The 257,439-nt window shown below is 40.8% G+C and overlaps 2 protein-coding genes and 1 non-coding gene across 3 annotated transcripts; 2 read left to right on the plus strand and 1 right to left on the minus strand.

Moving 5' to 3' along the window:
• The first annotated feature begins 30,363 nt into the window (after positions 1-30,363).
• On the plus strand, positions 30,364-30,482 carry LOC124597360. Its single transcript, XR_006978528.1, has one exon. It is a non-coding gene; the product is annotated as a 5S ribosomal RNA (ribosomal RNA).
• A 21,550-nt stretch (positions 30,483-52,032) lies between these two features.
• On the plus strand, positions 52,033-54,453 carry LOC124595157 (transmembrane protein 205). The gene is made up of 4 exons (XM_047133762.1): positions 52,033-52,485; positions 52,629-52,816; positions 52,966-53,129; positions 53,406-54,453. Exons 1-4 carry the CDS (start codon positions 52,217-52,219, stop codon positions 53,691-53,693), a joined length of 909 nt encoding a protein of 302 aa, XP_046989718.1. The 5' UTR covers positions 52,033-52,216; the 3' UTR covers positions 53,694-54,453.
• A 14,349-nt stretch (positions 54,454-68,802) lies between these two features.
• Positions 68,803-228,256, minus strand: LOC124595975 (cullin-associated NEDD8-dissociated protein 1). The gene is made up of 22 exons (XM_047134918.1): positions 228,080-228,256; positions 224,699-224,868; positions 224,400-224,613; positions 221,773-221,921; positions 207,247-207,390; positions 207,000-207,162; positions 188,998-189,265; positions 159,730-159,869; positions 158,717-158,877; positions 157,161-157,366; positions 156,601-156,755; positions 148,716-148,844; positions 143,233-143,364; positions 142,994-143,162; positions 132,032-132,183; positions 128,573-128,733; positions 104,583-104,781; positions 104,127-104,384; positions 85,971-86,159; positions 83,448-83,691; positions 82,561-82,707; positions 68,803-69,819 (listed from the first exon to the last, which is right to left on the minus strand). The coding sequence occupies exons 1-22, from the start codon at positions 228,119-228,121 to the stop codon at positions 69,689-69,691; spliced, it is 3,723 nt and encodes a 1,240-aa protein (XP_046990874.1). The 5' UTR covers positions 228,122-228,256; the 3' UTR covers positions 68,803-69,688.
• Between the last annotated feature and the right edge of the window lie 29,183 nt (positions 228,257-257,439).

The raw sequence follows: 257,439 nt of genomic DNA on the forward strand, positions 1-257,439 counted from the left end.
TTGCTCCTTCATTGTCAATCTTTAAATTGTTTCTGTATGGTTTTGTAATGTCGTTTCCCAGCAAATTTACAGTACTCGTCGCTTATGCGAGTGCATTATATATATATATATATATAGTATTCTCATCCCTCTCTTGTTTCATTTCCATTCACTCTTAAAGACTTGTGACGATAGATCGCTAGACTGCGTCTTTTTTTGCAAATAGCCGCTGGACCTGTGACCATCCTTCATACCATCAACAAATAGCGAAGGGTAAACAGTGCTGACGCCACGATCCTGCCGAAATGGAGAGAGTTGTGCTGAATGGAAAATGCCACGCCGCATTTCCAGCTCAGTCATTCAGTAAACTGTTGCACTCGTACTGCATTCTGTCACGAGGAAATTGGTGGAGCTGAATACCAGACACAGACCGGGATTCTTGTCTGCCTGTGGGTTTTCGCTCAGGCACGGTGCCACCATTAGATTTTTCTTGGAGTTATACATATGTGACAATCAATAAACGCAAATTCCTGTCATTGGCAACCGTTGCGAATACGTGGCATGCGAGCTACGTACGTAGAAGGTAAACTTCTCAATATCGCAAGGAATGCGCTGTTTTCCTCCATTAAGCAAGGAAGACATGACTCAGAGCAAATAGGTTCTAATTATTCTCTTATCGCTGGTACGCTAATCACCAAACAAACGCGCTAAACAAACGGATACTTAATGAAGATTTCCAGCTGCGGGAGAGAGAACGTTTGCTGCGAGAAAGGGTGCAGTTTTACTACCACAACTTTATCGTATTTCGTTACACGCTAGAAATCGATTCACAATTAGTATTTCACAAATTAACAGTTATGTGCATCGGTATTTCGAAGCAGTTGTGTGCAATTTGTTTGGTATGTTGCTTATAGAGCTGTCGTTGCAATTGTGTGCAATTTGTTTCGTATGTTGCTTATAGAGCTGTCGTTGCTTGTAGGGTGACGTGGTGCTTGCAGAGAAAACTGTGAGAATATAGACAACCACAGGTATGGGGTCCGACACCAGGCTGATGGTAAGGTTTTCTTCTGGTAGTTTCGTGTCTTTCATCTCTACAAAACTCTGTTGTTAGGCCTTAATCAAAATCGTAAAAAGTCATCGAACGAAATATTTCGCGTAAAATTTCTATTTTCTTTAACAGAACTGTTTCTTTAAACAAATTACTCAGCCTGTTTCTGAGCTGCATTCAGTGACAGCAGCAGTGGCTGCTAGTTTGAAACTTATCGTCATTGACAAGAAGACACTCTTCTCCGTTCCCTGTTGGTTAGGACCTTTTTAAGAGCACTGTTCTAACAACCGTTTTACATGTCTGCAAATGGTACACTATTCATTATAGACAGTCTGGATTAATACACCATCAGACAACTTCGTCCACAGTGTGGTCAATGACACGTTCAAACGTGATGGGTTCTTTCTGCCATCACGTCTCCATGTCGACTTCCTCGTAACTCTTGTGATTCCATTCATGCAATTGGTAGTTCACGTAACTTCACTGTCACGACTTACAACTGCGGACCGTCAGACAGTTCTCTGATACCACTTCTACACCACCTACAAAGCCCGAAAGTGAGTAGTGCGTAAATTGGAACTTACATTTAGGGGAACTCGGGGCAGAACGGGATAGCGGGGCACAATGGGAAATTGCTCTTTTCTAGAGTACACAGTGCTGCAACCTGTTCTATGAGCATGTAACTATTTCTCCGAATGGAAGGGAAGTTAGGGCACCCATTTTTATTTAGTTTGAAGTGCGAGATCTAAGTGAATTGTTGTCCGTCACGTTACCGCTTGCGTTGTTCTAACGTTTGGTGAATTTCAACGCCAGGTAAGCTGTTAATTGTTTATATTGTATATCCTAAAATGACCTATTCCCTTAAAGTGCTTGGCATTTGTTATACTTTAGTTATTTAATGCGTTTAAATACGTCAGTCATTACACTCCATAAAAGTTGTTAACCTCAAAAGTGCTCTTGGGGCGGAACGGGACGGGGCAGAATGGGATAGTGTCCCGTTCTGCCCCGTCATATTTTGATGCAAGTGGAAAGCAAACTGTATTCTTTCTTCTTTCCCCCTTGCTGTTCCAGATGGTGCTAATGTACATGAAAAAGACTGATAGAGAGCAATGGGACGTAAAAGCGATGGAAATGGCAGTTTCAGCCGTTTCATCTTCCCAAATGGGATTTTTAAAAGCACCTAAGCAGTTCAACGTACCGAAATCAACATTGGAAAGATATGTGCCTAAAGCTACGAATAATCCTGACTACATAACTGACAAATCGGATGGGAAATTTGAAAAGGCGTTCACTGCAGAACAAGAACATGAGCTGGTAACATATCTCAAGTATGTGGAAAGCAGACTTTTTGGCCTAACAATGAAAGATCTCAGATCACTAGCCTATCAAGTAGCCGAAATAAATGGCTTACCACACAGATTTGACAAACAAACTTGTCTAGCTGGACAAGACTGGGTTAAAGGATTTATTACGAGGCATCCTACACTGTATATTCGCAAGCCAGAAAATACTTCTGGTGCTCGAGCAATGGGATTCAACAAAGTAGCAGTTTCACAATTTAACTCTCCCAACCAACTATGTTCGCCGAACAACTCAGCTTTCCAGATATCACTCGAGGCTGTCATTCCAGTCCCAGTAATCTGTCAAAATACTCGGAGGACTACAAGACGAAAAGGAAAAACCGCCGTATTAACAGATTCTCCTTAGAAGAAGGAACTGCAGAATTCTGTCGCACGTAAAGTAGGCCTACAGAAAGGAGAAGGGTGCACAAATATGAACAATGTCAGAACAGAGACGTCAGGTGCAATGCAGCTTAAGGCAAAAATATCAAACAGTACACCCAAAAAAACCAAAACAGAGGACACCAAAGACCTTAAGAAAAATAAAAGGGATAAGATGGTGGAGAAGAGAGAATCAGAGAGAGAGAGAGGATGCTGAGTGTCTCTACTGTGGGGACTTCTACTCCATTTCTAATGAGGGCTGGGTCGCATGCCAGAGGTGTTTCAAGCGGGCACACAATTCATGTACTGGCATAGACAGTGAAGGTGAAGAGGAAATACTAATTTGTGGATATTGTCGAAAGGACTAGTAGTTGGTGATTCGGTGGTTATTAAGCACTGTACATTTTTCAGAATGACATTAAAATATTTTCTTATTTTGAAGAACGACTTTTTTTAATTGTTTAAATTACACATTCCTTAGTCTGAATTCTCTTTTATACAACATTTTGTTATAGTTTAATACGATATTCGTAATTCAGATTCAACGTTTATGCAATAATTTAACAAAAAATAACCTTATCCCATTCTGCCCCGTGGGTGGGGCGGAACGGGAAATATGCAAGACTTTCTTTGAAAAATTGTAAAAAATGCAAAATGTATTGGTTTAAGTGATTTTAAAATAAGGTACATTAGGTTACACTACAAGGTGTTGTCCTTGTGTTCCCTTATTTTATACACATTGTTAAACATTAAGTATCCCGTTCCGCCCCGAGTTCCCCTACCGAGAAAGAATAAACATCAAACTCAAAACAGAATTATCTACCAAGGGATAAAATCGTACAATAAATTACCAAAGTAGATTTAATAAACTGCTAAAACAACCTAATTTAACAACGCAGTTAAAAAGTACCTTTAATTCTGAATATTGAAGGATTACTTAAATAACAAACAGTACCTCTGCCCCTACGCAAGCAGTTATTCGGCCTCCTGAGGGATAGAGCGCCAGTCTGTCCAACTGGGACGTTAGATCGTCAAAATCCCCGAGCCGGCGGGAGGGAACTGCCCTTAATGCTCCAAACGTTCTCGATTGAGGAGAGATCCGCCGACCTTGCTGGCAGAGGTATGGTTTGGCAAGCACGAAGGCAAGCAGTAGAAACTCTCGACGTGTGCAGGCGGGACTTACTTCGCTGAAATATAAGCGGACTTGCCATGAAGGGCAACGAAATGGGGCGTAGAATATCGGCGACGTACCGTTGTACTGTACGGGTGCCGTGGATGACAACTATGAGAAGAAATGGCACCCCAGACCATCAATCCTGGTCATCGAGCAATATGGCGGGCGACATTTACCTCCCCGCCATATTTACCTCCCCGCCGTCCAGGGCCTCTCCAGACATGTCCTCGACCTGGAATCTCATTGACTGGAGTAGAATTGAAACTTCCTACCAGACTAAAACTGTGTGCCGGACCGAGACTCGAACTCGGGACCTTTCCCTTACGCGCGCAAGTGCTCTACCAACTGAGCTACCCAAGCACGACTCACACCCCGTCCCCACAGCTTTACTTCTGCCAGTACCTCGTCTCCTACCTTCCAAACATTACAGAAGCTCTCCTGCGACCCTTGCAGAACTAGCGCTCCTGAAAGAAAGGATATTGCGGAGACATGGCTTAGCCATAGCCTCGGGGATGTTTCCAGAATGAAATTTTCACTCTGCTGCAGAGAACGCGCTGATATGAAACTTCCTGGCAGATTAAAACTGTGTGCCGGACCGAGACTCGAACTCGGGACCTTTGCCTTTCGTGGGCAAGTGCTCTACCAACTTTTTCATTTTGTACGATATAGTTTATTGCGTTTGGTCTGGGCGGACGTCACAAGATATTCGTTCAAGTTGGTCGTTGATGCCTTGACTCAGTTTTTTTATTACAGAGAGCACGCTGAGCTACCTTGACGGCTACTGCAGTAGAGTTGAAACTTCCTGGTTCAAATGAGCTACCCAAGCACGACTCACGCCCCGTCCTCACAGCTTTACTTTTGCCAGTACCTCGTCTCCTACCCTCCAAACTTTACAGTTTCGCGGGAGAGCTTCTGTAAAGATTGGAAGGTAGGAGGCGAGGTAATGGCAGAAGTAAAGCTGTGAGGACGGGGCGTGAGTCGTGCTTGGGTAGTTCAGTTGGTAGTGCTCTTGCCCGCGAAAGGCAATGGTCCCGAGTTCGAGTCTCGGTCTGGCACACAGTTTTAATCTGCCAGGAAGTTTCATATCAGCGCACACTCCGCTGCAGAGTGAAAATTTCATTCTGGAGTAGAATTGTCTTCAGTGATGATTCCCGTTTCGGACTGAGCCCCAGCGAGCACGTGTCTGGAGACGCTCTGGATAGCGGAGTGAATACCAACCTGAGACCCCGCCCGCCATACCGCCCGACAACCAGCAGTGATAATCTGGGATGCCATTTCTTTTCATAGAAGGACCTTTGGTTGTCATCCGCCGCTCCCTTATAGCATAGAGGTAGGTCGCCGATACACTACGCCCCGTTTTGTTGTCCTTCATGTCAAGCCATCCAGGGCTTATATTTCAGCAAGATACTGCCTGCCCTCATACGGCGACTGCTGCGCTGCACAAAATAGTGCTGATATCAGCTGATAGTGTGTGTATCTTTGCGAAACAACGTGTATACAGGGTGGTCCATTGATCGTGACCGGGCCAAATATCTCACGAAATAAGCGTCAAACGAAAAACTACAAAGTACGAAACTTGTCCAGCTTGAAGGGAGAAACCAGATGGCGCTATGGTTGGCCCGCTAGATGGCGCTGCCATGGGTCAAGCGGATATCAACTGCGTTTTTTAAAATGGGAAACCCCATTTTTTATTACATATTCGTGTAATACGTAAAGAAATATGAATGTTTTAGTTGGACCAATTTTTTCACTTTGTGGTAGATGGCGCTGTAATCGTCACAAACATATGGCTCACAATTTTGACGAATAGTTGGTAACAGGAAGGTTTTTTAAATTAAAATACGTAGGTGCGTTTGAACATTTTATTTCGGTTGTTCCAATGTGATACATGTGCCTTTGTGAACTTATCATTTCTGAGAACGCATGCTGTTACAGCGTGATTACCTGTAAATGCCACATTAATACAATAAATGCTCAAAATAATGTTCGTCAACCTCAATTTATTTGGCTATGCGTGTAACGACATTCTTCTCAACAGTGAGTATTTCGCCTTCCGTAATGTTCGCACATGCATTGACAATGCGCTGACGCATGTTGTCAGGCGTTGTCCGTGGATCACGATAGCAAATATCCTTCAACTTTCCCCACAGAAAGAAATCTGGGAACGTCAGATCCGGTGAACGTGCGGGCCATGGTATGGTGCTTCGACGACCAATCCATCTGTCATGAAATATGCTATTCAATACCGCTTCAACCGCACGCTAGCTATATGCGGGACATCCATCATGTTGGAAGTACATCGCCATTCTGTCATGCAGTGAAACATCTTGTAGTAACATCGGTACAACATTACGTAGGAAATCAGCACACATTGCACCATTTAGATTGCCATCAATAAAATGGGGTCCAATTATCCTTCCTCCCACAATGCCGCACCATACATTAACCCGCCAAGGTCGCTGGTGTTCCACTTGTCGCAGCCATCGTGGATTTTCCGTTTCCCAATAGTGTATATTATGCCGGTTTACGTTTCCGCTGTTGGTGATTGACGCTTCGTCGCTAAATAGAACGCGTGCAAAAAATCTGTCATCGTCCCGTAATTTCTCTTGTGTCCAGTGGCAGAACTCTACATGACGTTCAAAGTCGTCGCCATGCAATTCCTGGTGCATAGAAGTATGGTACTGGTGCAATCGATGTTGATGTAGCATTCTCAACACCGACGTTTTTGAGATTCCCGATTCTCGCGCAATTTGTCTGCTAGTGATGTGCGGATTAGCCGCGACAGCAGCTAAAACACCTACTTGGGCATCATCATTTGTTGCAGATCGTGGTTGACGTTTCACATGTGGCTGAACACTTCCTGTTTCCTTAAATAACGTAACTATCCGGCGAACGGTCCGAACACTTGGATGATGTCGTCTAGGATACCGAGCAGCATACATAGCACACGCCCGTTGAGCATTTTGATCACAATAGCCATACATCAACACGATATCGACATTTTCCGCGATTGGTAAACGGTCCATTTTAACACGGGTAATGTATGACGAACCAAATGCCGTCCGCACTAGCAGAATGTTACGTGATACCACGTACTTCTACGTTTGTGACTATTACAGCGCCTTCTATTACAAAGCGAAAAAAGTGGTCCAACTAAAACATTCATATTTCTTTACGTACTACACGAATATGTAATAAAAATGGGGGTTCTTATTTTAAAAAAAACGCATTTCATATCCGTTTGACCTATGGCAGTTCCATCTAGCGGGCCAACCATAGCGCCATCTGGTTTCCCCCTTCATGTTAGACGAGTTTCGATCTTTGTAGTTTTTCGTTTGATGCTATTTCGTGAGATATTTGGCCCGGTCACTATCAATGGACCACCCTGTATAGTGTGCAGTAACTCAGGTTGAAAAAAGAATGAGCTGTGTAGCATTAGCCTTTTATAGATATTATGTAATACAGTATTGTACACTAAGGATGATCCTGATAATGTAGCACTGTTTTAAACAGAGTAGCCTTGTATTCTGAAGGGCGGAGGCTCCAGTCTTCATCCAGCCATCCTGATTTAGGTTCTCCGCGTTTTCCCTATGGTCACGGCCAACTACCTATCCCGTCCTTGTCATTCTTTAGATCTGTAAGTCTGTAAATGTCTGTGTATGTGAATTACTTTATTGTTCTTAAGTTGTAATACCGAAACATGTCAATATTCCTTGCAAAACATATCTACTGGTAAATAAAACTACTAGTATTACCACTTTTAAGGACGTGCCTAACATTGTAGCTGTTTAACTTAGGTACTTTCGGTAATGCAGTGCGCTTGTCCATTCCCTCGCACTGTGACAGAGTGGTTAATGAACGCCACAGGAAGACGAGTACTTCCGCACCCAACGAGGTCGAATGGCTTAAATCCTAGTAGATGTATCTGGGATTCTGTCAACAGGCGTTTGCGACCTTGAGCCCCGTACCAACCGATCTCCATGAATTGATATTGACGTTGAACTGTTATAGGTCGTCAACGATTGCCAATACTTCCGGCACCTTGTGAGGTCTTCTCAACGAGAAAATGCTGCCGTGTTCAGGATGAAAGAGGATGCTGCATGTTGCACAGACGGGTCTCTCTAGTCTCTGAATTTCAGAGATTTCCGTTCTCTCTTTATGTTAACTGTTTTTCATCCACATTTCACTTCAGTACAGGGCTACACTCCAGACAACTATCTCCAGAAAAGTCTTCCGAACACTTAAATTTACACTAAATGTTAACAAATTCCTCTTTCTCATAAATTCTTGTCTTGTAAATAAAAAACACCTGCTCTTGCCGCACTGTCTTTTACTCCCCCAGACGCCTTTCGCCTTTCTTCACATTAAGGCATCAGTGGTATCTATAATGATCCAGTTATGATACACTTTTTTTGATACGTATTATTCGTAGATTACAAAGCAGTTCTCTTCTCGTTTTTTTGTGAATAAGTGATTACTTACAGTTCACGTTTTTAGTTGGCATCTGCGTTTCTTCTTCTCATCTGGTCACATTCTGCAGGCCACACTATTGCTCTATTTACAAAATATAAACCTGTTTTTATGTTTCGAGCATTTCTCTTCCCACGTTTCATTTTTTTGCCCTTATTTGTGTGATGCGTTATCAGTCTTCTGTCACTAATACAGACATTTGATCGAAAACTGTGACTTCAAGACATAACTACTTTGAGGTCACTGTGTACCTCATCCTATTTAGCTTTTTACGTATATGTTGCCAACCTAACGAATTATATGCTGAAAACTAACGTCTATTCATTTCTGTTACGTTTACATCTGTGTGTGTGTGTGTGTGTGTGTGTGTGTGTGTGTGTGTGTGTGAGCGAGCTAGAATAGATGCTTGTTCTCTTTCTTTTTATATATATATGTAGACTGTTGAAAATGAATGATAATAGCTAGCAGTGATTTTGTATCCGTGGTCTAGGGGTACCGTCTTTTGATTCATAATCAAAATGTCTTCGGTCCCGGGTTCGATCCCCGCCACTGCCTAAATTTTGATAAATAATCAGCATTGGCGGCCGAAGATTTCCGGCATAAGAAGTCAACCTCATTCTGCCAACGGCCTCGTCAAAGAGGGCGGAGGAGCGGATAGAGGTTCAGGGCACTCACTTGTCCTAGGGGTGGGAAATTGCCTCTAAAGGCGGAAGTATCAGCAATGATCAACTACATGAGGATGCAGAAGGCAATGGAAACCACTGCATTAAAGACACGTAACGTGTATCCACAGGACATGTGGCCTGTAATTGAAGAAGTGTCATGATGATCTCTCCATTGGCAAAAGATTCCGGAATAGTCCCCCATTCGGATCTCCGGGAGGGGACTGCCAAAGGGGAGGTTACCATGAGGAAAAGATTGAATAACAACGAAAGGATAACGTTCTACGAGTCGGAGCGTGGAATGTCAGAAGCTTGAACGTGGTAGGGAAACTAGAAAATCTGAAAAGGGAAATGCAAAAGCTCAATCTAGATATAGTAGGGGTCAGTGAAGTGAAGTGGAAGGAAGTCAAGGATTTCTGGTCAGATGAGTATCGGGTAATATCAACAGCAGCAGAAAATGGTATAACAGGTGTAGGATTCGTTATGAATAGGAAGGTAGGGCAGAGGGTGTGTTACTGTGAACAGTTCAGTGACCGGGTTGTTCTAATCAGAATCGACAGCAGACCAACACCGACAACGATAGTTCAGGTATACATGCCGACGTCGCAAGCTGAAGATGAACAGATAGTGAAAGTGTATGAGGATATTGAAAGGGTAATGCAGTATGTAAAGGGGGACGAAAATCTAATAGTCATGGACGACTGGAATGCAGTTGTAGGGGAAGGATTAGATGAAAAAGTTACAGGAGAATATGGGCTTGGGACAAGGAATGAAAGAGGAGAAAGACTAGTTGAGTTCTGTAACAAGTTGCAGCTAGTAATAGCGAATACCCTGTTCAAGAATCAGAAGAGGAGGAGGTATACTTGGAAAAGGCCGGGAGGTACGGGAAGGTTTCAATTAGATTACATCATGGTCAGACAGAGATTCCGAAATCAGATACTGGACTGTAAGGCGTACCCAGGAGCAGATATAGACTCAGATCACAATATAGTAGTGATGAAGAGTAGGCTGAAGTTCAAGACATTAGTCAGGAAGAATCAATACGCAAAGAAGTGGGATACGGAAGTACTAAGGAATGACGAGATACGTTTGAAGTTCTCTAACGCTATAGATACAGCAATAAGGAGTAGCGCAGTAGGCAGTACAGTTGAAGAGGAATGGACATCTCTAAAAAGGGCCATCACAGAAGTTGGGAAGGAAAACATAGGTACAAAGAAGGTAGCTGCGAAGAAACCATGGGTAACAGAAGAAATACTTCAGTTGATTGATGAAAGGAGGAAGTACAAACATGTTCCGGGAAAATCAGTAATACAGAAATACAAGTCGCTGAGGAATGAAATAAATAGGAAGTGCAGGGAAGCTAAGACGAAATGGCTGCAGGAAAAATGTGAAGACACCGAAAAAGATATGATTGTCGGAAGGACAGACTCAGCATACAGGAAAGTCAAAACAACCTTTGGTGACATTAAAAGCAACGGTGGTAACATTAAGGGTGCAACGGGAATTCCACTGTTAAATGCAGAGGAGAGAGCAGATAGGTGGAAAGAATACATTGAAATCCTCTATGAGGGCGAAGATTTGTCTGATGTGATAGAAGAAGAAACAGGAGTCGATTTAGAAGAGATAGGGGATCCAGTATTAGAATCGGAATTTAAAAGAGCTTTGGAGGACTTACGGTCAAATAAGGCAGAAGGGATAGATAACATTCCATCAGAATTTCTAAAATCATTGGGAGAAGTGGCAACAAAACGACTATTCACGTTGGTGTGTAGGATATATGAGTCTGGCGACATACCATCTGACTTTCGGAAAAGCATCATCCACACAATTCCGAAGACGGCAAGAGCTGACAAGTGCGAGAATTATCGCACAATCAGCTTAACAGCTCATGCATCGAAGCTGCTTACAAGAATAATATACAGAAGAATGGAAAAGAAAATTGAGAATGCGCTAGGTGACGATCAGTTTGGCTTTAGGAAAAGTAAAGGGACGAGAGAGGCAATTCTGACGTTACGGCTAATAATGGAAGCAAGGCTAAAGAAAAATCAAGACACTTTCATAGGATTTGTCGACCTGGAAAAAGCGGTCGACAATATAAAATGGTGCAAGCTGTTCGAGATTCTGAAAGAAGTAGGGGTAAGCTATAGGGAGAGACGGGTCTTATACAATATGTACAACAACCAAGAGGGAATAATAAGAGTGGACGATCAAGAACGAAGTGCTCGTATTAAGAAGGGTCTAAGACAAGGCTGTAGCCTTTCGCCCCTACTCTTTAATCTGTACATCGAGGAAGCAATGATGGAAATAAAAGAAAGGTTCAGGAGTGAAATTAAAATACAAGGTGAAAGGATATCAATGATACGATTCGCTGATGACATTGCTATCCTGAGTGAAAGTGAAGAAGAATTAAATGATCTACTGAACGGAATGAACAGTCTAATGAGTACACAGTATCGTTAGAGAGTAAATCGGAGAAAGACGAAGGTAATGAGAAGTAGTAGAAATGAGAACATCGAGAATCTTAACATCAGGATTGATGGTCACGAAGTCAATGAAGTAAAGGAATTCTGCTACCTAGGCAGTAAAATAACCAATGACGGACGGAGCAAGGAGGACATCAAAAGCAGACTCGCTATGGCAAAAAAGGCATTTCTGGCCAAGAGAAGTCTACTAATATCAAATACCGGCCTTAATTTGAGGAAGAAATTTCTGAGGATGTACGTCTGGATTACAGCATTGTATGGTAGTGAAACATGGACTGTGGGGAAACCGGAACGGAAGAGAATCGAAGCATTTGAGATGTGGTGCTATAGACGAATGTTGAAAATTAGGTGGACTGATAAGGTAAGGAATGAGGAGGTTCTACGCAGAATCGGAGAGGAAAGGAATATGTGGAAAACACTGATAAGGAGAAGGGACAGGATGATAGGACATCTGCTAAGACATGAGGGAATGACTTCCATGGTACTAGAGGGAGCTGTAGAGGGCAAAAACTGTAGAGGAAGACAGAGATTGGAATACGTCAAGCAAATAATTGAGGACGTAGGTTGCAAGTGCTACTCTGAGATGAAGAGGTTAGCACAGGAAAGAAATTCGTGGCGGGTCGCATCAAACCAGTCAGCAGACTCATGACAAAAAAAAAAAAAACTATAAGAGAATGACTGAAAGTTTTTGTGTTCAGTTGATTTGAGTTTTGGTTTAAGTGTTTTGTGGAGAGGTTCATGGACAAGTGGGTGGAAAGGGGGTTGGGTGGTATTATTATTATTTATTATTATTATAGTCCTCCGGTGTAGTGTTACTCTATTTTTTTATCTATTAGTGCAAACAATGGGTTGTTTTGCACATGTACTTTATCATTAAACAGGGTTTTCTTTCCTGCTTTGGTTTTCTATGTGTGGTAATTTTCTTGCAGGGTTAGGAGGTGTTTTTATAGTTGATTCTAATTATTTTCATGTCTTCTTCTCTAGTGGTTGGTTAATGATTGTGTTCTGTTAGGTGTTCTGCAAACGTCGAGTGGTTTGTCCCATACTTCCAGGCTCTCATGTGTTCTTTGTATCTGACATAAAATGTTTTGCCTGTTTGCCCTATGTATCTGAAATCACAAATGTTACACTGTAATTAATATATACCTGCTTTCAGGTATATCTCTGTTTTTTGTCATTTTTGGGTGTATTTTTGGATAGAATTGCCTGTATTGTATGCTATGTTTATTCCCTGTCTTTTGAAAATGTTGGTGATTTTATGTGTGAGTTTGTGTTTGTATGTCATTGTGTGATTGTGTTTGGTTCTGTTGTGATGTTATCAGTGGTTTTGCCCATTTTGCTTTTATTTTACTTTTAATTTTGTAGTTTAGCTTTGTGACTATGATACTATTATACCCATTATTTTGAGCTGTCTGCATTATTATGTCCAGTTTTTTTGGTAGTTTTCTTTCTTAAGTGGACCGTGTTGAGTCTACGGAGCGGTTTTCGATCATATGTCTGTGTTAGTGACAGAAGATTGACAGTGCATCACAACAACAAGGGCAAACAAAATGAAAAGTGGGAATAAAAATGTTCGAAACATAAAAACATGCTCATATTTCGTAAGTAGAATGGTAGTGCGACCCCCATTATGTGACTAAATAAGAGGAAACGCAGATGCCAACTAAAAACGTGAACTGTGAGTAATTACATAGCTACATAAAAAAGAGAAGTGAACTGTTTCATAACCTACGAATAATATGTATCAAAAAAGGGTATGTATCATTATAGTTCCCACTGGTGACGCCTTAAAGAGAAAAAAAGGCGGAACGCGTCTGAGAGAGTAGAAGACTGTGCAGCAAGAGAAGACATTTTTTATTTACAAAACCAATATTTCTGTGCTTCCTGCGGAGGACGGCCACGCAAACAAACTCGTCTCGTAAATGCTTTTCGTGTCGTGTCAGTCTGAATTTTAAATCGTCTTTACTTTGGCCATCATCAGTTATTTTGCTACCCAAATAGCAAAACTCACGTACTTTTAGTGTGTAAGGTATTATACCGCGACGGCAAGCACAGTGGCAGTGTACATAAACATTTCATGACATTCACGCCGCGCGGAATTAGCCGAGCTGTCTAGGCGCTACAGTCGTGGACTGTGCGACTGGTCCCGGCGGAGGTTCGAGTCCTCCCTCGGGCATGGGTGTGTGTGTGTTTGTCCTTAGGATAATTTAGGTTACGTAGTATGTAAGCTTAGGGACTGATGACCTTAGCAGTTAAGTTCCATAGGATTTCACACACATTTGAACATTTTTGACATTCGCGATTCTGTGTGGTATTCTTTGACTCTTGATTTGATATTAGAGGACATAACGCACTCATACGTACGAGTATTAATGTAATATATGTGGAAATAAATGATTAATTCTCAACAGATAACCATATGTCTTGGTGACCGCCGGCGTATCATTACGTCAGTACAAACGCGCCGGCTCCGACGCACTGAATTGGACCGATGACCTCGCAGTTTGGTCCCTTCCCCCCTCCTTTAAACCAACCAACCAACCGCACTGCACTGCAACGCACTACGCACAGACTAGTTCCTTTCGCACCAGCCGTGTCGCGCTTATTTTCACGTTTGAAATGGCAAGAGTCACCAGAGCCGGGTGCAACCAGCGGGATCAACAGAATCCCTATATAACCCCACCGGTCTGGCAACATAATGCAACGCTATGGTTTGCGCGACTGGAAAGCCAATTCGTGTTAGTTCAGATATCGTCTGATGAAACCAAATACGGCTATCTCGTCGCAGCACTAAGTGAAGATCCAGCTGCAGAAATGCAAGACATCGTCATCGGATCGCCGAACTCGGAGAATATGGGTCTATCAAAAACGCTTTGGTGACACTCCTATCCAATCAGAGTCGAAGCGATAGGCAAAAAACTTTTCCTGATATTATTTCTTCAGCATACCTGATGTAATTCGACCTCATTCCGTTATGCTTGTTTTACTTTTGTTGCCAATCGTCTTGTGATCTCTTTTCAGGACACTGTCCATTCCATTCAACTGCTCTCCAAAGTCGTTTGCTACGTTTGACAGAATTACAATGTCATCGGCAAACCTCGAAGTTATTATTTTTTCGTCCTGAAATCTAATTTCCTTTCCAAATTTCTCTTATGTTTCCTTTACTGACTGCTCAATGTACAGATTGAATAACATCGGGGACAGGTTACAGCCGTCACTCCCTTCTCAACCGGTGCTTCTCCTTCATGCCTTCGATTCTTATAACTGTAGTCTGGTTTCGGTACAAGCTGTAAATAACCTTTCACTCCCTGTATTTAATCCCTGCTCCTTTCAGAATTCCAAAGAGTGTGTTCAAATCAGCATTGTCAACAGGTATCTCTACAACTACAAATGCTATAAACACAGATGTGGCATCTTCAGTCTATCTTCTAAGATGCATTGGAGATTCAGTATTGCCCCGGATGTTCCTACACCTCTTAGCAACCCGAATCTGGTCTTCTCCGAGGTCGGCTTCTACCAGTTTTTCCATTTTTCTGTAAATAATTCGTTCCAGTATTTGGCAACCATAACTTACACCGAGGTGACAAAAGTCATGGGGTACCTCCTAATATCGTGTCTCACCTCCTTTTGCCCAGCGTAGTGGAGCAGCTCGACGTGGCTTGGACTCAACAAGTCGTTGGAAGTCCGCTGTAGAAATATTGAGCCTTGAAATCACTCCATAATTGCGACAGTGCTGCCTGTGCAGGATTTTGTGCAGGAACTGACCTCTCGATTACGTCCCATATATGTTCAATGAGAGTCTTACCGGGCTATCTGGGTGGCTAAAACATTCGCTTGAATTGGGTAGAATGTTCTTCAGCCCAATTGCGAGTAACTGTGGCACAGAGACATAGCGCTTTGTCACCCATAAAAATTCCATCTTTGTTTGGTAACATGAAGTCCACGAATACAAATGGTCTCCAAGTAGCCGAACATAATCGTTCCCAGTCAATGATCGGTTCGGCTGGACCAGAGGACTCAGACTATGCCACGTAAACACAGCCCACACCATTGTGGAACCACGACCAGCTTGTTCAGAACCTTGTTGATAACTTGGGTCCACGGTTTCGTGGGACGTGTGCCACACTCGAACCCCACCATTAGTTCTTACCAAGTGAAATCGGGACTCGTATGACCAGGCTACGGTTTTCCAGTCCTCTAGGGTCCACCCGATATAGTCACGAGCCCCGGAGAGGTGCTGCAGGCAATGTTGTGCTATTAGCAAAGGCATTCGCATCAGTCGTCTGCTGCTATAGCCCAATAACGCCAAATTTCGCCTTACTGTGCTACCGGATACGTTCGTCGCATGTCTCACATTGACTTCTGCGTTTATTTCGAGCTGTGTTGCTTTTGTGTTAGCATTGACAACTCTACCCAAACGCCACTGTTCTTGGTTGTTAATGGAAGCCATCGGCCACTGTGTTGTCCGTGGTGAGAGGTAATGCCGGAAACTTAGTATCCTCGGCACACTGTTGACACTGTGGATTTCGCAGTATTGAATTCCCTAACGAATTCCGAAATGGAATGTCCCATGCGTCTAGCTCCAATTACCATCCCACGTTCAAAATATGTTGATGTCCGTCGTGCGCACGTAATCAAGGCGGACACCTTTTCACATGGATCACCTGAGTACAGTTCACAGGTCCGCTAATGCACTGACCTTTTACACCTTGTGTACACGTTACTACCGCCATCTGGATATCTGCATATCGGTATCCCATGGCTTACGTCACCCCAGTGTTAAGCTGATACTTCGATAGTATTCACACCTGTAAGCACCTGACTTCTTCTTGAAGTCCGAGGGGATTTCGCCTGTCACACGTGTCTTGCATATCACGTGAATTTACACTGACTGACCCAAGGATCTCAATGTTTAAAGAAGTATGATTATATGGGGGTATCAACCAAAATCTGAGTGGACTGAGGATTTCTTGCTATGGAGGACGCAGGATTTAGAGACATCGACAGATGTGGAAACTACTTCTGGTTAGCCTCAGGGAAGTGCGCTGAGGTGTTTTTGTTATATATATATTCCTGACAGACAATATTAACAGTAACCTCAGACTTTTTGCAGATGATGCGATCAGCCATAGCAAAGTACTCTTTATAAAAAGCTACACAAATGTACATTCAGATCTTGATGAGATTTCAAATTCATGCAAAGAATAGCACCTTAAATGTCCAGATATTGCGCAGTTCACAAAACGCAAAAACTTGAACTCTTATTACTACAAAATCAATGAGTCACAATTGGAATAAGTCAACTCATTAAGATACGTGGACATGACACTTTGTAGGGATATGAAATGGCATGATAACATTGGCTCACAAAGAGACCACACAGCAATTGGATTTTTGTAATAAATAAAAGCCGCAACACCAAGACTGACTTGTGCGGGGTAAACGAAAGTTGGTAGACGTGTTTCTACATCTGAAAGATGATGTCTATTGAAATTTCCCGCCAGTCGTATAAGAGTGGTGCTAGTAGCGCCACTATAATTTGGAAATCAGTTTGCTTTAAATACACGCTGTAACGTGAGCCTTAATTACCCTTGACACTGGACGTGGTGAGTTGATTTTAGTCAAGAATGCCTTTAAGGCGACAAAGACGGCGTTAACACCTCACTGAGTTTGAACGAGGTCATGTAATAGGTCTACGAGAAGCAAGATGATCCTTCTGCGATACTACTAAAAGACTTGGCAGGAATGTAGCCACTGTAAATGATTGCTGGCAGAGAATGTACTGTCGCAAAAAGACCGGTTCTGGACGCCCACGTGGTGCTACCAAAAGGGAAGACCACCGCTGGTTCTGGCTCACCCTACTGCACCTGCAGCGGCAATTTGAGCAGCAGTTGGCATCACAGTGACGGACAGAACTGTTACAAATCGGTTACTTCGAGGACAGTTCCGACCCAGACGTCCTACCGCGCATTCCGCTAACCAGAGACCAGCGTCGTTTGCGACTTCACTGGTGTCAAGCGAGAGCTCACTGGAGGGCAGGGTTGATATCTGTTACGTTTCCTGATGACACCTGGTTCTGCCTCGGTGCCAATGATGGCCATGTCTTGGTTAGAAGAAGGCCAGTAAAGGACCTGCACCCAACCTGTCGGCGTGCTACAAACATTGCACCTACACCTGGAGTTATCGTCTGGGCTGCGATTTCGCATGAAAGCAGGAACACACTCGAGGTTATCCCACGCACCCTGAATGCATATTTCTACGTCTATCTGGTGATTCGACCTGTTGTGCTGCCATTCATGAACAGCTTTCCAGAGGGTGTTTTCCAACAGGATAACGTTCGCCTACATACCGCTGATGTAACCCAGCATGCTCTACAGAATGTCGACGTGTTGCGTTGGCCTGCTCGATCACCAGATCTGTCTTCATTCGAACACATATGGGAACATCATCGGACGACAACTCCATTGACATCCACAACCGTCACTGTATTGACCGACCAAGTGCAACAGGCATGGTACACTATACTACAAAGCGTCAAGCAGTACTTGTACAACACAGTACATGGATGTTTGCATGCTTGCATTCAGCATTCTGGCGGTTACATCGGTCATTAAACTACCACTATTTCACATTTGCAATGGCTTATCTCGCGATGAAATTAACCTGTAATTTTGCAATGATAATCGCTTAAATATCTTACATAAAGAAATGTATTCCCGAAATTTCATTACTCTACATTAATTACTTTTTTTTGTTGTTGCGATTTTGTTTCCGTCAGTGTAATTTGTGGTACGTGAAGTTTAGAATTCAACAAACAATCAGCTATAGCTTATCGATGCAGCTTTCAAAAATTCTCTAGAAAATCGACTTTGAAGTTTTCTGAATGTCTTTAATTCTTTAAACATGGAACGATTTTCCGATGGGCTACGTGGCTCTGTGGTACGATGGTTGCCTACCATGTGGGTGGCTAGAGTTCGAATCCGGCTGATGCACTGTCTACGGACGTTCCCATGAAGCCTAATATATATAAAGATCAAAAAATTAATTTTTTTTTTTTTTTTTTTTTTTTTTAACCTTTTATAAAAGATCGGTCATTAAAAATTTACGTTTGCAATGAAAACTGGATTTTTTTGCCAAATATAATTAGAAATAATAATACCTGTGACCGAGCGAGGTGGCGCAGTGGTTAGCACACTGGACTCGCATTCGGGAGGACGACGGTTCAATCCCGCGTCCGGCCATCCTGATTTAGGTTTTCCGTGATTTCCCTAAATCGCTCCAGGCAAATGCTGGGATGGTTCCTCTGAAAGGGCACGGCCGACTTCCTTCCCTGTCCTTCCTTAATCCGATGAGACCGATGACCTCGCTGTTTGGTCTCTTCCCCCAAAAAACCAACCAACCAATAATACCTGTATTTTTCATTAAAATTACAATTAGACATGTGTTAATGAGCATATATTTTATGAATATGGTATTTAAATGACGTAGGTATTCGAACTGAACGAAATAAAAACGCAGAAATGCAATCACTGAAATGAGAGTCGAACCAGTCATCCAGTGATTACCAATCTCGAACACTGCCAATTTTTTTCATCGTCATGTATTTCACGCTTTGCGGAAATGCTCGCAAAACATGCTCCTTTGTTTAAAAATGTTCATCAACAGGGGATCGAACCCACTTACCTTGTATGGCAGGTGAGCTTCGTACCACAGAGCCATGTTACCCGTATTATTTTCTTTCATTTTTTAAGTACCGCACGGACAGAGGCATATGAGCCGTTATTCTTCAAGCGCCCTATGCGCGTTTGGAAAGGGAAGGAATCCTTACATGTGGTGTCATTCTAAGCACTCTCTGCCATGCACTTACAGAGGTTTCCAAATTGTATATGTAGATACAGATACAAAACAGATTTTAAGAGTTTTCAGAGTTAACATCGCCCACGTCAGTTTCTGTAAACCTTCCTAAGATAAGACAACGAGTTTAAAATTCAAAGAAAATGAAAGAAAAGAAGGAAAAGGAATAAACGATGATTGAAATTACGCCATATCGACGTTTGCTCGCTAATTTGTTTGGTAAGGGTTGGGGAAGGAAGAGATTATGACCTGTTTAAGTAACCATCTCCATCTCCACATTCACTTGCAGCGTTTTAAGGAAATCACTAAAAATGTGGATAATTATGATCAGTCTTTATACCTTGAAAGTGTAGTTTTAATATTCCTCAATTTCCACCAAATAACTCAAAAGTAATATCGGGCTTGTTCCTTTAAGAAGGCTGCGAGCGGTTTATTGCTGCATCATTGTCCAATACGAATTAGTGCTCCGTCTCAAATTAACTTAGACAATGGTGAGTGTTAAAACTCTCACATCCTTTTCTTCTTTTGCGTACAAATCGTTCGTCTTACCCGCTGCAACTTATCGACCGATCTTTCCAGTCTGGCATTTTGAAGCAGATTGCAATTAGAATAGCGAATACACACAAAAAATTCTTTTGTAAATAGAACCACTTTTCCTACTGCCACTTAATTTATTTATCCCAGACGCGTTTCGCCTTTTTCTTGGCGAAACGCGTCTGGGATAAATGAATTAAGTGGCAGCAGGAAAAGGCGGTTTTATTTACAAAACAAGTATTTATATGCTTGCTGCGCAGGATGGCCACGCAAACAAACACGACGAACAAAAAATTTCACTTGTTGATTGTCAACACGTAGGTCTACAGTATAAAGTTTATTCCAGACGAATGCGTGGTTAAGTTGGTTGCGATTTATTTGTCATTTTCTATTGTTGTGGTATTCAATCTGAAGAGAGGTTTGGCGCAGCTCTCAACGCTAGTCTATCCCGTGCAAGTCTCTTCTCTGAATAACTACTGCAACTGTATTCAAATTCAGCCCCCCCCCCCCCCCCCCCCCCCCCCCACAGAAGCTCTCCTGCGAACCCTGCAGAACTAGCACTCCTGAAAGAAGTTTGGAAGGTAGGAGACGAGATATTGGCAGAAGTAAAGCTGTGAGTACCGGGCGTGAGTCGTGCTTCGGTAGCTCAGTTGGTAGAGCACTTGCCCGCGAAAGGCAAAGGCCCCGAGTTCGAGTCTCGGTCGGGCACACAGTTTTAATCTTCCAGGAAGTTTCACATAGTGTATATCCGCAACGGAATTGCGCTAGGCTGCATATACGCTGCAGCAACGCCTTCAAACGGAAGCGGTTTGATCTCTCCTTACATTTCCCTCAGCATTAATGTTTAGCCCATGGAATTATTCTTGGCCTTAGGCTGCGTCCGTTATAACGGATGAAGCGCCTAAACGAGCCATACCAATATGTCCAGAGCAAATAAATCTATCGAAAAAAAACATTTGTATTTGAACGATCTTACTTAATATAAAAATTAAACTGTAACAATCCAAGTCGCAGCCTACTTGCAGTTTATTGGAGGTAACCGGTTCCGGTTATAATAACCATCATCAGGCCAAGATCCTAAATCACACGAGGAGCCGATGCTCAGAGCCGCTGTGTATTAATTGTAGGCATCCGTCTCGAAGAGACACAGAGAGAGGGGGTAGGGGGAGAGAGCGAGAAAGAGAGAGGTAGAGTTCTCACTTAAACACAAAGGAGCCCTTCGACTGGCGGAAACCTCGACCGACAATTTGCCATTCATGCATGGCCTTGTTGCAGCGTCACTCAGGAGCCGCTTCTTAAAATACTACAACTGCGAGCGTTCTAAACCCGTATAACCCGATCTGCGTATGCCAGTCGTCAGACTTCATTCGTGCCAAGGTCTCCCATGAAAAGGAGAGTCTCACACTGCTTTTAGGAACAGGAGAAGAAAGGACTGTAACTGCCGCCTATAGTTCACAATCCCCGTGTCGGTCTTGCGCGCGCGTACTTAGCATTTTGCGACGTAGTCGCCACAGAAAGTCACTACGTCTGACCTGTATTTGAATTTTAAATGGTACTGTTCATGGACACAGTCTGCAGACATTTGCATACACGCTCCACGTTGAACCTTACCACCCTATATCTAAGCTAACCCTCTACAGTCCTTTACCTTCCAGTCGAGCGGCGATTTCTACATCTGGATCGACATTCGTTATCTGTCGGTCACTTGGAAGTCTGTGGCAGAGGACGTACTTGAAACGAGCCTGCTGATTTTGTTGAGTCCTCTGGCACATGGACAACTACACTGGCGAGAGGACCCGCCAGTATGCAGTGCTCGTACACTACTGGCCATTGAAACTGCTACACCAAGAAAAAATGCAGATGACAAACGGGTATTCATTGGACAAATACATTATACTAGAACTAACATGTGATTACATTTTCATACAATTTGGGCGCATAGATCCTGAGAAATCAGTACCCAAAACAACCACCTCTGGCCGTAATAACGGCCTTGATACGCCTGGGCATTGAGTCACACAGAGCTTGGATGGCGTGTACAGATACAGCTGCCCATGCAGCTTCAACACGATACCACAGTTCATCAAGAGTGGTGACTGGCTTATTGTGAGAGCCAGTTGCTCGGCCACCATTGACCAGACGTTTTCAATTCGTGAGAGATCTGGAGAACGTGCTGGCCAGGGCAGCAGTCGAACATTTTCTGTATCCAGAAAGGCCCGTACAGGACTTGCAACATGCGGTCGTGCATTATCCTGCTGAAACGTAGGGTTTCGCAGGGATCGAATGAAGGGTAGGGCCACGGGTCGTAACACATCTGAAATGCAACGTCCACTGTTCAAAGTGCCGTCAATGCGAACAAGAGGTGACCAAGACGTGTAACCAATGGCACCCCATACCATCACGCCGGAAATCGCCAGTATGGCGATGACGAATACACGCTTACAATGTGCGTTCACAGCGATGTCGCCAAACACGGATGCGACCATCATGATGCTGTAAACAGAACCTGGATTCATTCCAAAAAATGACGTTTTGCCATTCATGCACCCAGGTTCGTCGTTGAGTACACCATCGCAGGCGCTCCTCTCTGTGATGCAGTGCCAAGGGTAACCGCAGCCATGGTCTCCGTGCTGATAGTCCATGCTGCTGCAAACGTCGTCGAACTGTTCGTGCAGATGGTTGTTGTCTTGCAAACGTCCCCATCTGCTGACTCAGGGATCGAGACGTGGCTGCACGATCCGTTACAGCCATGCGGAAAAGATGCCTGTCATCTCGACTGCTAGTGATACGAGGACGTTGGGATCCAGCATGGCGTTTCGTATTACCCTTCTGAACCCACCGAATCCGTATTTTGCTAACAGTCATTGGATCTCGACCAACGCGAGCAGCAATGTCGCGATACGATAAACCCTATATCAAAGTCGGAAACGTGATGGTAAGCATTTCTCCTCCTTACACGAGCCACCAGGCAACGCCAGTCAACTGCTGTTTGTGTATGACAAATCGGTTGGAAACTTTCCTCATGTCAGCACGTTGTAGGTGTCGCCACCAGCACCAACCTTGTGTGAATGCTCTGAAAAGCTAATCATTTGCATATCGCAGCATCTTCTTCCTGTCGGTTAAATTTCGCGTCTGTAGCAAGTCATCTTCGTGTCGTATCAATTTTAATGGCCAGTAGTGTAGTTTTATATAAAGATTTCAAGAATGTAAAAGAAAACTGTTAGACGACGACCAGTAACTCTTTTAAGAATGGTAAAGACATCAGAGGAGCAGTTCTGACACGCTTGAGGATTTGTCGACTTAGAAAAGGCAAGGCGTTCGACAATCTAAAATAGTGCAAGATGTTAGAAATTCTCAGGAAAGGAGATGTAAGCAGTAGGGGAAGACGAGTAGTATACAATGTGAAGAAGAACCAAGACGGTACAATAAGAATGGAAGAAGAATGAAGTTCTCGGATTAAAAAGGATCAAACACAGAGGTGCAGTCTTTCGCCCCTGCCGTTCAGTCTACACACCAAAGAAGCAATGACGAAAGTAAAAAAAGATTGAAGAGTCGGATTAAAATTCAGGGTGAAAGGATATCAATAAGATTCGCTGGTGGCATTGCTATATTCAGTCAAAGTAAGAAAGAATCAGGGACCTGTTGAATGGAATGAACAGTCTCATGAGCACATGCTATGGACTGAGAGCAAACCGAAGAAAGACGAAAGTAATGAAGAGAAACAGAAATGCGATTAGTGATTAATTGATCATCAGAATTGGAGATCAAGAAGTAGACAATGGAATTCTGCTTCCCTGGAATCGAAAACAGACATGACGGACAAACAAGGAGGATATAAAACGCAGACTAGCACAGCCAATGACGGCATCCTTGTCCAAAAGAAGTCTACTATGTAGAAAAAATTTCTGTGTATGTATGTTTGGAGCACAGCATCGTACGGAAGTTAATAAGGAACCGTGGGGAAACCAGAGAAGAAGAGAATCAAAGCGTTTGAGATCTTCTGTATAAGGATGCTGAAAATAAGATGGACATAAGATAGGAAATAAGGAGGTCCTGCGCACAGTCGGCGAGGAGAAGAATACGCGGAAAGCATCGGCACGAAGAAAGCCCAGGATGAAGGGACATGTATTAGGACATGTGGGAATAACTCCCCTGGTAGTATAAGGAGCTGCAGAAGGTATTACTTGTAGGGGATAACAGAGATTGGAATACACACTACAAATAATCGAGGACGTAAGTTCCAAGTGCTACTCTGAGATGTAGAAGTTGACACGGGAGAAGAAATCGTGGCGGACCACATCTAACTAGGCCTGTTAACAAAATATTGATATATCGGTATTTCTTCCAAGAGGTATCGGTTCATATCGGTATCACTTCTTTGCTCGACACATCGGTATAACAATAACATCGAGTGTCGATATTTATATTTTATATTTCTTCACAACTTTCGGTAAATATTTGAAGTTGTTCTGTTGAAATTGTAGCAGAATATAGTTTTACTTTCACACTGTGAAGGAATCTTACTTCTTTTTGAGTTTTATAACGTCCAACCTTTGTCTTTGACTGTGTGAATCAAGTATGTATAGCACAAAAGAAAAAGCCAAAATGCACTGGGGGGAGGGGGAGGGCGGTGTGAGTGGAATAACAAGATTTACGTTGTGAAGAAATAGCACTGTGCCATTTTTCACATCGGCATTCTTCAAAAACAGTTGCTGAAAACTATGAACGAAGAAAGATCTAAATGACAAGAGTGGTCTTTACGGTGGGCGGACACGTTTGAGGGGAAACGCTTACGTAATCGTAAACAACAGAAAAAGCAACGTTTAGCTTCAACACGCAATTTCGACACTACACTTGCTAGGTCGCTGGCGTTGAGAGATATAGAAAAAACAGCGAAATCGACATGAAGTGTTCGAACACCTTTTATTGTGTCACTTACATCCAATTGCCGTTGTTAGCAAAGTGGTTAACGCCAAGCATGAAAGTACATCGTTTTCGTTTCAGTTCTTACTCTAAGAGGAATAGGCAAGCTGCTTGCTTGTTGATGTACAGAATGTCTAATAATAAATCAATACTTTAAAAAATTAAGCTCTAAAACCGAGAATATATTTACAAAGTCCAGCCGACACTTTTATAGGCAGGTACGTCGATATATCATCCGTCGAATATCGATCTATCGGTACCTTTTCTTGGTTTATCGAGAGCCTGTCACGATATTTTTTAAATAAAGATGTATCGGATTCATGATATTTTAAAAATATCAAACTAGTCTGAGGAATGGTAATCCAATTAACAGTGGGCAACAGTGAAAATTTAACGAGGATGAAAATAAGTCATTTAACTAAATCAAACACGCTGAAAAAGAAAACGACAATGAAAAACTCGATTAGCTCTCGTTTCCAATTTAAAGGGGGTGCACTTAATTATAATTACACTACTGGTCATTAAAATAGCTGCACCACGAAGATGACGTGCTACAGACGCGAAATTTAACCGACAGGAAGAAGATGCTGTGATATGCAAATGATTAGCTTTTCAGAGCATTCACACAAGGTTGGCGCCGGTGACGACACCTACAACGTGCTGACATGAGGAAAGTTTCCAACCGATATCTCATACACAAACAGCAGTTGACTGGCGTTGCCTGGTGAAACGTTGTTGTGATGCCTCGTGTAAGGAGGAGAAATGCGTACCATCACGTTTCCGACTTTGCTAAAGGTCGGATTGTAGCCTATCGCGATTGCGGTTTATCGTATCGCGACATTGCTGCTCGCGTTGGTCGAGATCCAATGACTGTTAGCAGAATATGGAATCGGTGGGTTCAGGAGGGTATTACGGAATGCCGTGCTGGATCCCAACGTCCTCGTATCACTAGCAGTCGAGATGAGAGGCATCTTTTCCGCATGGCTGTAACGGGTCGTGCAGCCACGTCTCGATCCCTGAGTCAACAGATGGGGACGTTTGCAAGACAACACCCATCTAAACGAACAGTTCGACGACGTTTGCAGCAGCATGGACTATCAGCTCGGAGACCATGGCTGCGGTTACCCTTGACGCTGCATCACAGAGAGGAGCGCCTGCGATGGTGTACTCAACGACGAACCTGGGTACACGAATGGCAAAAAGTCATTTTTTCGGATGACTTCAGGTTTTGTTTACAGCATCATGATGGTCGCATCCGTGTTTGGCGACATAGCGGTGAACGGACATTGTAAGCGTGTATTCGTCATCGCCATACTGGTGTATCACCCGGCGTGAGGGTACGGGGTGCCATTGGTTACACGTCTCGGTCACCTCTTGTTCGCACTGACGGCACTTTGATCAGTGGACGTTACATTTCAGATGTGTTACGACCAGTGGCTCTACCCTTCATTCGATCCCTGCGAAACTCTACATTTCAGCAGGATAATGCACGACTGTATGTTGCAGGTCCTGTACGGGCCTTTCTGGATACTGGAAATGTGCCCTGGCCAGCACATTGTCCAGATCTCTCACGAATTGAAAATGTCTGGTCAATGGTGGCCGAGCAACTGGCTCGTCACAATACGCCAGTCACTACTCTGGATGAACTGTGGTATCGTGTTGAAGCTGCATGGGCAGCTGTATGTGTACACGCCATCCAAGCTCTGTTTGACTCAATGGCCAGGCGTATCAAGGCCGTTATTACGGCCAGAGGTGGTTGATTTGGGTACTGATTTCTCAGGATCTATGCACCCAAATTGCGTGACAATGTAATCACATGTCAGTTCTAGTATAATATATTTATCCAATGGATATCCGTTTATCATATGCATTTCTTCTTGGAGTAGCAATTTTAATGGCCAGTAGTGTAGGTTGCATATCTTGTGTCCCGAGGCTTCGTTTGAGGCTGAACTGTGAAAGATCTTCCATGGCCTTTGCCACACCCATGATCTGGTGAGAACCATCAGACCATGTGAATGTTGTTACTTTTGTGTGGCAACTACATTGAAACATGATATTTCCAAAAATAAAAAGTCGTTGTTTACATATCATAACATATAGTCGGCCAAGCGACCAGTGCCTCACGCCGACGGACTGGCTATTACTGTCCCACCTGATTGTGATAGGGTGAGGGCGCTAGTGAAACTAGTACTGCACCACTATCTTCGAAACCCGGTTCTTCTGATGTTTCGTATAACAGTGACTGTACAGAGATTCACAAAATAAAACTGTGTGAACTTAACGCCTAGTGAGACATCTGGAACTGCCGAAAAGTAAAGCTGAATTGGTGGCGTCGAGACTAAAACAGTGGAATTCTCTTGGTAACATGTTAAATGTGATGACTGCGTTCCGTAACCGCCATACACCATTCATTCCATTTTTCTAAACTGAATTCAACTTAGTGTTTTGTAGTGATGTACAATGACTAATGGGAACCATGTGAATTGACTATAAAAACGATCAGTGGAGGTTGTTGATCGACTCCTTCAAAGAACGTCTCAAGCGTGTGCGCTACTGCATAATTGCAACATGTTACCATCGAATCTGATTGGGCATCCACCTTACATGAAAGAAACATTTGATAACATGTAAATATGAACTATGGCAAAGATAAATGGCAGATTTATGGGGATCTGAAAGTCATAGGCATATTACTTGGGCTACAACGCGGCTACACCAAATTCTGTTGCTTCCTGTGCCCCCTGGGTTAGCAGCGGCAAAGCACTTAGTTATAAAAAGGAAGAGTGGCCTAAGCGTAAATCGCTTGAACCAGGATCTGACAGTGTTATCCACGAAGCACTTACCGAATCGAGGAACGTAAGTCTCTCTGCTCTTCATATAAAATTTGGCCTAACGAACAACTTCGTTAGGGTCATGGACAAAGCTGGGGAAGCATTTCTCTATTTGCGTAAGAAATTTCCCCGTTCTATTGAGGCGAAAATAAACCAGGTAAGCCGGCCAGAGTGGCCGTGCGGTTCTAGGCGCTACAGTGTGGAGCCGAGCGACCGCTACGGTCGCAGGTTCGAATCCTGCCTCGGGCATGGATGTGTGTGATGTCCTTAGGTTAGTTAGGTTTAAGTAGTTCTAAGTTCTAGGCGACTTATGACCTCAGAAGTTAAGTCGCATAGTGCTCAGAGCCATTTTTTAAACCAGGTAAGCTTCCTGGACTCGGGTAGGCGCGCCGGCCCCGGATCGAATCCGCCCGCCGGCTTAACGACGAGGGCCGGTGTGCCGGCCAGCCTGGGTGTGGTTTTTAGGCGGTTTCCCATATCCCTATAGTTGAATACCCGGCTGGTTCCCACGTCCCGCCTCAGTTACACGATTCACAGACATTTGAAACACATCCGCACTTTTCCATGATTTACACTAGACGCAGACAGATGGGGTACAGGTCCTGGAGGGTACGGGGTGGCGGCAGGAAGGGCATCCGGCCACCCCTTCACATTAACATGCCAAATCCGAATTAACCACGCCAACCCCGCGCGCGCAATGCGGGACTAAGGTGCAAGCGATAGATAGATAGATCGAGGCGAAAATAAAAGACGGGGTTGGCGTGGATCCCCATATACACAAACTTTACAAAGATGAGCATTCCAACACCATCCTAACATGTGATGAAAAGTTACCTTGGGATGCCTGTGTTGTAGAGTCAGCAAAATTTCTAGAGAATAAGAGGGCAGAAAACTTAAGGATCTTGTGGTAAATCTTCTGCACTGCTTCAGTAGGGTGGGATGCAACATGTCCTGACAGTTACATTTCCTAGATTCACACTTGAACTTCTTTCCTGACAATTATAGTGCTGTAAATGACGGCAGGGAGAACGCTTCCACCATCAAATTTCGGATATGGAAATGAGATACCAGAGAAAGTCGAGTGCATCAGTGTTAGCCTATTACTGCTGGACACTGATCAGCAAAGAACTACAAACGCCAGGCAAAGCGGTTGCACCTTCAATGCCCTTCCTCCGAGGGAAAACACCAAGGTGAATACATGCATAACCTTATATAGGCAATAACGTAAAGCTGTCACAACTTCAAAACGAGAGCTAACATTTTCGTTATGAGCACACCCGAAAACAGCCTCAGTTGCGCAGTTTACCTAGGTTTCAGTCGGGAAAACCCAACCTTCTTCAGAATAAAAGTAACTACCGTTTGTCCATAATGGACATCGCAAGCCGAAACTACAAATCCATGAATTATCGTCAGACTGTAAAAACGTATCTGAAACTGCGTCGGCCCCACTTCGCAACCGCGATGCGGCAGCCACGAGTGCTGTACTGGAACTCAGTACATTATGGACAAACGGTAGTTACTTTATTCTGAACAAGGTTGGGTTATCCCGACTGAAACCTAAATAAATCTAGGTAAACTGTGCAACTGAGTCTGTTGGATTTTAAAATTAAAATTAATATTTACACAGTTGCTGATAGGGCCGCGAAATGTTGAAAATATTTAACCTAAAGATTAGCTGTTTTCATGCCACTTACAGAAAAAAAGTAAAATTTTGTTGGCTAGTGTAACAACTGTACCGACGTACGTAGCCTTGTTTTAGAGGGAAGCAGCTGTTCAGCAGGTCCCTGTGGGAAAGACGAGTCACGGTGGGCGCTGCGCCAGTAGTTCTCCGCGCGGGAGGCTTTACTGCGCTCGTTAGCGAGCTGGTAATGCCTGGCCAATAGCGCGGCTGCAGCTGAATTTGCGAACGCGCAACTGTTACCTCGCGCCAAGGATCACGTCGGCGGTGACAGTCGCGTGTTGCAGCTGCGAGTATTTCTGGACCGGGAGCGTGACAGCACATGTCTAACAGCAGATGCGGACTCCCTCCTCCCAGACGAAAACTAGGCCATCAAGTAAAGAGGTACAAAAATATCTGGAGAGATTCCAGTGGTCAAAGGGTAGTTTGTCTACACCTACGTGGATACTCTGCAAAACACATTTTAAGTGCGTGGCGCCGGCCGAAGTGGCCGTGCGGTTAAAGGCGCTGCAGTCTGGAACCGCAAGACCGCTACGGTCGCAGGTTCGAATCCTGCCTCGGGCATGGATGTTTGTGATGTCCTTAGGTTAGTTAGGTTTAATTAGTTCTAAGTTCTAGGGGACTAATGACCTCAGCAGTTGAGTCCCATAGTGCTCAGAGCCATTTGAACCATTTAAGTGCGTGGCAGAGGATTCATCGACACACCTTCACAATTCTCTAGTATTCCAATCTCGTATAGCGCGCGGAAAACACGAACACACGTCTTTCCGATTTCCTTTATTTTATTATGATGATCGTTTCGCCCTATGTAGGTCGGCGTCAACAAAACATTTTCGCGTTCGGGGGGAGAAAGTTGGTAATTGAAATATCGTGAGAAGATCCCGTCACAAAGAAAAACGCCTTTGTTTTAATTACGTCCACCTCAAATCCTGTTATCATTTCAGTGACCAGTAACACTCTTTCCCCTATCTCGCGATAACACAAAACGTGCTGCCTTTCTTTGAACGCCAACAGCCATACCATGTTGAATACACCGGTTCTCGTTGGATCACCGAAGTTAAGCAACATCGGGCCTCGATAGTACTTGGATGGGTGACCGCCTGGGAACAACGGGTGCTGTTGGCTCCCGTTCATTAGCCGGACAGTGTGGCCGAGCGGTTCTAGGCGCTTCAGTCTGGAACCGCGCGACCACTACGGTCGCAAGTTCGAATCCTGCCTCGGGCATGGATGTGTGTGATGTCCTTAGGTTAGTTAGGTTTAAGTAGTTCTAAGTTCTACTGGACTGATGACCTCAGATGTTAAGTCCCATAGTGCTCAGAGCCATTTGAACCATTTTTCTTCTTTGAACTTTTTCGATGTGCTCCGTCAATCCTACCTGGTAACGATCCCACACCGCACAGCAGTATTCCAAAAGACGACGGACAAGCGTAGTGTAGGCAGTCTCTTTAGCAGATCTGTTACATTTTCTTTCTCCAATAAAACACAGTCTTTGGTTAGCCTTCCCCACAACATTTTCTATGTGATCTTTTCAATTTAAGTTGTTCGTAATTGTAATTCCTACGTATTTAGTTGAATTTACGGCCTTTAGATTTGACTGATTTATCATGTAACCGAAGTTTAACAGATTCCTTTTAGCACTCATGTGGATGACCTCACACTTTTTGTTATTTAGGGTCAATTACCAATTTTCGCACCATGCAGATATCTTTTCTAAATCGTTTTGGAATTTGTTTTGATCTTCAGATGCCTTTAGTCGATAAACGACAGCGCCATCTGCAAACAACCTAAGAGGGCTGCTCAGATTGTCTCCCAAGTAGGTAAGGAACAGCAAAGGGCCTATAACACTACCTTGGAGAACGCCAGAAATCGCTTCTGCTTCACTCGACGACTTTCCGTCAAATACTATGAAGTGTGACCTCTCTGACAGGAAATCAGGAATACAGTCATATAACTGAGCCAATATTCCATAAGCACGCAATTTCACTACAAGCCGCTTGTGTGGTACAGTGTCATAAGCCTTCCGGAAACCAAGAAATACGGAATCAGTTTGGAACTCCTTATCAATAGCAATCAGCACTTCGTGCGAGTCAGGAGCTAGTTGTCTTTCACGAGAATGACGTTTTCTAAATACGTGTTGACTGTGTGTCAATAGACCGTTTTCTCCGTGGTAATTCATAACGTTCAGACACAATATATGTTCCAAAATCCTGCTGCATATCGACGTTAATGCTATGGGCCTGTAATTTAGTGAATTAATCCTACTACTTTTCTTGAATTGTGCTGTGACCTGAGCAACTTTCCAGTCTTTGGATAGGGATCTATCGTGGAGCGAACTGTTGTACGTGGAGCTGTTGCATCATCATACTCTGAAAGGAACATAATTGGTGTACAGTCTGCGTCAGAAGACGCTTTTATTAAGCGATTTAAGCTATTTCATTACTCCGAGGATGTCTACTTCTACGTTACTCAAGTCGGCAGCTATTCTTGATTCGAATTGTGGAATATTTACTTCGTCTTCTTTTGTGATGGCATTTCGGAAGGCTTGTTTAGTAACTCTGCTTTGGCAGCACCGTCTTCGGCAGTATCTCCATTGCTATCGCGCAGAGAAGGCATTGAATGTGTCTTGCCGCTAGCATACTTCACATACGACCAGAATCTCTTTGGATTTTCTGCCAGGTTTCGAGGCAAAGTTTCATTTTGGAATCTGTTATAAGTATCTCGCATTGAAGTTCGCGATAATTTCGAGCTTCTGGAAAAGATCGTCAATCTTGGAGATTTTGATTCCGTTTATATTTGGCATGTTTTTTTCGTTGCTTCTGCAACAAAGTTCTGACCCGTTTTGTGCACGTTATTTAAAATGTATTTGAGTTCTGCCTTAAGGTCACGGAAACGCTCCTATCGTGTTATGGGTGTGTCTACGAATGACGGGTAGCTCTTGACTTTGCATTTTGTTGATGATCAACCTATTTTAGCGGGGGGAAAAATGAAATGCTCATATGGCATTGCTGGCCGGGAGAGTCCATCCGGGGAAGTTCGGCCATCCAGTGCTAGTCTTGTTGCAGTCGACGCCACAATGGGCAACTCGCATGCTGGTAATGAGGATGAAATGATGGTAAGGACAACAAAACACCTAGTACACGAGCGGAGAAAATCTCCAACCCAGCCAGGTATCGAACCCGGGCCCGTTGCATGGTAGGCAAGCACGTTATCAGTCACCTAAGCAGGCAGACATTTTAGCGGAGATGAGGACGAGGTGAACTACATGGTCAAAAAGCTGCAAAGAGTATACCAGAAATGGGGGTTTAACGATCAGCTAAGAGAAAACTATTTGACAACTGGAGGAGTGAATCAAGACCTGACGTTAGATTTTGTGGTAATAATGTCTCTGGACTCATAAATATTTGGGAGTCATTAGTAACAAAAATGGACACAGTAAAAGAGGAACTAAGAACCGCACTGTCCATGGTCGATAAGCAACCAAACAATTGAATGAAGTTTTATGGAGCCCACGTATTACGCCCATGCTCATAAATTAAGGATGATGCTGATACCTGGTGAAACAACGCTCTGGTGGCCGGTTTGCGGGTTTAAACCACCTCGAAGTATGACCATGCGGTGCATTTGCCTGCAGTCGTCGCACGGTGGCGCTGGCAGCACTCTACATACGCAGAGGTGAGTTGGTACATATCAGAGTACGGTGCAGCGAGTAAGTTTGCAGACGTTTTCAGACATGCTAATGATGACTGTTTGTTGAAAATGGCTCAAAGAACACATATTGATGACGTTATGAGGGGTAGAATACTAGGGCGACTGGAGGGTGGTCAAACACAGCAGGTCGTAGTACGGGTCCTCCGTGTGCTACAAAGTGTGATCTCAAGATAATGACAACGATTTCAGCAGACAGAAAAAGTGTCCAGGCGTTACACTACGGGACGTCCACAGTGTACAACACCACAAGGAGACCGATATCTCACCATGAGTGCCCACAGACGGCCACGAAGTACTGCAGGTAGCCTTACTCGGGACCTTACAGCAGCCACTGGAACAGTTGTCTCCAGACACTCAGTCTACAGAACTGAACAGACATGGTTTATTCGCCCGGAGACCTGCAAGGTGCATTCCACTGACCCCTGGTCACAGGAGAGCCCGTAAAGCCTGGTGTCAAGAACACAGTACATGGTCATTGGAACAGTGGTCCCAGGTTATTTTCACGGACGAGTCAAGGTGTATACTGAACAGTTATTCTCGCCGGGTTTTCATCTCACGTGAACCAGGAACCAGATACCAACCCCTCAATGTCCTTGAAAGCGACCTGTATGGAGGTCGTGGTTTGATGGTGTGGGGTGGGATTATGATTGGTGCACGTACATCCCTGCACGACTTTGACAGAGAAACTGTAACAGGTCAGGTGTATCGGGACGTCATTTTGCACCAGTATGTCCGCCTTTTCAGGGGTGCAGTGGGTCCCACCTTCCTCATGATGGAGGAGTACCTTGAAACAGAATATATCATGCGAATGGAGTGGCCTGCTTGTTCGCCAGACCAAAACCCCATCGAGCACGTCTGGGATGCTCTCGGTCGACGTATCGCTGCACGTCTTCAAACCCCTACAACACTTCAGGAGCTCCGACAGGCACTGGTGCAATAGTGGGAGGCTATACCCCAGCAGATCCAGAGTATGCCAACCCGTTGTGCGGCCTATGTACGTGTGCACTGTGATCATATACCATATTGATGTAGGGGTACACGTGCAGGAATCACTGGAGTTTTGTAGCACATGTGTTTCGGGACGGTTTTCTCAACGTATCACCAATACCGTGGACTTACAGATCTGTGTCGTGTGTGTTTCCTATGTGCCAATGCTATTAGCGCCAGTTTTGTGTAGCGCCACGTTGTGTGGCACCACATTCTGAAATTATCCTTAATTTATGAGCATAAGTGAAGATCAGAAACGAAGATTAGTACAAGGAGCCTTCAAAATGTTTCACACACGTGTATCCAGATACACGTGTATCCACACACGTGTATCATGATACACACACGTGTATCATGATGACCTCTCCATTGGCAAAAGATTCCAGAATAGTCCCCCATTCGGATCTCCGGGAGGGGACTGCAAAGGGGGAGGTGACCATGAGGAAAAGATGGAAAAATCAACGAAAGGATAACGTTCTACGGGTCGGGGCGTGGAATGTCAGAAACTTGAATTTGATATGGAAGCTAGAAAAGCTGAAAGGGAAATGCAAAAACTCAATCTAGGGGTCAGTGAAGTGAAATGGAAGGAAGACAAGGATTTCTGGACAGATGAGTATAGGGTAATATCAACAGCAGCAGAAAATAGTATAACGGGAGTAGGATTCGTTATGAATAGGAAGGTAGGGCACGGAGTGTTTACTGCGAACAGTAGTGTGATAGGGTTGTTCTTACCAGAATCGACAGGAAACCAGCACCGACAACAATAGTTCAGGTATACATGCCGACGTCGCAAGCTGAAGATGAAGAGATAGAGAAAGTGTATGAAGATATTGAAAGGGTAATACAGTATGTAAAGGGATATGAAAATCTAATAGTCATGGGGGACTGGAATGTAATTGTAGGGGAAAGAGTAGAAAAAAAGTCTACAGGAGAATATGGGCTTGGGACAAGGAATAGGAAAGGAGAAAGACTAATTGAGTTCTGTAACAAATTTCAGCTAGTAATAGCGAATACTCTGTTCAAGAATCACAAGAGGAGGAGGTATACTTGGAAAAGGCCGGGTGATACTGGAAGATTTAAATTAGATTACATTATGGTCAGACAGAGATTCCTAAATCATATACCAGATTGTAAGGCGCACCCAGGAACAGATGTAGACTCAGATCGCAATGTAGTAGTGATGAAGAGTAGGCTGAAGTTTAAGAGATTAGTCAGGAAGATTCCATACGCAAAGAAGTGGGATACGGAAGTACTAAGGAATGACGAGATACACTTGAAGTTCTGTAAGGCAGTAGATACAGCAATAAAGAATAGTACAGTAAGCAGTGCAGTTGAAAAAGAATGGACATCTCTAAAAAGGGCAATCACAGAAGCTGGAAAGAAAAACGTAGGTACAAAGAAGGTAACCGCCAAGAAACCACAGGTAACAGAAGAAATAGTTCAGCTGATCGACGAAAGAAGGAAGTACAAAAATGTTCAGGGATATTCAGGAATACAGAAATACAAGTCACTGGGGAATTAAATAAATAGGAAGTGCAGGGAAGCTAAGACGAAATGGCTGCATGAAAAATGCGAAGAAATCGAAAAAGAAATGATAGTCGGAAGGACTGACTCAGCATACAGGAAAGTCAAATTACCCTTCGGTGAAATTAAAAGCAAGAGTGATAACACTATGAGTGCAACCGGAAATCCATTGTTGAATGCAGAGGAGAGAGCGGACAGGTGGAAAGAGTACATTGAAGGCCTCTATGAGGGGGTAGATTTGTCTGATGTAATAGAAGAAGAAACAGGAGTGGATTTAGTAGAGATAGGGGATCCAGTATTAGAACCAGAATTTAAGAGAGCGTTCGAGGACGTAAGATTAAATAAAGCAGAATGGATCGATAACATTCCATCAGAATTTCTAAAATCGTTAGGAGGAAATGGCAACAAAACGACTATTCACGTTGGTGTTTGGAACGTATGAGTCTGGCGATATACCGCCTGACTTTCGGCATATCATCCACACAGTTCCGAAGACTGTAAGAGCTGAAAAGTGCGAGAATTATCCCACAATCAGCTTAACAGCTCATACATCCAAGCTGCTTACAAGAATAGTATTCAGAAGAATGGAAAAGAAAATTGACGATGTGTTGTTTGGCTTTAGGAAAGGTAAAGGCATCGGAGTGGCAATTATGACGTTGCGGTTGGTAATGGAAGCAAGATTAAAGAAAAATCAGACACATTCATAGGATTTGTCGACCTAGAAAAAGCGTTCGACAATGTCTAATGGTGCAAGATCTTCGAACTTCTGAGAAAAATAGGTATAAGCTATAGGGAGAGACGGGTAATATATGATATGTACAAGAACCAAGAGGGAATAATAAGAGTGGACGACCAAGAACTAAATACGCGGATTAAAAGGAATGTAAGACAGGGATACAGCCTTTCGCCCCTACTGTTCAGTCTGTACGTCGAAGAAGCAATGATGGAAATAAAAGAAAGGTTCAGGAGTGGAAATAAAATTCAAGGTGAAAGGGTGTCAATCATAAGATTCGCTGATGAAATTGTTGTCGTCACTGAAAGTGAAGAAGATTTACATGGTCTGCTGAATGAAATAGACAGTCTAATGAGTACAGAATATGGACTGAGTGTAAATCGAAGAAAGACAAAAGTAATGAGATGCAGCAAAAATGAGAATAGCGAGAAACTTAACGCCAGAATTGATGGTCACGAAGTAGATGAAGTTGAGGAAATCTGCTACCTAGGCAGCAAAATAACCAATGACGGACGGAGCAAGGGGGACATCAAAAGCAGACTAGCACTGGCAAAAAGGGCATTCCTGGCCAAGAGAAGTCTACTAGTATCAAACATAGTCCCTAACTTGAGGAAGAAATTTCAGAGAATATACGTTTGAAACTTCCTGGCAGATTAAAACTGTGTGCCCCACCGACACTCGAACTCGGGACCTTTGCCTTTCGCGGGCAAGTGCTCTACCATCTGAGCTACCGAAGCACGACTCACGCCCGGTCTCACAGCTTTACTTCTGACAGTATCTCGTCTCCTACCTTCCAAACTTTACAGAAGCTCTCCTGCGAAGGTAGGAGACGAGATACTGGCAGAAGTAAAGCTGTGAGACCGGGCGTGAGTCGTGCTTCGGTAGCTCAGATGATAGAGCACTTGCCCGCGAAAGGCAAAGGTCCAGAGTTCGAGTCTTGGTCGGGCACACAGTTTTAATCTGCCAGGAAGTTTCATATCAGCGCACACTCCGCTGCAGGGTGAAAATCTCATTCTGGAAATACACGTTTGAACCACAGCATTGTATGGTAGAGAAACATGGACTGTGGGAAAACCGGAACAGAAGAGAATGGAAGCATTTAAGATGTGGTGTTACAGACGAATGTTGAATATTGGGTGGGGCTGACAAGGTAAGGAATGAGGAGGTTCTGTGCAGAATCTGAGAGGAAAGGAATAAGTGGAGAACACTTGCGCGGTAAAGGGACAGGACGGCAGGACATCTGTTAAAACATCAGGAATGATTTCTATGGTACTAGAGGGAGCTGTAGAGGGCAAAAATTGTAGAGGAAGAGAGAGATCGCAATACATCCAACAGATGACTGAGGACGTAGGTTGCGAATGCTACTCTGAGATGAAGAGGTTAGCACAAGAGAGGAATTCGTGGTGGGCTGCATCAAACCAGTCAGAAGACTGATGACTCAGAAAAGAAAAGAGCTGATGGTAGGATTCGAGTGTGGTGCAGACTCCACGTAGCCATTTACTCAAGTGGTCAACAAGGTTCTGAGCAAGTGGTGGTGTGGGCTGTGTTTAGGTGATATGGACTGGGTCCTCTGTTCCAAATGAACCGTTCATTCACTGGTAATGGTTATGTTCAGCTATTTGGAGATCGTTTGCAGCCATTCATGGACTTCGTGTTCCCAAACAATGTTGGAATTTTTGTGGATGTCAATGCGCCATGCCATCCGGCCTCAATTTGTTCGCGATTTGAAGAGTATTCTGAACAATTCGAGCGAATAATTATGCTATCCAGATTGCCCAACATGAATCCCATCGAAAATTTATGAGGCATAATCGAGACGTTAGTTCGTGCACAAAATCCTTCACCGGCAACACTTCCGCAATTATGGACGGCTGAAGGGGGAGCGTGGCTCAATACTTTTGCAGGGGAATTCCAAAGAAGTGCTGACTCCATGCCACGTCGAGTTGCTGCACTACGGCTGACAAAAGAAGGTCCGACACGATATTATGAGGCATCCCATGACATTTGTCACCTTGGTGTAGGAATAGCTATGGACTATTAGCTGTATTTGTTTCTCACTTCAAAAGAAACATGTGAAAGAACTGCAACTGTGAGAAGAAGAGACGTTCCTCGAAGAAAAAAAGTGTTGCGCGGGGAAAGCCCTCAAGTGGTGGACTTAAAAAGCGCTGCGACGGCGTGGGGGATGTCCCGTTCGCAGTTGTGCTATTGACCTTCCGGCTTTTCGGGCCTTCTTCACGGTTTCCTGAACGTGACGTCAGCAGCCCGCGCAAACGACCGAGTTGGACCGGTGAGTGCCCGGTGGCCAAAGAGCGGGCTCGCCGGTGTTGCACATTCTGTGAAACCGAAAGGCCAACCGAGGCTTCCGTCTCGCGAGAGCAGTGCTGACGTAGCGAGGTCCACCGGTCGCTCGCTGCTCATTCCACCCACGCGCTTACGTCTTTTTGAAGTGCTTAGCCGCGTCACGGGCGATTTATGGCGCTCCATTGATCTCTAGGAAGCAAGAGGCTGACCTTAACGGCGGTGAAGTCTACAGCCAGCGTTGCCTTGGCGTTGCCGCTAGCACACCGACAAAATATAACGACATTTATTTATTTATTTGTCAACGGCCGTGCCACGTTAGATACGCCGGTAACCGTCAGATCACCGAAATTAAGCATCGTCGGGCCCGGTGGACACTTGGATGGATGACCATACGGACCGCCCTGCAGTGGTGACCTACAGGGGCGCACTCAGCCTCAAGATGCCAATTGAGGAGTTACTTGACCTAGTGGTAGCGGCTCCAGGTCACGAAAACTGACTGAGGCCGAGAGAGCGGTGTACAGACCCCACGCCCCCCCATGTCCGTATCCAATGGCGCCAGTCGGCTGGGGATGAGAAGGAGGTCGGTCGGAACTGTTGGATCTTCCGAGATCTGGCATTTATTTCATCATTTTATTGCTCCATTTAGACCTACTCTCTATATAACAAGTCATGTATTTAACAGTTTGTAATGTTGTTACATGGTTTGATTGATTACAAAGATGCATATCACCATAGTAATAACAACACTAATAATAATTATTATTTGTAAAAAATTTACAGAAGGGCGGAAGAACTGGTAGCAGCCGACCTCGGGGAAGATCAGTATGGATTCCAGATAAATGTAGGAACACGTGAGGTAATACTAACCCTTATCTTGGGAGATAGGTTAAGGATGGGCAAACCTGCGTTTATAGCATTTGTAGACGTAGAGACAGCTTTCGACAATGTCGAGTGGAATACTATCCTTGAAACTCTGAAGGTAGCAGGGGTAAAATACAGGGAGTGAAAGGTTATTTACAACTTGTACGAAAACCATACGGCTGTTTTAAAAGTCGAGGAGTATGGAAGGGAAGCAATAGTTGAGATGGGAGTGAGACAGGGTCGTATCCTGTCCCCGATGCTCTTCGGTCTACACACTGAACAAGCAATAAAGGAAACCGAAGAAAAATTTGGAGTAGGAACTAATTTCAGAGGAAAGAAATGAAAACTTTGAGGTTTACCAGTGACATTTCAGTTTTGTCAGAGACAACAAAGAATTTGGAAGAGCAGTTGAACGTAATGGACAGTGTCTTGAGAGGAGGATATTGGATTGGATTGGATTGTTTGGGGGAAGAGACCAAACAGCGAGGTCATCGGTCTCCTCGTATTAGGGGAGGATGGGGAAGGAAGTCGGCCGTGCCCTTTCAAAGGAACCAGCCCAGCATTTGCCTGGAGCGATTTAGGGAAATCGCGGAAAACCTAAATCATGATGGCCGGACGCGGGATTGAACCGTCGTCCTCCCGAATGCGAGTCCAGTGTGCTACCACTAAGCCACCTCGATCGGTAGAAACAGAATGAATACCATCCTCTTATAAAAATATGAATGCATTTATACACTCTCCAGTCACATTAATGTGACCACTAGTCAAAAACCTGAATAACTTTTTGCAGGGTAGGCCGCTGCGAGACGTGCAGGAAAAAAAGAGTCAGTGAAGTTCTGGAAGGTACCAAGAGGGATGTGGAACCATGCCTACTCAAGTGCACTAGCAAGCTGCACTACGTTTTTCGGTTGAGGATCCATGGCGTGAACAGCCAGCCCAAGATGGTCCCTCATATTCTCGATTGGGTTTAAATACGAGGAGTTTGGTGGTTAGGGGAGTACGGTAAACTCATTCTGGTGCGCTTCTAACCACGCGCGTACACTGCAAGCTATCTGACAAGATGGATTGTCCTGCTGGTAGATGCCATCGAGCCGAGCGAAAATAAACTGCATGTAAGAGTGGACATACTCCCCAAGGATAGATGCATACCTGCGTTGACCCATTACGCCTTCCAGAAGGACTAGATCACCCAGGGAATGCCATGAAAACATTCCCCAGACCGTCTTGCAGGGAGTTTGCTTTCAGACGTTTCACGCCTTGCACATCAACGACCGTCTGTCCGATGGAACATAAAACGTGATTCATCTGAAAAGATCACCTGCCTCCAGTTGCGGTTCTGGCATGCAAATTCCAGCCTTCGTCGTCGATGAACAGTAGTCAACATTGGTGCAGGAACCAGGCGCCTGCTGCGGAGGCCCATACGCAGCGATATTCGCTGAACAGTCGTTGAGGAGACACTGTCGGTAGCTCCTTGATTCATCGCGGTGGTCAGTTGCTGAACAGTGGCATACCTATGCGCACGTTGACATCTCCGCTGCCGGTGTTCACCCTTGTCATCTATGATCCATAATGCACCACATTTGCCTCGGCGCCGGTTTTGGATGGCGCCATTTTGCCATGCATGGTGGACTTTAACCAGGTGGCATACGAACAGATTCACCCTTAGCCTGGAAGCTAATTATCATGCCCTTTTGGACTTCAGATAAGTCGTTCCGTTTCCACATCACGACAACGACTGCACTGTTTTCCGCGTCCCCCGGACACTTTTTATGTACCCTCCACTGCTAGTGGACAATTTGAGAATTTTTTTCCTTTACTTGTATTGTCCAAAAGAACAAACACCACATATGTAATGACGGCGGGATTTGCCAGTGCAGGTGCACAGCACGCTCGAACTCTTACGGGAGGTACTCAAGGTACCCTCCGCCACACACCGTCAGGTGGCTTGCGGAGTATGGATGTAGGTAGACGTAGATGTAGAGGACGGCGGTTCAATCCCGCGTCCGGCCATCCTGATTTTAGGTTTTCCGTGATTTTCCTAAATCGCTCCAGGCAAATGCCGGGATGGTTCCTTTGAACGGGCACGGCTGACTTCCTTCCCCATACTTTTCTAATCCGATGAGACCGATGACCTCCCTGTTTGGTCTCTTCCCCCAAAGAACCCAACCAACCCTCTTACGGGAATCGGTGACTCCGGACGTAATGATGAGAATGGGCAGGGGCACTACGTCAGTAGTGTGCAGGTACGTTGATAATTTGGATCTGACGGAAGGCGTGCTGAGGTAGTCTGTGCAGCTGCGATGACAATAGTGTCTGGATGGCTCAGTGGTCTGCCGACTCAGCGTGTTCGGTCAGAGGGCTGCTCGCCCTCTGTAATAAAAATGAGTAAAGGAATCAACGATCAACTTGAACGAATGTCTTGTGACGTCTGCCCAGGCCAAACGCAACGAAAAAAAAAGTGGTCACAGCATCTGTCTAATAAGCAGGAGACCCGGATTCGAATCCCAGTCCAGCACAGATTTTCAACTTTCCCCATTGTCATAAATCAATACCCCACAGCAGTGTCTCGATTGATACTGGCTGCAGGATCAAAATGGTGTCTGTTCTTTCGGACATGTCCGAAAGAACAGACACCACACACACACATATATATATATATATATATATATATATATATATATATATATATATATATAATTCTCTTCCCTGATACTCGATCATTTGTGTTCCCTCCGTTATAAACGATGGTAGGCATATCGAACATGTCATAACCTAAAACCGAATGTCTGTAGCGACGTTTACATGTTGAATAAAGTGTGTGCACGCCGTAGTTTGTCACTAATTTACGTTTTTTTCTCATATAGTTCAATAACTGTGACCTGTACGTGTGAACATAGTTCACCTATAGGCTCTGATGAGCGACTTTGCGGGTATAAAAAAATGTCACATATATGACCGTATCTTTTGAGTGCATTGACTTAGGAGCTTAAATTACTTACATCGCCAACGGACCGTAGGCCTCAGTACCTGACACAAAATTTCAACTTGATACCTTTACCAGGTTCTGAGGAAAAGGAGTCTTAACAGACGGGCAGGCAGACAGACAAACGGACAACAAATGGCGAAATAATATTTTTATGTGATATAATTACAAATTAACAATTTTCGGATGTTTCCCTCACTTGTACTGTAACCCTGTAAAACTTTTCTTCTTGTCAAATTCCGCTATTGTAGACCAAAAAGAAGTACAATATAGGTTTTGATGAGTGAGTCTGCTAGTATCGAAATACAATATGTGATATAATTGGCCATATCTTTACTCTGCAGAGACTTAGAACCTAAATTTTTCACACCGCCAAAGGAGTTTAGACCTTAGTATTTGACACAAATTTCAACTTGATACCTCTGCCACTTCCTGGAAGAAAACAGGTCTTAACAGTAGGACAGGCAGAGGGTCTACCTGCTGCTTTTGACGAAGTATGTGGAGTGGCGTAGGTAAGAAGAATTTAGGCGCCTCAATTTGCACCTAAGAGTGCGCTGAACACTGAATTGCAGCTCCAGCTTTCTTCAGCACTACTCCACACTTTGCATAGATATCAGTTGATGCTTTCCGTTTGCTTCTCATTGCAAATGAGGAGAAAATGTAAAAGCGGAATACTAATTACCGACGAGAAACATAACCTGAAGAAAATCTGGTATCTACACTCTGGTTATTAGCAACTGAAGACGTGTACAGGGTGGTTAATATCAAACCATCGTTACTTCAGAGGGACCCCATGATAAACCAGTGATCGTAGGACAATGAAACTTTGTGGAAAGGTTTGTAAGGGCATGCGGAAGAGCGATAACGAATAAACCACTGAAAGAAGCACCTTTTAATTTCCACATAAGAGGTTAACATTTGGTAACTGAGTACCATGCTTATGTTCAAGGTTACAAACATTATTCAGTGTGATGACCATCTGCCACCTTGATAACCTGAAACCGCACTCGAGATTGCTCTACTGTTGCCCGAAACATCGGTGGACCATGGAATGTGCAGCTGTCGTGACACAGCTCGTGCACTGCATTCTCAGCCAACAATTTGTGGCCCAGTTTCCACATCGCCAGTTAATTCGAACTTCCGAATCCTGTTCTTCAATCCCGGCGCGGAAAGAGGATCTCTAAAAAAAAAGGGTCAAATGGCTCTGAGCACTATGGGACTTAGCATCTGAGGTCATCAGTCGCCTAGAACTTAGAACTACTTAAACCTAACTAACCTAAGGACATCACACACATCCACGCACGAGGCAGGATTCGAACTTGCGACCGTAGCGGTCGCGCGGTTCGAGACTGAAGCGCCCAGAACCGCTCGGCCACAACGGCCGGCAGAGGATCTCTCCGTATTCATTTAATGCGTCGATACTCGCAAAGAGCAGCATCACTACTGCTGCTGTTTCGACAAAAATGTTTTACGAATAAAGTCGACGTAAAGCGCTGTTCACCTTGTCCAGACCCATGTTGACTGTCTGCTACCGTACTGCACACTCATGCTTAAGTTTCAACCCTACGTCTCCGCACCATTACTGGCGCCTAATGGCATGTCATGGCACTAGCAGTATTAACAACGAAAATCCTGCAGCGCACAGTGTGAACATAATTCCTGTTAAGTTGGGTACCCATGCGGTAAACAGTTTTCAGTCTACACTGGCCCAAGCACCAAACGTTTACTTGTAATCATCCGGTATGTTAGAAATCGTTTCGCATTTCAGTACCTGCTACACTCCTGGAAATTGAAATAAGAGCACCGTGAATTCATTGTCCCAGGAAGGGGAAACTTTATTGACACATTTCTGGGGTCAGATACATCACATGATCACACTGACAGAACCACAGGCACATAGACACAGGCAACAGAGCATGCACAATGTCGGCACTAGTACAGTGTATATCCACCTTTCGCAGCAATGCAGGCTGCTATTCTCCCATGGAGACGATCGTAGAGATGCTGGATGTAGTCCTGTGGAACGGCTTGCCATGCCAGTTCCACCTGGCGCCTCAGTTGGACCAGCGTTCGTGCTGGACGTGCAGACCGCGTGAGACGACGCTTCATCCAGTCCCAAACATGCTCAATGGGGGACAGATCCGGAGATCTTGCTGGCCAGGGTAGTTGACTTACACCTTCTAGAACACGTTGGGTGGCACGGGATACATGCGGACGTGCATTGTCCTGTTGGAACAGCAAGTTCCCTTGCCGGTCTAGGAATGGTAGAACGATGGGTTCGATGACGGTTTGGATGTACCGTGCACTATTCAGTGTCCCCTCGACGATCACCAGTGGTGTACGGCCAGTGTAGGAGATCGCTCCACACACCATGATGCCGGGTGTTGGCCCTGTGTGCCTCGGTCGTATGCAGTCCTGATTGTGGCGCTCACCTGCACGGCGCCAAACACGCATACGACCATCATTGGCACCAAGGCAGAAGCGACTCTCATCGCTGAAGACGACACGTCTCCATTCGTCCCTCCATTCACGCCTGTCGCGAAACCACTGGAGGCGGGCTGCACGATGTTGGGGCGTGAGCGGAAGACGGCCTAACGGTGTGCGGGACCGTAGCCCAGCTTCATGGAGACGGTTGCGAATGGTCCTCGCCGATACCCCAGGAGCAACAGTGTCCCTAATTTGCTGGGAAGTGGCGGTGCGGTCCCCTACGGCACTGCGTAGGATCCTACGGTCTTGGCGTGCATCCGTGCGTCGCTGCGGTCCGGTCCCTGGTCGACGGGCACGTGCACCTTCCGCCGACCACTGGCGACAACATCGATGTACTGTGGAGACCTCACGCCCCACGTGTTGAGCAATTCGGCGGTACGTCCACCCGGCCTCCCGCATGCCCACTATACGCCCTCGCTCAAAGTCCGTCAACTGCACATACGGTTCACGTCCACGCTGTCGGGGCATGCTACCAGTGTTAAAGACTGCGATGGATCTCCGTATGCCACGGCAAACTGGCTGACACTGACGGCGGCGGTGCACAAATGCTGCGCAGCTAGCGCCATTCGACGGCCAACACCGCGGTTCCTGGTGTGTCCGCTGTGCCGTGCGTGTGATCATTGCTTGTACAGCCCTCTCGCAGTGTCCGGAGCAAGTATGGTGGGTCTGACACACCGGTGTCAATGTGTTCTTTTTTCCATTTCCAGGAGTGTATATGTCAGGTAGTTCCTGACGTATTTTGGGAAAGTATAGCTCATCCATAAAAAAGACGGCAAACGAGTGTTTAGGATCCCCACTAAGTCAGATTAAAGGAAGACATCGAAGCAATTCGCAGGCGTGCTGCTAGATTCGTTACCGGTAGGATCGATCAGCGTGCAAGCATTTCGGAGATGCTTCTTGAGTTCAAATGGGAATCACCGGAGGGAAGACGATGCTCTTTCCGCAAGACACTATTTCGTATAGTTTGCGAACCGGCACGTGAGACCGACTGCAGAACGATTCTGCCGTCGCCACCGTACATTTCCCGTGAGGACGATGAAGATACGATGTGAGAAATAAGGGCTCGTACGTTGGTTTTTAGACACTGCACTGGCTATGACAATAACATTTTGGCACAGACAGCGAGGTGCAGACCAGTGTAGAGAACTGGCAGAAAGAGGGTACTGGAAAGTTGGTACATCGCTACGACAAATATGTAAGTCGGAGCGGTGAGTATGCAGAGAAGTAGCTGTAAGATGTAGCTGACTGTTACAAATAAAACATTGTTTTCCATTGTGGTTTCCATTTCGCGACCAATCGGCCGTTTCTTTCCAAACAACCTTCATACCCTAAAGTTTATTTACAACAACTTACATGACAATATTTACTGTGACATCTGGTAACACAAAAGCCACAAAATCAGCTCCTTTCCTTTATATTTATCCAAAATATCTTGTGCATGAAAAGAGCGCAGGTAACCCCTGTTGACAAAAAGGATAAGACAGATACATAGTGGTGATAGTGGTGGTGGTGGTGGTGGTGGTGGTGGTGGTGGTAAGTTCCAGTGGGACCAAACTGCTGAGGTCATCGGTCCTTAGGCTTACACACTACTTAATCTAAGTTACTTACGCTAAGGACAACACACATACCCGTGCCCGAGGGAGGACTCGAACCTCCGACAGCGGGAGCCGCACAAACCGTGGCAAGGCTGTAAGTGGGCTGCTTCTGTGTTGGCAGCGCTGTGTAGCGCTTTGCACTGGATCTCTGGCTGCGCTTCCTTTGTAAGAGACTCTGTGGCTGATTGGACTCGTTGTTGGAAATTAATCGCCATTAGTGTTGGGCAGTTGGAAGTTAGTCGCCAGCGGTGATGGAAGTACTGTTGGGCAGTTGTAGGGGAACGGCCAGCAGTGATGGATGTTAGATGTGAGAAGTTAGCGTTGATGGAGGGTAGAGGTCTGAAGTGTTAGCGTAGGCTAACGATCTGTACATGTTCGACTTGGAGGTTGAATATTATTCATGACTATATACCTTTGTACTAGATGTCAATGACGATTTATGTTTGCGTCTGAACTGGATGTCACATTATTGAGGTAAAAAAATACATTATTTGGCTTACAACAAAATCTTTCCTTTGCTAACCACATCACTATTAGTAGTTCGTGGCTTTAGTAGTTAGAATCTTTCATTTAGCTGGCAGTATTGACGCTCGCTGTATTGCAGTAGTTCGGGCAATGAAGATTTTTGTGAGGTAAGTGTTTAATGAAATGTATAGGTTATTGTTAGGATTTCTCTTTAGTCAGGGCCATTCTTTTGAATTAATTATTTGAAGACAGGTTATCGTTTTAGAGCAGTCAGATTGCGTTGCGCTAGAATTTTGTGGGCCAGTGTTGACATGATAAGAATAATCAAATAGAAAGTAGGTTCACTTGAATTCAATTCCACTCAGCAGTTTAAGTAAAATATTTAACAAAGAAGGTTCAAGGCACCTCAGACCGCGCGGCTACCGCGCACAGAATAATAGGCTAATAGTGCTGACATACACCTGTCGTAGGATCCTAGACTTTATTCTAAGCTTAAATATTATGACGTGCCAGGCTAATTCAGGAAAAACCTCTCGTGCGGAAGTTTGCTTTTTTCATACGCGACAGTTTGCCAACAATAGATGCATATGAACAGGTAGATTGCGTCTTCCTAGATTTCCGAAAGGCGTTCGTCTCTGCGCCACAGCGTCGCTTAGTAACCACCAGACGATCATAAACCACCATAAGATCATACAGCGTTTTTTCCCAAATACGTGATTGGTTCGGGGAATATTTGACTAATAGAATCCAATGCGCTATACTGGACGGCGAATGTTCAACAGAAACGAAAGCAATATCGGATACGTCAGCTAATATTTTCAAGATATCAGATGGTTATCACTAAAGTACAGGTACTCACGGAGGTCCAGTGTGGGCTGTAATTAAGCATACGGTAGCGAAACTTTGTAGGTATGCTAATGCGTTAACTTCGAATGGATTTACGCTGGAAAACATTGATTGATTGCAACCAGGTGCAAATCTGGCGCTGTTCACTCTTTGTATGACGCTGTGACATCCACGCTGTCATTTGACAAGCCACAATATGAGAGACCGTGCGTTGTTAGTGAAACTGTTTTATGTGAACGGCAGCAATTACAGTGCTGCATTGAGAGAGTATCGTCTACTGAAAGGTTTGAGGTGAGGCCCGATGTCATTAAATGGTGTAAAGACGACTATGATGAAATTCGAAAACATGGGTAAGCCTGGCGTGGCACCTGGAAGAGGAAGGCGTCCCATCCCAGTGGACGTTATTGACAAGGTTGTTGTTGTTGTTGTTGTTAACTGACCACGCAACATGTGCCGCGGGTAGTGCTAGTGATCGTGCAGTGCCACGGGAATTTTCCATCACGTAGTCAACAGCAAGGAAAGTTTTCCGATCTGTTTTTAAAATAGAAAGACGGTGCAGCAACTGAAACCGCATGATTTACAGCATTATTAATAGTGGCTGGTTTGTATTTTTACTTTTTCGTAACACTTAACTTGCTTTTTTCACGCAGACACGGTATCACCATGCTAATTACCGATGAAATAGCATCACGCAGCTGAGCTTGCGGATCTCAATCGTGGAAATGGAACAGTGTGCTGCTCATGATTCGAAACCAATCTGGACAGCCTTTCTAAGGCATTGACCGAAGTAGGAATATCTCCGCCCACGAGTATTACGAAATGCTCCAGCTATGCCTGGAGAACCACCTCCCCCCAAGAACGGTATTGTTACAGGCGAATCATTTCCAACACTAAACCATTTGTATGAAGGCGAGAAGACCACTGAAGGAGGAATTTCCGGCTTCCTGGCATCTCTTCAATTTCATTCGAGTGTGACAGCCACACGGTTCCTGTAGGTTCACGTTACCATTGTACCTGTTATGTAAGAAGAGTGAATGTCTCAGATACTTTAAAATACACGTGTAAACTATGACCACTAGGAAAATCAGACTCAATTGTGTCTAGCAGATGCCAAGTAAATAAATAATTGTGAGGGCTGTCCAAAATGGAAGCTTCCCTGACACCGTAAACACTAAGGAAACATACAATGGGGTGACAAAAGTCATGGAATAGTGACATGCACATATACAGATGGCGGTAGTGTCGCGTACGTAAGGTATAAAACGGCAGTGCATTGGCGGAGCGGTCGTTTGTACTCACGTCAATCAACTTGAAAGGTTTCCGACACGATTATGGCTGCACGACGGGAATTAACAGACTTTCAACGCGAAATGATAGTTGGAGCTAGATGCATGGGGCATTCCATTGCGGAAATCATTAGGGAATTCCATATCCCAAGATCCACAGTGTCAAGAGTGTGCCGAGAATACCAAATTTCAGGCATTACTTCTCACCACGGACAACGCAGTGGCCGACGGCATCCGCTTAACAACCGAGAGCAGCAGTGTTTCCGTAGAGGTGTCAGTGCTAACAGACAAGCAACACTGCATGAAATAACTGCAGAAATCAATGTGGGACGTACGACGAACGTATCCGTTAGGACAGTGCGGCGAAATTTGGCCTCAATGGGGTATGGAAGCACACGACCGCACGACATCGCCTGTAGCGCCTCTCCTGTGTTTGTGATCACATCGGTTGGACCCTTGACTACTGGAAAACCGAGGCCTGGTCAGACGAGTCCCGATTTCAGTCGGTAAAGGTTCGATTGTAGACTGGGTCCTATGGTCCGCCTGATCCAATAATTAACTGGAAATGTTTGTGTTCGGCTACTTGGAGACCATTTGCAGCCATTTAGGGATTTCGTGTTATGGATGACAATGCGCCATATCACCGGGCCACAATTATCTGCATTTTTACTTGCCAGAAACTTAAATAAGTATGCTCGGACAGAAGATTGAATCCCGCTCCTCCCTAGTGCGAGTCCAGTGTCTTACTTATCGGCCACCTTACTGGATTCGATATTAAACCAGCACCTTGCTAACACAAAAATGCGAAGCCACCTCCGGTACTGGATTTTGCAACTTTTCTGCGGTATGTACCTTTGTGGGGAAAGTAATTCGTATGAGACCCAGAGTCATTCACGACTGTCGAATGGGCCTCGTAAACGATCAGGCAGGTAGAGAAGCTATCAGCTGTCATGCTTATCTGAACACGATAGTTTTGCGGACGTTTGTTATCGGTCACTGCGTGACAAAGATTTTACTCCGATCCGGCACGTGCTTGTTGCCGTTGCTGGGTACATGCTTCCGTAGGGCAACGGAGGAACCTCTTTCGTAGGGAAGGTCCCGGATGACTTACGACAAGTTCTTATCTGCGTCCCTCTTGGATAACTGAATCCTTAGCCAGAAGGGGAAAAATTACACCACATGGTTGCTCTATTAGCGACCAAAAATGGGCTACAACCATAAATTCGTGCAAAAATTACAAAGCTACATCAAGATAGAACGTTTATTAAACATTTTGAAAAAAGTCAGTCAGGCGATAGATACTTGAAGATAATTCAGGCAGCTGGAAGACCCTAAAATGCCTCTTGCGGTAAGTGTTAAGTCACTGATCTGTCTTTAGTGCCTTTCACTTCGTAAGAAAGTTTACATGATTTGACTTTGCATTTACATTTTCTGCCTTTTATATTATATTTACGTTGCAGGGATGGACTGACGATTCATTTCCTTGAACGAAGAGCGTAACCAACTAAACTCAGTTTTCTCATCTCGTTTTCAAACTTCTCTGATATTATATTAGTTCATTAACACAGGTAAGCCGGCTGGAGTGGCCGGGCGGTTCTAGGCGCTACAGTCTGGAACCGCGTGACCGCTACGGTCGCAGGTTCGAATCCTGCGTAGGGCATGGATGTGTGTGATGCCCTTAGGTTAGTTAGGTTTAAGTAGTTCTAAGTTCTAGAGGACTGATGACCTCAGAAGTTAAGTCCCATAGTGCTCAGAGCCATTTGAACCATTTTTTGAACACAGGTAAATGTCCTCCCCTGAATTCATCTTGCTGCCGCGGTGTTGCAGTAACGGCGACATCCGTAAATAATAAAAGCCAATAAAGCCATAGATACCTGGGACGCTGTGAGGAAGAACTGCAAATTCAAGAACCTGTAAAGAGGTGAGTGCGTAAACTGGAATGCCAAACGTGGGATTGTTTTATGAATTCCCTTGCACAAATTACGTACCCTACATATTCAATTTGGTCTGAAATAAATAACCCCCATAAAAAAATCTAGTGCCCTATATGCTAGAGTCTAAACAACCATGGCCACAAATAGTTGCTGTGCAAATAGAAACACGAACTCATTAAGCGACCATTTACAAATTTTGTCAGAATACACATGCTGACGTCACTTCAATATAAATGTAGCATTGACACACAAACACAGCTGGTAATCTTTTACCTGAGGTACTTTTTCAAAATACGTATCCTGACGTCACTTGTATGGTAATACGCCTTCGAAGAACACCTATATTAATTTCTTCGTGTTATTTCCAATGAAACCACAAACAAAAAGAGGAGAACTACTAAGAGATTTCTCAAGTAGCAACGTCTCGGAGCTCTGAAACATTAATATGCGTAAACTGGCATTTACTTAACCGTCAGAAAGCCGGCAACCGGTAGCATCCAGAAATGTAAGAGATTTCGTTCTAATCGATTGCCAGAAAAGGGCTCATTTTTTGGGTGCAGATCTTCTGTTTCGGTCACACAGATTAATAACCGAACTGTGAATCATACTGTATTTAAAAGCAGTTTTAACGCGAAATGTTTCTGTTATGACTAAAGGAAGTGAAAATCTGGGTTCAGCGAATCTCACAAAAACGACAGATCGTTGTCTTCGTTTGGTTAAAAATTCGAATCATAGTATACCGGCACTGTAGCTGGATAGTAACATTCTACACGGTTTGCCCCTTATACTGCTGCAGCCCGCCATAAACCTCCTATCTCCACACGTACAGTATCTCTGCCTGTGCTGCACGGTAGGCAACATCGTGGGCGCCCGCGACTGCCGGGCGTTCAAGGAGAGGGGAGGTTTGACGTAATGGGTGGGGATAGGCAGTAGCTGCCACGGCTCACTTATATATACAGCACCGAGCGCAGCGACGAGTATTCTCTGTTGAGAGTTCGTTGTGTCGAGTTTGACTGTTACGTCTCGGTGACAAGTGAAAGTTCGTTAGGGATAAAGTGCACGAGTGCCATTAGTTACGCGTTTTAGTCGTCAAGTGTCGATTGTTTACGCGACATCGTCAAGTGCTACATAGAAAACTCCACCAAGGAAATGTGTCGCTCGCAGATAGCTGACATTGTTGATGTGAGTGAAAACGAGGGTACTGGTATGTCCAAAAAATTGTTACTGAAGAACCAGAAGCGCAAGGCGATTAAAATGATGCGGACAGAAGAGGAGAAGCATTCTACAGAACCACCACCGGTTCTACCTCACGAAATGTTGAACACCGACCTGTTGGCAGTGGCAACATCATACTACAGGAGTTTCATCGACAGTGCTACAGACATAGCTGAGAAGTGGAAAGGCACGAAAGCATACCGGTAAGTGACCTGGAGTAAAAATCCTTTCTTGCATACGCATGATTAGTTGAGTTTCGTTTTTATATATTGTTTTTACATTAATACATCCATTAATTCATTGAAGTACCAGTTTCCAGTCTGATTTGTTTGTTACTTTTTTTCAGAGTGATGTTCCAAACAACACAGCCAGCCCATGTTATTACCATTGTTGCTGTCAGTGTTGTCGCAAGTTTAGTTTGTAATAAAAACAACACTGCGAATAGTTTCAAGCCATCACCGTGGATTAACTTGCTCTATTTGGGAGCATTTATGACACATTTTGGAGCTCAGATGTGGATGACTTTTGTCTCAGGTAAATAACTTAATGTTTAGCATATTAACATGCGCTAACTTCGTCGACATATTTCCAGAACTCAACAATGTGTCATTTCATACTATATATTTCATATGGAATAGCACTTTTCAATAAATGCTAATTGAGATTTTTCTGTACTGTTGCAGGTTTAACACTATACTTTGAAATTCCAAGACACACGTTTGGAGTAGTACAGAAAGTGCTGTTTCCAAAATATTTCTCTCTGAACAGTTTTCTTAGCATGATAACATTATTTCTTTTCGTGAGGCTACATCCCAGAAGTGAATGGGACAGCAGTATAGGATTTCAGGTATGTTTGCACACCAATAGAATTTATGGATAAACTTCTGGAAGAGGCAGTGGTCTCATTTGTCATACAGGAAAGATGATTTAAAAAAAGCATGTCTGTAGTTTTATTGCTTTTCACCTGTGGATCATGATCCCTGCCCCTCATCACAATTTAATTTTTGTTATTGATGAGAGCATTGCTGACAATTTTATTCAAAACATGACTTTTATAGTGCATATATTACAAATTTCCCATTTGTAGCGTTTATTTGAAAGCTGTATTTTTTTTTCTTTTTAGGTTTTCATCATGTCATTATGTTTCCTGCTGGAACTTGTGATTCGTTTGTACCTTACACCACCTCTTTTGCGCCTGATGACAGCCAAGACAGCTATTGAGAAGGCAGCTGGTGTGGGACTAGAAGTTGGAAAACACAATCCTGGACCCCTTGCGCACTGTCCACATTATGTCAAAATGCATCAAGCATTTCGTAAGATCCACATGGCTGTTGCAATTGGTAACATTCTCACCATGGCCTGCACAACAGTGCATTTGCATTATCTTGCCAGCAAGATCTGCTTTCTGTAAAATTTGTATCATATCCACCCTCTAGAATGTGAGAGAGATGAAGATCTGATTCAAACACTATTTTCCACCGACTGAAAAAAGAATAGAAATTGTCTTCCATGCATGTTTGTTTGTTGGTGACTGAATGATAAATTATGTGAGGACTGCTCTATGTTTTTGTTTATATGCCATGTATATATTTAGTTCAAACTTTCAAATTAGGTGTAGTCATTCATTGTGAAGTATTATCCATGTGGACAAGCATTTTACATAAAATGCGATAATTCATGACATGTTGACACATCTGAGTCAAAGTTGGCAGCCTAGTAACTGACTTTATGGCTGGAGCTTTTAAGAATCTCCATTTGTGCATGTGTTTTTGTGTGTAAATTAAAGATGCAAATGTAATTTGCTTGTAAGAGAAAATAGTCTTGACCAAATGGAAAGTCATCATCTCTTGGTCACTGGAATGTTTAATTTATCATAGAGGCAATATAGCCTGGTAGAGTTCCTGTTTCAGATCAAGATATGATTTATTTTTCAGTGAAGTCATAACAATCATTGATTAATAAGACAGTAAGCATTGTCCTTGAGGTTTCTTAACTGAAATCTGAAGAGAGAAGCATGTCTTGAATACATGATTAATCTAGTCATGTGCCATGTCAGTCTGTTGTGCATTTCATTGTAATTTATTTGTATATGTTCCTTGTTCTGTTAACTTATTTATTATTTTGTCATTTAAAGAGAAAGCTGCAGACAAGAAAATTTTTATATAATTTTTGTAATAAAATGATGCATTATCAAGTTAAAACTGTTTTTATTTTCCCCTATCACCACTTTACATTTTGGTATGATAGTTCAAATTTCTCTGAGAATGGTGCCTACCCACACAAAAACCAACAATTTTTTGTCATGTGGGGCAAATTCATGAACGGAAAAGCTAGTCATTAGTGAAATGACAGGCAAGAAAAAAATAGTTTATGGGACTCAATTTCACAGTGTTATATGCAGCATTTTATCTACCATTTTCAAAAATGTTTCCTAAGAAAGAAGACGTTTTCAGTGATGGGTTTGAAACCACTCAGTTGTTACCATAACAGTAAATAATAACTGTTGCAAACACACTGCCTACTTATGGTTACCACAGCACCGTTGAAAATGGATGATGCATTATTAAAACTTCTACTGTTGTTAGTTGTATATGAGTATGGCAACTGTAATGCTTTAAAACAGTTGGTTTCATTAGACCTAATTTCAAAATGCTGGCTTATAACATCATCTTCCCCCTCCAGAAACCATATGCAGTGTAAGTTAACAATTTGTTCCTTAAAATAAAGCTTGAAATGTAAAAATGGAATGACAAGTCACATTATTCTGAATGAAATTGCCTCTAATTTACATTAACGCACAATGATGGAACATCCGTCAGCAATAGTAACATATTAAGTGCTGTCATTCATGAACGTGACAACTAATTCAGCAGCAGTAGTTTCTAGTGTATTCTTTACAAGTCCCTGTCTCTTCATCTGAAAAATACCTGGTAAAGTTACTGTGGGGCTAAGTATCTTAATATGATTCACATCATTAATATGACATTGTTTATACAGACTAGGGGAAGACTGCCTTCAATGGAAATTAGCCTTTGGTGGTGGTTTTTTGTCTAGCAAAGTGATAGTCATCAAGCTATGGGGATCATAAATGAATTTGCTGGTGTCAATTAAGGCACATATTTAGCAAAAGTTATGAAGCCACATTGATATTTTTTGTATAATAAAGAACAGCCATATTAAATTCCTGCATTTCAATACACATAGGTGTGGTTATCTCTTGGTTAGTATCACTCTTTTGCACTAATATCGTGAAATCCTAAAAATACAGAAATTTGTTTTAATAACTGGAACATTGCTGTAGGTATAAGTTATTTGTAAAACTATCTTTCTGACATCGCTGTAATGAAATGGCACTATCGCTTTCCCATTGTATTATGCCATCTAAGGAAGTGCTCTAAGCTGCAAGTACAGATTGTCATGTGCTGTGCTCATCTAATAATAAAATTGTTGGTGCCAGTAAATTTGCAAGGATTCTCTAGAACTACAATTGGAAAATAAAGATGCATGCCTTAAGAACTATTCAATGCTGTCCTTAGAAAAGTGTGTCTGATGTGAATCTTAAGAAAATAAAGCATTCTTCCTAAATCAAATTTACACGCCACACGAAATGAAAAGCAGCATTGACTCCTTGCATAATGTACCCATACACTGGGACAATCTAATTTACGGACTTCTATTCACCGAACAGTAAAGTAGCACGGTTGAAGGCCTGCGACACCATACAATTTATCAGGATAAAATCTGTCATTCGAGACTGCTCACTAAGCAGACGGATGGAGTCAAAAGATCTGTACTAATTCCAAAGATTGCATCTGTCAGTTAGCATTGCTGGATAATGGTGCAGATGTCATGATTTCTATCCCTGCTAGCCTAAGATTTTTATGCTGTATGGAATTCTGAAACTAAATTGGAGCTACTGTTGGGAGACCTAATAAGAAGCCATTTTGGGGAAAAAAGCTGCAAAACATATAGAAGCGGCCAAAATGGCATAAAAACTACATTGATTATAATACTTTCAGTGCTTATTTGTAGCCAATAAAGGGAAATAATAAACTTGTGAATATTTCACAAACGTCTCACGAAGTAAACAGTTTTGTAATGAACTTAATGATCACTCTTCATGTTAAAGAGAAACTGCTAATGGAGATATTGCTTTCATTAAGAGCAGTCTGCTTAGTGTAATTACATGTTACTCTTGCTACAAAGGGTAAATAAACATAGTTTAATTCAAGGAAAGAACATGTTACTTTATTCAGCTGAACACAGTACACATGGTTTTTCTGGAATTTTGTTCTGTGCCATTCCTTCTAAGTCAACAGTTTTAGTCATATTTACTTAACATGCTGACTGCCGTGTGGAAACAGCTGAGCCTTATACCCTACATCTTGTACCTGGACTGGCCTGACAGTGAAGCATTCATCACTAAGTGTGCAACAGTCGTGTTGAACATCAAGTTAAAGCAGATGTTCCACATGTCATGGCAGGTAATCAGAAAATGCAGTCATTTAGATAGAACAACTCCAATATTAAAAATAAGTTGTGATTTGCAAATATGTTCAACAGAGTACAGAACGATTCACTTTCTCTTGAGATATTCTCACAATTTTGGCTCAAGATTTTTGCACAAGAGAAATTCTGACCCCCTATCTAGCTCCCCATAATTAATGCTCTCACCGAACACAAAAATTTGGGGGGAAACTCCGTCCATCAAAAACAATGAGGAAGAAAAAACTAAACTTATTAACAGGGGAGGAGAATACTAGAGACTGTCTGGGTTTGAGTCCTGGTTTGACACCCAAGTTTTAATCTGTCTAAGGTTCGAACATAGTATATTCTGCTACAGAGTGAAAGTTTCATACTAATAAAGAGAGAAGTTATCACTAATGAGACCATCATGAGAAAGACTACTAAGCTTAAGATGAATCTCAGCAACCAAATATAAGCAACAACAGTATGAAAGAACTGGACAAAATCAAACATAATGTGATCAAAAGAGTCTTTCACCTACCACACAGCTTTGTTACATATTTACATGTGGAGAACATCAATGTACACATAGCTACACTTCTTTACTGGTCATCATGAATTAAGTGGACCTGTAGGAATGTCGAAGGAACAAGTGATTAATAACATCTACAGTAGCATCTTAGGTGATCATGCTCATTTAATAGCATAAACAGAGTTCCACCAGTATGGGATTCCATTTTCAAAAAGAAGAGCGGTCCCATTCGTACCATCGGAAGTGTGCACTATTCCTCCCCATATGTATTCCATTAGTTATTATGCACAGGCAGCTGCAGTTGAACCAAAATGTCTGCATTCCACCCATTTATAGATAATTACAAGAAAAATATGAAAACTAATCAAGCTGCCACAGACTTGCTTGGTTCAAGTCAACAAAGATACCAATTTCAACACTCTTCTAAAATACTATTAAGAGAGAAATATGGTAACAAAAGTTCTGGCAGAAAGTAAGTAATACACAAAAATATTGCTACAACATACAAAACAATAAACACACAGAAACAAGTGCACGGTAAGAGTGGAAATAAATGAGTCTTGACAACTAGCCAGTCCACAACAAAAAGCACCGAAAAAACTGCATGTGATATCAGATCACTAGTATGCTAGTTCGTATTTCTAGCATTAACTTAAATAAAACCAGGTGAGGTGGCACGTGGTTAGCACACTTGACTCTCATTCAGGAGCACAATGGTTCTAACTCGCATCCGACCATCCTGAGTTAGATACTCCATGATTTCCCTAAATTGCTTCGGGTAAATGCCACAATGGTTCCTCCCCTAATCCGATGGGACAGATGACCTCACTGATTGGCCCCTCCCCCCAAATCAACGAATCATCTTAAATAAATTAAGGAGCAAAACATTGCACTGGTTTCATCCAGTGATACGTATAACAACTTCACCACACCCTCTCTGGATCTAAAAGGATTGCCAAAATGAAGAGAACTTACAAAATAAAAAATAAAACTAGCTATTTATTGAATACATACAAAACAAACTAAGACTAAATGGTTTCTTTTCAAAATCAAGGGGTCCTTCAACTGGGAATGGGAGGATATGGAGAAAATGGAGTCACTATGGCAAGTAATCAGTGACACCATGTCCAGAAAAAAACAGTATTAGGGAGACAACAACAAGTAAGGCATTGAATGACCTTGTTATGCCTCTTACCAGAATTCATAAAAAAAGGACTCAATCAATAAGCAGACTGCCTTGTAACACCTTTACAAAAAAGACTACAATTCAACCAAGTGAAGGATGTACCTGAAGGGACAAAAGAACATTTTGATATTACCTGAGATGCATACTGCACACTGCATCTTTATTTCCTTATTCATTGTATCTCTTAAATGGAAGTCAAAATAACAACACTGTGAAAGATCATAATTTAAATTTTCTGTAAGGTAACTTCCCCCATCACTCTGCAATACAACATAAAAATGTTGCTCTTATTAATATGCACACACTTCACTCAGCCAAATAAAGTTTTTTTTAGTTAGGAAGATGAATCAATACTTAAGAACAATATTGAGTGATTGGTTACAAATGTCTTTAATTCTATTCAAGCACTTCATTTTCATCAGTTATCAATCTAAATCCTCTCAGATTTAGAAGTGGCGTCATCTTAGTTCAGTGGTTTGTCAATGCCATGATGTGAAACATTTTTCTCATCCCAGACAATGTGTCAGTAGATATACTACTACTACTACTACTACTACTACTACTACTACTTCCTCAAAATACTGTTTCCACACCCTACAGACATGAAAACCCTTTAAATTTTGCAAACAGCAGACCATTATGAGCAAATTAGCACTGGAACAAATTTACATGCAAGACACACTCTTGTCAATATACAAAAAAATATCTGTTCATATTGGATTTAAGTAACCACTGCACTATTACATAGTTAAATGAATATCAACAATGTTACTTACTGTAAAGAAGATACATCAAGTTGCAGACAGGCATGATTAAAAGACGGACAGGTGCCCCCCCCCCCCCCCCCCCACACACACACACACAAAAAAAGGCAAGCACATCTCACACACGCACAAGTGTCAACTGCAGCTCATGTGTGGGGAGGGGGCAGTGCGTACGTGTGTCTCTCTTTACTGACAATGGCTGTGTCTGGAAGCTATATGTGACTGTCTTTTAATCGTGCTGTTTACAACTTGACATGTCTTCTTTACAGGAAGTAGCAATGTATCTTCTACTACATTATTGCTATTCTTACCTGGAGTATAAACAGTTTAGTGAAAATGTGTGTAAAGGAACTTATCCTGGTGCAAATGATGATTGCTTCTGTAGAAATGGTATCTCATACACTATTCAAAGATAAATCTGGATAAAGGTATGTAAAAAATTCAAAACTCTTCTCCACAAATACAGATTAAAAGAACAGTTTTATTTCTGAAACTTCCTGGCAGATTAAAATTCTGTGCCAGACCGAGACCCGAACTCCGGAACTTTGCCTTTCATGGGCAAGTGCTCTACCATCTGAGCTACCCAAGCACGACTCACTACCCGTCCCCAAAGCTTCAATTCCGCCAGTACCTCGTCTCCTGCCTTCCAAACTTCACAGAAGCTCTTCTGCCAGGAAGTTTCATATCAGCGGACACTCTGCTGCAGAGCGAAAATCTCATTCTGGAAACATCCCCCAAGCTGTGACTAAGCCATGTCCCCACAATATCCTTTCTTCCAGGAGTTCTAGTTCTGCAAGGTCCACAGAAGAGCTTCTGTGAAGGTTGGAAGATAGGAGACGAGGTACTGGCAGAATTGAAGCTGTGGGGACAGGTCGTGAGTCGTGCTTGGGTCAGATGGTAGAGCACTTGCCTGCAAAAGGCAAAGGTCCCAAGTTCGAGTCTCAGTCAGGCACAGAGTTTTAATCTGCCAGGAAGTTTCATATCAGAGTACACTTCGCTGCAGAGTGAAAATCTCATTCTGGAAGTTTTATTTCTCTCTCCCACCAGCACCTATTCCTCTGAGCTATACCATTCCTCCAGCACGTCCTCACAATTTCCCTTGCCAAAACATCCACTTGCCTTCTTCCTTGGCTGGCTCTTTGCCACTTAAGTACCGTAGCCATTTCCTTTCCCATCACTATCCACCCTGCACCTGACTTGCCCAGACATTTTATCCCACATTCCCCAGTCCCTTACCCATTCGTATTCCAACCCTTCACAGTCTTGTAAGTAATTTGTTATTCAAGCCTCATTTTGCCACTGCCACTGCAAGCCAACTTTCATCCCCCTCTTCTGCCATCTATCAACTCCCTGTGCCTTCCTTGTCTTGTATATATTATTTAAACTTTAACATTTTAGTTCAATGGTTTAAACTTATGTTAGCCCCATATACTATAAGCCGCACCAATAATGCTGTTCAAAATAGAAAAATGTTGAATTTAACTTAATACCAGAAACAATGCAAATGAACCTGGAGACAGTGTTACAGAATTGGAAAACTAAGCAGATGAGAATGAGACAGAAAACTGATACTGCGAGAAGAATTTCACAGAGCACTAAAATACTTGTTAAAACAAGGCCCCATGCGTACGCGAAATTCCCTCAAAATTATTGACATCATTGGTATGCAAGATACATGAGACAGAAGAAATGACCTCAGAATTTAATAATTCCTATTTCAAAGAAGGCAGGTGCTGACTGATGTAAGTATTACTGAGCCATCAGTTCAGTGAGTCATAATAGCAGAAGAATGACATAAATTATTTACATAAGAATAGAAAACTGGAGAAGCTGACCTAGGGGAACTTTGGTTTGGGTTCTGGATAAATGTAGGAAATATGATGTGGCACTGAGCCTACAACTTATCTTAGAGGATATGACTGAAAAAAGGCAAACCTACGTTTATAGCATTTATAGATTTCAAAAAACTTTTGACAGTGTTGGCTAGAACACATTCATCAAAATACTTAAGGGTGAAGAGAGAAAATACAGTGAACTTTTGCAGAAGACAGACTACAGTTATAAGATTTGAAGGACCCGAATCACTTGAGAAGGGAGTGAGACAGGGTTGTAGTCTATCCGAACATTATTTAATACATTTACAGGTCAAGCATGAAAGTATACATGGAGAAATTTGGACAGGAAATGAAAGTTCATGGAGAAGTAATAAAAACTTTGAGGTTTGCTGATGATGACATAATTTTCTCAGAGAAGCAAAGGACATAGAAGAGCAGTTTAATAGAATAGGTAGCATCTCAGAAAAGAGGTTACAAGATGAGAGTCAATAAAACAAAGGTAATGGAGGTTGTCAAATCAGGTCGTAAGTAGATTAAATAATGTTAAACTAAAAGAAATAGAGTAGTCTCACTATTTGGGCACAAAAATAGTGAACGATGACAGAGGCAGAAAAACTAATAAATCTTTGGAGTTTAGCCTTGTACAGAAGTGAAATGTGGGCAATAAACAGTTCACAAGAGAAGAGAATGAAAGAAGGGATCATTTGATGCGGCATATCCTGAAGCATCAAGGAATCGTCCATTAGGGAAAAATTTCCATTGCTTTATCATCAGCACGTCATTCAACGAAGTAACATCATTTTCAGCAACATGAGGAAAAAAATATCAAACGGCTGACAAAAAATTACACTTTTTCTACTGTAGCTGAGGAACAGACCTATATTTGGAAAGAAGTGCTCAGCTAAATTGTTTTGTTTCAGGAATGATATTTAAAAGCTATGGCACTCATCTTTTTGCGACATCATTTACATGTATAACTCGTGCTACAGAAGCATCTCGTGGCAGAGTTAACTGAACATATAGCCAGCTACAAGTTGTCATGGGATAAGAAAGTTAAATTTTGAGGTTTCAGTGCTCAATTTGCTAAACATGTAAAATAAGTGACTGTTCTGAGACAATGAGTTTATAACTTACTCAGTTATGTGCAAACATATTCCCAAGTGAGAAGTGCTGACTTGATTACCTAAGACCAATTGAGTAGAAGATGTGACTCAAATTGATGGAACCTATTTATTCTTAGAGAAATCTACACAAAAACAATTTTAGAAATAGCGTCTTAGGATCAGCAGTGACTTGATTAACAAAACTTTGTCTCAAAAGTCTAAATAATTTTATACTTGTACTTGGTAACCAGTTTTGTTTATACTTCCATCCAGGGGCAGTGGCAAGGGGGGCAGGGGAGGAGCTATGTGGGCCTAACCCCCCCTCCCCTCCCCCCAATGGAGTATCATATTACACTGGATAAAATAACTTCAGAAATCAGTGAATATATTACTTCAACAGATTCAATCTTTTTTTAATAAATAAGTAGCAATATAGGTTACAATGTATTTCAAACACTTAACAAAAGAATAAGAGTGGAAAATAGCTTACTATCTAAACCAATATATATCAATGAACTTAAAATAGGTGTCCTACTCATTAACACACATTTTTTACCCTGAACTCCAAAGCAGTTACCAAAAACTACTTTAAGCGACACAAAATTTTACCAATTTGTCAGTAGAGGACCCAAACTCTCCTTTTGTTAAGCGATATTCCATTCCCCCAAACCCTCCCCACCCCATTAGCCCCTTGACCGACTTCTAGAATCACCCTTGCTGCCATCCTCAGACTAGTTTAATAGACAGGGTGAGGCAACTGCATTGGCAATACCAGCAAAGCCGAAGCTTATAGGAAGTACCAGTGAAGCCGTCAACACAGTCATTGCACTGTGGTTAGCGATTAAACTGGCCTGAGGATGTTTTGATATCGGCATACATAGAAAAAAAGTGTTTCCTGCAGTCATACCTGTATTTCTATGTGGCAAACAACATAATAATAGATATCCCATCATACACGTCACAGTTCCTATTGAATGACAATGTTTACTAAGCAATGAAAAACTAAAATGAAACAATAACATAAAAATTAGATATTAAACAATCCTCAGAACATTTCTTTGATTGAATTCCTTATAGCCTATTTTATCGTTTGAATTATTTCTAATTCATATGTCCCCACATCAAATGTGTTCCTTTTTTCCACCTTTCCAGCACCCTCAATCACTCAACATTTAAAAATGTCATCGCTTGTTTCTTTGCCAAATTTTTTTGTAGTCAGTTCTGGACTGTGTGGATAACGATGCTTAGAATTATCTTCTGCCTTCTTTGCCACAGTGTTTTTAGACCAACAAAATGAAAGCAAATACCTGTGAATGACCTTTATGTTTTTTCTTTATCAATATGAAGTTGAAGAAAAGGAAAATAATGAGAATGGAAACAAAATAAATGGCAAGTCACAGGGGAAAAAAAAAACTGCTCTCACACTTAAAGCTTTTGGCCATGGGCCTTCATCAAACAAACACACGCGCGCGCACACACGCACACACAGTCTTCGGCAACTGAAACCAAACTGCCCTCTTAATATTGTTAGATTCCATCCTGGATTTTCCATTGTTTGATTTTAACAAAATAAATGGGGTTGAATTCAAATACATAGAACAATCTTTGCTTAATTTTCAGTCATTTCTCAAACAATGGAAAAACAAGACTTCTTTTTTCTTAGCAGTCTTCTGTCTGCGTCCGGCCATCCTGATTTAGGTTTTCCGTGATTTCCCTAAATCGCTCCAGGCAAATGCCGGGATGGTTCCTCTGAAAGGGCACGGCCGACTTCCTTCCCTGTCCTTCCCTAATCCGATGAGACCGATGACCTCGCTGTTTGGTCTCTTTCCCAAAAACCAACCAACCAGTCTTCTGTCTGCCACTCAGTGCCTCCTTTTAGTCATTTATCCTGGATTTATTTAACAGGAGGTTGTCGATTCACCTCAGTTGACTACAGCTGCGCACAAGGGAAGGCAGTGTTAAGCAATTAGTAACAGAGAATCTTAACTATGTGATACTGAGCAACAACTTTCACCAACAGAGAAAATGTTCCATATAGCATAATGTGCTTCCAATGGAACTAAAATCTAAATCATCATTATTCCACCCTGGACTTTCACTGGGACAGAGAGGCAAATCAGGCAGCTGATATTGTATTAACAGTAGCTAGTTTACTCACCATCACTCATAATAACAGAAACTACTGATATGTGAGCACATCCAACAGTAACAACTAGTTATGAAATACACTCACTAAATGACTCACTCTTTAAAAATAATTTCAATGGAATATTTGTGGAATTTTAATGTTACTTTGCAAGAACAATCTTCATACCCAGTAACAATTAACATTTGCACAACTGTAACAATAACTTTTTCTAGGGATACTACACAGCAGGATTTCAGAACTACAACTGTGGTTTTGTACTTTGAGCATTTCCAACTGAATAGGGCAATACCATACAATAACAGTTGTCAATCATGATGGCATTTTCCTCAGTTATAAAGTTAAGTTTGTGCTGATACCCAACTCTTATCCATTAGGTCATATGCTTCTGCAGCTGTCCTCTAACCTGTATGATCAGAAATTGGAAGCTGGGAGAATGTTGACAGACTGATCTACCAGTAAGTCAAGAAGTTAAGTTCGTGCAAAACCACCGAATGCCAACACCACAAAGGAAGAATGACGTGCCAACGTAGAACCGAAAAACAACTGTGAAATAGTTTTAAAACAAGTGGACAACACCAATGCACTGTTGCAGAATTTGATCCAGCAAGAAGACTCAAAATGCACGTTTTGACTGCTCTTGGGTTATTTGGGATACCCAAATTACACATAGTTGTTTACCGTATATGGCCATTAGTTACAGTAGAAATTCACTGGCCTACCTCTTGGCAAAAACTAACTCTGACTCTATGGTAGAGTCACAGAGAGTCCTTTGGCAAGGACTCTGCCCACATTGTTGCACTTCTGAAAGGTAAGTGTAGCTAGTCTGCAAACCCTAAGGTAAGGTTGGTGAAGTTATCAACAGCCTATAGGAATATGTGGCCCCTGATGCCTGTGAGCCCATGAATCACTCACTGTCTTGTGACCACTTACTTCAGGTGGAAAGGACAGTGTTCTGAACTGATTTTCAGTGTAGCTATGGGATTCCTGTTATCACCAGTTGCAGCAAGCATATTTATGGATGCATTTAAAAAATCAGCAATACAGCCCATATCATGATGTTCCAAATGCTTGCTTTGGCAAGCAGATGACATTTGTGAAATTTAAAACTTTCCCAGGAAATTAAATGTTTGAAGAGATTTCAGCAGACAGTACTCGATGGCTCACCTGAAGATGACTGGCAGGCATCCAGCTCAAATATCATGGAGTGAAGTTTATGACAACCGGCTACAATCCTGAAATCTCTTCAAACAAGATGTGACATTTGTTTCAAGTGGCCACACAGTGAATAGGAACTGCACAACTTCCACTACCATGTTAACCAAAAGCATTCTAATATCTCATACACAGAGGAAGCAGAAATTGAAAAGAGAAATGTACTACCTTTTCTTAATGTGGAAATGATAGTCCATTCACCGACAGAGTCTACAGGAACCAAGAGAACACACTGAATCACTGATGCAGCACACTTGGGGGCAAACTGCAGCAAATTCAACAGACTTTCATTGGACTGACTGTAACAACAAGTATAATACGTGGCATTATGACATCACAGAATAAATCTGGAAAGGATCAGGATGTAGATCAAAGGCACAGTACAGTGCTACTGTTTGTGGGTGATGCCAGTAAATGTGTGGGATAGATGCTCTACCAAGTGAGCATAATGCCAACCTACTGAAGTGGAAACAAAATTGGAAATGTACCAGGCTCTGTGAAGGACACTATCAATAGGCTGAAAAAGTCTGGATTATTAAGTTTCCTGAAGTGTAGAATAGTTTACACCAATAAGACTGAGTAGCCTATTAATCCCTGTCTAACAGAAAATTAAAGGCAAACATGGGTTGGACAACATAGTAAGCTAGCAGTGGACAATCATCATGAGTGTGGCAGTAAGTGAAGCAGATAATAATTAGTGTTTTCTTTGCCACCACTGGTTATTGTGGAAGCCAAATAATACATCACTGTAAAGGCTTGCCACTTTTCAGCAATACTAGGCATCAGCAATTAAAAATTACTTCCACTAATGGTTATCAGCTGCCACCTTCCCTCTCCTGCCATCCAATCAACTACATATTTCAATTCATATTCTTGATAGACTGAATATGATTAAGATGAAATCACACTTTATAAAATATGAAGCCCAAAAATTAATTCCCCAACATAAGCATGTTAAAATTATGTCACTGATTCACACTCACTTTACCTATTTGCCCTGTACCTCACAGATGGGTGTTTATTTCTTGGTGTCCATTTTTGTGCTTCAAAATACCTTTGTTTCCTGTGTGTATATACTGGTTCAAAAAGAGATTGAAGTTCATGCACAATGTGGAAGCATGAGTGTTAAATACTTGTTTCACCTTGTCAGTTCAGTTCACATAGTGGTGTTTGCTGGTAGGGAACTGTATTCTGTTTTTTTTATGGACAAAGTAAGCAACAAGCGAGTTGTGATTAGTTAACTCATTATATTTATATAAGTAACGGCAATAATTCGGCAGATGTAATGGTTTCCACACGCATTTGTCAGCCAGGCTCACAGGAGGAGAAAAAGTGGGGCACTTCTTTGCGAATCCTATGTTGAAACTAAACTGAAAGCTGAGGATGACATCACACCGAATACGCAGAATCATTCATGAGAAAGAGTGGGAAAACATATTTGCTTAACAGGCACCAAAGTTTTCTTTGGCACACAATGCGTTGTTATACAACTGTTTTCATTAATAATATATTTGTTTTATTTAAAAGCAATTTTCATCTAAATGCTGTCAAGTATTTTTAACTGCTGAGTGTTGAAAAAGACCCAGAAGCCATAAGACTTTTCTCTTTAACAATTTCTTCTGTATTATATAGAAATTCTTGAACAGAAGTAAGTGGTCAGTCAGAAACCTATATTTTAATTGTCTATACAATCTTTTGTTCCCGTGATATATTCCACACCATAAAGTTTATTGTGATATGATCTACAAAAAATAACTAACTATAGAAACACGAATTGCTTCTTACTGGGTCATACTGCTAATTACTAGTTAACAAGGCTGGAAGGAGGAAGTTTTCAGCTACTATTATTGTTTATAGGGCTAGTGTGATGTCTCTCAGACGAGTGCTGGACACATATATCATCTGTAAGCATTTTTAAACTAATGATACTCTTTACCACAGAACAAACTATGCACTGATTTGTTGACAAGGGGTGACAGTGTATGTGCTGATTTCCAAAATGCATCCTCCATCAGAGTATCATCATCATCATCATCATCATCATCATCATCATCATCATCATCGAGCAGATATACGAATGAAAGCCCAACTAAGGCGGCATAATTTGTTTATGGTGCCTGGAAATGGTACATGCACTCTGCATTTTTTCACAAGTGGTGTGTACATATACTGTAGATATATTGCTTGGAAGTTATTTGAGAATGGCACACTACAGGTTGGATCTATATCTATCCAACCCTTGCTGCAGAACTGGAGGCTATGAAAGAACAAAGGCTAGATGACACAAAGATGTAAACCACATCTTGTTTTTGTATGCTGAGTTTGACAAAGAAAGATTGGAATTTAGACTTTGATGAGTATAGGTTACCTCCTCCCTCAGACAGCATTTTCTCTTTTTCTTTCTATAGACAGTTGCCTGTATAAAGTGACTGTCAATTTTCTTAAGACTTCATGGGAACTTTGTAGGAATCATTTTCATTTATCAGTTATCACTAATTATCAATTTTAAGAAGTAGTGTGAATTCTTAACATAAATATGTCTAGTTTACTTACTATTGTATTTGTTAAACATTTATTGAAGGAAAAAACTGATGGCTTGAGCTTTCATTTCTGTTAATATGCACTTACGCATTTTCTCTGTACTCTATGTGAACATGTGTTCTCGATGGCTAAATAGAGTACAATCTCTGGAGGTCAAATAAACAAACATGCTGGACAACAATGGAACAAAACTGGACAAAGGTTTTTTGAATGAAACCACAGCAATTGCGTGAAATGATCCAGAAAACCACACAAGATTCAAACCAGACAGATCGAAATCCGATTTAACTATCTCCTTTCCCCACTTCTTTCAAACATATGCCCTGTGTCATCATAATCGTGCCACTTTGCTCAGACTGGTGGCAATGAAACAGTTCATATGAACACAACAAAAACATTTGAGCTCATTACTTTTAGCAGTAAATAGCTTCAGAGAGCAATGTGATTTTTTCTAACCTCTAACCAGCAGTTGAAGTAAAGGACATTGAAGCATCACACAACAAAGTAACACATGAAGCTATTTTCCATTGTTTATGGTGCCAGGAACTATTACAGGTGCTCTGCATTTTTTCACAAGTGATTTATGGTATGATATAGTGTTTTCTGTAGCTACATTGCTCGGAAGTTATTTGAGAATGACACTCATGTCCAGGCTTTCAGAACACGCTCATATCATGGTTCCATATAAAGCAAGTGTTGTGGTATTACAAAACTTAAAAAAATTCAGCAACTAAGAAACAAGAAAAGATTTACTGTTTTATTAAAGAGTATTCCTCCTATTCATTTTATTTTACAATTTTGTTCATTGTACCTCGAAGTTCAGAACTGGATCAGTTACAGAAGATACATCAGAATGGATAAGGAAGATGAATTTGCGAGTAACAGATTATAATTACAAATGGCTCACTGAAAACTGGAAAAGATACACTAATAAAATACGAATCATATGGAGACAAGTAAGCGTCAAGATGTGTTGCATTTGTAATGCGTAAGAAAATAGCTCCCTTACACATTACATTACATTAAAAAATAACAGGTGGAGATTTTACCAAGCAAAGTGCTATAAAATCTGTTTTATATTAACAAACAAGGAGTTTCTGTTATGAGGTATACCCGTGTACATATGAGGCTCTGCTATTAAATTATTAATAATGCATACAAATCACACTGCACTGTCATACTTCCAGACAAGTTCTCAACACAAATCAAAGTTTACTTATATTTTATTAAACATGAGTAGTACATAAGACAAATCATCACATTCAAGTTTCAGTAAGAACAACACACCAGTCATTTGAACAACAAAGTTTATGTTGTTGTCTCATTATGACTTTCAATTTGGAAAATTTAACTGCTGCAACATATGCTCCAGTATGAATGATCACAGGAAAACAAAATTTAACAGCTATGTTCTTGTGATACAGTTTGTTTTTTAAATATGCCTACAATGTTAGTTGCAACAGCACATCACAATCCTCCTTGTACTGATCACAAGTCTCTGGCAAACTTAGGGAGTTCCAACATTCTCCAAGTTCACTGTATCCCACATCTGCATAAGCCTGGCTCCTACTACAGGCGTTTAGTAGGTATTGGGAGACCAAGGCCAAAGTTAAATGCTCAGCTGAGATCCATTAGATTTGATTCTTGAGCAGGACCTGATGAATCCTTTTGAATTGATTCAAATATTGACAACAGTTCAGGATTTCCTTTAATTTGTGTAACAAAATCTGTTAGGTGTGGATTTTTATCTGTAATCACAAAATAAAAAATATGTACTTTGTGGATCAAGTTACACAAATATATGCATTTACTTATTAACTGTCACTAATTAAGACTAGGATAATGGAAAGTTTTTTCATGGAATATAAAAAGTAGAGAGAGTAAACAACTCGCCAAATAGTTGAGTTGCTGAGTCATCAATAGACACAAACAAGACTGGGAATATTACTACTATTCATTCTGGGTCTCTCATGTGCCTCTCAACCACTCACTCGATGCTTATACTATTCACTGAGTAGTTGCCTTTACTCTTTCCATAATTTTTAATTAAACAGTATATTACTTCTTTATTCGCATGTTTAGCAACCCAGTACAAAAAATCACACAATTCAATTTATTTCACAAATGATCAGAATGGGTACTCCAAGACAATTAAGAATAAAATACAATTGATTTATGCCACTAACTCAGCCATAATAAGGAACCTACTTTATTTTCAGTCTTACTACCTCACTGATTACTGGCAGGAGCACTTCAAGCATAAATGTATTAGCAAAAACATGTTATTCCAGAAAAGCTCTTTTTCAATTTTGATGTTGTATGGTATCAAATATTAACAATTACCGAGCAAAATTACTGTGTTATATTTGATGGGACCACAACGTGTGCTCCCAAAATGAATGAAAAGAATGACCACTGCACCTATCAGCAATTTTAGTGCATTCTTGATACTAGACAGGTGACAGTCAATCAAGTTTTACACAAGGAGAGATTGCTGCTTGCCATATAGCGGAGATATGCACAACAAAAAGACTTAAAGAAGTAAGCTTTTGGCCAATAGGCCTTCTTCCAAATTAAACATATATACACACACACATTCATGCAAACACTGCTCACACCCCCCATAACTATTATCTCTGGCTGGGGAGATCAGAGTCTGGCCTTGGCAACCACAGACAGTGGTTGTGTTTGAGAGTTGTGTTTGTGTATGAGTATGTTTAATTCTGAAGAAGCTTACTTGTTTAACAGCTTCTCTGTCATGCCTATCTGCGACTCAGCATCTCAACTACATGGTGAGTAGCAATCTATTCTTTTCATAATACCTTCATTATTCCATACTTTACCAAGCAAAGTGCTATAAAATCTGTTTTATATTAACAATATTTTCCACATAAGAATTTTTACGTCAAGAAGATTTGTTATTGAAGTTCAGTATTAGACATTCTGGCAAGAGAAGATAGGCAGACTTCCATCCACTCAAGTCCAAATCAACTTTGAACACCTGCACCCACCTTAAGCTCAGATAACATGCAAGATGTTATTTTCTTCTCATTCCCAAAGTGAAATAAATCATTTGATTTTGAGTCTCTGAAAAAACAGTACTTACAAGGAACTTCAAAGGTGGCCTACACCAGCACCTTTTAACAAAGGGACAACACCTACTTGCCGTCATTGATTTTATCCTACTCTATGGTATATGCAGGGCTTTGCCAGAAAAGAAAGTGACATATGTGGGAGCTCCAGATGACCGATCTTTCTGAAATAATAGCAGTTTTGACACAGGTCAGGTGAGGCATGGGTCACATATGTTAGCATAGTTGCCAGGCAGCATGTAGTGCAGCAGAAAGAGTAGAGGACAGTAAACCAATGGTCATGGGGTAGAGTCCCTAAGCAGAAACTGTTTTTTTATTTTAAATATTTATATTATTTACATGGCAAATAAAGGAGAACAATGCTCAATATTGTGTTTATTAATATGTTCGCATTAAAGACATGAAAAGCGTAGGCAAAGCAAAATCTGGAATTTCCAAAAAAAGGATTCCACTTAAAGTGCCCACAATGGCTCTGCTAGTAACTTTCCAAGACAGGATTGTAGTTAAAGCAAACAAGACTGTGTCCCATTAGTCTCAATTTGCCCTTTGAACAGCCCTCGGAAGCTGCGTGGTACGGTAGGTTGACGGTCGAGACAGAAAAAGGTATCAACCCAAGATGACTGTATCAAAATATATTCCATTGTACATCATCAGCTATCCTCGCCAATATCTGGCAAAATGATGTGTTACTCGTGGTTTGCTGCCAAACTATGTGATAAGGGAGAGCCTTTTATGAATGTAAATCAAGTTTGTTTCTCTAAAGAAACTTTAAAACAACCATGTCATTGCATAAACAGTGTTCACAACATGTCAAGATTCCAAGACAATTACTGCTTCCCCTGTTCTTACAATGAATATTATCCAACCATGTGTAAGTCATCAACTGTACAATAATAAAAACACACAATTTTACTTGCAAAGTTCTCGTGTGCACCTTAAGGCCCTTCCTGCAAATTCATTTAGAATCACAATTTTTTCTTCATCCTCCTTTTTCATGCGTTTTATGAAAATATTAATAAAGATAATATACTGAGTATTATCTGCTGTGTAAATAACATAAAAAATTGAAAATTAAAAAAGTTTCTGCTTAGGAACTTGACCCCATGACCATTTGTTTACCACCCTCTACTATTTCTGCTGTGCGCTGCCCCACACAACTACACAAACATAAATGGCTCATGCCTCATCAACTTGCAGCAGATACAGATATGCTTCTTTTAAGTAACTGCTTGGCCACCTAACTCCCACTTTCAGCAATCATTTCTGGCCAAGCCCTGCATATACCATACATTTGGATGAAATTGGTGATGACAAGTTGGCACAGCCTCTTTGTAAGACAGTTGAATGGACACACCACTACCTACATCTTTAATCACAGTACTTTCAAAGGACGTAGATGTGTGTCTTGGAATAGGAGGCATTCGAGCTTTTTTTCTATGGACTTAAAGTCACTCTGATAAACAGCAGAAGCAACAGTCTAAACTAGAATAATCATCAATTTCCAAAGGAAGAACAAAGCACTCTTAAAATTACTCACAATGCATGTGACAAATGCACTGCATGTCACCACAGACACAACAATACGCTGAATATTGTCACTGGATCAAACTGTTTACGAGATTTGCGGCAAGTAAACCGGCTTCATCTATTGTCCCACTTAAGTAGCAACAGTGGCTAGTTTTCAAGGAATTTTAAGATTCTAACCATTCTAAGTTGTTAGTTCTAATTACCCACATAATAACAAGACTGAAGTTTATGCATACTCCAATAAATAATATATGCACAAATGGGGAGAGGCATGGGGAAAGGCATGGGGAGAGGCATGGGGTGGAGAGTTTTTTATTTGAAAAATAATTCCTTTATGATTACAATGGTATCCTCCATTTGTACATATCCGTCAAAGTTCTTTTACTGTCGTCTATTGAAATTTTTTTTATAATCTGCAGAATTTTTTTTTTTCTTCTTCCAAAAATGCCAATCCAGAAAAGATTTTTTCTGTTCATTAGTACCATGTAGTACTATATTATCTGTAAAGAAGAGCTTCCACTTTTAAGTTGGACAGGTTTTCTTTTAAAAAATTATTTTTTTTAACTTTCAAGGGCAATGTACGTCTTTAATGAAGTTGTTTCTTAGTAATTTCCTTGTTACAATGTTTATTTCTATTGTCTTTGTTGCAGTTATTTCTAATCACTTTCTCTGTTGCCACCATTTCTTTTCACTTTCATTGCTGCAGATATTTCTTACACTTTGTTGTAGTTTCCTGTCAGTTGCTTTGTTGCGGTTGTTCATTGCAGGTTTCTGTATTCTAGTTGTTCAGTGCTAATTTGTTTACTGAAGAGGCTTCTAAGAAACCTGAGACATCCAGTGAGTTCTGTGTTTTCGTGAGGAATTTGCCAGTTGACACAGTTGCAGTGTGTTTTGTGAAAAGGGATGTTTGAAATGTCTTCCGACTGGGGTCACAGGAGAGTGAATTGTGCCGACGATTTGCACATCCATACAAGAGTGATATGTAAGACAAACCAAAAAACAGACTTTGTTCAGACTGGGCATATTTTGCATCAGAGGAATTAAATACCCTGAATCAGTCAACTACAGAGGTAGAGGGTTAGTCCTATTATGAAACCGTGGTCAGTAAAGTCGAGTCATAAGCTCTATGCATCAAGAAAGAGAAGAGAAATTACTGAAGCTATGGATGAATACACTATAGTAAAACTGACCACACTCTTTAAAGTACAAATTCCATCTTCAGAAGAAAATGAACCAAAGCATTCTTGCACCTCTTGCCAGGAATTTTTCACAAATATTGCTTCAGCTGTTGAATATTGTGCATCCTACAGTGAAAAGGTGCAAATTTTTAACTATTATTTCAGAGATATTTAAAAAAAAAAAAAAAAGGAGAGAGAGAGAGAGAGAGAGAGAGAGAGAGAGAGAGAGAGAGAGAGAGAGAGAGAGAACCATGTTCCATCAGTATCAAAGTACATAGTAGACAAATCAAGAAATGTGAGGTCTGTAAAAGGAGTCTTTGGAAGGCCAGATCCCTATCACAGTCATCCTATAGAAGCAGCTCAATTTCAAATAGTGCAGTCATTTTATCTGGAAGATAAATGGGACTGTTCTCGCCAGAGTGCCAACAAAAAAGACACTATAACTGTATCAGTTGAAGGTCAAAAAGTTGTGAAAGCGAAGAGGTACATGAGTCGCAGTATTAAAGAAACATTTTGCAGTTTGTAAGAGCAGCTATACAACTTCACATATTGGAAGGTCAAAATTTTATGCACTAAGACATAAGTGCGTAGTTCCACACCCACCTAAAGATGTCTGCTGTGTGTGTGTGTGTGTACTCCACGAATTTTGAACTCGTGCGTGATAAAGTCATTAGTCAGGGTGTATACATGGACAAGGAAAAAAAATTCCCCGATTTTTCCCAGATTTCCCCGTTAAAAATACACTTTCTCCCGGGTGACAGTATATTTACCCTTATCAGTCCTTTGAATGGTTATGGTTTTATACATGGTTGTACAATTTCCCGGCACTTCAGAAAAACAAAACTCTGGGAAAAAGATACGTTTTGAAAATATCTTTGCTGTGCAGCAACATGTATGCTGTGTATTTTCGTATTACGAAAGTATACAATGGAATTCCACCAAACACTGCAAGTTACTTCCCGAATCATTGAAATCGAGATATCGATGTGCTTTTGTAAGCTGTTCATAACTCATGTCACCTGATCTCGCCAGCAGATGACAGCGGATATTCAGAGCATAGGACACGCGATGTAGTCAGCCAACAGCAACATCACTAGTAAGTAGCACGAACACATAAACAGGGAAAGTTAATAGTTTAAATTAATATACATAGTGTTGCTACAAGAAAAGAAAAAAGCTTTCACATATGATATTGGTCTCAAGCTGCAAAAGAAGCTAAGCTTTTGCATATACTGTTGATTTTTTTTGCGCATGTTACACTTTAAGATATATCACACAAATGTGCCAGTAAAATTTTTAGTAATGACATAAATGTCTGATCTTCTGGGTTCGAAATTCTTCTAAATGGCTCGTCAACAAAGAGTCGATTTTTAAACGAGAGTCAAACATTCTGTGATTTAATAAATTCATGCTACATTCTTGCACATAGTTTAACTTACGTAGAAGGATATTTACTCTGAAAGTAATGCTTTTCAAACCACCATTCGCAATATTTTCCCGAGACCTGTTAGAAATAGGTTCGTTTCAGCAGTTGCCAGAGAGCGCAGATAATAGGTGACACCGCGCTTGGGTGGCTATCGTGACGTAGGAAGCCCGTATGTACATACGTGTAAAACATTGAAAGATCATATATTATGTCATTCAAGGAACAAGACATCAGAAGATACTGCAAGAGCACCGGAATTTTGTGAACCATATTAAAATGTGCACATTTAAAGTGTATACTTAAAGGGCACATTCGAATGTCCAGATTCCCAATGAAGCAGACCTCGACCTGATATTAAGCTTTTCAGTGTGGTTTTCGAGATGTAAATTTTCTTGGAGCACCAGTACTGTATTATATCATGTTTGGTTCTTTATTATGCCATAATGCCATACGTGCAAGAAAATGAAAACGTGTACTTGAAATGCAGTGAACAGTTGAAACTAGCCAGTACTGTGGAATTAAACATTTTGTTTCGAATACAATGACTCCCTCTGCAGAAAAGGTTAACAAAAGTCAAATCTCTTTATCAAACAGACAAAAATAACTTCATTGTTCCGCAAGGCGATTAACGCCTGACTGTAAGGTGAAAATTAAATAAAATCTGAAACTAATGACATATTTAAGCCTTCCGTAATTATGTGAATGGGTTTTAATTCACTTGAGAGCTCCCAGCCACAGATATCCGTTTTGTTTTCATTTGACATGAGCGTAAATGAAGGGGAAACACCAAAATCACTAAATGTATACACGGGTCACGTGGAGACTATCCACTAAAACTCAGACAGCTCTGCGCATCAGCCCCGGACCTACGACATTTGCGAACCGGGTCAATACTAAAAAAAATAAATCGAATTTTCAAAATACGTTCATCCTGTGGCTGACATCCTTCTGAAAAGTCTGAAACATAAAACATACGTGTTCGAGGAAATGTAAGACATATTATTTGGTCTCAAGTATGCCAAAGTGCAGTGCCACGACTATTCATAAAGCATTTTTCTACCGCACGTCCAAACTATATTCAGGAGTGTGGAAATTGAAATGTCCTGTGGTGGCTCTCCTTCTCCCACTCGACCGGTTTGACAGCCGGCCCCTCTTTAAAAAAAAAACTCACAATTAATAGGAGGATGGGATTCTTTGTAATCGAGAGAACAAGAACTCTTCAGAAAATCTGAACTCTTTATTGCCTATTAGTTAATAACTTGCTGTTTTGTGTGACATAAAATTAAATATAGGATATATAAAACCAATACTGACATGAGTTAAGCAAGAAATTATACATTTCTTCAAACATTACCTCCTAGCATTTTTTTCTCTCTAATCTTGCTACAGCTTTATATGGTGTGCTTTCTTTTCTGCAAAAGGATCTATTACCTCAAAGTTCGTCAATGTTCTGCTACACGAAAAATCAAAATGTCGTTACCTAATACTGAAAAAGCTGTTAATACAAATAATACCCAAGACTGGTGTGGTTTCTCGATCTGATTACGTCTATTTTGTCCCTGTGTACTAGATAAAACAAAATAGGCCTTTCTAATATGGCAGCAATTTTGTAACACGCCAAATAAACGAGACTGTTTTGGCAAAAATGGCCATTTTTATAACACGAAAGAATATAATCCACAAAGTACCAATATCAAATGCCTATTAGGCCTACTACAAGCAAAAAGCTTTATGTTAGGAAATAGTTTCATATTTCATTCATACGCACCAGCTTCTCAAGCATGAGATCGAAAAGTAGTATTACGAAATTTTTATATAAATTTGGACTCGTCTTTTTCTTCCATTATTTGTGTGATGTCCCCGTTTCTTCTGCTTCCTCGTTGTAACAAACAATCTTGTCATCACCAATTCTGTAGCTATTGCTGCCACTGTCAAAATTTGTTCGCCGATTAACTTCACTAACCCTACCAGATCACAGGTTTAGTTATCCCGTGATTATTTTCCGGTTAGGCGTTATTACACGTTCGAACAACACGTTTTCCGCGTTACTTCCAGAATAGAACTTACGCGGCTGCTAGCCGGGGACTGTACTACTGGTCCTTGCTAGTGTAGCGATCTGGCCAAAAATTTTCTGTCAAAATTTCATTTTCTTGGATACACCTGGAAGATACGTAATCTTTCTCACCTGTTATACCTGTCAGTCATTTATTTCCATTCTGGTAGTCTGAATCTATGGATTTCGCTAGTAATTATAACAATGCTGGTCATTCGCAAACCCAATCAACCACATAATCAGACAGCGATTGGCATTCATCAGTTCGGCTTTATTCCCTCAGCTCGTATAGCCCCATCCCCTTTTGTCTGCGGAAAGTTTATTTCTAGATGTGACGAGGATTCTCCTGACACAGACATCATGTACACTATGCATGCATTCCAGAGTCAACTTATGATTCATTCAGATATCACCTTAAAATGTGTTCCAAAATGTTCAAAAACTAAGACAGAAGTGTTTCAAAATCATATGAATAATCGATAGACAAACGTGTGCTGGATGCTATGTGCTTTGTGAAACAAGTTTTTTTCCTCAAGAATATGAATTCCGCGCCCCCTTTTCCCGGTAGAGTGGAGGCAATTTGTTGTTATGAAGCACTGCACAGTCTTCCTAAAGCCTTTGACACATTTTCAATTGGCAGACGCTTACAAGAGCACTGTGTGTTGTCGTTGTATATGGTGCATTTCCTTTGCAATTTCAATTATTTTCGTTTTTTTCTCTCGTTTATGTTGTATTGTTGAAGCATTATTCTGCAGTAGTGGGCTACAGTAATATCCTTTGTTAGAGTATCGGTTCTTACTAGTCAAAATTATAAAAATCTAACTGAAAACTAAAACAACGAAAAATTCCCAGAATTCTAAAAATATCCCGGTTTTCTCCCGGATGAAAAAAATTCCCAGGTTTTTCCCGGATCTCCCGGTTGTCCCGGGTCGTATACACCCTGATAGTAGTCTGTGGCATAAAGCGAGAGACTTCTTTGTTTCAAGAATATGGCGACTGCCCTGGAAACGGAGGACTGTCTGTACAGACACTTGGCCTGGAAGACGTAGCAGATAACTCTGCAGAAGTTACGTATGCGACATGGGACAAAAATAAACTTATTAAGAAAACTGTTGCCTTTGACTGTTTCATTGATGAACTTAGTAAATGGTCAGTGAAAGCAGTAACACACCAGTATCTGAAGAAATTGCAACAACAGCACATTGCAGAAGTGAAAGGGTGTGTAAAGGCTGAAGAACTATATTTAGTACTTCACTGTGATTTTGCTGAGAACTAGTCTTAATTCTCCCACAAGAAGTACAAGAGTATCATTGGAGTAATGACCAGGTTTCCATTTTTACAGAAGTGACATATTTTCACATCGAGATCACAAGCATTGCAGTTACAAGTAATGACTCAGCACATGCTTTGCCAGTAATGCACAAAATTCTAGCACATGCTTTGCCAGTAATGCACAAAATTCTTAACTGTAAACATGGGCAGAGAAGATCATCTTTATTTCTGATGGTGCTCCTAGTCATTTTAAAAATCGTTACCAGCTGTTTGAATTGAGTAAGTCACTTGTGCCACCTGACTGGGTATACATTGCTACCGGTCATGGGAAGGGGCCTTGTGATGGTATAGGAGGCCCCCTGAAGCACCATGCTACAAAACATAATCTTTTCAGACCAAATACAGATGCGACTCAGAATGCTGAGGATTTCACGAGAGTCGTGAAATCTTAAATATCCACAGCCCTCATTCTTTTGTCCAACAAAGAAATCTAAGAATTCTGTGAGCAGAAAAAAGAATGGGTCCAAACAAAGTACTCCTGTGAAAGGAATTCAGAAGAAACATTTTTGGACTCAAAGTGATGGGCGAACTCATATTGCATGTGTGTTAAAGAGCAAGAAAGAAGAAATTTCGTTCGTTCAGCCAACACCTCAGAAGCAGCACGCTAATATTCAGATTCACAACCTGAGAAGGGGGATGTTTGTAGCGTGTGTGTATGACTGACTGGTGGATTGCAGAGATTATTGACACCAGTTATCAGTTAAATAAAATTGTAGTGAACTTTACGCTGCCACATCGACCAGCTGCTGGATACAGGTTTTCAGCTGAAAGACAGCAACCATACCATCAGTGCTCATTTCCTGTTCACAATGTTTTTAAGACTGTAAGTTCTCAAGTTCCTATTGCTTCAACAGGAAGACATCACTCTATATTAAATGAAGATACTGAAGCAGTGGACACATTTTTAGTTCATTGACTGGTTAATTCCAGTGCAAAACGTAGTGCACAGAGTTGTATAAATTGAAGCCTATAAGTCTTTGGACCTTTCACATACATTTTGGAACCATTTAAAATACTTGAAAATGAGTTTCTTACTCATCTTTCAAAACTAAAATTATGTTAAATAAGGCTAGGCTTTGATTTTTATGAGCCTGTTATGTGATAATGCGGTAGTGAAACAGGTTTTATGTATGGCAAAAATTTCAACTGTTTATAAAACCTGTTCAACCTAAAAGAGTAAGCTCTCCTTTTCAGGGAATGTAGAACTATATAGTACTAATCAACAGAAAAAAAAAAAAAATCAAAATTTTATGGATTGGCATTAAAAAAAAAAACCTAAAGTATAAAATAAGTTCAGAATGCTATAGTGAAAGAACTTTGACAGGTAAGTCTCAATGGAGGATTTCTTTGTAATCACAAAGCAATTATCTTTCAAATAAAAAAAGCCAACAAAATATCTAGAACTGTTCCAAGAAGCAAAATGTAGTGTGAGGAGGGCTATGCGAGAGGTGTTCAATGAATTCAAAAGTAAAGTTCTAGGTACTGACTTGGCACAAAATCCTAAGAAATTTGGTCTTATGTCAAAGCGGTAGGTGGATCAAAACAAAATGTCCAGATACTCTGTGACCAAAATGGTACTGAAACAGAGGATGACAGACTAAAGGCCAAAATACTAAATGTCTTTTTCCAAAGCTGTTTCACAGAGGAAGACTGCACCGTAGTTCCTTCTCTAGATTGTTGCACAGATGACAAAATGGTGGATTCGAAATAGATGACAGAGGGATAGAAAAACAATTAAAATCACTCAAAAGAGGAAAGGCCGCTGGACCTGATGGGATACCAGTTCAATTTTACACAGAGTACGCGAAAGAACTTGCCCCCCTTCTTGCAGCGGTTTACTGTAGGTCTCTAGAAGAGCATAGCGTTCCAGAAGATTGGAAAAGGGCACAGGTCATCCCCGTTTTCAAAAAGGGACGTCGAACAGATGTGCAGAACTATAGACCTATATCTCTAACGTCGATCAGTTGCAGAATTTTGGAACACGTATTACGTTCCAGTATAATGACTTTTCTGGAGACTAGAAATCTACTCTGTAGGAATTAGCATGGATTTCGAAAAAGGCGGTTGTGTGAAACCCAGCTCGCGCTATTCGTCCCAGGTAGATACCTTGTTTCTTGACTTCCGCAAGACGTTTGATACAGCTTCTCACAGTCGTTTAATGAAAAAAGTAAGAGCATATGGACTATCAGACCAATTGTGTGATTGCATTGAAGACTTCCTAGATAACAGAACGCAGCATGTCATTCTCAATGGAGAGAAGTTTTCCGAATTAAGATAGATTTCAGGTGTGCCGCAGGGGAGTGTCGTATGACCGTTGCTATTCACAGTATACATAAATGACCTTGTGGATAACATCGGACTGAGGCTTTTTGTGGATGATGCTGTAGTACATTGAGAGGTTGTAACAATGGAAAATTGTACTGAAATGCAGAAGGATCTGCAACGAATTGACGCATGGTTCACGGAATGGCAATTGAATCTTAATGTAGACAAGCGTAATGTGCTGCGAATACATAGAAAGAAAGATCCCTTATCGTTTAGCTACAATATACCAGACCAGCAACTGGAAGCAGTTAATCCTATAAATTATCTGGGAGTAGGCGTTAGGAGTGATTTAAAATGGAATGACCATATAAAATTAATCGTCGGTAAAGCAGATGTCTGACAGATTCATTGTTAGAATCGTAAGGAAATGCAGCCCGAAAACAAAGGAAGTAGGTTACAGTACAGTTGTTTGAATACTGCTCACCGGTGTGGGATCTGTACCAGATAGGGTTGATAGAAGGGATAGAGAAGGTCCAACGGAGAACAGTGCGCTTCATTACAGAATCATTTACTAATCGTGAAAGCGTTACAGAGATGATAGATAAACTCCAGTGGAAGATTCTGCAAGAGACACACTCAGCAGCTCGGTACAAGCTTTTGTTGAAGTTTCGAGAACATACCTTCACCGAGCAGTCAAGCAGTATATTGCTCCCTGCTACGAATATCTCGCGAAGAGACCATGAGGATAAAATCAGAGAGATTAGAGCCCACACAGAGGCATACCGACAATCTTTCTTTCCATGAACAATACGAGACTGGAATAGAAGGGAGAACCGATAGAGGTACTCAAGGTACCCTCCGCCACACACCATCAGGTGGCTTGCGGAGTATGGATGTAGATGTAGATACAGCATTTTAAAATTTTTTTCCAAAATTTGCGCCTTCAAAATGGTATATGTAGTGTCATCTTTGGAGGGCTGTATCTCGAAGCAACAAAAAAATACGTGTTCCTTACTTAGTCCTTGATTTTAACATATGCTAAATTCAATAACATTCGAGACTATGAAGGTAAGATTTTTTCCTGATTTATATGGACTATGTTGAAACAAAATTTCACAGATGCATATAATTTGTAAGAAGTATTTCTCCTGTCACATCTGCACTGCGCACACACTCCACAAAACTGCCACAGATATCACACTAGTCACTGTCTGGTGATGCCGCCTCGTGGAAAGACTCATGGGAGGTCCTACAACAACCCTCTGCCAACGCAGCATTACAATTCCGGTTATTTCTTGGTACCCTCCCCCCCCCCCCCCCCCCCCATATAACTGCCAACTTCAAAGGGCAATTTTGTTGAAAAATAACGTAATTTAGATTTAAAAAACTATCTCAGTTAGGCCATCATGCAAGCAATTGCACAATGTAAGCAGAACTTACTTTTTTACTGTTTATAAATAGCAGGCAATGTGACAAAGGAAAAAGATATAAGTACACTATTGACATTTTAACTCTAGTATCACTTTCCACAAAATACTTACATTTTGATGAAATATGCTTCCAGTATTAAAAACAACATTATGCAACAATGTTACAATTAATTTTAAATTCCATACCTGCATCAGGAACAGTAAGTAAGGAAGAGACAGCTCGCATTGCTGACCGTTTCAGTTCATCTTGCTTCTCATACTCCTGTTTAACAGAATTTGCTTTAACTTTCATTGTGCAGGTATTCCGCAGTGGCTCTATCAAACGTTCCAACCCTTAAAATGTGGGAAAGTAAAATTAAACAGAAACAGCTTACACAAACAATAAGACTGAATAGGTATACTTTCATTGTAACTGAACTGCTAGAAGTACTGATAGTACTATAATGCTTACAAATAATAACACTGAGGCAAATGTAATATTTACACATGAGAAATGAAGAACTACCATTATTATGAGCAAGACAGCATATTCATTGCAGCAACAATCACTATGGAGGTGGTAGTGATGGGGGTCAGAACAGGTGGGAGGGACAGAGAGAGGAGGGGGCAGGATAGGGTGAGAAGAGAGAAGGGAAGGGAGGAATGCAAGAAAGGGGGATGGAGGGAGGGGGGTGGGGGTAGGATAGGGTGAGAAGGTGTGACGCACAACAGGAGGATAGGGCAAGATGGTGCATTGCACAGTAGAGAGATGCAAGATCGGGTGGGGCGAGAGGCAAGATCGAGCAGGGAGGGAGGCAAGATAGGGTGGGAAGAGAAGTGGAAGGTGGAGGGACAGGAAAGGAGAGAGTAGGGAGATGGGAAAAAAAGAATACAGAATGAGGCAGAAGAGGACAAAAGAGATCCGACAACAGCACAGGAAGATAAATTCTGATGAAACAATTTCCTGTCTGAACTAACATTAACGAAAACTTCAAGTAACCTTTCCACAACCAAAGTGTGTTTAAGAGAACAGATCAGTTTTAACTGTGTTACAGAAAACCTTAGTCAGTATAAGTATGATATTCAGTACTTACTTTGTAGAACTGCAGTAGGACAAAGTTGCGCTAACCGGGCAACCATTAAATAAGTAAGCATTTTTATATCGTAATGATCTTTCAATCCATTTTCCACATGGTTTAAAAACTCAAAAATGTCAAGTCTGTCAAGACAAGAGTCAAGAAGAGTGTACATGCATTCAAATGCTGCTTTTCTGATGTCTAGTCCATCATCAACAGTATGTTTAAAAGGCCCCATCTCCACTTCTCGAATCAGTTCTTTCTGTTTTACACAAATGGAAACAATTAATTAGGAACAGGGTTGTTACAATAAAAATTTTACTGATCATACAACCACAGTAGAAAGACATTTCTTTTGCTGATTACATTTCCCTAGTTGAAGGCAAGGATAGTACTGCCACATATCTGACAACATTAAACTTGACAGTCAATGGGAACACCTGCATTCTGATGTCATATGTTGTGTTTAAGATCCCCTCCCCCATAGCCTATGTCACACACGGCATAAGCAAAACCCAATGCCCTGTTTCAGTATGTGATTTGCAGCACAACAGAAGGAGTGGTTGCTTGTTTTATCATCAGATAATTGGAACCATCTTTTCCTGACAACACTGCTTCCAAATACTGTGACTAGGTAAGGTTCTGAAACAATGCAACAAAATTAATCTACAACAATTTACTTCAAGCTGCAACCCATTTTTGTATACAGCACAATTTTACCTCTTTCTCGAAGCCTAATGTTGTGATGGTACATCACATAAATGGACATTTGGAGAAAGGAAAAAGAAGTTTTTGTTATGCAACATGTGAACCATAAATTATCTAAAGACTAAGTACGTCTGCGCAGTGCATAACAAATAGTAAAGAATGTAAATTATTATTATCAAATATTGATGTAATTAATAACGAACCACTTTTTGTATAATCTCTGTGTAACATAGGCCTTGAAGGTCATAGACAATGCTTTGACTGAACTCACTGTCCTGTTTATGTTTCGTCTAGAGGTAGGCCACCATTGTAGCGCTGGATGATAATGTTAGTTTTTTCTGTATTTTTGCAAAGTATAATAGAAATTGTTATTAGAAAGTGTGTATTATTGACTTAGTTGTCACCTCTCATGGTCACAACCATTAATTCTCATTAACCTAGTTTTTTCATAAGTTCGAGCTGCGGGGAGCTCTTCTTCCCTAGCAGCATTTGGTGGGCCATTATGCTGACTATCTTTTATAATTAATAATTAATGTTATAATATTAAATGTAAATGTGAGACACTTCTTAATTTTGATCTTTCATTAATTTCATAGTGAGAGATTTCATTCACTAAAATTCACAGCACTGAATGAGTTCAGCATCTTGCATTTTGGTCACTTAATGGCAGATGAGATTCTCTCCAGTTTTGCCTTGCAAATAATGAACAAGAAATATTGAAAATCGTTCCATTCAATAAGCTCCGCAATATCTCAGTTCATCTTTGTTAAATTTGGTACATAAATAACCAGTAGCCCCCGAGACCTATATTAATAATTACAGTTTGGATAAGAAAACGTACATTTTCTTTTCTAAATGGCAGCGCTCACGCAAACCATCTATTAGAAGGCGGTGAATCGCGCGTTGTGTTTAAAAAATATTATATCGTACGTACTTCGCGGCAGCCAATGTCTGTACGAGTGTTATCGCGGTATACATTAATTAAGTCTCATGCTAGCTCAAAATATTTAAAGACACCCAACCAAAATCATAAAATACAATTATAAAAATAAAAAATATATAATTATCCCATGATAAGTGGCCGCATATATAACTATACCGTGATGTGTGTATATTTAATTATCACTTTTTCACGCTCCCTCTAACTTTTAATTCTATCATTTTACATTTGGTTCCTCAATTTTTTAAATCATTTAAAAACAAAATATATTAAGTAATGAAGATTCATAAATAACCATCGCAAAAACCTATATCACGGAGCTTTCACTAAATGGCCTGATTAGAAGCTGTATTACAAGTAATCTGATTGAGTGGAATTACAGGTGAATTAAGTAAGGTAATTACTTTGAGAAATGTAGCAACCAGCAACATTGTATATACCTGTTTATGCAAAGACATTTCACACTTTCACCCCTCTTCAATTGGCATTAATAAATTCGCCTCTTTATCAACACAATATTTTTATCAATTACATTTTGAATGCTGCAGCTGTGGCATTAACACGTCAACTTCAACGATGCACTACCAGATATTTTAGTGATATTCATACAATGTACACATAAAAGATCTTATCACTAAATTAGAATTTTCTGATAAATTTTCATCAATTTTCTTAACTTCCAATTTAATTTCAACTATGCTTCAATACATTGCTTACTCTGAATTTAAAAATCAAATCCTTGTTGTGTGAACATGTTGTTTATTTATTGTTATTCTACTGACAAAACTGTTCCATGTTGGGCTAGACCAACTTCGGTGTTTAAATTAAAAACATAACAGAACAACAAGAAACAAACTGTCCACATGAATAAATTTGAAAGCATATTTACTTACACGGACTTTTGTTTCACTGTACAACTGTGGTAAAACAGTATCCAACAGATCTCTGACTAGAATAGGCTTGTTGTGTGCAGCTGAATTAAATGCTACTAGAGCAACTCTGCGAACATTCAAATCGGGATCCTGAAGAGTGCTCAGGAATTGTCCAATGGATTGCCTCAGTAAAGGATCAATTGCTTGGGGCTGAAAGTACACAAATTAATCAACATTCAACTAAACAATTTCTCTTCCCTCAGGAAACTGAGGAATTAAAATTCATAATAACTATAGTAAATTGGAGCAAGTAAAGTAATACAACATTTGTTATAGCTATAAATATTTTAATAATGGAGAGGTGAATACACATTCATGCCAACAGCCAAGATCTGTATATGTACAGAAATTCAGGTAATGGATTCACTAATATGAAATCTTCATATAAAGTTTTCTTATTATCATCATCACAGCTTCTTTTGTTACAGGATAAACATACAACAGTTAACAAATACCATTTCATCTGAAGTGACTAGTGACTAGTAACCCCCCCCCCCCCCCCATTTACACACAACACAAGACATGGAATAAAGTAGTTTTCAACCAAAGTAAGCATTAAAATATGTGTGTCTCAACTGAAATGTATTTTACAATTCAGTTCACCTATACTTAATTCAATATACTCCACCCACAATGTTTGAAACAATATAATAATAGCTTGTATGACCAAAAATAAAGCATGTACAACTTCTGATTTCTGGGCAGACGTGCACATTCCTCAGTTTCAAGTGAAACATAGATCATGTGAAACTTTAACACTGCCAAGTATTTCATAAGATTCACTTCAGGACAACCCCTAAATACCTTTGCCATACCCCTGTCAGCCAAGAGAGTTGCTTTCGACTTCTGTCGTATCGAGCTCTGTAACCAACTCAAATGTATTTACTTCAAAGACTTGTAGTGACTCAACATTTCTGTGGCCGTAATTGAATATTAAATGAAACTATGTTCAAAACTATTAAGGGCTTTCATGGCTAGTTGTTGACGTATTTCTTGCTGGCTTCTGTCTTGGAATCTTTGATCAACATTAAAAATTTCTCTACAAGTTTCAACAGCACAACTGCAGCCATTATCAAAGGCTGACCCTACATTGCGGTGGACTGGAACAGACAACAACAACTACTACGGATCATATGTATCAGTTATGCCAACATCTGACAGCTTTTCCCTGGTCATTACTGCTGCGAGTCTCCCAAAGTAACAAGCGACGTTTTTTCACTGCAGCATAGGAATCAAGGCTCTGTTTACCACAAGGCTTTAATCTTTCTTATTGAAATTATTGTCATGATTGTGAATTTCTATTGTTTCCTTGAACAAGTCAGCAGAGTCACTGTTCTCTGCACCAAGAACTTCTGTGTCAGCAAATTCTGATCATGCGGTCGGTCTCACATAGCATGTGCTCTGCCACAGTCAATTTCTCCATCTGCCCCAAAATGCAATACCATTTATATTCAGTGATCCTGCTACTAATATATCATCCAGCCATTCAGACAGACTTTTCCATTGTAGAAAACATATTTCCAACATTGCATGTGGGCATCTTTCATCCTTTGCCAATCTGAGATGCCCTTTGATCATCTCGGTTGCTTTGTAAATAGTTGTTAGGCCATGTTAGAGCAATATACAGAAAATTATGTCTGTCACCAATTGATGTATGTTAGAGAGCACATACCAGACATTTCTTCCTCCAAAGTGTCACTTCACTGAGAGTTAAGTTTCAGATCACTTCTTATGCAACTGGTGTGGAACCCATTGTTCCTCAGAACACTTCCCAGATGTTGCATCTTGTGTACAAGCTGCTGCAGCTCACATATGAGTATATTTTTCTGACTTGCGGTGTGATTTGACAGTTTGCGCAGGTATTCGTCAATGTATGGCAATTTACGAAACACACTGTGGCCAAGGTTTTCACCATTCCTCGTAACCAGCATAACAAGAAAGGGTAGCTGTTACTCCTGTTTCACATCCATAGCAAATTTCATGTTTGCATGGAGACTGTTCAGATATCTTAGGAAATCACCGAGATGTTTCTCACCATGGCTCCCTGCACAAGTGTCATCGATATAAATGTATCATCTCATAAGGTTACAATCTGCCAAACCCAGTGCCTGTCTTTTCAAATGCCCCTTGAAGAAACTGGTAACCACTGGACTAAATTGACTACCTGTGGCCACATTTTCAAGCTTTGTTTTTGAGTCATCTGCCTTTGGTTGGTTTGATGCGGCCCACCACAAATTTCTCTCCTGTGCCAACCTCTTCATCTCAAAGTAGCACTTGCAACCTACATCCTCAATTATTTGCTGATGTATTACAAGTTCTGTTTTCTTCTAAAGATTTTTACCCTCCACAGCTCCCTTTAGTACCACGGAAGCTATTCCCTGATTTCTTAACAGATGTCCTGCCATCCTGTCCTTTATAATTCCCAGTGTTTTACATATCCTGTACTTTCTACTTGCCAGTGTATCCATATATTTCTTTCCTCACCTACACCTAATTTTCAACATTCTTCTGTAGCACCACATCTCAAATGCTTCAATTTTCTTCTTTCCCTGCGGTTCATAGAAATCGCCATTCCACTAAGTGGCTTGTGGTATGACATGCATGGAAGATTTTTGTTATGTCCTGCAAGAAAAGTGAACCTATTTGCTCCACACTGTCGCTGAGAAGCACTTTGGTGAACAAAGAAATAACATCAAATCTTATCACTACATCATTTTGTCCTACTTTCTTCAGTTTCTCAATGAAATGTCTTGTGTCCCTTATGTAGGTGTTCGTCTTTTCCACATGCAGCTGAAGTAGAGGGGTCAAGTGTTTTGCCAGTTTATACATTGGTGAGCCACGAGCACTTGTGATCAGTTGCACCTACACATCATATTTATGGATTTTTGGTAACCCGTGCAACACAGGTTCCTCTCTAGCTCTGGGTGGATGATGCACCAATTAAGTAAGCAGGCAGTACCAATATGCTCTTGTCAATGTTAATGGTCTCAATAGTTTGTAATTCTTCTCTCTTCAGGTTGCAAGCTGGTGGTTTGGCCTGATGTAGTATTGTGGCAGTTTCACTGTGTATTTCCTAAGCTTTTTCATGAGGAAGCTTCTGGATGACCGCATTGGCGTTGGTAATGGTATCCTCCAAAGGTAAAATTCAGAGGATGACAATCAAATTCCCTGATTTTGGAAGGACAGACAATTCCTCTAGGGTCAGTGGCAGTTTACTTATGCTGGCCATTGTGTGTGACATGTTGGGAATTGATTTAACAATATGCTTTCCACATTTTACACACTTTCTCTTCTCTCACTTGGTGCAGCAGTTGAGTTTGTCCTGCATGCTTCTGTGAGTGATGCTGTCAATTTTATCCTAGTTGTCTCAATGCACATTGCCACTGAGTTGACAGAAAAAGCTGTGCATCAGTTTTTGTCAAGTTTTTCTTGGTTTGATGAATTTCCCACCCCCACCCTGCTGTAGTTACAAACTGCTTGAATGGTTGATATGATCACTTCACTGCAAACTGTGATAAAAATCTAAGAGGACTTTCTTCTTCCGTTGACGGTACAATCCTGGAATTTCCTCCCAGTAGAGGTACAGTACAAATTTGTTGAGACTTTCATGGCCAATTGTTGACATATTACCTGCTGACTTCCGTCTCAACATCTTCGGCCAATGTTTGTTTAATGATTTTTCCTAATGTTTCACCAATGTGAGTAGCAGGCATTGTCAAAGGTTTACCCACCACTGCAAACGGAGGGATGAAGTCAAGCCCGCAGCCACCAGTAATTGTATGTAACAAACCCTACCACCTCAGCTATATGGGTACCAGAAGTCCATAAAGATTATGTATCATTAAGACCAATCGTAAAAGTTCCTGGCTCAGTGATGAACAAACTGGTTCAACACTTGGCCTCTGCTTCAGCTGTACTTACAAAAAGCCAACATACACATAAAGAACATGGAACATTTTTATTGAGAAGCTGAAAAACCTACAACTCTGACCAATTATGCCCTGCTGGGCTTCGACAGTGTCTTTGTCTATCACAGTGGCATTCAATGAATTTCTGGAGATTACTGGTCCATTTTTCTGAAGGACATCAAGTTCTTTGATGTATGTCTTAACATGTGCTATTGAATGTAGAGTGATGATTTCTACGAACAGCTGGAACACGTCATCGCGGTTAGTCCATTTAAATCACGTGGTCGCCAATTTCGCCATGGAGCACTTCAAAAGACAGGCGTGGACTATGCAGCTTGTAAACCTAAGGTGTGGTAAAAGTATGTCGATGAAATAGTCTTCATGTGGAACTATGGTGATAAACAACTCAATGACTTCCTAAGAAATGTGAACAGACCCATACCAACATAAAATTTGCTGTGGATATAAAAACGGACCAACAGCTATCCTTTCTAAATGTGCTGGTTATAAGGAATAGTGAGAATCTGGGCGACATGGTATAAGGAAAACTGACAACATGGCCAATAGACTGTCAAATCATCACCTGAGCCAGGAAAGGAATAATTAATATGCTCATAACACGACATGAATATGTGAACCACAGAACAACAGACATGAGATGCAACACCTGGAATGCATTCTGAGGAGCAATGGGCACTCCACCAGCTGTGTAAGATGTGTCACTAAACCCAACCCTCAGCAAAGTGACACACTGGAAGAAGAATTGTTGGGTACGGCCTTTCTGTCATAGATCCACAGAATGTAGGACAGAACTGGCCACATATTGTGCAAACACTGCATAAAGATGATTTACAAAGTGACCAAGAAGATCAAAGAGTTTCTGAAATCAGTAAAGGACAAAGTAGAACCATTCACAATGTTCGGAATACTGCATGCCGTGTACATGTGGAAAAGTATGTCGGAATGACTGGGTCAACCATCAATACCGCAATTATAGTGAGCAGAATCAAAAAAGACCAGGAACGGCCCTAGAACTTGAGGACAATGAATGGTGGTGGTGGTGGTGATTTGTGGTTTCATGGCATGTAGTGGATGTCAACAGTCATTTGTTTGTTTTGAAAGCTAGTGGTTGCTCGTAGACAGTAGTCCGGTCAGCCAGGCAGCTGCCACCAGCCTACCAACACCAACAAGAGGGAAATAACCAATTTTGGGATGCTTTATGAGTTCCTAACTAGGAGAAGATTACATTGTTTCACCTGTGAGCTTTGGTAGTTTAGTTTTTGAATTTCTGCATGTTAATTTAATATCCATTAGACACAATTCATGCATTTCTATTTGTGTAGAAAAGTATTATTTAGTCTCATCTGTGTGCTTTGGTAGTTTAGTTTTTCAATATCTGCATGTTAATCTAATTTGTTACATTCCATCCTGGATTTTCTGTTGTTTGATTTTATTAATCTAATTTATTATACAGTTCTCGCATTTTCGTAATCATCTACAGTAGACTTCTGCAGCGCATGTCGATGTTGTTTGGTTTGTTTGTGTAGTGTAGTTTTCCATCATCTTTAGTATGGATAGGAACTGATTGCTACCTGTGGATGCGAGCTGAGTTGGTGACACTTCACTCTCAACTCCAGACTGTGTTGGCTTCAGTTACACAGCTTGAGGCTGCAGTGGACAGACGTAACTGTTTGGGACTGGCCATGGGAATCCAATGGACATCCAGCATGACCCACAAATCTGCCGACTGGTCCGCACCATTGGCCAGCCCAATTACTGCTCACATTAAGGTTGACCCCTCACCGGTGGTAGAGTGGGAGGTCATCTCAGGGCATGGCAGACTGCAAAAGAGGGGGGGGGGGGGGGGCTGAATGTTAAGTCTCCTCCGTTGGTCTGACAGTTTCCAGGTGCTATCCGTGGTTGACAATATCCCTCAGCCCAATACAGTCGTTTGTCCTGTATCAGAGGAAACCTCTCAGCCTGCAAGATCCCGGCAGTCACAGAGGGTGGTATTACTGTGAGCTGGCAGCTCCAATGTTAGGCACGTTATGGGGCCCCTTAGGGACATGACTGTCAAAGAGGGGAAGATAGGCACTGTGCACTCCGTGTGTGTACCAAGTGGAGTCATTACAGACTTGCCATGGGTCCCTCTGCATGTCATGAAGAGCACAGGGTGCAACCAATTGCAGGTGATAGCTCAAGTTGGTACCAATGTGTGTCACTTTGGATCAAAATAGATTCTCTCTGGCTTCGAGTGGCTATCTGAAGTAGTAAAGGCTGCCTGTCTTGCTTGTAAGACAAAAGCAGAGCTCACTATTTGCAGCCTAGGCGACATGACTGATTGTGGACCTCTGGTACAGAGCCATGTGGAGGGCCTCAATCAGAGGCTCAGATGGTTCTGCAAGTGTGTAGGCCACACATTCCTCAACTTGCGCCATAGGTTGGTGGGGTTTCGGGTTCCACTAAATAGGTCAGGAGACCATTACATGCAGCAGGCGGCTGGCTACACGAGTAGCAGGGGCTGTGTGGCATGGACTGGATGCTCTTATGTTAAAAGGGTCTCAGGAAAACGTAAAAAGGGCTTCAGTCTCAATGGGTGAAGGGCACACACAGGAAGAATGTACATGTAGGAATAACAGTTGTAAATTGTTGTAGCTGTGTTAGGAAAGTACCTGAGCTCCAAATGCTAATAGAAAGCACTATTGCTAATACAGTTATAGGCATGGAAAGTTGGCTAAAGCTGGAGATAAATTCAGCTAAAATTTTTGCAAAGGAACTAATGGTGTTCAGAAAGGACAGACTAAATATAGTTGGTGATGGGAGTGTTTGTTGCTGTTAGTAGTTTATCTTGTAGCAAAACTGTAGTAGATAGTTCCTGTGAGTTAGTATGGGTATAGGTCATTCTTGGCAACCGAAATAAAATAATAACTGGATCCTGTTACAGACATCCAAGCTCAGATGATACAATTGCTGAAAGGTTCAAGGAAAACTTGAGTCTAATTTCAAACACATACCCCAACTCATACAATTATAGCACTTTAATAACGATAACAAAACCAGCAGCTGTATTTGAATCCAGCATTGTTTATTATTTTTAAAACAGATTACCGCTTTCGACGTCAAATGGCGTCATCTTCTGGCCCCTGCATATGAAAACACAAATAACATGATAGAAGACTATGAGAGCAAAGACAACATTAGTTGTTTATTACTAAAAAGGAATAAATCACATCATAAAATTACATAATTAAAAACAGTATTGTTACCCACATAGAACAAAATTTAGCATCTAACTTACACAGCTTTTTTTTTTTTTTTTTTTTTTTGCAGCAATGACATAACAGACTTGAGCGGAACCCACGTGTACAATGAGTTACACCAGCAAAGAGATTGCAGTCACATATATTCCTCACCATAACAGGTACCAATATGAGATTTAAAAAAATGAAAAAAAAAAGGAAAGAAACTAATAACATAATACCAAGTGGCCGCAGTGGACAAATGCAACACAAACCTAATGACCAAATTTTCGCTGGAAAATACAAACCCACTGACATACCAAACCCCCAAAAAATGTAAACAATGTAAAACATGGTATACAAATAGCCACATGCTCCACTGATAGTACTCTACAGCAACTCATCATGTGTGTGGGTTCCTCTGAACTCTATTATGGCACTTGTCCGTGTGTGTGTGTGTGTGTGTGTGTGTGTGTGTGTGTGGGTGTGTGCGCGCGTGCTTTGAGGGGGGGGGGGGGGGCGGCAGTGGAGGTGGTTGTTGGGGATGCAAAGCATATACTAAATTTTGTTTCGTATGGGTAACAATACTATATAGTTATTACGTAATTTATCCCTTTTTAGCCATAAAATATGACTTATGTTGTCTGTGCTCTCATACTCTTCTATCATGTTATGTATGTTTCCATACACAAGGGCCTGAAGACGACACCATTTGGTGCCTAAACTGGTAGCACGTTTTAAAAAGAATAAACAATGTTGAATTCAAATACAGCTGCTGGTTTTGTTGTTATTACTCTAGTACTTCATATCCAGATGCAATCCCACTTTTCATGATGGATTACTAGAGACTCGTACCATTATAGTGGTGGCGACTTCAATTTACCCTCGATAATTTGGCAAAACTACATGTTTAAATCTGGAGGTATGCATAAAACATCATCCAAAATTGTGCTACTCAGTTTTCTCTGAAAATTATTTTGAGCAATTAGTTCATGAGCCCACTCGAATAGTAAACAGTTCTGAGAACGCACTTGACCTCATAGCAACAAATAATCCTGAGCTAATAACAAGCATCAAAAAAGACACAGGAATTAGTGGACACAGGTTTGTTGTAGCCAGACTGAATACTGTAACTCCCAAATCAAGCAAAAATAAACAAAAACATATCTATTCAAATTATAAGATAAAAATTTGCACGATGCCTTCCTGAGACACAATCTCCAATCCTTCCAAATTAACTGCGTAAGTGTATACAAGATGTAGTTTGAATTCAAAGAAATAGTATTGACAGCAATTGATAGATTTACACCAAATAAATTAACGAACAACAGATCACAAAACAGGTCAAAACACTGTTGCAAAAACCATGAAAAAAAGCATGCTAAATTTAAACAAATGCAAAATCCCCAAGATTGGCAATCTTTTACAGAAGCTTGAAATTTAGTGTGGACTTCAATTTGAGATGCTTATAACAGTTTCCACAACAAAACTTTGTCTCAAAACCTACCAGAAAATCTACAGAGATTATGGTCGTATGTGAAATATGCTAGAGGCAAGGCAAAATCAATGTCTTCTCTGCCTAACAGCAATGGAAATATTATTGATGACTGTGCTCCTGAAGCAGAATTACTAAACACAGCCTTCTGAAATTCCTTCACCAAAGAAGATGAAGTAAATATTCCAGCGTTCGAATCAAGAACAGCTGCCAACGTGAGTCACTTGGCAGTAGATATCCTTAGAGTAGTGAAGCAATTTAAATCACTTAATAAAACAAAGTCTTCTGATCCAGACTGTATACCCATTAGGTTCCTTTCAGAGTATGCTGATGCAATAGCTCCATACTTAATCATATTCAACTGCTCACTTGACAGAAGACCCGTGCCCAAAATCTGGAAAGTAGCACACAAACACCAATATTCAAGAAAGGCAATAACAGTAATCCACTAAATTAAAGGCCCATATCATTAAAGTCGATATGCAGCTGGATTTTGGAACACATGTTGGTTTGATCATTATGAATTACCTCGAAGAGAACGGTGTATTGCCATACAGTCAACGCGGATTTAAGGAACATCATTCTTGTTAAACAGAACTAGCTCTTCAGACACAGATTCCCAGAAAGCTTTTGACATCGTACCCCATCAGCAGCTTGTGATCAAACTGCATGCTTACTGAATATCATCCCAGTTATGCAATTGGATTCGTGATTTCCTGTCAAGGGAGATCACTGACAGAAAGACATTGAGTTGAATAAAAGCGATTTCTGGAGTTCCCCATTGTAGTGTTATAGGCCTTCTGCTGTTTCTTATCTTTATAAATGATTTAGAGGACGATTTGGGCAGCTGTCTTCAGTTCTTTGCAGATGATGGTGTTGTTTATAGTCTAGTAAAGCTATCAAAACTAATTACAAAATGATTTAGATAAGAAATCTGTACAGTGTGAAAAAGGAATCCTTTGAACTTCAGTTACACAATAAATCAATCAAATCTAAAGACCATAAACTCATTAAAATATCTAGGAATTACAACTGTGAACAACTTAAATTGGAAAGAACACACAGAATATGTTGTGGGGCAGGTGAAGCAAAGACTGCATTTAATTGGCAGAATGCTTAGAAGATGCAACAGATCTACTAAAGAAACTGCCTTCACTATTCTTGTCCATCCCCTTTTGGAGTACTGCCACACAGTGGGATCCTTACCATAAAGGATTAGCTGAGTAGACAGAGAAAGTTCAAAGAAGGGCAGTACCTTTTGTGTTATCGGGAAATACGGGAGAGTGTCATGGATATGATGCAATACTTGGTGTGGAAATCATGCAAACAGAGGCATTTTCCATTGTGGCGAGACCTTGCGGAATGTCAGTTACCATCTTTCTCCTCTAAAAACAGAAATATTTTGTTGACTCCATCCTACATAGGGAGACACAATCATCGTCTTAAAATAAGGGAAATTAATGCGTGCGCAGAAAGATATAGGTGTTCTTTTTTCCGCTTCCTATTCAAGAGTAGAATAACAGAATTAGTGTGAAGGTGGTTCAATGAACCCTCTGCAGCACTTAAGTGTGATTTGGACAGCAGTCAAGTAGATCCAGAATGCTTAACAGCAAGGTCATCAGCACCACTGCATGAATCGTATACGGATGAGCATGGTGAAAATCTATGAAAAAATAACAATAACATCAAAAAACCAAGTTGCATTCACATACAAGAAATGAGAAAACCTCAATTAGGTGAGCATCAGAAAAGCCTTCAATACAAGGAAAACAAAACACAGCAGAATAACTAGAAAAAAATCAAGGACAAAATACCAGTACAGACACAGTTAAAAAGGGGACAGGTGACTTCGATTGGATGGCTCCTTAGAAATAATGGGTGACTGAGCCCATCTGTGACACATTACAATCTCACACCCAATATTTTGGAAAGAATTACGGACTTCTGCATCTACATCTATACTTCACAAGCCACCTGACAGTGCGTGGTGGAGGTTACCTTGAGTACCTCTATCGGTTCTCCCTTCTATTCCAGTCTCGTATTGTTCATGGAAAGAAGGATTGTCGGTATGCCTCTGTGTGGGCTCCAATCTCTCTGATTTTATCCTCATGGTCTCTTCGCAATATAAACATAGGAGGGAACAATATACTGCTTGACTGCTCGGTGAAGGTATGTTCTCGAAACTTCAACAAAAGCTTGTACCGAGCTGCTGAGTGTCTCTCTTGCAGAATCTTCCACTGGAGTTTATCTATCATCTCCGTAACGCTTTCGCGATTGCTAAATGATCCTGTAACGAATTGCGCTGCTCTCTGTTGGATCTTCTCTATCTCTTCTATCAACCCTATCTGGTATGGGAGCAGTATTCAAGCAGTGGGCGAACAAGTGTACTGTAACCTACTTCCATTGTTTTCGGATTGCATTTCCTTAGGATTCTTCCAATGAATCTCAGTCTGGGATCTGCTTTACCGACGATTAATTTTATATGGTCATTCCATTTTAAATCATTCATAATGCCTACTCCCAGAATTTATGGAATTAACTGCTTCCAGTTGCTGACCTGCTATATTGTAGCTAAACGATAAGGGATCTTTCTTTCTATGTATTCGCAGCACATTACACTTGTCTACATTAAGATTCAATTGTCATACCCTGCACCATGCGCCAATTCGCTGCAGATCCTCCTGCATTTCAGTACAATTTTCCATTGTTACAACCTCTCGATATACCACAGCATCATCTGCAAAAAGCCTCAGTCAACCCCCGACGTTATCCACAAGGTCATTTATGTATATTGTGAATAGCAACGGTCCTATGACACTGCCCTGCGGCACACCCGAAATCACACTTACCTCGGAAGACCTCTCTCCATTGAGAATGACGTGCTGCGTTCTGTTATCCAGGAACTCCTCAATCCAATCACACAATTGGTCTGATAGTACATATGCTCTAACTTCGTTCACTAAATTACTGTGGGGAACTGTATCGAACACCTTGCGGAAGTCAAGAAACATGGCATCTACCTGGGAACCCGTGTCTGTGGCCCTCTGAGTCTCGTGGACGAATAGCGCGAGCTGGCTTTCACACGATCGCCTTTTTCGAAACCCATGCTGATTCCTACAGAGTAGATTTCTAGTCTCCAGAAAAGTCATTATACTCAAACATAATATGTGTCCCAAAATTCTACAACTGATCAACGTTAGAGATCTAGGTCTATAGTTCTGCACATCTGTTCGACATCCCTTCTTGAAAACGGGGATCACCTGTGCCCTTTTCCAATACTTTGGAACGCTTGCTCTTCTAGAGACCTACGGTACACCGCTGCAAGAAGGGGGCAAGTTCCTTTGCGTACTCTGTGTAAAATTGAACTGGTATCCCATCAGGTCCAGCGACCTTTCCCCTTTTGAGTGATTTTAATTGTTTCTCTATCCCTCTGTTGTCTATTTCGATATCTACCATGTTATCATCTGTGCGACAATCTAGAGAAGGAACTACAGTGCAGTCTTCCTCTGTGAAACAGCTTTGGAAAAAGACATTTAGTATTTCAGCCTTTAGTCTGTCATCCTCTTTTTCAGTACCATTTTGGTCACAGAGTGTCTGGACATTTTGTTTTGATCCACCTACCGCTTTGACACAAGACCAAAATTCCTTAGGATTTTCTGGCAAGTCAGTACCTAGAACCTTACTTTCGAATTCATTGAACGCCTCTCGCATAGCCCTCCTCACACTACATTTCGCTTTGCGTATTTTTTTTTTTTTTTCTCTCTCTCTGCAAGGCTTTGGCTACATTCATGTTTGCTGTGAAGTTCCCTTTGCTTCCACAGCAGTTTTCTAACTCTGTTGTAGTACCACGGTGGCTCTTTTCCATCTCTTACGATCTTGCTTGGCACAAACTCATCTAATGCATATTGTACGATGGTTCTGAACTTTGTCCACTGATCCTCAACACTATCTGTACTTGAGACAAAACTTTTGTATTGAGCTGTCAAGTACTTTGAAATCTGCTTTTTTGTCACTTTTGCTAAACAGAAAAATCTTCCTACCTTTTTTAATATTTCTATTTACAGCTGAAATCATCAATGCAGTAACCGCTTTATGATCACTGATTCCCTGTTCTGCGTTAACTGTTTCAAATAGTTCGGGTCTGTTTGTCACCAGAAGGTCTAATATGTTATCGCCACAAGTCGGTTCTCTGTTTAACTGCTCAAGGTAGTTTTCAGATAATGCACTTTAAAAATTTAACTGGATTCTTTGTCCCTGCCACCCGTTATGAATGTTTGTGTCTCCCAGTCTATATCCGGCAAATTAAGTTCTCCACCCAGAACTATAACATGGTGGGGAAATCTACTCGAAATATTTTCCAAATTTTCCTTCAGATGCTCTTCCACAACAGCTGCTGAACCAGGGGGCCTATAGAGACATCCAATTACCATGTTTAAGCCTGCTTTAACCATGAAAATTATTTCACATTTCGGATCTCCATCAATTTCCTTCGATACTATTGCACTTTTTATCGCTATAAACACGCCTCCCCTTTCGCTGTCCAGCCTGTCTCTGTGGTATACATTCCAATCTGAGTTTAGAATTTCATTACTGTTTACATCTGGTTTCAGCCAACTTTCTGTCCCTAGTTCTATGTGGGAATTGTGACCATTTATTAATGAGAGCAGTTCTGGGACATTTCTATAGACACTCCTGCAGTTTACTATTACCACATTAATATTGTTATTCCCTGTTGTATTTTGCCCACTACTACCTTGCCACGGCTCAGGAGGAGTCTTGTCGGTCCTAGGGAGGGAATTCTCTAACCTAAAAAACCCATATGTGCACTCCACACAAAATCTTAAAAGATGAATCACATGCACCTCAGTATCATTAATAATAGAGGGAAGAACCCGCAGGAGACCCATATCAACCTCAGGTCATCATATAAAAGATACTCAATATAATGGGACTTATGTCCTGAAACAGGCAGTGTTTTTCTTTTTAGCAACAATTTTTACAACACTATGAAATTTTATCATTGACAATGAATAAAAGTTGTCGATGTCCTGTCACAAGAATTGTTTGAATTAAAATATGTTGTACAGATAGCTGTGTCCCACATCTGTGACACACTGGTGGCTCCTCACAACGTCAGAGAAAGCTACACATCAATGGGCAATGTCTCCCTAAGTCATGTAAGGGCTGATACTTCTTTGCTGTGGTCAGGAGTTAAGCCACAGTCCCACTGAAGGTGTTACACAGAGTAGCTTATTACTCTCACTTCCAGCCACTGAGCCTCCCACCAACACACAGTCTTCTTGGTCAAAAATGAGGAACAGCCTGCAGGGGGACTGAACATCCTGCAGGAGGTGGAAGGGAGCAAGGCCCCTCAGCAGCCACATCACCAAGTGTTTCCCTGGATGCGCCCTGGAACCCAGCAGAAAGTTATTTCCTCGTCCTGTATTTGCAATACAAGGAGAGTGCTCTGCACATCATGCACCATCTGATTTGCGGGGTACACATGACCAATAGTGAGGAGGTATTTTGGAAATAACGAGCAGATCAGGAATTTCTTACCATGACACTGTCCCATCTACTCCAGTTACCTCAAGATGGCACACAATTCCGCATAATAAACTGAAAACTGCTCTGGGAGCCCTATCCTGAGGACAACAGGACAAAAATGGACATCCCAAGAAAAATAGAATATGGACCAGGGTTAAACTGACGAAAAACAAAAAAATAATGAGGAAGCAAAAATGAAGACAGCGAGAAACTTAACATCCAAATTGGGGATTTTAAAATTAACATAGTCTCGATTGCAAGAAACCTTTATTTTTGTGTTGATAAGTTACTGACCATCTTCAGACTTTGCATCATGATGGCAGGCAGTGGCAAGGATCGGAGCAGGTGTTACAAACTCCACGAATGTCCACTGCTCCCAGTTCATGGAGTTCGTTAACGCCTGCTCCATTCTTCGCTACTGCCTACCATCAAAGTATGAGATCTGAAGATAGTAACTACCAAACTGGTAATCACAAAAATGATAGGTTTCTTGTAGTCGAGACCATTTATGTTCATTTTAAAGTACTAAGAAAAAACACTGTTCTCCACAAGAAATGTTCTCAAAAAATTAACTGGTGATCTTGAAGCAGACAAAGTTAGATAATTCTGCTATCTCAGCAGTAAAATAACCCATGATGAGCAGAGCACACCAGCACTGGCAAAAAGGGCTTTCCTGGCTGACAAAAGCCTACTAGTATCAAACATATGCCTTAATTTGAGGAAAAAATTTCTGAGAATGTTCACGTGCAACACAGCATTGTATAGTGGTGAAACATGGACTATGGGAAAACTGCAACAGAAGATAATCGAAATGTTTGAGATGCAGTGCTACATAAGAATGTTAAAAATTAGATGTGAAGGTAAGATAAGAAATGAGGAGGTTATCTGCATAATTGGCAAGGAAAGTTTCACGGAGGCAATCGAGTTCTTACTTGACAGCTCGACAGTCACTAGTAAGGAGACATTTATGGGATGTGCCTGGCAGAAACAGGGCCCTGCACCTGGATGTAAGGAGATATGAGCCTTGAAACCTGCAGTGCACGCCAGGTCAGGTTCGGATAGAGGTGGAAAGGTGGTATCGAGGACGTGAAGCTCCTGGAAAGGAACCGTGTCTGAGACAACTTGAACCTTATCAGTGATGGAGAATCCATACAGAGAGAAGGCATGCAAACCAAAATTGTCCACCTGAAAACAGGCATCCCAGTTTGTAATCATGAGGTTGATGAACAACTTAGTGGTGGAAATATCGCCCTGAAGAACAAATGCCTGAAGCTCAGGCATCGCCCCTTGACTCTCATGGGGTTTGTATCCAACTGTCCTGATGGCTGATGACAGACATTTTGGAGATGCCTGTCTTTCCGACAACAGCTGCAGTTCTCCCAGCAATATGGACAGTCTGCACATGGTGGGCTGTGAAGCAGTCAAAATATGATGGGAGACCTCACTGTTATGCCATCAGGGTGTGACAGGCTATTCAGAGGCCACCGACTTCTGAAATCGATGACTCATGTCGTCACCGTCAGGAAAGGACTTATGAGAATTCTGTCCCCAAGGGGGCAACTGGACCACTCCTACTTAGGATTGAGGTGTTCACTTGCTGCCTGCGTGATCTCAAAAGAGTGCAAGGTTTTCAAAATAGTGTCGGGGAAGGGTTGCCTGGTATTAGGACAGAAGTGCTTACTTCCTGAGTGGAAGCTAATTTGACCACTATGGTGTCTGATCAAAGAATCTACACACCTAGTCTTGTAAGCAGGGTTTGTACAAGTGAAATCACAACTTCGACTGGACCTCTGCAAATCCGTCACCAAGAGCGGTACAGCTGGCCAAGCCAATTGTGGTACTGATGGAACTTGAGGCGCAATGCAACTGTATTTGAATCGTTGGGAATAATAATGTGACAACAATGAATACACATCCTTGAGCATGAGCGCAACACGATTTGTGAGTGGAGCCAACTTCTTTAGTAAGAAAAATGTCTTCAGGGAAGACCAAGAAAGAATGATCACTGTTTGAGAGGCTCATCAGAGATCTGAAAGGTGCCAATGTGCTGATTCAACTGCTGCTAATTCATGTCCCAGTCCTCTTTGGTGGCATCGCACAGTGGAAATACAGGTTGGTAGATCTCCACCTGGGAATTCACCACAGCCTGGTGGATAGGTTGGGAACTCTGAACCTGTAAACGATCGTACAAAATTTGAATTTCCTGACAGAGCAATTCAGTCTGTTGTTGAAATTGCTATTGAAAGAAGCTGCTAGAGCAGCCATTGCTGTTGCTGTTCCATGAACTGCACAAGTTTTGTGCCTTTGGAATGCTGATAACCTTACACCCTGTAACCAGTTATAGTGACCAGTATCAAACAAGACCAGGAACAAGTTTAAAACCTGCAGAGATGAGCGGAGGATGTCAACAGCGAGCCACATGAGAGTAAACAGGTGGACAACAACAAGAGAGAGAATGGAGATTACACAGTGTAATGATGAGTGCTGTGAATTACCCATGAGCAAAACTGTAATAACTAGTGAACCCAGAACCAAAACAACATTTTGTAGGGAGATCAATACAACCTGATAGTGACATCACAACTGACTGAGCAGCTGCACTGCTGGCTTTAAAAGGGCAGCCACAGATGCTGATAGGGCAGGAGGATCAGCATGTCTCCACAGAGTTACAGGTGCAACAACAGTGCTTGCAGATTACAGCAGTGCTACCTAGGGGCAGTCATCGAAGTCCATGCCTTCCAGCAGACTTTCAAACTCGCCAGGCCACGATTCCAGAATGATCATCAAACATTAACACTATTACAAGTTGGCACATGTGAATAAATTGGTTGTGGTGGAGCACATACTGGATAAAACCAACCACATAACGAAGTTCACTGACACAGAGGTTTTCATTGTGTGGAAAAGCTACTTCCTCCTCCCCCCTCCCTTTAGGAGCGCCATAGAAATTAACAAACATAACAATAGGTTCAACAACAAAGAAGAAAACTTCATGATAAATAGACCCACATTCCAATGCTGCAGTGAACTAATGTTGCAGGTGGCAAGGGAAGAACCTGAGCAATAATAACCAGTGGAAAGCCCTTAGACAATGGTGCAAAATCTCTGACTCAACTCCATTCTGCCACCAATGGAGGAAGAACATACGACAATGTCATTCAGATGTGCTAGTGTAATGTCATGAAAATCTGTAGACAAACATCAGCCATGGATCCCGAGACAGAAACCAACAGGCAATACATCAAAATAATGTTCATCTCACTTAAAACAGTTGTGACAGAGAAAAACCGACAGACAATATGTCAAAATAACATTCAGCTCATTTAAAACAGTTGGGACACAATCATGAATTGTACAGCTATTCATTTGTGATAAAGACAGTAAGCAAACACAAACATATTACCATTCTACGTTCATAATGTTAAATGGTATGTGCCACACCCAATAAGACGGCAACAGTTTTAACTCTATCATCCAAAGTTAAGGGCCATAGAATTCAACAACATTAAAGGTCCAATATGCTAAATCACTACAGTGTGAATTACTTTGTTTACTCAACAGTCCAAGTTTTCACATACAGATTTTATTTCTATTTGAATATCTTACAAATGACAGAATTTTACCTCATTATCAATATCTGTCAGAGAAATAAATGTAGGGCAAAACTAGACTTTAGTCTGTGTTTTCTTCACTAGCATTCATGGCACAAGTAGACCTGACTTGGTGAAGATGCAGTGCGTGCCCATGGAATTTATTTCATTGTGTTTAAAATAATGATTTCAATTAACTCAATCTGAGTTACAGACCAACAACAGATTACTACAGTCTCAATCATATGGTTAAGTATCATTTGATCTGAAAGCACACGTGACATTTCTGTCAAAATGCAATCCAACTGACATAACAGGTAACTATCATGTCTACTTACCTGATCAGAAATGGTAAATTTTACAGCAGTAACGACAGTGGTGCGCATAAGTGCCGATTCTGAGGCCAGCGACTTTTGAAGCTGTGGCAAGAGGACTCCTGGATCAATTAGTGTAAGTTTTCCCAAACACTCTGCAACAACATTACGTGTTCCTTCTTCTCCGCATTCACAGTGACGAAACAACTGCTGCCATATAGCAGGTACAAATGGCTGCAATAACTGAATACCACCAGGACTAGATGACTGCCATGATATGATCTGAAGAGTAAAAACACAAATCAGCTTTAATGATCCTGGTTGTTTGTTACCAACATGTAATGTCATTTCCCAGAACTCTTTACAAAACCTAAAAGAAAAGCTGTTTCTTTCATCTTACACACACACACACACACACACACACACACACACACACCCTAGCCAATGAACATCAATGGAAAATAATACACTGCAACAAACCTCTTTCAGTGAGTGGAGGAGGAGATACTGCCTTCTTGGTTGAGCCTCAATTTCCTGCAATACAAATGGGAGGTACTGCGGTAAGTTGCCTACAGCAACACTTCCAAGTGCATATGAGGCAGCTGATTTTATCTCTTCAGATGGTGGCGAGAATGAGTTCAATATAACTTGCTTCAAACTAGTGATGCTACTAAGGTCACTGAAAGAAAGAATTGGTAGGGTACATTACACGACACATAACCAAAAAGTACATGATAAAAGTGCAAGTTTTAAATTGAAATCTCAGAGAAATGTTTTGGTGGTTTATTAAACCAAAATTAATTTGTACCAACAGTTTTTGTTTAATATCCGATATTGTATATAAATCCCATACTGAGATCATTTATCATACAAACATGACTTATTGGACAGCCTTCTGCAGTGCATTTTTAGTATACAGTGCTCCAACACTGCAGAAGTAGATAGCAAATATCTCAAATATATCCAGATGTTGGAGCTGAGTCAGTACCATAAGAGTACAGTTACTTAGAATTTCATGACTGATTCGTAGTTATGCTTCTCATTTAACAGAATTTGGTTACCGTATTTACTCGAATCAAAGCCACACTCGAATCTAAGCCGCACCTGAAAAATGAGACTTGAAATCAAGGGGAAAAAAATTTCCCCAATGTAAGACGCACTGAAATTTGGGGCTCGAAATTCAAGGGGAGAGAAAAGCTTTAGACCGCACCTCCAATTGAAACAAAGTTGGTCCATTGTAACATGAGAGACAATTTAGTTTGAATGGATGAAGATACAGCTACAGTAGTTTGGTTCGAGTCGTAAGCTTAGCAGTTAAGCCTTACCAGGTAGCCATTGCTATGTGTGAGGCACTCTGTCCGTATTTATACGGGTATCCTTCCTTTTTCACGTGCTTAGTTTGGTTTGAATCGATTGCTTATTTTGCTTTGATCTGATAAGTGCCGTTCCCTTTGTTATAGGTGTTTACGTTACACTAAGCTGAAAATGCATTATTGTTCTGTGTCATGCATTTTCGCATTCTGATAAGTGTTGATGACCTGTCGCCTCTCATAGCAACCACCGCTTACAATAAAAATTAAAAGAGAGGAATTGTCTCATAAGCGAAATAATGGCAAGAGACTGCTATTTGTTGTTACTTACACTGCTGCTTTCTTTGATAATGATCAACAAGAACCAAATAATAGACTGCGTATGATAGATGTTCTGAACGAGAGCTTAGCGAAAATTTTTCTCTGTTTGAAAATCTTTCCAGACGCCTCTTTAGTACATTGCATTCTGCACAGAAATTAGAGTCATCTTAGATTTAAAAATCTAGTCAGTTGCCGTGCTTCATTTCTGACTGTATCACTATTCAGCATAAGAATAATACATATATAAACATGACATGATATGTATATTATTCTGCGTCTGCTGTTGTCTCACTCTAGTTTCATAGTTTATTAGGCAACAAACACGAAAGAATACATGGCATAATGTTTACATTCATATTATTTTTATGGTGAAGAGAACAATAAATGTGATTCATGATTCACAAAAGTTCCTGTTAACAACCATCTTTTGTCACAGGTAGGGAAAATTTTAGAATGTAGTGTTGGCCGTATCGACATACATCCCAAACAGTCTTGCCAGTCGGATAGTCGTAGCAGATTTTTAGTGATGACTTCAAATGCATAGTGTGTTGTTGTTGTCTTCAGTCTGTAGACTGGTTTGCTGCAGCTCCCACGCTTTTCTATCCTGTGCAATGCAGAGTAGCAACACTTATAAAATAAGGATGAAATTAAATGCTGAAATTTAAAACAAAATTTTAATAGGTTTGTAATACATCTTATATGAAATGTTTAAAATATCAGTCATGTTCCTGAATCACTATCACTTGATTCTTTGTTGCTCATTTCTTCATACAGAGAATCGTCCTCCGTACCATCTAGTGCATTGGATATCAAACATTTTTTAAATGCTTGTTGCACAGTCTCATTTGGAAGACACTTCCATACAGTTGTCTGTCGCTTTTCGAAAGCCAGTCTGTGTACATGAGTTTAAGCATGGTTTATTCAAACAGATAAGTGGTTGCAGAATTGACGTCATCCCGCCTGGAATTACTGCCAAGTCGGTTTTGCTTTCCTCTATTTTTCGTTTTATTGCAGGTGATGTATGGCCTACATACGCATCTAATACCAACAGACTGCGTAAACCGAGCATTGTGCCAGGACGACGATTCCACACACGCCTAATCCATTCCAGCACCATGTCCTCCGAAAACCACCCTGTATCGTTTGCTCGTACAATTACAGTTTTTGGAAACACTTCCTATTTCAGTAAACTCATTCACTTGAAAACTATGAATGGGGGTAATTTATGTCCATCTGCTGTGCAAGCAAGCATGACGGACTTCTGCTGTCTTTCACCCCCTGATGTAAGAACACTTATGTCTTTCTTTCCTTTGGCATCAACCGTGTAATTTGACGGCATGTCAAAATATATGGAAGTTTGGTCAGCATTTCCTATCTGACCAAGAAGGTATTGCTTTTCTGTGCGCCACCTAATTACGAAGCGCTGAAATTCACAAGTTTCTCATCATATTTTTCGGCAGCTTCTGTGCAACTGAAGTTTGCCTCCAAAGTGAAAACCCCAGCACTTCATAAACAAATCAATCTAGCTGCGACTTGCCTTAAAATTTTCAATCTTTTGCTCTCTAGCAGTTTCATGTGCCTTAATTTTTAAAATTTCGGCGTTCACAGGCAGGAATTTCTGACGCTGTTACTTAACAAATTCATTTAAAATCACTTCTAGTGCATGATATCAGCCACACTTTGTCCCACTAAATGCTTTCCTGCTACTTGAACATTCAAATAATTTGTCTCTCTGCAGTCACCATCGCCTGACGTTGCTCTCATCAATCCCGTATCGCAGACCTGCAGCACAATTAGAACTTCGTTCCGCAAAAGAAATAACTCCCCTCTTGAGTTTGGCACTATAATGAAAGTGCTTCATTATGGTTCACTAACACCAACAAGCACTTCACAAAACACCACGAAGCAACAGGTGTCGCTACCTGAAATCTTAACGAGCCCCAGTGTATCAACTCGTGCAACAAAGCCTTGCCTTGTGCATTGTTGGTATTTTTGTGTAAAGAAATTTATTTTTGTTGCTATGAATATTTGAAAGGCTGCTACATTCGAAGATGAACAATACGGAATTTCTATTTACTTCGTTGGATAATGTATGAAAATGCAGTGGTCGAAACTCGGGGCAGAGAAAAAAAGCTTGTCTTCTACTTTTTTTTTACATTTATTTACTGACGCAGAGGTTTTGGTGCCAGAATTTATCTTTGTGCCTGCAAAGCATGCTTGTGTAGCACTACATATATTCGATGGCAGAAGTTAGTTGTGGTGGCACCTACCAACATTTTTCAGAACTTCCGCTTACTTTGCACTCGATTCTAAGCCGCAGGCGGTTTTTTGGATTACAAAAAGCGGAAAAAAAGTGCGGATTAGATTTGAGTAAATGTGGTAGCAACTTTCTTTAAGATATTACTCAACCTTATAATATTATTCATGTTTTGTAAGTAAATGTTACAGAGTAACTACTAGAAACACTTAAGAGACAATATAGATCTCTAGATACATATAAACAAAATAATTTAACTATTGTGTGCCAAGTCAGAGCATTTTACAGTATATATTAATTATTGAAGGATTTTCTCAATGTATATTAAGTAGACTTGTTTTCACAAAGAAGTTTTGTACTTAGGATGATACGATTTTCAGCTGATACTTTATAAGGATCACTGTAAATGACTGATTAACAAAAACTTTCTGCTCATGCCTGATGTGACAAATGAGATGTGAAGTATGTGTAGTAAACTGACTGGCCATCTGGATGCAAAGTGGAACTGCGTCACTGCTTAAATTTCAGAGCTCAGAAGCACTCTACTTCAGTGAGATTATGAATCTTGCTTACGCCAGAACCATACAAGCAGTTTTGCGTTGCTTGGAGGCAGAATCTATGTAACTCGACTGCTATCTCAGCGAACGATGTAGTAGCACTGATTAGAATAATTTGTAATAGCACTGAATTAGAGTAGTTTTCTGTGGTATCCACAATGGACTTATTTTCCTTACATTTTTGTAGGGAGGGTGGGCACAAGTGTTCACGAAGCAGCACCAACTTTTCACATCAATTATTTTATGTTAATAGCTTGAAAAATTTTGTTAATTACTATGGTTTGTCGAGACAAAGACACTCACCATTACTACATGCTATCCACTAGAGTCTATGTGACAAATGAAACATTTTTATAACTGAAGTATCTGAAAAGGATCCACTTCACTTGCCGCACCCCCCCCCCCCCCCCCCAAAAAAAAATGATAATAATAATAATAATTTCTAACTTATCCGTTATTCAAAGATATTCTTACACATTACATGTAAAGATGAACAAGTTTTGTGGTTGTCCTAAACACTAAACAGAAACACACTACATATAGTTGTCAGTATGGTAAATAACAATACTTTTAAATACAATGAACAACATTGGAATTCTTTCCTGTGGATGCACAATCAGAAACATTGAGTGAAGTTTTGAATTATACTGGAAAGTTTATGCTTTTATCTCTGTTTACTATTTTATCCCAGGAGTTCAATACAGTCTTCTTCCCCTGTTATCATATTCTGTATTCACAGATTTGGTAGTTGAATCACATCATTTTTTGTTGGTAAAATTAATTGTTCACACAATCTTTCTCTGTTTATGTAGTTTCTGTATGTAAGCAGATACAGTTTTTGATCATTATTCATGTGTCTATACTCCTGACAAAGAGGATCAGGTTATTGCAGTATGTGGAGGAGCGAACAGCCTGGCTAAGAACAGTAATTACACCATCAGGGATTATAAAAGTTGTTTATGTGGAAGTCCTGCAGCGCCATGACAGCCCTGTAGTAACTGAAATAGGTCAGAAGAGCCCCACAAAATGCTTAAGAATGCACTGGAAAGTAAGTTTCGCATATTTCTTCAAAATATCTGAGGACTGAGTAATAAGGTAGAAGAGCTTCTTGCCTTTTTTGGGACATTTAGAGAGCTCTGAAGAGGCACGACATTCTGTGCCTGTCTGAATAGCATATAACCATGGGGTTAGATAAGTTACATAAAAAAGACTACACTATACCAGCTTACTCTTGCAGAACTAACATGGGAAAATGGTGAGTTGATACTTAAGTAAGAACATTAGTTAAAAAATATTGAGACAAATAGATTTTGTAGTGATCACCACATAGAATTGTGTGCTTCCGAATTAATACTGAAAAATAGTTCACTTTTAATTGTAACTGTATACTGATCTTCAATCAGAAGTTTTAAATTGTTTATGAGGAATCTGGACTCCTTACTGTGCTATTGTCAGACAACAGAAAGCTGTTAATGGTCTATGGTGACTTGAACATAGACTTTTAAAAGTTCTGATACGAAAAATGAGCTGGAAAACTTATATGCATCCTTCAATTTGATCTTAGTAATTAACTTTCCAATAGGGGTGGATGAAGGCAGTAGGAAACTGGTAACACTTTCTCCTTGGTGGAACTCAAAACAAGAAAATAACTGTTTACCAAGTAACAAATGCTCTCTCTGATCACATTGCACAGTTAGTTAGGATAAACAACATAGTGCCTTACAGTATGTATATTCCTCAAGTGGGAATCAGAATAATCAATTATTCCAAACAAATATTTTTAAGAATAGTTTACAGATATGACCTAGGATGAAACTTATAATGAAGCAAATACTAACATAAAATTTAATCTATACCATGATAAATTCATATCATTATTCTAAAATAGCTCTCTGCATAAGCTAATTAAAAAGGCCATGTAAAAAACTATGTATCATCAGAGAGATTAAAGCATTCTTGTGAAAGGAAAAGAGAAATGTATCTTTTAGCAAGAACAAGTGGAGATCGTGCAGTAGTCACACACTACAAAAACTACTCTAAATTACTAAGAAAGTTTATTGTTGTTGTTGTTGTCGTCGTCGTCTTCAGTCCAGAGACTGGTTTGATGCAGCTTTCCCTGCTCCTCTATCCTGTGCAGGTTTCTTCATCTCCCATCCTTCTGAATCTGTTTAGTGTATTAATCTCTTGCTCTCCCTCTACGATTTTTATCCTCCACACTTCCCTCCAATACTAAATTGGTGATCCCTTGATGTCTCAGACTATGCCCTACCAACCAATCCCTTCTTCTAGTCAAGTTGTGCCACAAACTTCTCTTCTCCCGAATCCTATTCAACACCTCATTAGTTATGTGATCTACCCATCTGATCTTCAGCATTCTTCTGTAGCACCACATTTCGAAACCTTCTATTCTCTTCTTGTCCAAACTATTTATCGTCCATGTTTCTCTTCCATACATGGTTACACTCCATACAAATACTTTCAGAAATGACTTCCTGACACTTAAATCTATACTTGATGTTAACAAATTTCTCTTCTTCAGAAACGCTTTCCTTGCCATTGCCAGTCTACATTTTATATCCTCTCTACTTCGACCATCATCAGTTATTTTGCTCCCCAAAAAGTAAAACTTCTTTACTAGTTTAAGCATCTCATTTCCTAATCTAATGCCCGCAGCATCACCCGATTTAATTCGACTACATTCCATTATCCTCGTTTTGCTTTTGTTGATGTTCATCTTATATCCTCCTTTCAAGACACTGTCCATTCCGTTCAGCTGCTCTTCCAGGTCCTTTGCTGTCTGACAGAATTAGAATGTCATCGGCGAACCTCAAAGTTTTTAGAATGAGATTTTCACTCTGCAGCGGAGTGTGCGCTGATATGAAACTTCCTGGCAGATTAAAACTGTGTGCCCGACCGAGACTCGAACTGGGGACCTTTGCCTTTCGCGGGCAAGTGCTCTACCAACTGAGCTACCGAAGCATGACTCACGCCCGGTACTCACAGCTTTACTTCTGCCAGTACCTCGTCTCCTACCTTCCAAACTTTCCAGAAGCTCTCCTGCGAAACTTGCAGAACTAGCACTCCTGAAAGAAAGGAAGGTAGGAGACGAGGTACTGGCAGAAGTAAAGCTGTGAGTACCGGGCGTGAGTCGTGCTTCGGTAGCTCAGTTGGTAGAGCACTTGCCCGCGAAAGGCAAAGGTCCCCAGTTCGAGTCTCGGTCGGGCACACAGTTTTAATCTGCCAGGAAGTTTCACTCAAAGTTTTTATTTCTTTTCCATGGATTTTAATTCCTACTCCGAATTTTTCTTTTGTTTCCTTTACTGCTTGCTCAATATACAGATTGAATAACATTGGGGAGAGGCTACAACCCTGCCTCATTCCCTTCCCAACCACTGCTTCCCTTTCGTGTCCCTCGACTCTTTATAACTGCCATCTGGTTTCTGTACAAATTTTAAATAGCCTTTCGCCCCCTGTATTTTGCCCCTGCCACCTTCAGAATTTGAAAGAGTATTTCAGTCAATGTTGTCAAAAGCTTTCTCTAAGTCTACAAATGCTAGAAATGTAGGTTTGCCTTTCCTTAATCTATTTTGTAAGATAAGTCTTAGGGTCAGTATTGGCCTCACATGTTCCAACATTTCTACGGAATCCAAACTGATCTTCCCCAAGGTCGGCTTCTACCAGTTTTTCCATTCGTCTGTAAAGAATTTGTGTTAGTATTTTGCAGCTGTGGCTTATTAAACTGATAGTTCGGTAATTTTCACATCTGTCAACACCTGCTTTCTTTGGGAGTTTATTAAAAAAACAAAGGAACATGCATGTAACGTCAGCTATCAGTAATTCCAACAACAGACTGAAGGCTATATTAAATGTAGCGAAACAAGAGGCAGGGGGACCAGCCACGGAACAGGATAACATCACTAATGAACTGAATGGAAGGGCTATAAATGATGAGTCAGTCACTGGTAGCAAATAATACTGAATACTCACTTCTGAAATGTAGTACAAAGCACAGGGACGAAGAGATAGTAACTCTCGTAAAATTCAGTCACATGAATGTATCACCAACTTCTCCTATCAAAATTAAGAAAATTATAAAGTCTCTCAAAAATAATAGCTCATCTGGTTTTGATCGTGTTTCCAATCGAGTATTGAAGATTTGCTCCCATATATAATAAGCCCAGTCTTCTCCAAAATAAAGAAGTGTGTCACTAACTGGTGGCACTTTCCCAAAGAGACTGAAATATGCCATTATTAATACACTCTTCACTGACCTGTTTCACAGCTGACATCTCTTTCCAACGTCTTTGAGATGATGATGATGATGTCCAAATAGTATCTCAGCTTAGAAACAATAATATCTTCAGCAAATCAGTTTGGGTTTCAAAAGAGTTGCTTTGCTGAGAATGGCACTTACATGTTCACTCATCTGATTTTACAAGCATTAAATAACAAAATAGTGCTGGTTAGTATTTTCTGTGACTTACATAAGGCATTTGAATGTGTGAATCACAGTATTCTCCTTGATAAATTGAAGTTTTATGGGATTGATGGTATAGCCAACTAATGGATGTCATATCTAACCAAAAGAATACAGAAAGTTGTACTTAGTAACTCAACCAATATAGTCCCAGGACATAATTGTGACTGGAGAGAAGTACTTATGGGGTTCCCAAACTCTCAATCTTAGGTCCACTATTGTTGTTCATGTATGTAAATGATCTTCTGTCCAATATACAACAAGCAGAATCAGTTCTTTTTTCATATGACACTGGCACTTTAATAAATCCAATCACACATACATAAACAGAAGAAATGGTAAGAACGTTCTAAAAGTATCCAAGATTTGTTTTCTGCGAATGGTCTTATCCTCAATTTTAAAAACACACAACATACTCGTTCCCCACGTATAGGAATACTACATCAATGATAAGTGTTGCATAGAGTAAGGAAATAATAAATAGGGTGGATACTTCAAAATTCCTAGGTGTTCATATTGAAGAGAATTAGAACTGGATAATATATGTTTTGGAACTCCTAAAACAACTTAGTTCAGCCACATTTGTACTTAGAATCATTGCGAATTTTAATAAGAGAAAAATCAGTAAGTCGTCATATTTTGCATATTTGTATTCAATAATGTAATATGTAATAATGTTCTGGGATAGTTAATCTTTATTAAAGAAATTCTCCTTTGCTCAGAAACGTGTTATAAGAATAATGTGTGGTGCTCACCCACAACCATCTTTTAGACGTCTGTTGAAGGGGCGACAATGCTACAACAACAAGTTCTGATCACATACGAAGTGATATAAAATGTCTGCCTAACAGCAAAGTAAAATATGAAAAACTGAGGAAGTTTCTCTTCAACATCATAATCTGTAGAAGAATTTCTGTTATTGTAATGTGTAAAAAGTGATGGGTAGGAACCACTAATTCACATCTGTATACCTTTTTTTCTCAAAAATACTTAGAAATGTTCAGCACCTAACCAGATGTACAAATTAATTTGCAATGTGAATGTAAAATTACTTTCTCCACATCTTACTATTTATTGTGAAAAATGATCAATGAAACTTAAAGCTGACTGGCTAAGTAACTACTATGGAAAATCCAGGATGGAATAATGACAATATTATGAAAATGATAGATTTCTACTCACCATATAGTGGATATGTTGAGTTGCAGAAAGGCACAACAAAAACACAGCTAAACTGGTAAGCTTTGGCCAAAAGACCTTCAGTGCATTCACACACGCATGCACCCACGCACATACCTACCATCCCTGGCTATCGAGGCCAGACATAGAGCAACAGTACATGATAGGAGCAGCATTTTGGTTGGTGTGGGGTAAGGAAGAGTCTGGAGCGGGGAGGGGAGGGATAGCACAGTAGGAGTGGCAGACAGTAAAATTCTGTCTGTGGGAGCATACAGAAACATGGTGGGGAGATGATAGGACAGCTAGATACAGATGGGTGGTTGGACGGAGGGAGGGAGGGGGGAGGGGAGTGGAAAACAGGAGAATTAAAAAGACTGTGAGTGTGTTGGTGGAATAGAGGACTGTGTAGTGCTGGAGTGCAAACAGAGAAGGGGATAGATGGGGGGGAAAGACAGTGACTAACAACAGCTGAGGCCAGGGGGCTTACAGGAATGTAGGATATAACGCAGGAAGGGTTCACAACCGTGCAATTCACAATTCAGAAAAGCTGGTGTTGGTAGCAAGGACTGACTCCTCTTCCTGCATCACTCTTGCATATTTTCATGTGTTATTTTCTGTATCTTCCTATGTCACATGAACTTGTACCTTGTCCTACCAGCCCCCCCCCCCCCCCCCCTCAACTCTTCATCCTCTTATTCCAGTACACACATACTAACATCACCTAATCTAGTCACATTTGCAGGCCCCTTCTTCATACATATCCGCACACCAACCTAGAACCCACATTAGTCTTTTTATGTATTTTTATCTTTGGTCTCAGGTCCCATCGTGTTTCACATTGATTCTAATTTGTTTTTGCCTTTCACTATCGGCCCTACTCTATCAGGTTTCATCTTGTTTCTCCATAAGTCATCTATTCTATCCTTTTTCTGATATTCCTCATGTATTTTTGCTAATTTTTTGTATGTTATTTACATATTTTTACACATTTTTATCCTCCACCCTGGATCCTTACTCCTCCCATCAGCGCCAATACAGAAAAATTTCCTAATCCCTAGCCAGAACAAAGTCCTACATACTGTTCCTGCATTGTTGCCTGGCTCATGGAATTCCCCCAAATGGTCTTCCCATTAAATTACACATCTCTAGTTGCAACTCCTCCTCCTGTAGTGATCTCAACTTGTTCTAGTTCTGCCAGCCCTAGCTTTCACCAACCTAGTCCTGCAAAACCATGTAAATCAGGTCCAAATCTCCAGTTCTCCTTTCAATATCTCATCTCCATCCATAAAATTCTTCTGCTCTGCAACCCCGAATTCCTGTACACCATCTCTCACACAAACTCTTGCCCTCCAGGATCTAGGGCAGCATGCACAACACCACCTCAAAAAGCTATCCAATCTGTTCAACCTCTTACTGCCACCTTGGACCACTATCCACCACCTCTACAACAGCCTCTAAACCTCCCCCATGTCCCCTCGTAACTGACAAGCACTGCCTCACAGACCTTGGTCCCTCATAACTGACAAGGATTGTCTCACAGACCTGTTACATTTACCAGACACTCAAAAACTCCCTTCCACCACTATACAGAATCCAGAACCTAAACAAATCCAAAACAAAGGCATGAACCTTTCCTCCAAAAGCCTTATTCCCACAGGAGCATCAGTACTTTCCAAAGGCCTTACCTTCCACTCCACTCCCAAACTCAATCTGCTGGACTTTTTAAAGATCTTCTCTCCTTCTCCCAGTCCCTACAGTGGAAACACTTTCGCCACCAACCTACCGATCAGACTCAATCCGAATCCAATAATGAACCCTTCCTGACTCAGTTCAATCCTCCAGCCAACTGTGATCCACCCCAACTGCCCCCAGATCACCCCATTAACTTTCCCGAATTTCTTAACGTCAAACCTTACCTCAACATCATTCCCCAAATCCCTAAACATGCAAGCAAACCCTACATCCACAGAAAGAACTGCAATCCACCACCTAAAAACTGATCCCAAACTTATAATTATACTCGCTGACAAAGACTCCGCCACTACGGTTTTGAACAAGAAGGATTTAACTGGTGAAAGGTCTCCGCCAGCTGTCAGATTCTTCCATCTACAAATCCTGCTGTAGTGACCCCATTCCAGAAATTCTACAGGATCTCCAGCCTCTCCTCAAATCCTTAGGCTAATTCCAGAAGCTCTCCCACAAACATCGCTCTCTCCTCATCCCCAACTCTCCTTGCACTCCTACCTTCTACATGCTTCCTAAAGTCTATAAACCCAACCACCGAGGATGCCCCACTGTGCCCAGATACTGTGCCCCCACTGAGGCAATCTGTTCTTGTAGCCCAACACCTTCAGACTGCCCTCCTCCGTAAAAGACATCAACCAATTCCTCCATCGACTCTCCACAGTTCCTGTTCCTTCACCATAAGATGTCCCTCCTCATCACTACTGAAGTCACCTCCCTTTACACTAACATCCTAATGCCTATGGCCTCGCCACTACTGAACACTGCCTTTCCCAACACTCAACGGGTTCCAAACCTACAACGTCCTTCCTGGTAACCATGGCCAACTATATCCTCAGCCACAATTATTACATCTTGGAAGATATCACCTACAAACAAACCCATGGTACAGCAACAGTCACTCGCAGGCACCATCCTATTCGTGGGCCATCTATACCCGAGCCAGTGAAACTTGTCACTTGACATCTTGCGTGGAGTTGGCTGTACTCTGATTGTGAGGTTGCAATAGCTGCCACCGCATACACTCACAGCTTTGGAGTATGTTTTGTAAATGTAAGCTACAATTAACATGTATATAAGCTGCTGCATAATAATGTACACCTAAGTACGTTTTTCTAACAATGGATAAAATGACTACTCAGAAAAAGTGCTCGATAGTGTATGAAACTAGGAAATAAACAACACCAAAATTAATGACAATGTCCAAGGGGAGTCATCCTGAATTGTTACCGCAATAGCTGCATATAAAATGTCATTTAATAATGTAAACCTAAGCATACCAAAGAACACGCTGTCCACAATCAGAACAAAATAAAGCTAAAGATGCATAGCCTCAAATGCAATATAGAGGGGGGGGGGGGGGGGGGTAGGATTACTTTCTTCCTCTGTAAGTTGGTGTCTACAGTAGCAAGACCTTCACGTAGCAGCCTTTCCACTTCTTTTATTGTAAATGTCTTGCTTTATTTTGAATGTAAGCCTCGACATCACTCCAAACCAATTCAATTGAGTTAAAATGGCAGTCATGAGGTGCTAGCCTAATTGCCATATGACCCTGTTCCCTTGCAAATTCATCTACAACATACGCAGATGTCACAGGCTTATTTTGTTCCACAACCGAATATAACAGCAGCTTTGTCATACTCATGTCTGCAGCAAAGCAGACCACTGCACAATAGATTCTTTGTGTTCGCTAATTGTTGGAGGTTTTTTCTAAAATCACAGAATGGTAAGGTGCATTATCCGTTACAAACACAGTCAGAACGCCAAATTGGAGCAACCAATTTTTAAATCATGGAGAAATCATGGGTTGTCCACATCATCATGATAATCACAGGTTTTTCTCAATTGAAAAACTAAAAGTTCTTTGTGCACAAAACCGTTTGAAGAACCTGGATGGGCCACAATTAATTAGGCTCCTCTTCCTGTTGGCTGATGACCACTGCTATTCTGAGTGTCAACTGTCTAACATTTATCAACTGATTCTCCAGCATCGAACCAGGTTTCGTGTAACCAATAATTGAATGTATAGCCTTTCCTACAATTTTATGTAAGAAAGTACTATGAGCCTTAATGATGTGAGCTTTTTTGATAACATAATTCAGCTGCCTAACTTTTTAAAGCAGATGCCCATACTTTTTAACGCCATTTTAAGACACATTTTCTCCCTTGAGAAAGTTCACATTCTTTTAAAGAATTTAGAAACTCTGCTATTGTGGGGCATTCTTTTCTGCTTCAATATCCTTAAAAGTGCCGACAAATTGCATCAGTCTGGAATGAATCAAGATCTGTAACTGGACAAGGCTGCCTTTTTTCTTTCCAGGAGAGCTTAAAAACACACTGCTTTCTCCACAAGGGCTTTTTTCCACACTGTTTACTTCAGTATCTTGCGAGTCTTGAAGTAGTATCCTTTCCCATACAACAGTTCATTGAGCGAGTCCTAGAGTTTTCGAGATGCACTCTAAAAAACATCAGCAGGGATTGACATGTCCGTGAACAGAAACAAATACTTTTTCTTGCTCATAAATCTCACATGTCCTCTATAGCAATTCCAAAGTCTGACTATTTGAGGGCACTCCACAGTGCAATGGATTGTCACTTGGAGAATGACCATTTAGGTGACATTCTTTAATAAACAAAATCTGTAGTCAAGGCAGTAACACAAAGCATCACAACACAGAAGCAACAAGTCATGCACCAACATACAATGTTTACACAGAAGCTGGCAATGTTGTGGCACTGACACTAGAACAGGCTTGTGTTGTGGTGCTGTAATTGGTTCAGAAGACAGAGTGTCTCGCATTCCTCCTTTGTTTGCGAGTTATACTGCCAATTTTACAGCACTTGTGGAGTAACCTTTCAACTTTAAGCAGCCCAAGTATAGAGGAATCCTTCCTGACCACTCAGAAACCCAAACCCCTCACCTGGTTCTACTTCACTGATGACACATTCGAGATCCACATTCCTTCGGAACCTCAACAGCTTCTCGTCAACCAGCTTCACCTGGTCCTCCTCAACTGAACAAGCCACTTTCCGCAGCGTTCATCTCCACCTCAAAGATGGCAACATCAGTACTCCATCCATATCAAACATACCAACCACCAGCAATACCTCCACTTTGACATATCCCACCCATTCTGCACCAAGAAGTCCCTTCCAACAGCCTAACCACCCATGGTCACCGCATTTGTAGTGACAAGCTGTCGCTCTCAAAATATACCAAGGATCTCACTAAGGCCTTCACAAACTGAAATTACCCTCCAACCCTCATACAAAGGCAGATCTGTGCATTATCTCTCCAGTCACCCAGCATCTCCCAAAGTGCCATTGTCTGGCCACAAAGGAGTATTTCCCTCGTGACTCAGTACCAGCCACTATTGAAGCAACTAAATCACATTCTCTGCTAGGGTTCCCACTATCTCATGTCGTGCCCTGCAATGAAGAATGTCCTACCCACTATCCTTCCCACCTCTCCCACAGTGGTATTCTGTCACCCACCAAACCTACATAGTATCACAATATCTTCATCCATCCTTACTCTACCGATGCTCCCAACTCCTTGTCTTATGGTACATATCCCTTCAATAGAACTAGATGCAAGACTTGGCCCATACATCCTCCAACCACCACCACCACCACCACCACCACCACCACCACCACCAGTTCCAGTCCGGTCACAAGCCTTACATACCTCATCAAAGGCAGGGCTACCTGTCAAAGCAATCATGTGACCTACTGGCTAAGCTGCAATCCCTCTGCTGAATTCTATGTGGGCATTACAACCAACATGCTATCTTTCCACATGAATGGCCACCACAAACTGTGACCACGAAACAGCTGGACCACCCAGTTGCTGACTCGCTGCCCAACACAACATTCTTCACTTCAATGACTGCTTCAAAACCTGTGTCATCTGGAACCTTCCTACAAACACCAGCTTTCCTTAACTGCACAGGTGGGAACTCTCCCTGCAATATATCCTCTGTTCCCATAATCCCACTGCCCTCAACCTTCGTTAGTCATTGTCTTTCACCCACCTATCCCCTTTTTCATTCCCACTCTAGGTCTACATACATATCCTGCATTCCATCAATGCAGCTACAGTCTGTTTACTTCTCTTTCTCCCCCCCCCCCCCCACCCCCACCCCCCTCCCTCCAACTGAAGTCTAACCTCCCATCTGCACTAAGTTGTCCTACACTCTCCCCACCATAGCCCTGTATGTTCCCACAAGCAGCACTTTACTGTCCCCCCCCCCCCTCACCCTATCACCCCCCCCCCCCCTCCCTGACCCAGCCTTCTCATTATCCTGTCACCCAGATTGTTTCTCTCATCATCTGCTGTTGCTTGCAGTCTGGTCTCTGCGGCCAGAGATCATGGCCATGTATGTGTGATTTGTGTTTGCATGTGTGTGTGTGTGGGGGGGGGGGGGGGGCAGAATTGGTCGAAAGCTGACTTGTTTAGCACTCTTTTTTTTATGCCTGTCTGTGACTCAACAGCTCCACTACACTGTGAGTAGCAATCCATCCTTTAACACATTGACTGCCACATGAGCCCATGTTGACTCACAGTTACATGGGTTGTGACGCCACGTGAGCCATATTCGGTTCACGTATACATTGTACTGTGGGCCGCGTGAGCCATAACTGGCTCATGCTGAGTTATGTTTAGAGGCCTCATGAGCCTCATAGAGCTCACAAATAATGCATTTCAACTATGGGTTTAAAAGTGGTGGCTCCACTGAACACACTTGTTCATAGCACTCAATATTTTTGCAGCTGGTAGCCTTGGTGATTCCTAACTGCAACTGTCAGAGATACATATAAACATAACGATGATATGGTGCCTGCAAAACATCAAAATGGCGTGGATGTTTTGAAATCCAAAGCAGTCAGGGACTACAATGCCACCAAGTCATTTATTGATGTATCCGATCAGATGAGCTCATACTCAACGACACTTTGGCATATGGTTAAATGGTACAGAAAGATGGTTTTTGAAATCCTTTTTGGAACATCTGTTGTAAATGCTCAAGTGCTGTAAAACTTGGCAAACAAAGGATCCAAGTCTCGCATACAAATAATTCCTTACAGAGAGCTCCTGACTCTGCTACTATTGCATGCCATAGATCCACAACCACAAGCAACACAACAATCGTTCCACGAAGATAACAGCCATCACCTTGTGGCAGTAGAGGGAGTGAAGCAGAACAATCAAAGATGATATTCAGGCTATTATAAGTGCCTGCAAAGAACAGAAGAAAGAAAGGATGCTGCTAAGAAAGTGAATAAGGTGTGCACTAAATGCAATAAATGTGACCATGTTCAACGAGTGTTTTAGTGACATTCACAATGCTGTGTCGAAGAAGTAGAATATTCTAAGATCTTTATTCATGAACATTGTCAGAAAAAGTAAAAAATGTAAATAATGCAGTATTATATGCAGCTAATAAAGGGCGCGGCAGAGTTTATAGTGGGATATTAAAAACACACCATCAGGCAGCAACTATAATTTATTTATTGCCTCTTATGTCAATTAGTAGTTAAAAGTATGCCATTTACTAACATGTAAGTCATTGTCCATTGTGTGGATTACTTTTTGAATACGATTCCTGTCAAATGATGCCCCCTCTGCACAACAAATTCATCTAGGCGGCATTGGAAGCTCTCCATAACTTGGCGTAACATATTCCCTGGGACATTGCCGAAGGCAGTTCTGATGTGATCCTTCAACTCAGGAATTGTGGCACAATGTATTCGGAACACTTCTTGCTTCAGGTAGCCTCAAAGGAAAAACGTCTGCACATGGAAGGTCAGGTGAGCGAGGCGGCCACGAAATGTCACAAAACGGGAGATTACTCTACCGGGAAATGTCTGACACAAGAAATCAATGCAAATTCTGAGCGTATGCTAGGTCACTCCATCTTGTTGAAAACATTATTGTCCCACATCCACCATACCTAATTGGCGAAGAACTAAGTCTTCCAGCATCTTTAGGTAGCATTCACTGGTGACAGTTGCAGTCACACTGCTGTCATCCTCAAAGTAGTAATGGCCAATAATCCCAAAGGAAGCAACTCCACACCACACTGTGATACAAGAACTGTGCAAGGGCTTGATGTGCAGTTCATGCGGGTTTACATCACTCCAATAACTAATATTCTGTTCAGTCACTGAACCACGTAACTCAAAATGAGCTTCATCTGACATCAAGATGGTGTGCAACATTTGTGGATTTTGGCGAAAGAGATCACGCACGGTTAAGCAGAATGTTTCGCACGATACCCAATTACAAGACCTAATTTCCTGAACAATCTGCAGCTTATATGGGTGAAAATGGAGATCATCTTGTAATATTCTCCTGAATGAGTGATCAGATATATGCACAGTTTGCGCATGAAGACGAACAGATCTTTTTAGGCTACACAACAGTGCAGCACGAACATTTTCCACGGCTTCTGGTGTCCGCACAGCTCTTTCACTTCATCATGGCTTGCCATTGCAAACATAATCTGTTCTTCGAAATGCCTGTACCCACTGTCTGGAAATTTCCTATGACGTGCGAAGTTGAAATTTTGCCAAAATAGATGCTGGGTAGCAATAACAGAGTCGTTATTCTTGAAATAACTTTTAACAGCAAAGGCATGATGCTGTGCACTCCACCGCTCCATATCAACGTCACACTCAAAATGGCAGCTCATTAGTACACGAATGCGGCACACATTCCTTCAGTACGTCATTGTACTAAACATGTCAAATTACACTATGAATGCTGCCGCACCCTTTACAACCAAATAAATTAAGTGTTTGAATCATTTTTTGGACAACAATTTTTTATACATATTGTGGTTTCAAATCATGAGAGCAACATGTAGCTCATGTGGCCACAGATTATAATTGTATTAAAATGATGTTGTTGGGCCATGTGAGCCATATATGGCTCACACCTTTTATCAGTCCAGATCAGTCATAAATTGACATTTTATGAAGTAACTTTTAATCCTACATGTTCAAAAGAAGACATCTGCAGCAAAAAATCAATTTGGCTTCAGAAGTAATATTCGTGATATCAATGTGGCATAGCAACGTATGGTCCAAATTTAATAATGGCAGTCAATCTGTTATCTATGTATCACTACTACTTGTTTAAAAGGGATCTGCCATGGTGCAGATTAATGTGATGTGTGTCATCTCCAAGTTGTAATCTGGACAATTCAAGAATGCTCTAGAACACTTGTAAAAGCTCAAGACTATTGTAGTACAACTTCAAACATTTTCTCCTGAAAAATTACATGGCTGTGAAAGACGAGACACTGTACTGGGACTATTTCAAAACTCTTATCTCCACAACCACAACAGCTAACAGCAGCACAACCACTACTGTGCACAGCAGGGGAACCAAAGATAGCATAAAAACCAGTGATTGGTGGTGGGTGGTTTTGGAAGTACGGTCAACTGAACCAAAAAAAGTTTTATAATATATATGATGATGACTTTACGTCTTCTACTGATGAATAAGTTTTCAAGTTTTCCTTTTTTAAGGCAAATATATTAACTTTAACAATGTCATTTTTTCGTGGACTGGCTCTGGGAACAACTGTACTAAAGACCCTTTATGCAAACTATCAAGGTGCAATTGCGATGAGTTTGTTCTGTGAGTGTGTGTTTCATATGACAGAATATGGCAACATTATTCGGAGTTTGAATTATTTTTGCTGTTGGTAGTAAGCACACCATAAACTTCACACTGATAATTTAAGAGCAACTGCATGGTGAAGTACTCAGTATAGTAACCTAACAGTCAACAGAAATGGTACGCAGTCTAATGTGATAAGCTTTGAGAGCATTTTTCAAATCCTCAACATCATTTACCAAATTAACTGCAGTGGGGGTATCAGTGGGTGAACCAACAAAGAAACTGAAAACATTTTAGCATACAATGTCTCATGCATTAGCTTCCAGACAGAGTGAGCTAGAGCAGCATTAGTAATGAGGAAGAATTCTGTTTACAAATTCTCTCCTTTCCCATGACATAAACGTTCCAGAAAGTTTTACCTATGAATACATCATTTTAATGGCATACCAAACCATCATTTAATAATTCTCCAAAAGGCACTTGACAGTACAGCAAGCTTACGATTACCTAATTTAGTATGGATACAGGACTAGATATCTAACCGAAAACATAAACGATCTAAAATAACAATGTTTTTTACAAGAAACTACTACTTACTGTGTTTAGGAACCATGCCACCTGTCATATTTGAATCCCCACTGTATAATCCATGTGAGAAAGTGGCAACGTATTTACAAAATTACACAAACACATTATATACCTTAACACCTCAACACACTTTTTCAGAAACAACTGTTCGTGCCCCCCCCTTTTCTTTCCCGTCACTGGTTCTCCTTTCCTGGAGCATCAAAACATCAGTACAGTCCAACAAATTTTGTCCTGCATAAGAATTTTACACTCTTTAGTACATTGATGCGCACAATAAATTCAGCGACCACCTCATTTTCGCTGTTTTCCTCTACTGAATACACTTTTTTCACAAATCCTGCATCACTTAGCTACTCAAATCACAATTAATAAGCATCACTATTTAACCACTCACAGATGTTTTCATCATCTAATGATTTCTTTTCAATTATTAGAGCAACATGTTCTCATTTGTGTGTCATCTTTCTAGCACATATACACTGGAGAGAGAAAGAGACTGGTACACCTCCTTAGAAGTAGTGCTGGAGGGAACTGACACCATGAATCCTACAGTGCTATCCATAAGAGTACGAGGGGGTGGAGATCTCTTCTGAACAGCACGTTGCAAGGCATCCCAGATATGCTCAATAATGTTCATATCTGGGGAGTTTGGTGACCAGCGTAAGTGATTAAACTCACAAGAGTGTTCCTGAAGCTACTCTGTAACAATTCTGGACATGTGGGGCGTCGCATTGTCCTGCTGCAATTGCCCAAGTCCGTTGGAATGCACAATGGACACGAATGGATGCAAGTGATCAGACAGGATGCTTACGAACATGTCACTGTCAGAATCGTATTTAAACGTACTAGGAGTCCCATTATCATTCCAACTGTACACATCCCACACCATTATAGAGCCTCCACCAACTTGAACAGTCCACTGCTGACATGACATGAGGTTGTCTCCATACCTATACATGCCCATCCGCTCAATACAATTTGAAACAAGACTCGCCTGACCAGGCAGCATGTTTCCAAACATCAAATATCCAATGTCGGTGTTGACGGGCCCAGACGAGGTGTAAAGCTTTGTGTCCTGCAGTCATCAAGGATACACGAGTGGGCCTTTGGTTCTGAAAGCCCTTATCGATGATGCTTCGTTGATTGGTTCGCATGCTGACACTTGTCGATAGCCCAGCACTGAAATCTGCAGCAATTTGCTGAAGGGTTGCGCTTTTGTTATGTTGATCAATTCTCTTCAGTCATTGTTGGTCCCGTTCTTACAGGATCATTTTCCAGCCACACCTACATTTGAGATTTGATGTCTTACAAGATTCATGATATTCACAGTACACTCGTGAAACTGTCATATGGGAAAATCCCCACTTCATCACTACCTCGGATATGCTGTGTCCCATTGCTCGTGCGGTGACTATAACACCGTGCTCAAACTCACTTAGATCTTGTTGCACCAGACACTTACCGTCTTATACAGGTGTTGGTGACCGCAGCACTGTATTGTGCCTGTTTAAATATCTCTGTATTTGAGTATGCATACCTATACTAGTTTCCTTGGCACTTCAGTGCACAAACCATCTCTATCTTCAGAAAAAAAGGTGAAATAGGCTAACACACACTGTCAATGATCCATTTTAGAAACTATGGTATTACTGAACTCTGTCAGCTGCTAGTAAACTATGAACAATGCATTCATTTTGGCAGTATTCAACAGTATGCCTCCCCAGAAGGTAAGAATTCTGAAAGAAACTCTCCCACAACAAGACCTGAATAATTTTGAGTTTGAAATTATTGACTTTTAGCACCAGGGAAAAGGCTTGGCTACCATACAGTCAGGTAATCAGCTGTAGACATGTTGCAAGGATAGAGCCCTCATATTTACCTAAAAATGAAATGGGAACAATGGAAAAACATTTCAGTTATGTCTGACAGAGGGATTGGGGCCTGCATTGACTTCTGGTAGTAAAATATGAATCACATGAATAATAACTTATTCTAACAAAAGTATGTGTTCTCATACTAACAGAATACTTGAGACTTCATTTTAGTATTTTGTTTTTTTCTTTTTCTTTTCTTTTTCTTTTCTTTTAAGGGAAAAAACCCATCACCGAAATATGCCCAGATAAACTGGAACCAGATAATCAAGAGCTTCATGCACATGCAGGATCTGCAGTGGAACATCGCTTAATGAGCACCTCCATTAATGTGCTATGCACATAATAAGCAAAACAAACTGTAAAGGAATGACTCATTTAACGAGCAATGTTTCAAATAACGAGTGACGAAGATTTAGTATGATGTCACCAGCAGTTTGTGCACAGGGGGAAACATCAACACCTTTCATTGTCGCAGCAGCATATGAACAATGTCTTTAATACGTACTGCAGTCTGGGTTTAGCAGCATCTTAATGCAGCTTGTGGTCACACAGTTTTCCAAAGATAAAGCTGCAAGAAGACAACCGTAAGAGAAAGAAAATGACCTTAGAAGGGAATTGTAAAATCACTGAAAACACAAACGTGGTGTGAGCGTTGCCGATTTAGCACGCACATAATCTGTCTACAACTATTTGCACTATTCTCAAGGACAAGGACAAGATTATGAAGATGGATGCTTCAAAGGGAGTGACAGGAGTATCTAAACAGTGGTTTCGTATTCTGGACGATATCAGAAGCTTGCTCCTTATACGGATAAATAAAAAGCAATTTCAAGTTGACACTATTAATGAGGACATAATTTGTGAGAAGGCAAGAAGGATTTTTGCCGACCTTGTTAGGAAGACGCCAGGATCATCAGCGTCTGAAGAACTGGTTAAGGGAAGCCACGGGTGGTTCGAGGAGTTTAAGATAAGGAGCAGCATCCACAGTGTTGTGAGGCATGAAAAATCAGCCAGCTCTAACACAAACACGGCAGAGAACTTCATCAGCAACTTCAAGATGCTCATAGATTCTGAGGGTTATCTGCCACAACAGGTTTGTAATTGTGACGAGACAGGTCAATTATGGAAAAAAATGCCGAAGTTTATATTTATAACAGCAGAGGAGAATGCGCTGACCAGTCACAAGCCAATGAAAGACTGTCTCACACTGTTTTCTGTGTCAAGGAAAGCGGCGATTTGAAAATTAAACCACTGCTTGTTTCCCATTCAGAAACTCCACAAGCCTTCAAGAAGAGTTACATCCAGAAGAGCAGGTTAAACGTGATGTGGAAGTCCAACAGCCAGGCTTGGGTGACGTGATCTTTTTTGCAAATGGATCAATGAAGTATTTGGCTCTTCTGTGAAAAAATATTCGCTTGAGATGAATCTGCCACTCCATGTCTTGCTTGTTATAGCCAACACTCCTGCCCATTCTCCAGGCCTACAGGACTATCTCCTTTAAGAATTTCAATTCATCAAGATCCAATTTCTGTCTCCCAACACCACTTTGTTAGTCCAGTCTACGGACCAGCAGATTATTTCTAATTTTAAGAAGCTACCTATCTCACTCCGAGAGATTTGGGAATATAACTTCAACGTCACTGACTGCGTCAAGATGATCGAAGAGGCATGGGAAGGGGTTACCAAGAGAACGCTCACTTCCGCATTGGCCAGAGTGCATTGTCAAATGTGACTGAGGCCTTTGAATCAGTATCTGTGGAGCCTGTAGTCAACGAGATTGTCTTTGCCAAGAGCATAGGGCTAGTAGTGGATAACAATGATATCGATGAGCTTGTGGAAGATGACAGCCAAGAAATTACCACCGAAGAGCTTATGGAGTTGCAGTGTGTATTCAAAGCAGGAAGTTGTGGAGAGGAGTTCATCAGAGGAGGATGAGGAGGAGGTTACAGCACAGCAGCGATCTTCTGTCGCTACAAGAGAAATGCTCAAAAGCATGGGAATTGGTTGCATGGTACATTGAAAATCATCACCCCAATAAAGCAATGGCTACACATGCTAAAAGTTTGTTTGACAATAATGCTGTGTCGCAATATCACCAAGTGTTGAAGTGCCCGTAGGGACAAGTGACTATAGATAGCTTCCTAGTAAAAAATTATTAGTTATGTATCATGAATAATAATGTAAATAATATTGTATGTATAATTTTCTTTGAATAAATGGCATGAATAAGATAATAATGAGTAATTATTGTATTGTATTGTACATTAATTTAACAAGTATTTCGCACTACAAGTAAGATTCTGGAACAAATTATGCTTGCTATGCAAGGTTCCACTGCACATCTTTAAGTAGTAAATATTTTCAACTTCAACTTAGTGAAGTTACAGACAGATCTGAGTAACACTTAATTCCTTTGGAGGTTCAAACATAAGCTACAATACAAACAGTTTGATTGAAACCAAAAATTCCAACACAATACTAGGAGCAAATAATACCACCCTGCGATAGAGTTAATATATTGCTTTACAACTTACATGTGACGGCCTATTTCTCCTATGACCAACAAGGCAAAAATATGTTGTGCATCATTTCGTGGGTTTTGTACATTTCGCAAGAACTGTTCCACAACAGTCAATGCTTCTTGTCGCCATGTTACTGTCAATGCTGCCACACATTTAGCAAGTGAATGGAATGCCTGAAATAGAAGCATTGTAAAGTGGTATTAATTACTACAAAGCCTTTTCCTCTAATTATGTAAACTGAAGTAATAAATCTCTTCCCACCCCCTTTCTCATCACGTATGCAGTTGGGTGAAAAACACAGAAAGTGCACAGTTTTCGCCTGAAAATCTTGACATTCCTAAATACTTCTGGAAAGCATTTGCAACAGATGAAGAATGTCTACTTACCTGTATCACAAAAACTGAACAGGTGGGCTCTTAAAGGAGAGACGGATGGGGAGGGGAGGAAAGAACAAGAAAAACAGATACTGTGTCTCTAGGCAGTGGAAATTTCAAGCAGTTTCTTCTCTAAATAAAGCAGCAATCTGGGATACAATGATGAATGAAACAGGTAGGAGTACCCAAAAAGCTAAGTTTTATGGAATTTAAAAGAATTTCCTCCATAAGACTTCAAGTGTATCCACGAAATAGTAATGTAGGACCAATACAGGCCTTCCAGTAGGGGAACCCACGTGCCAACTTGTGTAACATTAAAAGAAAGAAACTAAGCGATTAGACAACTCCATGCCAACAGATATTTCTGTCATTCACAAACCATTAATTACCAATGAGTGTGCGTTCACCTACTAAAGACCCAGATTTGGATACAAAGTGTTGGCATAATATTACAGTTTAGAGAATGGAGCCAACTAACAAATCAATACAGACATGAAAATAGTCTGAAGAGAGGTGTAAGAATAATTGAAAAAACATTAAAAATATACAAATGGCTGGAATGCAACAGAATAAATGGAGATCCATGAGACACTTGCAGAGAAAGGGATAGGAATCTTTTTCTCTAAGCACAATAACTTTATAATATTTTGTATGTTTAATATTTGTCACAAAATAGTGCATTGGGGGTTTAGCAGTCTGTCAATGGCAGCGTCATTAGAGATGGCCCACATACTTATCAGTTGCGTGGTTTGGTACAACAGGATGAAGAGCTTTCCTGTTAAACATCTCTTCTGAACAAATGCTCATACCACTTAAGACCGTCATTTTAGAGCCTATGTTTGCTGCACTTTTTTGTTTTAGTCCATACTACTACCTCTGGAAGTCTGTTGGTGGCGTTCTGGTTCACCCTCTAAATGTAACATTGTATTATCAATGAAAACCTGAGACAAGACAGATTAAGGGAAGTTAGAATTTCGAAAATTTTGTGCCAACAACTCACAAAATATGGTAGGATGAATATGACAAATTCTGCGAGACTAGTTTCTTCCAGCATATACTATGTTCAAACAACGTTTGGGAATGCAACAACAGCCAATATTTCAACAGCAGCACAACCTGCCATTTTCACAACATAACAGTCATGCCTTGAAAATTGGCAGTTGTCGAAATCACTTGGCTGCATTCCCGTTACGTTATCTAAACATGAACATGTCTGAGTTAATTGGTGCAACATCCTTTAATTATTCCAGTTGCCCATTAAGGTAGTTGTAAATGATTGAGGGAGGCTTAGCACATTACCATTTACTGGTCACAAATTTTTACAGTTTACAAGATAAATCAACTGAAATAAGCACAGGAGCTAATTATAATGAACCACCTTTAGAAATAGCATTTGTATGCAAATACACATTGTTGATGGTGAGCATACCCTACTTGTGAGAACAGTCTTTCAGAAACTGACTATGTGGCTATACAGCTCAAATATTTACATGCAATTTTTTCATAGTTTTGGATAGGTAGTATCGGTGATGTGATTCCATATTTCAATTGGATCTTATTAAGATCCAAGGGGCGATCTTTCTGATGATAATTTAACTATGATGGTTCCTGTTTCATAATTTAACAATGGTTTGGGTTCACAGTCATGAAACATTTTTTAAATGAAAGTCCTGTCATCTGACTGTGTAGATCATTTCTTCTACTGTACAATCATTATTTTGGCCTTTGGCCATTTTCAAATAACACAATGTTGGGCATAATCAGACTTCTATAATCAAAGTAATAATTGAAATATGTTAAATTTGGTTATATAATGCAGGTGTCATAGTGCAGAAATGAGAACAATTCAAAAAGCATCTGGCAGATGTAAAACAAACATTTGTGACACACACTGAATAACTGTGCAATAAAATGGTCAGCAAAAACAGTTGTCATATGTGCAGGCACCATTATCTCAAGCCAAGTCTTATCTTGCCTAAGATTGTGTTGCTTGAAAATGCCCAAAGGCCAAAATCAAGTTTGTACAGTAAAATAAACAATACACACAGTCAAGTGGTGGAACTTTCATTGAAAAAGTGCCCATTTCAGTTTGTAAAAAAATGGTTTCCCTGTTTTCCAACAGGAATATATTGCCATCTCCCATAGCTTCATTTCAATGGCTGCAAGGAAATTCTTGATGGTTTTGATTGTTTTCGAACATGCTAAAGTATCTTGAAAGTGTGTTCTCTTAATTTAGGATCAAGCAATGTAGATATGGCTAATATGTTAACACACACAGTTGGTAGCGATTCGTTTTTTTTATTTCTGTTATGATGTTACTCTTCAGGTTCTCTCCATCTGCATTGGCTGCATACCACGTATTTTGATACTGAACATATCAGTCACCAGTATTATTTTACTACTTGCAACATATTTTTCTACACAAATTTCATGATAAGTCACTTCCATAGGCCACAGAACGTCACAACCATCCAGCAGATCTACAATATTTGTGTACATTGGCATGAGTGGTCCACTAGCATGGCAATTAATAATCCCAGGACACAACTGCAAAAAATCTTTCAATTATACAGAATATTGAAATTAATTAGTATCTGGTCTTACTCTTTTCTCAGTTCATTACTTGCTATTACGCTTCATTTAAACCAAATTAAAATCCTTTTCAAAGCAGTAATCAACTATGGTAGTTTGTCAGTCTACTGAATGAAATGTTTTGGGGAAAAAAAGAGCATGTAGGCAAACCAAGATTTATGACTTCCTTCTAAATGCTATTTTTATTCCTTTAACCAATGCATTGATGTCGTACGTTCAGAAAGAGACTGGTTTAAGTCAAGGGAAAATTATTAACAATGTTAACAAGTATGCTGGTTTTTACCACCATCAAAGGTCGGTATTTTGCTATTAACATAAGTGTTAAGACATTTCACAGACTTCAGTATCGATACTGAAATATCAATTTCTGTAAATACTGATGATCATAGCACATCCATATTTCCAACTACACAGTTCCTCTGTTCTGTATGCATGATATTCCCTACTTTAAAATACATAAATTTTGTAATAGCTAGAAAAATATACAAACTGCTCTGAAAATTACCTGCTTGTGCAAAATCAATACTGGTGATGTGCTTTCACCACACTGTGTAATAGGAGCAACTAACATAGAAAGCAAATCCCTGAAACCAAGGCCTGGTAATTCTGCTTTCACCAATGCTTCAAAGAACTCCAACATTGAATTAAGTGCTGCTCCTATTGACAAAATACAAAAATTAACGTCAATGTGTATCAAATCAATTACTCGAAACTACAAATTTACTTGGCAGCAAAAACTATATAACTGATATACCCAGGAGCTAATACAACATCAATATACAGATTCAATTTATTAAAAAAACCCTCTGCAATCAGTAAAATAAAAAAATAAAAGAATGTTGGCACTACTCAAGAAACCATTGACAGAGTAAAAAGGAGATTAATACTTGTGGACCATGTGATAAGCAAAACTGGTAAAGAGATAAGATTTCGTCTTATATCCACAAATTCTTTAGCAACGGATTTGTTGTAAAAAATGTTCTCTGTGAAAATGTAACACTGAACTTGTACATGATTATAAGCTTTCAAGAATGTAGTCCAATGCCTTGATCAGGAAAGCAAATTCTTGAATGTTCAGCAACACCCAACAAATGTGGCAAATACTGCAGCCTGTCAATATTACATCAAAGACAGACTCCTACTCACCAGATACAGGAGATGTTGAGTTAGTGACATGCACAACAAAAAAGGACTGCTATGCATTTGAGCTTTCGGCCACAAAGCCTCTTTCTAAAGTAGAACACACACACAAATTCACACAAGCAAAAAACACACACAAATGACCATTGTTGTTGATCACTGAGACTGGGCAGCATAGAGCAGCTGTACCTGATGGGCAAGAGCCTGTGGGTCGGGGGTGAGGAGGAGGCTAGGGCAGAAGGGGGAGGAATAGCAGGGTAGGGGCAGGAAAAGGTCTAATGCTGCTTGTGGAAGTATGCAGGGATGTGGTGGGGAGACAAGGTAGGGCTGTCCAATGCAGTCGGGAAGCTTAGGAGGGAGATGAGGAATGGGGAGGGGGGGAGTGGAAAAGGAGAGAAGCAGAGGGGAGTGGAAAAGGAGAGAATCAGGGGAGCGGGAAAAAGACTAGTTGATGCGTTGATGGAAAAGAGGGTTGTGTAGTGATGGAGTGAGAGCAGGAAAGGGGACAGGTATGCAACAGACAGAGACCAGTGAAATGTCACGGTATAACCATTGCCGTCACCTGCCATGACCAATTTTCAACCACCTTAAAACTAACCCCCCCGCCCTCCCAAAGAAAAAAAATCATCCTTTTGCCATCATGATGATACACTTCTGATTTGGTTTCATGGCTGGAAGGCAAACAACAGTTCACTGGTCACAAAAAATAGTGTATGTCCCACCATAACGAATATGCTAGAAATGGAGAAGGAATAAAAGCAATCCTTCTTAAGAGGTTCTAATAGAATATAAACCAGATGATCTATTTCATTGACCACTCAGTTTATCACAAAATCATCCCAAGCAGACCAGTACCCCTAGGCACATTTTCCAATGCCAAGCCAGAAAAGAGCTCTCTTGAACACTAACACCTGAAAGCTTATCATATAAAGAATACCTCAGAGCCAAAATAAACTATCTTACCTCTATTGAGATAAAATGGCTACTGGATACAAAAACTCGGCCCACCAGTACATTTGTTCAGTCAACACAACAGAAATATCATCACACGTCACTGCTTCCTTTTACATAATGTTCAATAAAACAGAACACATCATAGACAATGGATTAAAATTAATTTTTGGCGGTTTAATACAATAAGGTGTTGCGACCTGTGAAGAACATTCATACTCTTAGAGACGCATGTGTTTATAATATTCCATGTGAATACTGCAGTAACTGTGGGACAGTATTTGCACCATTTCCAATAGCGGTTCCTCATAAAATATAGAAATCTAGAAAAATCTGTGGCAACCAAACTGAGCCTCAAGAATAAGCCTTTGGCCTTCCTTGAATACACACAGATTCCAGCGCAAGTTTCAAATTACTGTGTTTCAGTCATCGAGGATAAACACATTTACTGACAGATATCCACTACTCATTTAGCAATGCTCCAAAAAGGGCATTTGATACCGAGAAATTACAGACAATATGCAACATCCTGTACATTGTTATGAGCAAAATGATGCTAAAATGTAACCTCTGGTCACTGTGAGCACCAGTATATCTTCTGTGGATTCCCAGAATGTCTGACAGTCTGTTGCTTTCTACATGTAAGCATCTGAGGATATAGCCAAAAGCTTGGAAATTTGCATCAATCTGATGTGACATTTTCACCTTTTATACTAGTTAATCTGACTTCTAACTCTGTTTTACTAAGCACAGAAAATGCACTAGAAAGTTAGTTCCAATTAGAGAGTAAATTCTATCTACAGAAAAAAAGTAAGGATAGCTCAACTCACATGTAAGTGATGTGATGGAAAGTACTTTATGTATTACTTTCACTTCCCCCTTCCCTTTTCTACTCATGAATTGTGCGCGCAAAGAATAAGTGTTGAGAAGATTTCATGTGAGTTCAAATCTCTCTCTACCTTTCCTTTCATAGTCTTTTCATAAAACATATGTAGGTGGAAGTAATACATTGCCTGTGTATTCTAGGAAGTATGCACCTCGATGCACAATGGTTTGTAAAGCTTGCCACTGGAGCTGGATGAGTATTTCCTTGATGTTTTCGCGCTTCCTAAACAAACCTGTGATGAAATTCATTGCTCTTTTTTGGAGCTTCTCTATTTCATCTGTTCCCAGACTGATGTGCAAAATTCAATTACACTTCCTGAGGATTCTTCCAACAAATCTCAGTCTGGCATTTATCTTTCCTGTGATTTGTTTTATGTGGTCGTTCCACTTTCAATTGCTGATGTCGAATATTCTAAGATATTTAATGGAGTGAATGTTTCTAGTGCTTGTTCAGCAACTGTGTAAACATACAATAAATAACAGGTCCTTTTACCTATTTATGCACAATATTTTACATTTTTATATGTTGAGGGTTAACTACCGCAATCAAGTGTCGATCCTCTGCAGGTCTACCTGCATTTCATTATAGTTTTGAAGTCCTGCAAATACTCAAAAGAAAACAACACCATCAGCGCGTACAGACCCATAAAGTTTCTGACGTTACCCAGTAGGCCATATATAAATATATATCCACTGTCCCATCACATTAATGTGACAACCTATCAAAAGCCTGTATAACAATCCGTGAGATGTACAGGAAGTAAGTCAATGAGGGTCTAGAAGGTACTGACAGGGATATGGAGCCATGCCATCTCCAGTGCCATGGTCCTCAATTGAGGATCCATGGCACGAATAGCTTGATCATGGTGGTCCAACCGAGTCTTAATTGAGTTTAAATCCGGGGCATTTGGTGGCCAGGGAAGTACAGCAAGCTCAGCATGGTGCTCTTCGAACCACACACGTACAGTGTGAGCTGCAAAGCGTGTTGCTTTGCCCCACTTGTACATGCTATTCCATAATGGCTAGAGCATGCAGGGAAGGCCCTCCGCCCTGGAAGCTTCCAAATACTGTAGTAGAATGTTTGTTTCTAGATGTTTCATGCCATACATGCCAACGGCAATCTGTCTGATGGAGCATAAAAAGTGATTCATCTGAAAAGGCCACCTGTTGCCACTCAGTTGATATTCAGTTGCAGTACTGGCATGTAAATCCCAGACTTTGTCAACTATGGTGCCAAGCAAACAGTTTACGAACTCAGCTGTTTCAGAAATGCTTCCATCCAGATAAATTATTTCGTTCCCACATTACAACAACAACTGCACCATTTCCGCATCTCCCTGACACTATGTACCCTCTACTGCTAGTGCTGCTCTGAGTGGTTCTTGCATGCTGACATCTGATATAGGCTGTGGTCACATTAGTGTGACTTGACTGTGTATACAGTGAAGATAATTGTCCACCATTCCTTTGGGGTACATCTTAAGTTACTTTTCATGTGAAAATTTCTCTCCATTAAGTATCAACATGCTGTGTTCTATTTGTTAGGAACTCTTTAGCCCAATCGCAAAGCTTGATTTTCTGTATGATTGTGTTTTGTTCATTGGGTGATAGAACAGAACTGTATCTAACGCTTTCCATCAGTCAAGGAACATGGCATGAACCTGGGCACCATTATCTACTGCCTTCTGGGTCTCATGGACAAATAAAGCGAACTGCATTTCATGTTATCCTTGTTTGCAGAATCCCTGTTGATTCCCACAGAGATTTCCTAGGAGATTTTACATCTCTAGAGAGATTATTATACACAACCATAAAACTCGTTTTATGCATTCTACAACCAACTGAATTCAGTGATATACGCCTGTTTGATGATCATTCTAGGAAACAAGAATGACCTGTGCTATTTTATAATCACTAGAAATGCTTCATTCCACCAGTCTGCATATTCTGTAACCGTACAGGCATTAAGTCCAGTCACCTTTCCTCTGTTTAACGATTTCTGTTGATTTTTGTCCTGCCGTCATTTATTTTAATACCTGCAATTTTGACATTCATACAACTGAAAGAAGGAACTGTAGAACAATTTTCCTCAGTGAAACAGTTTCAGAAAAAGGAATTTATCATTCTGTCCTCCTCTCTGTCATCCTCAATTTTGATGCCTTTATTGTCATGGAGTGTGGACAAATGGCTTTGATCTGTTCACTCATTTAACAGGACCAAAACTTTATACGTTTTGTAAAATTCTCTTACACTTCATCCATTTAGTCACAAGATTTTCAGTATCTGAAACGAATTTTTGATTTTGACCCCTTTGGTAACCTAAAATCTGTTTCTTGTTGCACTTACAAAGCCGTATTATCTTTCTACCCCTCTTTACATTCCTATTTACATCCACTCTATCAGCAAACCTATTCATACTGTGGTGTATCACTATTAACACACAACTAACACTGACACAAAAGCAAACCCGATAAGGAACCAGGCCATGCTAAAAGTACATTTGAGGACGAATGCTGTCAACAAGTACTTTACATAAATGAGACAAATTTATTTCCAAACAAGACACACAGTACATACTGTCCACACATTCACTGTCGTGCAGGTACTTTCCATGCAATACAAAGATAAATGATAGTAAGAAGTGAAACAACATGCAGTTACTCTGAAATAACATCAAACTTTTAATATGTTCAGCTTGCAAACGGATTATTAAAATATGAGGCTTATTGCAGACTTTCCTATATGTATTAACATGTGCTGATGTTACTGTCCTGTGTATATTCACCACTGCTCCTTAAAACAGGTGCTCTAGAGGTGAGTTTACCTTGTTGACTTGTGTGTGCTGCTATACAAGTTGAAACACACAGCTGCTCATGTTAGTTCAGATTCCAAATGTTCAAACGCAGAGAGCCATATTTCCGTGTCAAACTGCACAACATCCAGCATGTCAATTAGATTTCCTGTGCCTGTTTGTTGTTTTTCTCATCTCTATTTTTAGTTACTGGCTAGTGACTAAGATTGATTTTTGCAAAGAATATGGTACACTGTCATGTCCTACAAAGAACAACTCAGATTTTCACTGGAAGTGACACTGAGACTGAATTCTTCAATTGTGATGACAGTGATAATTCTTCAATAGAATCTCAAGGTAACAGTCCTTAGCTGTGTACCCATCTGCCTGCTTCTGCAAGAGATGAAAATGTTTCTGAATCTGAAGCATCTGAAAGTCATATCAGACTGCTGGGTGGAAAAGTGCATACTTGAGCAACACATTATGCTAGAAGAAGTGATTTTCGTCCACTTGTGGACACGTTTGGTGGTTCAGCTTCAGCAGACAAGTGTGAATTAGTTCAAGATTCATGAATTTTCTCAAGATTTGTAACAGAGCACCTGCTGAAATCTGTAGTAGATGAAACTACCAGACATTTTACACCACAGTAAATATGTCAAAATCAGTGCAGTGTCAAGGTGGAAAGAAATAAGATTTAAGGAGCTGTATTCCTTCACTGTTAGTTGTCTGCTTACAGCTCGTGTGAAAATGCTGAGAATTAATGATTATTCATTCGCAAATGTACTTTAACTTTTCAGCAAACTTATGTCTACAGACCTTATCTTGTTAACTTTGAGAATGCTTTCAGTCAACTGAACCAGTAACATAGGAGAAAAGTTATTCTAAATTTGAAATGTTAATAAAGTTCATGCAACATTCCACAGCATACTTCATCCATATCAATACCTCTCCATGCCAGAAGCCTATTATTGTTCAAAAGACAATTATCTTCCACAGGATATTCTGTTCTAACAAAAAAAGTTTGGAACAAAACATTTCTGCTAAGCAACTGACAAAAAATGGTCTTGCACAATTAACAGAGAGTGGTGACATAGTGGCAACACTCATGAAGCTATAGAGAGGACACACACACACACACACACACACACACACACACACACACACATTTCATACTGACAATCAATATTTGAGCCCAAACCTTCTGCTCTGGCTTTATAACCATGGAATCACGACATTTGGCACTGTTCATAAGAAAAGGTGCAATATACCAAAACTACGGAGCAAAATGAAATAAGGAGAACTTTAGTTTATCTCCATTGATGAAATGCTTGCCAGGAAATGGTGTTATGAAAGAATTTTTTATGCTACCTGTAATTCCACATGAATGTTTGAGTTGGAGAAGTCTAGCAGAAGAACATGTGAAAAACCACAATGTGCTGCAGACTAAAACTCTAGTATGTGGCCAACTGACTGCACTCTTATACTCTTGAGTTCCACTGAATCAATGTGAAGGAGTGAAATTGCGCAGAAGGTTCTTTTTCCACACACTGCACATGAGCATTGTAAATGCTTATGTTATCTACAGACTGATACAGGGAAAAAAGTGCCCATAAGCTGAGTTTTGCCTGTCTCTGTCAAGATAAATTTTAAATATGATGCCACTAAACAGAAGAAAGCTGCTAGAGGAAGCCACTCTGACAATGGGAGTTTTCTACAAATAAATGGGAAGCATTTTACAAATATCACTGAGAGCGAACACTGAAAGAAAGGTATGCCAATGGGTAAACTCACAGTTTGCTCAAAACAAGAAGTGCACAGAGAAACCTCCAGACGAGTATTCACAGAAGTCTGTTGCTGTAGAGAACATCAATACTATGAAGAAAGTGAGTGTCTCCCCACCTTCATCCCCCCCACGCAAGCACATGTGCCATGAAGTTTGTCCAAAGAAGCACTTACTTGCGTGTGTTTTGGAAGATATTTTACATTTGGTTTTTATGAGTTCACAGTTTATACGTGGACAAGGGAAAAATTCCTTGATTTTTTATGGATTTCTGGTTAAAAATACTGTTCTTCTCAGGTAAAATACACATTTTCTGCATCAGGTGACAGTATACTTTCCCTCGGAACAGTGAAACTTATCAATCCTTTGAATGGTAAATATTTTATACACCGGCAGAGAATGTAATGGCACTTTAAGAAATGAAACCCAGCAAAAAAAATTCTTGCATTTTGGAAAGGTCTTTGACATACAGCAATGTGTATAATGCATTTTTTGTGTTGTGAAAGTATGAATGCAGATTCCACCAAACAACACATTAGTTTCCAAAGCATTGAAATTAGGATAGCAATGAATTTTTTCGGCCAATCATAGCTCATATCATGTGATCTCGCCAGCCAACGACAGCGGACATTCCAAGCATAGGACGTGATGTAGTCAGCCAACCTTGGGATGTGGTAGGAGACTGGAAAGATAAGGCACAGGAGATTTGTTTTTATATAAGCCATTGTACAAACCTTTGTCCGCAGGTAGGATTATAAGGTCGGCATCATTTTTTAGATGGTGGACTGCAGTTCTTTCTGTGGATGTAAGGTTGGTTTGCATGTTGAGGGATTTGGAGAATGATGGTGATGCAAGGTTCGAGGTTAAGAAATTCTGGAAAGTTAACAGGTGGTGATTTGGGGGCAGTGGCGGTGGATTACAGTTGGATGGAAGAGTGAACTGAGTTAGGCAAGGTTCAATATTGGTCTTCGGTTGAGTCTGATAGGTAGGGTTGGTGGCGAAAAAGTGTTTCCATTGTAGGGACCAAAGCAAGGAGAGAAGGTCTTTAACAAGTCCAGGATGATTGAATTTGGAACTGGAGCAAATGGTGAGACCTTTGGAAAGGACTTATTCCCCAAATCCCACAACATGCAAACGAACCTCACATCCGCATGAAGAACCGCATTCCGTCTAAAAACGGATCTTGGCCTTATAATCCTACCTGCGGACAAAATCCCAAACACCGTTCTTTTGAACCGCAAGGATTAACTGGCAGAAGGACTCCACCAGCTGTCAGATACTTCCAACAACAAACATTGCCACCGTGACCCCATTCCAGAAATCCAGCATGATCTCCACTCACTACTCAAATCCTCAGGTACATCCCAGAACCTCTCCCCAGAGTCCATCTCTCTACTCACCCGGACTACCACCTTCTACATGCCTCATAAGTCAATAAATCTAACCACCCAGGATGCCCCATTGTGGCCGGTTACTGTGCCGCCATTGAGAGAACCTCTGCACTCACAGACCGGCACCTTTAACCTATTACCCAAAACCTACCCTCCTATATAAAAGATACCAACCATTTCCTCCACCGACTCTCACAGTTCCTGTCCCTTTACCACACGGTGACCTGCTCGTCACTACTGATGCCACCTCCCTCTACACTAACATTCCTAAATCCCATGGCCTTATCGTTATTGAACACTACCTTTCCCAACTACCGACAGATTCCAAACCAGCACCCTCCTTCCTAGTTGCTATGACCAACTACATCCTCACCCACAATTACTTCTCCTTTGAAAGTATCACCTACAAACAAATCTGGGGTACAGCCATGGGCACCCACATGGCACCATCCTATGCCAATCTATTCATGGGCCATCTACAGGAATCCTTCCAAAAAACCTAGAATCCTAAACCCCTCACCTGGTTCAGATTCATTGATGACACCTTCGCTATCTGGATCGAAGGTGAGGACATCCTATCCACATTCTTCCAGAACCTCAACAACTTCTCCCCCATTTGCTTCCCATGGTCCTATTCAAACCCAACACGCCACCTTCCTAGATGTAGCCATTTTTGAGGTTGACGTCAACATCAGTACCTCCACTCATATCAAATATACTAACCACCAGCAATACCTCCACTTCAACAACTGCTGCGCGTTCCATTCCATACCAAGCAGCCCCTTCAGTACAGCAGCCAAGCCACCCATGGTCGTCCCATCTGCAGTGACAAGCTATCCCTCTTGAAATATATCGAGGGTGTCACTTAAGCCTTCACTGACTATAATTATCCTCACAAGACTGCAGCAACAGATTTACATTCTCCACCAGGATTTCAACTACCTCTCATTGTGTCCTGAAATGAGAAATGTCCTGCCCACTATCCTTCCCATTCCTCACACAATGGTATTCCACTATCCACCAAATCTACACAATATACTTGTCCATCCTTACACAACTCCTACTCCCAATCCCTTACCTCATAGCTCATACCCGTGTAATACACCTAGATGCAAGACCTGTTCCATATATCCTCTCACCGCCACCTCCTCCAGTCCTGACGGCTGCAACCACTGTGCTACATTCTACGTAGGCATGACAACCAACAAGCTGTCTATCCGCATAAACGGCCACCGACAAACTGTGGACCACCCTGTTGCTGAGTGTGCTGCCAAACATGACATCCTTCATTTAAATGACTGCTTCACAGCCTGTGCCATATGGATCCTTCCCACCAACACCAGCTTTTTTGAATTGCACAGGTGGGAACTTTCCCTGCAATACATCCTATGTTCCCATAACCCTCCTGGCCTCAACCTTTGTTAGTCACTGTCCTCATCCATCCAGTCCCTACCCTGTTCCCATTCCAGCACTACACAGCTGTCATTCCACCATCACACCCAGTCTTTACTTCTCTCCTTTTCCATTACTGCCCCCCCCCCCCTCCCTCCCCACCTCTCCCCAGCCCTCTGTCTGATCTGCAGCACTTCACTGTCCGCCACCCCACCATACTATCCCTCCCCTTTCCCGCTCCAGCCTCCTCCTCACCCCCACTCAATCACCACTCCCATCATGCACTGGTGCTGCTGCCCGCTGTGTGGTTGCCTGAGACTGCACTTTGTGTGTGTGTGTGTGTGTGTGTGTGTGTGTGTGTGTGTGTGTTTTGCTGATGAAAGCCTTAATGGTTGAAAGCTTTAATTGTGATAGTCTTTTTGTTGTGCCTATCTGCGACTCAGCATCTCCGCTATATGGTGAGTAGCAACTTTCCTGTTCATAATATTGCTACTAGGAGATAATCTTTTAGATGATCCATCATTGAAGTGGATGTGGGATTGTGGCTGGTCAGAGGCTGTAAAATGTATGGCTGTTGTTATTCCTTATTTCTACAAGACCATAACAATCATCCACCAGTGGCTGGTAAGTTGAGGAGAGTAAGTTACGATTGGCATAGGCATGCAGTAAAGTCACTATTGAATCCCTTCCATACATTCAGGCTTATTTCAGATCAGTAAGCAAGCTAGTACATCACAAGTCACTACTGTAGAGTTGCCCAACAGCTGAGAGTGTGACTGTCATAACAATAGGAAACTATAGACATTGTTCAAACAAGTTATGGGTTACATATGGCACTTGTTAAGTAATGAGCTAAGTAAAAGAGAGAAACCTGTCAACTTTTAGGGAAGTTGTCATACACAGGGAAATGGCACTACAATAAAAGATGTGAGCGCGCGCAAGAGGAAGAGAGAGTAATGTCAGAAATCCAGAAATAATGACACAGAGAAACAGTATGGATAAAGATACCAAAAAGCAGCAGCTACAAAAGAAATGTTAATATTCTGAAATACCACTTAAATGCATTACAAAGTATACTAAAATAAACATGTGTACACACATATTGGTGAACTTTTACTTTATCAGACAGTATCTAACCTTGCAGAAGTGGAGATTTGACTAAAGTAAGGATTTCCGGTAAAATAGCATCAGACACTCTGGTGAGAGCAGCTGGATGAAGTTCAGCTATGGAAGTGAGAAGTGTCAAAGTAAGCTGAGCAATATGCAGGTCAGCTTCACTCAGCAAGGGAGACAATTCAACAATCACCTGAAAAAGAAACAGTAATCAAAATCCATTCTTACGTAACAATGGTATTGATTATAAAAATTATTATTACCTTGTCTAACAATTCGCTATTCAAAGCATTGCTATAGTTTCGAACTAGAACATCCAGCAGAGTCAACGTACTTAGTTTCAATGCTCTTTGGTTTTTGCGTAGGAAAGAGCCCAGGATAGGAATAGCTTCACCCTGTGAAACACACCTATTGTTAGTCAAATGTAAGTAGTCATGTTTATTTCTGGTATTTACATTACACACACTTGATACAGCTTCCAATAATAAAAATTATATTTGGAACAGGAAAGTCAGATGGAAAACCATTTCACAGCACGAGCTTACAAACTAAAGAAAGTAGTTTCTGAGCACTGTTCAACGGAGAGGCAGCATCCTAATGAAACCAATATTTACTACATTCAACAGTTAATACTCATCATACTGACTTCTTGCTGAATGCCAAAATCTTGTATTCTATGTTTCCACCTATATCAATAATAGGGGATTGTTCCATACCCACAACTGATCACTGAAAATGCACCCCTTGCTGAAAACCAATTTAAAGTGGAGTGGGCTGATACTGTATCAAAGCTTGATAGAATTCCAGATGGGGTTAAAACAGATTGTACTCAAGGGTTTTCCACTTTCTTTGATTACATTTCAATTACAGTCTCTCTAGCTGAAGACAAATGTAACTGCACGAGATAACGCACAGGTCATCCTGTTTTTAAGGAAGAGGTAAAGAAGAGATAGGCAAAATCAAAAGTGAACATATGTTAATATCATCTGTTTTAACAGAACCAACTGAATATCAATTCTTCAAATAACAACACTTATTACAAAATAAAAGCCTCTCCCAAAAAGCAGCAATGCTGACAGACACCTTCCAAAATATTTGTGGACTCCAAAGTTTTCACCTGAAATTGTCAGATCTAGGTACTAATGACCTCCTTTCAAAGAGACTGCCACATATCGTAATAAAAGATACAAAAACAGATAGCCCACAAGCTTGAACTACTACTACCACCACCACCACTTCTGTGATAAGAGCAAATTCTAATTGAGGAGTGGTTTAAGTCCCTTTTATCACTAATTCATGAGACTAAGTTCTCACAGCAAGTGACTGTCTGAAACAGTGTGTAATATGCAGAAAAGAAAAAAATTACCCTTTTTTCCCCCTAATTTCCCAGTTGAAAATACCCTTTTTCTTGGGTGGAGATACATTTTTTTCCAAGTGAAAATACACTATACCCTAGTGAAAGTAAGTTTTTCTGTTTTAAGTGACAGTGTACTTTGTTTGGAGCTGTGAAACTTATCAATCCTTTGAATTGTTTTAAACACTGGCACAGAACTTCTCGGCACTTTAGGAAACTAAATCCAGCAAAAAAGCACCTTTGATGCACAGCAACATTTACAATGCGTATTTCCGTATTACAAAAGTATAAACACGAGTTCCATCAAATATAGAACACTAGCTTCCAAAGCACTGAAATAGAGATTTCGATACACTTTTGTCAGCTGATCATGTTAATATCATGTGATCTCACTAGCCAATGACAGCAGAGATCAGAGCACAGGGGACTAGATGTAGTCAGCCAACAGAAACATCATTGTTAAGAAGTGTGAACACACAAACAGGGGAAGTTTATGGTTTAAATTAATGTACCTGTACATTATACAGCTACAAGACAAGTTAAGCTTTCACATATATCATTAGTCGTCAAAATTTTTTTGCTGCCTTTTTTTCTGAGGATGTGGTTAGGCAGGATTCTAAGAGCACAGCTTAAATTGCAGCAGCTGAATATTTTTGACACACACGATTACAAATTTTGCTACTGTGCACCAAAAATTTCGTGTTTTCTTGTCTGAATATATGTTCCGTCAAGCACTGACTTTTCCATAGAAAGCCAATTACTTGTGAAATTTCTGAAAACCCTCACACTTTTTAATGGATAATTATACTTTTAGCCATCATTGTCGCATAATTTGTAATCAGTGAAAGAACTAAAATAAATATAAAAATCTAACCTTGAAGCTTGGTCTCTCTTGGAGCGTGTTACCGTTTAAGAAACATCAAAAATGAGCCAGGAAAATTTTAAATAAGGGCATGAATGGATGGTCTTCTCGGAGTCTAATGCTCCATTATTTAAAAAATTCATTGCACATTCTTACATGTAACATAATTCATCTTGTGTAGGAGGAAATTCACTTTGAAAGTAATGCTTCTTAAACCACCATTCACAATATTTTCCTGTGAAATGTTAGAAATGTAGCACTTGTGGCATCAAAGTGAGGTCCACAAGAAAGACAGATTGTTGCGAGTGTGTCACATTTCTTGTGGACCCAGCATCGAAAACAGTTTGTTGTTACCGAAGTTTTGCTCAGTCTTTGACTCATTTTGCTGGCACCAGACACTTCTTTGTGCACCATGTTTTGCTTCCTTTGCAACTAAAGTTTTATTTTCGTGTTATTTTCTCATTTGTCTTTTATTGCTGCAGTTTTATTCTGCAGTAGTGGGCTAAAGTAAAATTCTTTGTCAGAGTGTCAGTTCTTACCACTCAAAATTACAAAAATTTAACTGGAAACTAAACCAACAAACTAGAATTCTAAAAAATCCTGTTTTTTTTCTGAGATGAAAAAATTCCCTGGATTTCTCAGGGCATATATGTTATAGTGGAAATTTCAGGAAATGTATACCATCACTGGTGATAGTGCACCTTCACTGGCTCATTTAGTGAAAGTGTATTACTGATTCCAGTTCCGTCAAACAGTTCACTTTGACTAGGGATACTGCACTACCACTAGTGAATGTTTATCTTCACTGCCAAGAGGTATGGAATGTGAACCATGGCTGTAATAACACAACAATCATACTTCAAAAGTTGCATTTATCACTTGTAGTTTGTGAACAGTCATATCATGCAAAATTCATTTATTGGCAGAAAGACGTGCATCACAGCACTCTGAGTTGCACAACACATTTTTGTTTTTGCAAAAGCATCTCAGAGTCTGACAATTTTGCTGGCAGTTGCATGGCTACTTCCCACTGACTTGAGATGTTGCAACTGTCCTTAGGGCAACAGTTTTCTCTGCTGGTACTTCCTTCTCTGAGATTATTCTTAGAGGGCAATTACTGAACTGGGACCTGAAACAAAATGCTGTAGTTGTAGCCGCAGTGGCATATCGTATCGTCCCTTCCATAATTATTAACAAACAAACAATTTATTACTGTGCCTATAGTTGGCTCACCACACCATCTCTCATCCCAATTCGGTAGAAGTCATCAGCCGTTGTCTCAAGGATGACTCCCAAGACAGACCTAGCATCTCCTCTTGCTCTATCAAAGTCAGGAACTGGAACTCTCACAGTACAGCCATTTCCCGCTGTTGGGAAGCAGCGATCTGAACACTGCTGCATTTTTTGTGCTTGTTCTTATAGGCACTTGTACACTTCAGTTCTGTGTTTTTTAATAGCATGAGCTGACTCATATAAATCAATCGTTATTGTCAGGGATTCTTTCTCTCTCTCTCTGTTCTCAACCTCTGTTCCTGTTTGTATGTTATCCTCTTGCAATGGAGATTTACTGTGATCATTATTCTGCAATGTTTCAGTCCCTGTGTCATTGCTAATACTCACTCAATTAATTATATTTTCAAGGTCATCCACAGAGTAAACTTTCATCAACGCTTCGGGAGGTGAACTTTCATCAATGCTTCGGGAGGTAAACTTTCATCAACGCTTCGGGAGATAAACTTGTTGAAGACACAGCATGTTTAGGAGGGCAGCCGAACATCGCTTCGTAAGGAGATCTTTTTAATTCCTAAATGTACAGCGCTATTCTTCATTAGCAGGACAAATCTTAATGCAAGGCTCCATTCCATGGTGTTTTGCTCCTGCATCGACGTAGTTAGCATATTTTCTATGTCTTGATTTGCTCGCTCTACGCTGCCTTGGCTCTGATTGTGTAAATTTACCATGAAAAATTTTAAAATTGGGCCATAGTTCAGTTAAGCTGCTCATTATTTTGTTAATGAACTCTCTACCATTGTCAGACTGCAATACTGAAGGAGCACGTAACACTGTAAAAATGTCAGTGATGTTATCCCATACCTGTTCAGCTGTTTGGACTTCAGTGGTCTAAGAATAACGAATTTAGTGAAGTGAGCCTGAAAAACCATTACGAATTTGTAATCTCCATCTGGTTGCGACTGGAAGTCGATGAGATCAACTTGACATCTGGAATTTAGCTCCTTGAACAGCATTGGCTTCACTACTATTCCTTTTCTCTGACCTTTTTGCTTTTGTAAAAAAGGCTCACACAAACTAAGATAAATTGGGACATTGTGTATGGTGTATTACGGAACTTTAATTTCATCATTCAGTTTTGTCCACCGTGGGCAGTCATTACATGAACATTATGCAGAATATCATACAATTCGTCATGAACATAGTATTTAATCTTACCTTCTTCAGTCGTATTAATTTGGTTACTCCATTCACTTCCAGCACTTCATATCTCTTCTAAAACTTTTTAGTCATTGCCGTCCCTCTTTCATCCAGATTTTAGTGATTTAGCATTGCTGATAAGTGACTCGTACTTTTCTCTGTCCACAAAGACAGAATTATAACTGAGGTTTTTTCCCATTCCACTCTAAAATGTTCGTAGAACTTCACTGATTGAACCGTAGTTGCACCGATGTGAACCGGAACTGCACTACTGTCAACTGCACTGCTGTATAACATAACAATAATGAGCTGATGACAATTACATTAATACTGATGCATGGTTGCATCGTTGGATGCTTAATAACCCAGGAGCAGCGATGGTACACCTTCACTAGTGGACGATATGTTACTGTGCACTTTCCCTAGCCGAGTACAGTGATGGTTCACCTTCACTTGTGGACGTGTTTTCTTCAGTTTATGGTATGCTCTCACTGATCATTTTAGTGATGGTGTACATCCACTAGGGAATGTTTACCTTCCCTAATCTTCCACTTCCACTATAACACATACACCCTGTTACTGTATGGGCTATTAACGCGCTCTGAACTAATAGCTGCACATTCCAGGAAGATATTCAGCACTGTGACTAATGGAAGTAACAGAGCTACCAAGCCACAAGACAGTGTAAGGTTTTAGACCTTTATTCACCTGTCTGGGCTGCTATCAGCATTAAGACAACATACAATGCAGTGTACACTGCAACTTTTGTTGCCAACATGCATTGTACTCACTGTGCTGAGTGTTTTTATGTTGTTATCACTGCATGGCACACTGCTTTTATACATAAAATCAAACATGCTACACTGTTCTGTCTGCTAATGAAGTTAGGGTAAGTGGCAGTAACAGAAAAGACATCAGCTCAGGTCGAATTCCTTCAATTTGTATCAATTCAGCTAGCTCTCACCTTTCACCATGCCAAGTGGCTTCAAGGCATGTGTGAATACTACATTTAATTCACTTCATAAATGTCATTCAACAACTGACACATGAGAAAATATGAAATTAAATTTTTTATATAAAACTATGTACAATTGTCTTACCATAATTGGGCGAAGATCAATACGAAGAGGAGATCCTGCCACTTTAGTAAGTGCTTTAACAGTAGTTAAGCGAGTTATTTCATTACGAAGCCGGTCAAGAAATATTGGAAGACATGTTGGCAATTCACCCTGTAAAAACAGAAGCTCATCAGAAATATCTAACTTAAGAAAACATGGAAAGAGAATCTTGTTGTATTCATATCAAGTGGAGTGTGATATAGAGTTTCTGATACTACACCAATGTTAATGGGTGGCAACTTGTATCGGTTGAGTTTTGTGTCATTTAAGCTTTCCAGATGTCTGCTTAATACCCATGAGCAAATATTACATATAGGCTACTTATGTTAATCAATCATGATCCAAACTATTCTCAAAATCCTGTTCTCTTCATCCCAATTCTCCCAAGCTCTTCAGATACTTCCAAATGGAGTGATTTCAGAATGTAAAACATATTTTCCTCTAATTTGTATTCATTCTATTTTTATTTATGCCTAGTTTCTAGCTTCCACTTTGAGTATCTGTTTAGCTGTGAACTTACCAAACGAAAGCATTGGTATGTTGATAGAGACAAAAAACACACAAACACACACACAAATATCAGGCTTTCGCAACCCAGGGTTGCTTCATCAGGAAAGAGGGAAGGATGGGGAAAGACGAAAGGATGTGGGTTTTAAGGGAGACGGTAAGGAGTCATTCCAATCCCGGCAGCGGAAAGACTTACCTTACGGGGGAAAAAAAGGACAGGTATACACTCGCGCGCGCGCACGCACACACACACACACACACACACACACACACACACACACACACACACACACACACACACACACACATATATATATATCGACACAGGCAGACATATGTAAAGACAAAGAGGTTGGGCAGAGATGTCAGTCGAGGTGGAAGTACAGAGGCAAAGATGTTGTTGAATGACAAGTCATGTATGAGGGGCGGCAACTTGAAATTAGCGGAGGTTGAGGCCTGGTGGGTAACGGGAAGACAGGATATATTGAAGGGCAAGTTCCCATCTCCGGAGTATTTATGTGTGTGTTGTAGAGTAACGTTTGTTTCATATGTTGACTAACCTGCTACAGTGAATTTCAATAGGTGAATGTCTGCAGGTGCACTTATAAACAAATTTTCTTTTCTAGGAACTGCAAAACTTAGCAATCCTTTGAATGGTTATGATTTTATACACGGGTGTAGAATTTCCCAGCACTTTAGAAAACGAAACTCAGGGAAAAAGACCTTTTGGAAATATCTTTGATGTGCAGCAATATGTACGCTGCGTATTTTTGTATTACGAAAGTATACATTAGAATTCCACCAACACCATGTTACTTTCCGAATCACTGAAAATGAGATTGCGATGCGCTTTTGTAAACCAGTCATATCTCATGTCATGTCATCTTGCCAGCCGATGACAGCGGATATTCAGAGCACAGGACCAGCCAAAAGCATTAAAATACATAGTGTTGCTACAAGAAAAGCAAAGCTTTCACATATAAAATTGGTCTCTAACATCAACAAGCTGCAAGAGAAGCTAAGCTTTCGCATATAACACTGATTTTTTTCGCGCGTGTTACACTTCAGGATATATCACACAAATGTGCCAGTAAAATTTTTAATAACGACATACTCCCACAGTTCAACTTACGTAAAAGGATATTTACTTTGAAAGTAACGCTTTTCAAACCACCATTCACAACGTTTTCCCGAGACCTGTTAGGAATAGGTTCATTTCAGCAGTTGCCAGAGAGCGCCGAAAACAGGCGACATGGCGCTTGCGCAGCTACCATGATGTAGGAAGCCCGTATGTACGTTCGTGTAATACATTGAAAGTTCATACATTATGTAATGAAAGAAACAAGATATCAGAGGATACCCCCCAAGAGCATCGGAATTTCATGAACCATACTAAAATGTGCACATTTATAGTGCATACGTAAAGTGCACATTCGTATGTCCAGATTCCCATTGAAGTAGATCTCGATCTGATAGTAAACTTTTCAGTGTGGTTTTCGGGATGTAAATTTTCTTGGAGCACTAGTACTGTATTATATCAAGTTTGGTTCTTTATTATGGCATAATGCCATACGTGCTAGAAGATGAAAACGTGCACTTGAAATGCAGCGAACAGTTCAAACTAGCCAGTACTGTGGAATTAAACATTTCGTTTCAAATACATTGACTGTCTCTGTGGAAAAGGCTAATAGAAGACAAATTTCTTTAGCAAACAGACTAAAATAACTTAATTGTTCTGCAAGGCAATTAATGCCTGACTGTCAGAAAGGTGGAAATAAAATAAAATCTGAAACTAATAACATATTTAGCCTTCTGTAATTATGTGAATGTATTTTAATTCACTTGATAGCTCCCGGCCACAGATACCCGTTTTGTTTTCATTTGATGTGAGTAAACAAAGGGGAAACAGCAAAATCACTAAATGTAAACATGGTTCATGTGGAGCCTACTCACTATAACTCAGACTCCTCTGCGCATCAGTCTCAGATCTACGATATTTGCTAACTCAGTCAATACTTGGAGAGAAAAAAAAAAAGACGAATTTTCAAAAATATGTTGATCTCGTGGCATACACCTTTCTGAAAGTCAAACATAAAACATACGTATTTGAGGAAATTTAAGATATGTTATTTGATCTTAAGTGTGCCAAAGTGCAGTGCCACACCTCTTCATACAGCATTCTTCTTTCGCATGTCACTGTTTTTCGCTCTGTGGAATTGAAACATGTGTATTTTGTAATGGATGCCATCAAACTATATTCAGGGCAGCGGAAATTGAAATGTCCTGTGGTCTCTCTCCTGCTCCCAGTCTCACACAATTAATAGCAGATAGGATTATTTGTAATTGGGAGAACGAGAACTCATCAGAAAATTTGCACTCTTCATTGCCTTTTAGCTAATAACTTGCTGTTTTGTGTGATATAAAATTCTATACAGCATACATAAAACCAATAAAGACAAGAGACAAGCAAGAAAGTACACATTTCTTCAATCCTTAGCTCCTAGCATTTGTTCTCTCTGATACTGCTACAGCTTTACATGGCGTGCTTTCCTTTCTGCGAAAGAATCTATTACCTCATCAAAATTCGCCAAACGTTTTGCTACATGAAAAATCAAAATGTCGTTATCTAATACTGAAATAGCTGTTAATACAAATAATACCCACAACTGGTGTGGTTTCTCGATCTGATTACGTCTATTTTGTCGCTGTCTGCTAGATAAAACAAAATAGGCCTCTCTAATATTGCAACAATTTTGTAACACACACCAAATGAACGAGTCTGTTTTGGCACAAATGGTCATTTTTATAACACTACAGAATATAATTCATGAAGTACCAATATCAAATGCCTATTAGGCTTACTACAAGCAAAAAGCTTCATGTCAGGAAATAGTTTCACATTTCATTCATACGCACCAGTTTCTCAAGCACGAGATCAAAAAGTAGAATTATGAAATTTTTATATAAATTTGGAATCGTCCAATTCTTCCATAATTTGTGTGATATCCCCGCTTCTTCTCCTTCCTCATTCTAACAAACAATCTTGTCAACACCAATTTTGTAGCTATTCCTGCCACTGTCAATTTGTTTGCCGATTAACTTCACTAACCCTGCCAGAATCACAGGTTTAGTTATCCGGTGACTATTCTGCGGTTAGGCGTTGTTACATGTTCGTACAACATGTTTTCTGCATTACTTCCAGAATAGAACTTAATCGGCTGCTAGCTGGGGACTGTACAACTGGTCTTTACTAGTGTAGCAATCTGGCCAAAAATTTTCTGTCAAAATTTCATTTTCTTGGATACACCAAGAATACGTAATCTTTCTCACCTGTTATTCCTGTTAGTCGTTTATTTCCATTCTGGTAGTCTGAATCAACGGATTTCGCTAGTAATTATAACAACGCTGATCATTTGCAAACCCAATCAACCACATAATCAGAGATTGGCATTCATCCATTCGGCTTTACTCCATTCAGCTCGTACAGCCCTGTCCTTTTGCCTGCGACGAGGATTCTCCTGACAGACATCACGTACACTATGCACGCATTCAAAAATCAACTTAGGATTCATTCAAAAATCAACTTAAAATGTGTTCAAAAACCAACAGGGATGCATTTCAAAATCATATGAATAATCAATAGACCAATGTGCACTGGATGCTAGGCACTTTGTGAAACAAGGTTTTTTTTCCTCAAGAACATGAATTTGGCACCCCCTGTTCCCAGTAGCATCTAGCTGCTTGCTGTGACTGCTTACACAGCCAACAGCCACATTCCTGTAGCCAGAAACGGGGGAATCATCTACTACTCAAACGCGACTCAATTGTGCATGCGCATGAGCCCGCTCGTAACTGCTAAAACGAATCTAATGTAAACAGTTGTGACTTCACACTCATCGGAGGCAATTTGTTGTTATGAAGCACTGCATAGTCTTTGACACACTTTGCTGTTGGCACATGCTTGCATCAGCACTGTGTGTCTTCATCGTATATGGCGCATTTCCTTTGCAGTTTAAGTTATTTTTGTTTTTTTCTCTCATTTATGTTTTATTGTTAAAGTATTACTCTGCAGTAGTGGGATACAGTAATATCCTTTGTTAGAGAATCGGTTCTTGTCAGTCAAAATTATAAAAATTTAACAGAAAACTAAAACAATGAGAAATTCCCGGAATTCAAAAAAATTCCCAGGTTTTTCACAGTTTTCTCCCAGATGAAAAAAATTCCTGAGTTTTTCCTGGGTCTCCCAGGTTGTATGCACCCTGTAATAAAATTAGAAGTTAATCAGCATTTACACATCCAGGAAAAAACTTTATGTAGAATTGTAATGATTGTAAAGAACAGTTTAGTTTAAATGCAGAAATTTATAAAATTCCACCAATTTCTCACGTCTTTTCTCTCCTAAATTATTCTTAATTCTGACCAAAGAAGTCTGTAGGTAGGGAAGAGTGACTCAATGCATGCAGTGCTGGCAAGGCAAGAAATGAGGCACTAATACAGCAGTTGTGAGACTGGGTTAATGTTTTGAGTAAATTATTCACAGGAATTTAAGCCAAATTACTTAATCCCCCCCCCCCCCCCCCCAAAAAAGGCACACACACACACACACACACACACACACACACACACACACACACACACACACAAACCCAATTTTACCTGCTGGGTTGGTTTTATTGCCATTTTTTTCTAACCCTGGAAAGAGGCCATGTCATATACCAGTCTGCTGTAATTTCTAAAAATGGCTCACCATGCAGCTGTCCACCAGAATGAATTGCCACCACCAAACTATGCCTAAGAACAGAATTGAGCATCCTGTGCCAGAAGACACTGCTGGGCACAACATGCTGGAGTCCAATGGCTGCTTCATAACCCGTATATCTGGATCCTTCCCTTCAGTGCCAGCTTTCCTAAACTACAAAGTAGGGAATTACACTTGCAACAGAGCCTGTAATTGTCCTTACCTCAATCTCCACTAATTCACTGCATCCAGACACTCTACCAAACAGTCTCTCCCTCCTCTGTCCTGTCCCCCCCCCCCCTCCCCCTCCAAACCCATGTCTTCACGTATTCGTCTTTGTGTGCTTCACAAACTGACTGTCTCTGGTGCCCTTATACTGCATTCCTTTCCTGTACATCTGCTGCTTTGCCACTCCCCACATTCCTATCCCACACATCCACACATGTGCTGCCTCCCTCCATGCTGCCAGCTATCCATATCCAAACCCCTCCTCCTGCTTCCCACCTCTTTTTCATTCAATTCACACTGCCCGACAACCACAACCCAGTGCATCTGATGAACTGAAATCCCACTGGCAGTGCACGTTCATCCAGCACAACAAGGCTTCACACTGTGTGTGGTGTGTGTGTGTGTGTGTGTGTGTGTGTGTGTGTGTGTGTGTGTGTGTGTGTCCAAAGTATTCACCTGCAAGGTAGCAAATTTTCATTATTTTCTGTGTACCCGTTGACAACTCACTACTTCTACTTTTCAGTGAGTGGTCTCCTTACCTCATAAATTATTTACATTGTACCAAAACTTTCCAATATATTTAGATGTGAAATTTGTTCAGCTGGGAAAAAAAATTAACCAATTTGCGTACAATTCAGTGTCACAATTACTTTTGCAGGTATATTTTATTATAGTTTAAGTGGGCACATACTACCAATCAAGGGTGGTGTTAGAATTACATAGGGCGCCAAACAAGCCAACACCTGTAATGAAGCACTTTTAGTAAGTACTCAAACAGAGAGAAAACTTTAAGATAGACAGTAAGTAATATCATAATGTGACTGAGCTCTTGCAATATACAAAAACACAGGGAAATAAAAATTCCCAAGTACATTTTATTAATAAATAGTTAATATAGCAAACCCAATAACTTTTACACCTGCATGAGTTTTTGAGGGGTGGGGGATTAGGGATTAACATCCTAACAACAACGGGGACATCTGAGATTGAAACCAAGCTTGAAATGGGGAAGGACTGGAATACCATCGTGGTATTAGGAAAACTATGAAACCTACATGCGATTGGCTGGATGGCGATTTTAACTGCCGTTGTCCTGAGTAACAGTCCAGTGTTGTGCCACTGTGTCATCACACATGGAGCAGAGAGAGAGAGAGAGAGAGAGAGAGAGAGAGAGAGAGAGAGAGAGAGAAGTGTAATGTATGACAAAAAGTACCTGTGACTTCCACTACCTGACAGCTAGTTTGAAGACCTCAGTGTTTTACTAAGCAGTCTTGTTGTAAGAGGTGTGCTCTTACTTCCTCTGATCTTTGCACTGATTAAGTAGAGACCAACAATTTAACATGGTTGCTGAGTCACAGTGGAACTTGCATTTTTTGTATTTACAAAATAATGGCAGAGGTGAAAGAAGTTATAATTGACTTTCTCATAGGACAAACATGGATTCTAACCCTCAGACCTTTAGACTTTTGTCTGGCACTTATAAACTGAGACACTGATGGTAGCATTTGGAAAGAATAAAATGAAACATTTATGATAGAAAACTATAGCTGCATCAGGAAGTGCACAGACTCCACATGATTTAAGAACCAATATTTATACCAGAAAGCTTCAGTCAGTGACAGATGATTATGAGAACGCAATGCAATAGCATCCTTTGAAGGTCTGAAATCAAATATCAGAGTCAGTGTGTTGTATAGTAATGGAATACATACAATTACAAACATTCTAAATGAATTACAAGAATCTATTTCAAGAAGTCACAAATGACACCCTAAGCTCCAAATGCAAATGTTAGTACATCTGGAAAATTTTGTAATTCACACTGATACTGAACTACCCTTAGTCGTATTACTGCAGATGACATGAATTTTCTAAGAGCATTTTATTAAAGAAACAAGACATAATACCAGTATTCGTTAGTACTGAGAAGATCAATGAATAAATTAAACTCAACAATCTGTGTTATCAGCACCTAACAAATTGAAACCCATGTATCCCTTTAGAGAATATAAGTTTAAAACAATGTAAAGTTCATGAATATGTCACATCGGATACATACGAATACAAAGAACATATACCTCAGCTCCATAGACAAACACTTAAAACTCACAACATTTTCTTTCTTTTTCTTTTTTTTTCTTTTTTTTTTTTTTTTTTTAATTTCAACACTATCAAACAACGCAAAAACCAATTATGTCTGAGCTGAAAATTAAAGAGTTCTGAAAACACTACGGATAATTTCACTAGTTACGAAAACTATAAGATAAGGTTCTACCTGCTACTGCAGCATTAGTTTGCATCACGTGCAACTATACAAACAAAGAACTACAGGAAGAATATTTTATACATATCTCAGTTTTTAAAATAAAACTGATTTGACAGATTTTCACCTACCTGAAGGTAGTCTCCCAAATTGCATATTATCTGGCCCATGCAAGAAATGGCACGCTCCTTTACTTCCTGATCTATATCGGCTGCCTTTAGTCGAATTAAGGTACAATTATAAAGTTCACCGGTAAATGGTGTGAAGTCAAAATTGCTTGGTGTATCTGCACAGAAGAAAAATGAAATACTATTTTAAAGAGTGCTGTGCCTTTGATGAGTTCCTTTCCAGCCTAAGATTCCAGAGAATTCTAGATGTACCATTATTTGTTACTAAAAGAACACATATAGAATTTTCACGGAAATTATTCCAAGAATCAATTTCACTGAAAATATAACTTAACAGTAATGATGTAAGTACAATACTGAAAAGCAGTTTGCAAACTGACAGTCAAAATAAATACAAAGAAGGCAACAAACACCACACTAGTGTACCTATCGCATAAACAACCAATTGTAATATCTACAAAAGGTGCCTCAAAAAAACGATCATAAAAAGCTAATTATGGAAAATTTACATGGTTAGTACCAAACAAAAAACACAAATTCCTTAAATTGTGGATAAATCTTACCTAAAGGACGTATCACTTTCACAAGTTGCTGCAGAACAAGCAGTGCTTCTGCCGTTATTTTGTAGAAAGTATCTCCAACTGCTGTGATAACAGGAGGTACCAGAACAGCCATATGAGGGTGAAATACTTCTGGAGAATGCGTTGTCAGGAGGCAATGCATAAATGACAAAGTATCTATCTTCATGTTACTACTAGAGTTCTTATCCCTGTTTGCAGAAAAGATAAAATGAAATCATTTATGATGTAAATGTTCTATACTATTATACATTAGAGTGAGCTGATAGAAACTGAGGTTGAGGTAAAGCATTTTGGTAGTACACAGATCAAATGGTGAGTACTTCCTTTTAGCAACAGCACTGAAATGATCAGTAAGTACTCCAGGTTATAAGATGTGTGAAAGAAAACAATCACAATTTACTGGGAAGTCTTTCTGGAATAGTAATACAGCATCACAATGACGGATTAACAGTTTCAGATAAGCAAGAGAACTATTAATGGCAACATAGTATGCAGTGTGCTCCAGGGAGAATACACATCATTCTGACTGACTATATTACAGTTCACTGTTTACAAAATATTAATATCAATGTAAGTTCTCTTCTCAACAATAATATACATTTAATGGTCTCTATTTAAACATTGTCAGACTTGTTTATTGTTCATTCAAGTGTAAGTCCTAAGGATTTGTGTCAAAAGTGCATTTCTTATTGGATAGAATATATTACAGAATACTCTGAAAGATTACTGATTATCTGGTAAATGCTAATTCAATTTTTTTTCAGCTTCCAGCATATGACATGCTGAACAAAGATTCTCAAAATAATCCTTTCTCATCATCAGAATAATTTAATACAGGCACCAACAGTTTTTTATGTTGTTCTTGCTGGGGGTGGTGATGGAGCAACAGAAATTTTTGTCCTTGCAATATATTTTGCAAAAATAAAATTACTGTGTGTATATTCTCCATACTAGCATCAAAAATAATTTATCTTCATGTCATATCAAATCAGGTTTACACTGATTGAGAAACAATATTTAAGTTTTCCAAAATAAGATAACTGATATTGTTGCTGGACAACCACAAATGAATTTTCAGTACTACACACACACAGTGTTAATATCACCTCAGCACCCACAGGAATTTGACATGGAGCAAGATCTCAGTTGGCCACAGCTCTTTAAGGAAATCAGCTGTGGCTATGTCAATGGAACCAACCAGGCAGTCACCTGATGTGATTTAAGACACCCTTGGGAAACGTAAATTTAGATGGCTGCGTGATTAACAGAATCTTCAGACATGTATTTATAAAACACTGCTGATGTAAAAAAATTAAGTATTGGGAAAAAGTGGTTGTCCTATTGCTCACATCTGCCACAAATGCACCTGTCCACATGCACATACAATCTTTACAAGAAGTATAAATTATCCCTCTCTGTAAAACTATCAGAAACCTAGTACTGGTACCAGGCCTCAGTAAATCAGTGCCCTTTAATTTCTTACAATTAGATAACAACAAATATTTAAAAGGAAATTTTCGCTGTATCAGTATACTCACCCTAACGAGTACTGCATGCCAGGGATGATGGCAGGAATATGATTTGTGAGAGCTCCAGGCAGAACTGTAACCAGCTCTTTAAGCAATGCAAAACAGTCTTGCCTTGTCTTGATACTCTTCTCTTTCATTTGGTTGTGAACAGCTTTAACAATAGAAGGAACCTGAAAAATAAAGAAGCCGATGTATTAAGACAATGGACATAAAGACTTCCATGTAAGGCTATCTCTCGACTGGACAGAACAATGACAAAAGTTATCAATCTGGGAATTACTCATTATGCAGGATGAGATATCAAATGGCAACAGCGGATTTCCACTTCACACAGTAAATACCACATTTCATTTTAGTTTTGAAGAATAGTTTTCATGTTAAGTAAAATTGCACTGCCGAACAGAAAGATTTTGATGATAAAACTAAAGAAGCTACCTGTCAATTTTAAATTATTTAAGAATATAGCCTAATTTTCCAATTACTGAGATCTAAATTTTCTTCTATCAGTGTATCAACAATATAAGGAAAAGATAGACTGCTACTTACTGTAAAGATGACACATTAAGTTGCAGACAGGCACAATTAAGAGACTTACACACTGGCTTTCAGCCACAGCCTTCATCAGAAAAATAAAGAAATACACACACACACACACACACACACACACACACACACACACAGAGAAGCAAGCACACCTCACACACACGACTGCCATCTCCGGCAGCTCAGATGGTCATGCGAGTGAGAGCTGTGCTTGCTTCTGTGAATGAATATGTGTGTGTGTGTGTGTGTGTGTGTGTGTGTGTGTGTGTGTGTGTGTGTGTGTTTTCTCTTTCTTTTTCTGACGAAGGCTGTGGCTGAAACCCAATGTGTAAGTCTCTTAATTGCGCCTGTCTCCAATTATGTCAACTTTACAGTAAGCAGAATCTATCTTTTTCTTACGTTTTTGATATTCCAACCTGAGTTTGCACTGTTTGATTTCATCTATCTGTGTATATTTATTAGAAACTAAAGAGATTTACCTGGGACTGTAACATGGATAATGGGCCATCCTCTTGATCCATTAAGTCTGGATCAATATTGACTCCAATTGTGGGCCTTGTTTGTCGTAGTAATGCACAATAGGCATGGAATATGTCTGACTTGACATTTTCTTCACGTTCTAAATAAAAATAGAAATGAAACAAATTTAAACTCATCACCAGAGGTCTGCATTTTGTTTACATGTTGCTTCTTTGAACTCATGAAGAAATGCAAAGTTGAAATGTACACAAATAATTAATGACAGGTGAACATTATTTCAAAGGACAATGGGGAAAAAACAAACCCACTAAAATATCATAAGGTTCAAATCATAAACTATTTCAGAAAAATTGCACAGATCTATTATTGTTATTATTTTTTTTCTTTACTTTCTCAGACGTTAAGTCTGGTGAAAAATGGAAAGTGACGCGGACCTTGATCAAGCGTCACTTCCTTTTAACTGTACGGTATATGTTACATTGCATTTAGGAACTTTCGGGTAATTGAACATGTATCAATAATTACGGATTTCTGTAATTGTATATATAATTTTGGATGTAGCTGTATTGCATTGATGTACTGGTGGATATTGTGTGGTATGACTCCTGTAGGTGATAGTATAATTGGTATAATGTCAACTTTATCCTGATGCCACATGTCCTTGACTTCCTCAGCCAGTTGGATGTATTTTTCAATTTTTTCTCCTGTTTTCTTTTGTATATTTGTTGTATTGGGTATGGATATTTCGATTAGTTGTGTTAATTTCTTCTTTTTATTGGTGAGTATGATGTCAGGTTTGTTATGTGGTGTTGTTTTATCTGTTATAATGGTTCTGTTCCAGTATAATTTGTATTCATCATTCTCCAGTACATTTTGTGGTGCATACTTGTATGTGGGAACGTGTTGTTTTATAAGTTTATGTTCTAAGACAAGCTGTTGATGTATTGTTTTTGCTACATTGTCATGTCTTCTGGGGTATTCTGTATTTGCTAGTATTGTACATCCACTTGTGATGTGATCTACTGTTTCTATTCGTTGTTTGCAAAGTCTGCATTTATGTGTTGTGGTATTGGGATCTTTAATAATATGCTTGCTGTAATATCTGGTGTTTTCTGTTTGATCCTGTATTGCAATCATGAATCCTTCCGTCTCACTGTATATATTGCCTTTTCTTAGCCATGTGTTGGATGCGTCTTGATCGATGTGTGGCTGTGTTAGGTGATACGGGTGCTTGCCATGTAGTGTTTTCATTTTCCAATTTACTTTCTTCGTATCTGTTGATGTTATGTGCTCTAAAGGGTTGCAGAAGTGGTTATGAAATTGCAATGGTGTAGCCGATGTATTTATATGAGTGACTGCTTTGTGTATTTTGTTAGTTTCAGCTCGTTCTATAAAGAATTTTCTTAAATTGTCTACCTGTCCATAATGTAGGTCTTTTATGTCAATGAATCCCCTTCCTCCTTCCTTTCTGCTTAATGTGAATCTTTCTGTTGCTGAATGTATGTGATGTATTCTATATTTGTGGCATTGTGATCGTGTTAGTGTATTGAGTGCTTCTAGGTCTGTGTTACTCCATTTCACTACTCCAAATGAGTAGGTCAATATTGGTATAGCATAAGTATTTATAGCTTTTGTCTTGTTTCTTGCTGTCAATTCTGTTTTCAGTATTTTTGTTAGTCTTTGTCTATATTTTTCTTTTAGTTCTTCTTTAATATTTGCATTATCTATTCCTATTTTTTGTCTGTATCCTAGATATTTATAGCCATCTGTTTTTTCCATCGCTTCTATGGAGTCACTGTGGTTGTCCAATATGTAATCTTCTTGTTTAGTGTGTTTTCCCTTGACAATGCTATTTTTCTTACATTTGTCTGTTCCAAAAGCCATACTTATATCATTGCTGAATACTTCTGTTATCTTTAGTAATTGGTTGAGTTGTTGATTGGTTGCTGCCAGTAGTTTTAGATCATCCATGTATAGCAAATGTGTGATTTTGTGTGGGTATGTTCCAGTAATATTATATCCATAATTTGTATTATTTAGCATGTTGGATAGTGGGTTCAGAGCAAGACAGAACCAGAAAGGACTTAATGAGTCTCCTTGGTATATTCCACGCTTAATCTGTATTGGCTGGGATGTGATATTATTAGAGTTTGTTTGGATATTAAGTGTGGTTTTCCAGTTTTTCATAACTATGTTTAGGAACTGTATTAATTTAGGATCTACTTTGTATATTTCCAATATCTATAGTAACCATGAATGGGGTACACTATCAAAAGCTTTTTGGTAATCAATGTATACGTAGTGTAGCGACCTTTGTTTAGTTTTAGCTTGATATGTCACCTCTGTATCTATTATCAGTTGCTCTTTACATCCTCGTGCTCCTTTGCAGCAGCCTTTTTGTTCTTCATTTATAATTTTGTTCTGTGTTGTATGTGTCATTAATTTCTGTGTAATGACTGAAGTTAATATTTTGTTTATTGTTGGTAGGCATGTTGTGGGGCAATATTTAGCTGGGTTTGCTGTGTCTGCTTGATCTTTAGGTTTCAGATAAGTTATTCCATGTGTAAGTGTATCAGGGAATGTGTATGGGTCTGCAATGTAACTGTTAAATAATTTAGGGTATGGTTATAATAGAGGGAAACATTCCACGTACGAAATATATATCTAAAAACAAAGATGATGTGACTTACCAAATGAAAGTGCTGGCAGGTCGACAGACACACAAACAAACACAAACATACACACAAAATTCAAGCTTTCGCAACAAACTGTTGCCTCATCAGGAAAGAGGGAAGGAGAGGGAAAGACGAAAGGAAGTGGGTTTTAAGGGAGAGGGTAAGGAGTCATTCCAATCCCGGGAGCGGAAAGACTTACCTTAGGGGGAAAAAAGGACGGGTATACACTCGCACACACACACATATCCATCCTGTTGTGTCTGTATATGTGTGGATGGATATGTGTGTGTGTGCGAGTGTATACCCGTCCTTTTTTCCCCCTAAGGTAAGTCTTTCCGCTCCCGGGATTGGAATGACTCCTTACCCTCTCCCTTAAAACCCACTTCCTTTCGTCTTTCCCTCTCCTTCCCTCTTTCCTGATGAGGCAACAGTTTGTTGCGAAAGCTTGAATTTTGTGTGTATGTTTGTGTTTGTTTGTGTGTCTGTCGACCTGCCAGCACTTTCATTTGGTAAGTCACATCATCTTTGTTTTTAGATATATGTTAAATAATTTAGTTAGATGTGAATGTGTTGAGGTGAACTTCTTTAGCCAGAAATTTGCTATTTTATCATTTCCAGGGGCTTTCCAATTGTGCATAGAATTAATTGCTCGGGTGACTTCATGTTGCAAAATTATCACTTCAGGCATTTGTGGTATCATCTTGTATGAGTCTGTTTCTGCTTGTATCCACCGTGCATGCCTGCTATGTTGTACCGGGTTTGACCATATGTTGCTCCAGAAGTGTTCCATGTCTGTTATGTTTGGTGGATTGTCTATTTTAATGTGTGTGTTATCTATTGTTTGGTAAAATCTCTTTTGGTTTGTGTTGAATGTTTGATTTTGTTTCCTTCTATTTTCACTTTTTTTGTATCTCCTAAGTCGTTTGGCCAATGCTTGTAATTTCTGCTTCTTTTCATCTAATTGCTCTATTGCTTCTTGTTAAGAGATTTTATCTAACCTTTTTCATTTTTTGTCTGATATTTCATTTCTTATAAATTGTGTTAGCTGTCCGATGTCTTTTCTCAGTTTTTCTATTCTGGTCTGTAGCCTGTGTTGTCATGCTGGTTTTGTGGGTTTCTTCTGTGTGTTGGTTGGTTCTGATCTCTGCCTAGTGTGTATATTTAGTGTAGTGAGTGCTCCTACATAAACCAGTAGTTGTAACTCTTCCATAGTTGTATTTTCATTTATTTTGTTGTGTATGATTGTGTTGATAGTTGTTATTGTTGTTTCGACTTGTGGGTTATTTGGTGGTCTATGCAAGAATGGTCTAATGTCTGTATTTGTGTCTTTGTATTCTATATATGTTAGCTGAAATTTTTCTTCTATATGTAACATGTGTGTCACTTCGTGTTCTATTTGTGCTTGTTCTGGTGGCTGTCTTAAGATGTCATTTTCCTCTGATTGTTTAATTGATGCATGTTGTTCTTTGTTTGTTTGCTCTGGGATGTTTGAGTCCATTACTATATTTTCTTCTTCTTCTTCTTCTTCTTCTTCTTCTTCTTCTGATTGCACTTTATTTTGTTCTAGTATTTGTTGTACTTGTTGTTTGATGTTTTCTAATTCTGACTGGGGTATCCTGTTATTATTATTATTATTATTCTCAAAATATTTGATCATACTGACACTACCCAATGGTCTGTAACTGACACCTAAGCAATTTTCACTGTCCTGTTGTTGGCCTGACCTAATTCCCCATGTTGCTGTTGCACAATTGTCCACAGTGAAACACTTCCTGTGTTGATAGTACATATCGAGTTATTTTGTGCATTTTCAAATGTTACCTACTAGGTATCTCTTAAACATGTTAGATGTTTCTGCGTCCATTATTAATCTACTCGGAAACAGCTGATTTTCCTCCTCTTGTTTGTTCGCCATTACCAGGTTTTGGACAATTATTTCTTGTAAGGTATATTTGACAGATGGTAGCCTAAAATAGGAAACAGCAAGACATCCTGAATTTGCTTTAAGAAAGACAGCAGAATTAGAGAGTATTTTTATCACTTTTTCCTCTGTTGCTATTAGAACAGTATGCAAAGGGATGTAGTTCAGCCCACACTGTAGCTGTCATAGGGAGTAACATTTAGTGGGCAAAAGACTTTCATTTCACGTCACGTTGCTAACAAATGTCATTAGACACACATTTTCTGCTTCACGCACAGAAGTGACAAGTACTTGAACAATTCAGATAAAGTTGAAGCAGTTTTACAAACTTATGTATGTGTACAATACTATACACTGGTAAAAAATAAGTATCTATTACCACTACACATTCAAAAATGTAACATTTTACTACTGACACACAAGTGATATCCATCCTAAATCTGTATACTGACAAAGTGTACAAGTAGTTTAATTTTACACCTATCTATATTCTAATATTTTAAATCAGTTTGAAGCCTACTATTTCTCTTACATTTCTTAGTCGGCCCCCTTCTCTTATTTTTTAACTTGGTGATTAATAGACCATTACTTAGAGGGAGGCTGGCTAACTAGCATGCTCTCTCTCAAAGATATAAGGATAGGCATTTAGTAGCACTGTGAATGGGATCCACTGACAGAGCTTTAGGAAATACACTTATAATTGTATCAGAATATCTGGAAAGTATGACTCTGTGCCAAGTGACCCAATCTGATTGAAGATGCTCTATGTTTTACAATTTTCAATTTTGATCAAACTCTCACAAGTATATGTAAGTATATGTACATTAATTCTGCCACATTTTAGCTCCATCTGTAACTTAGTGTAGTTACAAGGACCACTTTCTTGGGAATGATAAATACACCAAAAAATACTCATGTTTACTAACCCACTGTTCCTGGCCCAGTGGAGGTAGAATTGTCAAACTTGCCTTCCTGACATCGTTTTATCCAGAATATTGAAAAAATAAATGAAGATCAGAACGCGATGCCCATGGCACAATCACTCTTCAGAACCATCTCACCTATTGACTAACAGAAACAGTTTTTTTTTTGCCAGAATAAATGCTACCAAATTCCTGATTTCTGCTTTTTACATGTGACAATATTCCTTTTTAAACTCAAGATTCTTTTATAGTCTTTTTAACAGACCACCACTGAGAAATTAAGATCAAAATCTAGATTTTTTCTAAATATGCCTGTTGTTGCTGTCTTCAGTCCAATGACTGGTTTGCTGCAGCTGTTCATGCTAGTCTGTCCTGTGCAAGCCACCTCATCCCTGCATAACCACCACAACGTACTTCCGTTTGAAACTGCTTACTGTATGCGTGCCTAGATCTCTCTCTACAAGTTCTAACCCCCCCCCCCCCCCCCTACACACACACACACACACACACACACACACACACACACACACACACACTCACTCTCTCTCTCTCTCTCTCTCTCTCTCTCTCTCTTCCCTCCATTAACAAACTGACTATTCAGCTATTCAATAGGTCCCTTCATTTACTCAAGTTATTCCATAATTTCTTTTCTCTCCCCATTTAGTTATTCGATCTCAACGTCTAGCGTTCAGCATTCTTCCAAAGCACCACGTTTCGAAAGCTATTGTACACAGATACGCCCCCACACAAATTCGAAGGTATCCTTAAATCTATAAATGCTGCAAAAGTAGATTTGCCCTCTTCTACTCACATGTTCCCACATTTCTCCAGAATCCAAACTGATCTTCTCCAAGGTCAGCTTCTACTTCCAAATATTTAAATTTATATTACATGTTAGCAAATATTTCTTTCAGTTATCAACAATGTAGGAAAAGACAGATTGATACTTACTGTAAAGAGGCCTTGTCAAGTTGCACACATGCACAATTAACACACACTTACACAAAGCTTTCAGTCACAGCCTTCATCAGTAAAACACACACACACACACACACACACACACACACACACACAAAATTGCCAACTACAGCATCTCGGGCAACTATTGCAATGCATGCAAGCAGCAGTCTGTAGGAGGCAGGGAAGGGGAAGGGAGAGGATAGTAGTGCATAGGTAGGGAGAGAGATGAACACTATCTGATGGAATGTGCAGGGACTAGACTGCCAACAGGCACAGCATCAGAGATTATGGGGAAAGGAGGTGGGGAGAAAAAGGGATTAAAAAAAAAGGAGAGGAGCAGGGAAAGACAGGCGGATGTGTTGGCAGAGGGCTGCAAACAAACAGGGTGGGAGGTGAGAATGGGGAGGAGATGAAGAACTACTTAAACCTAACTAACTTAAGGACATCACACATATCCATGCCCAAGGCAGGATTCGAACCTGCGACCGTAGCGGTCGCGCGGTTCCAGACTGTAGCGCCTAGAACCGCTCAGCCACTCCACACGAGCAGAGAATGTGTTTATGGATAAGCCCATCTGCACAGGTAAGAAATGCTGGTGTTGGAGGGAATAATTCTGACAGCTTGGATAGTGAAGCAGCCACTGAAATCAAGTGTGTTATGTTCAACTGCATGTTGTGCCACAGGGTGGTGTCTACTTTGCTCTTGGCCACTGTTTGGTGGCAATCATTCATCAGTTAGTTGGTAGACATACCAATATGAAAACCTGTGCAATGATTGCAGCTGAGCTGGTAAATGACATGGCTGTTCTCACAGGTGGCCCGGCCCCTGATGGTGTACAATAAACCTGTTACAGGACTGGAACAGGAAGTGCTAGATGGGTGGATTGGGGTGGATTGGGCAAGTTTAGCACCTGCGACTTTCACAGGGATACGATTCTTGTGGCAAGGGGCTAAGACAGACTGGGAGTAGCACAGGGATGGACTAGGATGTTGTGGAGGTTGGGCAGAACTCTGTTAGGATGTCCCTCATTTCAGGGCATGATGGTAGGTAATCAATGCCCTGGTGAAGGATGTGGTTCAGTTGTCCAGTTCAGTCCGAGGCGGTACTGGGAGATGAAGGGGATCTCCTTTGTGGCTGCTTCTTGAGGGTGGTAGGTGGATTGGAGGTGTGAGGGGAAATGACAGGGATATGCTGGTGTTGCCTAAATAACAAAACTGATTTAACTACTTATAATGTTTTCTCTCCGAATATAATTCTTTTAGCATTGCCTGATTTAATTTGGCTCCATTTCATTGGCCATAATAACGCATTCACTATGGTGTTCCCAGTTGCTAACCCACATTCGTATTTTCTTATTCATTATTAGGCCTACTCCTGCTTTACCATTATTTGACTGTGTGTTGATAACCAACCACATAACCGCAAGTCCTATTCTTCCTGCCACCACAATTCACTAAGTTCCACTATAACTTCAACCTATCCATTTCTATTTTCAAATTCTCTAAACTACCTACCCAATTTAGGAATCTAAGACTCCACGCTCTAACCCACTGAAAGCCAGTCTTGTTTTTCCTGATGATACCCTTCTTAGCAGTTCACATCAGAAGATCTAATCAGGGGACTATTTTACCTATGGAATATTGTACACACAGGGATGCCATTGACGGTTGCAGTTTCCCCTTGCTTGCAGTCATCCACAGCAGTAGCACAGCAAGGCCACGTCGGCCAATGCCACATTTGGTTATATTCAATTTTTCCTTCATTTATTTATCTGGTAACAAACAATTAAGGAATCGGTTGCTTGCAGTAGGTTGCTCTAGTTCATTAGGAGCTAGTGTAAACAACTGTCGATATTTTTACATTATGACAGAATTATTAAAATATGGGAACAAATTGATGCAACAAAATTATCCAGAAAGTTCGAAGAGATTGTGATATGGTCTTCATTTCTGTGTTCTTTGCAAGAAAGTTCATCAGCTGCAAGATCTTAACTCTATTGGCTAAGGAACAATGGCTTGCCAAACTTGAAGATTTTTTTTCACACAAACTTAGCAGAAATTCATGCAAGTCTGTTACCACTAGAACAGTGAAGTTTCTGACATTCCTAAAACAGCAAAAAGGGATCAATATGAGCCTGCATAAAATGTTTTCATATTTGACTTAAACAAATACTTCATTTTAGCATACGGCAACCAACTTAATAAAGGACTGGTGCATGGCACACAGAAACACATAATGGAAAACAGCTAAAACTAGCTTCTGAGTTCGCTCTTTTTCTACTAAAAGCACACACAACCACATAGACATCTAAATGTACACGCTCCCTGTAGGAACAAAACTGGTTATTGATAGGGCTGGAAAAAAGAGGGAGGGGGAGAGAGAGAATTCTCTCTCCAACAATATTCTGTGCCCCCACAACGCCTCTGGCCTACACTTCACTAACTTGTTTCCCACTGCCTCACCTTTTCCCCTCTCCCCTGTACATATTATTCCTTCCCTATCTAGATCACGTACTGCCTTCTCCCCCACCCTCGATGCAAATGCTCTCTCTCTCTCTCTCTCTCTCTCTCTCTCTCTCTCTCTCTCTCTCTCTCTCTCCACCCCCCCTCTTCTTCACCACCTTCCCCTCCTTTCCTACCCCCTCCATGCCTAGTGCATCCTTCCATATCCCCTCCCCACCTCCACCTACCAGATAAAGCTTTCAACAATCAATATTTAGTAATCAGTCTTGCTGCTAATGCAAGCATGCACATAAGGGTGTGTGCGTGTATATTCCTACTAGAAAAAGAGTGAGTGCTCAAAAGTTAGTGTTCACCTTTTTCTATTACATGTTTCTGTGCACAACACTCCAGACCTCAATAGGTAAGTGACTGCCTTTTCCTTCTTTCATGTATTTTCCATCCAAGAATTTCCTTTGCTTTTTAGTGTATGTCAATCCCTACACTGTGCAAGTTAATAATAATAATAATAATAATAATAATAATAATAATAAACCCCGTGGAGGCCCGGGAAAAGAATCGGCCTCCGGTATGTTCTGCCAGTCGTAAAAGGCGACGAAAAGAACAAACCACTAATAGGGCTAACCCCCCTTTTAGTGTGATTAGTTGGTTCAGGACAGAACTAAAGAAGCCTCGGACAAGCGCCGTCATGGTCGGGGACGACGATTGAACCCTATGCCCGCCCACAATGGTAACGACACTGCTAGCCAACTGGAAAATGATTTAAATCCAAATAGAGGTGTTTTGCAGGATATGCTTCCTGCAACCACCCTAGAAGGAAAACAAAGACAGAGGATGAGATGGTCAGATGAAGTTAATCGACACCTCATGTTCTGTTATTACCAAGCAACAAACTTAGGAACCAACACAACTGGATACAGATCACAAGTATACACAACATTTATTACCAGATACCCAGAATTAAAATTTTTAACAGAACAACGATTAGCTGATCAGATCCGTGTAATAATAAAAAATAACAGGATACCCCAGTCAGAATCAGAAAACATCAAACATCAAGTACAACAAATACTGGAACAAAATAATGTGCAATCAGAAGAAGAAGAAAATACAGTAATGGACTCAAACATCCCAGAGCAAACAAACAAAGAACAACATGCACCAATTAAACAATCAGAGGAAAATGACATCTTAAGACAGCCACCAGAACAAGCACAAATAGAACACGAAGTGACACACATGTTACATATAGAAGAAAAATTTCAGCTAACATATATAGAATACAAAGACACAAATACAGACATTAGACCATTCTTGCGTAGACCACCAAATAACCCACAAGTCGAAACAACAATAAAAACTATCAACACAGTCATACACAACAAAATAAATGAAAATACAACTATGGAAGAGTTACAACTACTGGTTTATATAGGAGGACTCACTACACTAAATATACACACTAGGCAGAGATCAGAACCAACCAACACACAGAAGAAACCCACAAAACCAGCATGGCAACACAGGCTACAGATCAAAATAGAAAAACTGAGAAAAGACATCGGACAGCTAACACAATTTATAAGAAATGAAATCTCGGAAAAAAAACGAAAAAGGTTAGGTAAAATCTCACAACAAGAAGCGACAGAGCAATTAGACGAAAAGAAGCAGAAATTACAAGCTTTAGCCAAACGACTCAGAAGATACAAAAAAAGTGAAAATAGAAGGAAACAAAACCAAACATTCAACACAAACCAAAAGAAATTTTACCAGACAATAGATAACACACACATTAAAATAAACAATCCACCAAACATAACAGACATGGAACACTTCTGGAGCAACATATGGTCAAATCCGGTACAACAAAACAGGCATGCACGGTGGATACAAGCAGAAACAGACACATACAAGCTGATACCACAAATGCCTGAAGTGATAATTTTGCAACATGAAGTCACCCAAGCAATTAATTCTACTCACAATTGGAAAGCCCCTGGAAATGACAAAATAGCAAATTTCTGGTTAAAGAAGTTCACCTCAACACATTCACATCTAACTAAATTATTTAACAGTTACATTGCAGACCCATACACATTCCCTGATACACTTACACACGGAATAACATATCTGAAACCTAAAGATCAAGCAGACACAGCGAACCCAGCTAAATATCGCCCCATAACATGCCTACCAACAATATACAAAATATTAACTTCAGTCATTAAACAGAAATTAATGACACATACAACACAGAACAAAATTATAAATGAAGAACAAAAAGGCTGCTGCAAAGAAGCACGAGGATGTAAAGAGCAACTGATAATAGATGCAGAGGTGACATATCAAGCTAAAACTAAACAAAGGTCGCTACACTACGCATACATTGATTACCAAAAAGCTTTTGATAGTGTACCCCACTCATGGTTACTACAAATATTGGAAATATACAAAGTAGATCCTAAATTGATACAGTTCCTAAACATAGTAATGAAAAATTGGAAAACCACACTTAATATCCAAACAAATTCAAATAATATCACATCACAGCAAATACAGATTAAGCGTGGAATATACCAAGGAGACTCATTAAGTCCTTTCTGGTTCTGCCTTGCTCTGAACCCACTATCCAACATGCTAATAATACAAATTATGGATACAATATTACTGGAACATACCCACACAAAATCACACATTTGCTATACATGGATGATCTAAAACTACTGGCAGCAACCAATCAACAACTCAACCAATTACTAAAGATAACAGAAGGATTCAGCAATGATGTAAGTATGGCTTTTGGAACAGACAAATGTAAGAAAAATAGCATAGTCAAGGGAAAACATACTAAACAAGAAGATTACATATTGGATAACCACAGCGACTGCATAGAAGCGATGGAAAAAACGGATGCCTATAAATATCTAGGATACAGACAAAAAATAGGAATAGATAATACAAATATCAAAGAAGAACTAAAAGAAAAATATAGACAAAGACTAACAAAAATACTGAAAACAGAATTGACAGCAAGAAACAAGACAAAAGCTATAAATACCTATGCCATACCAATATTGACCTACTCATTTGGAGTAGTGAAATGGAGTAACACAGACCTAGAAGCACTCAATACACTAACACGATCACAATGCCACAAATATAGAATACATCACATACATTCAGCAACAGAAAGATTCACATTAAGCAGAAAGGAAGGAGGAAGGGGATTTATCGACATAAAAAACCTACATTATGGACAGGTAGACAATTTAAGAAAATTCTTTCTAGAACGAGCAGAAACTAGCAAAATACATAAGGCAATCACTCATATAAATACATCGGCTACACCACTGCAATTTCATAACCACTTCTACAACCCTTTAGATCACATAACATCAACAGACATGAAGAAAGTAAATTGGAAAATGAAAACACTACATGGCAAGCACCCGTATCATCTAACACAGCCACACATCGATCAAGACGCATCCAACACATGGCTAAGAAAAGGCAATATATACAGTGAGACAGAAGGATTCATGATTGCAATACAGGATCAAACAATAAACGCCAGGTATTACAGCAAGCATATTATTAAAGATCCCAATACCACAACGGATAAATGCAGACTTTGTAAACAACAAATAGAAACAGTAGATCACATCACAAGCGGTTGTACAATACTAGCAAATACAGAATACCCCAGAAGACATGACAATGTCGCAAAAATAATACATCACCAGCTTGCCTTACAACATAAACTTTTAAAACAACACATTCCTACATACAAGTATACACCACAAAATGTACTGGAGAATGATGAATACAAATTATACTGGAACAGAACCATTATAACAGATAAAACAACGCCACATAACAAACCTGACATCATACTCACCAATAAAAAGAAGAAATTAACACAACTAATCGAAATATCCATACCCAATACAACAAATATACAAAAGAAAACAGGAGAAAAAATTGAAAAATACATCCAACTGGCTGAGGAAGTCAAGGACATGTGGCATCAGGATAAAGTTGACATTATACCAATTATACTATCACCTACAGGAGTCATACCACACAATATCCACCAGTACATCAATGCAATACAGCTACATCCAAACATATATATACAGCTACAGAAATCCGTAATTATTGATACATGTTCAATTACCCGAAAGTTCCTAAATGCAATATAACACATACCGTACAGTTAAAAGTAAGTGACGCTTGATCAAGGTCCGCGTCACTCCATTTTTAACCGGACTTAACGTCTGAGAAAGTGAAGATAATAATAATAAACCCATGGAGGCCCGGGAAAAGAATAGGCCTCCGGTATGTTCTGCCAGTCATGAAAGGCGAAAAGACGAAAAGAACAAACCATTAATAGGGCTAACCCCCCTTTTAGTGTGATTAGTTGGTTCAGGACAGAACTAATGAAGACTTGGACAAGCGCTGTCATGGTCGGGGACGACGCTTGAACCCTATGCCCGCCCACAATGGTAACGACACTGCTAGCCACACGGAAAATGATTTAAATCCAAATAGAGGTGTTTTGCAGGATATGCTTCCTGCAACCACTCTAGAAGGAAAACAAAGACAGAGGATGAGATGGTCAGATGAATTAACCCACATCTCTTGTTCTGTTATTACCAAGCAACAAACTTGGGAACTAACACAACTGGATACAGATCACAAGTATACACAACATTTATTACCAGATACCCAGAATTAAAATTTTTAACAGAACGACGACTAGCAGATCAGATCCGTGTAATAATCAAAAATAACAGGATACCCCAGTCATAATTAGAAAACATCAAACAACAAGTACAACAAATACTGGAACAGAATAATGTGCAATCAGAAGAAGAAGAAGAAGAAGAAGAAGAAAATACAGTAATGGACTCAAACATCCCAGAGCAAACAAACAAAGAACAACACGCATCAATTAAACAATCAGAGGAAAATGACATCTTAAGACATCCACCAGAACAAGCACAAATAGAACACGAAGTGACACACATGTTACATATAGAAGAAAAATTTCAGCTAACATATATAGAATACAAAGACACAAATACAGACATTAGACCATTCTTGCATAGACCACCAAATAACCCACAAGTCGAAACAACAATAACAACTATCAACACAATCATACACAACAAAATAAATGAAAATACAACTATGGAAGAGTTACAACTACTGGTTTATGTAGGAGCACTCACTACACTAAATATACACACTAGGCAGAGATCAGAACCAACCAACACACAGAAGAAACCCACAAAACCAGCATGACAACACAGGCTACAGACCAGAATAGAAAAACTGAGAAAAGACATCGGACAGCTAACACAATTTATAAGAAATGAAATATCAGACAAAAAATGAAAAAGGTTAGATAAAATCTCTTAACAAGAAGCAATAGAGCAATTAGATGAAAAGAAGCAGAAATTACAAGCATTGGCCAAACGACTTAGGAGATACAAAAAAAGTGAAAATAGAAGGAAACAAAATCAAACATTCAACACAAACCAAAAGAGATTTTACCAAACAATAGATAACACACACATTAAAATAGACAATCCACCAAACATAACAGACATGGAACACTTCTGAAGCAACATATGGTCAAATCCGGTACAGCATAACAGGCATGCACGGTGGATAAAAGCAGAAACAGACACATACAAGATGATGCCACAAATGCCTGAACTGATAATTTTGCAACATGAAGTCACCCAAGCAATTAATTCTACTCACAATTGGAAAGCCCCTGGAAAAGATAAAATAACCAATTTCTGGCTAAAGAAGTTCACCTCAACACATTCACATCTAACTAAATTATTTAACATATATCTAAAAACAAAGATGATGTGACTTACCAAATGAAAGTGCTGGCAAGTCAATAGACACACAAACAAACACAAGCATACACACAAAATTCAAGCTTTCGCAACAAGCGGTTGCTTCATCAGGAAAGAGGGAAAGACACGCGCGCACGCACCCGCACGCGCACACACACACACACACACACACACACACACACACACACATCCATCTGCACATACACAGACACAAGCAGACATTTGTAAAGACAAAGAGTTTGGGCAGAGAAGTCTCTGCCCAAACTCCTTGCCTTTACAAACGTCTGCCCGCGTCCGTGCAGTTACATTCCAGACCCATACACATTCCCTGATACACTTACACATGGAATAACTTATCTGAAACCTAAAGATCAAGCAGACACAGCAAACCCAGCAAAATATTGCCCCACAACATGCCTACCAACAATAAACAAAATATTAACTTCAGTCATTACACAGAAATTAATGACACATACAACACAGAACAAAATTATAAATGAAGAACAAAAAGGGTGTTGCAAAGGAGTACAAGGATGTAAAGAGCAACTGATAATAGATACAGAGGTGACATATCAAGCTAAAACTAAACAAAGGTCACTACAATACACATACATTGATTACCAAAAAGCTTTTGATAGTGTACCCCACTCATGGTTACTACAAATATTGGAAATATACAAAGTAGATCCTAAATTGATACAGTTCCTAAACATAGTAATGAAAAATTGGAAAACCAAACTTAATATCCAAACAAATTCAAATAATATCACATCACAGCAAATACAGATTAAGCGTGGAATATACCAAGGAGACTCATTAAGTCCTTTCTGGTTCTGTCTTGCTCTGAACCCACTATCCAACATGCTAAATAATACAAATTATGGATATAATATTACTGGAACATACCCACACAAAATCACACATTTGCTATACATGGATGATCTAAAACTACTGGCAGCAACCAATCAACAACTCAACCAATTACTAAAGATAACAGAAGTATTCAGCAATGATATAAATATGGCTTTTGGAACAGACAAATGTAAGGAAAATAGCATAGTCAAGGGAAAACACAATAAACAAGAAGATTACATATGGATAACCACAGTGACTCCATAGAAGCGATGGAAAAAACAGATGCCTATAAATATCTCGGATACAGACAAAAAATAGGAATAGATAATGCAAATATTAAAGAAGAACTAAAAGAAAAATATAGACAAAGACTAACAAAAATACTGAAAACAGAATTGACAGCAAGAAACAAGACAAAAGCTATAAATACTTATGCTACACCAATATTGACCTACTCATTTGGAGTAGTGAAATGGAGTAACACAGACCTAGAAGCACTCAATACACTTACACGATCACAATGCCACAAATATAGAATACATCACATACTGGAGAATGATGAATACAAATTATACCGGAACAGAACCATTATAACAGATAAAACACCACCACATAACAAACATGACATCACACTCACCAATAAAAAGAAGAAATTAACACAACTAATTGAAATATCCATACCCAATACAACAAATACAGGACAAAGGATAAAGTTGACATTATACCAATTATACTATCAATTACAGGAGTCATAGGGTTAGGTTAGTGTTTTTTAACGTCCCGTCGACAACGAGGTCATTAGAGACGGAGCGCAAGCTCGGGTTAGGGAAGGATGGGGAAGAAAATCGGCCGTGCCCTTTCAAAGGAACCATCCCGGCATTTGCCTGAAACGATTTAGGGAAATCACGGAAAACCTAAATCAGGATGGCTGGAGACGGGATTGAACCGTCGTCCTCCCGAATGCGAGTCCAGTGTGCTAACCACTGCGCCACCTCGCTCGGTACAGGAGTCATACCACACAATATCCACCAGTATATCAACGCAATACAGCTACATCCAAACTTATATATAGAACTGCAGAAATCTGTAATTATTGATACATGTTCAATTACCCAAAAGTTCCTAAATGCAATGTAACATATACCGTACAGTTAAAAGGAAGTCGTGCTTGATCAAGGTCCGCGTCACTTTCCATTTTTAACCAGACATAATGTCTGAGAAAGGAACGAATAATAATAATAACAATTTAACATGTTACTTATTCATTTCAATAACAAAATATCTTACTGATTTACCGTTGCTCATGCTTACTAGTTTCCTAAACTGTAGACTTTCACTTATTAAGTATTTTTAGTACCTTCTAGACATATTTATTGTATATGTTCCATATTGTACTCAAATGTGTTCTATGAAGTCATTAAAATCTGCTCGACATTTCTAGCACTGGTGATTTTTGTTTTACACACAAATTTTCCAAATGCAACTTTGTGGCACTTTACATGAATTTCACTGGTATTCTTCCCTTTGCAGAGAATGATTTGGCATCACTTCAGCTTTATAGATGACTTTGGAGCTTATCCTCTTCTTCCGTTCATTCCATTCTGCCGAGTTCATTTGACAGCTGACATACGAACTTCCTCCTTTCCATTTGCTCGGTTATCACTCTTGTGTAGAAGACCTATTTATTACCGCCATATCCAACATGTTGCACAAGACATGCATTGGCCATCACTTTCACCTACACCTTTGTAATGTTTTTTTGTGTCATTTGATCAATCATGTTCACTCCCCTCATTTTTTTCTTTGTAGAACGTTACAGTTCCATTTTCTCGCTTCCTTCTTCTTATACTGCAGGTTCTGAGAGAGAATTGTGAATTTTTAAAGGTTAATTCCAGCTACGGCCAGAAAGTAGAGGTCAGCCTGGGCAATGTGCCAATCAAGTAAGCCATAGGGCAGCATTGTTGACATTACATTAGAACATCCCGGCCAGATGGGGTTGCTACAACAGTCATGGTCAAGGCGGGTAGAACTGTGAAAGTCACACTACAGTGTGACCATGAGTGAAGTAACATTTTATAATTCACAACACCTTCGTGCTACCAAGAAACTCATACAATGCAAATTTAGCCTAGCAACCCATGGCTCAGGATGGAGAGTGTTTGGAAAAGCTGACAGGACAAGTGTAACCTACCCTTCTCTTCCTAATAGGACTATGTCAGAAGTGTAGTTTTAAGGGTATAAATTGAGCTTAGGGGTTCACAGAATTCAATCACGTTGCCATTCTGTCTGTGTGCTGAACTGGAGAGAATGATGGGCGTTTGAGTTTCAGAGAAACCATGGCTATCACTGGGTGACTCAGGTCAACTGATAACCTGTCTGTGGATTAACTCATGGAGTTCTAGCATGAGGTGCCCCATGCCTGTGGCTTGACCTCACCAATGAGGGGAGCTAGTTTTCAGCCAGCCCTTGGAGGCACTTGGGTGGCTGGACTGCAAGCTGCATATGAACCAGTTGGGAGTGACACGTCCTCGCTGTCTCCTTGTCATCTAGATGTCATAGGCCACCATCTTGGTCTAACGCTTGGGGGTTGCCTGGGGCACTGCTTCTTGGCATCAGAACGCCTAGTGTCACCTATCGCACCAAAGCACACAACTCATGGACGAGCACATGGTGGAGTGACAAGCCGACTTAAGTTTGAAGGGCCTGGGTTGGGTGCACTTATCTACAACTGCCGGCGACCCACATGACACTGCAGCAGCTGCCATCCGTGACCAAGACAACGCAGTCACCAGCACGATACAGGCATCAGTGTATTCCAACATTGGCTGCATTTGCTTGCACACAGTGTGGCCCTGAGATGTTCTGGACCCCTGTATAAGGCCACTTAAATAAACATCTGTCAATGCTACACCAATTTAACTACACTCTTCAGTATGAGTCTGCCCTCTCTGTCACCATTTCTGTTGCCCATCCTAATGCGTAGTGGCCCAGAATAGGTCGGTTTGTTGCAGTTGGGTGTCAGTAAGTGGTCCCAACATGATGGGTTGTGTCAAGAAATGTTCATCCAATATCCAAATGTATGGTTTGGTGAGAGGAGTCATTGTTGGGTAACTTTTGACACCCAAATGCTGTGGTTTGCTGTTGAGTAATAAGATTGGGCAATAAGTTAATAACATACCAATGGTACTTGGCATCCCTCCAGTTCAGCAGTACAGGGCTCAGCACAATGGGCTGAGGTGAGTCCCAATGTTTGATTCACTATCTGTTTTTAGTTATTAGATTCAATTTGTGACAGATTAGGTTTAAGGCTACATTTGCAAAGCCACGTGAACACACGGACCCTTGTTAAGGGTAATGGTACCAGTAAGGTGTCATTTTTGCAATCTTGCAGGACACAAGTTGCCATACAGTAAGACTGTAGCAAACCACATTTTACTTGTCGACCTGTTGATCATTTGGCTCACAACTGTTCAGAGTGTAGATGGGCGATGATATGCCAGAAAAAGTAATTTACACTGAAGCACCAAAGAAACTGGTACAGGTATGCGTATTCAAATACAGGGATATGCAAACAGGCAGAAAACGGCGCTGCAGTCAGCAACGCCTACATAAGAGAACAAGTGTCTAGCGCTGTTGTTAGATCAGTTACTGGTGCTACAATGGCAGGAGATTTAAGTGAGTTTGAATGTGGTGTTATAGTCAGCGCACAAGCGATGGGACACAGCATCTCTAAGGTAACGATAAAGTGGGGACTTTCCCGTACAACCATTTCACAAGTGTACCATGAATATCAGGAATCTTGTAAAACATCAAATCCCCTACATCACTGAGGCCAGAAAAAGATACTGCAACAACGGGATCAATGACTGCTGAAGAGAATCGTTGATCGTGACAGAAATGCAACCCTTTGGCAAATTACTGCAGATTTCAATGCTGGGCCATCAACAAGTGTCAGCGTGAGTCACAGGCTCACTCATGTAATCCTGACGACTGCAAGACACAAAGCTTTACGCCTCACCTGGGCCCATCAACACCGACCTTTGACTGTTCACGACTGGAAACCTGTTGCCTGGTCGGACAAGTTTCGTTTCAGATTGTATTGAGCAGATGGACTTGTACGGATATGGAGGCAACCTCATGAATCCATGGACCCTGCATGTCAGCAGGGCACTGTTTGCACTGGTGGAGGCTCTGGAATGGTGTGGGGTGTGTGCAGTTAGAGTGATGAGACCTCTGACACGCCTACATACAACTGACAGGTCGCACATACATAAGCATCCTGTCTGATCACCTGCATCCATTCATGTCCATTGCACATTCCGACAGATTTGGGCAATTCAAGCTGGACAATGCAACACCCCAAATGTACAGAATTGCTACAGAAAGCTCCAAGAACACTCTTGAGTTTAAACACTTCCACTGGTGACCAAACTCTCCAGACATGAACATTATTGAGCATATCAGGGATGCCTTGCAACTTGTTGCTCAGAAGAAATCTCCACCCCCTCGTGCTAGAGTCCATGCCACGTCGTGTTTCGGCACTGTGTGTGCTCGCGGAGGCCCTACACAATATCAGGCAGGTGTACGAGTTTCTTTGACTCTTTAGTGTATAATGTTTTGTGAGAACTGAATGTATTAGTTATTTGTGTTTCTGGCTTCAAGTACAGTAAGAGGTAAGCATGCAAAATAGTAGAAACCCAGGCTGCTGCTGCTGCTGCTACAGAGTCTGTTGCTGCTCTAACAGAGCAAATTTCCATTTCCACAAATGAAAATTCTCACCCCAAGGAAGAGCTTGAGGAACTCCTCCATAGATATGAGGCTTTGGAAGTTGTTCAGGTTCAATCACAGCCTGAGTTGGTGGAAAATATGGCCTAGTTGGAGGTGGCTGCTTCTTTTGAGCCAGCTGTAGCTGCAATTACCAGGCCCTTTTTTGGTAAAACAATGGAAGATGTGTCACTTGTTAATGAGGTCACAACTACAGCTGCAATGAGCAGTTGGTCAGAAAAAGTAAGCTTTCATGAGTCTTATTTGCATTTAACAGGGGAAGCCAAGATGTACCCGGAAAGTGGAGGCCAATAAGGTGGTACTGCAGGAAGCAGAAAATAAGAGCATTAGACATTTTCTGGCACGGAATATCCACAGAAATATCAGAGAGAGTTTGCATTGAGAATCCTTGTGATTTAATGGTAGCCCCTTAGAATTGCAGCACAATTGGAGGACACAGAATTTGCCACAGAGCAATGGGTAGATCACCATGTATTTGCTTCAGAGATCAAATGTTACAGTTGTGAACATAAGGATCATATGCAGGAACATTTACAGGCAACTAGGGTGTGAGGAAGTGGACCACCGGAGCATCAGATTCTCGGAATAGGAAGAATGGGAAGCATCATCGGTAGAAGAGGCCTTTAAACTCAAACAGGAATGCTTTGGCTGTTTATTGGGTTTAGTGAGTCATGTGGAACAGAGCTTTCTTGTAGACATGGGCCCCCATGAACCATGGACCTTGCCGTTGGTGGGGAGGCTTGCGTGCCTCAACGATACAGATAGCCATACCGTAGGTGCAACCACAACGGAGGGGTATCTGTTGAGAGGCCAGACAAACGTGTGGTTCCTGAAGAGGGGGCAGCAGCCTTTTCAGTAGTTGCAGGGGCAACAGTCTGGATGATTGACTGACGTGGCCTTGTAATACTAACCAAAACGGCCTTGCTGTGCTAGTATTGCAAACGGCTGAAAATAAGGGGAAACTACAGCTGTAATTTTTCCCGAGGGCATGCAGCTTTACTGTATGGTTAAATTATGATGTCGTCCTCTTGGGTAAAATATTCTGGAGGTAAAATAGTCCTCCATTCAGATCTCCGGGCGGGGACTACTCAAGAGGTCATCATTAGCGAGAAAAAGAAAACTGGCGTTCTACGGATCGGAGCGTGGAATGTCAGATCCCTTAATCGGGCAGGTAGGTTAGAAAATTTAAAAAGGGAAATGGATAGGTTAAAGTTACACATAGTGGGAATTAGTGAAGTTCGGTGGCAGGAGGAACAAGACTTTTGGTCAGGTGAATACAGGGCTATAAATACAAAATCAAATAGGGGTAATGCAGGAGTAGGTTTAATAATGAATAAAAAAATAGGAGTGCAGGTAACCTACTACAATCAGCATAGTGAACGCATTATTGTGGCCAAGATAGACACAAAGCCCATGCCTACTACAGTAGTACAAGTTTATATGCCAACTAGTTCTGCAGATGACGAAGAAATTAATGAAATGTATGATGAGATAAAAGAAATTATTCAGGTAGTGAAGGGAGATGAAAATTTAATAGTCCAGGGTGACTGGAATTCGAGGGTAGGAAATGGGAGAGAAGGAAACATAGTAGGTGAATATGGATTGGGGCTAAGAAATGAAAGAGGAAGCTGCCTGGTAGAGTTTTGCACAGAGCATAACTTAATCATAGCTAACACTTGGTTCAAGAATCATGAAAGAAGGTTGTATACATGGAAGAACCCTGGAGATACTAAAAGTATCAGATAGATTATATAATGGTAAGACAGATTTAAGAACCAGGTTTTAAATTGTAAGACATTTCCAGGGGCAGATGTGGACTCTGACCACAATCTATTGGTTATGAACGGTAGATTAAAACTGAAGAAACTGCAAAAAGGTGGGAATTTAAGGAGATGGGACCTACATAAACTGAAAGAACCAGAGGTTGTACAGAGTTTCAGGCAGAGCATAAGGGAACAATTGACAGGAATGGGGGAAAGAAATACAGTAGAAAAAGAATGGGTAGCTTTGAGTGATGAAACAGTGAAGGCAGCAGAGGATCAAGTAGGTAAAAAGACGAGGGCTAGTAGAAACCCTTGGGTAACAGAAGAAATATTGAATTTAATTGATGAAAGGAGAAATAACAATGCAGTAAATGAAGCAGGCAAAAAGGAATACAAATGTCTCAAAAATGAGATTGACAGGAAGTGCAAAATGGCTAAGCAGGGATGGCTAGAGGAAAAATGGAAGGATGTAGAGGCTTATCTCACCAGGGTAAGATAGATATTGCCTAGAGGATAATTAAAGAGACCTTTGGAGAAAGGAGAACCATTTGCATGAATATCAAGAGCTTTGGTGGAAACCAAGTTCTAAGCAAAGAAGGGAAAGCAGAAAGGTGGAAGGAGTATATAGAGGGTCTATACAAGGGCAATGTACTTGAGGACAATATTATGGAAATGGAACAGGGTGTAGATGAAGATGAAATGGGAGATATGATACTGCATGAAGAGTTTGACGGAGCACTGAAAGACCTGAGTCGAAACAAGGCCCAGGGAGTAGACAAAATTCCATTAGAACTACTGACGGCCTTGGGAGAGAGAGTCCTGACAAAACTCTACCGTCTGGTGAGCAATATGTATGAGACAGGCGAAATACCCTCAGACTTCAAGAAGAATATAATAATTCCAATCCCAAAAAAAGCAGGTGTTGAAAGATGTGAAAATTACCAAACTATCAGTTTAATAAGCCACAGCTGCAAAATACTAACGTGAATTCTTTACAGACGAATGGAAAAACTGATAGGCAGCAACCTCGGGGAAAATCAGTTTGGATTCCGTAGAAATGTTGGAACACGCAAGGCAATACTGACCCTACGACTTATCTTAGAGGAAAGATTAAGGAAAGGCAAACCTACGTTTCTAGCATTTATAGACTTAGAGAAAGCTTTTGACAATGTTGACTGGAATACTCTCTTTCAAATTCTGAAGGTGGCAGGGGTAAAATACAGGGAGCGAAAGGCTATTTACAATTTGTACAGAAAGCAGATGGCAGTTATAAGAGTCGAGGGGTATGAAAGAGAAGCAGTGGTTGGGAAGGAAGTGAGACAGGGCTGTAGCCTATCCCCAAAGTTATTCAATCTGTATATTGAGCAAGCAATATAAGAAACAAAAGAAAAGTTCGGAGTAGGTATTAAAATCCATGGAGAAGAAATAAAAACTTTGAGGTTCGCCGATGACATTGTAATTCTGTCAGAGACAGCAAAGGACTTGGAAGAGCAGTTGAACGGAATGGACAGTGTCTTGAAAGGAGGGTATAGGATGAACATCAACAAAAGTAAAACAAGGATAATAGAATGTAGTCGAATTAAGTCGGGAGATGCTGAGGGAATTAGATTAAGAAATGAGACACTTAGAGTAGTAAAGGAGTTTTGCTATTTGGGGAGCAAAATAACTGATGCTGGTCGAAGTAGAGAGGATATAAAATGTAGAATGGCAATGGCAAGGAAAGTGTTTCTGAAGATGAAAAATTTGTTAACATCAAGTATAGATTCAAATGTCAGGAAGTCGTTTCTGAAAGTATTTGTATGGAGTGTAGCCATGTATGGAAGTGAAACGTGGATGATAAATAGTTTAGACAAGAATAGAATAGAAGTTTTTGAAATGTGGTGATACAGAAGAATGCTGAAGATTAGATGTGTAGATCACAGAACTAATGATGAAGTACTGAATAGAATTGGGGAGAAGAGGAGTTTGTGGCACAACTTGACTAGAAGAAGGAACCGGTTGGTAGGACATGTTCTGAGGCATCAAGAGATCACAAATTTAGCATTGGAGGGCAGCGTGGAGGGTAAAAATCGTAGAGGGAGACCAAGAGATGAAAACACTAAGCAGATTCAGAAGGATGTAGGTTGCAGTAAGTACTGGGAGATGAAGAATCTTGCACAGGATAGGGTAGCATGGAGAGCTGCATCAAACCAGTCTCAGGACTGAAGACCACAACAACAACAATGGGACCACATGTGTATGTATCAGTCTAGACCTCTTGAGCAGGAGGAGACTTGGGCCATTACAATATTGGTTACATGAGGTTTTAAGTAATAGTGCGGACAGTGTGGAGTCATTGGGTACAACAGTAGTTTAGTATCGGGAAAACTAAGTTTATGGAACATATGGAAGTTTTGCCACGTGTGGGCAAAGGATATTCAGTGATTCTTGGGCTAGATTTTTCGACAAATACAGTGCTAGGGTCGATCTTTGCCAATGCATGGTTGAGCTTGGCAGAACTTTGTTTCAGTTGAGTGACACAGTTGCAAACAAGGCCATGTTGCATGGCTCACCTTTCATGAAGGTGATGTCAACTAAACTACAAACGGGTTACATTGCGGGTTTCAGTGCATACCAATTTGCCTTGTGAGGCTATGTACATGTCTGAGTCACTCTCATGCAATGAAGGGTTGGATGGTTCAAATTGTTTTGTGCACAGAAGAATAGCTCACGAGTAATGTTAGTGGGGAATATATGCCCCCAGTTGGCGTTGATAACTTTGGCAGAGATGAAGTTAGTCTGTCAAAAGATATAGTTTTAACCACTCGAGAAGTATTAGAGGAAGAAGGCTCAGACAGGGTGGAGTCTGGATATAAGCCATACGTGAACTCTCAATACAGCAGGTGGATCACTTGCAGGGCAGAGATCACACAGCTGTGGAAGAAGTATTGTTGAATATTTGTGACTAGTTTTGTACAGATTGGTGGTTACCAGTAACTCCAGGTACTCAGCACCGTGTACCAACAGGAGATAGTACACTTCTTTATAGGCAATCATGCCACCTAGCAAGATATTTACAGCGCTAACAGAGGAGTTCATCACACGACTTAGTGACAGCCTCGCAAATGTAGTTACCGCCCCCTAGGAAATCATTGGATGGAATAAAGAAATATAAGTTTTGCAGTGATTAAAGGTTTCTGAATGCAAGACCATTATAAATGTTTATCCAACCCCTATATTTACAGAAACCCAGGATAAATTGGGTCAGTGTTGTTACTTTATTAGAATGGATCGCAAACATGATTATAACCTGTTAGAAGTAGGACCTGAGGACAGGCCAGAGACAGCATTTACAGCACCATGTGGTCATTATCAGTACAAACAGATGTCATTCAGTTTGAAAAAAAAAAAGGTAGCTCCTACTTTTCAGCCATTACTGGATAGAGTTTTAAGAGAGTTAAAGCCTAAACCCCATATGGTGTATTTAGATGACATAATAGTTTATTCAAAGGATACACCAGAGCATGTGTCACAGTTGGAGAATGTGTTTAGTAGATTACAGTCAGCACCTTTGACACTGAGTCACAGAACATAACTCACCGACTGAGAAGGAACTGTTAGCAATCACATATTATACTATGTATTTCCGGCATTATTTGCATGGTAGAAGATTTAAGGTTGTGACTGATCATGTGTCATTGCAATGATTACTTGGTCTGAACGACCCATCTAATCATCTAACATTACGGGCTCTCAAGCTTAGTGAATTTGATTATGAGGTCATCTGTAACCCAGGTAGAAAACACACAAATATGGACACATTAATTCATGAAGTGCCCATGTTGAGCGCACAGGGCAAGAATGTGTTCGAATGGCAACAAGCGCTGTCAGTATTTTAAATCATAGCCACATTTTATTGTACATGAGGATTTGTCGTGCAGTCACAAAATGTTGAGCACATGTAGTGGTCCTGGCAGTTTTTCGAAAGGAGATGTTTACAACAGGCTCATGACTGTTGTCAGGACACACTGGCCAACAAGCAACAGACAGGTGTTGCAGAATGGTTTTGGTGGAGGAATAGGAAGTGTGAAGGAGCAATATGTCGGAGACAGTGTGCCATGTGTGCAAAAAGCGGACATTTTGCATCACAAAATCCCTTTGCAGAGCGTACCAGACGTGTTGACGCCATTTCAAATGCTTGAGCTGGACGTTCGTGAAACTTTCAACAATACACCTGCAAGGAACGGGTACGTGCTTATGATCAATTATTTTTCATGGTTTCGAGCGATGGTAGCAATTCCAGACCCAGAGGACAGTACAGCGGTACAGGCATTATTTAACAGATGGGTATCAAAGTCAGGAGTGCCTGACACCTTAGTTATGGATCAGGGTAATAACTGTTTCAGAAGCTATGAAATGGCTATGCCGGGTGATATGTATTCAGAAGTTATGAACAAGGCTGTTCCATCCTCAAACCAATGGTAGCACACTGTGTGTTCGTAGGAACATTTTGAAGACACTAAGCTTCTACATAAATGCTGGACATGACTGGGATACCTGTCATAAGGTCGCACCGCTCGCCTCCTCCCCCGGAATTGGGACCAGACTGCAAATTAAGAAGTTTGCAAGAAGAACATGGGAAGTATGGAAAAACATACAAAATACAAACACAAAATCTTGGAACACCATGAACAGCCAAATGGGCAAACTACTGCCGTGTTGGATAGGACAGTGGGTACTGGCCACTAATCCCTACACACCAAAGGAAAAAACCAAGAAGTTGTAGACCAAATGCCAAGGACCACATCAGGTTGGGAGATGACATCACCGATTAAAGTAAAGGTATAATTTCCTTCCAAAATGTCTACTGTCAGTCAGCCAGGTAAAATCGTTTAAAGATACGATGCATGTGGTACCACAATTATCTTCAACAGGCAGAAAGAAGAACCCTCTCGTGGTTAGACAGCTCGTAGATCACAGAATTAGTTATGTTGTTCAACTTTTTGCAACATTTTAGTGATGTTAGATTTACTCTTGTTACTTGGGTTTATCGATATATTTTACATCCTGTTGTGTTCAGATCGATTTTGAGTTTTCATGTCATTGGCACATGCATTTTTCTGTTACTGTTGTAGGGTTATTGCCAGTTCTTTGGTGGTATTTTCTACTTGTCATAAGTTACTCATTCCAAAAGAAGGGAGGAGACAATGCGCAGCTATCAGTTTTTTCTAGTTCAAGTTACACAGTCTAATCATTATTTGTAGCACTTTTCGCGCATTTGGATCTGTATATTTCTTTACAAAATTTAGCACTGCTTTCTCAAAAGACAAAAAGCACTGATGGCAGAGTTGTCTATTCATTAGTAAGTTTATGTAGTGAGACCTCTTCTCTCCTTCAGAAGGTTCATGGCCAACTTCCCATGAGAAGATGAAGAACTGGGAATCCTCGAATCCTCCACCCGGTGCCATCCTAGCGATCATCTTTGCAGAGTCGTTCAACTGAGCCTGCTGTGATGGATGAGATGAGGATTGATGTAAATCAGCTTCTGACTCCTCCACTAATCCCTTGTTGTTCACAATGACAATCTTCACTTATCTCTGGTACAAAATCCCCATCTTTATCAGTGAATCAAATTCCAATTCAATGTCAGAATTCTCTAAGAGATGTAACGTTTCTTCATCAGAAAGTCCACACTGAAGATACATGTTTGAAAACATCTTTCATGGACAAAGAATATTACATAAATGTATGATACAAAATGTGGCAGATTGGAAGATGCAACAATGAGCAGAAAAACTGACTGCTGATTGTTGCCACTCAATTGTAGGATTATTTACATATATTCAAAAGAGAAATTACAGCAGTGTCAAACTGGTTCTAGTTATACAATACAAAATTTCTCTGAAAACAAATATTTTTTAAAATATTAATACATAATCATAATAAGACTAAAATTTAGGAAAAGTTATGCGACTTCAAAAACAAAATACGAAACTGGATGAGAGATTGAAGAAAAAAGGTGTGACTGGTCATTCAGACTCCTTCCGCCATTCTAGTGTAAACGCATTTATACAAATTTCAAGAAAACTGAAGGTGTCTGAGCTAGGACCCCATAAACCATTTGCCATATGACCCATAAGAATTAACATATTCTAACCATTTGTCTTATTATGAACGAAGGAGATTCCTCTTGTTTTACTTTTATATCTCAAGCGATCATACCGATTTTACAAAAAGAGGTCAATGTGAACTGAAACAGTGCTGTATTAAAATGTACTGAAGTCCAGAGTCACACATGAGCAAACAGACTGACATTACTTACATTTAATATCTGCTGCTTCTAGTTACTGACCCAAGTGGACACTTTCTGCACACCACCTAACACTTCGATACAATTTCTCACAAGAAAATTTCCTTCTGGCAAATTACGAGAACACAGAATGTCATAATAGTCGCTCACAATATTTCCTAATTAAAGATTTCTTTGTGATAACAAGAGCTGGATGAAAACACACCATCTAGAATGTATTAACATTTACTAACGCAACAAGTAAGTTTTCATTCCACTGATCTTTCTACATTACGAACAAACATTCTTGAATCTAATCTTTGAAAGGATGCAATGACGTGCGCATTTAACTTGACAAGTTACATTACCAACCAATTGTGTACACGTTTAACTTCTCATTTATTTGTTTTACAAAATTACTTAAGCAATGAATCTGCTTTTCATTACGTAAGGATTCTTTGCCAGGCATCATTATTAACCTGCCAACATTACTGAGGATTCGCAAAGTTTCAGGGTAAGATAAATAAAAAATTGCGGAAGTGTTGCCACATATTAGATGAACTACACCTAAATTTTTACTGGCAGTAACCTAATTATAATGAACCATACTGGTGGTAGCTTTTGTGCATCCTTAACCAAACATCGCTGCATGCATGAATTTCTCCCCCCTATTATTTTCTCAGATCTGTTATGTGGCATGTAATTACTTCTCCCTTTCCTTTTCAATTTGAATGATCATGCATCATGCAGTCATACAATAACAATACAAAATAAAACTATACCTTTAAATCTGTTAATGAGTGCTGGTGATACAGTTTTATAGAAGTCTGGCAACAGTTCATGCCTTGTAGCAATGACGGCTTCCAAACACTTTGCAGCAGAGCGTCGTACCTTCCAACTCATGTCATCATCATCAGAATATTCATCATTTTCTTCATCTTCTGCATCTTCCTCTGTTTCCATTACTATGCTGTCTTCTCCATCCTCAGCTTCATCATCATAATTGTAATTAGGATCGTAGGTAATATAACTCAAACAAAGCTCTGTAATCTGTGAAATAAAGATAAAAATAGTCACTAAATTTAAACAACATTTCAAAAATATCATCCGTTTCAATACCCCCAATTACGCTGCAAAGCAATATGAAATGGAACGAGCATGTGATGACTGTGATTTGGAAGGCAAAGGGTTGACTTTGGTTTATTTGGAGAATATGATGAAAGTTTGGTTCATCTGTAAAGGAGACCAAATATAGGATGCTGAAGTGACCTGTTCTTGAGTACTGCTTGAGTGTTTAGTATCCATACCAGGTCAGATGAAAGGAAGATGGTGGGCTGCGAGATTTGTTACCGGTAGGTTTGAACAACAGACAAGTGTTACAGATATGCTTCGGGAACTTAAATGAGAATCCCTGAAGCAAAGACAACGTCCTTTTCGAGGAACACTATTGAGAAAATTTTGAGAACTGGCACCTGAAGCTGACTGCAGAACAATCCTACTGGAGGCAATATACATTTCGCTAAGGACCACAAAGACACGATCTGAGAAATCAGAGCTTACATGGAGGCATATAAACATTCATTTTTCCCTCTCTCTATCTGTGAGTGGAACAAGAAAGGAAATGACTAGCAATGGTAAAAGATACCCTCCACTGTGCACTGTATGATGGCTTGCAGAGTACGTATGTAGATGTAGATAGTTGACCCAGGACAATCTAACAACTGGCTGACATAGTATAAAAACAACAATGAATGGATGAATGGATTTTCTTTTTGGAAGAATGTCCTCATCCTTCAGCACACAGAAAGGAAGTAAGTTAAAGGTTTAATGCCCCTTCAGAATCTGGATAATTAGACAGATAGAAGAAAGATGAGGCTGGAATTAAGTCATGGCCTTTCTGAAGCAAATATCCTGGAATATGAATAATTGATGTAGGGAAACCTGAATTAGGGTGGCCAGATGGAAACAGAAAATAAAAGATGAAAAGGAGGGGGCGGATTGAAGGGTTGGTTGGGGGAGGAAATTACAAATGATGACTACGATGAAAACGTAACGAATTAAAAAAGAAGCAACTAAATACCATATTTTACAAGACTATATGACACACCTTAATTAAGCAATTTAAAAAACTGATGCCATTTTTATTATTAGGTTGCAAAGCCAACCTAAAAGAAATTCTTATCATATAAAACTGAACTGACCTTCAAAATCCCTGAAAATCGTCATCTGAACTTTCTTCTTCTTCTTCTTCTTCTTCTTCTTCTTCCTCGTCGCTGTCATTGTTGTCGTCTTCATATATAAGTTGGTCTTCTCTGACGAAAGATTTAACAATAATGTTTTCTCTCACTATAGACCATAAATGTTTTATCCATTGACACACTTCTTGACTGTAGGTCATTTTAAAGCTCCCTTCGGCATGAATTCATGTTGGGTTTCATCCATCATCCACTCGTTCCATTCCTCTCTCATACACTCTTTGAATGGTTCATTTATGACAACATCAAGAGGTTGCAATTGTGAAGTAAGTTCTCTCAGAATAACAGCAAGTACTGTGTTTCCCTGCCTCAGTCTCTCTTCCACAGAACTTTTCAAATGATTACTAAACTGATCTGGCACACAAAAAGAGCTCTTTTTCAATAAAGCACCTTTCCTTTTCTCCCACACACTGTTAATTTATAATTTCATATCAGCCTCATCCATCCAACCTTGTCATGTATGTGAACAACACCTGGTGATATTTGCTTGAAAATGAGCATTTGATTAAATTCAGTACCATCATCACAACATGAAAGGACAACATTGTAGTACATTTTTCAGGTCCAGTTACAGTTTTAGCGCCTTTCAAGAAGCCAACAGTTCTATTACTCAACACTCAAAAATCAGAGGAGTTTTGTCCTTATTTGCTGTTGTGCTTACTTCTACACTGGTTTTCTTTCAAGGTTGAATAATAAAGCAACGGAAAGATAATATTTCCAATTCATACTCTTGCGGCGTTTTCTGATATATTTTGGTTTTGGCTCACATGCTAAGTCTGTGGCACTTCATAAACCTGTAGCACCAACCAATTCCACCCTTAAGGTCAGTTAAGTTCCACTGCAGCACTAGCTTAAGAGCGTGTATTTGAATCATTTTTGTATTAATTCCAGTGCCATTTTGACAGTTTCTTTGAACCCATTTCAATATGTTATCATCTAGTTTTGGCCATTTTGCATTAAGTCCTCTATTTGCACATTTAGCCTTCCTCATTTTTTTCAGTTTTTCTTTACTAGCCCGCCAATTGTGAAGGTTTTTTTCTGTTGGTGGAGGGCCAAAGTGCCTCTTAGCTGTTCTGTTTTTATGTTGTTCTGTATATGCTATTACTTTCAATTTATAGCCCACATTTTATGAATATCATATTTTTTCCATTATGATACTAGCTACTAATAAAAATATTGTACTGTTACCAATAACACAAATCACTTTCAATTCATGTTCACTGGTACGATAGACTGCAATGATGTACCACATGCTAGGCAGTGCTTTGGCTTTGTGATGGCAGGGTGAGCTTGTTAAACCCCACAACTCATGTTCATCCCATCAGTGCTCTGCTGCTGCCAGTTGACTCCAGTGTTGCCAGACAGAGGCCTGTTTCCCGCAGCATCAAATATCTCATCATTTTTATGACTGGTCGGAATTTTAAAGCAAACACTGAACATTTTTGTATTAATTCAGATACAAGTTTGGAGGCAATTTTTTTAAGAAAAAATATAGTCTGCAAAATATTGTAGCACAGCAACTACATAATGAACAACACTGGAAATTCCTGGATGAAATAATACATACAGGAAAGACAACAACTCGCCTATAGTGGATGATGAGAGGCACATAGAAACACACTATTTACACTATCTTTCCAGAATTTGCTCTTTTTACACACACACACACACACACACACACACACACACACACACACACACACACACAGCCACACAGACATGCCAGTGGACATGGGCATATGCGTGTACCACCTCTAGAGAAAGTGCAAAATCTTGAAAGCTAACATAAATAGGATTCTGTTGCTTGTTTTTATGTGCCACACATCGATCAGCTAAAAAGAGAGTGGTTTCTTTTCCTTTACTTACTGTAATGAACAACGTTCTTAATGAAATTAGGATATTGTCACCAGACATGAAATAATTACTTTGAATTAACAGTGTGTATATGGGGACAAGGAAAAAAATCCTGGTTTTCTCAGTTAAAAATACTCCTTTTCCCCAGGTGAAAATACACTTTTTTCGTCGTGACAGTATACTTCCCCTCGGAACTTTGAATGGACAGACAGCAGATATTCAGAGCACAGGACATATGATGAATTCAGCTAATAGCAACCTCACTGTTCAGTAGCGCAAACAAATAGTTAATGGTTTAAAGTAATATATGTAATGTAGCTACAAGGAAAGCCAAGCTTGCACATATAAAACTGGTACTGGCATTGGTAGAATACTGGGGAACAGCAATCAGTGTACAAAGGAGATTTCTTACAAATCACTTGTGTGAACAGTTCACATATGTGGGACCCATACCAGATAGGACAAACAGGGAATGTTTAACGTATACAGAGAAGGGCAGCACAAATGGTCACAGATTTGTTTAACCCATGGGAGCCCGTCACCGAGATATTGAAGGAACTGAACGGGCAGACTCTTGAAGATAAGACAAACTGTCACAAGAAATTCTATTAACAAAATTTCACGAACAAGCTTTAAATGATTATTTTAGGGATATTCTACAACCCCCTAAGTATTGCTCACAGAGGGATCGTGATTAGAATAATTACTGCATGCACAGAGGCATTCAAATATTCTTCCTGCACTCCATACGTCAATGGAACAGGAAGAAACCGTAATAACTGGTACAATGGGACTTCCACTCTGCGATGCACCTCATGATGGTTTGCAGAGTATAAATGTAGATGGTCTTGAAGATTAATATGCTACAAGGAAAGCTAAGCTTTCTGTATAATATTGGCCTTTTTTGCGTGTATTACACTTTAAGGCACAGCACACAAATTTGCCGGTACAATTTTAAATGATGATATAAATGTCCAGTTTTCTGGGCTTGAAATTGTTCTAAGTGGTTGCTGGTCCTCAAAGCATTATGTTTTAAGTGAGAGTCAAATGCTCCAAGATTTGAGAAATTCATCACACATTCTCCACGGTGTCTACGTGGACAAGAAAAAAAAATTCCCGGATTTTTCCCGGTTAAAAACACTATTTCCCTGGATGAAATTACATATAAAATGGGTGAAAATACATCCGGTTTAAGTAACAGTATACTTTCCCTCAGAGCTGTAAAACGGCGGAGGACGTCCGAGCACCTTAGGAAACAAAATCCAGGAAAAACAATGCGTTTGGAAAGTTGTTTGATGCGAGACAATAAGCACAGAGTTTATTTTCGTATTGCTAAAGTATATACACAAATTCCACAAATTACAGCACGGTAGCTTCCGAAACTCTAAAATAGAGATTGCATTGAGCGATGCCCTTTTGTCAGCCAGTCATAGCTCATGTCACGTGATCTCGCTAGCGAATGACGGCAGTTATTCAGAGCACGAGACCTACGAGAAAGTCAGGCCGCGGCACTTACATTACGAAGGCAGACCGAGCTCGCTCAACTCAGCAAAGTGCGTTTCTACACCGGTTAACTCGTAAGTAGAAGTGTATGTACGAACGAGAACTGCATCGTCTATTGGCATTCACTGTTATTAGTCCTACAATGATAGGAAGTCCGTGGGCCTACTAACAGGCTCTAATTTGGCAATTAAAATCGTGCCAAAATGATTATCAGTTACGTATAAAAGTAAAGTGTTCTGGCATGAAGAGACTTGTGACATTGCTCAGTAACACATTATGCACATTTTTTTGAAGGTCAACTACACTTTTTGCCATAGATTGCATAACGTTTTATCTATGGAAGAACAACATTAAATATGAAAACTAACTTGAAGGTCGGTCTTTTTTTAGCGTGTGTTACACGTTAAGTCATATCAAATACAAATGTGCCTGTAAAATTTTAAATAGTGGCACAAATGACTTATCTTCTGGGCCAGACATTTTTCAAATGGCTGATCCTCAAAGTGTTACATTTTGAATGAAAGTTATAACGCCCTGTGATTTAAGAAATTCACTGCACATTCTCACACGTAATATAAATCATCTTGCGTGGAGATTTACTGTGAAAGTAACGCATCTCAAGCCACTATTCGTAATATTTTCTGGTCATCTGTTAGAAAGTTAAAGAATTGTGACGTCACGCACATCGAATGCATGTTAGTTGTTACGGACGTATTGCATGATCTTCGACCTAAAGCCTTTGACACTTTTCGGTGTCGGCAAACTGGTCTGTGCATTGTGTAAATTACCCATTTTCTATGCAACTGAACTTTTATTTTGGTGTTATTCTCCGATTTATGTTTCATTGCTGCAGCATTATTCAGCAGTAGTGGACTAAAGTTTTTTGTCAGCGTATCAGATCGTACACGTCAAACCTACAAAACTTTAACTAAAATCTAAAACAATGAAAAATCCCGGAATTCTAAAAAATTCCCGGGTTTTTCCCGGATCTCCCGGGGCGTATACACCCTGTTCTCACACGTAACATATTTCATCTTGTGTAAAAGGAAATTTACTTTGAAAGTAACACTTGCCAAACTACCGATCGCAACAGTTTCCTCCCGAGACCTGTTAGAAATAGATTTGTTTCAGCAGTTGCCAGAGCGCACTAGAAAATGGGCATTATTGCACATGTGCAGCTACGATGACGTAGGACTCCATATGTTGTTATGTACATAGTCTTACGAGATCTTACATTACATCGTAAAAGAAACAGGACATAAGAGCATACCCCAAGAGCATCAGAATTTCGCAAACCATACTAAAATGCACATTCATATGTCCAGATCAACAATGATGTAGGCCACAACCTGATATTAAGCTTTTCAGTGTGGTTTTCGGGAAGCAAATTTTTTTGGAGTACCAGTACTATATTATCTCATGTTCGGTTCTTTATTATGGCATAATGTCATACATGCCTGAAGCTGAAAATATGCAATTGAAATTCAGCGAAGAGTTGAAACTAGCCAATAGTGTGGAATGAAACATTTTGTTTCAAACAAATTTACTGCCTCTGTAGAAAAGGTTAATAAAACCAAATTTCTTTAAGCAAACCCACAAAAATAACTTCATTGCTCTGCAAGGCGAGAAATGCTTGGCTGCCAAAAATGTGGAAATAAAATAAAATTAGAAAACATACTAACAACATATTTAACCTTCTGTAACTATGTGAATGTAGTTTAATTCACTTGATAGCTCCCGGCCACAGAAATCTGCTTAGTCTTCATTTCACGTGAGAGCTGTAAATGAAGATCAAACAGCAAAATCACTAAATGTAAACACAGGTAACATGCAGACTATCCCCTCCCCACTACAACTCTGACTGCTCTGTGCATGCAAGAATCTGGCAACTTGGACACACCAAAAGAAAATTTTCGAAGTAGCATCTGGCTGCTTGCTGCTACTGCTGCACAGCTAAAAGACACTCTTCCAGTAGCCAGAAGCAGGAGAAGGTACTGCTCATATGCTACTCAACTGAGCACGTGCACAAGTCCGCTGGCAACTGCTCAAACGATGTAAAAAGTTGTGACATCACACTCATCAAAAGCAGCTTCTTGTTATTAAGTATTGCACTGGCTTCGTCCTAAAGCCTTTGAAACATTTTGCTGTTGGCAGACACTTGTGTGTGCACTGTGTTTGGTTGCAAATGGCACATTTCCCAGACAACTTAAGTTTTATTTTGGTTTTTCCTTTCGTTTACTTTCTATTGCTGCAGTATTATTCTGTATTAGTGGAAACAATAACAGTCTTTGTAAGGATATCACTTTTTACCAGTCAAAATTACAAAAAATTTAAGTAAAAAACAGAACAATGAAAAATTCCCGGAATTCTAAAAGAATCCCAGATTTCTAATGGATGAAAAAATTCCTAGGTTTTTCCCAGTTGTCCCTGGTCATACACGCCCTGATTAAAGAGGTAACAACAACACAAAAAAGTTACTTAACAAAGGAAGATATTATCAGAATACATTGTGTATATGGATCACCTACTGAAGAGAGAAACCAGGGGACAAGAGAACTAAAACTTTTTTCTTTAAAAAGTTTCCCCACAATTAGTATATGTATATCTTGAGGTGACTTAAGATAACTGGCAACTCCAGTGCTTAGTGTTCTTGGGAAGTTAATTCAAAAATATTCGTTTAAATATCACCAACCGTAGTGAAATACAGGCCACGATTTGGTTCAACTATTGTTAAATTTCTTTCCTGGTTCTTAATTTAATTAAATGCCCTGTCACACACATCTGCAGAACTCATCTGTCTTTATCAACAGTAACAGATCTTAAACTATAGAACATCTAACAAAAGAAAATGCAGGGAAATAGAGAGAAGTATGGAACATCTAGTGTGCGCAAACAATTGATATCCATTCAAAGTTTATGAGGAAATGCCTAGACCAGAAGGATAACGCATAATTTACATCATCTTCTACAGCTCTTAAACATTTCATACAGGGCTTTAGTGTGTACCGTATTTTACAGACTATAAGACATACTTATTTCTTAAAAAATTTTCTCCGAAATTCAACTGAGTCTTATATTTGAAATTAATATAAAAAGCCCAGTGTTTGATTTGAAATTACTGCCAGCCTTAAAAATGACCATATATTCGATGCCACAGGAAACCTCTCTCTATCTGGCAACACTGGGTTCAACTGGCAGCAGAGTGCACCAATGCAACAAACACGAGTTGCAGGGATTCAAAAGCTTGCTAATGCTATCTCCCACCCGCCCCACTGTCACAAACCCAGAACACTGCCTAGCCTATGATGTGTCACTGCAGTCTACGGTGCCAGCGAACTTTAATTGAAAGTGATCTGTGTTATTGGCAACAGTACAATATTTTTGTTAGTAGCTAGTTTCTAAATGGAAAAAAAAGGTATTCATATGATGTCGGTTGTAAACTGAAAGTAATGGTGTATGCAAAAGAACATGGAAACAGAGCAGCTGAGCAGCATTTCAGCTCTCCACCAACAGAAAAAACCTTTCGCAATTGGTAGGCTAGTAAAGAACCACAAACAGAAAAAACCCTTCGCAATTGGCAGACTAGTAAAGAAGAACTGAAAAAAATAATATAAAATAAAAGGGAGGAAGGCTAAATGTGCAAACAGAGGACTTAATGCAAAAGGGCTAAAACTAGAAGAAGACATAGCAAAATGGATTTAAGGACACGGTCAAAATGGCATTTGAATTAATACAAAAATGATTCAAATACACACTTGTAAGCTAGTGCTACAATGGAACTTTAAGAGTGGATCTGGTTGGTGCTACAGGTTTATGAAGTGTCATGGACTTACCATGCGAACCAAAATCAAAATATCTCGGAAAATATCACAATAATACGAAGAGAAAATATTATCTTTCCACTGATTTATTATTCAACATCAGGGGGGGGGGGGGGGGTACAATGACAGCGTGGAACTAAGCCAATGAGCGAATATGGACGAAACGTCTCGAACATTTGATGTGCCAAACAACGGAACTGATGGCTTCAAAGGCACTAAAACTATAACATGTGGACCTAAAAAAATGCAATACACTGTTGTCCTTTCATGCTGTGCTGACGGTACTAAACTTAATCCCATGATCATCAAGCACAACCAATGCCAAAACTTTTCATACCACCAGGTGGTGGTGGTGGTCATGTACATGACACGGGTTCGATGGACAAGGCTGGTATGAAATTACGATTAATAGACTGTGGGAGAAAAGGAAAGGTGCTTCATAGAAGACGAGGTCTCCTCGTGCGCTAGATCAGTTTAGTACCCATCTGATAAGTTCTGTGAAAGAGAAACTGAGACAGGGAAATACAGAGCTTGCTGTTATTCTGGGAAGACTTACTCCACAATTGCAACTTCTTCATGTCGCCATAAATAAACCATTCGAAGAGTATATAACAGAGAAATGGAACAAATGGATGAAACCCAACATGAATTTATGCCGAAGGAAGCTTTAAAACAACTTACACTTTAACAAGTATAGCAGTGGATAAAAGAGTCATCACCTAGAGTGAGAGAGGACACTATTGTTACACCTTTCAGGAATTGCGGCATATGTAATGCTCTTGATGGCAGCGAAAAACATTTCATACACAAAGAGAACAATGATGACTAAGAAGAAGAAAGTTTAGAAGACAATTTCCAGGTGTTTTAAAGGTGAGTTCAGTTTTATAAACTGAAAAAAATTTTTTTGTCTGCCGATGCAATCTAATAATAAAAATGGTAAAAATATTATTTTTTAAAACGGCTTACAAATTAAATTGTGTCTCATAGTCCATAGTGTCTTACAGACCATAGAATACGATGTGACAAAAATTTGGCCACAAAATATGGGGTCTAGAAGGTGCTAGGCCATAAAATTAGTTATTTGAGAAAGTAAAATCAATGTGTGCAACATCAGGGCAATGCAGTTTGAACCACACGAATGATTCCTGTAGCCTCTTTCAAGGACGATCCCAGATAATTTGATGTTTTGAGGGCTTTGCCGCTGTCTTGGAAGTAGGAAATTCCAATAAACTTTATGTTATCCATGAACAGACTGCTGCCAGTCTGGTAGCAATACAGATCACATCACAAGTACCTAAGGAGTCGTGACTACAATGAGGGTTACCACAGATAAGAGTGTCTGACACTAGATAAGCGATGGCTTTATCAATACTATACAAAAGTACAGCATCTAACATTAAATGACCATCCTTGAAATATGTTCTGTGGATAGTTGTCTGTGCAGTTGCAAACCAATCATGGTTTATGAAGATTAAAGATTTGCTCATGAGGACATGATTAGCTCTGGAAAGGATCGTATGTGGTTATGGTTGGTTTGGGGGATTAAAGGGACCAGACTGCTACGGTCATCGGTCCCTTGTTCCAAATACAAAGAACACCCACAGAGAATAAAAACGAGGAACAGAAGAGATCACAGACAATACAGAACAAGAGAAACTGAGACAAAGAAAAGACAAAACGAACTAAAACCACACAGAGTTTGACGGTGGTTGGCCGACCATAGAAATAAAAAAGGAAAAGCCAACCACTTAGAAACACATTAAAAATCAGTTTAAAATCATAGGCCAAAGGCCAGAATCAACACAAAACAATAAAATAAAACAGAAACACTCAGATTAAATGATAAAATCCCCCTGCCCGAATAAAACGTAAAACTAAGTCAGCCATAGTGGAGTCGTCTGTTAAAAGGGCAGGGAGCGTAGCAGGCAGCGCAAATGTCTGCCTGACCACAGCGAAAAGGGGGCAGGCCAGCAAAATGTGGGCCACTGTCAAAGCCGCCCCACAGCGACATAGAGGAGGGTCCTCCCGGCGCAGTAAATAACTGTGTGTCAGCCGGGAGTGGCCAATGCGGAGCCGGCAAAGAACTACTGAGTCCCTGCGAGTGGCTCGCAGGGACGACCGCCACACAGCCGTCGTCTCCTTGACAGCACGGAGTTTATTGCGCATTGTCAGTTCGCGCCATTCATCGTCCCATAGCGCCAAGATTTTGCGGCGGAAGACTGCCCGCAAATCAGTCTCTGGGAGGCCAACGTCCAGAGATGGCTTACTGGTGGCCTCTTTCGCCAGGCGGTCAACATGTTCGTTACCCAGGATACCGACATGACCGGGGGTCCACACAAAGACCACAGAGCGGCCGCAACGGGCGAGAGTATGCAGAGACTCTTGGATAGCCATCACCAGACGAGAACGAGGGAAACACTGGTCGAGAGCTCGTAAACCGCTCAGGGAATCGCTACAGATGACGAAGGACTCACTTGAGCAGGAGCGGATATACTCAAGGGCACGAAAGATGGCGACCAGTTCAGCAGTGTAAACGCTGCAGCCATCCGGCAAGGAACGTTGTTCGGAATGGTCCCCTAGAGTGAGCGCATATCCGACACGACCAGCAACCATTGAACCGTCAGTGTAAACAACACCAGATCCCTGATACGTGGCCAGGATGGAATAAAAGCGGCGGCGGAAGGCCTATGGAGGGACTGAGTCCTTAGGGCCCTGTGCCAAGTCGAGCCGAAGGCAAGGGCGACGAACACACCATGGGGGTGTATGCAAAGTAACCCGGAAAGGAGGTGGAACAGTGAAAACCTGAAGCCCAGAGAGAAGCTCTTTGACGCGGGCCGCTATTGTACAACCAGACCGGGGCCGACGTTCTGGCATACGGACGACCGACCGCGGGAACAGGAGACGATAGTTTGGATGCCCGGGCGAGCTTAGAACATGGGCAGCATAAGCGGCCAGCAAACGTTGGCGTCGGAACCGCAGTGGAGGTACACCTGCCTCCACTAGTACGCTGTCCACAGGGCTGGTGGGGAAAGCACCAGTGGCAAGGCGTATCCCGCTGTGGAGAATTGGGTCCAGCACCCGTAACGCAGATGGGGATGCTGAGCCATAAGCCAGGCTCCCATAATCCAGACGGGACTGGATTAACGCCTGGTAGAGCCGCAACAGGGTAGAGCGGTCGGCGCCCCAGCGGGTGTGGCTCAAGCATCTCAGAGCGTTTAGATGCCGCCAACACGTCTGTTTAAGCTGCCGGATATGAGGCAGCCAAGTCAACCGGGCATCGAAAACCACCCCCAAAAACCTGTGGGTCTCCACCACAGCAAGGAGTTCGTCGGCAAGATAAAGCCGCGGCTCAGGATGGACTGTTCGGCGCCGGCAGAAATGCATAACGCGGGTCTTGGCTGCCGAAAACTGAAACCCATGCGCTACAGCCCAAGACTGCGCCTTACGGATAGCGCCCTGTAGCTGACGTTCAACAGCTGCAATGCCAGTAGAGCTGTAGTAAAGGCAGAAGTCGTCAGCATACAGGGAAGCGGAGACAGAATTTCCCACGGCCGCAGCAAGCCCGTTAATGGCTATTAAAAACAGACAGACACTTAAAACAGAGCCCTGTGGCACACCGTTCTCCTGGACGTGGGAGGAACTATACGAGGCCGCGACTTGCACGCGGAAGGTACGACACGACAGAAAATTGCGGATAAAAATCGGCAGAGGACCCCGAAGACCCCATCCATGAAGCGTAGAAAGAATGTGATGACGCCATGTCGTATCGTACGCCTTCCGCATGTCGAAAAAGACAGCGACCAGGTGCTGACGGCGGGCAAAAGCAGTACGGATGGCCGACTCCAGGCTCACCAGATTGTCGGTGGCGGAGCGGCCTCTACGGAACCCACCCTGAGACGGAGCCAGAAGGCCCCGAGATTCCAGTACCCAATGCAAGCGCCGGCTCACCATCCGTTCAAGCAACTTGCAAAGAACGTTGGTGAGGCTAATGGGACGGTAGCTGTCCACCTCCAGAGGAGTCTTTCCAGGTTTCAAAACGGGGATGACAATGCCTTCCCGCAATTGCGACGGAAACTCCCCCTCGACCCAAAGACGGTTGTAAAGATCGAGAATGCGCCGCTGGCAGTCCACTGAAAGGTGTTTCAGCATCTGACAGTGGATGCCATCTGGCCCAGGAGCGGTATCAGGGCAAGCAGCTAGGGCACCGCGAATTTCCCACTCACTGAATGGAGCATTGTAAGATTCCGGGTGGTTGGTGCGAAACGAAAGGCTCCGACGTTCCAGCCGCTCTTTAATGGAGCGGAAGGCCTGGGGGTAATTCGCAGAAGCGGAACTCATAGCAAAATGCTCTGCTAAGCGATTTGCAATGACGTCGGAGTCAGTACAAACGGCTCCATTCAGTGAGAGCGCAGGGACGCTGGCAGGGGTCCGATAGCCGTAGACGCGTCGAATCTTGGCCCAGACCTGCGAGGGAGTGACATGGAGGCCAATGGTGGACACATACCGCTCCCAGCACTCCTCCTTGCCTTGGCGGATAAGGAGGCGGGCCCACGCACGCAGCCGTTTGAAGGCGATAAGGTGGGCTAAGGAGGGATGTCGCTTGTGACGCTGGAGCGCCCGCCGGCGATCTTTAATCGCTTCAGCGATCTCAGGCGACCACCAAGGCACAGCCTTCCGCCGAGGGGACCCAGAAGAACGGGGAATGGCAGATTCGGCGGCAGTAACGATGCCGGTGGTGACCGATTGAACCACCGCATCAATGTCATCAGTAGAGAGAGGCTCAAAAGCGGCAGTGGAGGAGAACAAATCCCAGTCAGCCTTATTCATAGCCCATCTGCTAGGGCGCCCAGAAGAGTGACGCTGTGGTAGTGACAAAAAGAGCGGAAAGTGGTCACTACCACACAGGTCGTCATGCACACTCCATTGGACAGACGGTAAGAGGCTATGGCTACAGATGGAAAGGTCAATGGCGGAGTAGGTGCCATGCGCCACACTGAAGTGTGTGAAGGCACCATCATTTAACAGCGAGAGATCGAGCTGTGACAATAAATGCTCAACGATGGCGCCTCGACCTGTGGCCACTGACCCACCCCACAGAGGGTTATGGGCGTTGAAGTCGCCCAATAGCAAGAAAGGTGGCGGCAATTGGGTGACCAGTGCAGCCAGGACATGCTGCGAGACATCACCATCCGGTGGAATGTAAAGACTGCAGACGGTAACAGCCTGTGGCGTCCACACGCGTACAGCGACGGCCTCTAAAGGCGTCTGGAGAGGGACAGACTCGCTGTGCAGAGTGTGAAGGACATATATGCAGACGCCACCAGACACCCTTTCATAAGCTGCTCGGTTCTTATAATAACCCCGATAGCCACGGAGGGCGGGGGTTCGCATCGCTGGAAACCAAGTTTCCTGGAGAGCAATGCAGAAGAAAGGGCGAAGGCTGATAAGTTGGCGGAGCTCAGCTAAATGGTGGAAGAAACCGCTGCAGTTCCACTGGAGGATGGTAGTGTTCATGGCGGACAAAGGCGTGACGGGACTGGGAAGGCAGATTACGCCGCTGGGTCACCTGCTGCCTCCGATTGAGCACCCGTGCTAGCGCTATCCATGGCGTCTGAGGGACCAGCGAGATCGAGGTCCTCAGCGGACGCCAGGATCTCCATCTCGTCCTCAGACGCAGATCTGGAAGGTGGCGGTGGGGTGGCTGCCACCGCGAGTTCCTTGGGCTTAGAGCTGCTCTTCTTTGATTTCTCACGCTGCTCCTTGGGTTTAACTGGCTGGGAGGGCTTCACCGATTCAGTCTCCGGGACTGAGGAGGATCGTGAAGCCCGTCGACCAGCTGATTGCGGGCACTTTCGCCACTGTCGGTCGTCAGCCTTCCCACTGGTGGAAACCTGGGAAGGGAGGGACCCGAGGGACCCCTTGCGAGCGTGAGAAGCCGAAGAAGTTGGACACTTCTCCGGCTTATAAGCAGGGACGGACGTCCCTGATGGGGGGGATGGTGTTGCCCCTGAGGTAGGTGGCGCAGGAGCAACCCGGTGGGTAGAGCCCCCCACTGGCAAGGGGGCAGGAGGAGTTGTACCACTCAGCGATCCGGCCGGAAGTCGCGAAACTGATGGGGCGAGCACAGGTGTTGTAGCAGTGGCGTAGGATGATGTCATTCTCACGGGATGTAATCGGTCGTATTTCCTTTTGGCCTCAGTATAAGTCAGTCGGTCCAGGGTCTTATATTCCATGATTTTGCGTTCTTTCTGGAAGATTCTGCAGTCTGGCGAGCAAGGTGAATGGTGCTCCCCGCAGTTGACACAGATGGGAGGCGGGGCACATGGAGTATCGGGATGAGACGGGCGTCCGCAATCTCGCCATGTGAGGCTGGAAGTGCAGCGGGAAGACATATGGCCGAACTTCCAGCACTTGAAGCACCGCATCGGGGGAGGAATATAGGGCCTGACGTCACATCGGTAAACTATCACCTTGACCTTTTCTGGTAACGTATCACCCTCGAAGGCCAAGATGAAGGCACCGGTAGCTATCTGATTTTCCTTTGGACCCCGATGAACGCGCCGGACGAAATGTACACCTCTGCGCTCTAAGTTGGCGCGCAGCTCGTCATCAGACTGCAAAAGAAAGTCCTTATGGTAAATAACTCCCTGGACCATATTTAAACTCTTATGCGGTGTGATCGTAACAGCAACATCCCCCAACTTGTCACAAGCAAGTAACCGTCGTAACTGGGCAGATGATGTCGTTTGGATCAGGACCGATCCAGAGCGCATTTTTGACAAGCCCTCCACCTCCCCAAACTTGTCCTCTAAATGCTCGACGAAGAACTGAGGCTTTGTGGAGAGAAAAGACTCCCCATCAGCTCTCGTACAAACTAAGAATCGGGGCGAATAATTGCTACTGCCATCCTGAGATTTACGTTCCTCCCACGGCGTGGCCAGAGAGGGGAACGTTTTCAGATTGTACTTTTCAGCATTAAATTGAGCCCGAGAACGCTTAGAGACTGCTGGCGGCTGGCCGCCAGCGAGAGATGATGTACCACGCTTCATTGCGGGTCATCCGCCCTGATGCCACCTTCTCCGACCAAGGGCCCTCCCCATGAGCGCCACCCAGCCGCAGCAATAGCCCCCTGGCAGGACGGCCATTGCCGGGAGTCCTGATGCCCCAAGGAGATGGGCATCTACTCCTTGGCATACGTGGGGAGTTAACGGCGCAGGCATCAGTAGAGCGATCCCTGTGTTGTCAGGGGGCTACAACCAAGAGGGTACATGGCGGCCCCACCACAACGGGCTGGCTACCGTGCTGGATCTTAGGTGCAAAACTGTCCAAGGTCGTCGTCGCAGTTAAAAGAAACACTGCAGATTGCAGCGTGGGAATCGCACCCAGGGACGTATCCTCGCCCAAGAGATGGAAAACGAGCGGGACCCCAGTGCAACGACGAAAAAGCCGGCTAAAGGTCTCAACGCACGACGGATACAGTGCACCATGTAAGGCGCCCTTCCCCAATTGGCTCGCTCTTCGGAATAATTTAGAAAGATGGAGGTCAAACCCGAGAGGGGACCATCACATAAGGCCGAAACATTTGAGACTCCTTTTAGTCGCCTCTTACGACAGGCAGGAATACCGCGGGCCTATTCTTATCCCCGAACCCGCAGGGGGAGTATGTGATTATCTTAGTATTCACAAATGTCATTAGTAAAAGTTCTCCAATAATCTATGAGCATGTATCCAGGGTGATTAGTTATCATCACTACACTTTTGTCATAATGGGCGGTATGTCATGAAGCTTATATGGTAATAGGTGGAAGAACAGTGGTGCCTCTTGTGAATCACCTCACAAGCACCACATGCCTGTGACAGATGGCTCATTTTCCATTTCACAGCTGACATTAGGTTACTATACTAAGACTATTATATAGTATTTAAATCTATTTATTGTTTATTTGAATACTGTTATGCTTATTTTAATATTTTGCAATTTTTGGGTAGGGTGTATTCTAATTAACAGCATAAATGCACACAGTTGAAAGAACATGATACAAGAAATAAACAAGCACAGTAAACATGGGTTCTATAAAAAGTATATCCTATGAGCTATGAGGACCTCCTAATCTTCAGCACTATGAAACACAGCTCTTCTACTTCAATCTCTTTGTTTCCACATTTTGAGAGGTGGTGGTAGTGTGGACCAATACAAGAAAAAAGCAATGGGTCTAGAAGGCATACCATAAGAGTTACGAGTACTTGTTCAGAACCAGATAAAATAAGAGTTAATATGACCTGAAATGCCTCATTCCTTTGAGGATTGTGAAACAAAAACAAACAAACAACCAACCACGATGCACGTATTTAGCATACAGTTCAAATTAGCACAAATGCAATTAACTTTATTTAAAACTTAGCTGCTTAGTAGAAAGTATAATTATTTTTTGCATACAGTAAAATATTTTTGGGCAACATGAATGAAAGAAGTAGAATATCATGTCCCATTAGGACCATCAGTCTTGTGCTAAGTGTTCTGCTAGTGGTCCAGCTGTAGCTTTACACTATGAATTATGGAAATTAACCCTGACACCAGAAAACTTCAAAATTTACATCAGGATTTAACCTGAAATTTCAGTATTTATACATCACTGTGCCAGGGAAAGGTTGTAATACTTTCGGCAAAGCCATGTCCTGGATGGTGGGAAACTAGAAGCACTAAGCAGTTGTATATAGCTATGAAACCTGCCACAGCCACTCTTTTCCCAATGCACAATATCCCTTTTTAAACAGCCACACAATAAGTTGACAGTCATCAGATTAAACTATTGTCTGTCATCACTGGTGCAGGTGAGCACTATCAACATTTCAAACATATTTCTGCTGATTATTGAGTAATAAATCTCTTAATATACACAAATTTCAAAATTTTATTAATGTCAGTTCCAGGATTTTTCTGCCACTAATCACTCCTTTGACTTTTTTTTGCCTTAGTGAATGCTTTGCGTATGTGAAAAATGTCAAGTTATAGCAGGGCTCGGAGTCCAGATTAAACTGAAGGTTCCCCTAACCAGCTGGATAAATTGGAACATGGCTCTGACGTACACAAGGATATAAAATTTATGATACAGCTATGTCTGGTAAAGTACTGTGATGTTCAGTTCAACCTTTTGGTAAGGGAGATCTTAATTTCATATTTCTTTAAGGGTCAGCATGTCACCAAGGTAGGTTGTGTGTGTGTGTGTGTGTGTGTGTGTGTGTGTGTGTGTTATTTTAAATATCTCCATATTGGCAAAAAAAAAAAATCACAGTGTTGCTTACACCACTGTAGTAGCACTTCTGAACATGAACAATCTGAATTACACTTACAGTATTGATGTGTGGAGTTATTTCTTTAGGACATCGATGGACAAATGCTTCAAAGGCTTGCAAGCAATATTCTCTCAATTCATCATCATCTTCTTTGCTATACTGTACTATGAGAGGCACTACTCTCTCAATGTGTTCCCCAAATCTGTGTCCAGCCTGTCGGCTAAATCACACAAATAAGAATTACTCACATATCATACTGGAACTTAATTATGCACACAAAAAGAAATATTTCACACAAACATACCAGATTGCTGCTATACACTGAATGTATGTACGTGTTGTAGAAGAATTAACATTTCTTGTTAACCCATCCAACAAGACATTTATAAGCTTCCCATAGATCTGATGGTTGCACGACATCACTAGATGACTCAAGGCAACAATTGTTCTGAAAAAATAGCAAGCAGTCAAGGCTAGCAATGCTTTTGGCCCACTCTCATTAAATTTACACAATGAACAATGTCTTATCTAACAACATTTAAATACTTGTTAATGGAGGAGCCAAAATCTTACAAGATGCTGCATCCAGTAAATATGAAGCAAATTACAAATCTCATTTCTCTCAGTGATACTCCAAGTGTAATATTTTTTCATATGGCTAACACCCAAGTCACATGGTACAGATATAAGCACAAAATAACCACTGTGTGGCATTCGCATCAATAAGAATTAAAATTGTTTATCAAACAATACAACTATGCCATGAAATTTATTTTTAAAAAATTGTCCAGTTTTTACACACACACACACACACACACACACACACACACACACACACACACACACAAACTGAGACCTAGCTTATTATAGTACTAACATAATTATTTAATTGTATAGACAAAAATCTACTCATCAAGCAGCGGCAGAAGAAATACATAAAAGACTGTTGTGATTGTCAGGCTTTCGAAGCCAGTGGCTTCTCCTTCAGGCAGAACGGTTGAAGGGGAAGGAAGAAGGGTGAAGGGTGAAGGAAAAGGACTGGAAAGGTCTAGGAAAAGGGATAGGTTTTGGGAAAGTCACCCAGAACTGCGAGTCAGGGGATACTTACCATACAGGATGAAAAGTTGGTCTTTTAATAATTCCTGAAGGAAACTGTGCAGGCAGCAACGAAAGCTCCACGTGTAGAGAGTATGGAGGATACCAGTCCTCCAGCAGATGAAGACTCACTGCTACAGGATGCAGAGGCTGAAGGATCCTACTCCACGAGATCTACAGAGGCATCGGCAGTCTCCCTCTGTTGGTCCATGGAGTCCACGACAGAAAAACCAGTGACACGAAGGTCGGCTGGGCAAGAATATCACGTGGCAACACCATCAAAGAGGATCGCCAAGTTGGCAAAGGAGAAGACCATTTTTCTTTAATTGACTTCTTGGAGCCTTTAAGGTTGGCAGAGGAAGACTCTGATGTCTGTTGGCTAGAGGGACATAGGAAGTGTTCGAATGAGTATTCTTTGTCCTTTCCAGCCTGCCGGATTACTTCGCCCTGCGAGGCGGAAGTTTTATGGCTTGTTGCATAGCTGGAGGAGGAGAAGTTGCTGCTACCATGACACTGGGCGATTTTACAACCATGGTGCTGAATTTGAGGTCACATGTCTGTGTGGCCATGTCCTTCATGGAGCAAGACGTAGCAAGACTAGTACTGTAAGTGCCAGTTGGTAGAACACAGGGTTTGTGGCTGGCCAACACTTGCGAGCAACCAGGTAAGGTACTTTTTCCTTCGCCCAGATCTCCAGGACAGCCCGCTCTTCGACATACACAGAACAATCTCAGGAGAAGGCAGCATGTCGCCATTGCAGTTGATACAGCAGGGAGGAGGAGGCAGGCATTGCTCTCGTGAGCATCCCTACCACATTTGGCCGTGTGTCAACAGGACATTCGAGTGTGGTTGTGATGACGACACTGGTAGCACCACATCGGGCTCAGAATGTACAGCCTGACTGTGATAATTTCAGAGCCTGCTTTTATCTTTGATGGAAGCACCACTCTATCAAAAGTGAGAAAATCAATGTGTGTTTGCACTAAGGATGCATCCACTATTTTCATCACATGATGAACTGCAATGACACCCTGATCAGTGACGTACATTTGGATTCCTGCCTTGGTCAGACCATCGAGCAGCCACGTGTAAATAACACCACAGGAAGAATTCAGCATTCAATGGGTCTCAACACGAACAAGGTAGCCACGGAGGAGCGAAGCTGCAAGCAGTAGTTGTGCTTGAGAATCAGAAGTAGTCAACAAAAGCAAAGTGCCATTTTGTAAACAAAAGCAACATTTCACAGGGTCAGCAATTGCATCAACTCCTTTCTGAATGATAAACGGATTTACCAGAGCAAAGGACTGACAGTCTTCAGTACATGAAATCAAGAGGAACCGTGGTGCAGCTGGGACTGTCTTGGAATCATTAGCCTCCTTCCATTTACATTTGGTAGACGTTGACCGTGAAGATGATTGGCTCATTGCGAGAAAATCCCCCATGATTGCCAGCATCTCTGATAGCATGCTCCTTCAAAGTGGGGACTGCTCTCAGGAAGAGGCATGCCCACCTTAGGTGATTGTTCACAACTCATGTCACACCTGCCAAACACTTAGCCAGCATGGTAGCTCAGCGTGTTCGGTCAGAGGGTTTAGCTACCCTCTGTAACAAAAAAACTGAGTGAACGAATCAATGATCAAACTGAACAGGCGTCATCAGACGTCTGCCACGAACAAATTCAATGAACAATCTAGAACAAAATGAGATAAAAACACCTGAAAGAGGGAGCAATCGGCAATTTGGGAAGGTAGCATCTCAGGCAATCACCCCTCCCTGGGCCCGGCCTGTACCAGGAGGTACGTGCGAACCCTACCTGTCAACCTGGGGCTGGGAATTGTGTGTTACCTAGTCACCTCTTACACATCAAATACGTGGGCTGGCCTTCAGGAGAGCACAGGGAGGAGGAGGAGGAGGAAGAAGAAGAAGAAGAAGAAGAAGAAAAATGGGCGCCTAGGCACAGGAAGAGTAGGAGAAGGGGAATGAAGAAAGAAAAAAGGAACGAAAAACAGTGAATAGACTGTTCTGATATCGGCTACTGAATGAGCAGAACACTTTTCCAAAAACATCCCAGACATGTTCCCCAAGGGAGAAGAGAAAGAATTGCTAGAAGACAGACATACAGCATGGAAGGGAAAAGATGCTGCGAAAGTTGGGGCCCCGTGGTAGCCAAACAAGAACCTGCCAAAGAATGGTAAACCCCCTGGGGCCCTGGGGATTGCGTTAACAGCTATTAGAAAAAGTACACTTAATACGGAACTCTGTGGAATGCCGTTCTTCTGGGTCAGCAGAGATCTGAGAAAAGTGCCAACATGGACTCCGAATAACTGGTGGGAATAAAAATCTTTAGGGGCCCCAAAGGCCCCACTCATGAAGCATAAGGTTGGTTGGTTTGTTTAAAAGAGGAAGGGAAGCGAATAAACTGCGAGGTCACTGGTACCTTGTTCCCAGTAAAATAATTACACAAGGGGAAGAAGAAAAGAAAGGAGATGTACAGCACAGTAACAGGAGAAACGAAGAACCAGAAGATTGACAGAAGGACAACCAACACTAGCACGGACACAACAGGAAAAGAAAACCACAGAGAGAAGCAAGAAATAGGTAGAAGGGATAAAAGCAAGAGGGCAGATGACAGTGGCTGGCTGACCACGAGAATAAAAAGGAAAAGCCAGCCACTCTGTGACGCATTAAAACACCCATCCTAAAAGCATTAGAGTGGAGGACACAAAGTGACAAAGGATATGCATTAAAACTTATATAGAATGATAAAACCCACAGTCACGTATAAAACATAAAACTAAAATAGCTGATGAGGTGTTGTCAGGTAAAATTAATGGCAACGAGTTCAGTAACTGAAGAGTCCGACACAGGGTGGACAAAGGAGGACAGCTCACCAAGATATGGGCCACTGTCAGCCGGGTGCCGCACTGACACTGAGGTGTGTCACCACGGCACAGGAGGTAGCCGTGTGTCACCCAAGCGTGGCCTGCAGAGAACCACAGAGTCCCCGCGAGAGGCCTGCAAGGAGGACTGCCACACATTCGTAGTCTCCTTAATAGCACGCAGTTTCTCGTGCATGCTGAGGTTATGCCATTTCGTCTCCCAAACCCACAAAACCTTGCGGCGTAGTACTGAAAGCAGGTCAGTTGCAGAGAAGCTGATCTCCATAAGCGATTTTCACCTAGCTTGTTTGGCCAGCCTGTCAGCAAGCTCATTGTCTGGGATTCCGACGTGGCCTGGGGTCCAGACAAACACCACTGAATGACTGGACTGTTCCAGGGCATTGATGGTCTCCTGGATGGTCGTTACCAAAGGATGATGATGGTCGCACTGGTCGATAGCTTATAGGTTGCTCAAGGAGTCAGTACACAGAAGAAATGACTCCCCAGGGCATGAACGGATGTGCTCAAGAGCACGAGATACAGCCAATAGCTCGGCAGTGAAAACACTGCAGCCATTGGGCGAGGAATGCTGTTCAATACGTCGTCCACAGACATACGCGAAGCCGATGTGACCATCAGCCATTGAGCCATCGGTGTAAACCACTTCCTAGCCTCGGTACATATCAAGAATCGAGAGGAAGTGGCAGCAGACAGCTGTGCGGTTAACTGAGTCCTTAGGGCCATGTGAAAGGTCCAGGCGAAGCTGCGGCCTACGTGCGCACCATGGAGGTGTATGTGAATGGACCTCAAGCATAGGTGGTAAAGCCAAGGACTCCAGTTCAGAAAGAAGGGATTGGATACAAACTGCAATTGGAAGTCCTGACCTGGGCCACTGATGCGGAGATGAACCACTGTGGGTGGGAAAAGGAAACGGTGATTCGGATGCGCAGGAGAACTACGAACACGTGCAACGTAATTGGCCAGCAGTTGAGCACGCCTAACCTGCAATGGAGGGACTCTGGCCTCCACAAGGATGCTGGTCACCAGACTCATCCTAAAAGCCCCTGTCACTACGCAAATGCCACAGTGGTGCACTGGGACGAGTAAAAGCAATAGCCGTCAAACCATAAACCAGACTCCCATAGTCACGGCAGGATTGAACAAGGCCTCTGTAGAGCTGCAGCAGCGTAGAGCGATTTGCATCCCAACTGGTGTTGCTCAGGTAGTGGAGAGCAGATGTTCCGCTTAAGCTGATGAAGGCGAGGAAGCCAAGTCAATCAGGCATCGAAAACCAATCCTAAGAATTGACATGTCTCCACTACAGTCAATGGATTGTCATTAAAGTAAAGTTCTGGTTCTGGATGAACGGTACAACGCCAACAGAAGTGCATAACACACGACTTTGTGGCTGAAAACTGGAAACAGTGGGCTAGAGCCCATGACTGCGTCTTGTGGATGGCTCCCTGTAGGAGCCGCTCAGCAACACCAGTACTGGTGGAGCAGTACGAAATGCAGAAGTCATCTGCATACAGAGAAGATGAGACGGACAGCCCTACAGCTGCTGCTAGACCGTTAATGGCCATTAAGGTTGGCGTCTGGAAAAGGCTGCTCGGATGGCAGACTCGAGGGACACAAGATTATCAGTGGTTGAGTGACCCTGGCACAAACCACCCTGATATGGAGCCAGTAGGCCATGTGACTCCAGGATCCAATGAAACCGCCGACACACCATACATTCTAGCAGCTCACAAAGAACGTTGGTGAGGCTGATGGGCCAATAGCCATCCAAATCAAGCAGGTTTTTGCCGGGTTTGAGCATCGGAATGATGGTGCTCTCCCGTCACTTCGATGGAAAGACCCCACCGCACTTGTAGTCAGATGAGGGATGTTTGATCATCTGACTGTGGATCCGATCTGGCCCAGGAGCTGTGTCAGGGCAATCTGCAAGGACACTGATGTGCTCCATGTCAGTAAATGGGGAATTATAGGATTCACTGTGGCGTGTAATGAACAAGTGTGTGCGTCAGTAGGTAACACGCGATTTATGTAACACCGGGAACACCTGTTGGGTTCTGGTACCTGAAAGCACACGTGAGCTTTGCCCAGACTTGAGAAGGTGACATATGCCACCTAATGGTCGAGACATCTCTTCGAACACTCCTGCTTCTGTCGTTTGATTAGTTGGTGACCACGGGCAAGGAGCCGTTTAAAGGCTATGAGGTGCTCCATGGAAGGGCGCAGCTGTAGAGATCGCCGATGCTCCTTAATTGCTTCAGCGACTTCCGGCGACCACCAAGAGCTGCCTTTTGCCGGGGGTACCCAAAGAGTGAGGGATTGTGTTTTCTGCCACAGAAATGATTGTTGTAGTCATCTGCTCAATCACCACATCCATGTTACCGTTTGAGAGAGATTCAACGGTGACAGCAGAGGTGAAAGTTTCCCAGTGCACCTTGTTTAAAGCCCATCTCGGCAGGTGTCCATGGGTTTAACGCCAGGGCAGTTACAGGAAGATAGGGAAGTTGTCACTACCACACAGGTCATCATGTGCTCTCCAGCAAATAGATGGGAGAAGTCCTGAGCTGTAAATTGATAAATCAATGGCCAAGTAACTACCATGAGCCACACTGAAATGTGTGGCGGCCCCAGTATGTAAGAGGCAGAGGTCGAGCTGAAACAGTAAAGTTTCGACATCTCTGCCTCGGCCAGTATGCAAGGTGCCACCCCAAAAGGGGTTATGGGCATTAAAAGCTCCAAAACGTAGGAAAGGTTTGGGGAGTTGATCAGTAAGTGCAGTTAATACATTCAGGGATACTGCACCATCTGGAGGAAGATATACATTGCAGACAGTTATTTCCTGTGTCATCCTTATTCTGACGGCCACAGCTTCCAGATAGGTTTACAGGGGCACAGTTTCACTACAGACGGAGTTCAGGACATAAACACCTGACACTCAATTATAGTCGCTACAGTTACTGTAGTATACCTTATAGCCACGGAGGGCAGGGGTCCGTATTGCTGGGAACAGAAAGCAGGTGTAAAGCTCAACAGTTGCTGTAGCTCAGCCAGGCGGTGGAAAAAACCGCCGCAATTCCACTGGAGGATGACGTATCATGAGACTGGGAAGAACATAGGCGGGAAGCTTCAGCCTGCCATTTCCAGAGGAGGAGGGCAGCTGGATATGAGGCTGACTCATGCCATTGCGAAATGGGTCGCAAGGTGTTCTGGAGGAACTGATGGATCTATACAAAGGCCACCTGGAAGAGCAAGGTCAGCAATGAAAGACTGCCACTGACAACCTTCGAGGTTGCAGAGTGTAGCCCATACAAATGATGAAGGAACAGAAGAACCTAGAGAGAAGACAAAGCGTTCCCAACATACCCATTTGCTCTGTTTTATTAAGTAACAGGCTTTTGTTCAAAAATGTTGGAAGGTAATAAGACTGACTAAGATGAAGTGTGCCATTTTAAGATGTTGCAAGGTGCAATGACGATCACAAATAGTGGTGGCAATGCCCATGCCCCACCATAGAACTGGCTGACAGTGAACAGGGCCCATCAAGCAGGGAATGGCAATGCCAGCAGCATGGATTAACTTATCGGACAGATCACAGTAGTCCATCAACACAACTTGACAAAGGTGAAAACACGACGTGGGAGGTACATAAAGGCCAATCAGCATCGTGGAAAGCCCAGCAAAACAACCTGCAACCTGGTCAGCGAGAGGCAGGATGGGAATGAGAGAATCAACAGGAATTGGTCAAAAGGAAAGGAGAAGAAAGTGAAAGATCAATGGCAGAAAAGGTGCCTTATGCAGCACTAAAATGAGTAGGGAACCATCATTCAGAAGGTACAGGTCATGGCAAGAAATTGGTCAATGAGGAGCCCCCAAATAGCTGAAGAAGCACAGCCCCAAAAGGCGTGATGAGTATTAAAATCTTCAAGGAGGATGAAGGTTGGTTGGTTGGTTTGGGGAAGCAGACCAGACAGCGTGGTCATTGGTCTCATCGGATTCGGGAAGGATTGGGAAGGAAGTCGGCCGTGCCCCTTCAGAGGAACCATCCCGGCAGTTGCCTGGAGTGATTTAGGGAAATCACAGAAAACCGAAATCAGGATGGCCGGACGCGGGATTGAACCGTCGTCCTCCTGAATGCGAGTCCAGTGTCTAACCACTGCGCCACCCCGCTCGGTGAGGATGAAGGGATGGAGGGATGGAGGAGTTGCTGAAGGACGGCAGTTAGGGCAGCAGATGCAAGTGAGCTCTCAGGAGGGAGATAAGAGACTGCAAACCGTGATGGCAGAGTCAAGTGGACCGAACAGCAACCACTTCCAATTGGGTACAAAGTGAGATCCACGTACCAACAATATCTGTATGGACCAACCTGCAGACACCACCAGAAGCCATCAAAGGGCCCCCCAAAAACCCCCAAAAACAGATGGTGAGTGAGCATAAGTGAAATGAGATTTCTGAAGAATGACAAGCTGCTGCATAAAAGATAATTAGGTATTGCACCTCTCAGAGGTGATAGTAGTACCCATTATAGGTCCACTGAATAATCAAGGAGCAGGTATCCAAATGGGAGGCAAACAGGTTGGAACCAATCACTCTGCCGGGTCACCATCCGTCACCAACAACAATGGGGTGACATCCGTAAAGAAGATGTCACACTCAGGTTGCGAAGGGTGGAGATGACACCTCCGGGGGCACTGGAGGAGGAGGAGGGTGATCTTGTCCTTTGACTTATGTTTCTTCTCCTCCTCCTCCTCCTCCAGTCGAGGAGGGCAGGGCACAGAGGAAGAGTAGGCTTCTGCAAGATCCGGAACTGATAGAGAGCAGATGACATTGGGACAAACGGACTGTGATATGTGGCTGAGTTGTAGTAGAAGGTCTCCAGCCTGAGAGGCACCGGGGAGAGGTATCCCGGGAGAAAGCCCCATCACTGGCAGGCACCAAAGAAGGGGGCACTTCTTCGGCCAGGGAGGAGGAGCAGCACCCGGAGGGGAGTGCGTGGGCACCAAAGGGGAGTGTGAGAGGACAGGGGAACAGGATTGGGTTAAAGAAGAGGGAGGAGGGGAAAGTACGAAATGGGGGCAAAAGTAGAAGTCATCGACACAGGAAGAAATCAGTCACATACGGGTGAAGGAACACAGGGGCTCCCCTCATGAAGTGGGTGTCCAGTCACCACAAAGAGGGTCTACTGTACATCAGGTACATACATCCCCAAAATGCAAGCACCAAAAGCACCTCATGGGTGGTGAGACATATGGCTTCACATCAAACCGGTAACACATAACCTTGACTACCTCTGCGAGGCTATCTCCCTCAAAAGCTAGAATGATGGCACCGGTATTGAACTGTTGTCCTTACAAACTTTCTGCACACGCCAAACAGAATAAACTTCCTGTTGCTCCAGATTGGCCCAGAGTTCCTCATTAGTTTGAAGGATGAGGTCTCTATGAAAAATGACCCCATGGATCATATTCAAACACTGCTGAGATGTAACAGACATCAGGATGTCACTAAGATGATGATCACAAGCACAGAGATCTGCAGATTGGGCAGCAAAACTAGTTCTGATCAACAGGGAACCCGATTGTGTCTTACTCAGAGACTGCACTTCACCAAACTGGTCTTTGATATTTTCCAAAAAACATAAAAGCTTTGTGGCGGTGAATGTGTCCCTGCCCATCCAAGAATGGACCAGGTAGCAGAGAAAGTGTTTCATCCCAAGCCGGCAACCATGGCCCTCCTTCCAGGGTGTAACCAGGGAAGGGAAGGCCACAGAGTCAAGAAGCAGCATTCAATGATACCTGTATTAGAAGGGGCTCAGCCAAATCAGTACATAACAGTTCCACGACATGGACGGTTTACTTGTGCTGGTGACCTAGAGAGATGGAGGGGGGCTACAGCAGGGTAGGAAGAGGGGGATGTGTCCCTGCCCATCCAAGAATGGACCAGGTAGCAGAGAAAGTGTTTCATCCCAAGCCGGCAACCATGGCCCTCCTTCCAGGGTGTAACCAGGGAAGGGAAGGCCACAGAGTCAAGAAGCAGCATTCAATGATACCTGTATTAGAAGGGGCTCAGCCAAATCAGTACATAACAGTTCCACGACATGGACGGTTTACTTGTGCTGGTGACCTAGAGAGATGGAGGGGGGCTACAGCAGGGTAGGAAGAGGGGGATGTGTCCCTGCCCATCCAAGAATGGACCAGGTAGCAGAGAAAGTGTTTCATCCCAAGCCGGCAACCATGGCCCTCCTTCCAGGGTGTAACCAGGGAAGGGAAGGCCACAGAGTCAAGAAGCAGCATTCAATGATACCTGTATTAGAAGGGGCTCAGCCAAATCAGTACATAACAGTTCCACGACATGGACGGTTTACTTGTGCTGGTGACCTAGAGAGATGGAGGGGGGCTACAGCAGGGTAGGAAGAGGGGGGAGAAATCCACACTGTAGATGCTAAGGAGGGAGTTCTTCCCCAAATGGCTCACACTAAGAGCAAAAATTTAAAAAGTGGAGCACAAAACCCACAAAGTGACCAAAAATGCCTAAAAGGAAAAATGAAAGAGTAAAGGAAAGGGGAACAAAACCACAAGGAATACAGGAAATCAGGTGGATAGCCATATTAATGGAAGTAAGAACACCAGGAGAGGGGAAGGAGGGGGAAGAGCAAGGACGGACATGGAGAGGCACAGGGAAGGAAATGCAGCTCTGGAGGGAAGAATGGGCTGCAATTTATTCAATGTTTACATTTTGATAACACAAGGAGAAGTAAAATAAATAAAAAGAATTAATTCTTATCTGCACTGCCTATTTCGGCTACTGTCACATGTGGTACCACTGCTTTTAATCACAATTGTCACCATCCTAACAGGACGGCTTTGAAACTTATATCTTTGTTGTCACATACATTTGCCTACTTCTTCTGAGTATGATGCGATTTCTGAGGTTGTGGTTACTGTGCAAACCAAGAACACGGCTGTTTTTTTCTGAAAACATTGCGGATTTTGCTTCTACACTGACGTGAGAATGTTACAGAATCTCCTGCTTCCAAAGATATCGTCTTCATGCCACTCTCCCACTGCTTATGTAAACCAGCAGATGGCACACACCCTATCATTCCCATCATATCTGACGTCGAGTGTCATCTGGGACTGCTGATATTTTTAAAAATATTGAAAATATGATATATCAGTATTTAAAAAATGTCATTATCGGCACTTAATATATAAAAAAAAGTATCAATATAGCGACAAAAAAACATCGATGTTCTGGTCTATAAAAATATTGCCTGCACATTGTAAATATAATGCCAGTTTTAGAGCCATATATTTAAGTATTGATTTATTTAAATTTATTATTAGACATTCTGTATGTCAACAAGTTAGCAACCTGCCTATCTCTCTCCCCCCCCCCCCCCCCCCCCCACACACGAAACTAAAAGGAAAATGATGCACATTCACACTTGGCAATGAGCACTTTGCTAACAATGGTAGTTGCACGTAAGTGGCACAATAAAAGGTGTCTGATGGGTCCGCTGTTTGGTTTTGTCGCATATCTGATTTGTCCCTAACACTTCATATTGACTTCATGTTTTTTTCATTTCTGCCAACACCAGCGTCCTAGCAGCAGTTGTCTAAAAAATGGTGTAATTAAGTTAGACACTGCAGTTTCTGTTGGTAGCACCAAGCGCAGAGTACATTAGCGTTTCCCCTCACACCACCCACTGCAAAGACCAATGTTGTCATTTAGATTTTTTTATCATTTTTTGAAGAACGTTGATGTGAAAAAGCAACACACTAGTTGCATTAAAAATTGTTTTTCATTGCAATGTGTGCTATTTCTTCACATCAGAAATTTTGTTATTCTATCCCTCCCCCTCCCCCCCTGCCACACAGTGCAACCTTACTACTACTACTACTACTACTACTACTATTACTATGCGCCACTTATACTTGCTTCGCACAGTCAAAGAGAAGCAGAATTATGTTCGACTACAATTTCAAAAGAACCATTTCAAACATTTAACAAAACCTGCGAAAAAAATATAATACAAAATAAGAATATTGACACTCAAGATTGGCATTTTGATACTGACATATCTTGGCCAAAAACATTGCTGATAAAGTCTCACTATTTTTTGGAAGAAATATCAATATACCAATATTTTATCGCCAGCCCTAGTGTCAACAACACTGCTGCATGACATACAGAAGTATGCCACTGGCCCCAGTCTAGACTTTTAGCATCTCTTGCAGAAATTTCAGCTTTTGTCAAGTATTTGTCTAATTTTAAACTCAATTCGATTCAGAGTACAAATGTATTCAGGCAATCTGCAGTTTGAAGAAGCAGATGTTCATAAAACACCAACGTACACATTATACATTCCCATGGCTGGCAGCACAATGAAATTTGCTGTGCACAAACTACTCCCCTCCCTGCATTCATTGTTCTCAGCCAAGCTGGTGTCACTGATCCCCCTTCCCCAACCCTTTCATAGTGCTGCTTGTGTCTGTATATGTGTGGATGGATGTGTGTGTGTATGTGTGTGTGTGTGTGTGTGTGTGTGTGTGTGTGTGTGTGTGTGTGTGCGCGCGCGCGCACACATCCATCCACACATATACAGACACAAGCAGATGTGTGATGTCTGCTTGTGTCTGTCCTTTTTTCCCCCTAAGGTAAGTCTTTCCGCTCCCGGGATTGGAATGGCTCCTTACCCTCTCCCTTGTAACTCACTTCCTTTCGTCTTTCCCTCTCCTTCCCTCTTTCCTGATGAGGCAACAGTTTGTTGCGAAAGCTTGAATTGTGTGTGTATGTATGTGTCTGTCTGTGTTTCTATCGACCTGCCAGCGCTTTCGTATGGTAAGTCACATCATCTTGCAATGTTTCATTATTTAAATAGTAACTGACCAGTTGCAGACTTTCCAAAAACATCAGTTATGATGGATGAAATTAAGTTAAGCATTTCTACTTCCCAGAAAGTTAGCAATTCCAGTTACATCACAGCTAAATGTAAACAATAAACAAATCCCTGGCGAGTATTTTGATGACTATTATGTACATACATTGTAAATTATCTAAGAAAATGCAAGGGGGGATACTACATGTAACTTTCAATGCTTAAAATTCTATTTTCCCCGTTTTACATTTTACAACATTTTTTTAAGGTCCCTTGAAAAGTGTAAAATCAGGTTTCACTGTATCTTTAAACAGTTCAGTCTGTATAAGTAAAATTAATATATTCAATTTGCTTGTGGTTAATTAATTCATTTAAAAAGTTATTTTACATAACTGGGTGCAGTTGTCAATGAGAGTGTTATGGATTAGATTTGAGTTTGTACGTCTCCTTTTACAAGTACTATCAAAATGAAATCACTGAGACAGAATGGAGTTTTGATACAAATATCATAAAACTTTAGGCTCATTTTTGCTTGTTATTTAGGAGGATAATATGTTTTAGGCATTGTTACTTCTTGGAAATTTTGAGAAGTAGGATTTTATTTAGAAAAATTTCTGATTTTCTCTCAATTTTATCACAAGAAATGATGAATGGCTGAAATATGGATGTTCCAATGTTTCCAAAGTGAAACCTCCTCCTTGAACCAACTGCTTTTTTTCCTCCGTTTTTTCTTGTATCTGTTGCTTATTACAACAAAGATTGATTTTCTGAAAAAAATTTACAATTATATTCCAGGGTGCAGCAACCACCTCCTTACAACAATCTATTGTTTACTTTTTGCCAATTTCTTATTGTGTTCATTGCTTACTATGACAGTACACAATTATATGAAAACTTTTAAAATTGTGATTTTTTTTTCCATTTTGTTGGGACTCACAAGGTTAACTATTGTTCCTCGAAAATCCATTACACACTACTCTAAAATCTTTGGAGTGTGTTTTACCTTTTCCTATGGTCCACACAGATGGAATATTCTAGGAACTTTAAATGGGCAGCTGCCTGCTTCTACTTAGACAGTTTAAGCCATAACTGGTGATCTCCGTCTTACACACTCTCCTTGTAAGTCATGTATGACTGGTAAAGACAATTTTTGAAGGGGCATTAGGAGGAAAGAATAAAGCACAACCCAGACTAAAATATCTTGACTAATTAATAATATAAAAAGGCTGCAAAAGTTACAATTGGCTGAGTAAACTAGCAAACACATCATATGCTACAAAATGGCACTAAAACCTATAGATTGATTACAGAAGTAGATACTTGACAGAACCACAGACAAAACCCACATAATCTTACTAATACTGACAGCAAATACATATCTTTATTCACTGACATAATCTGTTCTTAACTTTTCTGTAACTCACTTCAATTTGCAGACAATTCATACTACAGATACCAGTTTATGTACACTGCTGCTTAAAGTACAAATTATGTGACATGTTAATATCATATTCACAAGTTTTTTATGTAATGCCACCCGAAACCCTATCTATCTCACATACAATTAGCTCATTTCATAATGATATCATGCCAATATTACTGATCATAATGTTTAACTTAATAATACTAATGCATTTTCATTAATTATTCCCTTCCATTAAATGTAAATGTCATGTATGATGAACTGTTATCTCCTTGTTGCAAATTACTGTGTATTAATTATAATTCTAGGTGTATGTTCTAAGGTATGACAAATGTTGGTGAAATGTTTGAAGTAATTGAGTTCTATATGACATAGTTTCAATCAGGAAGCAAAATATTTATAACAGCACTAATTCACTTTTTTATTTTAACTTTTTCATATTATAACAAGAGTTGAACACTCGGGTAAAATTACTCCTGCACAGGTGATTGGACTCCAACAACCATCAAATACTGAAGTAGGCTAAGGAAGGAACTATACCTTTTTCTGACAGCCTGGCGAGGTGACGACAACTGTGGTATCAATGCAGTAAGTATTGTTGTATGAAAACTGAGCAACAGGCCACCAAATCTTGAAAGCAGATCAGCCAATATGTCCAAAGCTTCCAGCTGAACAGACACGTCTTCCTTCTGAAAATTGGTTATCATTGTCAGCCACAAAATTGGACCAAGTAAGTGCACTCATCCATACAGACAAAGCAGCAGGCATGCGCGCCCACACAAATAAGCGAGCTTAAGCATGCACACAGGGAACAGTATCACCCTTATTACCTGACAAACCAAACTGAATATTTGGCGAGGATGGTTGCAATTTTGTGTTTACACTTGAGAAACAGGAAGGACAGGTAGTAGCACCATACACTCCAGTATTCTTGCAAGTGGAACATCGCCACAAGCTGAAAGTCTGCACATAAATACCCTGCATAGTACAATCAGACTGGTCCTTTCAATTGATAATATTCTTTAGACACTATCACTTTGCCAGCATTTATCCACAGAATCCATACTTATCTAAATAAACCACTGCTCATTTTAATTCTTATAGCTAATATGTTTGTAAAAACTTCATTTAATTTGCCACCCTCTCTTTTCTTTGCGCACAAAGAGTGTGTGTGCACGCGCGCGCAAGAACAAAGTATGTTACCAATGTTTCTGTAATGATTTCCACTCTCAAAATTATGAATTTTAACATAATAAATGAATCTGAATGTACCTGCTGCACATTAAACACGAAAATTCTATTTCTTTTCTCCACGTCCACTCTGTACCCAGTGTAATAAAGGTAATTATCAGCTGTTATAAAAAAAAAAAGCTGTTCAACAATACATGGAGACTGAAAAGAAAAAAAAAAAAAGAAAAGAAAAAAATCTTTACAGCAGTACCTAACCCTTGGGACTCTACACATGGTACTACTACACTGCTTTGCAAACTGTAGTCTTTTACTGGATGGTAAGTAAATTTCTCTCATTGACGTCTTGACCAAAAGCCCATCAGGCTGAAAAGCTTTAATACTTATAGATGGTACCTTAAAAAAGATCACGATTCAGTCCATTCTCCGATTCCCATCCCCACATCCTTCTCTTGTCTGAATTTCTTTGCTAACTTTGAAGTTCTGCGTCATATAAGCAAAATGTCTCAGTAAAGTTACTAGGCCTATTTCCTTGTATCATTCATTATGTTGTAAAAGTTGATGCCAAGTAATACATTTATCCAAATGGTCAAATTCATTCTCACTACTTTTTCTTTGTAGTAATTACTTTAAATCCACTCATCTTAGCATCATTTCCCATCGATTATAATTTGCACAACACCCACTTGCTCAGATTTAACCTTCTACTTGCACATTCCGTCACCCTTTCTGCCTGCACTGTCACTGTTTCTCATCACCAATAAATTTAATTTTGTTAACAGCACACTTCCATTGTCAGCTAACAATGTTTATCATTTTCAAGTTAATCCTGACTGTACCTAGTTACACAACCAAGTTCATTCTCACTAAAGGCAGCAGGTCACTTTTCTGCTTCTTTCTCAGAAGTTCATCTAAAAACTTTTGTAACCTTCACATGAGCCACCCCACAATGCAGTCAAGTTACCATGCCAAGAAAGGAGCCAAGGAGACTTCATGGCTAAAGTCTAGATTGGGGACCACAGCATTCACAGTCTTATTTCTCTCCCATGCATAGGATGACAATGCATCAGTTTCATGTAGCCAATGGTATTATCATTTCACATAACCAGTAAAAGAGGAGAAAAGAGACAATGTTTTTCTAGTGCCAAAATTGAGACCGAAAAGTGATAATTTGGTTGACAGTTGGCAAAACCAGTGATATATAAAATAGTAATAAATTTTGCCTCTGAACCTTGTGGTGACACAATGATCTGTGGCATGGCCCGAGGTCTAGGCTTGGTTAGAAGTTGACAATTTGGTTGTAAGCTGGCAAAGCCAACAACTATGATATGACATGCATTTGACAAAATTCCTCTGTCTCTTGCTACAGAACACATTATCTGCCTCTTTCTCCCTCATTGGCTGCTTAGAAACAGCAGCTGACACAGCCACTTCCATCTCCATTGTATCTCATGGCAAGTGCTGACAACACTGCAGCACGAAACATGTAAATATGTTACTGGCCTCACTCTAGACTTTTATTGGTTTCATTGTTGTAATGGAGATTTCCCGTCCAAAAATCATGATTTAAGTTTTCAGTGGTTTGTCTAGATCACTTCACCACATTACAGTATGCCCAGTCTTTGATGACCATGTCATTGACAAGACATTTAACAGTTACTACTTCAGCAACCCATGTCCAAAGCAGTGCAAACAGTTTCAGGAAATAGTTGACTTCTTCGCACCTGCTGAACTCCCACCCTGTCCTCAATTCAGCACAATAAAACTCTCATCAAATGTAAAGTTATCTTTTAAGACGATTAGAGGATCCCAGTGCATAAGGATGGTCCACAAGGAAATGTAAACAATGCAAAAAAATTATATCTGTTAAAAATTACACAATGTACTTATAAGCTCGCCTGTCAAGCAATAAAAATATATGTAATTGCAACTTTAAGAGCTAAAATAAAAATTTAGAGCACACGAACCAAAGTACTCACCTTTTCTATGGCACTACTGAGACGCCCCGTTATACGTTTACAAACATTCGTGGCTAGTGCACTTGAGGCCAAAGGCAATTCACTGATAACTGTCTTTAGGCCTATACTGGAAATATCTCTAAGTTGTTCTTTATCAGAGACCATGTTCCCACACAGGGCATCTACTATTGTCTCCACTTGATATTCTTTCACTTTGTTTACTAATGGTCCCAAGCTAATAGTAAAAATAAAAAAGAAACATAAATATTTACTTCACATTATAAAAAAATTACAGAAACAAAGAAGGCATATATTCTCACCACTTCACTGCCAAATTTTGAACTTCTCCATTTTTATCTTCTAGTAAACGAAGCAGCATTTTTACAACTTTTCTTTCTGAATCATCATCTAACTTAATACTATCTTTCTGAAGTTCCGTCATAAGGTCATTTGTAGCCATAAACCTGAAATCTTTATCACTTGACGTCATCTGGAAATAAACATTATTGAAAATTTATTTCTTGTAGTAGTAAGCAGCAGTCACTGGAATGTACTTATGGTATAAGCAGCTCTTGCAGCATGTGCTGATGTTGGCAATGCGTTGATGTTGGTCAGCCAGTTGGGGTGGATAGTGTACAGTAGCCAATGAGAGTTGCCAATGATTTCTTCCAGCATAAGATATGAATTGATTACATTTGTTTCCAAGATTAAGGATATCAGAATATTTTTTACTGATATGGTTATTATAAATTTTAAGGTTCGTTAATGATTTTTATATTAGTTCGCTATTTGACTGACCTGTAGTGTAGCCTGAGGACTATGTTAGGATGGAATGTGAGTTTAGTCAATAAAAGTTATTCTGACAGACTGACCTGTAACATGTCCCAAGACCTAGGTTTGGCTGGACTGTGACAATTTGCTTGTGAGTTAGCAAAGTCACCAAATCTCAATGCAAAAATATAATTACCATAAAAGACTGATATGTAGTGTAACGATAGATATAAGCTTGTAATTGCAATAAACTTTATTTATTTCAGATTTTGTTGAAAAGTGCGACAGCGTAATTTTATTCTAAATGAACAATGTCATAAACAGAACAAGCTATTTTCAAAGCCAAATCATTTGATTACCTGAACTGGTTGTTGTGTCACAAAACTATTGGAAAACAGCAGATTTGGTAACAAGAGTTGTACACTGGACGTACAAAAGCTCTGTTCTTTTAAGCTTTTAAAATACCCTACCAACTGATGTATCTTTTCATGCTTCGTACGCACATAACTGAATACTGATGCCCAAAAACTGGAACAATAACCAAGGATATTGCCTCCGAAACCTTAGTTTATGTTCATACACCTATGCACTATATGTCTTACTTTTTCTTTACACCCAATGGCCTTTTTAAACATATTAATCTCACTAAATGTCTATTAGCTGATGATGCTAATGTCCTGATTTAGCCAAGAAAGACTGAAGTCGACAGCAGTATTGGATGGCACAGTTCTCAGAGTACACATACAAAAAATATCCACGGAAATTTGCTGTGAAAATACAGGAAACTTTTTGCGCTCTAACAAGGGAACCTCCCCATCGCACCCCCCTCAGATTTAGTTATAAGTTGGCACAGTGGGTAGGCCTTGAAAAACTGAACACAGATCAATTGAGAAAACAGGAAGAAGTTGTGTGGAACTATGAAAAAAATAAGCAAAATATATGAACCGAGTAGTCCATGCGAAGATAGGCAACATCAAGTATACTGGGAGTCAAGGAGCGCCATGGTCCCGTGGTTAGCGAGAGCAGCTACGGAACGAGAGGTCCTAGGTTCAAGTCTTCCCTCAAGTGAAAAGTTTAATTTTTTATTTTCAGTTTATGTGACAAACTCTTATGTTTTCATCACTTTTTTGGCAGTGATTATCACATCCACAAGAAAACTTAAATCGGGCAAGGTAGAAGAATCTTTTTACCCATTCGCTAAGTGTACAAGTTAGGTGGGTCAACAACATATTCCTGTCATGTGACGCACATGCCGTCACCAGTGTCGTATAGAATATATCAGACGGGTTTTCCCGTGGAGGAATCGGTTGTCCTATGACCTTGCGATCAAATGTTTTCAGTTCCCATTGCAGAGGCACGTCCTTTCGTCTACTAATCGCACAGTTTTGAGGTGTGGTCGCAAAACACAGACACTAAACTTATTACAGTGAACAGTGACGTCAATGAACGAACGGACAGACCATAACTTTGCGAAAATAAAGAAAGTAAAATTTTGAGTCGAGAGAAGACTTGAACCAAGGACCTCCCATTCTGCAGCTACTCACGCTAACCACGGCGCTCCTGAGCTTACAACCCTCTTGATGTTACCTATCTTGGGCATGGACTACTGAGTTTGTATATATTACTAATTTTTTTCACGGTTCCACACAACTTCTTCCTGTTTTCTCGATTGATCTGTGTTCAGTTTTTCAAGGCCTATCCACTGTGTCGACTTATAACTACATCTGAGGGGGTGCGATGGGGAGGTTCCCTTGTAAGAATGCAGCAGGGTACAGGTGTAAGTAACCTGTTACAGAACCTCAACATTGTGCTAGGGTCTAAGAAAATTAAACTCTGTTAGAAATAAACAGTGATGGAGCAGGCATACCATGCACAGCACCATTCACTGTTCTGCTATGTACTCGGCTACTGGGGACTGCTAATCATAGTACAAACATAGGCTATTTCGAACAAAAAAGGAACACTGACAACATGGGGCAACAAAAATTGGTATCTTGTAAATATCACTATTAAACTCAACATTTATTTACACATGAACTCATGTTGTCCAAATACCACAACCTAATAAAAAGTAGTAAGTTAATTGAGCTTAATTATATACATGTCACTCTGTACAAGTGGACAAAAAATCTCCACTAACATCAGAATAACAGCCTACCATTATGGTGGAATTTATTCCGGTTTCACACTGAAATTGCTCAATGTACACATCTATAATCTGAAGAGTTTTAAATGGTCCCATTAACAGCAACTTGCCCGAAACGTCAGTAGGCCTACACATAAATAAATAGCTCCTGTACAACATCATACAAAATGTCTCAGGCACATATCCAAACATAGTATATTAAATCTGAGAAATACATTTAGTGCAGAGTTAAACATAAATCAAACAATGACATAACTTAAGTCAACAACATTCCTTCGAAAAATGAGTAACTCATTACAACGGGTTGCTTTAATCAGAACGCTGAAAGTTGAGTTCTTTCTTATTTTCCTTACTTGCATGTTAAATACCTTGATTCACTTCCCCAACACTAAAGTTTGGTAGAGATACAACACTAACATACATGTTGCACAAATCGGGTGAACACTAAGTGAAATTTTATGCAAATACCTGCTTCCTACATCCATTAATAAAATAAAAACAATGTATGTTCCAAACCAAAGTCTGAATGTGCAATATCCCATGAAACATACTTCGCAAGATGTATATCTGAAACGTGAAACTAAACATAACAAAAACTGTCAAAATGTAAAAAGAATCTGCCCTTGCTGGAGACACAAACCACAACATGATAAAGCAATTCATTTTTATCTTTATTCTGAATACGACTGCCAAAAATCAGGAAACCTGTCGCTAGTTTGTTGCAAGCCAAGCTAGTAAAAACACAAACCTGATGAACATTTACTTCAGCCGTTTATACACTTACCTTCTCCAATAAATTCGCAATCTGATAGGACACACTCGCCATTTTTGTGATTTAATTATGAACTGCCAGACAGAAATATTTGGGTTTTAGAGATATAAAAAAAATTGAATTTATGAATCTTTTACTAAGTTTTCGACAATCACCCGGCGATTCACTGCCCACAGATCTACATCACAGGCAGAGATTAACTGCGATGAAGCAAAGAAGTGTTTTGAGAAATACAAGCCGAATGACAAACGACTCGGTAACGATCATGAGAAATACACCGTGGCGCTAACGTGACAGCATATTTCTAAGTGCTTAGATTAGATGAGTAACTACCTACCATACTTCAAGATTATTAATACTATTTACGACTTAGTCCTCAGAGTTCTGAAACAAAATGTGTAAAAAAATAAAATAGTATGTTTATGAATGAATGAAATTAGTTTCATCCGGTACCAAATAATCCACTCCTTACCGAGCACCAGTACCTTTGTAATTACACGCTATCACTACACAAAGTTAACATTAAAAAGTGTAAGATGATTAAAATATACAACTGGGGATGCTGCGGTATCTGCTGCTTCCCACATTTAAGTCTCAATCTCTTTCTGTTCTCTGGCGCATATATTCTTTTTCCCAAGATATTCGTGGTTCTCAATTTTGTTTTAAATATCTGCTGTCAATCAGACTTCTTGTTGGTTCCCAACCACCGTATCACATATCTGTATCACTGTTAAGTACTTTTGTTTAAACATACAAGATCATTTTATTTTTATATAAATTTTCTTCATTTTTAAGTGTTTAAAATCATGATACCTGTCATACTTGTCTAAGGTAGTCCATACCATTACCATATAAAATGATAATTAATGATAATATCCTGTCATACGACCTCTACATAAAGTTAATGATTGCAGTCCTCTACAATTACAATAATTAGCTGCAACAGGTAGAAGACAGAATACATGGTTTGTTGGTGGTGCAGATTTTGATCGAAATAAAATCATGCTGCAGTTTTCTTCTTCGACATGCCAGTATAGAAGCATTCACAGAATCAGCTAGGTGAAAAATCCGTGCAATAGGCTCATTTAATCAATCAATCAATCAATTCCTTCTACTTGTCTGAAGACAACATTGATGTTGCATAAGACATCGTCAAGTACAAGTTATTTCGTTGTGGACAACAGAATATAATGTTACATATAACTTACATAAATTTTAATTTATTATATTAAACTTACATAAATTTCAATTTACACTTTTATATTACCCAGTTTATAATATACATAATTTAGTTCACATTACAGTTAAATCTTTTATAGCATTACATAAAAATTCCTGAACATTATAGAAAGTCTTTCTTTTTAGCCATGATTCCACCACCATTTTAAATTTATTATGGGGCAGTTCCTTAATACTTTGTGGTATTTTATTCAGGAACACCTTGACAATGTGTGTAAAATTGTTTTTGGCCTTGGATACTCTAGTCCAGGAGACATTTATCAAATTTCTGTTCCTCGTTTCATAAGTATGGACATTAGCCCTAGTTTCATACATGAGAGCATTCTCTTTGGCGTAGGCAAGAACTCGCAGTGTGTACAAGCTGGGAACAGTGAGCATTATGTATTTGGTGAAGTATTATTTGCAGGAAGTTGTGTTTTGTAGACCGAAAATGCACTTTACTATTTTCTTCTGCCACAGGAAGACATTCTTAGCCCCAGCAGAGTTCCCCCAGAGTATTATCCCATAGTTCGAATGTGTCTGAAAAAATGCATAATAGGCCATAGGGAGAAGGTCTTGATTGAAACAGCTTTTTAATTTGCTTATCAGGTACATTAATCTTGATAATTTATTACAAACTTTTACTGTCAAAATGGATTCCTAACAATTTCACTGACTTTTCCTTGAGTTTGTGCAGGTCAGTGTCAAGGTTCCTGAGGGAGGAAAGTATGTGTTCTGTTTTATTATCATTTAGCTTTAAACAGTTCCCCCTGTCATCTGCATACATCACTACTTTACATGGCACCATATTTGGCAAGTCATTTACATATATAACAAACAGAAACGGTCCCAGCACAGAACCTTGTGGGACCCCATACATAACATTCTGAAAATCAGATTCTTTATTTGGATTTATGATCACACTTTGTTTTCTTTTAGATAAATATGAGCTCAAAAATGACAGTTCATTGCCTTTTATTACATAATGTCCTATTTTGTTTATCAAAATATTATGTGAATCAGTGTCAAAGGACTTGCTAAGATCTAACAGAGTGGCATACGTATGTTGTCTATCCTCAAAGCCATGTAGAGAAGATAACACAACATTTTGAATGGCCTTAATTGTAGACAGCCCATTTTGAAACCCACACTGAGCCTGGTTTAAGAGGTTATTACTTTAAAAAAGATCATTCAATTGGTTTTTTACTACATTTTCAATAATTTCTGATATTATTGGGACTTTTGCAATAGGCCTATAGTTTTTAGGTGCGTTTCTGTTTCCATTTTTATGCACAGGCAATATGGTGGTTAACTTTAAGCTGTCTGGAAATACTCCTTTTGTGAACATAAGGTTTATAAGGAAATTGGAGAGGCCATAGACATCCTCTGTTCTAAAGTTGCACATCTTGGAGACAACATCTATTATTTCCTTAGGGCCAACAGTTATACACCAGGTAGTTTCTAAACCAGCATTAGGTCCATCTTTCCATAAAATGGGCAATCTATCTGCATTTCTGTGATTAGTACTTGCCTTGACTTCATTGGTCATAGAAAATTTTCCAACATTTATGAAGTAATTATTAAGCTCTTCTGCACTTAATGGAATGGTTAATTTTCTGTGGTAGTCCTAGTTTCTGTTTTAATTACATTCCACACTGCTTTGCATTTGTCACTGGAATTAAGAATGTAATGACCATTGGCCTTTTTTAGTTTCAAGAATCTCCTTCCTGTATATCTTTTTTACTTTATCATAAGCGTGTTTAGAGTGATTGTCTCTGTGTGATTTTTCATAATACACTCTTAGTAAGATCCTTAATTGATGGGGATAGGGTATGTAACAGTTGCTGGAACTTCTGTTCTGGTTCTTGGTATGCAACCAATTTGATTTTATTTTGAGTGGGCAGCACTCATTAAAGATATTTCCAACTGTACGTAGGATGCAATTTACATATAAAAGCCGACTTAGGAATTTTCCTTTGTGTGAGACCACATGTAGAAGATCATGCGCCGATTTAAAGTTCTAGATTCGCATATTTTACTGTTCACGTCGTTTCTTCGTTATCTTTCATTGATTGCATCAGTACCTGTTTGTATTGTCATACATTGTGAAATTTCGAACATTCGTACTGATATCGTTAACTCTAGGCTTAAACTTAATTGTGTTCTTTTAAAATTTTTGAAAATGGTAGCCCTACCCTCGTTAAAAACAATCGTTCTCTAATTTCGTTTTGCAGTTACGTGAGGAGTGGACTGTTTTGGGAATTTTGGACGCTTAATTGCTGGTGTGAGTGTTTTGGATAAGTAATTTGTTACGTAGCAAATCAGCGGTTATGGTTAACATTTCTGCCAAAGAAAACATCACCCCTGAACTGTACATCAACCCAAATGAACGTGCGTTTTTGACAATTTTTGGAAGCTACCATTGTCCTTTGCATAACCTACAAGCAGTTTGTAGCAAATGGACGTTTGTGATTTAGCTACTGTATCAGATTTTCTAACATATTGTGTTACATTTAGATTTCCCTTAATTAGAAGTGGCCCTATACATTATCTGCATTTATCTCAAATTAACTCTATTTTCGATTTTGCTAACAACTATAACTAACCTCAAAAGTTCTAGGAAGCCAGTAGTTCTTACCAAGGGTTTTGTGTTGCCTTGACAGAAATCTCGTTTTCTGTATTTGCTGCAGTTCTTATAGGGAATTAGCAACTTTTTAGTTAACCAGGTTAAAAGATAACCAACGGGCTTAATTTAGTTATTTTTTCACAGCCTTATATCACATTGCGCCAGCCAAAATGCAGCCCTACTGTGAATGTTGTTCTCGAACACGAGGTGAGTTGTTTGACGTTTGTGCGCAGCTGGGAATCGCCATGACTACTGTCAAACGATTGGCAGCTGCTGTCAACTGATGTGTTGGAAGAGCTCTTGAGTGTTGTGTGCTTGTGATACCTGTATCATAGGTACCTCAAATACTATCCTCTTCTGTGGAACCTGTCTCCTCTACAGAAAGTGCAGAAAATGTCATTACTCGTCCACTTGACAGTAAGTGGCGTGTCAATGGTAGGACAAGGAGTCCTGCATAGGGTGGACAGGGACCAGGGTGTTGTACCGATCCCCCTAACCAACAAGTTTAAGGCGCTGTCTTTCACTGAAACTGAAACTGAGGCAGTGAGACTCACTTCACCTGTTTAAGGGAAAACTGGTTTGTCCAGTGTTAGGAGCAGGCAAATCCAAAAGGGTATTGGTCTATTAATTATCAGCGGTTCAAACGTAAGGCACATGATGGTACCCCTTTGGAAATGGCAGCAAGGCGCTGGAAAGTACATCAGGTGCATTCTGTGTGTATGCCTGGGGGCTCATTCAACATGCTGAAGAGGCTATTCCAGCAGCCATTGAGGGAACAGAGTGTAACCAACTGCAGATTGTGGCGCACATTGGAACAAATAATACCTGTCGTCTAGGCTCTGAAGTCATTCTTAAGTGATTACAGCGACTGGCAGAGAAGGTTGAGAAGAGCAAACTTGCACATGCAGTTTCAACAAAGTTCACAATTTGTAGCACTGTACCCAGAACTGGTCATGGCCCCTTGGTTCTGAGTCGAGTGGAAGGACTGAACCAGACACTTCAAAGGCTCTGAGACAAGCTAGGCTGCGACTTGCTGGACTTGCGTCATAAAGTTGAGAACTGCAGGGTCCCCCTCAATGGGTCAGGTGTGCCTTACACATCAGAAGCTACTACTGAGGTAGCTGACTGTGTATGGGGTGCACACAAGGTTTTTTTTTAGATTAGACGACTCTCCATCCAGGCCAGATAACAATAGCTGTAGGAAACCCAGAAGTATCAATGTGAAATCGAATGAAGTGCCTCCCACAGGTGAAAGTATTAAAATGCTTATGGTAAATTTCCAAAGCATTCACAACTAAGTACCAGAGTTTGAAGAGCTCATGAAAAGCAGTGAAGCTCAGATAATACTAGGTACAGAAAAGTGGTTGAAACCTGAAATTGATAGTAGTGAAATTTTTTAGGAAAATTTAATTGTATATCGAAAGAATAGGCTAATGGGAAATGGAGGTCGTACATTTGTTGCAGCAGACAAGAAACTCAAATCCACTGTAACAGAAACTGAAGCTGCATGTGAGACTGATTGGGCAAGAATCAGTATCAGGGGTCGGCATAAAATGATAATTGGATCCTTCTACTGCATACCAGACTCATCTCCTGATGAAACTGAAAACTTTAGAGAAAACCTCAGTTCACTTGTACGTAAGTTCCCCAGTCATATTGTAATCATAGGTGGAACTTTCATCATCCACCAATTAATTGGGAAAATTACTGTTTTGTTAGTGGTGGGTGTGATATGACATCCTGTGAAGCGTTACTAAATGCCTTCTGTGTAAACTACCTAGAACAGATAGTTAGGAAACCCACTCTTGATGGAAATATATTGGATCTAATGTTAACAAATAGACCTGACCTCTTTGAGGATGTCCACGTCGAAACTGGTGTCAGTGACCATGACATTATTGTGGCAACAATGATTACCAAAGTACAAAGGACAACTAAAATAAGCAGAAAGTTAATATGTTCAGTAAACTTGATAATAAATCAGTAGTGTCATATATCAATGAGAAAATTGAAACTTTCAACAAATGCCAGGAGCATGTAAAAGAACTCTGATTCAAGTTTAAAAAAATACTTGACCATGAACTAGACAGATATGTACCCAGTAGAACAGTTCATAATGGGAGGGAATCTCCACAGTATACAGTCACTGTAAAGAAATTTCTAAAGAAACAGACATTACTGCATAATAGGAGTAAAACAAAGCATAGGGCTGTAGATCGATGCTGAATAAAACTCATTTGGCTGTCAGGAGAGAAATGCATGATGTCTCCAATGACTACGTAGCAGAATATTGTCAAGTGATCTTTCACAAAGCCTAAATATAAAGGCATCAAAGATAGTGTCCAGTCCCTAGTGAATGAGAAAGGAACTGAAACCAAGGGTAGCAAAGCGAAATCTTAAATTCTTAATGTGTTTTCAAATGTTGCTTTACAAAAGAAACCCCAAGAGAATTACCCCAGTTTGATCTTCATATCACTGAAAAGATAAGTGAAATAAGTATTAGTGTCAGTGGTGTTGACAAACAGCTGACATCATTAAAACTGAACAAAGCTCCAGGCCCAATGGAATCCCTGTCAGCTTCTATACTGAATTTGCGTCTGAGTTAGCCTCCTTCTAACTGTAATCTACTGCAGATTCCTACAACAAAGAAACGTGCCCCCACACCCATCTATGAGAAGGATAGTAGAATTGAAGCACAAAACTACATTCAAATATCCTTGACATCGATTTGCTATAGAATCTTATAACATATTCTGAGCTCAAACAGAATGAAGTGTCTTCATCAGAATGACTTCCTTAATGCCAGCTTGCATGGATTTCGAAAACATTGATCATGTGAAACGCAACTTGCATGACATATTGAAAGTTTGAACCAAGGCTATGCTGTATTTCTTGATTTCGAAAAAGCATTTTACTCAGTATCACACCTATACCTATTGTCAGACAACTGATCATACAGGGGTATCAAGTGGGACTGGACTGAGAACTGTTTGGTGTGGACGACGTCACATTTTATCTTGGATGGAGAGTCATCAGATATAGAAGTAACTTCGGGTGTTCCACATGGACGTGTGTTGAGACTCTGGCTGTTCAAGTTGAATATTAACGACCTTGCCGGCAGTATCAATAATAACTTCGAACATTTTGCAGAAGAGAGAGAGATCAGTAAGGAAATGCTGTGAGAAAGAAACCATATAAATATTCAGTCAGGTCTTGATAAGATTTCAAAGTGCTGCAGAGACTGGTAACTTGCTTTAAATGTTCAAAAATGTAAAACTTTGCTCTTCACAAATAGAAAAAAACATAGTATCCTATGACAATTAGATCAATGAGTCACTGTTGAAATCACCCAACTCATAGAAATACCTAGGTGTGACACCTTGTAGGGATATGCAATGGAATGTTCACATACATTCAGTCATGGGTAAAACAGGTGGCAGACTTCGGTTTATTGGTAGAATACTGGAGAAGTGCCAACTGCCTTCAAAGGAGATTGTTTACAAATCAGTTGTATGACTGGTTCTAGAATATTGTTCAAGTATGTGGGACCTTACCAGAAACGACTAACAGGGTATAGTAAATATATACACAAAAGAGCAAAATGAATGGTCACATGTTTGTTTAATCCTTGGGAGAGTGTCACAGAGATACTGAACTGGAAGACTCTTGAAGATAGACATAAACTATCTCAAGGAAGTCTATTAAGAAAGTTTCATGTATCAGCTTTAAATGATTACTCTAGGAATGTACTAAAACTCCCTACATATTGCTCATATAGGGATGATAAGTTAAGAATAATTACTGCATACACAGGGGCATTCAAACAATCATTTTTCTCATGCTTCACACATGAATGGAACAGTACGAATAATAGCTGGTACAGTGGGGTCATACCCTCTGCCATGCATCTCACGATGATTTGTAGAGTATAGATGTAGATGCAGAACCATTCTCACTATCATTTTTTGGACAGAAATTATATTCAACTTATACCAGACCTATGTAGTATATTTCCTATCAAATATTTACAAAATGTTCCATTAATAAGATTTAAATATACACCTGATTCATTCTTCGCTAACTAGAAATGTCGCAAGACTCAACAGCTTTGCCATTTTGCATTTCTTACTGCTATTGTTATTACTTCTATGCCGATTTTATTGATGTCACTTCTGCCATCAAATTACTATTTATGTACTTTGTCCCCGATTATTACTGTAATTCGGGCTTTGTCAAAAGTTAGTGAACATGGATATTTAAATTTTTTATAATAATCAAGGATATCTTAATGATAATATTTCAATTTCATGCATATTTAAAATCTTTTCGATTTGTATACAACTCACATTTCTTCCACAGTCGTATTTACACTACTGGCCATTAAAATTGCCACACCACGAAGATGACGATCTACAGACGCGAAATTTAACTGACAGGAAGATGATGCTATGATATGCAAATGACTAGATTTTCAGAGCATTCACACAAGGTTGGTAACGATGGCGACACCTACAACGTTTGTGACATGAGGAAAGTTTTCAACCGATTTCTCATACACAAACGGCAGTTGACCGGCGTTGCCTGGTGAAACGTTGTTGTGATGCCTCGTGTAAGGAGAAGAAATGCGTACCATCACGTTTGCGACTTTGATAAAGGTCAGATTGTAGCCTATAGCGATTGCGGTTTATCGTATCGCGATATTGCTGCTCGCGTTGATCGAGATCCAATGACTGTTAGCAGAATATGGAATCGGTGGGTTCAGGAGGGTAATACGGAACGCCGTGGTGGATCCCAGGGCCTCGTATCACTAGCAGTCGAGATGACAGGCATCTTATTCGCATGCCTGTAACGGATCGTCCAGCCACGTCTCGATCCCTGAGTCAACAGATGGGGACGTTTGCAAGACAACAACCATCTGCACGAACAGTTCGACGACGTTTGCAGCAGCATGTGCTATCAACTCTGAGACCACGACTGTAGTTACCCTTGACGCTGCATCACAGAGAGGAGCGCCTGCGATGGTGTACTCAATGACGAACCTGGGTGTACGAATGGCAAAACGTCATTTTTTTGGATGAATCCACGTTCTGTTTACAGAATCATGATGGTGTCATCTGTGTTTGGCGACATCGCGGTGAACGCACATTGGAAGCGTCTATACGTCATCGCCATACTGGCATATCACCAGCATGATGGTATGGGGTGCCACTGGTTACATGTCTCGGTCACCTCTTCTTCGCTCTAACGGCACTTTGAACAGTGGACGTTATATTTCACATATGTTACGACCCGTGGCTCCACCCTTCATTCAATCCCTGCAAAACCTTACATTTCAGCAGAATAATGCATGACTGCATGTTGCAGGTCCTGTACGGGCCTTTCTGGATACAGAAAATGTTCGAATGCTGCCCTGGCCAGCACATTCTCCAGATCTCTCACCAATTGAAAACGTCTGGTCAATGGTGGCCGAGCAAGTGGCTTGTCACAATACGCCAATCACTACTCTTGATGAACTGTGGTATCGTGTTGAAGCTGCATGGGCAGCTGTACCTGTACACGCCATCCAAGTTCTGTCTGACTCAATGTCCAGGCGTATCAAGGGCGTTATTACGGCCATAGATGATTGTTCTGGGTACTGATATCTCAGGATCTATGCACCCAAATTGCGTGAAAATGTAATCACCTGTCAGTTATAGTATAATATACTTGTCCAATGAATACCCATTTATCATCTGCATTTCTTCTTGGTGTAGCAATTTTAATGGCCAGTAGTGTAGTTCATCACATAAACATATGTATACTTCTTTGTGACTTATTTCTACCTCCATTCTACCTGCTTACTATGGAAAGCATATTTAATAGAGAGCAGGATTAAATCTACTTTGGTATCGATATTACTGCAACGTTCAAAGCATTGCCTGCTATGCTTGTTAGGTTGTGGTCAGCTGATGTCGCCAAAAAAGTAAATGATATATTGAATTCCACAATAATTTCACAGATACACAGTCCAATCTAGTCACTGTCACGAATGATGATGGTGATGATGATGATGATGATGATGATGAAATGACGAGGACAACACAAACACCCATTCTCTGGGCTGGGAAACTCCCCAACCTGGCTGGGAATCGAACTGGGGACCCTGTGATTCAGAGGCAGCAACACTAGCTACTAGATCACGAGCTGCAGACTTTTAAAAACATGTAGAACAATTGTGATTGTAGGTGTCTCCAGCATGGGAAAATCTTGAATAGTTCTCAGGTTTAGACAACACCAACACCACCTAGCTGAAAACCAGAGAACTTTTCAAAATGAAGAATGTTGGTTGACCAGTTACATTTGCTGTCTATATAAGCACCAGGAGTTTTGTATCCTCAACTATCTGCATCGATTGATCACTGTACTTTATGTCAATTTCTTCAAAATTTCTTTGTGATGTCTGGTACCTTATGTAATGGGTATTACATCGCTGAAGGAGACGTCATTTGAAGAAAATCAATTTAAAATTTCAGTGAAAACTTTGTTTGCATTTTGTTCAACACTGTTTTCTGACAATTCATGAGTGGAAATTGTGGTATCATCTATGGAAAGGGTAAATCTACTCTTCGTAATGGTGCAAAGTGGGAGGTAATTAATTAAAATAAGATATAGAAGCTAAAATAGAGCCTTGTGGCACACCACAACGTAAGATGCTCCAGTGAGATTAAGCCATTCAGCACCATAATTTGCTTTTTCTCTTTTAGATGCAAGTGAAGCCCCAAACCGACAATACCTGCCAAACCTTAATACTGCTTTTTCAAAAGAATTCGGTGGTTTACACAACTGAAGGCTTTTGAGAGATCGTAATAAATATCTGCTGATGACATGCTTTTGTTAACGGCTTTCAAAACTCGGTTATCAAAACAGGATATTGATTGTTCAGCAGAGAGACCAGCACAAAACCCAAACTAACTTTTGTTGAGGATATTGTGGAAGCTAGATGATCGACAATCATTCTGTACATGAGTTTTCAAGAATGTTTGAAAAGAGTGTTAGAAGAGAGATTGAACAATAGTTCATGACATTACTTTTATCACTTTTTAAAGAGTGATATCATGACAGCTAGTTTTAGTCTATCACGAACAATGCACAAATCCATTGCAGAGTCTTATCTATAAATACACTGGTGTCCAAAATTAAAGCAACAAACCGCTATTTCCCCATCATTTGTCTAAGTACCACAAACTATCAACAGATGTCTGTATGATCGTATTCCGCACCAAAGGTGGCATTATGGTCAACAGACAACTACGCCAGCAATGACGTCAGGGCACACATTAAATGGGGTAATATTTGTTGTATAGTCCCACATCCACAATCACAGTGCACACAGTCACGGATGGTGCAGTATGACACAGAGAAGACGCCTACCAGACTCTCTGCAGTGGAGAGCCATAGGCATAACGAAACCAAGACAGTCGCAAACAGATGTGGCCCAATGGTGTAAACTGAATCATTCTGTTGTTTCTTGGATATGGCGACAGTTGACAGAGACTGAAACTGTATCCCAAAGACCAAAGAAGGGCCGACCATGTGTGACATCAGAAAGGGAAGACCGTCGTTATTTGGCTGTAAGAACATAACTTAACCGCCACACGGCAACTGGAGTCCGACCTTGCAGCATCCACTAGACGTGTTGTATCGAGGCAAACAGTGTACAGAAGGCTTCAGCACAGTGGCCTTTATTGTTTGAGACTTGCTGTATGTGTACTTCTGACGCGTCTTCACAGAATGGAACGTCTAGAGTGGAGTGGTCAACATGCCACCTGGACTATCGAACAGTGGGCCAGTGTTCTTCTCACAGATGAGTCCTGTATGTGCCTGGAGAAAGAGTCGCGACGGATTCGCATCTGGAGGGAATGTGGAACATGATTTTGGGGCACAAACATTGTGGAAAGAGACTAATATTGAGGGGGATCAACAACAGTGTGGGCACAGACTGTGTTGACCATTTGAACAGCTCTTTATGAAATTGTAAGGGTGTATCGCCAAGGTTTAACTGCTGTTAGGTATCATGACGATATATTGAGAAATCTTGTGTGGTTGTTGAAAGGTTCTGTGGGATCAGACTTCGTACTGAAGGAAAATAATGCATGGGTGGTTGATGTTTCCTTGGAAATAGAAGATACTACATGTATAATGTGACCTTCTCACTCTTCGAATTTGAATCCCATAGAGCATGTCTGGGATCACTATGGAGACGAGTTGCATCACGTCTGTATCCACCAACCACTCCCCAAGACTGCGAGCAGCTCCGTGGGAAGAATGGGTGTTATTACCTCAACATAAGATTGTTGACATCATTCACAGCACATCCCATCGTTGTCAGGCCTGTATTGCTGCCAGAGTTGATTACACCCCATGTTGAGCACAGTAATCAGTTGTCTGAATGTGTGTGCAAATCTGTTACGTTGGAAAAAAACCAAGAACATTTTTGTCTACTGTTATGCACTTTGCTGTTGTTTACGTTCTGTATTCTTTACATTGTCTAATTTACTGTCACCTGTTTATGTTGTTTTGAGGCAAAATAAACCCAACCTTGCAAAATTTCTTTTTGTTGCTTTAATTTTGGACACCAGTGTATATTGTCAGTCATAATTTAACAGTTACCAGTCCCTCCTGTAGAAAAATCTGCTACTGCCACCAGATTAAAAGACTTAGCTGTACTTTCTGAGCCGGTCGCGGTGGTCTCGCGGTTCTAGGCGCTCAGTCCGGAGCCGCGTAACTGCTACGGTCGCAGGTTCGAATCCTACCTCAGGCATGGATGTGTGTGATGTCCTTAGGTTAGTTAGGTTTAAGTAGTTCTAAGTTCTAGGGGACTGATGACCACAGATGTTAAGTACCATAGTGCTCAGAGCCATTTGAACCATTTGTACTTTCTGAATCTACTTTAATACTGCACTAAGTTAGAAAACAGACTTTAAAATCACTGCTATTATTGAATTCGTGGAATTTGAGGACAGTTAGGATAAAAGAGTATCTTACTGCCTCAGGAATATATTCATGATCCCTGTAGGACCAACAACTGACAAGCCCTTTATACTAATCTCTAGTCTACATAATTCAATATGTTGCTCCATACAGTGGCTCTTTATATTAATGCTCTGGACAATATGTGTCATTTTTTACGATAAATTAGAGTACCAACTTTCCCACAGATAGTTCTAGAGTAATGTGTAGCTATACAGTAACCACTCAATTACATAATTTCAACTCATCTCTCATATGATGTTCACTGAAACATAACACACGAGTATTGTTAACACCAGGAGGACCAGCATTACCGAACTACCTGAAAGGGCCACTAACTGTCATTTTGACTGGTGAAGTTTTTTTCTTTGTTTTCAGTTTTACTTCCTAAGTTACTTCTTTATAGTATTTTTACAGGTCAGTAGCGCATTTTGCTGATTGTACAAATGCAATATGATTAAACATTTCTGTAGAAAATATATTTAATCAAATAAAAAAAGCCGGAGCAAAGAAGATATTGTAAATACAAAATCAATTCAAACTTAACTTACAAAGCAAATAAACATATAATTATACAATAACATTTTTGATCTGGATGACTAATACTCAAAGTACCGACAGGTCATAAGCATATATTTAGTATGAAAAATAAAGAACAAAGCTGTAGCAATAACGAGGAAATAAAGTCTTTTTCCTCTATATGACATGTTTTCAATCAAAGTGACCATCTTTATCAAAACACTTTGCGCAATTGTACTGAACACTTCCAGCACATGTATCACATATGAATTTCTTGCACTGCATATACAGATTTTTGCTTTTGTTGGAACTTTTGTATCCTCCTATCTGGCAGGTCTACTTTACTGGTACCTTATGTATTTCAGTGGTTGCAGTGAACCTATGAAGAGGTCCTTTCCTTGACTGTACCTACACAGAGTAGAGTTCTGCCAGTTTGAAAAGAAATATTTGCAAGCTAACTTTTTCTGCTGTTGTCTCTCTGTAAAGGATATGGGTGGTGGGTTTTCGGGTTCCACTTAATAGGTCAGGAGTCCACTACACACAGGAGGTGGCTACACGGATACACGGATAACAGGGGCTGTGTGGAAGGGACTGGGCGGTTTTTTGCGTTAGGGGGTCTCAGGAAACCACAGAAGGGACGTTCGTCTAAAAGAGGGCAGGTAAAACACAGTAAGGTAGTTGCAGAAACGATTGGTATTGTAGTTGTAAATTGTCGTAGCTCTGTTGGGAAAGAACCAGATCTCCAAGCCACAATAGAAAGCACTGAAGCTCAAATAGTTGTAGGTACAGAGAGCTGGTTAAAGCCGGAAATAAGTTCAGCCGAAATTTTTTCAAACGATCTAACAGCGTTCAGAAAGGATAGATTAAATACAGTTGGTGGTGGAGTATTTATTGCTGTCAGAGGTAGTTTGCTTTGTAGCGAAATTGAAGTAGATAGTTCGTTTGAAATAGTATTGGTAGAGGTTATACCTGACAATCGGACTAAACTATTAACGTGATCGTTTTACCGACCCCTCGCCCCCCCCCCCCCCCCCCCCCCCCCCGACTCAGAAGATAACAGTTGCTGAACAGTTCAAAGAAAACTTGAGTCTCATTTCAAATAAGTACCCCGCTCACATAATTACAGTCGGTGGTGACTTTAATCTACCCTGGAAAAAATATACATTTAAAGCCCGCGGCAGGCAAAAAACGTCATCCGAAATTGTACTGAATGCTTTCTCAGAATTAGTTAATGAGCCCACTCGAAGCGTAAATAGTTGCGAAAGCATTCTTGACCTTTTAGCAACAAATAATCCTGGCCAAATAGTGAGTATTGTGACGAACACAGGGACTAGCGACCACAAGGCAGTTGCTGCTAGGCTGAATACCGTAATACCTACAACCATCAAAAAGAAACACAAAGATTATATATTTAAAAAAGCTGATAAAAATGCTCTTAACACCATTTTAAGAGACAGTCTTCACTCCTTACAATCTGATCATGTAAGTGTAGAAAAGTTGTGGAATGTTTTGAGAGAGATCGTATCGACAGCAATTGAGAGATATATACCACATAAATTAATAAGTGATGGTACTGATCCCCCATAGTGCACAAAACGGGTCAGATCGTTGTTGCAGAAGCAATGATAAAAGCATGCCAGATTTTAACGCATAATGCCCAAGATTGGCAAAGTTTTACAGAAGTTCGAAATATGGTGCGTACTTCAATGAGAGATGCTTCTTAATATTTTTCACAACGAAATTCTATCTCGAAATCTGGGAGAAAACCCAAAGAGATTCGGGTCATACATAAAGCACACCAGGCAATACCTTCACTGCGCGATAACAACGGTGAAGTTACTGATGACAGTGCCACTAAAGCAGAGTTACTAAACACAGTTTTCCGAAACTCCTTCAGCAAAGAAAACGAAGTAAATATTCCTGAATTCCAATCAAGAACAACTGCCAAGATGAGAAACATAGAAGTAGATATCCTCGGAGTAACGAAGCAGCTTAATAAAGGCAAGGCATCCGGCCCAGATTGTATACCAGTCAGGTTCCTCTCAGAGTATGCTGATAAAATAGCTCCATATTTAGCAATTATATACAACCACTCGCTCACAGAAAGATCCGTACCTAAAGACTGAAAAATTGATTAAGTCACACCAATACCCAAAAAGGGAAGTAGGAGTAATCCGCTGAATTGCAGGCCTATATTACTAACGTCGATTTGCAGTAGGGTTTGGAACATATACTGTATTCTAACATTATGAAGTACCTCGAAGGAAACAATTTATTGGCACATAGGCAGCATGGTTTCAGAAAATATCGTTCTTGTGAAACACAACTAGCTCTTTATACCCGTGAAGTAATAAGTACCATCGACAGCGGATGACAAATTGATTCCGTTTTTTTAGATTTCCAGAAGGCTTTTGACACTGTTCCTCTCAAGCGTCTTCTAACCAAACTGCGTGCCTATGGAGTATCGCCTCAGTTGTGCGACTGGATTCGTGATTTCCTGTTATAAAGGTCACAGTTCGAGGTAATAGACGGAAAGTCATCGAATAAAACAGAAGTAATATCAGGCGCTGCCAAAGGAAGTGCTATAGTACCTCTATTGTTCCTGATCTATATTAACGACATAGGAGACAATCTGAGTAGCCGTCTTAAATTGTTTGCAGATGATGCTGTCATTTACCGTCTTGTAAAGTCATCAGACGATCAAAACGACTTGCACAATGATTTAGGTAAGATATCTGTATGGTGCGAAAAGTGACAATTGACCCTGAATAAAGAAAAGTGTGAAGTTATTCACACGAGTACTAAAAGAAATCAGCTAAATTTCGATTACGCGATGAGTCACACAAATCTGAAGGCTGTAAATTCAACTATATACTTAGGGATTACAATTACGAATAACCTAAATTGGAACGATCACATAGATAATATTGTGGGTACAGCAAACAAAAGACTGCGATTCATTGGCAGAACACTTAGAAGGTGCAACAGGTCTACTAAAGAGACTGCTTACACCACGCTTCTCCGCCCTATTCTGGAGTATTGCTGTGCAGTGTGAGATCCGCATCAGGTGGGACTGATGGATGACATCGAAAAAGTACAAAGAAGGCAGCTCGTTTTGTAATATCGCGAAATAGGGGAGATAGTGTCACAGACATGATATGTGAATTGGAGTGGCAATCATTAAAACAAAGGCGTTTTCGTTGCGACGGGATCTTCTCATGAAATTTCAATCACCAGTTTTCTCCTACGATTGCGAAAACATTCTGTTGGCACCCACCTACATAAGGAGAAATGATCATCACGATAAAGTAAGAGAAATCAGGGCTCGCACAGAAAATTTAAGTACTCGTTTTTCCCGTGTGCCGTTCGAGAGTGGAAGAGTAGAGAGAGAACTTGAAGGTGGTTCATTGAACTCTCTGCCAGGCACTTTATTGTGAATAGCAGAGTAATCACAGTAATGACGCAGATGTAGATGGCGTTAACTACAGCAAGGCCTAGGACGTTGAAAAACATGCACATAGGGCATCTGCGGCAGCCAAACTTGACAGTGTACAGACAAGACATCTGATCCAGAATATCAACTCCAAATTTAGTGGAATTGTAGAAACTCACAGTTTCAGGGAGTTTCTTTTGTATTTGTTTGTCCACTGCAACTGACTGGTACGTTGTGCTCAACAGAAGAAAATTTCTGTTGGTCTTCCCATGATAGGAGGTAATTGTTATATCACCAGATTTGTATAAAATAGATTTGCTGATGGAGGATCTTCTCTTCGAATGATCTTCGGTATACCTACTGTGATTGTGTTCTCCCACTTCAGCTGCTCTACAAGATGTTTGGCCGAGAAAAAATTGTCACACATTACATATCTTCCTTTCGAAGTGTAAGGTTGCACGAGATATGGAGCCGGCCGGAGTGACCGTGCGGTACTAGGTGCTACAGTCTGTAACCTCGCGACAGCTATGGTCGCAGGTTCGAACCCTGCCCCGGGAATGAATGTGTGTGATGTCCTGAGGTTGGTTAGGTTTAAGTAATTCTAAGTTCTAGGAGACTGATGACCTTAGAAGTTAAGTCCCATAGTGCTCAGAGCCATTTGAACCCTTTTTTGAGGTATGGAACACCATGCTCTGCAACAGATATGTTAGTGGATCTTTCACTTTGTTTACCCAAGTAAGGAAATCCATTCACCAATATTTACTACTGGCATTGCTGCAAGCCAGAACTTCAAATTTGTCTGGTTTATTACTCATGTATTGTATAAGGCAGCACCTAGCTGTGCATGGATAGAACTGCTCATCTACAGTTATAACTGCATCTGGATTATATTTCTGGATACAGTTAGCTACATATGAATTCCACAATGGAGTAGTTGCTGCGAAGCCAGCACGAGTGTGCTTGTCATAAAATCTTAAAAATCGCATGACTTCTACGAAGTTATTTCTTACCATAGTGTGAGAAAAAAAATCCCAGCCCCCGCACTTGAGGCCACGGAAGTCTCAGGGCAAATTCTTTCAAATGGCACTGAGCACTATGGGACTTAACATCTATGGTCATCAGTCCCCTAGAACTTAGAACTACTTAAACCTACCTAACCTAAGGACATCACACAACACCCAGTCATCACGAGGCAGAGAAAATCTCTGACCCCGCCGGGAATCGAACCCGTGAACCCGGGCGTGGGAAGCGAGAACGCTACCCCACGACCACGAGCTGCGGACGGCAAATTCTTTCCTCTATGCACTCCACGTGCATACATTATAGCTATGGCAGCTTCTAATTGGGCAGTATCAAGTACCTATGTGTCATCCTGGTGAAGTTCTCGGGCTCTAATTTCTGTAGTCTTTTATGTTCTGTAGATTATTATTGTCTATCAACAATCTCCATCCACTCAAGTACTGCCTGCAACTATAAGTTTCTTAGTATCACACGCTGGCCCAGGAGTTTCTACAAATATGTTGTGACACTCTAATCTTCCAGGTGCGTTTCAAATCCACACTGTTCCGTTGGGCGCTGTTTCTGGTCTTCCAACTTCTTGGTGCTCAGTTGGATACGTTTTTTTTTTTTTTTTTTTTTTCTCCTCGGGTGCAAGTAGGAATTTGTGGTGCCTCTGGAATCAAACATGTAAACACTGGGTTACTCGTATGTTGTTATAAAGGTTCCGAATATTCATCTTCCGACTCTGATGATTCGCCTTGTTCTGTTTCACATGGCTGAAAATTCTTGTCTTCTTTATCGTCCAACTCATCACATTCAAAAATATCTGTTCACGTAAATCAGTAATTCTTCACCTGAACGGAAACACTGCAGAGCACAATAGAGTACTGACAGAGAATAGCAACTAAAGTATGTCCACTCTTCCACGAAATAAAGAGTAAAGAGAGAGAGGGAACAAGATCACAACAATGAAATTAAGTAAGCTAAGCGGTTGAAAAATCAATTGTTTCGCCTTTACAGACACGAAACGTAAAAAATACCTCACTGGCCAGAATGACTAGCTGCGGTCCTTCCAAGGTACATAAAAAGTCGTGAAAAATAAGGTCCATAAATTAAAATGTACACTGTTTATTAAATGTTAAACAACCTCACTGGTCAGATTGACTGGTAGTCCTTCTAGTGTTAATAATGTTGTCATTTATGGTGGTGGACAGTACATCTAACTTGTTGCTTAGAACCCTTATCTTGATGATACGTACTTAATTTATATGTTTATCATTATAATTACTGTACTTTTTGCCTAATTTAATTTTCCTAGGAGAGATCTGGGGTCTGATTTGTCAACACAAAAATTACCAGGTCAATTAATTAACTGAAAATAATTGAAGCCGTGGTAAACATTGCTCACACTGTGTTGTGTCCCAGTTCCTCTCTTTTTTGTAAACAATGGAAGATCCTTGTCGTATACCGGCACCTTCCTCAACTGAAGACATGTTTGCTCATTAAGTGTTGCTGCTGCATCTGCCTCTTTTGCTATACCACTATAGTGATGTACAGTTCATGCTGACATCAGTGAGGCATCCTTAGTTCTGAGTGACTTGGATTTGATTAACGGTTTCATTGACATTGGTGCTGATAAAGCAGTCCTTTTGCTGGTCCTGTTTCTGTTGGTGACAAGGCTGATGCTGTTGATTCCATTAATGTTGGTCCTGCCAATACAGATTCTGATGTCGCTGCTTCTGGTCCTGTTGTTGTTGTTGTTGTTGCTGCTGCTGCCAGTTGTGTTGTTGTTGATGCCACTGTTGTTGTTGATGATGATGAAGCTGCCGTTACTGCTTCTTGTAGTATTTTTAGATATGATAACAATACTGATATAGATGTTTGTTGTTCATTTGCTCGTCATAAATTCTTCCTTGCCGATTACTGCACATATTGAGTAGCTGGAACTGTTTTGACTCTACTCTCCTGTCTTCACTTGTTTCTGTTGCTGAAGTTTTTTACAGTTTTATTTCCCTGCTTCCAAGTTATGACTAATGTATTTGTATTTATATATAGTTCATTTCTTCTTTTTAAATGAAAGCCATGCACTATGTAGTGAATTCTGTGCAATTGAGCATTCACATACATGACACTCACATGGGAGTATATACACCACCTAAATCTACTACTGTACTGTTCAGTGTATAAATTACCTGGTTAATTTCTGGTGTTGCATACAAATAGAGAATGGTAGATACCACAATTTTGGTTTTACTACATATTGCAAACAGTTTTTTTTACAGAAGCCTTGAGTTTGTTTTCATTTTTGAAAAGTCATTTGATCCTGCAAGAATAACAACTACATTATCCAAAGTGAAGTCTTTTGTAAGCCCTGCAGTATCTTTGATTACATTCTCATAGGAAGCATTTTGTTTCACCACTTATGTTTTACTGAAATGTGATTATATGATCTCATTTAAAACTGAAGCACATTGATAACCTTGGCTATCAGATACTAGTGTGTTGTATCTTAATGCCCCCACAAATGAGCAAACATTTTCACAGATTTTACTATGTTTGTGAAATATTTGACTGTGTAAAGTGCTGTTTGATGTGTTTTTCAAACATGGACGGTGCTTGATGTGTTTTCTGGAAATTCTGACTGACACAACATTTGACAACATGGCGGACGTTGTTTGTGTCGAAGTTTCGCCTGATATGTGTAGTGAAAAATAATGTTATTGCAATTTATCTCATTGTATCGTGAGTTTCCACTATTATGGAAACTACGATCAAGTATAAGAACAAAACAGCAATGGCAAACGGCAGGACTGGGGAGGTGGCTCAGTGGTTAGTACACTGGACTTGCATTTGGGAGGACGATGGTTCAAACTCGCGTCTAGCCATCCTGATTTAGCTTTTCAATTTCCCTAAACCACTCCACGCAAATGCCAGGATGGTTCCTTCGAAAGGACACAGCCGAGTTCCTTACCCATGCTTCCTTAATCTGGTGGGACAGCTGACCTCACTGTCTGATCCCCTCCCCCACATCAACCAACCAGCAAAAACAGTAGTGATGCCACATCTTTCCCAGTCATGTATTATTCAGTAAGAGATTAAGAAGAAAATCAACACATCACAGATAACATAGAAGTGGGAGCACAATGAAAAAACATCGAAGTTCTATTTGTTCTTCCACAGATGGTTTAGCTACAAGTTCCCACATTATGTTATTTTAATGAAGCTTCATTAGAGAACAAAGTAGAAGAGAACAATTTTTTATGTACCACATTTGCATCTTCTTTTTGAATGTGAGGGTGAAGCAACATTTAAAAATGCACTCTAGCATCTGTGTATACAAGCTACTGTGTTACGTATGTGCACTTCACGCGTAAAAACAGTTGGAAATCATCGTGGGAAGATCGCAATTCCTGCGGAAAACAAGCTGAGGACAGCCATGCAAGTTGAGGTTATGAGATTTCAATTGACTTGACGTAGTGCTACAACAGTTTTTCTCCAATGAACAACAATTCATTGTTAAATAACTTGTGGAACAGCAAACTTGTTCGCTCTTATCTAGCTTCAGATTTGGCGAAGAAGTCGATACATAAACCAAGAACGCACATCAGTTCTTGCCTAACTTTTGAAGCAGACGCTTTTTGGGTATGCTGGATTTTGACACTAGTGGGAATGGTTAAAAATGCAGGTAAAGCATTTCTCATTTCTTACATTGACTCTGACATTGTATTTGAAGCAGAGAAAGAAATCAAGAAGTTGATCCAGGGAAAGGTTTAAAATGAGAGAGAAATATATACATGAAAACGTGTTAAAGGAAATGTTACTCTCAGAATCTGATGATGTATAGTGAAATATGTAATAACTTGTTTAGAGTTATTCCGTCCTCACATTGGAAAAGAAGACATTTACAGGCTTAAATAAATTTTGTAACAATTTTATTTCATTTATCCAGTCATTTTAGAACTCAGTTTATTATACTAATTCAAATTTTGTCATTAGTTTCATTTCTAAGTTAATGAGCATACCTCTACTTCTGCACTGATCCCACTGTTACTAATCGATATGTAAGGTTGAGCAAGATAGTAGGGGATTCTATTGTTAATTTATTTCGAAAGGTTAATTTTATTCTCTCGTTACGGTCAAGCATTAGCCGGCAGCTTCGGCTGCCTGTAATTCTCATCCCACGGTCTGGCAACATCAAGTCAGCACCGGGCTGGGCAATCTCGATCACACGCCTCCCTTGTGTGCTGACGAGGTGACGCTAACCAGGTCACACTTCAGAACTTTCCATGCCGCCCCCGTGGGTTTCTTGGCTTCTGACCAATCAGGGCAGAGGAAGCCACGTGGCCATGCTGAATGTACCCTGCCGCACGTCGGTGAGAAGCTCTCTCTGCCGTGCGCCCTGTAGCTGTGAACACCACCTGCCTCTCCCGGTGCTGCAGCACCATGGACTTGGTCTCTGTAGCTGCCACGCCATTCGGACTTGTCTGAATGGCAGACACCTCTATTCATTACCTTCACCCATGTTTGATGCGAACTATGCATCGCCTACCACTACGCTCTGACTCACCCTCGCCTCCCTGGCCCTGACTCAGGTTGCTCCATTTGAATGCATTTTCTGCCAATAAATGAACCATGGACCTTGCCGCTGGTGGGGAGGCTTGTGTGCCTCAGCGATACAGATGGCCGTACCGTAGGTGCAACCACAACGGAGGGGTATCTGTTGAGAGGCCAGACAAACGCGTGGTTCCTGAAGAGGGGCAGCAGTCTTTTTCAGTAGTTTCAGGGGCGACAGTCTGGATGATTGACTGACCTGGCCTTACAACATTAACCAAAACGGCCTTGCTCTGCTGGTATTGCGAACGGCTGAAAGCAAGGGGAAACTACGGCCGTAATTTTTCCCGAGGGCATGCAGCTTTACTGTATGGATAAATGATGATGGCGTCCTCTTGGATAAAATATTCCAGAGGTAAAATAGTCCCCCATTCGGATCTCCGGGCGGGGACTAGTCAAGAGGACGTCGTTATCAGGAGAAAGAAAACTGGCGTTCTACGGATCGGAGTGTGGAATGTCAGATCCCTTAACCAGGCAGGTAGATTAGAAAATTTAAAAAGGGAAATGGATAGGTTAAAGCTAGATATAGTGGGAATTAGTGAAGTTCGGTGGCAGGAGGAACAAGACTTTTGGTCAGGAGAATACAGGGTTATAAACACAAAATCAAATAGGGGTAATGCAGGAGTAGGTTTAATAATGACTAAAAAAATAGGAGTGCGGGTAAGCTACTACAAACAGCATAGTGAACGCATTATTGTGGCCAAGATAGACACGAAGCCCACGTCTACTACAGTAGTACAAGTTTATATGCCAACTAGCTCTGCAGATGATGAAGAAATTGAAGAAATGTATGATGAGATAAAAGAAATTATTCAAGTAGTGAAGGGAGACGAAAATTTAATAGTCATGGGTGACTGGAATTCGTGAGTAGGAAAAGGGAGAGAAGGAAACATAGTAGGTGAATATGGATTGGGGCTACGAAATGAAATAGGAAGCCGCCTGATAGAGTTTTGCACAGAGCATAACTTAATCATAGCTAACACTTGGTTCAAGAATCATGAAAGAAGGTTGTATACATGGAAGAATCCTGGAGATACTAGAAGGTATCAGATAGATTATATAATGTAAGACAGAGATTTAGGAACCAGGTTTTAAACTGTAAGACATTTCCAGGGGCAGATGTGGACTCAGACCACAATCTATTGGTTATGAAATGTAGATTAAAACTGAAGAAACTGCAAAAAGGTGGGAATTTAAGGAGATGTGTTCTGAATAAACTGAAAGAACCAGGGGTTGTACAGAGTTTCAGGGAGAGCATAAGGGAACAATTGACAGGAATGGGGGAAAGAAACACAGTAGAAGAAGAATGGGTAGCTTCGACGGATGAAGTAGTGAAGGCAGCAGAGGATCAAGTAGGTAAAAATACGAGGGCTACTAGAACTCCTTGGGTAACAGAAGAAATATTGAACTTAATTGATGAAAGGAGAAAATATAAAAATGCAGTAAATGAAGCAGGCAAAAAGGAATACAGACGTCTCAAAAATGAGATCGAGAGGAAGTGCAAAATGGCTAAGCAGGGATGGCTAGAGGACAAATGTAAGGATGTACAGGCTTATCTCACTAGGGGTAAGATAGATACTGCCTACAGGAAAATTAAAGAGACCTTTGGAGAGAAGAGAACCACTTGTATGAATATCAAGAGCTCAGATGGAAACCCAGTTCTAAACAAAGAAGTGAAAGCAGGAAGGAGTATATAGAGGGCCTATAGAAGGGTGATGTACTTGAGGACAATATTATGGAAATGGAAGAGGATGTAGATGAAGATGAAATGGGAGATACGATACTGCGTGAAGAGTTTGACAGAGCACTGAAAGACCTGAGTCGAAAAAAGGCCCAGGGAGTAGACAACATTCCATTAGAACTACTGACGGCCTTGGGCGAGACAGTCCTGACAAAACTCTACCATCTGGTGAGCAAGATGTATGAGACAGGCGAAATACCCTCAGACTTCAAGAAGAATATAATAATTCCAATCCCAAAGAAAGCAGGTGTTGACAGATGTGAAAATTACCGAACTATCAGTTTAATAAGTCACAGCTGCAAAATACTAATGCGAATTCTTTACAGACGAATGGAAAAACTGGTAGAAGCCGACCTCGGGGAAGATCAGTTTGGATTCCGTAGAAATATTGGAACATGTGAGGCAGTACTGACCTTACGACTTGTCTTAGAAGAAAGATTAAGGAAAGGCAAACCTACGTTTCTAGCATTTGTAGACTTAGAGAAAGCTTTTGACAATGTTGACTGGAATACTCTCTTTCAAATTCTAAAGGTGGCAGGGGTAAAATACAGGGAGCGAAAGGCTATTTACAATTTGTACAGAAACCAGATGGCAGTTAAAAGACTCGAGGGACATGAAAGGGAAGCGGTGGTTGGGAAGGGAGTGAGACAGGGTTGTAGCCTCTCCCCGATGTTATTCAATCTGTATATTGAGCAAGCAGTAAAGGAAACAAAAGAAAAATTCGGAGTAGGTATTAAAATCCATGGAGAAGAAATAAAAACTTTGAGGTTCGCTGAGGACATTGTAATTCTATCAGAGACAGCAAAGAACTTGGAGGGGGAGTTGAACGGAATGGACAGTGTCTTGAAAGGAGGATATAAGATGAACATCAACAAAAGCAAAACGAGGATAATGGGATGTAGTCGAATTAGGTCGGGTGATTCTGAGGGAATTAGATTAGGAAATGAGACACTTAAAGTAGTAAAGGAGTTTTGCTATTTGGGGAGCAAAATAACTGATGATGGTCGAAGTAGAGAAGATATAAAATGTAGACTGGCAATGGCAAGGAAAGTGTTACTGAAGAAGAGAAATTTGTTAACATCGAGTATAGATTTAAGTGTCAGGAAGTCGTTTCTGAAAGTACAAGGGCCGTTCAGAAAGTAACCTCCGGTTGATTTAAAAAAATACACCAAGTTAAATAAAAATATTTTAATATATACATCTTACAACTACATCTTTGCACTATTTTTCTACATAGTCTCCATAGCGATTGAGGCACTTATCGTATCTCTTCACAAGCTTTGAAATTCCTTCTGCATAAAAATCACCCGCTTGTGCCTGGAGCCAGCCTGTGACCGCATCTTTGAGCTCTTCGTCGTCATCAAACCGCTGTGACCCGAGCCATTTCTTCAAATGCATGAAGAGGTGATAATCACTTGGCACCAGGTCTGGGCTGTAAGGTGGATGGTTGATAACGTCCCACTTGAAGGACTCAAGAAGGGCCGTTGTTCTGCGAGCAGAGTGAGGACGGGCGTTATCGTGCATAAAAACGATACCGGAAGTCAGCATACCACGGCGTTTGTTCTGTATAGCCCGTCGTAACTTTTTTATTGTTTCACAGTACACGTCTTGATTAATGGTCGTACCACGTTCCATGAATTCAACCAACAACACCCCTTTGGCATCCCAAAACACCGTTGCCATCTGTTTTCTGGCAGAAAAATCTTGCGAGGCTTTTCTTGGTTTGGTAGGCGAATTTGAATGTGCCCACATCTTTGATTGTTCTTTTGTCTCAGGGTTCACATACTTAATCCAGGTTTCGTCACCGGTCACGATTCTGTTTAACAATGGTTCTCCTTCGTCCTCATAACGTGACAGAAAGTCTAATGCAGAGGCCATTCTTTGAGTTTTGTGGTGGTCGGTAAGAATTTTGGGCACCCATCGTGCACAGAACTTACGGTAACCCAATCTTGCTGTCACTATCTCGTACAAGAGAGTCTTAGAAATCTGTGGAAAACCAGTAGACAACTCCGACATTGAGAAACGTCGATTTTCACGAACTTTTGCATCAACTGTCTGAACGAGTTCGTCAGTCACCAATGATGGTCTACCACTCTCTTCATCATGAACGTTTTCTCGTCCACTTTTAAATAAACGTACCCACTCACGGACAACTCCTTCACTCGTAACTCTTGGTCCGTACACGGCACAAAGCTCACGATGATTAGCTGCTGCAGAGTATCCTTTGGCTGTAAAAAACCTTATGACAGCACGCACTTCACATTTGGCGGGGTTTTCTATTGCAGCACACATTTCAAACTGCCACAAAAACTAAACTAGCGCAGGTACGACGTTCACTCGACCACGGCTTGATGCCGACTGACCTGTTGAGTGCGTGAACGCACAGATGGCGTCGCTACTCCCCCCACAACCCGCACTGTGACCAATCGGAGGTTACTTTCTGAACCACCCTCGTATTTGTATGGAGTGTAGCCATGTATGGAAGTGAAACATGGACGATAAATAGTTTGGACAAGAAGAGAATAGAAGCTTTCGAAATGTGGTGCTACAGAAGAATGCTGAAGATTAGATGGGTAGATCACATAACTAATGATGAAGTATTGAATAGAATTGGGGAGAAGAGGAGTATGTGGCACAACTTGACAAAAAGAAGGGGACGGTTAGTAGGACATGTCTGAGGCATCAAGGGATCGCAAATTTAGCATTGGAAGGCAGCGTGGAGGGTAAAAATCGTAGAGGGAGACCAAGAGATGAATACACTAAGCAGATTCAGAAGGATGTGGGTTGCAGTAAGTACTGGGAGATGAAGAAGCTTGCACAGGATAGGGTAGCATGGCGAGCTGCATCAAACCAGTCTCAGGACTGAAGACCACAACAACAACAACAACAACAACAACAACAAATGGCCTCATCACAAAAGTTGTCCAAATGATTTATTTTCACCCACCACCTTAGCTGCTCCAGCGATCCTGAACAAACTGGTGTCAAAATTGGGATTCGTTCCCATAGCGACTTTGTCGCTAATCCAAATTCTTCCGGCGAATGTATCTTGCCAATAGCCCCATGCCACAGTATCTTGCCTTTTGATATGCTGAACTAAGGTACGAGCATATGGGATTGGTTCCCAAATATGTTAGTGGCTCGAAGACTTCTTAAGTAATAGAACCCAGTACGTTGTCCTCGATGGTAAGTGTTCATCGGAGGTGAGGGTATCATCTGGAGTGCCCCAGGGAAGTGTGGTAGGTCCGCTGTTGTTTTCTATCCACATAAATGATCTTTTGGATAGGGTGGATAGCAATGTGCGGCTGTTTGCTGATGATGCTGTGGTGTACGGGAAGGTGTCGTTGTAGAGTGACTGTCGGAGGATACAAGATGACTGGAACAGGATTTGCGATTGGTGTAAAGCAGGCTGTTCCAACTGAGCTCCAGGGAGCCGGAGCACTCCGGAGCGCTCACTGCGGCAGCTCGGAGCCCGCGTGGAGGGGGAAAGCGAACTCACTGCCCCCTGGCCACATGCAGCCGCAACTGACGCAATAATCTGTGTTCAATGACAGCTATGACTAGCCGCAGGAGACCTGTACCTCTATTGGAGGATACCTTTCTATTCATTGAGAGGGATGGTCGTCCGCAGTGTCTTGTACGTCATAAAGTATTTAATTCTGCGAAGAGGTACAATAAACGATGACATTATACACGTCTTCACACAGCACACTACGATCAGGTAGAAGGCGTTGCATGCAGAGAAATGGTAGCCAGGCATAAGAAAGACATACCAGGAGACGTAAGTTTAAAAACGTTTTCGTAATGCGGAGGGTATCAAAACATGCAACATACTTGTGTTCTGTAAAGCGTTTATAATTTTCAGGTGAATAAGAGCGGAGAAAACACTACTGAAGCTGCAATTCGAGCAAGCTGCAGGGTCGCTCACATCATTGCATCGAGTGGCAAGCCTTTTTCGATGGGACAACTCATAAAATCGTGCATGGTAGCAGTTGCAGGCAATTGAAGGGGTTTGCCTGTCAAAGCAAACATTCTGCAACTCCCTTGGAAACAAACAATGTCTCATCGAATCCTGGACATGGCAATGGATTTAGAGACAGCTCAGGAAAAAGGCTGAGAGCTTTGTTGCATTTTCACTACGCTTGACGAAAACACCAACATATCGGACTGTGCTCAGCTTGCAGTCTATGTGCATGGTGTCGACATGGAGCTGCAAGTAACTGAAGAACTCTTGAATGTGGTACCACTCGATTACACCGCAACAGGACGTGACATTTTTGAAGCTGTTTGTGAATCAGTGGACAATATGAATTTGCCATGGGATAAGCTCCATTCTGTAGCGACAGACGGTGCACCACAAATGATCGGCGTCACCAAGGTTTTGCTTCTCGTTTGAAAAATAAACTCGGGGAGGAATTCTGGAAAGACATTTCGACTCTTCATTGTTTTGTTCACTAAGAGGCACTGTGTGCTGAAACAGTAGAGCTAGGTGGCGTAATGAAAGATGTCGTGAAGCGTGTGAATTTTGTACGGCGTCACGGAATGAATCATCGCCAATTCAAAGGATTCTTGAGAGATATTGAAGCGGAGTATGGGGATATACCTTACCACAGAACAGTTCGTTGGCTGAGTCGGGGAAAAGTTCTTGATGTTTTCTTTGCCATTCGTGAGGAACTATCCCTTTTTCTCTAAATGAAAGGGGAAGAAATGCGTTGTCTGAATGATACAAAATGGATATCAGACCTGGCATTCCTAGCTGACATAACTATGCATCTGAATAATTTAAATTTGTCATTGCAGGGCAAAGGGCAGCTAATCGTTGACATGCATGACCAGATCAAAGCGTTCATGGAAAAGTTACGTTTATTTGAGAGACAGATGAGTAATGGACATTTAACGTTCTTCAATCAACTTGCTTCTTTAAAACTACCTGAAGATACTACTTTCGCCGATTACCAAGCAAAGTTAAAGCAGCTCATCACGTCGTTTGAAACACGATTCCGAGACCTCACTAGTTTGGAAATGGAACTTAAGGTGTTCAGCACTCCTTTTTCATTTTCCCCCGATGACTGGTCATCGTCACTTCAATTGGAGACTACTGATTTGCAAAATTCAACTTTGTTGAAAGAGAGGTACCACAACAAGTTGGATTTGTCACGATGGTATCGTTCATTACAGCAAAAAACATTTCCCAAGCTTCACAACAATGCCGCTCA

The sequence above is a fragment of the Schistocerca americana genome, chromosome 2 (genome assembly GCF_021461395.2).
Source record: "Schistocerca americana isolate TAMUIC-IGC-003095 chromosome 2, iqSchAmer2.1, whole genome shotgun sequence".
Classification (NCBI taxonomy): domain Eukaryota; kingdom Metazoa; phylum Arthropoda; class Insecta; order Orthoptera; family Acrididae; genus Schistocerca; species Schistocerca americana.

Bases quoted from the DNA above. Each gene is read 5' to 3' on its own strand.
- LOC124595157 (XM_047133762.1), top strand. From the start codon at position 52,217: ATGTGTCGCTCGCAGATAGCTGACATTGTTGATGTGAGTGAAAACGAG. The intron at 52,817-52,965 runs GTAAATAACTTA...GTACTGTTGCAG, and splicing joins GTGGATGACTTTTGTCTCAG to GTTTAACACTATACTTTGAA. The intron at 53,130-53,405 runs GTATGTTTGCAC...TTTTCTTTTTAG, and splicing joins ACAGCAGTATAGGATTTCAG to GTTTTCATCATGTCATTATG.
- LOC124595975 (XM_047134918.1), bottom strand. From the start codon at position 228,121: ATGGCGAGTGTGTCCTATCAGATTGCGAATTTATTGGAGAAG. The intron at 158,878-159,729 runs GTAAATCTCTTT...TTTATTTTTCAG, and splicing joins TATCCATGTTACAGTCCCAG to GTTCCTTCTATTGTTAAAGC. The intron at 82,708-83,447 runs GTAAGTACTGAA...CCACATTTTAAG, and splicing joins TCCTACTGCAGTTCTACAAA to GGTTGGAACGTTTGATAGAG.